At 40.5% G+C, this 288,358-nt stretch overlaps 1 protein-coding gene across 1 annotated transcript; it reads left to right on the top strand.

Annotated features, from left to right (window-relative positions):
* Positions 1-65,874: 65,874 nt before the first annotated feature.
* Positions 65,875-238,696, top strand: prr16 (proline rich 16). Its single transcript, XM_052019891.1, has 6 exons — positions 65,875-65,896; positions 67,415-67,513; positions 67,604-67,745; positions 70,186-70,486; positions 158,966-159,805; positions 236,871-238,696. The coding sequence occupies exons 4-5, from the start codon at positions 70,355-70,357 to the stop codon at positions 159,683-159,685; spliced, it is 852 nt and encodes a 283-aa protein (XP_051875851.1). The 5' UTR covers positions 65,875-65,896; positions 67,415-67,513; positions 67,604-67,745; positions 70,186-70,354; the 3' UTR covers positions 159,686-159,805; positions 236,871-238,696.
* The last annotated feature ends 49,662 nt before the right edge of the window (positions 238,697-288,358 follow it).

The raw sequence follows: 288,358 nt of genomic DNA, 5'->3' as shown, positions 1-288,358 counted from the left end.
ACTGTACCTTGGTACAAGTGACAATAATAAACCAATACCAATACCAATACCAATATCTGGAAAGATCAGAATTTATTGCTGACCCTTGATTGTCCTTGAGAAGGTAATGGTTATCAACCTTCTTGGACCACCTTTCATTAAGGATCTCCAACAGTGTTGTTGGGGAGGGAGTTTAGGCCCAACAATAATGAAGGACAGGTGATATATTTCTAAGTCAGAATGGCATGTGACTTGGAGGGGAACCTGCAGATGGTCATGTTCCTATGAATCTGTGCCCTTTTTGCTCTTTGGTGGTGTAGGTCATGAGTTTGAGAGGTGCTGTTAGAATCGATTAGGCAAAGACTTGCAATGCATTTTGTAGATGGTACGTGTTCCAGCAATGATAGTAATGGGAATGAATATTTAGGATTGTGGATAAGGTACCTGTCAAGCAAATTGCTTGGTCCTGGATAGTGTCTGAAGTTTCGTGGGAAGTGTCTGAAGTTTCGTGGGAATTGTAGCTGCATTCATCCAGGAAAATGGGGTATATTCCACCACACTCCCAACATTTACCTTGTAGATAGTAGAAAGTCTTTGTGATGACATTCACTCACCACAGAATACCCCAAATTCTAGCCTGCTCTTGTTTTTCCCACAGATGTGTGGGATCCCAGCATTTCCATTCTCTTTTTCTGTTGATTAATACTTTATCTCATCCTGTGGTTATGGTTATAGGAATTATTTACAAGTGTTTTCCTGTGTAAGATTAGATTTAAAAAAATAATTAGGAATGGAGAAGTTTAATGGAGGATTATAATCACTTAGTTTACAGAATGCTTATTGATAACATTCTTCAGGCCAATAAGTCAGAGGCAGGATGGAGCATATGCTTGTGTGTAGAGCAAACTATTGTTTTTTACCGCAATCAATTTACTCAGGAAAAAGAGTTTATTTAAGGATCAGAAGAAACGTAACTTACAACTGAAATTGCAGTACCATCAATAAAAACAGGTAAATTTGCCAGAAAATTGAAGCAAGTGGAGGATAGTTACATATAAATTGTGTGCATATAATCAATTTCTGGAACAAACAATATGGTTAGATTCAAAATGAGTTACCCAAATATCTCCACTCTGTCCTTATCTAAAAGAATTTTATGTGAGAACTACATTCTTTGAAGAGTCTGCAGACAACATGGTCTATGTCATCCATCTAATTCACCTGGAAATATATTTGCATATATGACAATATTTTTAAGGTTAATCATAGACTGTATTATCTCATGCTTAAAACATACTTATGTGATGACTTACCTTTGATGGTCTGGTGAGCCTAATTAACTATGAACCTTCCATTGACATGGCTTGCTGCAATACTTTGATATCTCTTTTCACTCATATTTACAATTATAATGTGGCTTATTTCAGATAATTAAATTGCAGAAAGGCTTAGGTGGGAAGTTTGGAGATTTTTTTCAGTTCTTATTAGAATAAGATTTGTTCACTATCTGTGCGACCAGTCAATAAACAAAAGAGCAAGAACATAGCAAAAGCAGGAGCAGGAAGCAATTTTATTGCTAAACTGAGATTTTTGTCCTGTGACAAAGCGATCTAATTTTTGGCCAATAATATTCTGACTTCAGTCTGAAGCCCTCAGTTATTATGCTTTTAGTTATTAACATCGATTACCATTATTATGCACTAACATTTCCACTGACTTCTGTTACTTTAAATTATAGTCGTTTTATTTCTGGGACAGGTAAGCTTGACTCCCAGATAATGCAAGGAGATTATCATTGGCAAGTACTGCCTCCTGACTGGCAAGTTTGAGAGACTTTTCTGAGTCAGGAATGTCCTTTATTCATCTGTCAGTTTAATGAAGGCACTAAGCTTTTAATACCACTAGGGACATACTAGATCAAATTCAGCTGCATAATATTGCAACAGGAAAAAAAAGTAACCCACTGCACTGATGACCAGAAGGTACCACAAAAAGACAATGTAAAATATCCTTAAATTCACAATATGTTGTAAGAAGTGCTTTTATCAAGTGATTAAGACCTGTGCTCTGTCCGTAACCGCAATCTGCATCTCCCCGTTGCCAGTCACTTCAACTCCCCCTCCCACACTATCACTGATATGTCAGTCCTCGGCCTCCTCCACTGCCAGTAGAATTCTGAGTGCAAACTGGAGGAACAGAACCTCATATTCCATTGTGGAACCTTGCAGCCTAATGGCATGAACATTGAATTTTCCCACTTTAAGTAACCCCCACACCTGCCCCCTCCACCCAACCATGTTTCTTCTTTTCTTCCCTTTCCTAGCCTATCTCTTACTTCTAGCTCCCTTTTTGTTCCCTTTCTCTCCTTGCCTTTGATCCACCCTCCAGTGGATCTGCTCTCCCCACCTCCCCTGCACCTGCCTGTCACAATCTCTTACCTGCATCTACCCATCATCACCTTGTGCCCACCCCGCCTCCTCTCTTTTGTCCACCTATCACTGCTCTGCTTTTCTCTCCTATATTTTGGGCTTCCCCTTTTCCTATCTTCAGTCCTGAAGAAGGGTCCTGACCCGAAATGTTGACCACCTGCTTTTCTCCATGGATGCTGCCTGGCCTGCTGAGTTCCTCCAGCATCATAGTGTTTTTCTTCTTCAAGTGACTAAGTTGTATTACTTGATGAAGAAGAAAAATCAGTGTCAAATACAGTGAATTCATACGTTTCCCAAAAAAAATTTGTTGTAGTTTTAGAATATTGTTTTCTGATCAGATACAACATAATTCAAGATAATTTGTTCAGTGGATGAATAGAATACATTTATTTTTGTGGGTGGTGCAACAGAATAAACTCACCAAATAAGCTGAACAAATCACCAAAACATTGGATTAGTTGTTTAAGTGGCTCATAATGGGAAACCCCTTTCACATTGGAAACCGATCCACCCATTATAAAGCAGAAATCTGAATTTACAGTTAAATTGCATTTCATCCTTCATCACACTGTGATGCATACATAAAAATTCAGTGTCATTTTTATCACTATTCATACTAAAATTATGTAGTGCATAAGTCATTAGGATTCCCTGAATACAAATAAACAGTGCAAGTAAATTACTTATTCTGGTCAACCCAACTAGAGTTGCCAAAGGTCCCATATTATCTGGGACTTCCTTCACCTGAACTGATAGATTTCTGTCCCATATGGTATTCATGCATAACACCAATTTTCCTGCAAAACCACAAAAGGGTTGGGAATCTCCAGGACAGTTACAAATCCTTAAAGGAAGAGCCAGTGAAACTTGTACTGCATGGTGACCAGGAGGAGAGCTGTAGTGGCCAGTCAAGGTAGGAACCTGATTACCCTGTGTCTGCCTAGTCTTCAGTGCCCATCAGGCATCAGGGTCAGGCATGCAAGACCCAGCTAACGTTGGGCAGGGCATTTTATCCTCACGGTGCGAGGCCAATTTTCTTAAGGCCGCCCATCTTTGGGACATGGCCCACCTGACACCCAGTTTAGTATCAGGGACCAACATAGGCTTTGGCATGTCTTTAGCTGGCAATAACTGAAATTATCATAGAAATCTGTTAAAGAGGTGTTACAGGCACAATGCGCTGTAACTTTCTTTGAATTATCATCTCAGCAACCCTCTCAGATTTTATTCTTGTTAGAGATTAGCGTGCGTATGTGAAATTGAAGGATTTCCGGAAAAGCTGTTGCTGTAAAGAACAGTCGTTCTTGAGAATGCAGAGAAAAAAATATACTCCTCTTCATTACGTAGAAGTGTGGGACATGTTTGCCTTGGAGGTTAAAGTGTAAAAGCTAGCACTTTGAATGAAACACTTCAATGCTGTCATTCTGAATGGCCTGGGGTTTTACCTTTCAAGTTTCATGGTCAGATTTTAGGGAAGGGTAGCTGATGGACCCCGCATTATATTTTCTTATTTAATACCATTTCCTGGTTGCAGGATACTGCGCTGTTCCCATGGTTTTCTCGATATCATAGGATTTCTTGTGGCTTCAATAAGCCTCAGCCACAACAAACACCACCCAAAACTCCCACCAGAACAAGTCCCACCCACAACAACCCCAAACCACAACATGTTATAAACATAGAGTCATACAGCAAAGAAACAGGCCCTTTGGCCCACCACATCCATGTCAACCATCCAACTCTCGTCCTTTATTAATAGAATACAGTGTTGACAACCCTGCACTTCATATACTTCTCTCTCCTTTGAAACATTTGTATGGCAGAAGGCTACAGTTTAAACCTCCCTTTTTTAACATAGGTGAAAAATTTGAGCAGAAAATCATGTGCAACACTCAAACAAAGATAAAATAGTTTGTGCAGCACTCAAACAAAAATTAAAAAAAGCCTGCATTGAAAAATATCTTGATATTTTTCGATCTTGAGGAAAACTTTAAGCATTTCTGGGCTTTTGGATTCTGAAAGCTCTTGTTCTCTGTACCCTCTGAAGTGAATGTCTACAACATAGAACAATACACCACAGGAAAAGGTACTTCCACCCACCAAGTCTATGTCATCCATGATTCCAAATTAAAGTGCACATCTACCTACACATGGTCTATATCCTTTTATCCTTGCCTGTTCATGCGCCTACCTTAATGTCTCTTAAATGTTGCTATTATAACTGCTTCCACCACTTCCCCCTAACAGGGCATTCCAGGCATCTACCAGTCTCGGTGTAAAGAAAAACGTGCCTCCTGAATCTCTTTAAACTTTCCCCCTCCACATTAAAGCAATGCCCTCCAGTATTTGAGATTTCTACCCTAGGGAAAAGATTTTGACTCTCTACCCTATCCATGATTCTCATAACTCTATTTAATTCTATCAGGATGCCCCCCAGCCTCTGACACTCCAGAGAAAACAATCCAATTTTGTTCAACCTTTCCTTATAGCTAATACTCTCTAATCCAAGCAACGTCCTGGTGAACCTCTTTTGCATCCTCTCCAAAGCCTCCATATCCTTCTTATAACGTGGCGACCAGAACTGCACCCAATACTCCAAATGTGGCCTAACCAAAGTTTTATACAGCTGCAACATGACTTCTCGACTTTTATACTCAATGCCCTGACTGATGAAAGAGATTCAGGAGGCACGTTTTTCTTTGCACAGAGACTGGTAGATGCCTGGAATGCCCTGCTAGGGGGAAGTGATGGAAGCAGTTACAATAGCAACATTTAGGAGGCATTAAGATAGGTGCATGAACTGATGAAAGCAAGCATGACATGCGCCTTCCTTACCACCCAATCTACTTGTGTTGCCACTTTCAGGGAGCTATGGACTTGCACTCAAAGATCCTGCTGCATACCAATGCTCCTAAGGGTTCTGCCATTTATTGCATGCTTTCCTCTTACATTTGACCTCCCAAATTATAATACCTCACACTTAAACTCTATCTGTCATTTCTCCCCCCATTAATAGAAGATAATGCTTGACCATTGTTTGTTGTAATTGGTTCTGGCACGATACCTGACGAAGATTGGAAATGGCTTTGATTACTCTAAAGTGGAAGTGTGAAGAGCATGAGGCTGACCTTGCTGTGTACTGAACCATTTATAGATGGTGCTAAAGCCGTCTGATCTTCAAAACAGTCAGAGAATGTCAGTAACCTGAATGTTAACCAAAATAATACATCAATGTTCATGCTGAGTCTGAACCATCATTAGCACATAGCAGTTATTTCAGTTTTTTTAACAACACAGAGAAGTGTATACTGTAAATTTATATAATTTAACATCAAAGGATTCTTTTTAGAAGACAGTTAATAAGACATAGCACATCCTGACCTCCACACAGACCTGCTAAAAATACAAATGGTTCTGTCATAATACAAAATTCAATTAAGGTCAGTGGAATATCATTTATTTTGTGATCTCATAAGTGATGGAGTCACATTTAAGATTCAATCAAAACTTGGAACAAAAAGTCACACTGGTCTCAATTAATTTTTTGATTTATATCATGAAAATTTTGGAAAATGTCTGTCCTAATGATTAAAACTTATTTTCTGGATGGCAGCTTGATGCAGTGAGCAAGCTTAACTGCCTTGTAATACTTGGGACCTGATATGGAATTCAGTGACTTCCATGTTTTTAAAACTATGAGCAGAGGTAGGGAGTCACCCAGCAAGGTAGATTTCTAATCTAACTACTTATTACCAAGAAAAAATATTTTTGAAGTTGTGGGACCATTGAAGTTTCTTCTAATGTTTGTCGTTTGTTAAAAAAAGATGTTTAATTTGCTGCCTCCATCTCCATCATTTTAGGTTTGACTCTGCATTGGCAGGGGGATTGGGGGATTGAGAATAGGGGGGTAGGGGTTTGCTTTAGGAGCTGCCTGGATGGATGACTAACCTAATAGAGACTGAATGGCTTTCCATTTCAGTATGTGATCTTGTCATCAACCTTGCTGCCTTTAACTTGAGACTATATCCATGGATACATATTCCAAGTACAATCTTTGAATCTGAGTTGCATTTCCTCTCTCACATTTATTTTGTTATTAAGATCACATTCTTCCAACTTAGCAATTGGGTTACCTAATGTCACTATCTTTCATTCTGGCACTAATATTTAAAAGAACTTAAAGACCTTTATCAGCAAAACTTTCATCATCCACAAACTCTGCAACAATTTCTCATGTCTCAGGAAATTATCATCAAGATCCTTGTATGATCATAAAAGATAGTAGACTGCCAGGCAAAGAACAGAAGGAAAAGACCCAGGAAGTGTCCCAGGCATAGCCATCTCCAGCTGCTTCGCCAATAACCTTCTTTCTATCACAGGTATAGAAATGGAAGGGTTCAATTCCATTCACAAGTCCGCAGTAAATAAAGCAGTCCATGCAGCAAGACGAAAACAACATCTTGGCATGCACTGAAGTGGCAAGTAACATCCGTGTCACAGAGGAGCCAAGCAGTGACCATTTCAAAGAAAAGACTAACCACCTACACTTAGTATTCAATAATATTTACCATTGCCATTTCCACTGCCATCAACATTGTAGGGGTCACTATTGACCAGAAACTTAACTACTGCAGCCACAAATACAGTGACCACAGAAGATCAGAGGCTGGGTCACTCACAAAGGCTTTGGTCATTTCCCAAAGCCTTTCTACCATCTACAAAGAACAAGCCAGGAATATGATGGCATACTCTCTGTTGCTCCAGCAACAAGAAGCTCAGTATCATTCAGGACAAAATAAATCCACCTCCTAAAATATTCATTCACTTCATCAATGATCCACCTTGTCTACAATGAGTACCATTAACAAAATGCACTGTAGTGACTCACCTATGCAATTCTCACAGCATTTCCTAATCCAGCAACCTCTACCCCCAAGAAGGACAATGGCAGAAGGTGAGTGAGAATATTACCACTTGCAGGTTTCCCCCCAAGTCACACACCACCCTGACATGGAAATATATTCAATGAAACTGGGTTTAAAGCTCTGAACTCTCTACACATCTACAAAAGTAGGAATACTTTCACCAGAAGGCTGCAGCAGTTCAAACAATTGACACATGTCCACCTACACAAGGGCAATTAGGGATGGGCAAGAAATGGTGGCTACGCCAACAATATCCACACCCCATAATTTGAGTAAATAAAAAATACATGAACAGCCCCGTTCTCGATCGAGGTGCAACCAGCAATTATGAAAGAAACAGGACTGAAGGCTTTGCTCAATTTTGAGAACAAGTCCTGCTTTCCTTGTGGTTAAAGTAGATATTTAATTTCAGTTGATACAGTTCATTGTATGGCAGTAGAACTTCATGACATAGGCATTGTGAAGACTCTTTATGCGGGCTAAAGTTTATTCTCTAACTAACAGATAAGCATTTTTTCTGACAAATAGATTCTTGTTGGTTGTTTTCCCTTTGCATTTGGACATTGATTACTGATCACCAATTATTTTTTTCATTTGATAATTGATGGATTGCTGACATGCAAAATATGAAGTGCACTGCATTTGTGAATGCTTTACTGAATTTGAGCTCTATTAGCCACAAATACTATATTTTCACCAGAAATACAGAGCGGATTGTACTTTATTCAGCCTATGTTTTGTTAACATGTCTGTCTAACGTTGATGTTGAATGTTCAGGATATCACAGCCTATTTGATTCAAAGGTCTAAAGGGGTAACTTTAACTAACCCTATTTATGTGCCATGAAAATGCAGGCATTTGGTGTAATTATTAGTTTTGCACTCAGTTTGATTTTAGTCTGGTGTCATTAATATGACTGGAAGTCTGTGCTCTAAGGTTGTAAGTTCTCACTCCTAATTCAACTGAGATCCAAACTGAAGAATCAAGCATGGACATCAGAGCAGCCAAGTCAGTGCCTACAATTCAGTGGTATGAAAGTCACAGAGTTGGACCATCAAGCGCATGAGCCTGGTCTAGTTGCCATGCAATGTTCCATTCTGTTGGACGTTGCCAGACCACCTGTCCTTCATGGAAAAGGTCTTTCAGAAAAACACAGTTGACCACAAGTTCATCAGGTAGTGGTCAGCACAGAATGTCTTGCGGGAGAAGGACATGATGAATCCTACGAGATGGTTCTCTGAGCAGTCTGTCAAAACCATTTGGCAGAATGCCTCATTGCCGAAACACACCAACAAACATCAAGACCTCATTTGGCTGGCAGTGAGAGGGACCCTCCCAGTCAAATCTTTCCTACCCAGTCAGAGCCTCACTCTCAATGCACGCTGCACTCAGGATAGCTGATGAGGACAAGGCGATCACCCACTTCTTTACAGACCCTGCATTTGTGAAGGTCCGGAAGAGGATGCAAGGGTTCTTGTTGAGGTTCATCCCAAGCAGCTGCATAACAGAGGACTCTCTGATCTATGGGCTGTGTTCAGGGACATATACTGAGACAAATATCAAGTGCTGGTGGAAGGTCATCAACTCAGTGCAAGATGCACTTTGGTCAGCCTTGGTCTTCCAGTACAATGAGATGTTCTTAAGGGAGTGCTCCCACCTGGCATATTTCACACTGTAGTTGTACATGCTGAGGGATGCACAGAAGCTTGGTGCAGCCAATACAACGGCTTTGTGGGGAAGGACTGCAGTCTTATGTCCTTCTGCCAATAAACAGTGAAGGGCTAAGCCCTGTGTAGAAGCCTCTCTAACACTAGAATCCCAGGAGGCCACATGAATGGCAATAGTGCTCTGTACACAGAATATCCCAACACTGCAAATGTATAGAACCAGTAACACTGTGAACGTATAGAACCGGTAACACTATGAGTGTATAGAACTGGTAATACTGTGAATGTATAGAACTGGTAACACAGTGAATGTACAGAACCGGTAACACTGTGAATGTATAGAATGAAAAACATTTCAAATGTAAACAAAACCATGCACTGCTTTTTTGTAATTCTTGTATATATTTTTGTGAATAAAGTTTATTTTTGAAATTAAAAAAAGGTGTACTGAGCTCTCCACCCATAACTTTCATCCAGTACCTTTGCTGAGTGAAACTCTGTGGTCAGAATTGAGCTCAATAATTTTAAGCTTGCATATAACTTCACCAGATTTGACTGAATTCAAAGCTTACATTTAATGAAGTTGTATTCCCTATGCAAATTTTTATCATCAGTGCATCAATTCCTATTTCAGTATAAAGGACATAAGTTTATATTCTGATTATATGAGTGGCTTGGCTGTGAGTTACTAAATTCATATTCCTGTTCTTAACCCATTTAATTCATTGCCAATATAAAGGAGAGCTGGTGACTGGTTACAATTACATACTGAAATTAAAAAAAACAAGCAAACCCACAAATTCACAAAGATAAAAGGATTTGAAAATTTGCGTTTGCCATTTATTCAGCAGCAAGTGTTGCAAGTCTCCCAAACACTGCTTTTAAAAGCTGTAGAGGTTGTGATATTGCACAGAACCATTTATAGAACAGCTAGGCTCCTTCGAGCAACTAGATGCTGTTTCAGAAACATTAGGTTTAACTGATAAACTCTGGTTGAATTTCTTGCAGCTGCTGGCACATAGATACACAACTGAGACCTCATCAACCAGCTCTTAAAGGCACACCTCCAGCACTTTTAGAGCTACTGGAGAGTTCTGTTTATTTCTATATGGCTGTAATTGTGATTCCTGAGGGCATGGGGCATGTTCATAGGTTTAGTGAATGGGACCTGAGATGCAGGACTTGTGGATCATATCAGAAGTGGGAAGTTCACTGTTCAGCGGAAATTCTTCAAGAGTGGAGTGGGCATTGGTTTCACAACACTTAACTGGAGAGGAGGGTATCTGAAAGATCAGAACTGGGCCCAATTAGGTCAGGTTGTGAAGGGCTTGGAAGCTAGTGTGATTCTCAGAACAACCAAGCGCAACCATCAGGAATTAAGATGATGCAGAGCTCTTCAACTTTGCAATCTTTCATTGTCAAACTTTCTTTCTATCCACTTGCTCTCTGCATCGTCTCTCTCTCTCTCTCTCTTTCTTCCACCCCCCCACTGTCAAACTACTTCTCTCCCACCCCTTTCCTTTTACTCCCTGCCTCAAACCTACACATTGACCACATATCCAACACTGCTGCCTGGATTGGAGAGCATGTCTTATGAGGATAGATTGAGTGAGCTAGGGCTTCTCTCTTTGGAGAGAAGGAGGATGAGAGGTGACCTGTTAGAGGTGTACAAGATGATAAGAGGCATAGATTGAGTGGACAGTCAGAGAATTTTTCCCAGGGTGAAAATGGTTAACACGAGGGGACATAATTTTAAGGTGATTAGAGGAAGGTATAAGGGGGATGTCAGAGGTGAGTTTTTTACATAGAGAGTGGTGAGTGTGTGGAACGCACTGCCGGCAGAGGTTGTGGGGGCAGATAAATTAGGGACATTTAAGAGACTCTTAGATAGCCACATGAATGATACAGAAATGGAGGGCTCTGTGGGAGGGAAGGGTTAGATAGATATTAGAGCAGGAATAAGTGTCAGCACAACATCGTGGGCCGAAGGGCCTGTACTGTGTTGTAACGTTCTATGTTCTATGTTCTATGTACTGCACCAGCTCACTGACTCACTCACACACTGACTTTGTTTTTCACTCCATTAATCCCACTATATTCACTCTCTCCCACCCCCCCCTGCAGCTGTTCCACACAACCATCCATGTTAGGTCTCCTCAACCACCTCTCACAATTGTTGTCTATTGCAGGTGAAAAACGCCAGGAACAGGGAGGTGCCATTCCAGACCAGGTCAGGGTCACATGGAAGAGAGAGTACTGGATCTGATGAATGGTGAGATTGGTGACTTGCAAACACCAGAAAAAATGGAGCTTGTCTGAGATCTGCTGGGTATGATTTCATTTCAGCCTTGTACAACCTCACAACCTGCAGGGACAGTTGAGGCAGGTACAATAAAGGTTTAGAGGGAGACAGGCCAATTGCAGACAAGTGAGGCTAGCTTAGGTGGGCACCTTGGTTAGCATGGACAAGATGGGCTGAAGGGCCTGTTTCTGTGCTATATTACTCTATGACTGCACCTATAATCAAGATGCATATTTCCAACAATGTTCAATTATTAGATCCCCACAACAAATGATACCTTCAAATGCATCCAGAATTCGACGCTTATAAAAAAGTTACATGCTGTAGAACACTGCATTGCAGTTATGAATGCAGAGCATCAGTTCAGACACTGGCAGTGCGCGGGAGTAGAGAAATACATTTCATAAGGGGATGCACCTGACACTGATGATCTGCAGTCAGGCAGGAAGAAGACGAAGAGGTATTTTCTCAGCTCTATGGAGGCTGAGCCAAGACCAAGGAAGGATGTGCCGTCATGATAAGTTGTGAAGGAGAAGGCTCTTGTGCAGGCATTCTAAAATGTCAGACCAGCTCCACGAGATGTGTAGTGGCAAGGAGGACTCCAAGTCCACATTCCCTTGGGAGCTGATATCTTGCCTCCACTGGAAGAGATTCACTCCTCAGTGCCATTGAATGATAATGAGGAAACATGTCAGCACAGGGAGAAGCCTTCTGCTTCTATTGTAACCGAGTATCAAACCTCCTGAGCTCTACTGAACATGTACCAGCAGCAGCAGCAGACTGATTCTCATGGACAGCAGTGTGATGGCCTGCAGGATATTAATGCTGCTATCAGGAAACAGACAGCCATGTTTCAAACTCTATTTGTTCTGCTTGTCAGGGTTCAACTGGCTAAGATGACACCAGGGGCAATTTACAGTGGCCAATTAACCTACCAACCCAGATGCTTTTGCCATGTGGAAGGAAACCAGAGCACTTGGAGGAAACCCACACGGACACAGAGAGAAAGTACAAACTCCATACAGACATCACTGGCGGTCATGATTGAAACAAGGTTGCTGGAGTTGTGAGGCAATAGCGCTGCTAGCTGCCCCACTATGTCACTCTAATTCCTCCTTGAAGAACCATGGATAAGAACATGGCTCCCAGTGGACACTTGTGTGTTTTAAGAGGCATCCTTTGCATTGCTCATGTCACCCATGAAGAGGAGTGTTAGGTCAAAGCAGATGAACATTGGAAGGCGGTGCTGATGTTGCAAAGTCTATGAAGATGCAAGGAAGGGTCAGCCTTCAGCGTAAGCAATGAATGGAGTAACCTCTGAATGTGCTGACTGTGCGCAGGTCTTGCTCTGAATGTAGATTAGTGAGATTGACCCTTTAAAGGGCTTTCTTTCATACTCTCAAGTTTAGTAAAAGTTCATTCTCATGTGAATGACCACAATTGTTTTTCACACCAATATAGTGAAAAATCTTGTTGCTGATGAACTTTGGATGTTCCACTGCTTTTGATGTCATTTGAGAAAGTTCAACAATGGAAAAGCCATGTTACTGAACATAAAAATCTCACCCAAGAATGAGCAGACTATGTTAGAAAAAGGTGTTAAGACAAAGAAATGTGCAAAATTTCTCCACCGTGTTAATGCATTTTTCAGTCTCTCAACGCCTTTAATTGGCATGTGCAAGAAATTTTCTGTGCCAGAGGATTCCACAGATACACACAAGACCGTGAGCAATCCACAGGCACAAAGAAAGAGAGAGATACACAGAACCACAAACTTGCATGGCCAGAGAATCACACATATGTTAAGTAAGAAAGGAAGAAAGAACCATAAATTCATGTAGTACGGATTTGTAAAGGGAAGATCATGTTTTACTAACTTGATTGAATTTTATGAGGTGTAAAGGAAGTTTGATAAGATCAGTACATTTGATGTAGACCACATGGATTTTTAACAAGATTTAACAAGAGTTTAACATAGTCAGTCACATTGATCAAGAAAGTAAGCACTCATGGGACCAATGGAAAGTGACATGTTGGATTCAAAATTGATTCAGTGAGAGAAAGCAAATAACGAAGGTCAGTGAGAGTTTTGTTGACTGGAGCCTGTAAACAGTAAGGGTTCCAATGGGGTTCCACAGAGCCTGGTTTTAAATGCTGGATGGAAATGAAAGCAACATCTGTAGCCCAGACTAAAGAAGAAAGCTGCAACTGGAGGAACCAATCAACAGGCTGTTCAGGTGGACAGAAAAGAGGCAAATGGAACTGAAATCAAAGTACAAGGAAATGGATTTGGCAAGGTCAAACAAGGGAAGGGGATACATGATATATGGCAACAAGAATAGAGGGATCTTAAGGTGAAAGTCTAAACATCTGCAACCGTAACAGGATTGGTGGATAAGGCATTTAACAAGGTGACAGGATGGTTGCTTTTAGTGGTCTAAGGCATAGATTATTGGAGAAAGGATGTCATGTTGCATCTGTAGAAAGTACTCATTAAGTTATAGTTAGAGTACCGTATATAGTTCTGGTTACCACGCTGCAAGCCTAAGTATAAATTTTAAATGGACAGTGCAGAAAGGTACCTCAGGTACAGCATCAGGCATAACTTTCAAGGAGAACACAACTGACTGAAGATATTGTGTGGGTTACCTGCATGTTAAACAGCAAGGCAAAACTGAGAATCTGAGAAAGCTCAGAACCAACAGATCAGAGGATAGGCCACCACATTCTCAAAGCCCCAATTATGATGGATTCCAGCATGAAAATGCTTCTAAGTATCTTTTGCCAAATGTATTAGGTGTTTGCCTTGATGCCACTTTGACTCAGTCAATTTAGTTCTCTCACATAGCACAAAGAAACATTGGTCTAGACTGGAGTCCGTACTGTTTTGTCCATGCAGTACAATATGGATTCTGCCAACAAATGCACCGAATCTAATGGCTGTTATTGAAGTAGGCACTTGATGTCTCTTTTCATGTCTGTGCTAATATGATGGATGATTCATTTTCAGTATGGAAAATATGGATGGATGTATTCCCACCATTATGAAAAGTTTAGCACTATTTTAATACCTATAAAATGATCAGAGTTTTATTGGACTGCTCAGCAAAGAGGCTTGCAGTTTGCTGATTATAAATTCCACTTTCTGATTATGTATAATTCTGAGTTGAACTGAACTGAAGCCAAACGTTTGCACATCTACAGATACCTTGTTTGTGCAAGGTCTAATCTTTCAATCTTTTATCAAACAATGTAACCAAAGAATCTAACTCAATGTTCCTTTTCAGGTTGTTATGAACTTAACATAATATAATGCAACTGTTATTCAGAATATGGTATTTATGTTTCAGCTTCCTTTGGTGAGTACTGTGTTTGTTTATATCTTGAAGAGCAAGATTTATAGGTCAGAGGCAGAGGCAGACAAGTTGTTAAATTAATCTCTAACAGTGTAGGCGGTTTTCCAGAAATGCTGTCCACACCTCTGCTTTCTCCCAAAACAAACTCTTTTACTTGTCATTTTTATAATCTTAAACACTGAGACACAAAGCTTTGATGGGATAACAGATGAGTGTAAGTTCTACATTAATATTTCACCTTGACAAATATTAGAAATTCTGATCTTCTGTTTGGAATCATGAGGGGGGAGACGTATGACCTATGCTTTCATGCCTTGCGCTAGAAATCTAGATTTACAACCATAATATCCTGACTACTTAAATCCTTAGCAGAAAGGCTGCTTGCACGGCCTGGAGGCTATTCACACATAAGTGACACACAATGTGTAACATCATAAATACTATGGTAACCTTCAACTTCTTGTCATTCGGAGAAAGGGTTTACTATCGTAGGAAAATAGCTGTTAGTGATGGCATTAAACAGTTTGGCTAAAAATGTGAATGTGTCCTGAGATTGGGAGAGGGGACAGTGGTGTTAATTCTAACTGAGCAATTCTAGACAAAGCTCAAACTAATTGGTTATTAAAATCTAATAATTACTGCTAATGAATTGGATATTGACACTTCCCCAAGGTGCAAAAATTAGTCCTGTGAAGAAAGATATGTTACTAATTTAATGCACAGACCAGTTATTGATATTTTCATGTTAAGTACTAATTAATAGGAAAGGTATAAATTAACACAGTCTTTACTTGATTTTTAAATCTCATTAATCTCCAGTAATTTAAATTGACATTGAAGGAGCAGAGATTCATGAATTCAATTCCCAATGCAGGATCTAAGTACAAAATCTATTGGACAGTACTAAGAAAATGTTCGTTTTTTTTTGCTTGGTATCTACTTTGAGAAGAAGGATTAACCTGAGGCCTAGTCTACCTGTTCTGGGACAAATAAAAGATCTCATGTCAATGATTGACAAAAAAGTTCAACATGTTTTCATGCTGTGTCTTCAACAAATTGAAAGTAATCTCAAACATGTTGCTTACATCCTCTCCCATGTTAATTCATGCACCTCAGCGTCCCAACACTTAACAAGAAGTTTCACAATTCTCCAGTGCAATAACTTCAGAATCTTTGTTCTCATCTTCCAAAATCTCCGTTGCCTCATACCATTCAACTTAATTTTGTACCATATTCTACATTCTGGCCTCCTTTGCAAACACACTCCCCAAGCTTCCATCAATTTTTTGGCCTCCATTTAGTCAGTGATTTTAGCCCCAGCCTTGGAATTATCTAAGCTTTCTCCACCTTTTTATTGCACTGCCTCTCCTTAAGAAAAAAAATTATGCAGTCTTATCACTCATCCCTAATCCTTCCCACGTCACTTTGTCTGTTAATTATCTTTGCAAGTTGTTGATTGTTCTAATGTTCTTCCAGTTGGCCTTCTACCTGTACCCATTCTAAACATGAGTAATCTAAAACTCTGCTGCTCATTAACTGATTTACACCAAGTCATATTTATCCATCTCCCTAACATGCTTTGGCACCAAATTGGAAACATCTCAATTTTAAAAATTCTTAATGCTCTTCCACTAAGATGAAGACATATTGGAGCATTTTACTACATTAAAGACCCCATCTAAATCAAAGTTGTCACTGCTGTTGTTTCCCTTGCCTTATTTGTCAAAAGTAGGATCTGAGGGCACAGCCTCAGAATAAAGGGATGTCCCTTTAAGACTGAGATGAGGAGTAACTTCTTCAGCCAGAGGGTGGTGAATCTGTGGAGTTTGTTCATTGAGTGTATTTAAGGTAGAGATAGATAGGTTCTTGATTGGTAAGGAGGTTAAGGGTCATGGGAAGAAGGTGGGGGAATGGGGTTGGAAAGAAACTCTGTCATGATGGAATGGCAGAGCAGACTCAATGGGCCGAATGGCCTAATTCTGCTCCTATATCTCCAAGTATTATCTTATATTTCTCCAATTAATTTCCATTTGTCATGTCTTTACATATCTGACCAATCCAATGATATTTTCCTTCATACGTACATGTGACTCACCTTTTCCTGAACTGACCCAGCCTACGTTGGTTCCATTCTAGCTTTGCAATTGGAGCATTAATCTGGACTGAGCCCCTAATTTGCACATATCTCAGGTGTTGACACTGATCACCTCTTTTTCTATTACAGCACTTACAAAGGATTAAGTTATATTTATGCACTTTACCTTATTTTGAAGAAGTATCCTAAAACACTTGTGTAATTAATTGTTTAAGTGTATACGTAGTCACTAGACAAGTAAATTTAGTACTTAATGAACACAGGAGTATCCCATATGTAGAAAAAGATGTTACTTTATTGCTAGGGATTGGTGATGCTATTGGCCAAGGCACTGGCAAAACTCTCGGATTCTGTTGTTGATTGAATAGTTCCATCGAATCTGTATGCCTTGCTGAACTGGCAGATTTTGCTTTAAATTAGCATCAGTTTTACACTGATTTTACGATGCGCTGGAGACTACAGTATAGAATTATAAATCTGAAGGCTGGAAATCCCGGGAACAATATCAGGAATTTTAAGCGTGCAAATCAGCAAATCTTGCAGAAACATGGAAACTCAGGTCCAACCATGGAGATGCCATGGCCAAGATAGCTCACCAGCACCTCTACTTCCTCCGGAGGATAAAGAAATTTGGCATGTCCCCTATGACACTCACGAATTTTTATCAATGCACCATAGAAAGCATCGTGTCTGGATGCATCACAGCTTGGTATGGTAACTGTTCTGCCTGAGACTGCAAGAAACTGCAGAGAGTTGTGGCAACTCAACACACCACGGAAACAAGCCTTCATAGACTCAGTCTACACTCCTCACTGCCTTGGTAAAGCAGCCAACATAATCAAAGACCCCACACACCCCGGACATTCTCTCTTCTGCCCCCTCCCATCGAACAGAAGATACAAAAGCCTGAAAGCACATACCACCAGGCTCAAGGACAGCTTCTATCCTGCTGTTGTAAGCCTATTGAATGGTCCCCTAGTACAATAAAATGGACTCCTGACCTCACAATCTACCTCGTTATGGCTTTGCACCTTACTGTTCACCTGCACTGTTCTTTCTCTGTAACTGTAACACATTATTCTGCATTCTGTTATTATTTGTCCTTGTACTAGCTCAATGCACTGATGTGATGAAATGATCCATATGGTTGGAATGCCAAACAAAGTTTTTCACTGTACCTCAGTACATGTGACAATAATAAACCATTTTACTAGCTTGTGTGGTGGATGTAGGATAAGACTGCTGAGGAGATATGGCTAAGGACCTTCTCAAGACAATGTCATTGGAGGTGACATTATGTTTCATAAATACTCTTCCCAATAAATAAACCACAACCAACAGCACAACCTAAACACAGTTCATCACCATCTGATTTTATTCTGTTATTCACAACCCACACTGCTGCACTCTTTGTAGCCACTACCCATACCTCTCAGATCTCTTCAGTCATTTGAGGGATTACACATACTCAGATACTGCCAAATGAGACATTCATAGTTGTCACTCTTTCTCTTCCAGGAAAAGTTATCATATTACCAGTACAACAGGTCATGGCCAGAAAGAGGAAACACATCATTAGTCACATCCTTAAAGAGGTAATGCTGCTGGTAATATAGGGAAGGGTTAGAATGAGCATATGGTCTAAAGATGTACTGTATGTGGTCCTTCCAACATCCTTACACAACCACCACTTTTCTTGATCCGAAGTACCCCAAGCCTATTCTGATCCAGAAGTTTCAAACAGCCTCATCATACATACAATGTAATGTCATGGCAATATATGATTGTCATTGGAGGACCCCAGGTTACTGAAAAATTACTTTTTTTTGTCATTTTTTATCTACCAGGTAAAGTATAACAATATGTGAGACTAGGGGCTTCTGATTCAAGTATGTCACACTTGAACTCAGTGTAAAATGTTATCATTTTATGGTTACAGTTTCATAGAATCATAGAGTAATACAGCGCAGGAATAGGCCCTTCAGCCCATCATGTTCATGCCAACCACAACTGGTCTATACCAGTTCCATTCACCCACATTTTGTCCATAGCCTATAGATTACTAACCAAACCCATCTCAATAAACGAGGCTGCTCCCTAGTTGGTTCCAAGGACTTTTTTCCTTGGAATCTAAATCAGCCTCTTAATTGCTGAGGGTGCTGATGTCTGAGTTGATGTCTGCACAAGGGTGGCAACTGATGTCATGCATTCTTCATTCTCCTCTTATTACTCTTTGTCCAGGTGGGTGTTCCTCCTTTATTGGTTGTTCTGGGGGAAATGGGGTAGTGGAGGATAAGAGGAACAGCCATAATGACAATGCACATGATTCATTTCTCAGCTCAAGGATTTATAAACACAGCAGGCAATTGATTTAATGCACAATGGCATTGCCTGCGTTGTGAAAGAGGAGAGGGAAATGGAGAGCATAACTATTTAGGCTACTTCCAGATTTACTGATGTGTTGCTGTTGGTTACAAGGGCACCCTCGAATATCATTTTTCATGCTGACAGAGGAAGAAGTATGCAGCTGAAACTAATGAATATGTAGCCAGGGGTAGCTATAGCAGCTTTAAGCAGGATTATGTTCCCCTATTCCTGGATTCAGTGCTGCATCTGGTTTAATGACCTCTTTATATTAGGTGAGGTGATCAGAATGACACATTCGCCTACATCCTGATGTGTATATTTCTACAACTCATCACTGTCCTTCTAAGTCTACTCCAGCACATTACTCATCACTTCTCCTCATCTTGCAGGTGGCAGCATCCCTCTTGATCTGTGCACATCCTCACATCCCCATCTATTCAATCACTATAGCCATTAAACCTCATCTTTATTCAATGTCAGACCTTTCCCTCAAAGTCACAAATAACAAGTGTTTTCCAACATCTCATTCATTCGTTCATTCATTCAATTAATTGTTTTTCATATTTCTAGGACCAGAGTGGTGCGAATATCTCCCAATACTGTTCCTCTGAAGCCAGGAGGACAGTTTTATTCTATGGCTGTATTAAATAATGTGGCATTACAATAAGTTTTCCCAACCTTGATCACGCTATAAACACTATAGATAATTACTAACAGCAAATGCATGGAATTCTAATGTTAAATAACATTTTGTTTTTTTTAATCAAATGAATAACAGATTGAGTGCCGTACAAAATTCACATTCAGGCACAGAGCAACAGCTGATGTTCATGACAACATCTTCCTCTGGTTGTCTGGTTCTAGATTCCTGAAGAGAAGAACGTTTAGTAATATTTCCAGTGCAACAATTCCTATGTTCCTCGATTCCAGTATGAAACACACTGACAGATATGATTTATTTGCAGATGTATATTTCTGAGATGATACTTTGTCAGTCAATCAGTTTCAAGGGAATTTATCTTCTAGCTGAAGGGTCCACAGATTGTCTTTTTGATTTATAGGAATTTCTAGGGTGAAAGTGCAAAGACCAATGTTTCATTTAGAAACTACAATTAAATTTTATTGCCCTTTTGGAGAATATTTCATGAATAAAAGGTATAACCAGAAGTGTTGGTTATCAAACTATTAAAATCTACCTTCATGTCAGTGACTTACAATTGGAACTGCTACTTTCATTGTTTTTTTTAAGATTCCAATTTTCTTCTGTTTCACAATCTTAACATCGTGTCCAAAGTATGAACATTTAGATTAGTTCAGTTCACAATAATGAGAACTATAACTGTCTCTGAGTAGATTTTTCACCTGTTAAAATTAATTAGCATGGAACATTGCAAGATCAGGCCAAAGGAACCATGACCACAAAGTCAAACCAGTGCTCCTCACATCTGCACTGATGTATTAAGCTAAACAGAATTCCAATTATGCGTTCACATGAGATATTCAGAAAGAATAGCAGTAACAATTTTACATTATAAATGGTGGAAAACAGGAAGTGCAGAGGAATAGAGGGATCATGGAATAATCGTCCATAGAACCATGAAGATAGCTGGTAGAGAGATAAGATGGCTTAGAAGGCATTTGATTGAGGTTGCTTTCTCCAGAACAGAGGAGTGTAAGGAGAGGTTTAATTAAACTGAATCCAATCATAAGAACTACTTCCCTTAACAGGAAAATCAACACTTAGTGGGGATAGATTTAAGGGAGCAGAGAAGGATTAGAGGGGAAATGAGGATTTTTTCACATGAAAGTCTGGAATCCGCTACCTGAAAGGATAATGGAGGCAGAAACTCTCATCAGTCTTAAAAGTTAGCTGGATGTGCATTTGATTATGCCGTAACCTACAAAAGATCTCTGAACAGAACTGAGGTAGAAATTGCCAACACCTTCCCCCATAGTCTCATTGAAACACTGATATTAAGCCTGAAATTAAAACAGAGGATGTTGGAAAAACTCATTAGGTCACCTATTTTTTTTAAATTTTCTGATACTAAGGTCTGTTGATAATAAGTTGCAAGGCTGCAATGTTGGTCTCTTCTCCAAACCCCTTCAGCTGCATATTTATTTGAGGTTATTCTAATTTCCATAATTTCTCACTGTTATTGTCTTTCTTATTCACAATTAATACATTTAAAAATAGACCATAATTGGAAAATTAAGTGGCAAATGGGGTTATTGAGTAAAGGTTTTAAGCAACAGCCTAAACTTCTGTCACAGGAATTTAACCTGGAGAAACACTCAATGGAAAATGGAACAGATGTTCTTGATTTATGTCATTGAGGAAAAACAATGAACAAGAAAGCCTAGAAACCAGACACATTAATGTCCATTCTTCATTGGCAAAACTGTGCATAAAAGCAATGTTACCTGGGTTTAATCACGCTAGCAATCGTTACTGGGTGAAATTATGCCCATTGGGAAACTGCCCTAAACACTCCCAAATGGAATTCACCTTCAGGGTGCTGAAATTTTCTAGACATCAGTTTCACAACCAATGATGTCACAAATCATGCACCAGAAATCCTCTTTATAAATTGGAACCCTTGGGTGCAACCTGGGACTTTCATTGAACACACAGAAAAAAACCTTAGGATTGGACATGAGATATTAATACGAGGGTCTTCAGAGTGACATCAATATCTTGCACACAGCCTCTTCCAGCTTTAGTTTTCAATGATCAGGATATCCTATCACTTGCTCCATCACCGATTGTAGGGAATGGCCAGAAGATCACTGAATCACCCATCCTCCACATTTTCCCTCACCTCCATGGTAACCTTTTATGTAGCTATTTTCTGACTGTCGTAGGCTGAGTTCCTTTGAACAAAAATATGCAGCATCTGCAGAAACAGAAACAGGAATAACATTTTAGATCTAAGACCTTTCATCAGAGATGTGATGGTAAGTGTTGAGTGTTTCCAGCATTTTCTGTTTTGCTTTACATTTCCAGTGCCTGCAGTGTTTTTTTTTTGATTTTCAGAATTCCTTTAAAGTCTGATGCCCTTCCCAGTGATCAGTATCAATGCTGCTGATGACAAGTTGTGACTTTCTGGTGCAGCTTCAAACAGGAATTGCACAGGGCTCATCCTAGCCAGTGATTGCAGCCGCTGCAGCACTCCTTATTATGGTTTTTTTGCTGACTTCATATTTTTTGTGGGAGGTCTGATCAGGCATTCACAATATACACAGCATATGCTTATTGCACCAGAAAAGGATGGAATCCAATTTCAAGGTAGTAGCATCTCCCTACGTAAAGAGCTTTAGTTATAAACTTCTTCAAAGTGGTGTGATGGCAGTAAAATAATGACTAATTATAATGTAAATGAATTCCGTATAATCATTAATCATTTTTGCTGTAGATTGATTGAGTGAGTCAAATAGGTTTAACAGGTGAAGTACTTGATATCTTACTAATAAGATAAGATAAGCTATCTTTATTAGTCCATGTACATCGAGACACACAGTGAAATCCATTTTTGCGTAGTGTTCTGGGGGCAGCCCGCAAGTGTCGCCACGCTTCCGGCACCAATATAGCATGTCCACAACTTCCTAACCCGTACATCTTTGGAATGTGGGAGGAAACTGGAGCATACGGAGGAAACTCCGTACAGATAGTGGCCGGAACTGAACCCGGGTTGCTGGTGTTGTAATAGCGTTACGTTAACCACTACACTACCGTGCCTGCCCTATGGGAGAATATGGGAGATTATGCAGCTCTTACAACAGGACTATTACATTCTGAGGTGAGAAAGAAAGATACACAGAAGAGAATCTGCTTTAAGCACAAATACACATAACCCATGTGCTTAAATTAAGAATCTGTCCATAGCTGTTTTGATATTAATGCAAGTCAGGAACACCTGCTCTTTTTGTAAGTTAAATTATCAATAGTGGTTGGGATAAATGTGGAAGATTTAAATGAAAGCCTTGACTGGCAGGACATGTATCCAGCAGTTTTCCAGTCAAGTGAATGGCAATACAGAACAAAGTTCTCAAAGTGGACATGAGATATGTTCTGCAGTAAGTTTTAGTTATTGCAGCAACAATATTGCAGTGTTATGACTGATCCAGTTTAAAAAAAACTGATTTATGTTCTTTTTAAAATCAATATTCTGCTCTTGTTGTTAGTCAATTGGACTAATAATGACAATGAAAAAGTCTGTTGTTCTCAAATATGATATCATAATGATGAACTGGCGATTACTTGTGATAATAGAGAAGTTTAAATTCAAAATATAACCCTGTGCACAAGGGTAGGCAGTTTACAGCCTGCCAGTTAGTCAGTCACAAGTGTAGGACAAAGTACTCAATTCTGGCACAGAATAAACACCTGCCAAGCCATTGGATGTACATTTATACACAGGACAAATGTGTCAATAAAAGGTAACAGAAATTGTGCATTACAGTGCCTGAATGTAAACGTGAATGAATAACTCTTAAAAGTAAGCACACTAAACCATTGTAGATTATCATTGGAGTTCAAAAGAAGTATTCCCCCGGGTTTGGAACATTCATTCTTTTTCCCTTCATTCAATCTTTCTGTCTCCAACTCTGCAAACTGTTCAGATTATTGCTTAGTAATTCAGAATCCAGACTGCTCAAAACCCTCAGCAAATATTCATGTTTTCCTTCTTCAGTCCAGCAGAGACAGTAGGTTTGCTGTTTGATCCCTATCCTCTCTCCCTGGAGCTTTACCTTGAAGGAGATGGCTGATAACAACCTGTTCAGCAGGCCACATTGTTTGGTAGATTCTCCAAGCTGACGACTGTAGAGAGTTGGTTAGCTTCTATTCAGTGGGACAGCTGAACAATTGTGTGATGCAGCACTGCACTACCTGGCAAAACTCATGTGAAAATTCCAAGAATACAATTCTGCAGCAAATTTTATCTCTCAAAACTGCAAATAAATTTGAAGAGCTCATGGTAAAGTGCTGACTGAAATAAATCAAACAGCAATAATTCAATAATTTACTTAATTGTACATCGGAACACTTGGGTGTTTAATAATAATTTTATTTTTTATAAACGTTGCTTAAAATTTATTGCTGTATAATCCTGGATATTGATGCATGGTGGAAATCAACAAGCAACAGAGCCCATTCCTGTGACACATGATTGCTCTGGTCAATGAAAGGTAATTACATACAGCTTCTAAGTAATGCCTGAAGCAGTTTCTACTGAATCTCTGGAAACCTTCAGCTGGGAGACAATAAATTTTAATCTATGTAAGTAATAAAACAAAATTAATGTACATGCTTCATCTTATCCTTTTGTGACCTTATTTAATCTCCAAAATATAACAGAGAATCCCTTCAGTAGCTCACTAATAGATAAGTAGGAGTTTTTGAGTCTATTAATAAAAGATATCAACCACTGTAATACATTTGTATCCAACCTTCATAAGTGATATATATTAAAGAGAGTTTGTCTCTAACATCCTTTGCTTCAGTACTACAATACCTTCATGTGGTTCTAATACAAATATATAAGCTGTTGAATACTGATAGCTTTCTTTAATTTCACAAGTGATATTAAAACATTATGTAACACAACATTCAGTTATATTGAGCTAGATGTTGCTCTCAAAATTACAATGAAGTGACTCATACTCACTATTAATTAAGTACAATTGATTAAGCAGCTTCAGGCTTGTTTTAGATATGCAGTTGAATGGGACTAGTGAAAAGTTGCTGTCCGAGTCAGAGTTGTCTATCTTTAACTTACTGTAACTGCTGCATCCTGATTGCCTCACCATTGAAAGATAATGAATAGCAGAACATGCTGTATTTTTCTGCAGAACAATCATGGAAGAAAGTTGTTGTGATTTCAAGTCAAAATACATTCCCACTGATGTGATTATTGTTAATTATTAATAAAATTAACCATTGCATATTTGGCATCTCATTCTTTCAGGTTTTAAATATTGTTGGAGATTTTTAAATAATATAAAGCTTAGTACATCCTTTTCCCCCTTTTCGCATTCCTGTCTTCAAATTTAATAATTTGTTTCTGTCTATATTTTTCTTTCTGTACCTAATTTGATATTATAGTCATTCACACAAATTCACACCAGTCCTTGCATTGTTTATCTCTTGAGCCATTTCTTGCACAAGCTATGATGAATGAAATGTAGCATCCTCTGTAGGCTGAATTTTCACTGCTTTACACAATCATGTCAGATGAAAGAACATTGACCTGAAATGTTAACGCAGTATCTAAGGTGATTTGTTTTCAGCATTGTATTTTCTGATATAAAAAGTTGATGTGATATCCTCACAGCAACAAGTCTGCTACAAATTTATATAAATTAGTACATTTATACAGGTTTGGGTGGCAGCATTCTAACTTCTTTAAATTTACTTGCTATGTATGGAGTGGGTCAGTAGATTAATGAGTGTAGTTAGAGAGAGACATGTTAAAGCAAGTCAGAGGTGTTGATGAAACTAGAAACTAAATGGAGAATGCTGGCAATGTCCAACAGATTGAGCAAAGTCTGAGGGGAGAGAAAGACTGAGTTACTATCATTGATGGATAACCTTCCAGCAGAACTGGCCAGTTTTGACACAGAAAGGAAAAGCAAAGTTTCTGAACTTGTTGAGTTTGATATTCAGTCCCAAAGATGCAACATGTCTGGATAAAAGATGGGATGTTAACAGTAGCTCAGTCACCAGCACCCTCAGCAATTAAGAGGCTGATCTATATTACCAGAAAAAAAACTTTGGAACCAACTAGAGAACAGTCTTGTTTATTAGGTTTGGTTAGAAATCTATAGGTTGTGGACAAAATGTGGGTGAATGGATCTGGTATAGATAAATACAATGGTGGTCATGGACATGGCAAGCCAAAGGGCCTATTTCTGTGCTGTATAACTCTATGACTCAATGAAAGACTAACCAAGCTTACGTTGGTCCATATTGCAGAAGTGTAGAAGGCCACAGATAGGTAAATCAGAGTGGGAGTGGATTAAAGTGACTAGCAACTGGAAGATCTTGGTTGCCATTCTACTTTGAATGGAAGTGTTCCTCAAAGTGGTCACCCAATATGCTTTTGGTTTCTCCACATTGTGGATACCAAATGCAATTCACTAGATAGGAATTGCCGGTGAATTTCTGCTCACTTCATAGATGTTATAGTTATTGTATGGAAATTTTAAAGGAAGTTAAAACATTTTTGAAAGCTGACAGTGGAAGTATTTGCATTAAACATTATTGTGACTAAAATTACATACAACCATCAACAAGTTTACAATCAAGTATTTCTGCATTGTTTGGAATGAAGGTAGATCTTGCGTGTTCGCTGGTAAGTAGTTTTGAAACTATGAAGAGTATATTGAATGCATTCTGATTATTTTGCATGATGAGGGCATGATTTAATTGTTCAGTCCAGCCAGTTATTCCAAGTCAAGTGGGTGCAATTTGAGAGTGGCTGACATGAATATCGCTGAATGTTGCTGTAATGCCTCGTTCAACGAATTGGCATAAGGTGAATAACTGTCAGGCATGATTCATGCCTTCTGTTCAGCACTTGTTCCTTAAAGGTGTAATTTTATCTGCTGCTTCAAGTCTCTGACACCTTTAGCATTGTATAAAAGAAGAGTGACTACTTAAAAGGGCAATATGATTTTTTTATCTGTTACTGATATAGTTGGAATAAATTGCTGAGCAACTGGTGACACCATTGTTCAAGGAATATGTATAGAAATATTGTTGCAGTAAATGCAAAAGAATGTTGTCACCACCACCCCAATCTCTTAACCCTTTCATATCCCAAGCAGTACTGGGTCAGCTAATGGATGGGTCAGGGAACTTGGTATGAAGTTACAGATCACATCAATGGCAGTGGCACTGTGCAGAACACCAAGAATCACTGCTGAGCATATTTATAATTTTTCCTGGGCAGCAAAGTAAGACAGTATACTGTAATCATTGCAATGCCAGGCATAGTTTATAGCATTCCCTCCCAATAAGACACTAGAACAGTATTTGGCTTCCTCTGCGTGGTTAGCCAATAAACAATGTTGTTTAGTTATGTCCTTTATTCAACCTTCCAGGCTTTGTTGGAACAGGAGGAACAAGAGACATCCTGGCTGCACATGCATTAGATCTCCCATTCCTCAGCACCTACTCTGCCGTGATAATGTGAACAATTCCAACAGGAAGATCGGACTCATGACTTGGAATGTTTTGATTAAGAAGACTAACAACAGCAGATTTCAAGAAATGCCCAGAGCTTCAGAATCAAGTTTTTAGAAATGCTCAGAGCATGAGCTTATAAAATTACCCCCCAAGCTCCAGTGTAACAACGTGCCTTATTATCTGAAAATAAATATATTAGTTTCAGTCCATAATCTCAGTGAAATTGCTTATCGTATTTTTCGACTGACACTGTAATGCAGCAGCTAAGCTCGTAACTAATGCATTTTATAAAAATAGCGTTAAATTTTGTGTGCTGAATTTTTAATGCCATTGATTATTTTCTGATACAAGATCCTAGCTTATTAATAAATGTTTCCCAACAGAAATCTGTATAAGTTTAACTACCCCTTCTGGAGGCCTGGAAAGGAATATGATGAAACAAGTAGATTTGCTTTCCGATTATTCTTTTGTAAATTAATTGGTAAATGGATCTAAATGAATTTCTTCAAGGTAGTTAAAACTTAATTAAAGTGAAAGGTAATTTCCGTACACTGGCATTTTTACGATGTGGCAAGCCTACACAGACAAGTATGTTTAATTTGGTATACATTCTCTGAGCATATGCTGACAGCAGGGAACCTTGCTAACCCCCAGCATACATTGGAAACTCACAGGTGGAACATCACAAGATTTGCTGATGTATGTTGCCTACAAATTACTTTGAAAACTACTTTGCATTGTCAAAATTATAACATAATGTACATTTATGCGGCTCCTTTATTATCCCAAGCTGCTTCACAGAAGCATAGTTAAAAGAATTCAGGTTATAAATGAAGATGAAACAACAAAAAGTGCAAATTACATGTGGAGAATACTGTTTTACATTAACGCAAATTTTATAAAACTGGGTTGCAAAACTAAATTCTGTGACATAGTTTGGCCGCTGATATGGTATGAATATCTTAGGCAAATTATCTGCACACATCTTTATCAAAACTTGTTGCATCTCTCAAATTGGTGAAGGTAACAACAGAGTAAATAGATAATCATGCAATGCTGATTATGACATCAACATTCCAAACTAAAATCCAAGTACCATTAAATGTCACTCATTCAGCATGCACAGGCAAACCAAGGTATAGCAGCAAGGAAAGTCTTCACTTACTTGCATTATTTCAAGGGAATTTCAATTACATGCTGACCAATTGGTAGCCAATTGGATGAAGGTGTATCATTCTGATTTGTTGAAGTTCAATTGTGGTTACTTCTGAAGGTTGAAATGTAGTGAGAGGGAAGTGCTATGGCTGAAGGAACAGGTTAATTTGAGTCCAGAACAGTTTCACTAGGACATTGGAGTTTGTGTGCTAATGCCACAGTCAATACAGTTACCAGTGGCTGGCTGCTGAACATGCAATTGAGGTTGAAGTTCAAAGGTTTTCTATGCTCTGTAGTGGAAAACAGGTTCTGATTAATCTGATACTAGAATGTCAGCACTTGTTTTCAGCACTATCCCTTAAAGTATTTAGCTTCCCTCAATGTTATTTTCTTCGCTGAGTGAACATTTCAGATTTCAAGTGAGGAATTCAACAGGCCCTGCAGGGTTTTCCTCTGTATCAGGAATAAAGATGAAGCATGTCCTCCCTGATTGTGCTCTTTTGGTGTGCTATAGAAGTACAACTTTTCTTGGAAACATGGTCTCCGGGGTATATTCTGTTGGGACAAACTTTCTCCAGGATTGCTTAACCATCATTGGCCTGTCTTTTATCTTCAGCCACCAAGGACATAAGTGTATTGGAGAAGATATTAAAGAGGTTTACTCAAATGGTTCTTAGGATAAAGGATTGCAGTTATGTGGATTACCTGGAAACTCCATGGTTGCTGTCAATAAAGCAAAGAAACCTTTGGAGATTTAATAAAGAAGTTTACAATTATTAAGTGTTTGGATACAATGGAACTGTTTTGATTGCTTGGAGCAGGCAACATGGAGCACAGTTTGCAGATGACACAAAACTCAGAAGTACAGAAATGTAAAGGAAGAATCAGGAAAGGTCATAGATTTGGAGGACATCTTCAAGAGGTGGTGCCTCAAGAAGGTGGCATCCATCACTAAGGATCCTTGCCACCCAGGACACTCCCTCTTCACGTTACTACCATCGGGGAGGAGGTACAGGAGCCTGAAGACCCACACTCAACAATTTAAGAACAACTTCTTCTACTTCGTCATCAGATTTCTGAATGGTCCACGAATCCATGAACTCTACTTCATTATTCTTTTTTTATTGCATTATTTATTTATTTTTGTGATTTGTAGTCATTTTATTTCTTTGCCCTGTACTGCTGCCGCAAAACAACGAATTTCACGTCATATCAGTCAGTGATAATAAATCTGATTCTGATTTGGATGATTGGCAAAAAAAGACCAAAGGTGAAATGAGGAAACTGAGTTTAAGCAAAGTGTGTTCAGAATTTGATATTGGTATTGGTTTATTATTGTCACTTGAACCAAGGTACAGTTAAAAACTTGTCTTGCATACGGTTCATACAGATCAATTCATTCTTTATTCTTCATTCATTATGCATTCTTTAATAGATTGATAGAAACTCTAGCTGCCCTCAAAAGAGAATTGGATATGTAGTCAAGATAAAATTACAGGGTTAGATAGAAAGAACGGGGAAGAGGGATTAACTGGATTGACCTTCAGATAAACCAACATGGGCTTGAGAGGGTCAAAGGTTTTTCTGCGCTGTAATATCCTTCGATTCCTTGGCTTTGTGTAAGATATTGTATTAAAACTCTGGTTTCTAATGAGGCACAACTTTGTCAAGGCAAAGCCTTCATTCTCCAAGAAGATACTTTTCTGAAACTGGTTTACTTTCTGGCCCCATTGAGCACACTAGACAAAGGCAGAGACTTCAGTTGAATTCTGATTTACAGTATCACACTGAGGAGAAAACAGAAGCTTCTGAGATGACCGAAAAATTGTAAACAGAACAAAAATCCTGTTTACTGGCTCTGTGCCCAGCATATGCAGAGAGTAATCTTGCAGGACACTTGGCAGGGTAGATTCCCTCTAACTGATATTTAAAACCTGAATGGCAGGAACTACTACATTGACCCTTGCAATCAGCAATGAGTCAGAATTATTGACAGGAAGAATGACAAAAGCTTTGGGCCCATTTTGATTTGGCGCACTGTCAGTAATTGACAATCAGGTGAGACTCTGGTTTTTCACCCAAAAGAATACATTGAAGTTAATGATGAATAATATTGGTGGGTGGGGTGTAGAATTGTAATCTACCCTTTCCCTCTCTCCCAGAGAGATAGGTTAATATCTCATTTATGTTAATAAATATGGCAGTAGACCTGCCAGTCGGAAGGTTGAAGAGCATATCTATGCAGAAAACACATTTTAAGCCTGACATTACACTTTCCATTTCAAATTTGGCAAAAGAAAGTCAATGAGAGACAGCTGTAAACTGCACAAAAAATTGCAGGAATGACCGTTGGGGAGTTTGCTCTTCCTCCCTGTGGTCTAGGTAGTAAAATTATTGTCAGCTCTGGGATCAATTTAACGATTATCAATATCCAATTTGCTGGCATCTCCCATCAGAAAGGATTTCTACATCTGCTCCTTGCAAACAATATTGGCCACTTTTTTCCCAACTAAGGACACTGCATAGCATTTTCCTTTGAAAAGAAATGGTCCTGTTATTTGCTGAAAGTGTGAGCTGGCAACAGCATAGTGAGTGTGGTGGAGCTTCGAGGATCTTCATGAGCAATGGGACTAAAGGGGTGCTTCTTTATTACAAGATTCACAGACCGTAAAAGAAACAAGGGAACAACTGACAAAATATAGGATATGTTAGAATATTACAAAAGTTCAGAAACAGAAACAGAGGGATGGAAAGTAAACTTGGATTAAGACTGAGAAAAGAGGTGGAAAGGAAAATCAAGATGTTTCTCGAAGGATAAAATTTAGATTAAAAAAAACCTCGAACAGCATAACTATCTTTGATAGGTCATTATGCAATTGCAGAACTGAGCCTGCACAGTTGTTTTCAGGGAGTATGAGTGATACTGCTAGTGTAGAAATCTCTAAATAAGTATAAAACTTAAGAATTTAGGGCATAAATGTTGGCATCATATGGATTGTTGGCTGTTCCACCATTCAGTAAGATCATGGTCAATCCAATTCTTTACATTCACTTATCTACATTTCCCTTGAACCCCTTAGTTTCCGAAAATCCACCTATCACAGTTTTAAACAGACTCAATAACTGAGGATCCACACTCCCCGAGGTAGAATATATCGAAGATTTCCACCTACCTCCTCATGCTGGTCCTAATTGGCCGACCTCTGACCTTGAGAAAATGCCCAGCTGGAAAGGACAGCCTCTCAGCATCTACCACATCAATCCTCACAGAATCTTGCATGTCGGAATGAGATCATCACATGTCCTTCTGAAGTCCTGTTCATGTAGACCAGTTTTCCTCAATGACTTTTCACAGGCTAACTTCTCATCCAAGCAATTATGCTGACCTGTCTCTAAGGCATGTATAGCCTAATGGAGTTAGAGGAAACAAAACTGCACCTCCAAATGAGGTCTCAAAGACTTGTGTAACCTCAGTAAGACTATTATTTTTGTGATTCAACACCTTTACAGTAAGTGGCACCACACTATTCTCCTTCCTAATTGTCTTGTTGTATCTGTCTGTTTACATCCTGAATTACATGAGCCAGTGCAGCAGGATCTCTCCTTACACTGACATTTACCTGCTTCCATGTCAATTCTCTTTTTCCATTCTTCCTACCAAAGTGCAAAAGCTGATATTACTTTTTTCATGCCCACTCATTTAAACTGTCTATATCCTTTTGCAGAATATTAGCGTAACGCTTTACAGTACCAGCAACCTGGGTTCAATTCCAGCCACTGTCCGTAAGGAGTTTGTACATTCTCCCCATGTCTGCGTGGGTTTCCTCTCGGTGCTCCGGTTTCCTCCTACATTCCAAAAACGTAGTGATGAGGAAGTTTTGGGCATGCTACATTGATGCCAGAAGCATGGCGACACTTGCGTACTGCCCAAAACACTACACAGAAAGATGAATTTCACAGTGCGTTTCGATGTACAGGTGACTAATAAAGAAACCTTACCTTATCTTATCCTCCTCATAGCTCATTTGCCCAGCTAGTCTTGCATCATCAGCAAATTTGAATAACTTACATCCTGCCTTTTCATCCAAGTCATTAGTATTAATTGTGAATAGCTGGGGGCTAAGTAATAATCCTTATGGTAACCCACTGGTAACATCCTACCTATCCTTCAAACCCATTTACCCATCTTATCTACATTTCTTGGCTTCCCTTAGTCTCCAAAAATCTGTTACTACACTAGAAACAGTCAGCTTTCTAACCTCGAGTCAATCCTCTGTTCATCCAATATATTTCGCCCTGTGCAAAGCTCTTATTTTATGGAGCAAATAGTGGTGAAATAGCTTATCAAAGGCAATTATGCCCTGAAGTAGTAGCTGTAAGTTTCTACAGCAAATTTAAATTGCAATTGATGTATAAGTGCAACAATTCCTTAAATCTCAAGGTGAATTTAGATGTTAGGTACAATTTTTGTGAGACTTCTAGTGGATCAGTGGAGGTTGTCCAACTGCTGTGGCAATCTGCAATTTTTAGTTCATTTCTTTCTCAAAACATTCTGCTGGAGAATTTATAAATTATTAACAGTGAGCTTCAATCTCACTGCTATTTGGAGCCTAAGTCTGGGCCAAAGTTTTCAGCCACAGTGCAAAATCAGTGGCTTACAATAAGATTCATACACTTTATCTATCTATGGCGGCAAGGTAAGAAATCTTTTACATCTTCTGTTTCACATACAAACATTGGTGTTTTGGCCATCTGTCACTTGCATTTTGTTAAACTCGGAGAGCTCAGAACGAAAGAATAGCCAAGCCATTAATTTCTTACAACCCTTTATTCTTAAAGACTCACATTCCATCATGTGCATCTCCAAGAAAACCTCTCAATCCACTTTCTGAGACTGCATCCATGCAACGCACAAGAATCTTCCTATTTAATATAGACTGCCTGATTTCAGTTACCACTAATTAAAATAAATCAGATGGTTATAATTAGCACTTCATACTGAGAAAGAGTTGCATCAATGCAGTGTTCTGTATGCTGACAATGGAAGCACTGGTGCCTCCAAGATGCCAAAAACTGGATAATAGTCAAACCATAGTGTATACGTGTTTGCATCTCCATTTTGTTTTCAGCTAGAAGAAATGTACATCAAAGTCAAGAATTATTCTCTGGAATTTGTTCAACTGGGACACTTAAACCACTTAAATATGTTGATTTTCTCCACCTTACCAGCTCAAAATATATTCAACATTCAGATTTTGGCACAACTAGAGTTATTCATTCCACTGTTTCGTCTATTTCTAAACATACCACAATACTGTTTTGCTTCCAACATTTAGAACAGAATTGGAGGTCATGCTTTGTCTTCCTATCTGTGGAATTCACCTTGGCTCACTGGCATGAACATGAGAGCATATTTTTCATTTGGTGGGCTTGGTCCCCTAGCATGCAAGTATAATACAAAGGTGAGCAAGATAGAACATAACCTGCAAAATCAATCTTCCAAGGAAATGCTTTCTGCTCAATTATATTCAAACCTATTCAATAACAGGACACTGGACCATTTAATCCTTAGTAAAAATCTGCTTCAGCACAAATTCAGTGTTTGTTTATGTGTAATTAAGACTATAATTCTGCAGAGTGTTGTATTGTTACAATGTAGAAAGAAGCTTAACTAGTCTGAAATTGGAATGATATGGTTATAGTGACCAGTATTAATGGCCAGATCTCTGGTTATCTTTTTACCACACATGAGGCAGGAATGGAGATCCAGAAAGTAATGTAAGAGGAGTCTCAGTCCTTGCGCTTGCCCAATACGGACAAGGTTCTTACACCTATGTAAACAAGAGCAGTGGGAAAGAGGATGAGCAAACTGACCTTGACACAGTGGTACAGAAGGCCATTCAAACAGGGGGAGAAAAAGGATGGGGGTAGTGATAGGGGACAGTATAATTATGAGAATAAGCCCATAACATTGGCTATGATCTGACCTTTCAGAAATCCCGATGGATCACCATGTAATCTACCGCATGCTGATTCCTATGCTCTCTTCAATACATCAGGTTCCCGCACTTTCTTATGCACATCAGGGCCCCGGTTCTCTTGCTGCCTTTCACACACCGATGCGCTGGTTCCCATCTTCCCATTCAAACATCAGGGCCCCAATTCCTGTCCTCTCTCGAAACTCATCTGATTTTGTTTCCCCACATTCCCTTGAAGTTCATCTTGTTCTGTTTCCCTGCACTCCCCTGAAACTCAGCTGGTTTTGTTTCTCACCCTCTCTGGAAACAGACTGGGGTCGTGTTTCCTACAATCCCTTTAAGCTTACCAAGTTCATTGGAAGATTTATATTGAATCAAGTGTGTTAGTATACAAATAGGAATAACATCTGGTGGTGTGGGAAATCAGCTTGTGTGGTGCCACCAAAGTCCAGAGTGAATCAGAATCAGGTTTATTATCACCGTCTTATATGACATGAAATTTGTTGTTTTGCGGCAGCAGTACAGTGCAAAGACTTAAGATTACTATAAATTACTAAATAAATAAACAGTGCAAAAAAAGGATGAAAGAGATAGTATTCATGGATTTGTGGAGTGCTCAGAAATCTGATGGCGGAGAGGAAGGAGCTGTTCCTAAATTGTTGAGTGTGGGTCTTCAGGCTCCTGCACCCCCTCCCTGATGGTAGTAACGAGAAGAGGTCATGTCCCGGATGGTGAGGGTCCTTAGTGATGGATGAAGCCTTCTTGAGGCACTGCCTCTTGAAGATGTCCTCGATGGTGGGGAGGGTTGTGCCCGTGATGGAGCTGGCTGATTCTACAACCCCCTGCAGCCTCTTGCGATCCTGTGCATTGGAGCCTCCGTACTAAGCTGTGATGCAACCAGTCAGGATGACCTCCACTGTATATCCATAGAAATTTGCAAGAGTCTTTGGTGACATACCAAATCTCCTCAGACTCCTGACGAAGTAGAGCTGCTGGTGTGCCTTCTTCGTGGTTGCATCTATGTGTTGGGCCCAGGATAGATTGTTGTAAGATGAAACACGATTAATAATTTCCCTGTTGCAACAGCTAAGTGTAACAGCTGGGTGTAACTAAAGAGTCAGAAGAAACATCCTTCTTTGTTAGGAGTATTTGTTTTTTCCAGGAGTTACTGGAACCATGTAAAACAGCAGACCTTAATGTAGGATGCGGCTCCCAAGCATTAATCAGGAGCAGTTAAACGGACAGTTTAGCAAAGCAATCATGGTATACTTCAGCCAAGCGAGACAATGGGGAAGATTAATTTGCCCCATTGGACAAGATCCTGGGCCTTGCTTGAGTTTGTCAGGAAACTGTCTCCATTGTTCATCCATAGAGCCATTCGCTCTCTAAAAGATTGGAATTTTAATCTGTTTCAATATGCATTAACAATCAATTTTTCTACACCAATGACTGATGAGACTCCAAAAACAACGGGAAGGTTCAGCAAATGGTGTGAAATCCTTTGTTATGCCAGGACCAAGTGAGGTGAAAAACCCTCTCCACTGGTTGGTTCGCGGCCAACGCCTGGTGACTTTCAAGCCCCTTCACATCTTGCTGAAGTATCCCGGGGTTTCCCTTCGGCGATAGACTGAGTGGCGGACAATGCAACATTGCTAAGTATTACCGTGAATTGTATGTAATTTGAGCTCGATTTTATCAGGGAAGTGTCAAGTGAAAGAGTTTGGATTTTTATTCTTGTTCTTTTTGTTTAGATTAGATTAGATTTGTAGCTGTGTTTTAGACATCGAATTAGAGCTGCAGTTTCCTTTGTTCTTCAATGTTTTTAGTTGTGTTAAATAAAGTTACGAACTTCCTGTGAAATTGTATTGTCTTTCATTACCAACTCTGTTGTTCAAAAGGAACCCAAAAGAACCTGAGTTCTGTTTTAATATGTAAATCCTCCGAGATGTCGACGCTTAGGATCTTGAAGCTGCTCACCCTTTCCACTGCTGACCCCTCAGTGAGGACTAGTGTGTGTTCTCCTGACTTCCCCTTCCTAATGACCAATGGGGTTTTAATAGACCTGCAGTAGAGACAGTTTAAAAGAGTTTCATTAGGTTGATGTCCAGGATGCAAGGTTTACCTTACATGGAAAGATTGAGCAGATTGGGCCTAATTGAGGTTTAGAGAAATGAGAACATAGAACATAGAATAGTACAGAACAAGCCCTTCAGCCCATGATGTTGTGCTGAACTAATTAAGTTAATGACACCTAAACCCTTCTGTCTGCACATGGTCCATATCCCTCCAATCTCTGCATATTCATATGCCTAGCTAAGAGCCACTAAAATGCCTCTATTGTACCTGGCTCCACCACCACCCTTGGCAGCGCATTCCAGGCGCCCACCACTCTCTGTGTAACAATCCTACCCTGCACATCTGCATTGAACTTTCCCCCTCTTATCTTAAATGCGCCCTCTAGTATTAGACATTTCGACCCCGGCTGAAAGCTACTGGCTGTCTATCTGTGCCTCTCATAATTTTATAAACTTCTATCAGGTCTCCCTTCAGCCTCTGCTGCTCCAGAGAAAACAACCCTAATTTGTAACCTCTCATTATAGCACATGCTCTCTAATCCAGGCAGCATCCTGGTAAACCTCTTCTGCACCCTCTTTACAGCCTCCACATCCCTCCTGTTATGGGGGGTGACCAGAATTAAATGCAATACTCTGGATGCAGCCTAACCAGAGTTTATAAAACTGCATCTTAACTTTTTGACTCAATTCAATGCCTTGATTAATAAAGGCAAGCATGCTGTATGCCTTCTTTATCACCCTATCAACTTGTGCGGCCACCTTCAGAGAGATATGGACTTGGACCCCAAGATCTCTCTGTACATCAGTGCTGATAAGGGTCCTGTGTACTTTCCCTTTACATGTGATGATCCAAAATGCATCATCTCTCATTTGCCTAGATTATGCTCCATCTGCCATTTCTCTGCCCATATTTGCAACTGATCTATATCTCACTGTATCCTTAGGCAACCTTTTACACTCTACACAATGCCACCAATCTTTGTGTCGTCATCAAGCTTACTAACCCATCCATCCATGTTTTCATCCAAGTCATTTGTGTATACCACAAATAGAAGAGGTCCCAGAACAGATCCCTGCAGAACACTACTAGTCACAGATCTCCAACCAGAATAAGACCCATCGACTATTATCCTCTGTCTTCCATAGGCAAGCCAATTCTGAATCCTAACAGCCAAGTCACTGTGGATCCCATGCATCATGATCTTCTGGATGAGCATACCATGAGGGACTTTGTTGAATGCCTTACTTAAAACCCATGTAGACAACTCCCACTGTTCTACCCTCATCAATCACATTGGTCATCTCTCCAAAAAACTTAATCAAGTAGCTAAGACATGACCTGCCTCAAACAAAGCTATGCTGACTGTCCTTAATTAGGCCATGTTTTTCCAAATGCTGATACATCCTATCCCTCAGAATCCTTTCCAAAAGCTTCCCTACTGCTGATGTGAGACTCACCAGTCTATAATTTCCAGAATTATCACTATTTCCCTTCTTGAATAAAGGAACAACATTAGTTAATCGCCAATCCTCCGGGATCTTGCCTGTGGTTAGAGAGGACACAAAGATCTTGGTCAATGCCCCAGCTGTCTCATCTCTTGCCTCTTTCAATAACCTGAGGTATATTGTATCAGGCCCTGGGGATTTATCCACCTTAATGAACTTCAAGAGACCCAACATCACCTCTTTCTTGATTTCATGCTCCACACTGATCTCACTATCCTCCATGTCCTTCTCCTTAGTAAATACCAATGCAAAGTATTCATTTAGGACCTCACCCACATCCTCTGCTTCCAAGCATATTTTCTCGCCTTTATCCTTTTGTGGTCCTACCCTCTCCCTAATTATCTTCTTGCTCTTGATGTATGTATAGAATGCCTTGGGATTCTCTTTAATTGTACTTACCAAGGACTTTTCATGGCCCTTCTTGTCTCTCCTAATTCCCTTCTTGAGTTCTTTTCTAGGTTCTTTATATTCCTCAAGGGCCCTGTTCGATTTCAGCTTCCTAATCCTTACATAGGTTTCCTTTTTCTTCTTGACTAAATTCACAACCTCTCTCATTATCCAAGGTTCCCTTACATTACCATCTTTGTCCTTCCTTCTCACTGGAACATAACAGTCCTGTACTCTGTGCAGTTGATCTTAAATAATCTCCACATGTCAGAAGTGAACTTGCACAAAATCAAATGTTCCCAATTAACTTTTCCTCGCTCCTGCCTAACACTCCTGTAATTTGCTCTCCCCTAAATTAGTACTTTCACACAAGGTCCACTCTTATCCTTATTTATATCTTCACTTAAAGAGTTGTGATTACTGTTTCCTAAATGTTTCCCCACAGAAAGGTCAGTCACCTGACCAGGCTCATTTCCCAACATCAGATCCAGTATGGCCCCTCCTCTAGTTAGACTATCCACATATTGTTTTAAGAATCTTTCCTGGATGCACTTAACAAATTCTACCCTGTCTAAACTTCTTGCTCTAAGGAGGTCCCTGTTTATATTGGGGAAGTAACCCACTACGACAACCTTGTTGTGTTTGTACCTTCCCCTAATCTTCCTACATTCTGTATGATCTTATTCTGAAGGGATTTGATGGGATAAATTCAGAGAATGTTTCCCTTTATTGGGAAATCTAGAACTAGGAGAACATAGTTTTGTGATACAAGGACACACCTTTAAGATGATGAGGAGCAATTTCTTATCTCAGATGATTACAAATCTTTGGAATTTGCTACCACAGGCTAAGTCATTGAATATATTCAAGGCTAAGGCAGAATTTTGGTCAATTACAGTTATGGTGAACATGCAGGAAAATTATGCTGAGGCCAAGATCAGGTCAGCCATATTCTGATTGAATGGCAGAGCAGTCTTGAACACCATGTGACTTTCTCCTGCTCCTATTTCTAATGTTTTAAGATGATAGATTTAATAAACACCCACCCCACTTCTGTGACAATAATGTAACCAACACCTTTGTTCAAAGAGCAGGAATCCAGCAGTGACAAAACTTTTCATCCTTGCCAGTTCCTTTCCTGTGTGAAAGAAGCCAAATTAAGAATGTACTCCAAACTGATTTTTTTAATCTACCATAGATGTAACAGAATTATAACATAAGTCAGAGAGAAGGTTTTGAATGAACATCTAGCAAAGTTGCCTGCTGGAAGGAATGCAAGTTATTCCACTGGATCTTCTAACATGGACACCATATATAACCAAGTTGCGCTGAGTAGTTTATATCTATTTTCATGCCTCAGGGTTCAGGATGTCACGAAAAGCACTCTGTAAGTTGTTGCTTGTACTTTTAAAATCAAACATTATTGGAACTCAGTGCTAAGTCAGTAATATTAAGTTGTTTGCTATTTGGGGAGAATATTTTCCAATATGCTTGAGTACACCTTGCAGCTGATGGACTCTCTTCAGTCATGTAACAGCGATAATCTGCAGTTGCAGGATAGTTAAGAATATTGGAATGCACATTAATTGAAAGAGTAGCCTCAAAAGCAGAAAGCTTTAATTTTATTTACTTCAATTACAATGATCAATACTTCAAAATGGCACAACCTTAAAAATTATAAATAGTTAAATATGAATTATCATTTTGAAACCAGAGCATGGCTAGACTGTGTGCCATTGCAGTTAATGATTTTTTTTGAAATACAAGTGTTTTTAACATTAAATACTACACTTTCTGAATGAAGAGATGATCAAACTGTTGAGAAAAATAATTAAGAACCAGACATCTACCAGCCTTCCATTTTTATCCCAGACAGAATTTTGCCCCTAATGCTGGAATGTTTTTAAAGATATTCCCTCCGAAAATAGCCTTGCTAAGGATTTGTTAAGCGATGTTCTGCTTTAGATCTTTCAGAATTACACAGCTCACTTTAATAAAGGAGACTAAGCAATAAACTCATACTGAAAGGTGAATAATGCAGCAGAATTTCCTCATGATGAACAGCTGTTACCAGCATACGGCATATAGTCATTGCGAAAGATGTGCAAAACTGTCACCTTGTAGAGAATTCCTGCATTTTATAAATGGCTACCATAAACTTCTGCAGCAGTGAAGTACAAACATATGTGGTTGCGGACCTACAACCTGGGTCAAACTGGACAACGTCTAAACAATAACATAAGCCATTAAACAAAAAAATGCAAATCCCATCCCTATAAATGGAAGAATCCACACTGTCTGAAGACAATCCAGCAAGATGGCAATATACAAACTGAGATCCCGTCATCTTCTTCTTAAGCAGTTCTTTAGGGTTGAGGGTGCTTACTTCCACTATTTCTGCTTGAAGCCAATGTGTGATCAATGGGCTCTGCTGCAGGAAGGAGTTGCTGAGGCAGGCAGATATGCAAGTTTATGTGTTCCTTCTGCCATTTTTGTTTTCTTATGTTCTTGAGGTTCTAAAGTCAAAATCAAAGTCGAGTTTATTGCCATATGCACAAGTACATGTACGCACAGGTGCAATGAAAAACTTACTTGCAGCAGCATCACACACATACAGCACATTATAAGCAGCATTCACAAGGAAAACGTAAATTAAACATAAATTATGCACAATTTTTACAAGAAAGAGCACAATTAAAACAAAAAAAACAAAGTGATCAATGTGATCATAATGTTGCTAATCTGTAGAGTTTCGGGTTTTCACAGTTGGCTCAAGAACCAAATGGTTGAAGGGAAGTAGCTGTTCTTGAACCTCGTGGTTCTCAGTACCATCCCAGATATTCTCTGAGCATTCTGAGGGGTCATAGGCCTGGAGTCATTGAGGATGTTGTATTTCTTTCATGAAGGCTTTGAGAATGTCCTTGAAGCAATTCCACTGCTATTTTTGAATGACATTTGCTTTTTTTTGCCAAAGGATTTGTAAGAGCATGTGGTCAGATTGTTGGTGGTACATTTCCAGTGCTTTGAGACAACTGCAGACAGTCTATATCTCAGAGGCATCCAAGAAGGCAGGGATCATTGTTGCCTGTAGACCTTGAGCTTTGTACTGAGTTTGAGACCTTGATCTTTGAATATTATTTTCTTCATACAGCCAAAGGCTGCACTGGCACATTTGAGGTAATCTGAATTTCATCATCAATGTCTGCCTTTGTTGACAGGTAGCTCCTGAGATATGAAAATTGGTACACAATTCCAGGTCATGATCATGGAGTTCTATTGTAGGAGGGCAGTTTCTAAGGACATTTGTAGTGGGGCAGTTTCTAAGGGCATTTGTTTTGCAGTTGTTTATTGTAAAATCCATCCTCTCACATGCTTAGAGCTTGCTCTCTGAACACACACATTTGCAAATGCCATCCACATAGTGGAGCTCAGTGTCTGAGGTTGGGGTGAACTTGGTTCTAGAGAGGAGATGATGTAGGTAGAGAAACAAAAGAAAAACAACCTTTCATCCAAAAGATTAGCTCCATTCCAGCAGAAAGAATGGGTGCCGGAATGGGTTGCGTGGAATGGGCTGCCGGAAACGGTGGTGGAGGCGGATACGATAGGGTCTTTCAAGAGACTGTTAGATAGGTAGATGGAGCTGAATAAAATAGAGGGCTATGGGTAAGCCTAGTAATTTCTAGGGTTGGTACATGTTCAGCACAGCTTTGTGGGCCGAAGGTCCTGAATTGTGCTGTAGTTTTTCTATGTTCTAAAGCTTGTTGGAGATCAGGTATAATAAATTTGCAGGAAAGAAAGAAAAGGATTATAGTAATGATACAGCATTTCTTGACTATAGCCTGTAACGGGATTGGATCTGAGGCAGTTCAAACCACAGCTTGTAAGCCATCATGCAACAGTCGGGAAGTTATGTTGCAGTTTTATAAAACTCTGGTTAGGCCGCATCTAGAGTATTACATTCAGTTCTGGTTGCCCCATTGTAGGAAGGATGTGGAGGCTTTGGAGAGGCTGCAGAAGAGGTTTACCAGGATGCTGCCTGGATTAGAGGGCATATGCTATGAGGAGAGGTTGGATAAACTTGGGTTGTTTTTTCTGGAGCAGCAGAAGCTGAGGGGAGATCTGATAGAGGTTTATAAAATTCTGAAAGGCACAGATAGGGTAGATAGTCAGATTCTTTTTCCCAGGATGGAAATATCAAATATTAGAGGGCATGCATTTAAGGTAAGAGAGCACAAGTTCAAAGGAGATGTACGGGGCAAGTTTTTTACATAGAGAATGGTAGGTGCCTGGAAAGCACTGCCAGGGGTGCTAGAGGAGGCAAATATATGTTTAAGAGGCTCTTGGATAGGCACATGAATGTGCAGTGAATGGAGTGATATGGACATTGTATAGGCAGAAGAGATTAGTTTAGTTAGGCATTTAATTCCTCATTTAGTTAGTTCAGCACAACATTGTGGGCCAAAGGGCCTGTTCCTATGCTGTACTGTTCCATGTTCTATGCACTAGATGAGGGTAACTGGATTTGCGAAGGATCTACCACAGTCCCTCTTGCTTGGTGCAATGAAAGGCTTTTCCAAAGTCAAAACGGCCATGTATTGAGACTGATGCTGCTCCCTGTATTTTTCTTGGAGTTGGGTCATAGATCAGAACTGGCCAATTCTGATATCAACTGGAACATTAGAACATATGAACATAAGAACTAGGAGCTATCGCGTCTACTAATTATGCTCTGTCATCCATCAAGGTCATGACTGATCCTCTACCACAGTTCCATTTTCCACATTATCCTCCTATCCCCAGTTGCCCTTAATATACCAAAATCTATAAAGTTTTATTTTGAATGAGCTCAAAAACTGATCCAATCCCCACACACCCTGCCGTCACTCTCCTGTGGCCATCCCGAAGATCACCACTGAGGAAAGAAATTTCTCCTTATTTAAATCCTAAATAGCCTAACCCCAATTCTGTAACTCTGGTTCTAGTTTCCTCAGCCAGGGAAAACATTCTTTTTGTATCCACCATGACCTCTACGGATTTTGTACATTTCAATGAGATCTCTCAATCTTCTAAACCCTAGAGAATACAACTCAATCTCTCCTCTTACAGCCAACCTGTCATCTTGGAACCAGTCTCGTGAATCTTTCTTGCACTCCCTTCATGGCAAGTATATCTTTTCTTAAGTAAGAAGACAAAAATGGCAGACTCAATAATGATTATATAATATGCTGAGTCATCTTTAATCCTTTACTCATACTCTTTCATAGTAAAGGCCAATTTACGTTTCCAGTTATGTACCACAGCTGCATGCTAATTTTCAGTGATTTGTGTACAAGGACACCTAGATCCCTTTGAACATAAACATTTGCCAATCTTTCACAATTTAAAAAATTATTCTGCTTTTCTTGTGTGTGCTTGTGATTTCACCTTGCAGAGTCGGGAGTTGGAGCGAGATTTGGAGTGGGACCTTTGAAAAGAGGTGAGTCTCTGTGTGTGTGCTTGTGAGTTTCACCTTGCAAGAGTCTAATGAGGCACATTTGCAAATTGTTACCAGTTAATTGGCTGTAGCAACAGCAAATAAAAGGAAGGTAGGCATAAGCAGAACAGCCATTTTAGGAGCAGTCATTGTGTGAGTGGGCTAGTGTTAGAGTGGTATACTGGGGTTTTGGCAAGAAGAGGTGAAGGTAAGTTTCATTCTTTGGTGCTTCCTTTACTGCCAGGCCAGAGTAGTGAGAATGGCTCCAGGGTCAGTGGTGTGTTCAGTTTGTGTGATGTGGGAATTCTGGGAGAACCCCTGTCTCTGTGATAACTACATCTGCTTGAGGTATGTACATGCAGCAGCTTGTTAAAGGCTGTTAGGAACTGGAGCTGCAGCTGGATGACCTCTGGCTCCTATGGGAGAATGAGTTCATAGATAAGAGCTACAGGGAGGCAGTCACTCCTAAGTTGCAGGAAGTAGGTAGCTGGGTGACTGTCAGGAGAAGGAAGGAGAATAGACAGGTAGTGTAGAGTATCCCTATGGCTGTTCCCCTCAATAATAGATATAGTTTTGGATACTGTTGGGGGATGATGACCTACCAGGGGAAAGCTGCAGTGACCAGGTCTCTTGCACTGAGCTTGGTTGTGTTATGCAGATGGGAAGGGGAGAGAAGAGGAGAGCAGTAGTGATAGGGGATTCCATAGTAAAGGGGGTGGTCAGGAGATTCTGTGGATGTGAAAGACTCCCAGATGGTATGTTGACTCCTGAGTGTCAGGGATATCTTGGATTGGGCCCACAGCATTCTGAAGGGGAAAGGTGAACAGCCAGAGATTGTGGTACATATTGGTACCAATGACATAAGTAGGAAAAGAAATGAGGCCTTGAAGAGGGAATATAGGTAGGTAGGAAGCTGAAAAGCAGGACCTCAAGGGTAGTAATCTCTGGATTGCTGCCTGTGCCACATGCCAGTGAGGGTAAGAATAGGATGATTTGGCAGATGAATTCATGGCTGAGGAGTTGGTGCAGGGAGCAGAGTTTCAGATTTGTTGATCATTGGGATCTCTTCTGGGGAAGGTATGACCTGTACAGAAGGGATGGGTTACACCTGAACTGGAGGGAGACCAATATTCTTGTGGGCAGGTTTGTTAGAACTGTTGGGGAGGGTTTAAACTAGTTTCCCAAGGGGATGAAAACCAGAGTGATAGGTCAGAGGTTGGTGCATTTAGGGTACAAGTAGATGCAGAGTGTAGAAAGACTGAGGAAGGATAGGTATTTGAAAGGGCAAGATTTCAGTCAGTTGGATGGGCTGAATTGTGTCTCCTTTAATGCAAAAAGTATCAAGAACAATGGTTATGAACTTAGAGCCTGGGTAAGTACTTGGACCTATGACGTGGAGGCCATTACAGAGACTTGACTGTATCAAGGGCTGGAACAGCTGCTGGATATTCTGGGGTTTAGATGTTTCAAAAGGGACAGGGATGGAGGTAAGAAGTGGGGGAGCGGCTTTGCCGATCAGGGACAGTGTCACAGCTGTAGAAAGGAAGAATGTCCTGGAGGGATTGTCCATTGAGTCAGTGGGTGGAAGTCAGAAACAGGATGGGAGTGATCACTCTATTGGGAGTATTCGACAGATTCCCCCCAATAGCTGCAGAGACACTGTGGAGCAGATCAGGAGGCAGATCTTTGAAGTGCAAAAATAACAGAGCTGTTGTCATGGGTGATTTCAGCTTCCCTAATGTTGACTGGCAACTCCTTAGTGTAAAGGGGATAGATGGAGCGGAGAGTGTTAGATATGTACTGGAAGGATTCCTGACACAGGATGTGGACAAGCTGACTAGAGGAGAGGCCATACTGGACCTGCTACTAGGCAATGAGCCTGATCCAGTTTCACATCTGTGGGAGAACATTTTGGAGATAGACCATAACCCCTTGACCGTTACCATAGCCTTGGAGAGGGATAGGAGCAAATGCTATGGGAAAGCATTTAATTGAGGGGGGAATTATGATGCTATTAGGCAGGAACTTGGTGTGTAAATTGGGAACAGATGTTCTTGGAAGTGCAGAGCAGAAATGTGGAGGTTGTTCAGGGAGTACTTGCATGGGGTTCTGTGTAGGCTTGTCCCATTGAGGCAGGGTAAGGATGGTAGAGTGAAGGAACTGTGGTTGACGAGATGTAGAATATCTTGTCAAGAGGAAGAAAGAAGCTTACCTGAGGTTTAGAAAGCATGGATCAGACAGGGCTCAGGAGATTTACAAGGTAGCCAGGAGGGAGCTTAAGAATGGACTTAGGAGAACTAGAAGGGGGGCATGAGAAGGCCTTGGCAAGTAAGATTAAGGAAAACCCCAAGGCGTTCTACACGTTTGTGAAGAATAGGGGGATGACTAGAGTGAGGGTAAGACTGATCAAGGTTAAAAGAGGAAACGTGCCTGGAGTTGGAAGGGGTAGGGGAGGTCCTTAATGAATACTTTGCTTCAGTATTCACCAGTGAGAGAGACCTTGGTGTTTTTGAGGATGACCTACAATAGGCTGATATGCTAGGGCATCTTGACATGAGGAAATAGGATGTGCTCAAACTTTTGAAAAACATTGGGATGGATAAGTCACCAGGGCTGGACACGATATATCCAAGGTTATTATGGGATATGAGGGAAGAGATTGCTGCACCTTTGGTGATGATCTTTGCATCCTCACTGTCCACAGGAGTAGTGCCAGATGATTGGAGGGTGGCAAATGTTGCTCCTTTCAAGAAAGGGATTAGGGACAACCCTGGGAATTACAGACCAGTGAGTCTTTCTTCAGTGGTAGGCAAATTACTGGAGAAGATTCTCAAAGACAGAATTTATGGGCATTTGGAGAAGCATAGGCTAATTAGGGACAGTCAGCATAGCTTTGTGAGGGGCAGGTTGTGCCTGACAAGACTGAATTCTTTGAGGCTGTGACAAAGTACATTGATGAAGGTAGAGCAGTGGATGTGGTGTACATGGATTTTAGTAAGGCACTTGATAAGGTTCCTCATGGAAGGCTCATTCAGAAGGTCAGGAGGCATGGATCCAGGGAAACTTGGCTGTGTGGATTCAGAATTGGCTTGCCCATAGAAGACAAGGTGGTCATAGATGGAGCATATTCTGCTTGGATGTCAGTGACCAGTGGTGTTCCACAGGGATCTGTTCTGGGACACCTCTTTGACTTTTATAAATGACTTGGATGAGGATGTGGAAGGGTGGGTTAGTAAGTTTGCTGATACAAAAGTTGGTGGTGGAGTGGATAGTGTAGAAGGTTGCTGTAGATTACAACAGGATATTGATAGAACGCAGACATGGGCTGAGAAGTGGCAGATGGGGTTCAACCCAGAAAAGTGAAGTGATACACTTTGGGAGATTGAATTTGAAGGCAGAATACAAGGTTAATGGCAGTACTCTTAGCAGTGTGGAGGAACAGAGGGATATTGGGGTCGATGTCCATTTATTAGTCAGGGTTGAGTTCAAGAGCCACGAGGTAATGTTGCAGCTCTATAGAACTGTGCTTATACCACGCTTGGAGGATTGTGTTCAGTTCTGGTTGCCTCATAGGAAGTATGTGAAAGCTTCAGAGGGTGCAGAGGAGATTTATCAGGATGCTGCCTTGATGGGAGAACATGTCTTATGAGGATAGGTTGAGTGAGTTAGGACTTTCCTCTTTGGAGAGGAGGATGAGAGGTGACTTGATAGAGGTGTACAAGATCAGAGGCATAGATTGAGTGGACAGTTGAAGACTTTTTCCCAGGGTGGAAATGGCTAACATGAGGGGACATAATTTTAAGGTGACTGGAGGAAAGTGTAATGGGGATGTCAGAGGTGAGTTTTTTTTAGTGGTGGATTCATGGAATGCACTGCCGACAGAGGTTGTGGGGGCAGATACATTAGGGATATTTAAGAGACTCTTAGATAGCCACATGAATGATAGAGAAATGGAGGGCTGTGTGGGAGGGAAGGGCTAGATCGATCTTAGAACAGGATAAAATGTCAGCACAACATTGTGGGCTGAAGGGCTTCTACTGTGCTGTAATGTCTTATGTTCTATTTGGTGCACTAAAGTGAATTACCTTTCTTCACATATTCCATCTGCCATGGTCTTGACCTCTTCACCCAGCTTGTCTATTTCCTCTTGTAGTCCCTCTACATTGTCCTCACTATTCACAATCACACCTAGTTTTGTATCATCAGCAAACTTAGAAATATGACGTTTGGTATTGATATAGACTGAATAATTGAAGCCCAAGCAATGATCCCTGTGGTACCACAATAGTCAGTCTGCAAGTTTAGAATGACCCACTTATTCCACTGAAATTTTTGTCTGTTAACCAATTCTCAATCCATGTAAGTATGTTACTTCCAATTCCATGTGCTCTCTCCTTGTTGATCAAGCTCCTTTGTGGAATCTTTTTGAACGCCTTCTGAAAATCTAAATGCACCAGGTCCACTGTTTCCTCTTCATATTTTCTGCTAGTCACATCCTCAAGGAACTCTAGTAGATCAGTCATGCATGATTTCTCTCTCCATCAATGCTGAATTTGCTCAGTTCTATTATTCTTATCTAAGTGCTTTGTTTTTGCTTCCTTCAATGTAGATTCCAGCATTTTCCAAAGTGTTGTCAGACTAACAGATCAGTCACTGTTTTCTTTCTTTCTGCTTAAGTAGTGAGCTCAGATTTGCCACCTTCCAATATGTAGGGACAACTCCCGAATTTGTAGAAATTTGGAAGAATGATAATTAGAGCATTCACTAACCAAATGCAGATTGATCTCTTTGCAGAGCACCTGTGTTCAGTCCACAGGAGTGATCAAGGTTCCAGTTGCTTGCCACTTTAATTCTTTGTCATACCCCCACTCAATCCAACCTGTCTGTGGCCTCTCACACTATTACAGGATGGCCCAATGCAAGCTTGAGAAACAACACCTCAGCTTCACTCTGGGCATGTTCATGTCTTTCAGACTCCATTTAATTTTTGAAATTTGTGTAACTTTCTTCGTCTCTATCAGAACTGATGAGACAAAGGTTGGTTGTGTTGTGGATAGTGGAGGACTGTCAAAAATTGCAGAGGGACATTGATAGGATGCAGAGCTGGGCTGACAAGTGGCAGATGGAGTTCAATCCAGAGAAGTGAGGTGGTGCACTTTGGAAAGACAAACTCCAAGGCAGAGTACAAAGTTAATGGCAAGATTCTGGGTAGTGTGGAGGAGCAGAGGGATCTGGGGGTTCATATGCACAGATCACTGAAAGTTGCCACACAGGTGGATAGAGTAGTTAAGAAAGCTTATGGGATATTAGTATTCATAAGTTGTGGGATTGAGTTTAAGAGCCTTGAGGTAATGATGCAGCTCTATCTAACTCTGGTTAGACCACACTTAGAGTACTGTCCAGTTCTGGTTGCCTCATTATAGGAAGGATGTGGAAGTGTTGGAAAGGGTGCAGAGGAGATTTACCAGGAGGCTGCCTGGTTTAGAGAGTATGGATTATAAGGGAGCTAGGGCTTCTCATTGGAGAGGAGGATGAGAGGAGACATGATAGAGGTATACAAAATATTAAGAGGAATAGATGGACAGTCAGTGCTTCTTTCCCAGGGCACCAATGATCAATACAAAAGGGCATAGCTTTAAAGTAATGGGTGGGAAGTTCAAGGGAGATATCAGAGGTTTTTTTACCCAGAGTGTGGTTGGGGCATAGAATATGCTGCCTGGGGTGGTGGTGGAGGCAGGTATATTGGTCAAATTCAAGAGATTGCTAAATAAGCATATGGAGGAATTTAAAATAGAGGGATATGTGGGGGGAAGGGATTAGATAGTCTTAGGTGAGGTTTAAAGGTTGGCACAACATCATGGGCCAAAGGGCCTGTATTGTGCTGTACTGTTCTGATTCTGACCATTTCTACCTGTCATCATTTTGATTCAGTTTTTTTCTACTAGCATAGTCTGACTTGCTGGACAGGTCCCACAGCCTTTCTATTAAGAAAAGCACAATGTGATTCTAGTTCCTACTCTAGCTGCTACATTTACTCATTTGGTGTCAGCTTTTGTTGTCACCTTCTCTGCCACTAAAAGCTAATTAGTTTTCTTTTCCAGTTCAGATAAAGGGTTCCAGTTTCTGTCCACATTTAGGACTAGTTGTACCATAAAGGCAGATATTTTATCTGATCTTTTGGTCATGAGATCACTTAGCTCTGTTATGACATGTTAGTTTACTATTTAGCAAGCATGTAGTCCCTTGTTGCAACTTTGCTGGGTTGGCACCTTATACCTGTTCTTGGTAGGCCTTTCTGTACTCATTGGTATCTTGGCTTGATAGTAATGGTGATGTTGTGCCTGTATCTAAATCACTGGAGAAGCTGTAGATATGAAGATCTTTATTCATCATGACAAGCAGACATTCTCTTGGAATCAATAAAATCTCCCCAAACTCAAAATACATCAAGTTTTTATACTCTTAAAAACAATGATAACAAGCAGGTGATTCAATACAATTTCAATAACTACAATGACATTGTTTACTTCAATATCTTGTCTGACAAATGGTTCCATTGAAGTACATTTACAGTGGGAGCACACTGTTACTGATGAGACACCTCTGAAGGTTCAAGTGCCTTTGCTGGGTCAAAGTAATTCACATGGATGGTCTAAAAGGTTCTGAGGACAGAACACAGACTCCCAAAATTAGTGTTGAGGGCAGACTCTCTGAGTACACAAACATCCCAATTATTGATAGCAATGATCATGTTTAACAGAATAACTTAGCTGGTGTCTGGTTTGATGTAGGTCAATTAGCATAGCCCCATTGTCTTATGTTTGGCTGAGGCAAATGAGAATGTCTCATGGTCATGTCACAAGGGACTGCAGGTGCTGGAATCTGGAACAACACACAAAAAGCTGGAGGAACTCAGCAGGTCAGGAAGGACTTCATCAGTCCAGATGAAGGGTCTTGATCTGAAATGTCAACTGTCCATTTCCCTCCATAGATGCTGCCTGACCTGCTGGGTTCCTCTAGCGTCTTGAGTGTTGCTCATGGTCATGTCAGTTTACCAACCATATCTCCTGAGCAGCCAGCCTCCTGCTGTGAGCCAGTTGTTTGTGCTCTGTAGCCACCTTTTAATTTCAATACTGATTACTGTTTGTACTTTGTTTCAATAGGCTTTTTGAAGACTGGTTTTCAATTGTATTAATGCCTACTATCACTAGTCCATAACCCATAAAAGATGTCCCATGTCTGACAATTCCCTTGCAGTGGTGGAGTAAGGGATATGATGGGCCATGAGTTTACAGATTGTATCAGTGTACATTTGTCACTTTATAATCCACAATGCTTCATGAATACCCAGTTTTCAGCTGCCAGGGCTGTTCTGAGTCTTTCCCATTTAGCACACTTAGTAGTGCTACACAACACAGTGAAGGTGTCCTTGGTGTGAAGGGAGGACTTTTACATCATAAGGATTGTGCAGTAGTTACCTCTACCATAGGTTGCACCTGTCATAGGGAGACTGAGGGTACAATCAGCTAGGTTTATTCTTCATGTTGCTTTGTTCACTACTGCCACAGACCTATTGGTTTGTGGCAGTATGGGAGCTATTTATATACCACACTACTTTCCCTCTTTGGAAAAAGTGTGTGAAATGCTTTTCACATAGCCATTAAAGTTTCAGTCAGTTTTTGTCAGACTGGTTTTCTCAGGCACTTGGACCCTCTTAACAGTACATTGTAGTTATTTCCTGATTGAAGAAGGTGTAACATGATCACTGAATTCACTGAACTGCATCTCCTCTTCAGCAGTTAATTCAATATCTACTTCTAGAATAAATTCATCACACAGTTCTTCAGTACTTGGTACATGTCTTGCTGAACTTATTTGGTTAAAATTAACACTTCTGACCTGCCTTCTGGCTATACTAAATTATTTTGGAGCACAAACTTGCAGTATCTCGCTAATATCTCTCATGTGTCATGCTTGTTCATCTGTCTTAATGCTCTCACTTCCTCATTTGGTCTGAATTGCTTTTCTTTGCTTCTTCCCAACACATTGTTCTATTATTGCTTTTGTTGGAACTGATACCTTTCCATTCTCTCCTCCAAGCAAGGCTGTACAAAATTCAAAAGTTTAAAATACAACACATTTACAGCAACACTAGGGTGAATCTAACAGCAGAATGTGGTTTTATATGACATCTAAGCAAGAAGTTTGTACTGTGCTGCTGCTAAAAGCTATCTTTAATGGCATTTATACCCTGTGTACCTATGACAATAAACTTGAACTTGAAGTTGGCTAAACACATCCCTTCAAGTTTCCTTCCAAATATGTAGAGATGTGTTGTCTATCCCACTAGAAGCTAGAGAGTATGGGAGAATTGACAAAAGCTCAATATTGCATTTCATGAAGTTTCCAAATATGATATGAGTTGCTGTTCATTGTCTGACGTTAACTCTAAGATATCCCATGTAGACATGAGACTGCAGATGCTGAAATCTGCAGCAACAAACAATCTGCTGGAGGAACTTTGTGGGCTGAGCAGCATCTGTGGGAGGAAGGGGATACTGCAGTCCTGATGCAGGGTTTTGACTTGAAATGTCGACAATGCCTTTCCTCCCACAGATGCTGCTCAATCCATTGAGTTCCTCCAACAGATTGTTTGTTGCTCAGGATATTCTGTGTTGTAAGAACCCATCTCTGCTCTTCATTTGTACATGGTAGTAGAATACACAATCTCCCATACCTGACTGGAATCCATTTGAATGTGTATCAGTGAGGACCAGAAAGCCATGATTATTTTTCTGACCAAGATGGATTTAGGCTTTGAGTGGAGACAATTCTAACAGCTGGCCATTATATCCATCATACATTGTATTTGTCCCACTTCCGTCAGTTCTTCACCAGGGTAGGTTTTAAAATTACTGAACTTTCTAATATGGGCAAATAGGTGTGTTTCTTGCTCTATTCTGTCCCCATGATGAAACAATCTGTTGTGTTGATCTGCATTTCTGCCATCTAACCTTTAAGATAAGATTTCTTTATTAGTTACATGAACATTGAAACACACAGTGAAAATGCATTACTTTTGCATAATGTTCTGGGGGCAGCCCACACATGTCACCATGCTTCTGGTGCCAACATAGCATGCCCATGACTTCCTAACCCATATGTCTTTGTAATGTGGGAGGAAACCAGAGCACCTGGAGGAAACCACAGGGAGAATGTACAAACTCCTCCGAAGTGGCCAGAATTGAATCCAGGTTGCTGGTGTTCTAATAGTGTTATGCTAACTGCTACACTACCATGACTTTAAAATCTCATTGTTTCTTGCCTTTGTCTCATGGTGTAAATCTGTGCAAATTAAATTCTGCATTGGTGTCAATATTGCAAATGGCCCTCTTTGATAAGATGTTTCAATGTACATGTGACTAAAGATACATACAATAAAATGATCATTTTGTGTAGTGTTCTGGGGCAGTCTGCAAGTGTCGCCACACTTCCAGTGCTAATGTAGCATGCCCACAACTTCCTAACCTGTCCATGTTTGGAATGAGGGGAAACTGGAGCACCCAGAGGAAAACCATGCAGACACAGGGAGAACATACAAATCCTTACAGACAGTGGCAGGAATTGTACCTGGGTCACTGGCATTATAATAGCATCTTTGTTAGAAAATTTCTTTACAAGTGATGCTTTGGTAACACCTAGTTGAATACATCCACATATGAAGCAGGGATGGGAATAGGCCAGTAAACCCTTCAAGTCTTCACCATTTAATAATCTGCTTGTAGCCTCAATTTTGCCTTCCAGTTTAACCACAGTAACCTTTCACCCACTTATTCATCAAGAATCCATCTCCCCCTGCCTTAAGATATTCACTGCTCTAGTTTGTTGCTCTGTTTGGATTTGCATGCTTTTGCTACCTGCTGTTTCTTCTGGCACATATAGCACTTTGTCTTCTTAAAGGAACAGGTGCATGAGGAATGGCAAGAATATGTTCTGTTTACACCCATGTGGCACTGACTATTTCTGGAGTGGAGTTTTCTGTTGCCTTCTGACTTTGACCATATATTTGTATATGGCTAGAATTTTCTAGTATTTTTGCTGCCATATCCATTGAAAGCTCATTCATATGTGAAGTTCCACATGCTTAACAGCTTCAACTGAATCCATTCTTTATTTAAGCCACACACTAATCTATCCCATAATGCATGCATCTAACATATCAAACTTTCAGAGTCTGGAGAGCTCCTTCAAGGCCATAGTGTCATAGAGTTGTAGAGTACTACAAGACAAACAGGCCCTTTGGCCCACTTAGTCCATGCTGACCTGTTCTACCTAGTCCCATCTACCTGCACCCAGACCATATCCCTCTGAACCCCTTCCATCCATGTACCTATCCAAACCTCTTAAATGTTGCAGTTGAACCTGCCTCTACCACTTCTGCTGGCAGCTCGTTCCACACTCCCACCACCCTCTGAGTAAAGAAGTTCCCCTCAGATTCCCCTTAAATATTTCACCTTTCACCCTAAACCTATGACCTCTAGTTCTAGTCTCACCCAAACTTAGGGGAAAAACCCTACATGCATTCACCCTATCTATACCCCTCATGATTTTGTATACCTCTAAGATCTCCACTCATTCTCCTGCACTCCAGGGAATAAAGTCCTAACCTATTCAACCTTAGGACCTCTTCAGTCTCAAAAGCTGTCAACCACCTGAGAGAAAAGAAATGCCACATCTTTGTCTTAGATGGGTGAGCCCATTATTTTTTAAATCGTGACCCTTAGTTTTAAGCTCTGGACTCTCCAACTCAGACATCCTCTCCACGTGCATTCTGTCAAGATCCCTCAGAATCTAATTTCATTCAAGCCACTTCTCACCCTTCTAACCTCTAATGCGTACAAGCCTGGTCTATTCAATTTAGCCTCATTAGATGACACATGCATTCCAGATATGAATATAGTCATTTGGTTTCTCCAGTGTTTTGAGTGTTGCTCCAGATTTCCAGCATCTGTAGTCTCTTGTGTCTGTGATAACATTCTGTCTGCTTTCCTAATTACTTGTACTTGCATATTGGTCTTTTGTGAATTGTGCTCAGGAGTATCCAGGTCCTTGAGTATCTCAAGGCTTTGCAATCTCTTACCATTTCAATAATATGTACTTTTTTCCTGCTAACGTGGACAATTTCACATTTTCCAACAACATGTTCCTGTTCCCTGATTCCTTGTTCTGAATTGATAGCTCTGTCTCAAGTGGCAGTGGGCTGAAATAATCCTCCAGTTTTATCTACCTGTGTGAGAGAACATTTTTATAATCATGTGATATAACTCAGAACTATTGAGTCTCAGTGAATATCCTTCTTACAGACTCTTATAGTAGCATTCACTACCTCCATGTTCTCAACGTTATCTTTTACCCATAGAATATTGTTAGCAGGGAAAAACATTGGCTGTAAATGATGCAACATTTGTTCCACCCTTGGTGGTTGAGGTAGCCCATTGGCCCTGGAGCTGCCACCTTCTAATTGCTGCCTAAAATGCTGCAGCATTCAAATACCCTGTGTATTTAATTCTGCAATAATCAACAATGTCCCTTCATGATGCAGATTAAAACTAACAATTTATTTTATATTTCAATTGCCACTGCCACCTGTGCAGATTTTATCAACTCAGGGTGAATCTAGGATAAAGAACTTTGACCACTATGCTGTTTTCTGTCCTTGACTTGGGAATCTTGTGGTCCTAGTGGTTAGATCCAATAACTCTTTACATTCTTTGCTCTGCTCTTGCATTTCATTCAGCCCTTTACCCTCACTTTCTCTCTGGCCTTTGTGTTTACAAGTGCTACTTTATTCCACTCCTATCTCTTAGCAGTTATTGCAATATCAAGGTTAGCACTGTCTAATAAGCCATTCTTGAAAGTCTTGTTTTCCTCCATTTTTTTATTGGAATATATATCCCCATAAGCATGGCAGAAAATCGGCAGCGTCCCTTGTCAAGGGATATTGAGACACTGGTGAGGAGAAAGGAGACATATGTCAGGTATGGGCAGTTGGGATTGTCTTGAGTATAAGGGATGTAGGAGTACACTTAAGAAGGAAATTGGAAGGGAAAAAGGGACCATGAGATATCACTGGCAGATAAAGATAAAGGATAATCCAAAAAGATTCTGCGTACATTGAGCAAAAAGGTATCTAGGAAGAGAGTAGGTTCTCTTCGGGAGCAGAGTGGTGATCTGTGCAGAGTCACAGGAGAAGGGCAAGGTCTTAAATGAATATTTCTCACATGCATTTACCATGAAGACGGAAGTAGAAGCTAATGAGTTCAGAGAAGAGAATAGTGATATCCTGAAACATACTGACAATACAAAAGAGGAGGTGTTGGCAACCTTGAAATGCATATAGGTGGATGAATACCCAGGCCTGACCTAGTGTGTGTCTTGGGAAGTGGGAAGCAAGGGAAGAAATTGCTGGAGTCCTGGCAGAGATTTTTGTACCTTCATTAGCTGTAGATGAGGTACTGGAAGACTGGTGAATGTTTTCTCTTTATTTAAGAAGGGATGCAAGGACAACTACAGGCCAGTCAGCCTACATCAGTGGTGGGAACATTACTGGAAGGGATTCAAAGAGGCAGGATTTAGTGACATTTGGGAAAGGAAAGGACAATTAGAGATAGCCGGCATGGCGCTTTGAATGTCTCATGAATTTGATTGAGCCATAGAACAATACAGCACGATACAGGCCCTTTGGCCCACCATGTTGTGCTAATCTTCAAACCACTCCTAAGACTATCTAACCCCTTTCTCCCACATATCCTTCTATCTTGAATTCCTCCATATGCTTATCTAACAATCTCTTGAACTTGACCAACGTATCAGCCTCCACCACCACCCCAGGCAGCACATTCCATGCACCAACGACTCTGGGTGAAAAATCTCCCTCTGATATCTCCCTTGAACTCTACCCCCCACCCCGCCCCCATTACCTTAAAGCCATGCCCTCTTGTATTGAGCATTGGTGCCCTGGGAAAGGGATGCTGGCTGTCCACTATCTATTCCTCAATATTTTGTATACCTGTCTCTCCTCATCCTCCTCCTCTCCAATAAGTAAAGCCCTAGCTCCTTTAGTCTCTCCTCATAATCCATACTCCCTAATCCAGGCAGCATCTTGGTAAATCTCCTCTGCACCCTCTCCAACACCTCCACATTCCTTCCTATAATGAGGTGACCAGAACTGGACGCAGTACTCTAAGTGTGGTCTAACCAGAGTTTTGTAAAGCTGCATCATTACTTCAGTTCTTAAACTTGATCCCATGACTTATGAAAGCTAACATCCCATAAGCTTTCTGAACTGCCCTATCCACCTGTGTGGCAACTTTGATCTGTGGATATGAACCCCCAGATCCCTCTGCTCCTCCACACTGCCCAGAATCCTGCCATTTACCTTGTATTCCACCTTGGAGTTTGTCCTTCCAAAGTGTACCACTTCATACCGCTCCAGATTGAACTCCATCTGCCACTTGTCAGCCCAGCTCTGCATCCTATCAATATCCCTCTACAAGCTTCGACAGCCCTCCACACTATCCACAACACCACTGATCTTTGTGTCATGTGCAAACTTGCTAACCCACCCTTCCACCCCCTCATCCAAGTCATTAATAAATATCACAAAGTAGAGGTCCCAGAACTGATCCCTGTGGGAAACCACTAGTCACAGCCCTCCAATCCAAATGCAGTCCCTCCACCACAACCCTCTGCTTTCTACAGGCAAGCCAATTCTGAATCCACATGGCCAAGCCTCCCTGGATCCCTTGGCCTCTGACCTTCTGAAGAAGCCTACTATGCAGAACCTTGTCAAACACCTTAACAAAATCTATGTAGACCACACCTACTACACTACCCTCATCAATCTTCCTGGTCACCTCAAAGAACCGTATCAGACTTGAGGCAAGATCTTACCTTCACAAATCCATGCTGGCTGTCCCTAATCAGTCCATGATTCTCTAAATGCTCATAGATCCTATCTCTAAGAACCCTTTCCAGCAGCTTACCCACCACAGATGTAAGGCTCACTGGTCTGTCATTCCCTGGACTATCCCTACTACCTTTTGAATAAGGGGACAACATATGCCATCCTCCAAGCCTCTGGTACCATCCCTGTGGACAACGAGGACTCAAAGATCCTAGCCAACAGTTCAGCAATCTCCTCCCTTGCCTCACAAAACAGCCTGGGGAATATTGTCAAGCCCTGGGAACTTATCTGTCCTAATATTTTCTAACAGCTCCAACACATCCTCTTGATATCTACATACTCTAGAACATTACCCTTACCAACACTGTCCTCAGAATCATCAAGACCCCTTTCCTTGGTGAATACTGAAGAGAAGTGTTCAGTGAGAACCTCACCCACTTCCACAGCTTCTGGGCACAGCTTCCCACCTTTGTCTTTAATCAGACCTACCTTTACTCACCATCCTTCTGCTCTTCACATATGAGTGAAAAGCCTTGGGATTCTCCTTAACCCTACTTGCCAAAGCCTTTCCATGTCCCTTTCTGGCTCTCCTCAGCCCCTTCTTGTTCCCTCCTTGCTACTCTATATTCCTCAAGCCCTGTCTGATCCTTGCTGCTTACACCTTATGTATGCTGCTGCCTTCTTCCTAACTAGTTTTTCCACGTCTTGTCACCCATGGTTCCTTCACCCTGCCATTCTTTCTCTGCCTCACTCGGACAAATTTATCCCTAACAATCTTGCAGGATGTTTAGAATAAGTGACCAAGAGGATGGATAAGGCTAGGGCATTGCCTACATGAACTGTTGCAAAGCCTTTGACAAGGTTCTGCATAGTAGGCTGGTCTGGAAGGTTAAAACACATGGGATCCAGGGTGAGCTAACCAATTGGATAAGAATTGTCATGGTGGTAGTGGAGGATTGCATTCAGATTGGAGGCCTTTGATCAGTGGAGTGTGGCAGGGATTGGTGCTGGGACCCCTGTTTGTCACACATGATTTGGATAAGAATGTAGGTGGCATGATTAGTAAATTTGCAGATGACGCCAAAATTGGTGCCATAGTGGACAGTGAAGAATTTAGTCTAAGGTTACAAGTTGATATACATCAACTGGGAGAGTAGGCAAAGGAATGGTGGATGGAAATTAAACCAGGCCAGGAAATATGCAGTGAATGCAGGACCCTGGAAAGTTCTGTTGAACAGAGACCTAGGAGTGACAACCAGAACTGGCGACCAGTGTGTGTGTGCATATATATATATACATATGCACAGGTGCAATGAAAAACTTACTTGCTATGTGCCTGTGATGCTGCTGCAAGTAAGTTTTTCATTGTACCTGTGCATACATGTACTTGTGTATATGGCAATAAACCTGACTTTGAGTACAAATACATAGATCCCTGAAAATGGCAACACCGGCAGACAGGATGATGAAGGCATATGGTGTGCTTGCCTTTGTTGTCCTTGGCATTGAGTACAAGAGTTGAGATGTCATGTTACAGTTGTACAAGATGTTGGTCAGGCTGCACTTGGAGCATTGTGTGCAGTTCTGGTTGCCACACTATAGGAAGGACGTGATTAAGCTCAAGAGGGTGCAGTAAGGATTCACAAGAATGTTAGCTGGGAAGGAGCACTTGAGAAGGAGAGATTGGAGAGACTGGGACAGTTTATCCTGGAGCAGAGGGGTGACCTTATAGAGGTGTCTAAAATTGAGGGGCATAGTTATGGTAGACTGTCACAGTTTTATTCCCAGGGTAGGGGAGTCTAAAACTAGGGACATAAGTTTAAGGTGTGTTACATACCAGCAACAATAGAAACAATGAGACCTACAAGTGTTTAAAAAACCATTTTATTAATAACTACTTGTAGTAATAATAAGAAAAAATCCCCAAAACTAAACTCAATGTGTGTGACAAATTCCTAAACCCCATGTCTAGGAATAGTTCTCAGTTCAGTTCAGCAAGTCATCAGGTGAAACGTGAGCAGAGGCTTTTGCAAAACCACCCTTGACTGAAGAGAAAATGTAGAGAGAATATAGAGAAATTACAAAATCCACATGTTCCACAGTGGAACCCATACGACACCTCAATCTCTAATGATCTCCTTTGCTTTGTTCCAAATCATCTGCCACCAAAGGCATTTGATACGTGGCTGCCCACACAAATACCTGTTTCCCTCTACAGGTTAATGACAGAGTGGACTTCACTTGTTTGCTCCAAAAATCCATACGTGGATGTGACAGACACAGCTATTGTTCTTCATCCATTGTTAATGGAGACCAGCAGTCTCTCGCTCTCTCCTCACTGAGCAAAACAGCCAGCATGTTGTTATCTTGCTGTCTTGATGACACCACACACACCACTACTGTACTGTCCAGGTGCCTTAAAGGGACATTCACTAAATAGCAACCCGGCTTATAACAGGTGAGATGGGGAAGGTTTAAAGGGAATCGGAAGGTTAAGCTTGCCACACAGATGGCAGTGGGTATATGGAATGGGCTGCCAGAGGAGGTGATAGAGGTAAGTACAATTACAAGGTCCTGGATAGATACATGGATAGGATTAGAGATAAAGCTCAAATGCAAGCAAATGAGGCTAGCTTCAATGGGCATCTTGATCAGCATGGACAAGCTGGGCTGAAAGACCTGTTTCTGTGCTGTATAATTCTATGAATCTCAGCATATCCTGTAGCTAAAAAATTCCCAATTGCCAAAGGTGCAGTTCTTCTGTAAAGTTGCAGGTGGTGGGGGTGAGGGTTATCCTACAGATTTTAGGAAACAAAATCAAAATTTCCCAGATCTTTTCAAAGTTTCTATTTTTCTGTGTATATAAAAAAAAATAGATTTCCTGAAAGGGACCAAACTTATTTTTCATGCATTGCTGATAAGTATCAATTAATTTATAATGCATTGATAATTACTTCTATGGATTTTACTTCATCTATTAAAATGTAGTTATTTACTGATTAATCAACAATTTAAGATATTCCACATAACTAAGCATAATTACCAATGTTAGTGAAGTAAACTCTTCAGACACAGCTGATCCCCATTATCTTATTAAGGAGGCATGCACAAGGTATTTGGAAGCCTATTGATGTACGTGCACTCTCTGCATGTTATGGATTAGCTAATCTGTTAGAAATCAATTGAATGCAAAATCTGTTTGCTTAGAAATGCTGGGGCAAGATTGTGCTGCTGATGGTAATTGTTGCAGCTGTAGGTCCTCCGATGGTCTTGGACGTGAGTCTTCATTCGGATCAATTCGATTCTGGTTCTGCATTTTCCATACAGATCATGGAGAAATAAATCACTCTTTGAACAGGCTACTTAGGCCAAGGGACAGCTGCAGGAAATTTAAGTTCAGGAAAATTGCACCATTCAAATATTTTAAGAATGCAGAGTGACAATGAGTACCTTTTGAACTATTTCTGGTAGGGGTAAGGTGGAGCAGCAAAAATCAGTCCCAGGAAAATAATGATACAACTCCACACTTGTTCCAGTTTCCTCTTTATTTTGTGACTGTTATTTATCCCTATGCCTTAACAGTCAAATAAATGCCTTAAATAAAGGTCAGTGGCCTGCATATATGTGAAATGTCAGAAGGTGGATTTATAATCTTCTGATTCCACATTTTGGGAAGCAGCTGAAACTTATGTTGTAAACAAATGTAAGCATCCATGTTAGAAACGGGCACTAAAGCCTTATCTCACACCACTGTCACAGCTGCTTAAAAAATAGCTTTCAGCAAGAGTGGTGGCAGGATGCCAATGCAGATTAGGCACAGGTCTCTGCCTTGTTAGAGTGGTTATCACTGCACCTGTTTCATACTCCAAACAATGCTGAGTTGAGTGTCCTGTCTAATTGCAGGAAATGTGCACACTGGTTACAGATGTGCTTATTGACACCAAACCCATGGACCACGTCCAGAAGCAAAACACATGGGACCCAGGAATAAAAGAACAGCTGAAAGATATTTAGCCCCAGAGCCAGTTTCACTGTTTCATGTGATAATCACTGACCCATGATTAACTCCATATACTTGCCTGTGATCAATATTCTTAAAAACTTATGGAGTCATACAGCATGGACATAGGCCCTTTAGCCTAACTCATCCATGCTGACCAAGTTGCCTGTCTGAGCTGGTCCCATTTGGCTGTGGTTGGCCCATACCCCTCTAAACCTTTTCTATTCATGTACCTGTCCAAATGTCTTTTTAAACACTGTAATTGTTCCTACCTTCACCATTTCCTCTGGCAGATTGTTCCACATATCCACCACTGTGTGTGAAAAGGCTGCCCCTCAGTTCCCCTTTAAATTTTTCCCCTCTTACCTTAAATCTCTACCTTCTAGTTTTAGACTCCCCTACCCTTGGAAAAAGACTGACCATCCATCTTATTATGCCCCTCATGATTTTATATACCTCTAAGGTCATCCCTCAGCCTCCTACACTTCAGGGGGAAAAAGTCCCAACCTATCCAGTTTCTCCTTATAAGTCAAGCCTTCTAGTCCCAGTAACATCCTTGTGAATCTTTTCCAGCTTAATGACATCCTATAGCTTGGAAAATCAGAACGGCACACAATACTCCAAGTGTGGTTTCACCAACATCTTGTCCAGTTGTAACGTGACATCCCAACTCTTGTGGTCAGGGCACTGAGCACATGAAGGCAAGTAAGCCAAATGCTTTTTTCACCACCTTGTCCACCTGTATTATCACTTTTCAGGGAACTATGTATTTATATACCCTTGGGTCTCTGTTCTACAATACTCACAGGAACCTGCCATTAATGTTCAACAATCTAAAATTATGAATTCACTGAGCATCTTCAGTCATTTGTTGAAGAGAATTATAAACCAATGTAACCTCAATGTACTATGTGTATACAAGGAGTTTTCTAATTTTACTTCTGAAAGGGCTCTCTCCAATTGCAATCTGGAGGTCAGGGAGAGTGACTGACTTTGACATAAAGGCAGCACTTGACAAGAGTGTGGCATTAAGGCACACAAGTAAATCTGAAATCAGTGGGAAAACATGCCAGTGGAGTCAGACCTTACACAAGGAAGATGACTGTCATTGTTGAAGGTCAATCACCTCAGCCCCAGGATAGCACTGCTGGAGTTTCCATGGTGGTGCCCTAGGTCCAATTATCTGTAGCTGCTTTAATGACCTTCCCAAGGTTAGAAAAGAAAATGTTTGCTAATGATTGCACAACATTCAATTTCATAATCAGCTCCTCGGCAAATGAAGCAGCCTCATGTTGATGCAGCAAAATGAGATCACGTGGTCATGGGCTGGTAAGTAACATTCATCCCATCGAAATGCTAAATAGTGACTATCTCCCGGAAGTGAGTCTAACCACCTATCCTTGACATTCAATAGTATTAACGTTGCTGAGTCTCCCATCAACATCCTGAGGTTCACCATTAATCAGAAACTCAACTGGATCAGCCACATAAATATCGTGGTTACAAAGGTAGGTCAGAGGCTAGCTACTGTGCAGTGAATGGCTCACCCCCTGCACTACAAAGACTTCCAACCATCTATAAGGCATGAGTCAGTCGTGTGCTGGAATGCTCTCCACTTGCCTGTCTTGAGTGCAGCTCTAACAACTCCCAAAATGCAGCCTGCATGTTTGGCATCTCTTCCTCCATCTGAGGGAAGGAAGATAATTGATGAAACAGTTGGGCCTAGGACACTGTTTTGAGGTACTCTGGCTATGATGTCCTGAGGCTAGAATGATTGACAACCAGGACCATTTTCCTTCATCCAAGCCAATGATACCAGCCACTGGAACTGCCATCGCCACACAACCACAACCATTCCAACTTCTGGCAGTTTGTACAAGAAAGCTACCTTCCACATGTAATGTTCTTCAGAGTCTTATGCAGATTTCTCTGGTCCCCTGGGAAGACTACCAGCTACCTTCCCATCTCTTTCCAGGAACTGAAAGATGACTGGTTGTATTGTGCTGTGACCCTTTAAGGACAACTTCCTGAGGTTAAGTGCTCAAGTGGGGTGCTAAATTTGACAGCCAAAGTACAGTGTTCCTGAAACAGTGGTGTTAAATGAAGGAACCCATTGGTGCTGCTTTGGAATTGGTGGTAATACATTTTATGCTTATTAAAGAGTTTGTGGTGCTGTTTAAATATGAGAAATGTGACAAACCAATTTCTAAATGTTAGCAGTTCTAATTGTAAAGTGTGCAGTTAATAGCATATCCTTTGACATAGTTTCCAAATATACTCAGTATCTTTTTCTTATTACAAGTATATATTTCACGAGTCAATGTACCACACTGAATCTCTTGGACTGGTTGATGTCTTGAATTGCAATCTGTTTTCAATCAGAATTATTGTGAATCACCTCCAACTACTTTTGTTTTTATGTAATGCATAGTTTTAGTTGTTTACTTATATAATTGTTTGTTTATAGTTTGTTCACTTTGATACTGTTAGTTCTATTGACTCTTCATTGGTGACCAAAAGGATGACCCTTAGCCTAAACATCTGAAAAACAAAGATCCTCGACCAAACTGCACGATGTTGCCTCTCAGCAATGAGAACCTGGAAAACACAGATCACATTCCATATCTTGGGAGCCACCTCTCAATGGCAGCAGGTATCTGTGATGAAAGTCATCACTTCCTCGTGTGTCAGTACAGCCTTCAGCTGATTGATTAAAAAGAATAGTGGAAGACCAAGACCCCAAACCCAGCACCAAGCTTGTTGTCAACTGAGCAGCAGTGACCCCTGTCATCCTGCAAACTTTGGAGACATGAATGACCTAAAATAGGCATCTTAAAACACTGCAGAAGCACCACCAACCTTTCTTCATTGGCAGAATAAGCAAAGCAATGTCAGCATCCACTCAACAGCCCCAGCAATGAGGCTCTGATTGTACTCAAGTTGCAGTGAGCAGAGAACATTCCCTGCATGCCTGACAGTACACTCCTGAGATTTCAAGATGAACAAAGAAAACTCTTAAAGGGTGTTCTCAAAGTCGTCTTGAGAACATGAAACATCTTCCAGACTCATGAGAAAGTTGGACCTGTGACTGCTCACAATGAAGGAACATTTGGAAATGTATTAGGTGCCTTGAGTTTCTATAATGGAAGCATGTGAAGGCTATGCAGAATTAGCAGAAAAAACCCTAGTGACAGCCCAAACAACACATGCACCCCCATCATCAAGTATCACCTGCCCCATCTGTCAGTCTTCAGATCCTGCATTGGACATAACCACCTCAGAACCCAGAGAACTAGAAACTTAAAATACTTCAAAAGAGGGACTTGCATTTTGAAATTAATCAGAAATTTGCTTTCGCTGAGATTGCATGACCTTGCATTCGGCTTTGCTCATTGCAGCCCTCTGGTGGTTTATTAGAGCAAAGCCAGTTATTTCAGGAACTTTCCTTTTCTGGCACCTTGCCTGAAATAGTGTGATCGCTTGATTTCAATTCTTAATCAACAGAATCCTTGACACTAAAAATTATAAACTGTAGTGGTGCATAGTGAATTTACAGTTAATCAAGGAATACTTTAAGGAAATGGTAATAATTGACATAAATCCTGTTTGTTTAGATGTTGGGTATCAAAGAAGCCCATCATAAGGAAAGCATATACTTGTCGATATGAACTAAAGATATGAACTGAAAGTATCTGATTAAAGACTGTTATTTAAAAGGTTTTACGTGGATCAGATACTTCGATCTCACAAGGGATTCATTTCTGGAAGGACACGTGTTTGACAAAACTCTTCTTTGCTAACAGTGACCTGTCAGTTACTGCCAAGGTGACAGTGTGGCCAATGTCACAGTAACTTCAGGTGAAGAAAGATGTGAGATAATACACAGAGAACCAAGTGTTATTCCCCTCCACTGGCTTGTGGAAAACACCACCCGACTGCCTCCTTGACCTTTAAAGTACAACAAGTGGAATAAAGTTGCTATATTTGCATACTTGATGTGAACTAAACTCTCTCAAGAATATTGTTGCCTCCGTTTAACAATATGGTGAGTGCTCGGCACCATAAGTGACTATAAAAATTAATTGTTAAAAGTGAAGATTCTCATTTCTTTAAGGTTTATTATTGTTGGACATTTCAACAAAGTTGGAATTTAAAATGCTGACATCTAATTTTCTTTGTAGCCCCCCCCCCATCTACTTTTTTTATTTACCTGTTTATTTTACTGTGCCTCAGTTTCCCTCACTGCTATGTTATTGGTCCACCTTTTAAAATATGACCAGCTTTTTGCGAGATAGTTGCTGGGAGTAAGTCTGACTAAAGATGCCGAACTGCTTTAATTAATGGATCGAATTCATTTTGAACCCTTTTTAAAAATATTCCTCATATTACCATTTCCAATGAATATTATTACAGGATTCCAAGAGTACAGTGAGAAGTACATTAAGTACATTTACAAGAGAACAGTATCCTGTTCATTTTGAAGCTGATTATTTTTGCTGCAGCACCTTTTTAGGGTTATAGATTTGTTTATCATATCGGATTAAACAGCGTACTTCAAGAATCCAACTCAGTGCTGAGGTGCCTTTCAGACATCGAAAACGGGTTACTGCCCATAGCTGCGACATTCTGCGAGGATCAAGCCCGGATTGTTCCCCGACCCCGCAGTGTTGCTCTCCGCTCGGTAGACTGGTCCGTGCATGACCATCCGAGCAACGTTTCTCTTCAACCACACTCACCCCACCCCGTGCCAATGGCATCAGATGGTTAAACGTAAAATGTCTGAAGTAATATTTACATGTAACATTGAGATGCACTGACAGCATACGGCTGTTCGACTGTCCTTTCCAATGACGACGTGCTTGGAGGGATACAAGCAAACAATTCATGTCTATTGTTGTAATGTGGGATCTGACGGAATCAGCAGAGAGACCTTAAAAATATCCACGTAAATCATTTTACCATCTGTTGGTGATTATCACGTGTAGCCTCTGTTGGAGAACAGTATGGTTCACTGAAATTCGAGTCAGACGTCCTTTCCTACGAATTGAACCACTTGTAAAACGATCTCCAGGTTTAACTTTTATAACGGACAAAATGATGGAAGTAAACGTCCCGGAATCTCCCTCTGCTTTCTTCACTCACTTAAGTACCCACAGCGTCTGTTTGTTTTCAGCTAATAGCCATTCTTCCAGACACTTACAAAAATAACCTCTCTCGGGTGACACTGCCTTTTTGCAGTTTCCAATACTGATTGTTTTATTGTGACATTTTCTGGTCCGCCCATTAAAAGTCCTATATAAGCATTTCAAAAGCTGGTCGGAAAGGCAGATTGGTGATGTAATAGTCTGAAGTGTTTCACGTAGTTTGAACAACCTGATCAGAAGCCTGACATGAAAACCACAGGGTGATATTGTCCCAGAAGAGCGACACCTAGCTATATATTTAATATGTACCTAGTATATATTGTCGTTTAAATGTGTCCGTTACACAACCTGTTTCAGAATAAATATTCTTCATAAATGATAAATGAATTTTTCAGGATTGCGTTGTCTGTCCTGTACAGAACCATCTTTCTCCACAATACAACTTGAGCTCAAAGGCATGGTGCGCAAGGGCTGCACTCACACTGGAATCAGGTCGCGGCTGAACTGGAACTGGCAAAGTGGGTGTGCCCTCTGTAATGTAACTCCTGCCCGATCAAACCACAGGAGGTTTAACTTCTCAATTTATGCATTTATTTTCCCCTCACCAGATTAGGAAGCTGCTTGCCCACGTTCACGGTTTAAAAAACAGTTGCTCAAAGAGCCTGCAGTCACGGGACTTGCCTCTGGCAGGAATAGTGAGGTGCTGCCAGAAAAATAATTCGCTTCTACTGATTGAGCATCGCTACACAGGTAGGCATCTGAAGTACCGGGGTAGCCTTGGTAAAAAAAAATCAGGAGATATAGGCACTGTGTATGAACCTTTGTTTCATAGTTCGGTTATTCACTTGACGCCACCTTTGGCATCTTTCTATCAGGCAGCAACCCCCGGCAAATGAAAACCCGTTGACATTCAGTAGCAAAAGTCTTGCTCCGAACAGATGTTTATATAATCCCCGCACTGGCTGCACGATTCACGGGATGGAGCGAGCTGATTCTCGCATTCAATTACTACGTGTGAACAAGAATGTGTTCTCCAGCTCATGTTCTGCTGAAGCGCAGAAACACGTCCTCTTAGACCTGGTTCCGTGGAGCCGCGGGTTGGGAAACGTGGGACGAGTTAACTATTTCTCCTGGAGAGTGATCACAACAGAGCAAAGGAGGGTAGAATGACCACGGTACAATCACAAGTCTCGCACTCTAACTGGGGAAATAGGTGGACTAAGGCAACGTGTCCTTAAAAATATATATTGTATGGATTTCTTTGATATCGGTGCTGAGACTTCGGTTGGAAATTCTGTGCGGTTAGCAATGGCCAGAGTTTGCCTTCCTCGGGCTCCGAGTACTTCTCCAGCACCCCACGTCTTGCTCACTTTGACGCGCGATCTCTCACACCGCAGCGCTCCCACTTCCATGTCCATGTGAGATTTTATTCCATCCCACAGATGCCGTTGGAAGCCGTTTCCACCAGGCAGTTGATGGGGTGTGAGGGTCCCGGGAAACGAAGGTGGGGGGGGGGGGCTCTTCTTCTCGTGTCCAGACCCCGCCAGAGCTGATGGGGGAGAGGGCAGACAGGGAGAGGGAGGGTGATAGTGTGTGGGGAATGGGAAGGGGCAGATGTGGGGCGTTGAGGAGGGAGGGGGGAATCGCTGAGGGCGATGGTGTTTGGGGGAAAGGAGGGGGGAGGTGTGTGATTTGATGATGTTTGTGGGGGAGGTGTGTTTGGGTAATACGTATTTGGGTGGGGTGTGGGGTGCTGGGGAGTACGTCGGTGCTGGGCGGGGATATGTGTATGGGAGAGGTGATGTATGTGTAGCGGTGATGTGTGGAAGGGGGCATGTGTATGGGAATGTTGGTCATGTGGGGTGATGTGTATGTAGGGATGGTGTTTGAGTGTGGATATGTATGTGGGGGGCATATATGTTAGGGGTGGTCTCCGTGGGGGCTGTCATGTGTGTGGGTGGGTTGTGTGTGAGGGGGGATACGTTAGGGTGTGGTCTCCGTGGGGGATGTGATGTCTGTGGGTGGGTTGTGTGTGTGTGTGGGGGGATACATGTTAGGGTGAGGTCTCCATGGGGGATGCGATGTGTGCCGGTGGGTTGTGTGTGGGGGTGTTAAATGTTAGGGTGAGGTCTCCATGCGGGATGGGGTGGGTGTGATGTGTGTGTGTGTGTGTGTGTTAGGGTGTGGTCTCCGTGGGGTCTGGGATATGTGTGGGTGTTTCGTGTGTATGGGGGGATGTATCCCAGGGCTGGTCTCTGCAGGGTGCCTGACGTGTGTGAGAAAGTGGCATTGCTGGTAAGCCTGTATATGGGGCGGAAGGGTGTTGGGAGAGTAATGAAAGGACCACTCTGCAGCACGGCGTGGCCTCAAGAGCCATTGAATCGGAAGGTTGAGACTTTCACACTGTTAGAAACCCGCAGAAATTCACCACCACTTCCCGTTTATTGCTTTGCAAAGTTCAACTCGACCAACTGCGACGCCAAGTCGGCGTGTGGTCTGTTCGCATTCGACATCCGAAAAGCTAAATTCTCCATAAGCCTGGAGAAGTTAGACATTGTCTTCTTGCCTTATCCCGTTGGCGGATCTTTGCCATTTGCATCCAACTCCTGGTGGCCGTGCGTGCATTATTTGACAGGTTATTCCCTGATCTAACCCACGGCAGCCGAGCTGAGCCGCCACCTTCCCGATAAATACGACTCCAGTCACTTTCTTTGCCACCTGAACCTCAGAGCGCGTTGAAATTAGACACGAGCACGGATTCCCAGACGGTTCTCCCCACCAGCCCCCCTTCCCTTTCCCAACACCCAGACCCCCTGATGGACCTGACTGAGACGTTGCCAGGTTCCTCCGTCCACCTCCGTTTCTCCGCTGCCTAGGAACTGAATCGCCTTTGCGCTTTTGCACAACGTGCAAAGAGCAGGAAACAAGCGTGGAACGGGTCGCGGCGGCTCTGTCCTCCACACTACAGGAAGGAGAGGAGAGACTATGGATGTACAAACGATTGGATCGACCCGTCTCATTTCAAACCAGGGAGAGTTTGCAGGGGAGAAACACTGGCGCCGTTTAATTCCGAGGAAGCAAGGGTGGTATTAGTCAGCAAGTGCGGGATGGTTTTAATCAAAACCAGGTTGGAATAATATTTACTTACACATTTTTTGGTGTTTCTAATTTGCCATGCACACTGACGCAGGCGTACTGGCGAGATTTCCGCAGTCCTTGGGAGCCCGCAGTTACACTGGGTTGATGGCAAGAGGCGCGGAGACTGAGTCAGAAGCGGCAAGAAGGCAGGAAGATCATGGGGCAGGGCGCGCCCGGTACGAGATCCTGATCCTCGGTGCCGTTTTGACCGCGCTCGAATAATGTCAGGGAACTCAAAGCAACCGGAGGGCGCAGCCTGTAAGGCAAAGGTAAAAGAACAGATCAAGACTATTGTAGACGATTTGGAGTTAGTCCTGGGCGATTTAAAGGACGTGGCGAAAGAACTGAAAGAGGTAAGCAATGTTTAGGAGAGAGTAAAATGTGGACACATCAAATATATTGGGAATGTGCATAGGGGGTGTACGATTCCTTTGGGGCAAATCCATTTGTTGAGTGCGCTGCATTGGAGTAGAGAAGACCAAATGTAAGAGTATCTGCCACTTCTGTGAATATTGCCCAACTGCTGCAGATTATAGGCTTGTCTGCATTTTGCAACTTGTAATTTCCCCGACCACCCCCACTCTCTCCCCCCCCCCCCAACCACCCCCACTCCTCCGGATAAAAAAAACTGGCGTGGCCCAAAGGATAACACGATGTAATTCTCTGCTAATCCTCCACCACCGGCTGAGATTTGCGCGCAATCATTCCCTGTTGAGCTGTGAGTAACAGACAGGAGTCTGTTTTAATGTCAGCTCCTCCTGCCATTCCATTCACACGTCCGGCAGTTAAAAAAAACACTATAATAATTGGTCGCTAGTACTTCTGATCCTGTCCTGTTAGTACTCAAAAGAAGTGGAAAATTCTATTTTAGAATCAGATACGTACCCAGTAATTCTAGGATCCCTCTCATTGATCCAGTAATTAATTTATACAATTCAACGATTTATTGCACAGTCGAATGGTACCGCAGGGGATTCACTGAAGCAGGATAACGGTGGCTTGTCAAAAATGTTCTTGAATGAAGTATGTGTAATCCTATCTATAACAGTTAAACCATGTGAATTTAGTTCACGTAAATGCACACACAGTATGATTTACAATACTTTCCTTTAGAAGGCAGTATTCCTGCAGAAATTAATTTCTCTCTCAAACCTAAAACTCAATCTTCAAAGCAAGATTAATTTACCTACAAAGTAATCTGTTAAAGCCCATGATTAGTTATGTAACCAATTTTAAATTGTCAAAACAATGTCAACCTTCTCTTGCGGTAATGGTTGGTGGCGATTTATATTAGGAGGAGAAATTTCATTTCATCTGGTAATGACAGAGTTAAACGTGATATTCCTTAATTCATACGCAGTGTTGCTGCTAATTCATCAAGGAGCTTCATTGCTACTTGTGTTCATAACACAACGGGAAAATTCTGAAGATAAAGTCACCAAGCAGGAACTGATCAGAATCTCTTGTGCCATTGATCAGTGAGCGCCTTGTGGTTTTTTTTTACTTGCTGTAAGCACACTGGCTTTGAGCGGTTTCCGAGTGGATACAATGGATAGTTAAGTGCATTTGCTTGGCCTTCGGAGGCAACTCATGGCCGAAATGTTAGATCAAGGAGGAGTTAGCAATGAATTAATGAACATGCAGCCCAGCGTTGGTTTGGGACCCAAGTGTGATAAAAACCTCGAAATGACGGAGGACCCAGGTACATATGGAGTTCATGCCAGCCGGCTGTCTTCTGACATGCTGCGCTCTATACTTTAACGCAGCCACTTTGCCCAGTTTTCTTTTTTAAAACAAATGGGTCTGAAACACGTCAGAGGACGTTTACTGAACACTTTGGAGATGAATAGATCTCAAATCCGACATAGAATGACAATTGCAACAGAGGTGTTTCAAGGGCCAAGAATGCTTTTAGACAATACGGACAAAAGAACACTAAAATTGTGGTGATAAAAACGCCATTTAAGGAACTATAGGATGAGTAACATCCTTGAGTGTTTGTGCAGGTAAAACAATTGACACCAGATACTTCAAGGGGCTGTTGAGGTAATAAGTCTTGGAGTGGAATTATATACACCGAGTTAATGAAACTCCATAAAGCGAATTCAGTGGCTTGATAATTGTAGTTTATGAATAAATATTTCATTTTGTCACTAAAAATAAATCGGTGAAACTTTTTTGGGGGTATCTCTGTTCTGTTTTTATTGACTGTCTAGTGCATGTAAGCTACGATACGACGTTCTCTTTTATCGTTCAGTAAATTAATTCCAGATATTACACTCAGGAAATCATTTGATTATCACGGTTTATGGCTTGTTATGGTACACTGTGACATTTGTTCACTTTTTTTTACTGAGTATGAATGATTAGTACTGTGCTAAACTTGTACATCAACTGTTTTACTCCGTTAAAATCGCTACATAAATGCAATTTTATGTTGTATTTAGATAACTGACTGTTTTTAATTGTTCAGACCGGCTTAGATTTATTTGACGATGTAGCCAGGAATGCAAACACGTTGTGAGTCTACTTTCAGAGACAGCGCCATGTAGTTTTTAAGGCTAAAATTGTAAAGGTGCACAATTTCATCACGTAGTATGAAATGATCCTTTGGTGCACACGGTTTTTACTGACTTAAAAAAATACCTTTAGCATCTGCAGTTTCCCTGAATAGGTGTACTATTATTTTCAAGGTCGGAAGTTCAATAAAGGAGAGGAACAGGAAGTATAATACAGACCTTACACAGTATATTGAGAGCATTCTGCCAACCCTGTTACTTTTCTATTGCCTTTGACAAAACTGGTCATGTTTATTTCCAATACTAAAGTTAGATATCTGAAGTTATCTTTAATTAAATGCTTGAAGTGTCTCAACTGCAAATATATTATTCTTCGTCCTGTTTGAGTTAACTAATTTTAATGGATAATAGAACTTTTCCTCCAAAATTAAATTTGTGCTCTTTACTTTAAACTGAAATCAGTCTTCTATTTTATGAGGAATAAGCAACCTTTCTATAGCTATGATTGTTTTATCCCAGGTTCAGAGCTTCCATAATCTGTAGCGGTTAGCGTAATGCTATTACAGTGCCAGCGACCTGGGTTCAAATCTGGCCACTGTCTGTAAGGAGTTTGTACGTTCTCCCCATGTCTGCATGGGTTTCCTCGGGGTGCTCCGGTTTTGGGCATGCTATGTTGGCGCCGGAAGTGTGGCGACACTTGTGGGCTGCCCCCAGAACACTCTACGCAAAAGATGCATTTCACTGTGTGTTTCAATGTACATGTGACTAATAAAGATATCTTATCTTATCATTATGTATCAGGACATGATCCGGTGCATCCGATGACCAAGATGGTTTTTTTGCATAAAACTTACCTTCCATTATTTTTCATTAACAGATGGAGTTAATTGAAGTTTTAACATGTTAATTAAGGAGGCTGAGTCATTAATTCGCTTACATTCCTGCCATCAAGAATTTTTTGTAATGAAAACAAGGAGAAATGTGAACTGTCACCAATTTCAGTTTACACACTTTAGTTACATTCATATTAAAATTCTTTCACCAAGGAAGCAGGTTCCATATATTTTCAATGTGGTTCTCCAGAACTGGGCTACATTATCCTATTTACTTATTGGAAATTAAGATTTTAACTTGAGGAATCCAACAGATTTTCAAATAACTATAGAGTTGAAGGTTATCAGCCCATGATTAGACCATCATAACTCATTATGGAATTGACTGAAGTTTTGTAATAGACAAATGGCATTTTTTGACTCTTTAATTTTTGGGATTTATTATTGCAATCTTGATACAACCCCATTCCAGACCCTTTCAAATACATGTCCTGATATTCATTGCTTTATGTCACATATTATAAAGATCAATACCAAAATCCCATTTGTGTGATTTGGAAACACAGTCACAATTTTAATTAAAGGTTTATCTTGCCACACTAGCAGCTGAATGATTAAAAACAAGCTGCTGCTTAGGATAAACCTTGAAAGGATGCATCTTGCAGTTCTTTTTGTTTAAATAGTCCTCTTAAATATATAATCAGGGTCATAATGTCTAGAAAATTATATAAGGGTAGTTCATGAGATACTCAGCAGCATTATTACCTACTTTTGAGTTATCATTAGAGTCGAGTTCAATTTTGTTCTAGTGGGTGAGCATTGTGACAAAATTTTGGGCTGTTTACTGCCTATCTAAAAGCCTCTTGAATGCCACTATTGTATCTTCTTCCACTACCATCCCTGGCACTGTGTTCCAGGCAGCTACCGCTCTTTGTTTAAAAAAAATTCCCTCTCTCACCTTAAAGTTATACTCTCTTGTACTCAACATTTCTATCCTGGGAAAAAGATTTTGGCTGTCTACCCTATCTATGCCTCTCATTATTTTATAAACTTCTATCAGGTCTCTCCTCAATCTCCAATGCTCCAGAGAAAACAATCCAAGTTTGTCCAACCTCTTTTTATAGCTAATACCATCTAATCCAGGCAGCATCCTGGTAATCCTCATCTAAACCTTCTCCAAAGCCTCCACATCCTTTCTGTAATGGGGGCGACCAGAACTCCACAATATACTCCGTGTGGCCTAACCAAGGTTTTATACAACTGCAGCATGACTTCCTGACTCCTAGACACAATGCCCTGGCATGAAGGCAAGCATGCCATACACGTACTTTACCACTCTATCTACTTGCGTTGCCACTTTCAGGGAGATGTGGACTTGGACCCAAAATCCCTCTGTACATCAATGCTGCTAAGGGGCCTGACCTTAACTGTATACTTTCCCCCTACATTTAACCTCCCAGAGTGCAACACCTCACACTTGCGTGGATTAATCTCCATCTGCCATTTTTCCACCCATAATTATAACTGATTTATATCCGGCTGTATCCCTTGATGACCTTCTTCAGTGTCCGCAGCCCCACCAATTTTTGTCTCTTCAGCAAACTCACTAACCGACCCATCTACATTTTCATCCAAGTCATTTTTATAATATCACAAACAACAGAGATCCCAGCACTGATCCCTGTGGAACACCACTGGTCACATAATCTACCTAAAACTCATCAGTTCCACCAGAACACTGTTGCTTGACTGAAGTGTCTGCACACAACATTGGGCTGCTCACAGTCTGAAAGTATTGAAGGACTGCCTTATGCTATTAACTTGCTTTCAATCTTGTCACCCATGGCTTGAATAGCATGTGTGTCACGTTTTTGACATATCTTGTCCAGTAACGAGACGGCATTGATGCTACTGATGTAGAGGATGTTCAAAAAGCTTTAAGATGAAGAATTATCCATACTAATAATATCACCAATGCTACATGTATAAAAAAGAGGAATCTGAAAGAAAGGTTCTTGTGGAAAACAATATAAAAAAAGATTCTCGATTATTGAGGCTGTAAGACATTTAAGAACAGAAAAAAATAAAAATAATGAGGATCCTAAATACTGATTTTAGTATCGATTTAGAATTATATCAAAAGAAACACATTTAGAAAGAAGTGTAACAGCAAGTTGTTTGCAAAAGTTGGATAATGTTTTGGACTCCAGAGGGCTGATGAGCTAATGTTACCCATGGGGATGATAACATGGAAGAAAATACTTTTATTCTTTTTACAGTCAATGTGGCCTTAAATTTTATTGTGCTCACCAAATGTGTGAATTTGAAATGGAGTAAGCCAACCTTGACAGATCCAAGGAAGCCAATGATCAGTGCCATCAGCAACATAAAAATACCTGAGTTGGTTTGCATTCTTGTTAAATGAAGTAAAAACTCAAATGTGCTGGTGGTTCTAAACCAGCAGGAAGCTTGCAAAGAGAAGTAAAATGAAGAAAGTTGATGGTTTGCATAATGCAGCTGACTACCTAATAAAGCTAGGTGAAGTAAAATGGAATGGTTCTCAATTGTTGATTATTTATTCAGCATAAAGAAGTGAAGTGGAGTAAATAGCACATCCAGAGAGGTCAAACATTTCAGGAACATTATTTTTTAATTGGTTCGTCCTGTAGAATAAACTGCTCATTGTCATGGACTGAGCAAACACTGAGATATTTCAGTATATATTAAAAATCACGCATCCAAATTATACATTTTATATTCTTTAATTTTATAATGACAATATTTTATGGCTTAAACTTTTTGCATAATTATTAAATTGAGTTTTGATTTAACACTGATCTATTTGATTTTATTAATTATCCCACAATGATTATTGTTCTTATCAGTCACACTACACCAATTAAAGATGATTTTATCCATCATTTTATAATTATATGATGATGTAAAAACAATCATATGGTTCTGACCTAATAATTTATTGACCCACAGGTCTTTTCTACTTTAAGCGATGCAAGAATATATATAATGGTCCATTGTAAAAGCCATGTACCATTCCAACCTAGACTTTCAAATTATGATTACTGAATACAGTGAATCATCAGCCATTGCTAAGCCTACCTTCATTTAATTGTCAGAGTTGGAATGAGAATGGTCCCATTAACAAAACACTATAAAATGCAGGCAACTGAAGGACTTTCGTTCTTTAAAAAAAATGATTAAATGTTTTGTTGTCTACATGCGTGGAATAGAGGTGTTTCATGTTCTGGCTCACCAAATTCATTTGAAGAGTAAAAGGTCTATAAAAATAAATGTAAGTCTCCTTCAGTCAAACTGAGGCAAATTATAATTGGGATCATAGATTAATAGACCAATAAACTGAACATCAGTCGTGTGGAAGATGCGAGAATCTATTATAAACAATGCAATAATAGGACACTTAGATAGTGTAGTAAGATGTGGAAGACAGTAAGAACTTTGTAATCAGATAAGAATAGTGATATTATACATTCTATTTAGCAATATTTTGTGATATGTCCAACTAACATTGTTTTTTAACTGCTGGCATGGTAATGGTTAACATGTTAAACAGCTTAATTAAAGCTTGTTTGCTGTAGTGATTTGTCATGTGACAGGAAGGTCTTGCCAATTGACAGGAAGTTGTTTCATTATGTGTATAAAAGTACATTTTGCCATTGATACAAAGAATTCCTTTGGACTGAAGTTGGAGTCTAGGATCTGAGGGCACAGCCTCAGAATAAAGGGGTGTCCCTTTAAAACTAAGATAAGTAGGAATTTCTTCAGCCAGAGGGTGGTGAATCTGTGGAAGTTGTTACCACAGAGGATGGTGAAGGCCAAGTCATTGGGTGTGTTTAAGGCAGAGATTGCTTGGTTCTTGATTGGTCAGAGGTTACAGAGAGAAGGTGGAAGAATGGGTTGAAGAAAAATCAGCCATGATTGAATGGTGGACCAGACTTGATAGGCCAAATGGCCCAATTCTGCTCCTATATCTTGTGGTCTCAAGGACTAAACAGGAGAAAATATACTTGTATTGACAGGGAAGAGTAACAGGTGTTTTCTGAGTGGCAAATTATGTTTGGACCCCAGCTATTCACTGTATATGCATGATTTGGCTGAGGGAACTAAATGTTAAGTGTAAGCTTGCAGATGAGACAACGTAGGGGTGGAGGAAGGAGGGCATTTATCTGGGTGGAAAGAAAGGGAGAAGGGCATCTATGTCCTTTTTTCAAAATATTAATTTGCATATGTATTTTCTAATTTTGAATATTTGGAATGTTTATGTACATCAGATGTTCACAAACATGCTGTCTTTGGCAACTGGTAAGCTTGGGTGTGCGGCTTAACTAGTTGTCAAAGCCATTGTGAGCAAAGCTTGTTCAGACCCATCAGATAAGAATAACCTTATAGTACACTAGGACTTGCACTGGAAGATCCTGCCTGGGGCACTGCTCCCATTAGTAGTAGGTTTTGTATGCAGGTGACTGGTGAGCACTGGGCAAGTGAACGGGCCAAATATTAATGACGCAAATATGTTGAAATGCGCAATAAAACCTCACACACCAGGAGTACATTTGTTTCTCCTCCCATTCCTCTTACCAATGAATTTCCATCTAATATTAAAAAAAACTAGAGAATCATGGGAACTGAGTGAGCAGTTCCCAGTGTGCACCGCAGTGGTCAGAATCTTAGTCTCGGAGAACAATTCCACAAAAAATGCCTACGTAATTTAACCATAACAAAACAAAAAGCAATGCGCACCAATTCTGACCCTACTCCATCTCTAGATAAATAACATGATTTGGCCAACTAGTGTATTGTTAATAGTCATTAACTTTAAGATGTGTCATGTGTAATCATTTCTGCCATGTTCTCTGTATAAGCTGTGGGAAATGGCTGTAAACTGCTGACCTAATTCTGGTGCCTTTCATGAGAACCATTGAGTCATATCAAATGAGGCATATTTATCATTCATGCTAGTGTAGAGATGATTTGCACCGATTTAAAGATTATCCTTTAGAAAATGCATATGTAAATTTTAAATCAATTGATTTGGTTATTTGTGAATGGAAAGCAAAGCCTCTGGATGATGGAAATTTAAAATAATATCAAACATTGCCTGAAATACTCAACAGGTTAGGCAGCACCAATGGAGAGATAAACAACTTGTTTCAGGTTGTTGTTGGCCTAAAAAATAATTCTTTCTTCCTCCACACATACTGCTTGACCTACTGAGTATTTCCAGCATTCTGTTTTTATTTTTGGTTCATTTGTGAATCCTGGTCATCTAGCCTTCATTGTAGAGAATATAGAAAATTTGCAAGATAGGAGGAAGCTATTCATTCCTGTGCTGGCCAAGAAAGAGCTACCCAACCTAATCTCATCTTCCAGCACTAGGTCTGCAGTCCTGAAGATCATGGCTCTTCAAGTGCACATCCAAGTACTTAAGTGTCTTGAGGGTTCCTATCTCTATCAGGCAGTGAGTTCAAGATGCCTTCAAAATCTAATGAAAACTGAGATGTCACCTCTAGATGACATTTGTCTTCGTCTTGCCCACAACCCTCCTACCAATTATTTTAAATGCACTAACCCAAAATGACTGACATGACTGCAGGTTCTGTGGATAAAAATAAGATCTCTGATTGTTTGAGTTGCTAATTTATTTAATGGAAAATCCATTGAGATGATCTGATAGCTATATTTCTGTTTATTTCATTTTTGGTGCTTATTTATTATGTTTTCTCTCTGGGATTAATTTGCAGTATTTGGCTGGTTCATCAAAGAGAATGGTGCCTAAGAGGTTTCTGTCTTAATCATAGTGCTAAGTGTTTTCTTTCAATAAATATGCCAAACAATCAGTAATGTGTCCAAGAAAACTTTCATATCGCAGAAATATTAAGTGGAGGGAATTGGATTATTTGAGTATAGAACACAGAAAGAATGTGAGAAAAATGTGTGGGGGGGTGGGGGAGAGGTCAATTTTTATAAAGCAGTGTGGTGCATTGACAAAAATGACTGTGTTGATTGTCGGGTCCAAGACCGTCTAACATGTGGTGAAACAAAGTCCACATAAGTCCTCCTGCTGAAGCAGCAATGCAAAATACACTTTTCCTTTTACTTTTTGCTAATCAGTTATATAATATACAGCTTCAAAGATCAAGGAAAGCTATGTTGTAATGAGTTATGTTATGAAGTCATTTAATTTTTGTTGAACATTGAATTAGGGAATTATGGTTCCCTTTATTTGAAAGTATCAAGTTCAGACACTTAATGAAAAATATGAAGGCTCTTTGAAATGTAGAAAATTGATAGGAGGATATTTTCAAATTGCATTTCCACTTTTTGGTGTATTTTGATATTGCTGTAAATATCAGAACACCTTGGAGTTCTGCAGTAGTTTTGAGTGGCACATTATCACCGAGCAGAGTCTGAAGAGTTGTAAAATTCTGTAGGCAGGAGATTTGCAATTTTCTAAAGTGCATTTGGCAGAACCTCTCCAAGTAGCCACAGAATTAGCACAGTTCTAGGTTTCTTGACAAAATAAGCTACGCTGTTATGATGACGATGACAACTCAACCTCAACTCCACTTCTTAAAGACAAATTACAGGCATGAAATTTGATGGATTTTGAAGCTGGCTACATAACAAAGAATATGGTCTGCTGTTTCCTTTGCTTCAGTGACCCAGTGATGATGTTATGCTAGGAGTTGAATGGTCCTATATTCTAATTCTAACTCCTGTCTTCATTGCCAAAGATCTTCACCCATGAATCCCAGGACACGAACTTGAGAATGGCAGTGACCTCTCAGAGTAGGAAGTCCCTCATACTGAGAGTAAACTGACATGTAAATCATTGAGCCAGATACTCACACCTCAGTGGGTCCCATAAGGGAGGCAATTAGATTGGCATCTGATAAACCATACTTCACATGTGAGCAGGAAGACGTGGTGGAACTGGGGACAGCATTGTTCCTATTCAAGAGACATGGACACTAAAGCTCTTTTCAGCTAATCACAGATGAGATATCTTGACACTGTCACAAAAGAGGATACTTAGTCACAGAGCTTGGAAACAGGCCCTTCAGCCCAACTCAGCCATGCTGACCAAGATTCCCATCTAAGCTAGTCCCATTCCCCGTGTCTGGCCCATATCCCTCTAAACCTTTCTTATCCATGTACCTGTCTCGGTACCTTTTAAATGTTGTTAATGTAGCCACCTCAACCACTTCCTCTGACAGTTCATTCCATACACTAGGAGAAAAAGTTGCCCCTCAGATTCCTAGTAAATCTCTCTCTTCTCACCTTAAACCTATGCCCTATAGTTCTTGATTCCCCAACCCTCAGAAACAACTGTATGCATTCAGCCTATCTATGCCCTTCATAATTTTATACACCTCTACAAGATCACCCCTCATTCTTCTACACTCTAATGAAAAATGTCCCAACCTGCTCAACCTCCCTCCATAACTCAGTCCCTCGAGTCCCAGCAACATCCTCGTAAATCTCCTCTACACTCTTTCCAGCTTAACGGCATCTTTCCTATTGCAGGATGACCAAAACTGAACACAATATTCCAAATGCGGCCTTACCTACGTCTTGTACAACTACAACATAACATTCAGTGCCCTGACTGATGAAGGCCGGCATGCCAAAAGTCTTCTTCACTACTCTGACTACGTGCAATGCCATTCTCAGGGAACCATGTACTAGTACCCCAAGGTCCCTCTGTTCTACAACATTGCCCAAAGTCCTACCGGATGATGGAATAAATGGTTTCGTGGCTCAGTTTGCGGATGACACCAAGATAGGTGGAGGAGTAGGGAGTATTGAGGAGATAGGAAGGTTGCAGAGAGACCTAGACAGTTTAGGATAATGCGCAAGGAAATGGCAGATGAGATTCAATGTTGAGAAATATGCAATTGTACACTTTGGAAGCAGAAATAAGTGGGCAGATTATTATCTAGAAGGAGAGAAAATTCAAAGAACGGAAGTACAAAGGGGCTTGGGGGTACTTGTGCAGGATACCTTAAAGGTTAACCACCAGGTCGGATCGGTGGTAAAGAAAGCAAATGCTATGTTGGCATTCATTTTGAGAGGTATAGTGTATAAAAGTAAGGAAGTGTTGATGAGGCTCTATGGGACACTAGTGAGGCCTCATTTGGAATACTGTGCGCAGTTTTGAGCCCCACATCTTAGGAAGGCTGTGCTGATGTTGGAGAGGGTTCAGAGGAGATTTATGAGGATGATTCCAGGAATGAAAGGGCTTGCATATGATGAGCGTTTGTCGGCTCTTGGACTGTACTCACTGGAGTACAGAAGAATGAGAGGGGACCTCATAGCGACATTTAAAATGTTGATAGGAAAGGACAGAGTAGATGTGGCTAGGCTGTTTCCCTTGGTGGGTGAGTCCAGGACCAGAGGGCACAATCTTAGAATTAGAGGGTACAGTTTCAAAACACAGGTGAGGAGAAATTTCTTTAGCCAGAGGGTGGTGAATTTGTGGAACTCCTTGCCACGTACTGCAGTGGAGGCCAGATCAGTGGGGGCGTTCAAGGAAGAGATAAATGGATATCTAAGTAGTAGGGGTATCAAGGGATATGGGGATAAGGCCGGAAATTGGGCTTAGAATAGGGTTTTTTTTTCTCTTCCCCCCCCCCCCCCATTCCCCATTTCTCATTTCTTTTTTTCCCTTTTCCTTGGAGCAGACTTGATGGGCCGAATGGCCTGCTTCTGCTCCCTTGTCTTGTGATCTTGTGTTCATTGTGAAAGTCCTACCCTCATTTGTCTTCCCAACATGCAACACCTCTCACTTATCCGAATTAAACTGCGTTTGTCATTCCTTGGCCCACTTACCCACCTGATCAAGATCCCTCTGTAAATCCCGATAACCATCTTCACTGACTCCACCTTTTTTAATGTCATCTGCAAACTTGCTAACCATGCCTTGTACATTCTCATCCAAATCATTGATATAAATGACAAATAGCAATGGGCCCTGCACCGAGCCCTGGGGAACACCACTAGTTATGGGCTCCAGGTCTGAGAAACAACCTTCCACCGTCAACCTCTGCTTCCTACCATAAAGCCAATTCTGTTTCCTTCCGGAGGATTTGCAAAGAAATTTGCGGTGTACCAATTAATATTCCAGATGCACCATCCACACTTTTCAGAAATTGCTGACTGCAGTCAGGAGCATACATAGCATGAGTGATAGGTTGTTATAACAATGTCTTCATCTAATACAAGAGTGGCCACTTACCCTGAGTACTTGCAGGCCTTTGCTGGGGAATTGCACACCATGAATGCTGTCCTGAACAGGATGCACAACTGTTTGTTTCCTGACCTATCGATCTGTAACAAGGTGCTCTGCAGCTTATCGCTTGGAGGGAAATAAGAGAAGACTATGGAAGGGATGTTGGTGATGGGGATCAAGGATATGGGCAATCAAATCATAGTGCCTTCACTCCTCACTCGTTGTCCCTATTCAGTCATTACTCCACTTACTGTCTCTTGTCTGGGAGATCCTGCCCCTACACAGATACGGATTGAGCAATCTGTGGACTTCAACATGGAGGAAACTGTCTAAAAACATCTCAGTAGCCAGAGCTGGGATTTGAATGCCCCAAGGACTTCTGTATGTAGGCTTCCAGTAAGAGGAATTGAATGGATTAGAAGTCGCAAAATGATACACATGGGTTTATAATGCCAGATTAATGTGTAATATTCTGCTCTGGAACATTTTTTGATAGCTTAAAAAGTCACTTGGCAAAAATTAAGTGGAATTGTGAGAAATGGAAAAGCAGCAAACAATGGGGGTTGCGCTACGCTTGCAGTGCTGTTGTATCATTGGTTGTGCATTGGGGGAAAGGGATGTATTTGGAAGTCGCCTTTCATGGGAAGATTCATGGAGTTGGTAACTTCTTGGACTCCCTTGCCAGCAATGCACTGTTGCACTGCTTGCATTAACTCCTGCTTTCCCTCTCTGATGTGCTTCCCCGCCACCTCATTGTTTGGAAAGGCTGTTCTGTGACCTGTGACTTTTGTTCAGTCCTTATTGCTGTGTAATATGCAATACACAACAAATCTGAAGACTCTTACACATGAATATTGAAGCTATTAAGCAGCAAAAAAAACTTTATTTACCAAATGTTCAGCTTCCATTTACCTATCACTTGCATTCTCTGTCCTACTTGCACTCTGGCTGCTCTGTCTTTGGCCTCTTACACCTTTCCACTGAAGCTCAATGTAATCTTGAGGAATATCTCCTGTTCTATTTAGGCATGTTACAGTCCCCAGGGCTCAAATTGGACTACTTCAGATAATTAACCTTTCCAGTTTGTGTCAGAATTGGCCAGTTCTGATGTAAGGTGATCAAACAATCTTCGCTCAGTTTTTCTGTCCACAGATGCTGCTGACCGAAGGGTTTTTTCCAGTATTCTCTTTTATTTCATATTTCCAGCAACTGCATTTCGCATCTCACAGTTCTAGCTTTTCCTGTCCTTCTGTTTATGCTTCCTCCTTACAGATCAGCTGCAATTATATAAGCCTTCAGCACTCTCAGCTGGTGCCAACACCATCTGTGTCACTCAATTCCTCTTGGTTATCATCTCATCATAGACATTCCATTCATTCTCTCCACCCCTCCCCTTAAGGTAAAACATAGTTTCTAGCTTTTCCTTGTTCTGATAAAAGGTTATCGGCCAGGAACATTCACCTCTTCTTTCTTCACAGATGCTGCCTCACCTGTTGAGTATTCACAGCATTTTCTATTTTCGTTACATTTTGGAATGTGCCCAGATTTGTCCATCCACCTGGAGCACATGTTCATCTTTTTGAGAGCTTGCCCAATGACTCATCTGGTGCTCTGATACTTTGGGCTGTACTACTCATTGGTGCTATTGCTTATTCTCATCACGGACGTCACCATGCTGCTCCTTGTTCCCAAGCAGTCTGCTGATATTCATATCTTAATTGTAAATAGATCAGGAAGCATGAACTGTTACAGCATGAAGTCGTCATGGCAGTTGCCAGGAACTGTCCAGATACCTGCATGAACATCTCTCTGTGGTTGCACAACAGCTGCACATTTATGGAGTACAAGCTTTTGCAATTTGTGATAGCCTCGTTTGCCATAAGGCATTTTGAATAAATACTTGAACGTCACCCTCCAGTGAATACAGAAATTATTTATTAGAGAGAAAGCTGATTGTTATGTTTAATCATGCTTCTGTATGACCCAGAAGTAGTTTAATCAAGCAACACATACTCCCTGGTTGTTACACAGGAATGCAGCACCACCCTGACCAGCCCTCCCAACCCCTGCCAGCACTACTCTGGAACGGTTGAATTCACTGACAACTGATACAGAATTAATGTTTAAGTCATTCTTCCAATACAAGTGTTCTCATCAAATTTCCAAACTGTACGGTTTCAGAAGCAAAGCAGAAGATTCTGGAAATCTGAAAATAGCAGAAAATGCTGGTAATACTCAGCAGGTCAGGCAGCATGTGAAAATATAGAAGGCAATTCCCATGAAAGACTTGGATTCTCTGTCCACGTGTTATCCAAACTGAGTATTACCAGCGTTTTCTGTTTTAATTTTTTGTATCATTTGAACATTCTAGGAACAAGTATAAAGGAATAACTTTAACCACAACACGTACAAGAAACAAGATTTTCCCATGTTTGTCACCCTATGGTATTATTTGGAGCAAAATTATATTTTTGTTTTTTTTTGTTAGAAGAGTAATTGAATAAGGTTCACTTCTCAGCTGAAGGGCTGTAATTTATAGCAGGAGAATGGATCCTAGAGTTTACCACAGAAAACATAATAATGATGCAAGTCATGTGTATTTATGATATAAAATAGAATAACAATTTTGTGGCTTATATCCCAATGGTAAACATAATAATTTGAAGCTAAAGTATGAAAGCTGCCAAATACAACATTCTGCTGAATGTGTTAAAGGCCTTACACTGGCAAAAAAAATTTGCTTTTTTAAAAAAATCGTTTACTATGAACACAAGTTGAAAACTATTGCAATTACTTATTAAGGATGTAAAATAGATTAGTACTAGGAACACAACTAAAACAATTAAGTGGACTTGCAATTATTGGAGTACTTTGCAAATAGTCTGAAGTTGGAATTATTTGTTTTTAATAGGGAATTTTTATCAATGGGATCTGAAATAAACAATTTTGATTTGGTAACACTCAATCTATAGTTACTGATGTCAGATTTAGTAAGAGCTTATAGTCAATATGAACTTAGTTCTACTTAGTCATGAAGCTCTGTATGGTCTCAGACAGGGATGATAATAGGTCCATCTCTAGGTAACAAAAAATACAAGTATGACCTCAACAATTAATAACTATTCCATAATCTTCTGATGGAAAGCACATCAAAATAAATGGAATAAGTTCTGTCCTTGCCAGCGTACCATAAATAAAAGAACATCTGACAAAAATAGACGCTGAGTCATAGAAGGGGATATTAAAAGACTAACACCTTGGTCACTTTGATTTAAGGGGATCAAGGGATAAGGATGCAAGACAAAAAATCAGTCATGATCTTATTGAATGGCAGAGCAGGAGCAAGGCTCTAAGTGGCTGACACCTGCTTCTATTTTGTATGCTTTATGCTCTTGTGTCAAAGAAATATGCTTTCACAAGGAAACAGGTGAAGTGGCAGAGAGATTTGTAGAGAACATTTAAGAGCTTGGGGCTTTCCAACAGAAATCATATCTACCAATCACTAGACAAAGGGAGTGGGGATGACTGAATGCCTTAGAAGGACGGAAAAATCTGAATAAACTCACTGTCTGCCATGTTACTGTAGAAATATATTTGAATTGATGTGAGTGTCAAATACGAGCCCAGAAATTGGCTGGTCTGGTTTCTGATTTTTGGATGCAAGGATTGCCAGTTTCAACTTTACCCAGAGTAAACTGCACTGGAGAACATTTCTGGGTGAAATTACACCAGGTACAAAATTTTATCCGGTAGTATTGTGTACTATTTATGTGTGCGTAGCACATTGTGGAACAGTCTCAATTGAACTTGAAGCTTTTTGGTAGTTTCTTGGTTTTCACAATATTTTAAGTGAGACATAGGCAGCTTCAGAAGAGATTGAAGGCTGCTTAAACACCTTCCAAAGCCACATAGTGTTATAACTGATGGGAAATGATTTTACTAGCATTAGCTTCTGAGATGCTCATCCACATGTTGCTTCAGTGGTTACAGCTCTGGCAGCATTCTATTGCTGAAGGTGTCATTATGGCTGTGGCTGTGGGATAGGAGGCAAAGATATGCCCATCAGTGAAAGGCCTATCTCCCTCAGTGTTCTGTGACTCCATGTCTTACCTGGCTCTCTCTGATCAATAATTTCTCAGGGTCAAGCTTTTGAAGGCTGTCATTCCTGCGATATGTGACGTGCTGCAGGGAGAACTTTGACCAAGCTCTCATGCGTGGACTGCTCTCTGTGGATGTCAAGGTTGCATTGACTCTGCTTTCTCAGCAAAGGATCTTTCCAAATGGCTGCCGCAGATGTCTGGCATATTACCCGATTTGCTGCTCTCTGCTGCATCAGAGAAGCCACCCAGGCACTCATTTCACATAGAAATATCTTCATCTAATTTTGCTTCAGTGAGGAATGAGTGATTTCTTGAGCATTGGGGTTTGCTAGCATTACTGGCTTTCCAGAAGTGCAGCAAGGAATTAGATGGACATACTCATCAGGGCTCCGTTTTATAACCTTGGTCATAAGGACAGGAAGGTTTTCCACTCCTTCAATGTGCAAGGAGGTTGTGGAACATAAGAAGTATTTCCTGATTACAAGTGTCATTTTTCTGGGAAGCACGCAATTCCTCCATCCTGAGTGAGTCAGCAATTCTGAAGGGATTGCCGCTGTCTGGGGGGATGGATTCTGCACATCAAGGGCTACCCTCTACTTTCTTGGCTCTCACTCCTGTGTGCTTTCCAACCAAGCAGATACAGTGAGAGCCATATGAGTACTGAGGTGGTAATGGAAAATGCTATTGGTCTCTTCAAGCAGAGTTTTTGTTACTTGTATCAATCTGGGGACCCCATGCGGCACATGCCAAACAGGTGTGAAAACCTTATTGTCATGTACTGTATGTTGAACAATCTAGCAAACTGTAGCTGATACCAGAGAGTAACCAGGAGACCCAGATCCTGAGGATCATATACTAGATTTCGCCAAGCAGGAGAAAGAACAGGACTACCAGAGGGATGTTTGTGTTCAGCATCCATAGTCTCATCTTCTAGCTACAGGCTTTGGCATCTCGGGATGCAAAGGGCTCACTGCTACAAAGATATTTTATAAGGAGCCTGCAAACTAAAATTCCTCAGTACAAAACTGGTGACTCTCTCCACAGCAACAATCAGCGGAGAGCCCAGATGACACATTAATTCTCCTTCTTGTAATGCTGTGCAGGTCCATCTGCACAAAATCCAACACATGAATGAATAACTGAATGAATGACTGAAAGAATCCCTGCTCCAATTACTTTAATGGCTTGCTAAGATCTCTATATTTCCTTCTGAGTGACTTCTCATGTAAACAACTCAGACCTCTGCATAATCAATTTTTTCTGTGAGGTTCTCCACTATGCAGGTTTAAGCAGCTCATCTTGGCGTACTTTGTGAGATCAGCAATGTGCCATTTGAGACATACAGCATGGAAGCAGGCCCTTCAGCCCAGCGATTCTGCTCTGCCCATCAAGCGCCCAATTTTTACGCTAACCCTACATTAGTTCCATTTTATTCTCCCACATTCCTATCAACACACCAAATTCTACCAGTATAGGGGCACGTTGTTAACCTACCGACCAGCATGATTTTAGAAACTAGCATGATTTTAAAAATGTAAAATGTTGGTATTATTCTGCAGGTCAGGTAGCATCTGTGGAAAAAGAATTATACTGACTTGTTTTCTCTCCATTCCAGTTCTGGTGAAAGATCTTTGACCTGATATGTTCATTGTGTTTCTCCTTCCACAGATGCTGCCTGACTTGTTTCCAGCAATTTCTAGTTTTGTATCAGAATTTCCAGCATCTTCTATTGCTTGATTTTCATTTTGTTTGTTACAGTTGAATCCTTTTCCCCTGTAATTGCCATATCCAATGCGGCAGCCAAAGTGTGTTGCTGCTATGGGGAGTGTGCCTTAAATGGCTGATGCATTTCTCTGCATGCTTTGCAGCACAGTGTTTTGCAAGATGTATGCTTTTGAGGTGGAAGCCCCATTTTAGTGCTTGTTTCTTGGTATAAACCCTTTTCAAACTGGATTTTGGGCAATACCTTTTTTTGTGTAGGATCCAATTGGACATTCATGCTAAACTCACCATGTTTTAACACACAATAAATTGGTGCAATCCAATTTCTCACCTACAGTGTCTAAGGTACACATAATGAAGCAGTTTCCAAAGGTCCATTCCTGCTATGCAGGACAGGAGGATGCATGCATCGTTGGCCTTATGACATTCATGGCCTAATTGTAATTCAATCTCCTATCTGCAAGGAATGAAGTCCACAAAATTGGTCTGTATATGTACATTTGCATACACTTTCTTAATATAAGTTAACTCAACTAGATATCTTGAGAATTCCACAGGATCCACATTCTATTTTGAATGTGGATTTATGTCAGCCATTGTATTTGTTATTCATCAACACGTACTTCTGTTGAGTCAATTTATTCCCTAACTCAATAGTCATAAAGATTTTCTACACCTTTTGAACTTGCTAACTAGAAAGCCACAGACAGAATTTGCATTCTTCATATTGAGCTATATTTTACATAATATTGACGATTGAGATCTAACTCTAGCTTGATAACCTGTTGCCTTTTTAAAAACAAAAATCAATGATTGTATAATTCAATGGGTTAAAAATGTTTCCTTTTGTTGTTAAATCCAATTCAAATGGGTACAATGAAAATGTTCCATTCTTGACGGTTATTAAAGAGCTTAAGTGAAATTGGTTTAGGCCATTTCAACCCAGTTCCCAATGGACAAGGATTTATAGGCCAAAGCTTATAAACCCTAAACTGATGGTACTAATTGGAGATTATCACTAAGAAACTATGAGATTCCTTTTGTTGGAAATAGAAATGTTAGGTTGGTATGGTGACTCAACTGAGAAGGTTAAGTCACATGAGATTCATCCATTTGCTTTATATTTGGATCAAAATACAGCATTTAGTCACTTTTTCCATTGCATTGTCACCATTGTGTTTTCTCAGTTGGAGGGAAAGTATTGAGGCTGACCTTTTTAATGCATGTTTGGATATTGTTTTGAACTTTTCCTTCAGGAATGTGTTCACTTTTGGTGATCTAAACATCTGTGACTTGTGGCAGTCTCTGGGGTGTAGTTCAAATGGTCACTCCTTATAACTGAAAATAGAAGGTATTGAACTTTGAAAAGCATTGCAATTTACCCTAAACATACTCTCCCTGGCTATCAACAAGCTTGCATTTCTTGCATGGGCTGAATGGCCTTGTTCTGTGCTGTAAAGCTTTACAATTGCACTGTTTTATTTGGCAACAAAGATTGCTGGAAAACAGTCAAGGAATAGAAGGCTGGCATGTCACATTCTTTTCCATTTCTCCCTGGTTCAGCTGGTGCAGCAAATTTTAATTTTAACTCGTGACACAGTTGAGATTGGTTAACTCTTCAGCAGATTGGAAATTAACTGGACGGTGCATTAAGTCACTAAACAATCATGAAAGCTACAAGCTGACTTGGTGCATTTTGCTGACACTGAAATAGCTTTTTAATATTTATTAATGTGGCACCATTGCTGTAGCCACTTTATTACAGTGTAGACCATTCTGTGTGGAGGTGTGATGCTCATCCATTAAATCAATGAGAAAAGTAGATTCACATGATATAGGTTCTTCTGACAGATCGTTAGCAATAAAGTCACCGTGTTAGCTATTCCAACAGCACAATTTCCCCGAGACACATTGCTCCTTTAATTACAATGATTCAGAATAATGATGGTACATACTCTATAACTGCATACTCTCTTCTGTTTCCAACAAGATATCTTTATCTGAAGGTATAATAGCACAGCCTGACAAGTCAATAATAACGGGCATCTACCCTCGTATACAATTAGATTTCATTACCAGTCATACTTGCAACCCTAACTAATATTTTATCTTATTTATTTTCAAGATAATTCCACCGTGTGTGTTATGTGAAACTGCACAAAAACTGGCTTGCAGACTTTGAAATTTGTCGCAGTACAAACAAGATGTTGGAAATGGGTCAGGCAACATCTGTGGAGAAAGAAATAGAGCTAAGGTTTCGGGTGGATGGCTTTCCATCAGACCCAGGAAAAAGTTAGAAAGCAAGCATGTTTTAAGTTGCAGAGAAGGGGAAGGGGTGCAAATAATAAAGGCAATCTCTGTGATAGGGTGGTGACCAAGAGAGATTGAATAATGAAAAGAATTGTGGTGCTGGCTGAGGGTAAGTGCTGAAGGCTTGTTAATTGTGGCTGATCTGTCAGGAGGAGATGTAAACAAAGGGAGATGAATGCAGACAGAGGAGGGAGAAGTATGAGATACAGAACACTGCAGATGCTGGAAGTGTGAAGTAAAAGAGAAAGCTGGAAATATCCAATGGGTCAACATCACCTGTGGAGACAGAAAACGAAGTTAACATTACTGGATAATGACCTTTTATCAGAACTGGCCAATGTGTTCACAAACTGAAAACTGGTTATCTGAAATAGTTGAATTCAATATTGAGTCCTGTGGGCTGTTACAGGCCTAGACAGAAGATTCATTGAGCTTACATTAGGCTTCATTGGATTGGAGGAAGAAGGCAAACACAGAGGCCAAAGTGGGCGTGGGATGCAGAATTAAAATGACAGGCAACTGGAAGCTCACAAGCACTCTTGTTGATGGAGATGTTGTCCAAACCTGTCACCCGATCTGCATTTTGTTTCTCCTGGGGAGATCACATTATAAGTATCAATTGCATTGTTAAATTAGAAGTGCAAGTGAATTGCTGCCTCATTCAGAAGGTTCTCTTGTATCCTTTGATGGTGGAAAGGGATGTTGTAAAAGGACAGGTGTTGCATCTCCTGCAGGTCCATGGGAAGGTGTCCTGAGAAGGCAGCGGGTGTTGGTAAAGATGGAAGAGATCCAGGGTGTCCTGGTGGGAAAGATCCCTTCAGAATGCTGAATGGACCGGTGGCAGAGATGTGGTGGCATCTCATTACAGTATTTATGAAAAGTGATCCATTGAATGTGGAAGCCAGTGAAGATCACCTTTTCCTTGATCTGTGTGGGAGAAAGGGGTTGAGATCCAAAGTGTAGAAGATGAACAAATCTGAATGAGAACCCTGTCAATTAAGGGAAATCATAGTTGAGGAGAAAGGAAATTGCTGGTGCGGTAAGGATTGTAGTGAGAAAGATACGGTGGAGCTGGAGACACTGAGAGAATTGAATGGTGTCCTTGTGGGAAACAGGATGGGAGATAGATGTGGGAATTTACAATGGATATTAGTTCCTAACTTATCCCTTGAGGTGAAGTAGGGTTGAATGCAGGAAGGGAAGAGTAGTGATATGAAAATGAGAGCAGGTGGAAATTGACAGCAAAGATAAAACATTTGAATCCTGTACGAGAGCAAAATCTAGCATCAATATGGTCATCAATGCACCTTAAAAAAAAAGTGATGGTGGGGACCTGAGAAGCACTGAAACAAGACTGTAAGCACACAGAGGCAAGTGTATTGAAGATTCCCACAACTACATCTCTGATTTGGAGAGAGTGAGTAGAGATAAAAAAAATATTACCAACTTTCCAGGACGTTGGTGAATTTTTTTTTTATCTTAAAAGATACCTTAAAAAATCTGTGGACATGCACTCTCTCCATTCTTCCATGTGAATCATTATCCTGCCATTTATTGCATACTTCCTTGTTGCCTCTCTCTATATGTATAACCTCTCACTTTTCTGGATGAAGTTCCATTCATCATTTTCCTGCTCCTCTATCAGACCATCTCCCCTCTCCTGCAGAATAAAGTTTTCCACTTCAGTCAGTCATAAGGCCAAGATTTGTGCCATATGAAAACTTCCTTATTGTGGTCCCTACAATTAATAAACATTTCAAAAAGCAAGGAAATGATTACTGGGCCCTGTGCTAACATCCTCCCCTCCTCCCCCACCAGCCCAGTAACAACCATTCTGCCACAAAAAGGTCATCAACAATTGATTTCTTTATATGTTTTTGATGCTAGTGATTCTCACTTTGAGTTTCTCCACCACAGAGCCAACAACGCTGAAGCATTTTTTTCCCAAGCCTTCAAATCCAAAAAATAATAAAAAAGGAATAAGTAGCAAATTGCAATATGAGCAAAATATTGGACTTGAGCCTTGAGGGCTGAAAGTTGGGCACAAACGATCCAGGATTCCAGTGTAATGCTTTTTTTTGCAACAAATGTGAAAAAATATCATTGTATTATACCTGTTGCAAGTTGAATAAGTAAGTTAATACTGCAAGATTTATGCAGTATTTTCTTTAAGCTAAATCAGAGTTGTATCTGTTAACAGTAACCAGCTTCATACAATATTTAATATTTTCTTTTGGTTTGGGTAAATGGATGCAGTGGACATTCAGTTCAGAGTAGATGGGTAGAGGGCATTACAACAGGGCAAATAGATAGAAATGGCAGAGTGCTGGCATTCACTGTGGCTGAATAGAAAAAGAAGAGCATAAGAATTCATTGTAGATACTGTAGATAGAGGAGGCAAAATGAGATTCACTGTGGGTGGCTAGTCTTAGCAGAGCAGTGGGAGGCATCAGTGGATGGACCGAGATGGCAGAAGATTGGATGCAAGATGGGCACGGAGTCACTACAGGCGCAAAAGGGGATGGAAAATATGTGGACTGTGCCTTCAAAAATTGTTGTTCCTACGTTCATTGCAATAATCACACTCCAACGAAAGTCTTTCTGCATAATCCTAAGCATCACAGGGAATTAATGGACTCCCACTGAATGTGAGAATTGCTACAGTATATCTAGGAATGAAACATCTTCATGCAGAGGGACCTGTGATTAATTTTTGACAGATGTATGATTTAATTTCTAATTTGTGAGCTGTTTTGAGTGAGGAATTTATATTGATCCAATTAAAAAGTGAATGATTGGTTCATTTGTGTGATGTTTCAGCTCCTATGTGTTAACTGTTTAACAGCCATTGCTCAAGTAGTGGACTAATAGAACATAGAACAGTACAGCACAATACAGGCCCTTTGGCCCACAATGTTGTGCTGACCTTTAAACCTCACCTAATACTATCTAATCCCTTCCTCCCACATATCCCTCTATTTTAAATTCCTCCATATGCTTATCTAGTAATCTCTTGAATTTGACCAATGTACCTGCCTCCATCATTGCCCCAGGCAGCGCATTCCACGCCACAACCACTCTCTGGGTAAAAAACCTTCCTCTGATATCTCCCTTGAACTTCCCACCCATTACTTTAAAGCCATGCTCTCTTGTAGTGAGCATTGGTGCCCTGGGAAAGAGGCACTGGCTGTCCACTCCATCTATTCCTCTTCATATTTTGCACACCTTTATCGTGTTTCCTCTCGTCCTCCTCCACTCCAAAGAGTAAAGCCCTAGCTCCCTTAGTCTCTCCTCATAATGTATACTCTCTAAACCAGGCAGCATCCTGGTGAATCTCCTCTGCACCCTTTCCAACGCTTCCACATCCTTGCTATAATGAGGTGACCAGAACTGGACACAGTACTCTAAGTGTGGTCTAACCAGAGTTTTGTAGAGTTGCATCATTACCTCGCGGCTCTTAAACACAATCCCTCGACTTATGAATGCTAACATCCCATAAGCTTTCTTAGCTACCCTATCCAGAGAGAGAGGATGTGTTGGAGTTGTTAGAAAATATTAAGACAGTTAAGTCCCCGGGGCCTGATGGAATATTCCCCAGGCTGCTTCGTGAGGTGAGGGAGGAGATTGCTGAACCGTTGGCTAGGATCTTTGAGTCCTCGTTGTCCACGGGGATGGTACCGGAGGATTGGAGGGTGGCGAATGTTGTCCCCTTATTCAAGAAAGGTAGTAGGGATAGTCCAGGGAATTACAGGCCAGTGAGCCTTACATCTGCGGTGGGCAAGCTGTTAGAAAGGATTCGAAGAGATAGGATGTATGATCATTTAGAGAATCATGGACTGATTAGGGACAGCCATCATGGCTTTGTGAAGGGAAGATCTTGCCTCACAAGCCTGATAGGGTTCTTTGAGGAGGTGACCAGGAATATTGATGAGGGTAGTGCAGTGGATGTGGTCTACATGGATTTTAGTAAGGCATTTGACAAGGTTCCACATGGTAGGCTTCTTCAGAAGGTCAGAGGCCAAGGGATCCAGGGAGGCTTGACTATGTGGATTCAGAATTGGCTTGCCTGTAGAAAGCAGAGGGTTGTGGTGGAGGGAGTGCATTCGGATTGGAGGGCTGTGACTAGTGGTGTCCCACAAGGATTGGTTCTGGGACCTCTACTTTTTGTGATATTTATTAATGACTTAGATGAAGGGGTGGAAGGCTGGGTTAGCAAGTTTGCAGATGACACAAAGATCAGTGGTGTTGTGGATAGTGTGGAGGGCTGTCGAAGCTTGTAGAGGGATATTGATAGGATGCAGAGCTGGGCTGACAAGTGGCAGATGGAGTTCAATCTGGAGAGGTATGAAGTGGTACACTTTGGAAGGACAAACTCCAAGGTGGAATACAAGGTAAATGGCAGGATTCTGGGCAGTGTGGAGGAGCAGAGGGATCTGGGGGTTCATATCCACAGATCAAAGTTGCCACACAGGTGGATAGGGCAGTTCAGAAAGCTTATGGGATGTTAGCTTTCATAAGTCGGGGGATCAAGTTTAAGAACTGAAGTAATGATGCAGCTTTACAAAACTGGTTAGGCCACACTTAGAGTACTGCGTCCAGTTCTGGTCACCTCATTATAGGACGGAATGTGGAGGCATTGGAAAGGGTGCAGAGGAGATTTACCAGGATGCTGCCTGGATTAGAGAGTATGGATTATGAGGAGAGACTAAAGAAGCTAGGGCTTTACTCATTGGAGAGAAGGAGGATGAGGGGAGACATGATAGAAATATACAAGATATTGAGAGGAATAGATAGAGTGGACAGCCAGCGCCTCTTTTCCAGGGCACAAATGCTCAAAACTAGAGGGATTGGCTTTAAGGTAATGGGTGGGAAGTTCAAGGGAGATGTCAGAGGGAGGTTTTTCACCCAGAAAGCGTTTAGTGCATGGAATGCGCTGCCTGGGGTAGTGGTGGAGGCTGATACATTGGACAAGTTCAAGAGATTGTTAGATAAGCATATGGAGGAATTTAAGATAGAGGGATATGTGGGAAGAAGGGGTTAGATAGTCTTAGGTGTGGTTTAAAGGATGGCACAACATGGTGGGCTTAAGGGCCTGTATTGTGCTGTATTGTTCTATGGTTCACCTGTGAGGCAACTTTCAGGGATCTGTGGATATGAACCCCCAGGTCCCTCTGCTCCTCCACGCTACCTAGAATCCTGCTATTAACTTTGTACTCTGCCTTGGAGTTTGTCCTTCCAAAGTTTACCACCTCATACTTCTCTGGATTGAACTCCATCTGCCACTTGTCAGCCCAGCTCTGCATCCTATCAATGTCCCTCTGCAATCTTCAACAATCTTCTACACTGTCCACAACACCACCAACCTTTGTGTCATCTGCAAACTTGCCCACCCACCCTTCTACCCCCTCATCTAAGTCATTAATAAAAATCACGAAAAGCAGAGGTCCCAGAACCGATCCTTGTGGGACACCACTAGTCACAACCCTCCAATATGAATGCACTCCCTCCACCACAACCCTCTGCTTTCTACAGGCAAGCCAATTCTGAATACACACAGTCAAGCTACCCTGGATCCCATGCCCTCTGACCTTCTGAAGAAGCCTACCATGTGGAACCTTGTCAAATGCCTTACTAAAATCCATGTAGACCACATCAACTACACTACCCTCATCAATCTGCCTGATCACCTCCTCAAAGAACACTATCAGGCTTGTGAGACGTGATCTGCCCTTCACAAAGCCATGCTGGCTGTCCCGGATCAGACCATGATTCTCTAAATGCCCATAGATCCTATCTCTAAGAATCCTTTCCAACAGCTTGCCCACCACAGACGTAAGGTTCACTGGTCTATAATTCCCTTGTCTATCCCTACTACCTTTTTTGAATAAGGGGACAACATTTGCTACCCTCCAATCCTCCAGTACCATTCCCGTGGACAACGATGACTCAAAGATCCTAGCTAAAGGCTCCGCTATCTCCTCCCTTGCCTTGCAGAGCAGCCTGGGGAATATTCTGTCAGGCCCCGGGAACTTATCTGTCCTAATATTTTCTAACAGCTCCAACACGTGCTCTCTCTTGATATCAACATGCCCTAGAACATTAACCTTACTAACACTGCTCAGTGTCATCAAAGCCCCTCTCCTTGGTGAATACTGAAGAGAAGTATTCACTGAGGACCTCACGACTTCCACAGCTTCCAGGCACATCTCCCACCATTATCCCTAATCGGTCCTACCTTTACTCCCTTCATCCTTCTGCTCTTCACATAAGTGAAAAATGCCTTGGGATTCTCCTTAACCTTACTCGCCAAGGCCTTTTCATGTCCCCTTCTTGCCCTCCTTGGCCCCTTCTTACGTTCCTTCCTTGCTAACCTATATTCCTCAAGAGACCTATCTGATCCTTGCTGCCTACACCTTATGTATGCTGCCTTCTTCCTCCTAACTAGTTGTTCCACCTCTCTTGTCACCCATGGTTCCTTCACCCTGCCATTCTTTCTCTGCCTCACCGGGACAAATTTATCCCTAACATCCTGCAAGAGATCCCTGAACAATGACCACATCCCCATAGTACATTTCCCTTCAAAAATCTCATCCCAATTCACACTCACAAGTTCTAACCGTATAGCCTCATAATTTGCCCTTCCCCAATTAAATATTTTCTTGTCCTCTTTGCTCCTATCCTTGTCCATGAGAATGCTAGCTAAGGTAATACAGTAAAGTTCTGAGCATTCATCCAGTAATTATCCCTTGCATTTTTTTTTACACACATGAAGCATTCCTTGTCAAATGGGAAGAGTAAAGCCAGAGGTACACCACTTTAATTGCGACATTGCTTTGCAGTGTGATTTATTTATTCCACTTATTTTTGCCAGCAGATAGCCACAGTTCGGTAAGCATATTTGGTGTATTAACATTTATGCTTTGACCATTATTACCACTGATTAAAATGAATATGAGCAAAAGGAGCACAAGGGAGCAAGAAGGACTTAGCACTATGGCAGAAGCTTAATGTCCAAAAGCATGTTCAATGGGGGATGACTGAGCTTCTAACACAAACCTGACCTCGATGTGCTTCATCTACTTACATTTAATGAAGGTAAGATAATGGGTTGCAGTTGACTTGGACCCAGGTGGTGGGTTTATTGAAACTAGAAGCCTCTTATTTAGCCACTTTTGTAGGTTTAATCTAGACATTGGGTAACCTGGCACTTCAAAGGACATAATGTTTTATGGAGAAGGGTAAATGTATTCCCCACAAGCACATGCACCCCACTGCTTTGTGGCAAAATAGATTAAATAAACATCATCAGTTGCTTCCCCCGTACAACTGTGGATAGGAATCTGCAAGATGTTGCAAATCTCTCCAGATGCAACCAGAAGGGAATATGTGAACAGAGGCCTGTGACCATTGTGACCTTTAGTCACAGGTGATTTGCTTCTCACCCAGCTGACTGGAGCAGATTTAACATTTAAGGGAGTTTCCTTTTCAAAGCACTGACACTATACACATTTACTTGCTAATGATGAAGTTGGAGAATTGGTCCTTAAACAAAATGACATTCGTGGCCTTCCCTTGAGTGCCCTTCATCCTCTTCCCTTTCTTCCTCTTCTAGCTACCTGTCCTCTTTTGAAGGTGTTCTGCTCAGATTTTTAGTCATGCTGTATTCCAAAGAGAATATTTATTGCTGCACCTATATCTACAACCATCTATTTATGATGAAGCTTTAAACAAAGAAAAGTATCTCTCACACAACTTCTGCATAAATCCCTGCAGAAGCCTAGCACCAATTATTAGAAGTCAATCAGAAGACAACTTAAAATCACTTTTTGATACTTATAAAAAGTGCTGCTTGAGGGTCTGCCTGCTGTACAGTTCTACCAGCAAAGGCTGGAGAACTTAACCCTTTCTCAGCCAAGTTTTTTTAAATTAAGAAATTGGAATAAAGCCAAACAGTGTCCGCATTGTGTTGGTAAAGCTACAAGGAGTAAAAAGCTAAAAGAAGGGAGGAGTCAAAGATGCACCATGAAGGTGAGAGCAGGGTTGAAATTGGCAGCATAAGTAATGACATTTTCATGTTCTGTTTGAGTGCAGGAAAAAACACTAATGCAGTTGTTGATGTATCAGAAAAAGTTGAAGGAAGTGGCCTGAGTAGGTCTGAAAGAGATTGCTCCACAAAAACACAGATGTAGTAAGTGTCCATAACTAGACCTTTGATCCAGAGTAAGTGACTGGAATTGAAAGAGGTTCACTGTGAGAACAAGATCAGCCAGGTGAATGAGAGTGGTGGTGAAGGACAAGGAAGGCCCTCAGACAATCCTGGTGTGGGAGGGAGATGTTGAGGGATTGTATATCCATGGTAGAGATGAGTCATTTGGGACCAGGGAATTGGAAACTGGAAAGTGCAGAAGCCATTGGGTTTATAAGCTTTCCTGTTGGGCCCCAGTGAGTTAGCCATGGTGATTATAATGCCAGTTATATATGATGGCTAGAATCATTCAATATATTCAAATTATGACAGTGCGTTTTGCTGTTTCATCAAAGTCATGTAAAACTTTGTCGCTGCTAAATAATAGGACATCTTCAAAAGATGAATTAGAGAACATTCTGTTCTTTTGAATTAGACCAAGAATTCCATCTACATAGTTGTAACCTAGGAAATTACTCCTTTTTAAAAAAAAATTGACAAGACCATGCATCGATTAGTAGGAGAACTCTTGCAAGAGACGCCATCCAATTTATTGGTCCTTTCACATGCTGCTGATAAAAGAAATTGCACAGGATTTTGCACATATATTGACCCATGTTTGAAAACTTTTAAAGTATGATTGCTATTACTTCAGACAAGCAATATGAAGCTGGAGTTAGCAAATGTGTAATTATTTATTGCAATGAATACAAAGAATCATGACCACAGAGTAACTTTTCAAAACAACTACTTGCTGCGTCTTTTTGGAATTTGTCTAACTCCTGAGGAAATACACAGCAGACATGAAACTCCAGGGTCAGTCGCAGTTGGGCCATATAATGTCTTAATTTATGGTGCAATGTGCTGGATAGAAAATGGAGGCCGTTTGATAGTGCTATCAATGAAAAAGTGTCACATTTTTCAAGAAATAAGTGAAATATATTTGAAATTCATTCTAAACATCAATTTGTTTTGAAGTTGAAACACATACTTCAGATACTTTGTTCGAATTATAAAGATCTGGAGCAGGGCTGCTCAGAATTCTGTACCTGGAAATCTTTTTTCAGGTTGGGATGGAACAAGACTATTATTGCAACTCTGCCATGTGTACTGTGCATTTGCACAGAGATAGCTGGTCATGGGCAAAAACATTTAAACAGCATATTAACCATATTTGATACCAAATGCAAAATTCTGCCATTCACAGGAGATGTGACGATGTTGAAATGGTTCTTAACTGAAGGTTTAAGCATGCTTTAGTATTAGAATGAGGGCTCACAAGAAAGAATGTAGATGTTGGAAATCTGGAGCAACACAAAAAATGCTTGGAGGAACTCAGCAGATCAGGCAGCATTTATGAAGGGAAATGGACAGTCGATATTTTGGGTTGAGACCCTTCATCAGGACTGGAAAGAAAGAGGGGAGATAGCCAGTATAAAAAGGTGGAGGGAAGGGGTGGAGCAAGAGCTGGCAGGTGATAGGTGGATTTGGGTGAGGGGAGTGATAGGCAAGCGAGGAAAGGGGAGAGTGGGAGTGATGTATAGAGCTGGGAGGTGATAGATGGAAGTGAAGAATTGAAGAAGATGGAATCTGATAGGACAGGACAGTGGACCATGGAATAAAGAGAAGGAGGTGGGGAGGGGAATCAGAGGGAGGAATGTGTGGGTGATGGGCAGATGGCGAGGGTGGGGGAGGGGAAAGAGATGGGGCGATGGGGCCGGTGGGATCAGGGAAAAAGAAGGGGGACAGAGGGGAGTGGTTAACTGGAAGCTGGAGAAATCAATGTTCATACCTTCAGGTTGGAGACTACCAAGGTGGAATATGAGGCGTTGTTCCTCTAATCTGCGTCCAGCTTCAACTTGGCAGTAGAGGAAGCTGTGGACAGACGTGTCAGTGTGGGAATGGGAAATGGAATTAAAATGGCTGGCCACCAGGTGATCCTGGCAGTTATGGCGGATGGAGCCAAGTTGTTTGATGAAGCAGTTCCCCAATCTGCATCTGTCTCACTGATGTAGAGGAGGCTGCACTGGGAGCGCCAGATGCAATAAATGACATTGATGGATTCACATGTAAAGGATTGCCTCACCTGGAAGGACTAGTTAGAGCCCTGAATGGTGGTGAGGGAGGAGGTGTAGGGGCAGGTGTAAAACTTAATGTTATTGTAGGGATAAATACCTGGAGGGATCGGTAGGGAGGGACGAGTGGACAAGGAAATCACGGAGAGAGTGATTCCCCGCAGAAAGCGGAGAGTGGAGGGGGAGATGTGCCTGGTGGTGGGATCCCGTTGAAGATGGCGGAAGTTGCAGAGAATGATACCTTGAATGCGTAGGCTCATGAGGTGGTAGGTGAGGACAAAGGGCATTCTATCCCTGTTATGTCTTGGGGGGGGGGGGTGGTGGGATGGGGTGAGGGAAGACGTGCAGGAAATAGAAGAGATGTGGGTGAGTGCTCTATTGATAGCAGTGGGGGAACCCCACTTTCTGAAAAAAGAGGACATCTCTGATGTTCTGGAGTGGAAAGCCTCATCATGAGAACAGATGTCGCAAAAAAAGAGGAACTGAGCAAAGGGAATTGCATCCTTGCAAGTGACAGAGTGGGAAGAGGTGTAGTCAAGGTAACTGTGAGAGTCAGTGGTTTTGCAGAAGGCATGAGCCCAGCATGTCCATGGATAGTCTGTCTCCCTAGATGGAGACAGAGAGATCAAGAAAGTGAAGAGAGGTGTCGGAGATGGACCAAGTGAATTTGAGGACAGGGTGGAAGTTGAAAGCGAAGTTGATGAACCTCATGGGTGCAGGAAGCGGCACCAATGAGGTCATCAATTTAACGGAGAGAGAGTTGGGGAGCATTGCCGGTGTAGGTTTGGAACATGGATTGCTCCACTTAGCCAACGAAAAGGCAGGCATAACTGGGGCCCATGCGAGTGAATGACGGCTGCACACTCTTTGCCATTGTTGATGCGTTTGAGGCATCTATCTTCTTCTATATAGGTGCCACCTTTAATTCCCCATCATTACTGATCATTTTCCACCCCCACCTCCTGTTTGTTGCTGATGTTCTCAGCAACCTCCTCTGACTGGAATGTCGGGGACATTTAGAAATATTAAAAACTTGACAGTTTTGACAGATAACAAAGCTGGGGTCATGCCTTTGTCAATAGCTAATGGGTTTTCTTGGGAGGAGATTCATATCTCAGTTACATTGCTCAGGACCCAGTGCTGTGTAGAACTTCATTGCTTGGGTCCAGAATGATCTCAGCCATCTGGACATAGCAAGTGAAGGAAACAATATCTATGCAGTTCAACATGGGTCCAGGCATCAGCCCCCATATGATAAAATCTGGGATGAGTGAGTATGAATGAGGATTGGTTGAAGGTTGGTAGGCTGTTACTACTGGAATGCTGGAGAGATAAGTAGTTGATTCTCGGTTATTACAGTGACCTAGAGAAAATATGTACAATTGGACTGAAGAAATGACTCATTGGCATTTCAGCCCATTGTTCCTGTTTTCTTTAAATGTTGTAGCTGCTTTAGTCAGTCAGAATGTTGTTTTTCTCATGCCTGCGCCCAGGAAGATTTCCTTCGGGAAAATGCTTCTATAACAATAAATAGTATTATTGTATTAAGGATACTTCAATTGGTGGTGTAAAGTAAAATCAGTCCTCTCATTAACATTGCACCTTAATTGGTCTTACTGTTGTGAACATTGGATATAATGTGTGATAATTGAGCATCACATGTTTACAAATTGATATGTTGCCCTGAATGTCTTGTGAACCATGTAAGCTGTGATTTAATTGGTTTGTTTATGAACTACACCAGACTATTTTAACAGGCAGGAAAAAATAGAGCATAAATTACTCCAATATGCCGTTGCCAGTGAAAGCACATAGAGATTAGTGAATATGGAATTCAGACAAAATGTTTGTATTTCATTAAGAGTTTCAGCTTGAGATGTCATTTTTATCACAACTTCATGAGCAAATGATGTGTATAATTTTGACAAAATTTGAAAAATTGTATCATATACTAATCAAATGGAAGCTAAAAACAGACTATTTAAAGGGAGGACATGCTTTAAAATAGACTCTAAGTTCTTATGATATATCCCTGTGAATGACCCTCATCACCAGTAATATCATATCATGCAACAATTGTTTTCAACGACCTTTTTTTTTACATACAGGCAATTCTGTCTTTCACCAAATCGAATGCTGATTATTTCTGAATCAAACTTACTTGAAGAATAGCATTATAAATAAAAGCCAATGTTGGGTAAGGAAGCACTATATTGCCTTGGGGTAGTGCAATAAATATTTTCTTCACGTTGTTTTGGCAATTGTGGGAAACCTCATCAGTCTACATCAAGGTACTTCTGCCAGTTTTATCATTTAAATTTCAAAGGAGAAAAAGGACACCTACATCTTAAGAACTTAAGGACAAATATGAAAATATGTGTCCAGTTTTAGGACAAACAAAAATAAATCAAAATCAATTCCTCCATGAGTTGCAGTTGTCATACAACCCTGAATGTTACTGTTTTGTAGAACTACGAAGTATAATGGAAGCATTCCTCATTCGTAGTGATCTTCAGGTATTCCAGGCTTTTTGTTTTCTTAATATTAGTTCATTTTAACTGGGGGGGGGATGGTGGGGGGAACTCAAATGTAAATATATCAAACTCCATATCAATCCCAATATCACAAATGAACAACTTCTGTGTATCATGTGAGGTTGCTATGTAGCTGTGTTTTTCCTTGATTCATTCGATAGGAAGTCACTTGATAAACTATGAAATAACTTCACTGTTCTTTCAAGATCTATTTGCATAATATTTAAGTAAATATAACTATTTTAAAACTTATTTTATATAACTACTTGTATTGAGGTGTATAATTTATATTAGTTAATTAGACTGAATTCTCTGGATGTTGCAGCAAAACCTTTGACATCTCTGCCAAATCAGAATAAATAAAGTTGTAAATTGGCTTCATTTGGAAGTAGGAGCATGACAGAAACAATGCCAGCATGGGGATAATTTTAACTGTGAATTTAAATTTTGCAAAAAAAGTAAAGTCGTAAAATTAACTGATAATATAAAATAAATATTTTGATAAAATCAACTTCCATGGCCACCAAGGCATCCTTTATATTCTCCAAAATATTAATGGTTTCTAGAAATTTGTTCCTGGACAGAAATGGTTCATGTTGTACTCCACTCCTGAAATGTAGCTCCAATGTGTTCAATAGAACCAGTATCCAGAGGAGCACAATGTCATATACCTGTATACATGCAATCAAGCACAAATATCCAACCGTACATCTATACTATATTCTAAATCATTTACTATTAACTGTTTAGTTGTTTCATCAAAATTTCATTATTTATAAAAAAACAAAGCTAAATGGCAATTGGAACATTTTTAAAATTAAGATCTTTATTAGTCACATGTACATCAAAACACTGAAATGTATCTTTGTGTAGAGTGTTCTGGGGGCAGCCCGCAAGTTTTGCCATGCTTCTGGCGCCAACGTAGCATGCCCTCAACTTCCTAACCTGTACGTCTTTAGAGTGTGCGAGAGAACCGGAGCACCCAGAGGAGACACGCAGACATGGGGAGAACGTACCAACTTCTTACAGACAGTAGTCGGAATTAAACCAGGGTCACTGGCGCTGTAATAGCATTATGCTAACCGCTACACTACCGTGCCTGCCCCTACACTACTGCATTTATAACCAAGTTCAATACCATGAATTTTATTCCATATTACGGCTTCCCAGTAGTAACATAGCATCAAAAGCAGCAGGATTTTACTTAATCGCAATCAGTCACCTCATGGTTTGGCATTTCCCCAGTGGACCACTACCCTCTATTACACCAGGAGCAGCACTACGTACATCTAAAAATAAGATGCCAAACTGGAGAAGCTGCAACATAGGGTTAAATCTGTGATAGACAGCAAAAGCAACATGCAAAACCTCAGGGATTTGTAATCTCTTTTCGTTGGACTCAACTCAGGTTTTTTTCTGCCTGTTCCCATTATATTTTTTTTGAACTTGTGAGCAGACTCACAGTGAGCAGAATCCCAGTCTGTTTAACTTTTCCTTGAAGGACAATCTCTCATATCCACGACCAGCCACTGAACCTTTCTGAATTGCCTCCATTGAAATATCCTTCATTAAGTAGGGGGACCAAAATTGTTCACAGTGCTCTGGATGTTGTCCTACAGGTGCAGTACGACTTGCCTACTTTTATATTTAAACCTCCTTGGGACAATATTCCATTAGCCTTCACTATTACCTACTGTACCTGTACACGAGCTTTCTGTTTCCTGAAAAATGATCCCCAAATTCCTTTGTGCTGCAGTTTTCTGCAGTTTTTCTATATTTAAATAATATTATGGTCTTTTGTTCTTCCTTCCAAAATGAACAACTTCATATTTCCCACACCATATTCTGTTTGCCAACTTTTTATCCACTCATTGATTTCTCAATGCCTCACTGAACTGTTTGTATTTGTCTTGCAACTTGCATTCCCATCTATTTTTATGCTGTCTGTAAACTTGGTTACCATGTACTTGCTTCCTTCCACCATGTCACTTGTTTGAAAACCTAGGTAATAAGAGAGCTTAGCAATCTTGCAACCAGTGGATCAAATGAAAGTTTTGTCACATCCAATCACAAATGGTGGTAAAACAACTAATGAGAGGGGAAGCTTCAAGAATATCCCATCTTTAATGATGGCCATGCCTAGTATATGAGTATCAAGGGAAGATTGCAAGTGTTGTCATCCCAAAGTACAAATGGGTGATCCATCTCAGCCTCTTTTCTGATGTCTTCAGTAGCACACACGTCAACTCTCAGCCAGCTTTATTTGCTCCTTGTGATATCAAGAAATGGCTGACAGCAATGGATACAGCTATAGCGATGGGTCCAGACAATATCCAATGTATGGTGCAGGAAATCTGAGTCCCAAATTAAACTGTGCCTGTAGTTGTTCCAGTATAGCTACAGCACTGGCATATATCCAATAAAATAGAAACTCTGTCTGGCTGAGTCGAGTCTACAAAAATGTGATGAATCAAATCCAGATAATTCCTGCCCATCTATCTGCTCTCTGTCACCAGCAAAGTGATTAAGGTGGTCAGGAAAATGATCTCGAAAACACCAGAGTTCACATTAAAAATCCAACTGGTTTATTAATATTATTCAGTGTAACTGTTACTATTAACTTGTGTGGTCTAATTATGATTCTAGTGTACACAAGGGGTAGATATTCTGATGACTGACGAGCTGCCCAAGTTCCAGTGCTACACACTATTGAGAGCACACTGTTTCTGTTAGTGTGCTTCTGGGTGCAACCACTCAAGGGGTCACCACACCTGACAAATGAGGCATTGCAGGGCAGAGGGTCTGCCCAAAATTAAATGGCTGGCTCTACTCCAAACGGCCTTGACAGCTGCTCTCATGTTCACAGATTATCAATGCTGTCCTGACTTTTCAATAATAGCAGTAAGGTGGTTTCAGGGAGTGATTGTCTGAAAGCTATCACTTTGCCCAGTTCTAATATTCATGAAGGTGGAGATTTTTCATTAAAGATTAAATGTATTCCTGGGGAAACTGAGCCTGTGGTATCTTGCTCATCCCCAAATGTACTTCTCTTACTCTACCTTTGTGATCAAGCCAGGGGACAAGCCTTTGACCAATGAGAAATATCAGAGGAATACTGGGTGCAACACCAGATATGCCTAAAAATTAAGTGCATTTAGTGAAATTACAACAGAGGGCTACATACAGTATATACATGCAGAGCTATCCCACAACCAGATCATCTCAAAGCTTTACAGTTCTTCCACATCTTCATCTCTGGAATTCAACCCCTTTTATCCATACTTGGCTCAGGCCATAATGTTATTGGTGAGCAAGTACAACTTAATACCACTCAACAACACATTTCATTCATCAGTGATTGACTGCAGAGTAATGGCAGTACGTGGTGAACAATTAAACAACTAACAAAAGAATGAAGTGCTGCAAATTTCACATCCTCAGCTACAGTGGAGCCCAGTATGTTGTTCTGCCAAGAACGCCCCTAACATAGAAGCAAGTTTTCAGACAATTTGATTTGTTTAATGTGAATATTAAGAAATAGCTGAGTGCATTGACTATGGGCCCAGAAGCAAATCCTGGCTGCATTGCTGAACATTAGTGATCCAATCCTAGGTATTTTAAACATGAAGACCTCAGACCTGACACACAACCTGTGCGCTACTGGATAGCTGTGATCACTGCCCTTCTATGTGATTCTAAGACCTGGCATCCCAAGGTATTGTAAGATTACTACCAATGTAGTCTCTGCAAAATCCTCCAAGTTCACTGGAATGTTAAGCAAAGCAAATATCAATGTGCCGTCCCAGGCCAATATCCCCAGTGTTGAGACCCCAATTATGCTCGTTTGGTTATGTTGAGCTGGCCACTTCATTTGCATGCCTGACACGTGATTCCCAAAACACCCTATTCCGGGCTCGGTCATGGGAAAAGATTAGCAGGCATAAAGAGGAAAACATTTAAGGATATGCTCAAAGCCTTGGTGAAGAAATGCAACATCCCCACTGAATTCTGGGGATCTTTGGCCCTTGACCACTCAAGGTGGAGAAGGAGCATCGGGGATATTATCTGACAATTTTGAGGCCATGTATTACAGAAACCCTCTGTAAGCAGCAGAAGGAGTGAGCCACCTCACAAACTACTCACCCACTTGCCCTGAGGGCCATCTCACTCCCCATCTGTTGAAGAGTCCGCTGGTCCCACATTAACTTCATTAGCCAGTTTGGAATGAGTAAAACTAGAGTGGAATCAAGTCATCCTTGATCCCAGGGTATTACCAAAGAAGATTAATTCACCTACATGGAAGAGAGTTCACTGAACAGGATATTAGGATGATAAAAATCAAAGGTTATATTTGGTACAAATTTCTAAAGGACTGGTCGAAATATCTGGAGCAGGTAGAAAAAAATAAGAGTCTCATTGGAGAAACAAAGGACTGCAGACGCTGGGATCTAGATGAAAAAAAACAACAAGATGCTGGAGGAACTCAGCAGGCCAGGAAGAATCCGCAGAGATAACCAGACAGTCAACGTTTCAGGTCAGGACCCTTCTTCAGGACTGAAGATAGGAAAAGGGGAAGGCCAACATATTGGTGGGGGGGGGGGGGAACAGAGCAGTAATAGGTTGACAAAAGAGGGGAGGCGGGGTGAGCACGAGGTGGTGATAGGTAGATGCAGATAAGAGATAGTGACAGGCAGGTGTGGAGGAGGAGGGGAGAGCAGATCAGCCGGGGGATGGGTCAAAGGTATGGAGGCAGGCGTCCCATGGGGGAAGGGAGGAGAAGGAAAAATGATAGAAATAGGCAAGAAGAAGAAAGATAGGTTAGGAAAGGGAAGAAAAGAAGAGGCATGGTGGGGTTTGGTTTACTTGAAGTGGGAGAATTCTATGTTCTCCTTCGATAGTCTCATTAGAGATGGTTATGTTCAAAAGGAAGAGGAAAACTTTGGCTTTCGGAAAGGGAATTGTCAAATGAAAGTGAAATATAAGCAAGTCAATTCAGAGCAGAAGCAAAATGTTGGAAGGACTCAGCAGCTCAGTCAGCGACTGTGGAGGGAGCAGACAAAGTAATATTTCAGGCTTAGACTTCATCAGAACTTTGTACAACACAGCACAGGTGGAAATTCCTTTTCTTAAGCAGACAATTAACTGGTTCATTATTGACGTGGCTTTAACTCCTTTGAATTTGTTCCAGATATCGGATGTCTGAAGGGAGATAAAAACTTTTAATCTCTAGTTTTATTAATTCTGTTGTAGCGGTTGCTACTGCGAAATAAAACAAGACGCTAGTCGGAGGATTGTCGAACAAGAACTGGTTTCTTTTCCCGCCTTGCGCGGGCCCTTTAAGGGAGACTGTTCCTGCCCAATGCAACCGGCAATGATGTAAGTCCTACGTCATCAAGACTTTCCCGCGCGCGGGTTCTCCCCGTCGCTCGGGAAAGACGAGGCCCACCGCCATCTTGGGCCTCGTCGCTCCGACGCCGCTTGACCCGACTGCCGAGCCGGTTCGACCGACTAAACGGCGAGTCGCCACACAACCCCCCCCCCAGAACCAGCGATACAGTCCCCAAGGTCCGCAGGCTGTGCCAGCTGCCGCTTAGGGGGCCGGCCTCTGCGTCGCGGCGTTGCAACCTCGACAGGTTGCTGCAGATCCAAATGGGCCGGTTTGAGGCGGTCCGCCGTGAAAACCTGTTCCCTGCCTCCAATGTCCAAAATAAAGGTGGATCCATTATTCCTTATGACTCGGAACGGTCCCTCATATGGTCGTTGCAACGGCGCCCGAGGTGTGCCCTGCGAACAAAAACAAACTTACAGTCCCGTAGATCCTTGGGCTGGCAGGATGGGGCTTGACCGTGCCGTGAGGTGGGAATCGGGGCCAAGTTGCCAAGCTTCTCACGCAGTCTTTGTAGGACTGCTGGGGGTTGTTCCCCTTGGTCCCGAAGGGCAGGTATGAAATCCTCGGGGACAACTAGGGGCGCCCCGTACACAAGCTCAGCTGACGAAGTGCGGAGGCCTTCTTTGGGGGCAGTGCTTATGCCGAGCAGGACCCAAGGCAGCTTGTCAACCCAGTTAGGACCCTTCAGGCGGGCCATCAAGGCTGATTTCAGATGGCAGTGAAAACGTTCCACCAACCCGTTTGATTGAGGATGGTAGGCCGTGGTGGTGTGCAGCTGCATCCCTAGCAGGTTTGCTAATGCAGCCCAGAGACTGGAAGTGAATTGGGTGCCTCTGTCTGAAGTGATGTGGGCCGGAACACCAAAACGTGAGACCCAAGTTGTGAGCAGCGCCCGGGCGCAGGAATCAGTTGTGATGTCAGTCAGGGGGGTTGCCTCAGGCCACCTCGTGAACCGGTCCACGATGGTAAGGAGGTACCGGGCTCCTCTTGAAACCGGCAGAGGGCCCACGAGGTCGACGTGTATGTGGTCAAACCTCCTACGGGTAGGCTCGAACTGCTGCGGCGGGACCTTGGTGTGTCGCTGGATTTTTGACGTCTGGCAGTGCAGACAAGTCCGGGCCCACTCACTGACCTGTTTGCACAGGCCATGCCAGACAAACTTGCTGGCGACCAGTCGGACAGTTGATCTGATGGACGGGTGCGCCAACCCACGTACCGAGTCAAAAATGTGTCTCCGTCGGGCTGCAGGGACTATAGGGCGGGGCTGACCAGTCGCAACGTCGCAAAGTAGGGTCCACTGACCTGGACCAACCAAGAAATCTCGGAGCTGCAGGCCCGAGACTGCGGTTCTGTAGCTGGGCAGTTCGTTGTCAGCCTGCTGTGCGTCAGCTAGGGCTGTGTAGTCGACACCCAAGGATAGGTTGTGGATGGTCGGTCTGGAAAGTGCATCAACAACGACATTATCCTTTCCGGGGACATGTTGGATGTCAGTTGTGAATTCGGAAATGTAGGATAAATGTCTCTGCTGACGAGCTGACCAGGGATCGGAGACTTTGGAGAAGGCAAAGGACAAAGGCTTATGATCGGTGAAAGCGGTGAAAGGCCTGCCTTCTAGAAAGTATCAGAAATGCCGGACCGCCAGATACAGCGCTAGAAGTTCCCGATCAAAAGCGCTGTACTTCAGTTCGGGCAGTCTAAGGTGCTTGCTGAAAAATGCCAAGGGTTGCCAGCGGCCTTCGAGTAGCTGTTCCGGTACCCCACCCACCACGGTGTTGGACGCGTCTACCGTGAGGGCGGTTGGGACGTCAGTCCTAGGGTGTTCAAGCATCGTGGCGTCTGCCAGGGCGTCTTTGGCCTTAACGAAAGCAGCCGCAGCCTCGTCAGTCCAGGTGATGTCCTTGCCCTTACCAGCCAGCAGCGAGAACAGAGGGCGCATGATACGGGCTGCTGCAGGGATGAAACGATGGTAAAAGTTGACCATCCCAAGGAATTCCTGTAGGCCTTTGACTGTGTCGGGGCGGGCAAAATGGCGGATAGCGTCCACCTTAGCGGGTAGGGGTGTTGCCCCGTCGCTGGTGATTTTGTGGCCGAGGAAATCGATAGAGTCAAGTCCGAATTGGCACTTGGACGGGTTGATCGTGAGGCCGAAATCGCGGAGGCGGGAATACAGCTGGCGGAGGTGGGAAAGGTGTTCCTGGCGGTTACGGCTGGCGATCAGTATGTCGTCTAAGTAAATGAACACGAAGTCCAGGTCTCGGCCTACTGCGTCCATCAGCCGCTGGAAGGTCTGCGCGGCGTTCTTAAGGCCGAACGGCATCCGAAGGAATTCGATCAGGCCGAATGGGGTGATAATCGCAGTCTTGGGGACGTCATCTGGATGGACCCGGATTTGGTGGTATCCCCGAGCGAGGTCCACTTTGGAAAAGATGCGGGCCCCGTGTAAGTTCGCTGTGAAGTCCTGGATGTGAGGGATGGGATAGCGGTCCGGGGTGGTGGCGTCATTCAGCCTGTGGTAATCGCCGCAGGGCCTCCACCCTCCAGTGGCTTTGGGGACCATGTGCAGGGGGAAGGCCCAGGGGCTGTCTGACCTGCAAACAATCCCCAGCTCCTCCATGTGACGTAAACGAAGGTGCCAAAATTGATGGGAATTCAGCTAGGAGCTTGGCGAAATCGTCGCCAGAAAGGGAAATGGAGTCCAGGCGTGGGGCTGGTGTGCTGATTTCTCCCAGGGGATAGGTCTGGAAGGTGCTAGAGTGGACTAACCACTTCCCTCGCAGGTCGACTAACAGGTTGTGAGCCCGAAGGAAATCGGCTCCTAGGAGTGGTCGGGCGACGGTGGCAAGAGTAAAGGTCCAGGTAAAATGGCTGCCGCCGAATTGTAATTGAAGTGTATGGGTGCCGAAAGACCGTATCATTGTACCGTTGGCGGCATTGAGTAGAGGACCGGGTGGCCTGTTACGAGTGTCGCGGCTGGTCGGGGACAAAATACTGACCTCTGCTCCAGTATCAACGAGGAAATGCCGTCCAGATTTCTCGTCCTGAACGAATAGGAGGCTCTGTCGGCGGCCAGCCGCCGTAGCCATCAGCGGCGGCTGGCCCTAGCGTTTCCCTGAAACTTGCAGGGTGGGCGGCATCGACGGGTCTCCGCACCCCACCTCTGATGGTAGAAGCACAGCTGGTCACCCGTGTCGTCGTCTGCGTTCCTGGGGTGTGGTTGCTCGGTTGCTGGGGCTGGGCGAGGCGGGCGTTGGGCTCACGGCCTGGTGATTTGACTGACGGACGAACCGCTCTCGCGCTTGGCCCTCCACAGGACATCTGCCCGGGCGGCCACCTCACAGGGGTTGCTGAAGTCGGCGTCAGCTAACAACAGGTGGATGTCATCAGGGAGCTGTTCGAGGAAGGCCTGTTCGAACATCAGGCATGGCTTGTGTCCCTCGGCCAATGCCAGCATCTCATTCATTAGGGCGGATGGGGATCTGTCCCCCAGGCCGTCCAGATGAAGCAGGCGGGCGGTGCGCTCACGACGGGAGAGGCCGAAGGTCCGAATCAAAAGGTCTTTGAAAGCCGGGTACTTATCTTCCTCCGGAGATGACTGGATGAAGTCTCCAACCTGGGCAGCTGTCTCTTGGTCCAGAGAGCTAACCACATGGTAGTACTTCGTGGAGTTGGAGGTGATCTGCCGAAGGTGGAATTGTGCTTTGGCCTGGTCAAACCAGACGCTGGGCCGAAGTGTCCAAAAGGTGGGCAGCTTGAGGGCCACTGCACTGGCTGCTGCGCTATTGGCCATTGCGCGGGTCCAAAATCCGTTTGGACCGACGGGGTCACCAATGTAGCGGTTGCTACTGCGAAATAAAACAAGACGCTAGTCGGAGGATTGTCGAACAAGAACTGGTTTCTTTTCCCGCCTTGCGCGGGCCCTTTAAGGGAGACTGTTCCCGCCCAATGCAACCGGCAATGACGTAAGTCCTACGTCATCAAGACTTTCCCGCGCGCGGGTTCTCCCCGTCGCTCAGGAAAGACAAGGCCCGCCGCCATCTTGGGCCTCGTCACTCCGACGCCGCTCGACCCGACTGCCGAGCCGGTTTGACCGACTAAACGGTGAGTCGCCACACTGTGAATATACCCTCTGGATAATAAACCAAGTTATACTCTTCTGTATTATTAATGTTAAAGTATTGCACCAAATCGTTAATTGTTGTTCCCCTCACAAATCATTGTCAATTTCTGACAGTCTTCACAATTGAATGTCCTGGATAATTTCCGGTTACTTTCCCCTGACTTCTGTCAAATGGGCCTAACGATATATGATCTCATAGTAGACAGTGTATATAAGCTTGTAGGAAATCTGTGATGATTCTGGGACAATTTAGTAGTAAAGTTTCAAACACCTGAACAATTCAGTGCACTGATCAATAGCTCAATTCTTAGCTCAGTTCAAATAACTTTATAATGACTTTGAATGCATTTTTGTTTATAGAACATAGAAGAGTACAGCACAGGAACAGGTCTTTCAGACCACGATGTTGTGCTGAATGAATTAAGTTAATGACACCTAACCCCTTCTGCCTGCACATGGTCCATATCCCTCCATCCTCTGCATATTCATCTGCCTATCTAACAGCCTCAAATGCCTCTATCCTATCTGCCTCCACCACCACCCCTGGCAGCGCATTCCGGGCACCCACTGATCTCTCTGTAAAAATAAAACCTGCTTTGCACATCTCCTCCGAACCTACCCCCCTCACCATTAATGCATGCCCTCTAGTATTAGACATTTCGATCCTGGGAAAAATATACTGGCTGTCTACTCTATCTGTGCCTCTACTAATTATATACACTTCTATGAGGTCTCCCCTCAGTCTCTGCTGCTCCAGAGAAAACAACCATAGTTTGTCCAACCTCTCCCTTTAGCACATGCCCTCTAATCCAGGCAACATCCTGGTAAACCTTTTCTGCACCGTCTCCTTAGCCTCCACATCTTTCTTATAATAGGATGACCAGAATTGAATGCAGTACTCCAGATGTGGCCTAACCACAGTTTTATAAAGCTGCAACATAACTTCCTGACTCTTGAATTCAATGCCTCAACTGATAAAAGAAAACATACCATATGCCTTCTTTACCACTCTATTGATTTGTGCAGCCACTTCCAGGAAGCTATTTTCTGGTATTGGTATTGATTTATTATTGTCACTTGTACCGAGTTATGGTGAAAAGCCTGTCTTACAAATGGATCATACAGGTCAATTCATTACCCAGTGCAGTTACATTGAGTTAGTACAGAGTGCATTGATGTAGTACAGGTAAAAACAGTAACAGTACAGAGTAAAGTGACACAGCTACGGAGAAAGTGCAGTGCAATAAGGTGAAAGGTCACAACAAGGTAGATCGTGAGGTCATAGTCCATCTCATTGTATAAAGGAACTGTTCAATTGTCTTATCACAGTGGGGTTTTCCGCAGGGGTCGGTGTTGTGTCCGCTACTTTTTGTGATACTGTATATGTTAATCATCTGGATGACGGAATTGACAGCTTTGTGGCCAAGTTTGCTGATGATATAAAGATAGGTGGAGGGACAGGTGGTGTTAAGGAAGCAGGGAGTCTGCAGAAGGACTTGGACAGTTTGGGACAATGAGCAAAGAAGTGGCAGATGGAATACAGCGTAGGGAAGTGTACAGTCATGCACTTTGGTAGAAGGAATAAAGGCATTGGCTATTTTATAAATAGGGAGAGAATTCAGAAATTGGAAGTGCAAAGGGACTTGGGAGTCCTAGTGCAGGATTCCCTAAAGGTTAACTTGCAGGCTGAGTCAGTAGTAAGGAAGGCAAATGCAATGTTAGCGTTCATTTCAAAGGATTAGAATATAAAAGCAAGGATGTAATGCTGAGGCTTTATAAGGTGTTGGTCAGACCACATTTAGAGTATTGTGAGCAGTTTTGGGCTCCATATCTAAGGAAGGATGTGCTGGTGTTGGAGAGAGTCCAGAGGAGGTTTACGAGAATGATCCCAAGGATGAAAGGGTTAACGCGTGAGGAGGGTTTGATGGCTCTGGGCCTGTACTCGCTGGAGTTTAGAAGGATGAGGGGGAATCTCAATTGAAACCTACCAAATATTGAAAGGCCTAGATAGAGTGGACGTGGAGAGGATGTTTCCAGTAGTGGGAGAGTCTAGGACTGGAGGGCAGAGTCTCAGAATAGAGGGATATCCCTTTAGAACAGAGATGAGGAGGATTTTCTTGAGCCAGAAGATACTGAATCTGTGGAATTCATTGCCACAGACGGCTGTGGAGGCCAAGTCATTGGATATATTTAAAGCGGAGGTTGATAGGTTCATGATTAGTAAGGGTGTCAAAAGTTATGGGGAGAAGGCAGGAGAATGATCAAATGGCTGAGCAGACTGGGTAGGCCGAATGGCTTAATTTTGCTCCTATGTCTTATGGTCTTTTGGCTATGGACTTGGACCCCAAGATCCCTCTGTACATCAATGCTGTTAAGGGTCCTGCCATTAACAGTGTACTTTCCCTTTACATTTGATCTCCCAAAATGCAACACCTTGCACTTGCCTGGATTAAACTCCATCTGCCATTTCTCTGCTCACATCTACAGCTGACCTATATCCTGCTGTATCCTTTGGCAATCTCTTACACTATTCACAATGCCACCAATCTTTGTGCAATCTGCAAACTTACTAACCCACCCATTCACATTTTCATCTAGGTCATATATATATCACAAACAGCAGAGGTCCCAGTACGGATCCCTACAGAACATGGCTAGTCATGAACCTCCAACCTGAATAAGACCCATTGGCCACTACCCTGAGTCTCCTATGGGCAAGCCAATTCTGAATCCAAACAGTAAAGTCACTATGGATCACATGCATCTTAATCTTCTGGAAGAGACTACCGTAAGGGAACTTGTGAAAGGCCTTGCTAAAATCCATGTAGACAACATCCACTGCTCTACATTCATCAATCAATTATGGAAGGAAGTGTGAGAAATATCTATTTTTAAATTGTGTTGCAGTTTTATTTCGAAGCTATTTTTCTTTCCAGATAATGGGATTTCAAATCAGTATATGACACTTGGGTTGGCCTTAATTTGTGAGAACACTATCAACTGCAAGTTTCTTTCTAAATTACTCATCACCATGACTTGGAGATGTACTCCTGTTCAATGATTGTTGCTAAGTCAAAATCCTGGAATTCTCTGCTTAACCCCACTCTGAGTGTTTCTTCAGTATAAAGAATGAAATAATTTAAGAAGATCCATCACCATTACTTTGACCAGTTTCAGCTTAACGTAACTAAGGTAACCTTGTCTGTGTCATGTGTACTCTGAGAGAATAAGCAGAAAATCCCTCCTGAATTTGCTTTAATCTATAAATGCCTACTTATCCCAATACTTTAAAAATAATTAGTGACTAAATCTCCAACTGTGCTGCCAAGAAAAAGGTTCAATAAAAAATACACATTAGATTCATTGAATTTAAAATGAATCAAATTTAAGATACTGATTTGCAGGGCTCAGTAAACACAACAGCACATTTATTGGCCATGTAAATTGAGCAGTGCTATATGTATTTGGATTTCTGTTGGAGGATTACTAAATATTAATATTGCTATGTTAAATTGACCCATTAACCCTGACTTTAATACAATGTTGTAATATTATATTCCATTCATGCTGTGTAAGAATGAAGCTCCACAGAACAGCATTTGGACTGTTCTCACTTTCTCATTTTAATGTAGATGTGAACTGAGCAGTTGAACTAAATTTATTTGAAGACATCAGCTGTACTATAAAAAATCAGTTTCTGGTTTCTGTAAGTATGCAACATTTCAGTTATAAGGGAATTGCATCTACAACCCTTTGTCCTTGTATGTGAGCCTCTGGTTACAGCAGCTAGAATGGCCCAGAATCTTTATGAGTGGGCCATTTTGCATTAAGTCCCCGAAGATATGTTTTTCTTCTTGCTCTCCAAAACAAACTGTGCTGCTGGATGTTCCAATTTATAGCAATGGTGATCAGAGACCTTGGTAAAGAATCTGTCCCTATAAACAATAAAAATGAAGAATAGAGAAAGAAATCGATGAATGACAGAAATACAATTTAAGGCGAATTAAAATTAAATGTAATGCAGAACGAGAAACAAAAAGGGAAAATTTTTTGATTGACTGAGAAAAATAGTAGCTAGGAAAGAAAATTCAGGAAATATTTTTTTAAATTGACTACTTTCTACATCCAAGGATGAGAAACAAAGTGGTGGCCTTCAGCAAACCTAGCCGGCAAGTGATGTGTGTATGTAGACACAAGAGACAGCAGATGTTGGAATCTGGAGCAAAAAACAAATTGCTGGAGATACTCAGCTGGTCAGGCAGCATCTGTTGAGGGAAAATGGACCGTCAATGTCTGGTCAAGATCCTTCATCTGGACTGACTGGGAATGTAACTATTTTGTGAAATTCACAGGGAGGTTAGTAGCTTGTTCTTTATTTTAAAAGGGTAATGGCAGAGTGACACAAAATGTCTTGTAATTTGTGGTGACTTATAACACACCTGCAATTCCTGCAAATTGTTATTTACACATGAACATTAAACTCATGAGCTTTAAAAACGTTATTTTCCAAAACCCTCTGGGATAATATTTCACAATGCGTGCCCAAGTGACTTCCACGAATGTAAGTTATATTTTATGTTGGATAAGAAGTACGAAGCACTTGCATATCGTGTCACTGAAGAACATTATATATCATTCTCAAAATGGTTGTCTATGGTCAATATGTGGGTAGAATGCTTGATCATCTTGTAATCCCATTGAAGAATACAGCAACATTAATCCATCATATTCCATCCTAAATTCTCGCACAGAATATTAGCAAATGACCAGGATCATTTGGACAAAGCTGGCAATCCCTAACTGTTATTCACAAATGAGCAGAACCTTTCTGTTAGCTTGGGACTGGGAATTGTATATGCATCAGAAATCCTTGATACAGTTAATTGAAATGAAAAGAATATATATAATTGCCGCATCACAGTGTTTTTGTCCTGTGTTTGATCTTTCTCATGTCATTTCTCTCACTTAAATGTTAAAAGCCGTAGAACTTTTTCATACTTAAATGCTACTATGGTTTCCTTTTATGCAATTTTCTGATGAAAAGAAAATCCAAAGGTCTCTTAATTGCAGTTCAAAGAGTGAAAGGAAAAGCTTGAATAGAAATGTCAGCATAAGGTTAAAGCAGCCTTAATGATTTATAGCAACTGATAAACATTCTTAGTGTATTATTTTGAAATTTCTGGAGCTTCAGCAAAAAACTTTTTGGTTAATGTAATTTTTTGAAATATCATTAAATATGCAGTATGGAAAGTAATAAATGTTTAGAGATGCAAATGAGCTGCTTCATTTTTAGCCAAATTTGCCATTCAAAAATGTGCAAATGGCATCAAAATTATGATCCATCTAGTTAGAAGTCACCAGGATTGAGACTGCACAGAGGTAATGTATAAAACTGTGCTTCTGGAATTGAGCTTTGTCCAACAGGGATGCACAACTCCAATGACTTTCTTTGTTGTTGGAAGTTTTGCTCTGTAAACTGAAACATGGAAATTGAAAGTAAAAAAGAACTATAATGTAATGAGGAACTTCTTCATTAGAAGCCTGGAAAAATAAATGTGCTGAGAGATTTGATTATTTTGTTGCAATAATTTGTGCCCTCTCTGATTTAATTTCAAAGAAAAACAAAACATAATTGAAAACTGGGGACTTACCTCATGGGTTGCTTGATTTTCTGCTCTGTCTTCTGTGCATAGAGGAGCCTGGACAAGTACAGTGGTATCCAACAATGTGTAACACCTGCCTGGACCGAATTACCTTGCATTTATGGATTTATACTCCCGATGCAGGGTGTTGACCTGAAACATTGACTTATACTTTTTGCCTCCACAGATGCTGCTCGACCCATTAAACTCTTCCAGCATTCTGTTTTTGTGTTCCATATATGAATGTACGGTCCACAGTGTTTGTGGATCACTTGTGCTGAAACAGCCGTCTCATTGCCTGTGAGGGTTGCCTCATCATTTCCAAAGGGAGGTTGGGGTGCTGGTGGAAGTCTGCCTGAGCAGGTCCCCATCTAGTGATGGGAAGCCGCCTCAGTTTGGTCTCCTTTAATTTACTTACTGATTTGAGGCTTGGACACAATACACCCCTCCCACAGGCTCTACGTTAATAGCAGCTCCCAATAATCTGTACAACATGAATGAAGTCCTTGGTTTACGATATCCTTTCACCTTTCATTTTTATTGGATTGTGTTGTGCACAATCCCTTAGCCCGCCAATTTTATATTTTAACCCCTTGTGATAAAGGCCAACATATGATTTACCTTCCTAATTGTTTGCATCTGAATCTTTACTTTTTATGTCTTGTAAATCAGCTCCCTCTATGTAGCATTTACTTGTTTCTCATTGTTTAAAGAAATATTCTGTTTTTTATTCTTTCTACAAAAGTACATGATATCACATTTACACTTATTATGACTTGCTATGACTGCCATCTTCTTTCTCAGTGACCTAAGCAGACATCTGTGTCCTCCTCAGAGATAATTTTCAACCTGATTTTGTCAATCCTTTTATTTAAAATAATGCTTTTTTTCCATGACAGAGTCAACCATCCTGTGTGGACAACCTCTGTGGGCTTTAAATTTCTCTGCCTTTTATTTGCAATGCAAAATTGTCCCATTCCTCACATCTTCCACTTGATCCTGTTCTTACAACTGAGGACACCATGCTACCAGCCTTCACTATTCTGCAAGAAAGTGACTGTTAAGTTGTTTGGAGTATGAATGAAATGTCTGAGGTGTTTTTGAAGGAAATGCCTATCTAATATTTCAAAATTTGTTGGCACACAGTCCAGAAACTTGATCTTTGTCTGTCTGGAGGGATCAATTAGTTGCCTTTTGTCACTTCCCAGGGTGACTATTGTAAGCTGTATCATTCCAGTTTTATAGATATCTTAAAGACATCTAGTATTTAGTAATTGTATCCTTAAGATAGTAAAATATGCGACAATGCTTCACAATTATGAATTAATTCCGATTGCAGAAGAAGTGGCCAGAAGAATTGTCTCTGCAGTAGGTTTTAAAGTGAGGAGAAATGCCCAAAGACAGAGGAGTTCAGGGGGAAGGATTCAGTCAATGCTCAAAGTGGAGTGGAGAGCAAGATGTGCTTGGTGGTGTAATTGTGTTGCAGGTAGCGGAAATTACAGAGGATGCCCCTTTGAAAGTGGAAGGTGAACTGAGGAGAGCCTTATGCTTGCTCTGATAGGTGGAAGGGGCGAGGGCAAAAGTGCAGAAATGCAACCGACACTGTTCTAAGTCCAGTCAACTATACTGGAGGGGAAGCCGTGGTTAAGGAAAGAGGAATATATCCCAAGGAACTGGTGGGGAAGGTACTGGAAGGTATAACGGAGTAACTGGGATAGGGGTGAATATGGAAGTTTGCCTATTTTGCAGTTTTTAGGGTTAAGCCTAAAAGCCTGATGATAAAACTGGAAGTGATTAAGTTCAGGATGGGAAATTTAGCATGTTGGGAATGGAGAGCTAAGGCCAAATATGAAACGTGTTGGTGCAATTAATATTCAAATGAACAGCTGAGTTTCATTTCAGTGTGCTCTCTAAATGGTGTGAGGGAGCTTAACATCATCATTTATTGACTCTGTACCAACCACACATATAATGGATGTAATAGACACAATTATAGTTAAGGGTTTTATATTATGTCTACACCCAGACTATTGGTCAAAAGCAGACTTTAGCTAATTTTTCAGGATTAATATGTAAATAAGCCATCAAGCTGCTAATGCTGCAAATTCTTAACTGAGCTGGGAGTAGGTTAAGCCTTTTGAATAGTAAATTAGTTTAAATTATCTAAGTACACTGCTGCAACAAGTGAAATGAGCCATTAGACCTATGCAAATAAATGTGACCTGCAGCATTTTGTATTGAAGGCGAAAAATAGCAGCAAATGTGTGAGGGGGAAAGATCACAGGTCTGAGGAAGTCCTGGCAGATTGCAGAAGAGGCGACACAGGATTATGAGTTGGGCTGGAGTATCAGAAGATCATAGGGTGGAAGGCTTTTGCAAGTTTGGTGTCAGCAATGAAAGTCAATTTGAGGGATTAGGGAGAGCAGTTTTCTCCTGGCTCACAAGTAGCGCTGTAGCATTTAATCTCTGCAGCAGCCTGCTCTATTTCCATTTAGCTGCTGTGTTTCATGGGCCCTGGAAATCCTGACTATCAGCTATTAAATTTATATCAAGTTCTCAGCAGCAGTGTAGCAACCTGGCATAAATATTACATTGAAGTGTTCCATCTCTTCAAGAGAAGTTGCAGACATGTCAGGCAGTCTATCACCAGAGGTAGGGAGACAGGCATTTACACAGCTGGATGGGATGTGTGTGTCTAATTTTACATTTTTCCCCTGAACCAATCTTTTTCTGTCATGGTAGGGTTTGAAAGTGGGCGCAGGTGTTTGAAGGGTTAATGTTAACTCCTATATGTCACTGGGAATTGATTGCTTGTTCTCATGAATTATTGTATACCTTAATGTGAAAGACGCACTTCTTGTAAGTACAACACTGCCTATTCCAGACAACCTTCAGTAGATTGGAAAGTAATGAAGCAACAATCAGAATGTCCATTCTTTTGAATGCAGAAAAGACAACTCCACAAAATACATCAATGATTTGAAATACGTGATGAGAGAGATCACTCAGAATATGCATCATTATTGACGAAGCACTACCCCCACTAAAGAAGGACTTGTTTGTATAGCTAGAAATATAAACACAAAGCTTTTGAATCTTTTGATGAAGGCTGTAATAATTCTGCTGAGTTGTTATTCACATATTGATTACAACTCAATAGTCAAAAAGTTAACAAAATAGTTAATAGTTTATTGTCATAGGCATACATACCCAGGGTATAATGCCATGAAATTTAGCTTTCTGTAGCAGCAGCACCGTACATTACAAACACAACAAACATGACTTAAATTAACATAAATTTTACATATCTTACACAACAAAATAAGCTAAAATATTTATAACATCATTAGTGCAAGTTAAGAATAAAAAGAAATGAAGTCTGGGGTAATATTAGGGTTTTTCAAGAACCAATGACAGTGGGGAAGAAGGTGTTGTTGAACCTTGAGGTGTGGGTCTTCAGGGTCCTGTACCTCCTGCCTGGTGGGAGCATCAAGAAGAGAGCACAGCCCGGATGATGGGGGTCCTTAATGATGGATGTTGCTTTCCTGAGACATTGCCTCTGTACATGTCCTCGATGGGGTGGGGGGAGAGCTGTATCCGTGATAGAACTGGCTGAGTCCACCACTCTCTGTAGCCTCTTGTGTTCCTGTGCATTGGAGTTTCCATACCAGGCTGTGATACAAACAATCAGAATGCTTTTTTCTGGTCCACTGCAATTAAATTGGAAGTAAGCCCTTATTAAGTTCATTTAAATCTTCCAGGTAGTGTTTATGTTCATAATTACAAAGCAATTGGTATGTAGTCTTGCCCCAACTTTTTTAAAATTAATTTTCTGCATCCAGGTGTTGCTGACAAGGCCATCATTTGTTGACCATCCTTACTTGTTCCTGAGAAAGTGGTGATGAGCCATTTCTTGAACCAGTACAGTTCTTCCAGTGAAAATACTGGGGAAAATAACATGACCAGGGGTAGGATCAGTGAGAAGGGAATGGTTGAAACCTTAGGCAATTGTAGGATCAGGGCTAGGGCAGATCTGGGTATTCATGTCTAGTGGTGGCAAAATTAAGAGATAAAGGGTTAGTACCATGGTGTGGTTACGTGAATCTGAAGGATAAAAGATGAGTATGGACAACTTAATTCCTTACTGCAGAATTGCAATTTCCAAATGGCCGTGCTGCAGACTTGATTTGCAACATTCACATTTGAATACTACCATCACTATATTTCCAGGGTATTTTTCTCCACATCAGGAGGAACAGCATTAAATTTGGTGAAACAAGAACTATTCCAGGCACAGCACTTCATTATTACTCAGAATTACACAGAAATCAAGGACAGAGACTGGATAAACAATCCCTGATGCATCATAGCCCACTCCAACATCCTCCCATCCTTTCCTGCCTCTCTCCAGCAGCACCACTCACTATTTCCTTCTATGCACACCCAGCATCTTCTAAAGTACCTTTCACCACAACTTCGCCCTGTGGGAGTCAGTTGAACATTCTCACCAATCTCTGTTTAAAGAAATTTCCTTTAATTTGCCTGAGCTTTTGTGCAGTTCCCTGGTGATGTTCTCCTGATACAGGATATGCTTGTCACTGGTAAGGTCCTTTGATTGATTGCCTACCTGCATTGCCTTTAAGAAGATGGTGAACTTCTGCAGTCCTTCCAGTGAAGGTAGAAGCAGTGAAAGTGTTATTGTGCGGCAAGTTCCAATATTTAGGCCCAGTTATTATAAAAGACCAAGTTAGGATGGTGCATGATTTGGAGTGAACCTGCAGGTAGTGGTGTTCCTATGTGTCTGCTGCCCCAGTCCTTCTTGGTCATAGAGGTTGCAGCTTTGTGAGGTACTGTCAGAGGAGCCTGGACAAGTAACTGCAAAACACAGATAGTACACACCACAGCTACTATGCACAGTGGTGAAATGAACAATTGTTTAGGGGTGTTGATGGGGTGCCAATCAAGCGGGCTGCTTTGTCCTGGATGGGGTCAAGCACCTTGATAGCTATTGGAGCTGACTTATCCAGGCAAGTGGTGTGTGATCCACCACTCTCCAGACTTTTTCCTTGTAGATCGTGTAAAGGCCTTGGCACATCAGGAGGTGAATCACTTGCTACAAGATACCTATTCTTGTAGCAATATATTTATGGTTGGTTGAGTTGAGTATTTTGTCCATGTTGACCTCCAGAATATTGATTATCAGGGATTTAGAAGAGTAAAGTACAGTACAGTGCAGCACAGGAACAGGCCCTTCGACCAACCATGTGTGCGCCAACCACGAGGCTAATCTAAACTAATCCCGTCTGCCTGCACATGGTCTGTATCCCTTTTATTCTCTGCTTGTTCATGTGCCTGTCTATGTATTTCTTAAGTATTGCTAGAGCATCTGTTTTTACCACCTCCCCAGACAGTGTGTGACAGCCGCCTACCACTCTCGCAAATCTCCTTCAAACTTTCCCCCTCTCACCTTCAACCTATGCCATCTTGTATTTGACATTTCTACCCTAAGATTAAGACTCTGTATACTCCATCTATGCCTCTGATTATTTTATATACTTCTAACAGTTTGCCCCTTAACATCTGACACTCCAGAGAAAACAATCCAAGTTTGTTCATGTTTATAGCTAATGCGCTCCAACCTAGACTTGATGGCAATGAATTGAATACCAAGAGTAGGTGGTTAGACTTTCTCTTGTTGGAAATGGATATTGCCCAGAAGTCCATGACCAAATGATATCTCATTCTTGCTGCATGCAGATATGGGCTGCTTCATTTGCTGAGGAGTTAAGAATGGAATTGTGATGAGGTCTGGAACTGAGTGAAATAGAATGTAAAAAACTGCAGATGCTGGAAATCTGAAACAAAAACAGAAAATGATGGAGACACTCAGTGGGTCAGGTAGCATCTGTAGAAGGAGAAACAGTTAATGTATCAGGAGCAGATACGTTAACTCTCTCCTTCCACAGATACTGCCTGATCAGCTGAGTGTTTCCAGCATTTTCAATTTGAATCAGGAACTGAGTAGTCCTAGCAAAAATCTAACTGCATAGTGATGAGTAGATTATTAGTTAATAAGTGTCACTTGATTGTACCATCGACAACAGTTTCCATCACTTTGTTAATGATTGAGATTAGAATGAATGGTAATTAGCTGGATTGGATTTGTCTTGCATTCCATACCTAGGCAATTTTCCAAGTTATCAGGCAGATGCCAGTGTTGTAACTGAACAAAATACTGAGTAATGACATGCCAGATGATAGAAAAACAAAAAATCTTGAACGTATACTGCAATGTCTGCAGATTAGCAGTCCAGTAATTTATCACAAATCCACCATATCCTTTGTGTCCCAGGCAGAGCTTGGATGCAAATAAAATTTTACAGATATCTCAGTATTTTGTTTTAGTTAATTGTAAACTTGATTAAAGATTTTCCCAGGTTTCAGATGTCCACCTGACTGAAAATAAATATTGAAACTGGATAAAATCAATTTCCATGGCCACCAAGGCATCCTTTATATTCTCCAAAATATTAATGGTTTCTAGAAATTTGTTCCTGGACAGAAATGGTTCATGTTGTACTCCACTCCTGAAACGTAGCTCCATTGTGTTCAATAGAACCAGTATCCAGAGGAGCACAATGTCATATACATGTTGAAACTGGAGGCTTATCTTACCCAGTAATAAATACATTAGAATCTAATTTAATTGGATGATGTTACTGGTGCAGTAAATTTGTTTACTATAGGAGACACATAGATAAAAGAAACAGACAAATGAATAAAAGAAGCTGACATCTTTCTGCTCAGAGCTCCAGGAATTTGCTATTAAGGTTCTATTAAGTCCTTTGAATGGCAGTTTGCGTGGATTGCAGGATCATCATTCATTTCCACAGTTACTATTACTCCATGTTGAGGATTCTTTGAGCAAATGTTGCTTCATAGTCACCCTCATGTTAATCCTATAAATTCACATATTGGACAATATTCTAGAAAAAATTGTATTAACTATATGCTCCAAAATCAGACATTTTCACAATTTTCTGTATGTTCAGATTATTAATAGGGCAGGAACTTGCTGGAAGGTGACAATCCTTTTAGACAGTCCGTTGAGCTCATGAATGATTTGCTTCCACTTTGGTTTTGGAAATTCTGAGGTGGCTAGCGAGGACAATGTGGAAAATCTTCCACAGACAAGGCAGGTGGATGGGTAGTTTGTGTGTTGATGTGTTCTTTCCATTATTTACACAGGGCTTCTGTGTACTCCCAAGGCAGGGAAACAAGGTTCTCAATACCATCAGATTGCTCCTCCTTCATTTTGAGTGGTCATAGCCAAGCCCAGGAATCCGTGGGAATGTTGCACTTGTTCTGGAAGCTTTGAGCACCTCCTTGAATCTTGTTCTTTGTCCACTTGGTAATCCCTTCCCACAACAGAACTCAGAATACAGTGTACATTTTGGAAGTCTAGTTTTGAGCTTGCCCAACATACTCAACAGAGAGTGACTAGGGCCTCAGTGCGGGGGGATGTTAGCCTGGGAGAGGCGCTGACATCGATTTGCTTGTCATTCTGGTGAATTCGGAGAGTTTTGTGGAGACAGTGTTCATGTTTTTTTTTTCAGTGACTTGTACTGCCTACTGTAGGAAGTTCAGGTCTCAGGAGCACACAGGAGGGAAATGATCACATTTGCCTGGTAGCCCATAAGTTTTGGCTGAGGTCTTAATCTTCAAATAACATTTTTCTCAACCAATTAAAGACTGCTGCTGTACTGAATGCCATGGCGAATTTTGCTGTGAAGGTGCTCCTGAAATATGGGAAGTGGTCCATGCTTTCCATGGTCTTGCTCTAATCCTTTATTGTCAGAGGGCAAGGTGGTGCAGCAAGTGTAGGTCGCTAGACAACCTTGGCCTTAGAGGTGCTGAGTGCAAGGCCCATCTTCTTGTCTGCTTCGATAAATAAGTCAATGATATCTTGGAGCTCAACCTCCAAGTGTGTGTAAACACACACCAAGTGCAGCTCAACTACAAGAGTTCAGGTGACCTTGGCTTTGGAGTGTAGACCCATGGATTAAACAGTTTCCTATTAATTCTGAAGGTTAGTTCTACTCCCATGGAAAGTTTGTTGGAGGTGAGGTAGCATATTGCAGTGAGAAAAATTGGGAAAAGTGTTGGGACAACACGATCCTTTTTAACACCAGTTTTCACTGAGATTAGTTCAATTGTAGACCTGTTTATTGGTATGAGGGCTTGCATCTGATCATGGTGCAAATGTAAGCTGGAAACAAATTTCAATGGGCAGCTCAGTTTGAGGAGAGTGTTCTACAGTCCCTCTCAATTAATCAAGTCAAAGGCTACAGTAGGTCAAAGAAGGCTATGTACTATGCTACTGCTCCCAAAATAACTAATTCCACAATGATCTCCCAGTATTTCTCCATGTAAATTCCACTGTTTGGGATTCCATGTTAACACAGGAGTCTTGGCAGATCTTTGGGATTTGCTGAATATGCTCTGGTGCGTGTTTAAATCATGCTGGCATATGGACTTACCTCAGTCCCCGAGCACTTACATTGGACCTGTGCTAGTTTGGACCCACACAGGAACAGGATTCCATGCATTTCAACTGCTGCAGGGGGAAATAGAACTAGAAAATTCAATGAAAAAGTAAGATGCTGGAGGAACTCAGCAGGACAGGCAGCATCCGTGGAGAAAAAACAGATGGTCAATGTTTTGGGTCAGGACCCTTCTTCAGGACTGAAGATAGGAAAAGGGGAAGCCCAATATATAGGGAGAAACAAAGCAGTGATAGGTAGACAAATGAGGGGAGGCGGGGTGGGCACAAGGTGGTGATTAGGTAGATGCAGGTAAGGGATAGTGACTGCTCTGTTTTTCTGCTTTTATATTGGGCTTCCCTTTTCCTATCTTCATTCCTGAAGAAGGGTCCTGACCCGAAACATTGACCATCTGTTTTTCTCCTGGCCTGCTGAGTTCCTCCAGCATCTTGTTGTTTTTTTCATCTAGATTCCAGCATCTGCAGTCCTTTATTTCTCTGGAAAATTCAATTTTTGTTTTGTATTTTCAGTTAAATGTTTTCAATTGTTTGGAAGTATTTTAAGGATTTTAATGATTTTTCATAATTTTAATAGTTTTTATTATATTAATTCATTGGTGTTTAGTGATCCTTGAATGCTTTTGAATGATTCTGGTTGTCAGGGGTAGTCAAAAGCATTTGAAGTACTTCATGAATTTGACACTAGTAACAAAGGGGTAGTGGGGGGGAATGAGAAAAGGGGAAGGTTAAGATGGGGAGGTGTTGACTTGACCGACTAACCATTTTTACCAGCTGTTTTGTATGCAGGGATCATTCTAGCCCAGCCATTTGACAGCGTTACATCACGTGAGACCCTGCCAGCACACAGCGTTTGCCATTTAAGATCAGGATGGTGGATCAACAAATGATGTACTTGCTATATATAGCCAGAGAAAATTCTGCCCTATTGTGGAGGTTATTAAGGCACATTTGCCCCACAGACACCATAGTCTCAAAATATTGTTACTGGCGGTAATTGGTGCAATGGAACCTCAAGTTAACCATGGGAACAAAGGCTGTAAGAATGGTGTGTTGGCCTTTTGCAAGACTTGCCTGTTTATGAAATTGAAGCTGTAGCCTGCCACATGTCAAATGTCTGTTACTCGGTGTGATACTGTGTAAAGCGTAATTTGAGCAACATCTTGCACCATACGAGAAGGTGGTACCTGCTGAGTGCCATGTGCTTCAGTGATAACTAAATTAACACCAACCACTGTGCCCTGCACTCCATCCAATCCTGGAACAGGGTTATATTTAACATATAAATGATAAGTATTAACATAAACCAGATATAAGAACTGGTTAGATGTGAATATAATTTGATTCCAGTGCTTGGGAAGCCTTTTTGGTGCAGTTCAGCATGATCACAGCACAGATTGATAAAATGTTCATTAACACCAGCTGAAAATATTCTCTATAATGACATAATAGAACAATTGTCATGTACTGTGAAAAATATTTTTCGCAATTAAATGAACAATCTTTTTTTTTAATGAGTTTAGTGTGCTTTAGATTTACAGAACAGCCTGACAAGTTGACGTATTCACAGAGAGAAGTTCATCCCATTACTGCAAGACATGAGCAAGGAATATACATTGGAATGTTGAGAAAGAAAAGCATGCCTTTTAAGTACGGTATCTAGCTTCATGGTAACCAAGAAATCAGAGAGAATTAGTCCAGGCAGAAGTGAGAATATGCCACTGCAGAGAGTGGTTGGAGCATATCGTACTACAGATTAACATTTGACAGAGAAGGAATAGAGCAAAATACTGAGAAATAGATGAGGAAAGCTGGAAAAAGGCTCAAGTAAGGCACAAGCACCACAGAATTGTGGGGCTGAATGACCAGATTATTTTTGTAAATACGATTCAAATTATATGTAAAGTTAATGGCTTGAAAATTGGACAGTCTATGTCAGAGACGGGCAGCTCCCATTGATTTTGAGTTATCAACATATTAGGGAAAGTGTCATAGAAGTTTACAGCACTGACGGATGCCTTTCAGCCCATTATTTTCCTCATAGTAAACAAATTAATCAACTTAATGCCACTTTAAAACTCTTGATCCAGAGCCTTCCCTGTTAAGGCACTTTAAACATATATCCATACACATTTAAATCTGAAAAGGCTTTTAGCCTCTGCCACCTTTACAGCTGATGAGTTCTAAATCACCATCACCCCTTGGGTATCAAAAAAAAAATCAATTCTCCTTTCAATATTTCTACCAATTAATTTCATATCAACATTCCTGAGCTCTCTGCGAAGACAAATTGGTCATCCTTGCCGGTCTTCCACTAGGACCTCAAAATTTCATATATGTCACTTAAATCTCCGCTCAGGCTCCAAATAAAGCAACTCTAGACTGTCTATTCTTTTCACATAGTTAAATGTGCCAAGCCATGGCATCCTCGTGGATCTTCTCTTTACTCTTTTTAGTCCAATCATATCTTTACTGTGACATTTTTATGTTGACAGCAAGTGGAAACTATTTACCTTGCCATACAGTTCATAATCTTGAATGTTTCATAACAGATTACTTCATCATCTTCACAGCAGTAACCTCTTGTCTCTGGTAACATCATAGTAAATCTATTTGCATTGCTCCCATTTGTTTTTAGATTCTTATCATAATACACAGCCCAGAACACACACAACATTTCATTTGAGGCTTATATGGGCTAATAAATGTTTAACACTTTCTCCAATAAACTTTATTATCTATGTCTAAACAGAAAGTGACTTTTAATTTCCCTTTTCTTGGGCTTATACCTAAACACTCATATTCAATGATCAGGGTACATGTGCAGCAAGGTCACTCTTACCTTAATTCCGTTAAAATGTTACCAGTTAAAGTGTATTTTCCATCCCTGTCTTTTGTCGCAAAATATATCACTTTATATTTAATCACATTCAACTGCATTCGCCTTTCTTTTTTATATTTAAATAGCCTACAATGTTCACATCACAATTTAGCAGGCAACAACTTCAGAAATTGCTCTCTTGGTTTCTAATTTCAGATCACCCAGTGGTGAATAAAGGCAACCCACAGCATTTTCTATGGATCACTAATTTTCTTGAGCAATTTCACTTTATATTTACAAAACATCATCCATCTTTGCAAACTATTCCATCTTATTAAATGCAAATATCCTTTCTCTTTTCTGTTATTTCTCCACACAAGAAGCTGTATTGGTTCTTCTTAAGGATATAGACAATAATTACAAAGAAATTGTGTCCTTTTTTAAAAAATAAGATAATTACTGAGGAGAAAATGGAAGAAAAAACCTTCAGAGAAACTGAAAGGCCATTTTTGTCTTGCACATCGGTAGACTCGGGTTCACTTGACATGGTGCCTAACATGTTGCTGCCAATTTTGGTTTGGATTCCAGGTGACCAGCACCAAAATTGTGGGAGTCAGATTTAACATTGTGGTTCCTGGGAGCTGATTTGTGGATGAAAGACTCATGGAATTCAAACTAAAATATTATTCCTATAAAAAAAGAAATCTTGCATGCACGTAATGTTTCATCGGTGGATCCAGAGTGAATAAATGTTTTATAGAAGTCATTGAGTACAATGTCTTGAATATGGCAAAGAAATGTTGCAGTAGCTGTTTTAACTGCTCAAAGCTGTTTAATATCTTGAAGATTATGTCAACAGAATAGGTCTGACTTACCTGCCTTTGCACCCAAGAACATCTGCAACATAAACACAGTGAACAGGAATTGTGAGCAGAGACTCTTAGTGTTGTATCTCCACTCACGGTGCAGCTTGTGAATGTTTTGATACATGGTGGCCCTCCACAATACGCCACCTCAGGAAAGCATTGCAGTACACTGTTAGTTTCAATACACTTGTGATGATGTTGAAGAGTTGTGCTCCAATTTCTGTGACTAGTGCTGTCAGAATATGTGGGCAAGCTACTCCTGTTAAAATGATGCACGTATAACATTTTAAAGAGAGAGCAGATGCTGGGATCTGGAACAACAAACAAGCAGCTGGAGGAACTTAGCGGGTCAGGCAGCATCTGTGAAGGCAAAGGGGTGCTCAATGTCTTGAGTTTGAGACTGATGTAGGGTCTCAACCTGAAACATCAACCATCCCTTTGCCTCCACAGATGCTGCCTCACCTGCTGAGTTCCTCCAGCAGTTTGTTTATTTGTTTGTAACATTTTTAAGAGCTGCTACAGTACAATAGTTTCTGAAATTGTAGACTGTGAAGGATAAAACTATTCTCAATGTTTATGGTTTCGTGAAAAGAGGCAATGCATTTTGACTTCAGTCTCTCTATCTGGGACTGCTGGGAGGGAATACATGTGAGAAAGTGGAAGTGTCCTTTGGGAACTGCACTTTCACTAAAGCTGAAAAAGAGACCTAATAGACAGTCAAAGAGAAGAGACTTTGTTTTTAAATGTCCATACATGATTGTGTGAAGTATTTTGCAATCAGCCACAGGCATATGCAACAAGAGGAAACAATGATAAGAAACAAGAGCAGGAGTAGACCATCCAGCCCTTCGAGGCTGCTCCACAATTCATCAAGATCATGGCTGATCCTCTGCCTCAAATTCACCTTCCTGCACTGTCCCTGTATCACATGATTCCCTTAATGTCTAGAAATCTGTCAATCCAATGAGCCTCTACAGACAGCAAGAGCAGAGAATTCCAAAGATTCGCCACCATTTGCCTGAAGAAAGTTCTCCTCATCTTAGTGCAAAATGACCTATCCCATGGCCCCTGGTTCTAAACTCCTTAGACGGGGAAACATCTTTCCTGCATACAACCTGTAAATCTGTGTGAGTATTATAAGCTTCAATGAGACTCCCTCTCATTCTTCCAAACTCTGGAGAGCATATGCCTTGTTAATGCAATTTCTCCTCATATGGTAAACCTGCCATCCCTTGAACCAGTTTAATGAAGTTCAGTGGCACTCCCTCCATGGCAAGTATACCTTTTTTAGGAATGGAGAACAAAACTGTACACAATTTTCCAGGTGCTATCTCACTGAGGCCCTACATAATTGCAATAAGATATATTTTCTCTTGCTGTAAGACATCTTTACAATTCCCTTATATTAAAGGCCAATATAACATTTGCCTTCCTAATCACTTGCTACACCTATATGTTGGCTGTCCTATTAAACATCAATATTACCCAATCTCTTTCTTTTACAAAGAAATCTGCTTTTCTGTTTTCTGGACTGAAGTAGATAAGTTCACTTTATATCCCAATATTACACAATATCAGTGCAGTATGACTCACAGGAGGAATGGTAATGAATTGAAAATACAAGCAAGGACACCAGATATTTGGAAGGAAAGACAATCTTAAAAAAATGGGGAGGATGGATTTGTATGTTCATGATAATTTAGAAATGAAAGAGGATGAATAGATATCTCAAGGGAGGACATCAAAGGATATAGTCTGGTTCAATTTAACAAGGAGATAGAAGACTGAATTAACAATTCGCTATGGGTTTCTTGGGGAGGTTAAGAATTATGACTTAATTATATGATGAGATAAGAGTTTGTAACGACAATAATACTATAACAATGCACGACTTTAAGTGTGGAGTCAGCAGTGTGAATGCACTATAGGATTTCTTTTGAACCAACTTGTCAAAAGCTCCACCAAGAGATACTTGCATTTAAATCTGGTTCTTGCAGGCAGTCAGGCTAGTGTTTGGAAAATGAAAATAGTGAAGAACCCAGTGATCGGTCCCTTCACCAAGGCTAGACTTAGAATTATTTAGCATTCAGTGTCAGAAGGGTATTGGGCAAACATTTATAAACATTTTAACATTTGAAAAAGGTAAGTTTCAGAAGGAATGAGGGGTGAACTAAAAAGAATTAACTTAGAAATACTATTGATAAGTAACTTCGAGAAAAGATGCTGAGGGAGATCAATATACAAGTAAGAAATGCAAATGCAAGATGTAAATTGGATGAAAGATTATTTTAAAAGAGGGGGAAAAAAGCCATCTATAGACTCCAAGGAAATAGAATCACCAAATGGATATGAATGAGGAAGAAATATTCTTCCTAACCTAGCTGATCAGACAAAAATATTTTGTTTTCCTCATCTGAATCCCATCCCAATCATCCAACTGTTCCTCAAGTGGTTCTGGGGAATACAACAAACATGTTCCATTTACATTGTATTTTTAACACAGCAAAAATGTCCCAAGCCACTTCACAGCATTGTCAAATAAAAAGGTATTGACACCATCCCATACAAAATTGATGCACTGGGACAGATGACCAAAAGAGGAGATCAAGGGGGTAGGTTTAAAGGGATATCTTAAAGGTGAAAGGAGAGGTGGAGCGTTGCAAGGAAGGAGTTTCAGACATTAGGACCATGACAGCAGAAGGCATGGCTGCTAGCGGTGGATTAATTAAATTCTGAGATGATCAAGAGGCCAGAATTGGCATTGTGCAGATATAGAGTCATAAAGAGAAAAAACATTGAAACAGGCCCTTCAGCCCATCAAGTCCCAGCCACCCTATGTTAATCCCACATCTTGGTGCTTTTGGAGCTGAAGGAGATTGCAAAGGTAAGAAGGGATGACACCACGGAAGGATCTGAAAACTCGAATGAAAGGATTAAAATCCAAGCAGGGCCTAGCCAGGAGTCAGCGTATGCCAGTATGTAAACAGATTGATGGTGAAAGGGACGCGGGCAGCAGAAACATGTTCATGCCTGTTTTCCACACTCTCAAACATTAATTCCAGAAGAAATCCTAAAACATTTTTTTTCTTCTTCAACAGCTGTGAGAAATCTGCCTAACTGGACAGAGGGATGAAGGGATGAGATTTTGTGAGAGGGAGTGGTGGCCATGGGGGCTACTTAAATGTGGAGATTGGGCAGCAGAAACCTAAACTCAAATGAGGCCCCATATTGGGAAAAAGTAATGATTATCCTGCCAGCCAAATCTACTGACAAAATAACCCACCAAGAATTCTTTCACTCATTATGATATGGCATCATTATGAAGGCCAGCATTTATCATCCATCTCTAATTGCTCTTGAGAAGCTGTTGATAAGCTGCTTTCTTGACATTCTCTGATCAGTGTTGTGATGGTAACCCCACAGTGCTGTTGAGTGGTAGCTCCAGGCTTACTACTAGATTTGCTGCATTTCTTCTTAGAGATTAAATCAAGCCCTGCATTTTATTGAAATACTAGTTTTCAAGCTTATTCTGATCTTCAATTGACTTGCATTAGAATTAATTTTTAATGCATTGCTTGGCTGTAATATCTTTCCACATGTCTCAAAACTGGAAATTTTCTTATTCCGGGAATCAACAATCCTTTTATGAATTTTGTTTTATTTTCTGTTCTTTCCAGCCTTGTTAAGATTTATAATAACTTTGTTACTTTAATATTTTTATTTAGTTATATCCAGTTTCCCATAGACTTGACCAAGGAACTCCCTTTTCTGGTTATCACCACAAATATATTGATGACTCTGATCTACTGGTCACAGATGCTACTGAGCTGAAATTAGTAGACCAGACTATAACTGCTAGAGTTTAGAAGAATGAAATCTCACTGAAACATTATCTTAAAGGGCTTGACACAATAAACATTGAGAGTACCAGAACGAACCAGAGGTCTAATGAAGTATCAACCACTTAGGACAGAGGTGAGAAGAATTTCTTCTCCCAAACTGTTGTGAATCTATGGAATTCTCTACCTCAAAGGGATGTGAGTGATCAGTTGAAAATATTTAAGGCAGTAACTGAAACTTTTGAATTTTAAGCAAATCAAGATGTATGGAAATCGCATGTAGAAGATCAGATATTGAGGTACAGGATCAGCCATGGTTTTATTGAGTTGTGAAACTGCATCAAATTGTCCAAAGTCTACTCGTACATATTTTTTATATTTTTATATTCTTATGAAAGCAGTTGAAATCCAAAGTCTCAGAACAGAAGAGGAATTGGCTCAAGGAAAGGACGTAGTGGGTAACCCTCATAGATGAGCAATTGATGTATTGGAATAATGTACTTGTTATGATGCCTAAATCTCTGTACTAGACTCTCTTAAGGATCCAGTTACTAACAGTTAGTACAAATCAGTCAAATTGTAGATGAGATGATACTCACTAAAGGCACAAGAGTAAGAAAGTAAACACCCAATAGTAAGGGCTGGAACTAGTTTGCAGATGAAAAAATTGTGCCATCTGAAGTCAAATTCATAAGATGTAAAACATTACAAAATGGAGGAAAGAGTGGATACCGCAAGTGCACTAAAGGGAATTGACTAACAGTTTCCTCAAACCTATGCTATTGTAACTTCATTGGAAATACAGCAAGAGATTTTATATCCAGGTTTTTTGGTAAAATTGTGGCAGTGGAATAAGGGAATTTTTGTGGAGGTTCACAGCTAGTACAGAAATTGTTAAGTCTGCAGCAGAAATGAACCTGCAATGATCTTCTATTCAACACAACAAACAAGGATATGCGATTATAAAGTGAAATCAGCAAAGACTACAAGACTTAGGGTAATTAGGGATGGACAATAAAAATATTGTCACTATCCACATCCCAAAATCATGTCAGCAGAAGTATAAGTCATGTAAAACTGTTTAGTCCAGTGGTCCAACTGCACCTTGAATACAGTAGTCACTTCTGAGGTATAATGATACATGGGAATATACATGTTAAGAAGACTACAGTGTTGAGTTATGGTTTCAAAAGATTGAGCAGTGTAGAGAGACTGGAGAAACTGGAGATTCCAGAGAGGATTTTTATACTCAAGGTATTAAATGATACAGATAAGGTCAGTCTAAATCACGGGAGAGCAAATGTCTGTACACATCAGTTAATGAGAACCACAGGTAAAAGTGCATGCACAGAACCAAAAACTTTAAATATTTATCATGGAATGCAGATTTGGTGACATGTAGTTATTTCATACTCAGCATCATGCTAAGGTTAGTGGACTAGCAGCCACAGTTCTGGAACATTGATCTAGGTACGAGAATTTAAATCCCAGCATAGCATCTGGGGAATTTAAATTCAAATGATTAAATAAATCTGGAATTAAAGTTAGTCTCAGTAGTGATAACCATGAAACTCTCAGATTTACAGATGTCCTTCAAGGAAGAAAAGGAAATCTGTCATTCTTACCTGCTCTGATATTGATGTGCTGCTAGACCAACAATGTTGCTGACTTTTCATTGCCTTTTCAATTCAGGGCCAATAAACTGTGTGACATCCATATTCCCTGAATGACTGAATTAAAAACAAGACAAGCAGCTATTAGATGTTTTGCTTGATGCTGAATAAGCACAACAATAGAAACCGTTAATTGTTGGTGCATATTAAGTTCAGAATCCTTTCTTAATTCCAATCTTAGAGGATGAGACTGGAGAGTTAATGGTGGAAAATAAATGGCAGAGGTTTAAACCATAATTTTAGATCAATCTTTATGGTATTAAAAAACTCCCAATAGTAATAGATAATCAAAGGCAGAAGGAATTTAAAACAATATTTATCACTGGAAAAAAGGTACTAGGCAAACTAATGGGACTAAACTCTGACATCCCCTGGACCTGATGGTCTGAATGAAATACTTGGATTGGAGACAGTGCAAGGAAGTTCAGTAGGTTCATTCCTCAGAGGAAGGGATTGATGTATGAAGAAATTTTGAACAGCTGAGCATATACTCATTGAAGTTTATAAGAATGAGAGGTGATCTTACTGAAATAACTAAGATTCTGAGCAGGATTGACTGGGTGATGCTGTGAGGATGTTTCCATTAATGAGGTATCTTTGGAGTACTACTTCAGAATAAGGGATTGCCCACTTAAAATGGAAATATGGAGGAATTTCTTTTCTCAGAGAGTTGCAAAACTATGGAATTTGGTAAAGTCATTGAATATTTTCAAGGTGGAGACTGACAGACATTAGAACAATAAGGGAGCCATGGGTTATGAGGAGAGAGTGGGAAAGTTGTGTTGAGGTCAAGATAGGATTAGCCATGATCCTATTGAATGGTGGGTCCTGCTTGTGAGGCCTAATGACCTATTGCTGCCCTTCTTTATTGTGTTCTTATGTTCAATTTATGGCCTGCTGTGAGTGCACAGATGTAAATGGGTGTTGATCTAGTTAAGTTGCAAACGGAAAGGAGTCTTCAAGGCTGCAAACTTCATGATTTTCATTTCTGAACACTTAGCATCACAGAAGCAACCAGTCAATGGCAGTTGCTTTGCAATATTAAGAGGGGGCAAGTATAATTTTTTTCTCAGCAAATTAAAATGCAATAAATGAAAATCAAAAGAAATTGAAAGTATTTTCAATGTTTTCATTTGCTCAACTGAATGTTTTTCCCATTTTCTTATTGTGGGATTATAGAATAAATGTGGATTCAGAACTTTCAAAATGCCAATAAAAACAATGTCATTTTAGATCCAATGAGATTTACCTGACATAAGTTTCATACATACATATTCAGTTATCTGGATTCTCCATTCACTCCAATTATTTATGGCCTTGTCACTAATGTTATAGCTTCCCCTTTGTCAGTTTCAAAAAGAATATACTTTATTTTCTAATACAGTAATGTTCCATTCCAGTGATGTTCATCTGCAATTCCAGAATACCATTGAGAAATGAGTTTTAGCTACTTGCCTATGTACACATAAAAAGACATTACAGCAGGCAGAAGGTTGCAAACTAAGTCTGCTTTCTTGATGGACTTGAAATGTACCATAAGTGTATTTGAGGCAAATCTAGGCAGCTTTTTGTAAGGTCTTTGTCAGTCTGTAGTCCTCAGGATCATTACTATGTGCCATTTGTGGAACCATGTGTGCAAAAGAGGTTGGTATATTTTTCCCCATTATAATTTTAACTATGCTTCAAAACATGGACTACTTTGGCTTTGAGCAACACACACAAAATGCTGGAGGAACTCAGCAGGTCAGGCAGCATCTACGGAGGGAAATAAACAGTCGATGTTTTGGGTTGAGACCCTTCATCAGGACTGGAAAGGAAGAGGGCAGAAGCCGGAATAAGAAGGTCGGGTGGAGGGGGAGGACCACAGACTGGCAGGTGATAGGTGAGTCCAGGTGAGAGGGGGAAGGTCAGTGAGTGGAGGAGGGGGGATGAAAGGGAATGATGTAAGAAGCTGAGAGGTGATAGGTAGAATAGGCAAAGGGCTGAAGAAGAAGGAATCTGGTAGGAGAGGGGAGTAGACCATGAAAAAAAAGGGAAGGAGGTGGGGAATAGATGGGCAGATTTGGCTAGGAAGTGCTTTGAGATACCCTTAAGAGCAATGTTATTGCAAGCTTTTTCCTTGTTTCTTCATGAAGATTTAGGTGTTGATTATACAGGTTTTTAGATATAGCATCACATCAACAGGTATTCTACAATGGTTCTGATGGAGTTACAGTGGGAAAGAAAGGGTGGCTCTCTGGACTTCAGAGCCAACATTTTGGCAAATAAACTAGGTTGATTCTTTAATGCAGTATATGGGATGTGTAGCATTGTTGTAGATGCCATTCAATACTGAAAGTGTCCAACTGTGATCTAGATTTGCAAAAAGAAATTACACCCGTGTATGAGTTAACGCAAAGAATAGCTCTATAAGATTTGCAACAAGATAGATGAATAAATGGTACAAAGAAGTAAATGAAGATGATCTAATTACCATCACAGAAATGTGGCTGCAGGATGACCAAAGCTGGGAGCAGAATGTTCAGGGATATTTGACATTTAGGAAGGACATGCAAATAAACAGGAGGTATCTCACTCTCAATAAGGGAGGAGATCAGTGCCATGGTAAGAAATGATCTTGGTTTGGCAGATTATGATGTAGTATTTGAATCAATTGGGGTTCGATCTAAGAAGCTACAAAGGGTGAAAAGCCTTGGTCGGAGTTATTTATAGATCACCAAATAGTAGCTGTCACATTTTTTATAATTCAGAAAGTTACTGATGTCTGCACAGTAATACAAGTAACCATGAGGGAATTGAATCTACATTTAGGCTGGGAAAGTCAAATTAGCAGTAATAAGGAGAACAAATTAATGGAATATAGTTTTCAAGATCAATATGTTGAAGAACCAGCTAGAGAAAAGGGAAATTTTAGATCTCATTTTGTACAATGAGAGAGGGATTGTGTAGCATTCTTTAAGGCAGAATGACCATAATATGATAGATTTTTTCTTTAAGCTGAAAGTGAAGTAGTTCAATCAGAAACCAGGGTCCCACATCTAAGCAAAGGAAGTTATGAAGGTATGGGGAATGAGTTGGTTAGGATAGACTGGGGAGCTTCATTGATTGTGAATAGGCAATGGCTAACATTTATGGAACAACTGCAAAAACTACAATAGTTATATTATAGAAACACAAAGGAAATAGTGATCCAAGTAGGGCTAACAAAAAAAGTTAAGGATTGTATTAGATGTAAAGAGGAGTCAAGTAAAGTTGCCAGAAAAGTAGAAAGACTAAAAATAGGAGCAGTTTAGAATTCAGTAAAAAAAAGTGGAGATTGATTAAGAGAGAGAGAAGATTACAAGAATAAACTTGAAAGGAACATAAAAACAGACTTTTTATGTTCCTTGCACGTAAAAAGAAAAAGATTATTGAAGACAGATGTATGTCCCTCAAAGTCAGAAACAAGCAAAAATTATATTAGGGAAGAAAGAAATAGCAGAGCAATTAAACAATTGGTTCTAGAGGACACAAATAACTTCCCAGAATTGGTAAGAAACCAAGTGTCTAATGAAAAGGAGGAAATTAGTAATAGTGAAACAAAGTGGATAAATCTCCAATGTTTGATAATCTAATTTCAGAATATCAAAAGAGGTAGCCATAGAAATAGTCGATGCATTGATTTTGTAAAGGTCCCTGCAGGTTGGAGGGTGGCAAATGTATCCTCTCTATTCCAAAAATTAGAAAGAGAAAGAAACCAGAGAATATAGACAAGTTGGAGAAGTAGTAGTAGAGTCTATTATAAAGAATGTGATAAAAATCAACATGGTTTTACGGAAGTTGTGTTTGACAAATCTATTGGAAATTTTTGAGGAAGCCACTGGTAGGATAAGTTAGAAAGACCCAGTAGATGCGATGTATTTAAATTTTCAGGTAGCCTTTGATAAAGTTCTCCATAAGAGGTTAGTGTTCAAAACTAAAGCACATGGGAATGCATTGAAAATTGGTTGACAGACCAACACAGAAAGTGAGACTGAATGGTTCTCATTTGTGTAGTAGGCAGTACAGGGATCATTCCTTGGGAACTAAATATTCACAATATATATCAATGACTTCAATGAGGGAACTTGATATAACATTTCTAAGTTTGCCAAAGACAGAAAAGTGGGTGGGACAGTAAGTTGTAAAGCAGATACAAAGGGACTTTAAGGTGATTTAATATGGAGTGAGCTGGCCTCAATCAATATTGCAAAATGGTGAAAATTGTAAATGTGGCATTGTTCTAGCTAATGTAGTTTTATCACCTATGATTTATTACACGTTGTTCTTGACAACTCTCAGTTGGTGTCTGGTTGTCAACTAAATTCCAGTTGATTTCATTAGGTAAATATTGTTCATTTGAGCTATTGTAATTTCTTTTACTGTTTATTGCCATTTGTTCCACAGTCTTTTAAGAACATGATTTTTGCATCAGTTTACTCCTGATAAATTTAGGTGGTCTTGATCTATACATATTTTATGACTAAAAAATCCCCTGAGATGGAGAGCTTTCATTTTACAACTGAAGGAATTGGATGGATATCCATGTGAAGATGAAAGGATTGTTCTTGCTGACCTTTTTTTTGGCACCAGTCTCTACAGCACTTTAAATCAAAAATATATCAAGGCTCATGTTCATCTACATTGTGGTAAAACATACCATGTGGATGTGGAAGTATTATTCCTCTTGTCTGGACAGATTAGATAAAGTTTGCTCATGGCCCCAAGACAAGATCAAAGATAACCCATGTCTGCTGCATTCTGCACAGTTTTGTCATTTCAAGATGGAAATCATGCAGCCAGAAGGGCTGGAAGCTGAACCTGCACATTTGCTTGCTGAGGAGGAATTGGCAGTTTACTTTGTTGATCCACAGCCAGGGAGACTGGCAAAGCAAGGAATGCAGAGTAGATATTTAGTTATAAACAGTTTTGCTCACTCTATGAATAGCCCTACATCCTTCCCTGCAGTACATTCATCCCATAGTATCATGTTTCACCTGATCCTCATGGTTTTAATAACATCCCTACATGTTTATCCTCAATAGTAGTAGTCATGGGATGGTAGAATTATTGAATCTTATAACATAACTCATTTTGCCTGTATAAACTGAAGGACAATGCAATCCTAATTTCCTGCCCCTTTCCCATGTTCATTAAAATGTTACTTTTCAGATAATCTTATATTATTTCTCAATCTTCTTTTTCCCAGGCAGTCCCTCAGAATTATATCCTAGTAAATGTATGCATAAAATGAGATCTCAAACTCTCCTAACAACTGTTTTATGATTCATGTTCTCTAGTTACTGATAGAATAACCAGTAGAAATAGATAATAGCAATGCTATTTTAGCACAAACTCACTGCACTATCAACATCTCCATTATTCCTCTTTATCTGCTTTGTTTGAATGTAAAAAAATGACAGTTTCCCTGGGTTTTGCTTACAACTAGACTCTGATCACTGTGATTGTCTTCTGTTGGTAGTCTATTATAAAGATTCTGTTCTGATGGATGAAAAGGAGAGGTGCCATGTTACAGTTGTGTTAGTGTGATGAATATTTAGTTAATCTAGAAGAATTAACTGCTTGCTTTGATTGACCACCAAATTGCAGTCCTTGATTCTTTTCCTTGGTTTAGAATGTATTTTCTTTATTTGTTATCACAATAACTCGGTGGGAGAAAGCCTTTTCTCCTGCCATGCTGCTTTTGCACTGGTTCTATTTGAAGAAGTCCTATCTATATAGGCAAAGAATGGTCACTTTCCACAGGGACACCATTTCGAATAAAAACTTGTTGAGAGGAACAGTTCTGGTTTCCTTCTTTAACCCAAGGCCCAACAGAAATTTATGTTGTCCTTTAACAGAGCAACAGATTTTTAAAAGCCTCTATATTTAGTATTTCATGTCATGTGCTCCCTGCAATAAAGTATGTCCTGCAGATGGGTAAACAGCTTATGGAGATTTACTTCACCCATTGGAATCTGATGGACTCAGACTGGCATTCAGCTAACAAGGGTGTGCCTGCCCTCAAATTCAGTTTCAGATGAAATTTTGTTTAAAATTTATATCATCCAAATGATTATTCTGGCTTTTTCAAACTGCTGAAGCCTTTCATAAAAACAGAATGTTGGAAAAACTCAGCAGATCAGGTGGTATTTGTGGAATGAACAAACAGAGTTAATATTTAAGGCCAAAGACCTGAAGTCTTTGAATTACTATTTTCTATCTGAGAACAAATAAGGAATACCAAGCTTTTTATTTATCTGGCTGAAATTATGGGTTTTGGAGATTGCCAGTGTTAAAGATGATTCACTGTTTCACACATTTCATGTATATGTTATGGTTTGCATAATGATTCAAGTCTGCATAATGAAAAATGTACTGAGATAAACTGGGATGTTAAATAATGGTGTAAAATCCCAATAGGTGGATGATGAATAGTTACACATTTAGAATGCATTCATGTTTCTCGTGGAAATGGCTCAGAAAGCCCAGGAGTGTAACTCATTCCAGAGTCTTCAAATTAATCTTATAGAGTTTTAAAATGAATAGGGTTAAGATGCAAAGAGACAGATGTCAGGATCAAACATGTGGTATATTTTGTTCAACAATAGTTACATGCAAGAGGCACAATAAGTTCAAACTTGCCCTACATTAATTAGCAACAAAATAATTATCAACAACATTCTGGATTTCAAATTTCTATTGGTAGTACAAATACACTGGCACCCAATTTCCGATTTTCACTCTGTGTATGGTTATATCTAAGGACGTTTGTTATTAAGTTCACCATGATCAGTTCTATTCACAACTCCTCAGAAGCTTGAGTTGATAAGTTGCATGTAACATTTGCATCATATAACCATTCCCAAAGAGAGTATAACCTTCTACCCCTTCTACCCCTGATATTTAATAGCATTACCATAACTGAATCCCCCATCATCAATATCCTTAGAGTCATCATTAACCAGAAGCTCATCCCAGTCACATAAGTAACGTGGCAACAAGAGCAGAGTCGGAGGTTTGGTATCCTGCAGCAAATGACTCACCTCTTGACACCCCAAAGTTTTTTTTCATCATCTGCAAGGCACAACTCATGTGTGTGATAAAATGCTCTCCACTTGCCTGGGTAAGTTTAGCAGTGACACCCAAGAATTCACCACCATCCAGAACAAAACAGCCTGCTTGGTTGGCATTGCATCCACCACATTGTATGTTCACTTCTTCTACCACAGGAGATCACAACTGCCATGTGAACCATTTCCAAAATGCACAGGATACTCACAAAACTGCCAACAATACCTTTGGGCACACAAGAACATAGCCATCTACAGTTTCTCCTCCAGTCACACACCATCCTGACTTGCAATTGTATTTCTATTGCTAGTAAAATACTGGATCCCCATCTCCCCACCACCACCACCCAAAAAAACAGTATGAAAAGACCTTCACCAGAAAAACTGCAGTGATGGTTCACCATATTTTTAATGGCATTACATGTGGAAAATCAGTGTTGGCTTATTGATGGTACCTATATCCTGTCATATGATTTTATAAAAAATGCAGTATCACCTGGGAACTGTACAAAAGCTGGGGGTAAATTGAAAGAAGCTTCTTTAAGCAGAGAGTGATAAGAATATGCAATTGACTCCCACATGGAGAGGTTCAAGTGAAGGATACTGCAGGAAATGGGGAATGTGAGTGGAAGGAAATAGTGAGTGATGCTGCTGCAGTGATATGGGAAATGCATCATGGACTGTCTGGCCAATCTCTGTCCTTGTATTCTGCGTAATTACAAAATGCTATGCCTAGAATATGTTTTGAATTTTCCAGGTTAAAGGTTAGTTGTGCTCTTTTCCAGCGTATAGAGAATGCAATTCCCAGACAAGAGGTCTCAATCGTTTTGACTCATGTTACACCTCTCAAGGCAGTTGGCCGACTTTGTTCACGGGTCCTCCTGACTCCACAGAAACAACTAAAAATAAGCAAATGTATATTTTTGCTGGCTACTCATCCAAAAACTGAGAGGATCCTCTTCTGTTAATCACCAAACAGCTTGATGTGAGGGTCTTGATGGTCACATGCATAAAGAACCCAATTTCTCTTTCAGGGGAATGCTACAAGATACTTGGCAGATGGATGTATTACTGGTGGCATCCATTGTATGTATGCTGGAGAAGAACAAAATTTTATAGCCAAAAATGAATCTACATGAAGTTTGTTTTAAAGCCATAAAACAGACACAATGAGGTCTGGCTAGTCCCCTTCTAACTATTTTCAGACCTACGCTATTTGATATGTAAGCCAGATGCCAAAATATAGGCAACTGCCAGAATAGGTCATATGTATTCTGTTCACACTGGGTCCACCTGGCTGATGAATAATGAATCATAACACAATTGTCCATGGCAGGAAAGGGGCACATTTATTAAAGGGTCTTGTTCAACAAAGAAACACCATCAGTAAATCTGAAAAGCCAACTTGTGAATAAAGTGTGAAGAACATAAGGTTATATTCAGATACCATCACAAAGGAAGATTCTACTTATATGTGTATTATGCTGTTGTTTTTAATTCATTCAATTATTGGCATCTGGATGTCGCAGACTGGGCCAATGTTTATTGCCCATCTCTAAATGCCCTTGAGAAGGTGGCAGTTAGCCATCTCTTTGAAGTGCAGCAGCCTTTTTGGTAAAGGCACTCTGGCAACAATCCTGAGGGAGGGACTGGAAAGCAGTTGCAGTGGCTGAGGCATGGAACTACAGTGTGCTGGTGTTCATGGGAATAAATCTTTAGAGTGGTGGATGGGGTCGCAGTAATGCGGGCTGCTTTGTCCCAGATGGTGTCAAGCTTCTTAAGAGTTGCTGGAGCTGCACATTCTGGCGAACGGAAGTATTCTAAGCTAAGAGGTTTTGAAAACTAAGCAAAATGTTTAAATGTTATGTTCTCTGTTGATTTTTTTTATTGTAGATTATTTGGTATTTGTGAAATAATGAAAATTATATGTACAGGCTTACCACGCATTAGGGAAGAGTTGCTTTCCTAGAAAACTGTATGTATCATGATTTTCCATAACACGAAGATAAGATATCTTTATTAATCACATGTACATCGAAACACACAGTGAAATGCATCTTTTGCATAGAGTGTTCTGGGGGCAGCCCGCAAGTGTCGCCACGCTTCCGGCGCCAACATAGCATGCCCACAGCTTCTTAACCTGTATGTCTTTGGAATGTGGGAGGAAACCAGAGCACCCGGAGGAAACCCACGCAGACACGGGGAGAATGTACAAATTCCTTACAGACACTGGCGGGAATTGAACCCGAGTCGTTGGCGCTGTAAAGCGTTACACTAACAGCTACACTACCGTGCCTGCCCAAACCCTATTTTCCATTGAATCCCATGTCATAAGGGGAGATAAGTTTCTATGGGATGTTTTTCTCTCTACAGTAACGATGAGTGCTGCAGTTGCTGCTTCACTGTGGGGGGCCATTTAAGAAATTTGCCTTGGAAACTCACAAGGCAATTTCTTAAGTAGCCAGCAGCTGCATTTGGAGACACAAGTGACTGCAGATGTTTATCATCTTCCAGTCTTCAGTGTGAAGGGAGACATACACTTTTAAATGCATATCAAATATAGTTGATAGTAAGGTAGTTTAATGATATAACTCACAACAAATAACAGTGATCGTTTTGGTTTATAACTTACAATTAATTTTGCTGGCCCTGTTTCAGACATTTTGTGGGTAAATAATATGGAAAACTCCTTGGGGGGAAAAGCCTGCCAGACAGTAAAATGAACCCACCGTGCTGCAAAAAAATGGCACATTATCTGCAAATGTTTCAAAAAATGAAAGTTGAAAACAATGAAATTGGACAGAATTTGTTGTTTCGTTCACATTTTGTGTTTATTTATTCAATTTCCACCACCCCCACATGTAAATATCATAAGAGTGAATTTTATTCCATATCTCAGTTTTTGGATAACGATTTGTGAAGTCCATAAGGGACAATTTTTGTAACCTGAACAGGGTTAACGCAGGGCTTGCCTCCATATTTTAACCACTTGTTTATCCTGATTAACATTGTCTGGTGATTTACCTGTTTCCATAATAAATAGTCTGATAGATTAAATCATAAATAGGACAATCTAAATGAAGGTGAAAAATCCCTCAACTCCTAAGAATGACATAAGAAATTTATTATGTACGTGTTGTAATTCTGGATCCACTGTTTTTATCTCTTGGGCTTTAATACTTTTAAACAACAGAGGATTTCCTGGCTGTTGAAGTACCACAATATTGTTTTTAAATATGACTGTGACATCGATAACCACCAAATTGTAACATGAAAAGTAGTACTGGCTTTCCCCAGTGAATCATTATACTGATAAAGTGTAGTTTAATACTTGCACTCATTTTTTTTCTTTAATGGATCAACAGTTGTGGTTTTTGATCTGCAGAATACATTAGAGGCTCAATTCTCCTTGTATCTTCTGGTACTATTATTTATTATGTCCTGTTTGCTTTTAGCATCAGCATGTCAATGATTTCATTCAAACATTTGTAATTTCAGCTGTTCTTGAGGAACCTGTTTACTTTGAAGCAGAAACACCTAATTTATTTGTACAAATCCAATTTATTAGGGTTCTTTGAAACAGTAAAATGTGCTGTAGATAAAGGGTAACTGATGGATGTCCTAAGCTGAGTTTTCCAGAAGGTCTCGCATCAAAGGTTACTGTGGTTAAAACAAAAGCTCAGTTGAATTAGATAGCGTATTGGCAAGGTTAGAAGATCGGCTGGCGAACAGGAAATAGTATGTCAGCAAAATTGGGTTTTTTACTGATTGGTAAGATGTACTGAATGGCATGGTTCAGGGATTGGTGCTGGTCCCTCAAATTTTTACAGTGACTTGGTTGAAGATATCAAAGGTACAGTTGCTAAATTTGTTGCTGACACAAATATAAGTAGGAAAGTAAGTTGTGGAGATGATGTAAGGATGCTACAAAGGGAGATAGGTTAAATGATTAGGCAAAATCTACAGATAGAGTGTAGTTTGTGAAAATATTGGCAGGAAAAGAATAAGAAGCGCATTATTTAAATGGTAAGAAATCACAGAGCTCTAAGACGCAGAGGAATCTGAATGTCCTAGTGCAAGATTCACAAAAGGTCCATTTGCAGGTCTAGCAAGTAATTAGAAAAGGTAAGAGAAAGTTAATACATAGTAGGGAGCTTATGCTTCAGTTATGTTGTTGGCTTCTTAGCAGTCCCTCAGGATCAAGGGTGACTTGCTTTCACTGCAATTTTGTGAGTTCTGAGGTGATTGATGAGGTGAGTGTGAGAATCACAGACTCATTCACAGGTGGGGCAGAAGACACCTTACAGGGTGGGTGGGTAGTTTGTGAGGTGGCGTGCTCCTTCCACCATTTACGCTGGGTTTCTAAGTGCATGGTCTTGAGGATCTCAATAAAAATCCAAGTGCTCTTTCTTCACTTTATGTGGGTGTGGCCAGGCATTCCAGAAGTCAGTGGGGATGTTGCATTGTTTTCATGGAGGGTTTAATCACACCGTTGAACCTTTTCCTCTGCCTACCTGATATATCGGGCACCAGGGAGATCACAACGGGATGACTGTGTACAGAACTGGTCTAGTTGTTTAAGGAAGGATTATAATGCATTGGAAGCAGTTCTGAGAAGGTTTTCTAGGCTAACATGTGGAATGGGCGGGTTATCTTATAAGGAAATATTGGAAGGATTAGGCATGTTTTTGCTGGGATAAAAACATAAAATGCTGGAAAAAAACTTAGCAGGTCAAGCAGCGTCTGTGGAAAGGGAAACAGTTAATATTTCAGGTCCGAGACCCTTTATCAGAACTTGGAAAGAGAGGAAAACAAATTAATTTTCAGTAGTAAAGAAGGTGGGTGAGAGATGAGTAATACAAAGGGAATATCACTGATAGAGGAGACCAAGTAACAAAGTAGAACTTAATTGTGTTTTGTCTGTATATTGTTGTGAATAGCAAGGCTGTGAGACATACCTAGCAGGCCAGACTATACTAGTAGAGAAAGAAAAACTAAGTCAAAATGATGACAGGCAGAAATGGCTGGTTCTGATTCAGACAGAATGAAAGAGTGAGTTACCCAAAGCTGAAGAATTCAATATTGAGCCTAGAAGGCTGCAGCATGCAAGATGAGGTGTTCCTCACACTTGTGCTTGGCCTCCTGGTAATACTGCAGGAGATCACAGACAGATAGGACAAAATGGGAGTGGGACGAAGAGTTAAAGCACAGTTTCTGCAGAGTTTTTTATTTTCGTGTATCTGCAGTACAAGCCTCCAAGGTTTTGAGAAACAGACTTCGATTGACTATCGTCTTCGTGATGTATTGTATCTTTGTACTGGATGCAACTTGACTGAAATGTGACTTGATTGAAACATGTAAGATCCTGAGATATCTAGACAGGGTAGATGGAGAGAGTATTGATGGTAACTTGGTGGTATAGTGGACAGTGAAGAAGGTTAGCTAAGATTACAGCAGGATCCAGATAAACTGGGAAAGTTGGACAAAGAATGGCAGAAGGAATTAAACTTGGACAAGTGTTGCGTTTTGGTAAATTAAACCAGGGCAGGACTTACACAGTAAATAGCAGGGCTCTGGGGAATGTTGTTGAACAAAGAGACCTAGGGGTGGGGGTACATAGTTCCCTGAAGGTGGCAATACAGGTAGACAGAGTGGTGGTGAAGATGCTTGGCATGCTTGCCTCCATATGTCAGGCATTGAGTACAAGAGTTGGGACATCACATTACAACTGTACAATACATTGGTGAGACCACATTTGAAATATGGTATGCATTTCTGGTCATCTCGCTGTAGGAAGGATGTCACTTAGCTGGAAAGAGTGCAGGAAAGATTCACAAGGATGTTACAAGGACTGGCGGGTTTGAGTTATAGGGAGAAACTGGATAGATGGGGCTTTATTCCCTGAAGTGTATGAAGCCGAGGGGTGACCTTAGAGGTTTATAAAGTTGTGAAGCGCATAGATAGGGTAGGTAATCACAGTCTTTTTCCCAGGATAGGGTAGTCTAAAACCAGAGGGCATAGGTTTAATGCGAGAGGGGAGAGATTTAAAGTGGATCTGGGGGCAACATTTTCACCAAGAGGATGGTGGGTATGTGGAAGAAGCTGCCAGAGGAAGTGGTAGTTATGGGTACAATTTCAATGTTTAAAAGACATTTGGACAAGTACATGGCTAGGAAAAGTTTAGAGAGATATGAACCAAACACAGGCAAATGGGACTAGCTTAGATAGGCAACTTTGTCAGCATGGATGAGTTGGGCTGAAGGGCCAGTTTCCATGCTGTATAACTCTGACTTTTTGACTCAATGTTTCCTCATTGAAAGAGATTTATTAAGTAAGTCGCATCCAGTACCAAGAAGCAATGCTTCACAAAGACAACAGTTGAAGTCCATTCCTCAAACATTGGGAGTTAACCCACTGAGTGACTGAGTCAGAGGTCTCCTTTCCATCAATTGTGTCCAGTTGATGACATATTCTCTTCTTGTTGTGCTTTTCTCTCCCTCTCTAGCCTTTTGGATGTTTCAATCCTTCCTTTGTACTCTCTATCTATTAATTATTGTTTTGGGAACACTTTATTTGTTTCATCCATTAAGTTTTTGGTACATCTAATGAATTTGTTTTGTCCCAGGCTAAATACCTGCTTCCAAAATAACATTATAGTTTCACAGTCTAAGTTAGTGCCCTAATTTACACATTCTGTAAGTTTTAAATATAATTGTGTGTCAGCACATTCTTTGCAGTTAGCATTATTTTTGACTTAGTTTACCATCATGCTTTGATTTTCATCTTTACCCCATTTTAATACAGAATTAATACATGCTGCATTTATTTTAACTATCCTTACAACATTTCCAATGCAGCTATAATACTAAAACACTAAGGCACATCAGGAATACTTTAAAATAGGCTCATACGTTTAACATATTTTACTCTTTGCTTAAGCTACCTCTTACACTTGGGGATTACCCATTAATGGGGATTAGGCAATTTTATTCTACTCGGAGAGCAGTGGGTCTTTAGAATTCTCTTCCTCAAAGGAAGGTGAATGCAGTGTCTTTGAATATTTTTAAGGCAAAGGTAGATCGAGACCTGATAAATATGTGGATACCAGGTTATTGTGGATGGACGGGAATTGGTGGTCAGATCCTACCAGAGTTCAAGCTGTCAGTGCTGTTCTCACCTCAACTGAACAAAGCAATCAGTATTGAGCCATTTTGCCTTTGCCAGTAATAGACGTCATGCAAGTCTGAGAAAGGGTATGGAGTGGGGATAAGGGTTACTCCTGTGGAAATGGCAAACTCCACTCTTTGTTGGTCCACAGAGTGGATTTTAATTTAATCATATGCTGAAAAATGAACTTAAACAGTTGATGGTGGTGAGGGCAGTGGAAAAAGTCAGAACGGTGTGGTCCATAAGGGTTTAACACATACTAATTTCTACCCTGAAATATTTAATTTCCTTGAATCAGATGGTTCCTGATTTAAATTAAATACACCAGTCTTTCAGAAGAATTGCATAATACTGGAGTTTTATGATCTCTGAATGATAAATAGTATGAGAGTACTATTCATGAGAGAGAAAGAATTATGCCAAGGATTAACAAATTGGGATGAGGCTAAATTTCTTCTGTTAGTACTTCTAATGAACATTTTGTCTAAGTATAAAAATATATTTTGTATTCCAAATAGTTTTCTGAGAAAGGTATGATCATTTAAAGAGATTTTAGCTCCATACCACACATGGGGCCATATTACTGTCGACCAGTTACTGTCACTACTTTTTGAAAAGATGCTATGCAAAAGAAAGCAAAAAGTTGGGATACAAAAAGAAGTCAAGAATGAACTAGAAAAGAGACCTGGAGGATGCCTGGATATATTTTTTCATTATTTTATCTTAGACTGTTTCAGTAGCAGAATTTTCATTTGGCAATAGTCCAAAATTTGCAGCCTGTTATCCCAAAGCTTTGAACTGAGGTCAGGTCATGTTTACAAAAATTATAATGCAAAAGGACAAAATAAATTATTCAGATTGGCTGTATTCTCTTCCTGCTCTTCTAATTGCTGCCTACAGGTAAAAAGACATTGATAAAAAGCTTCCAAATGATGAGATGAGACACAATGCCCTTAACCTATTGAGAATTGACATTTAAGTGGGCTATTGAAACTAAAAGCAAAATAATTTTGAAACATTAAGTTATTCAAAGTAATTGACGCATGACAATGTTGAGCTGAAACTTGATGGGGTAGGCAAGTTTTTGCTTAGTAATTTACCGGTAGTGCCGTCCATTAACTGCATGATAAGGATAGCAGGATATTTCCTAAAACCAATAAATTAAAGAATTAACTAATAAATAAGGAAAGCACTGAGTGTGAAGATGAAATTGAAATGGCAAAGTCAATGAACCAGATTTCCCTGAGAAATGACTGCATTTCTGAGAAATGACTGCAGTAGACCACACTTAGAGTACTATGTTCAACTCTGGTCACCTCATTTTATAAGAAGGATGTAGAAGCTTCAGAAAGGGTGCAGAGGAGATTTACCAGGATGCTGCCTGAATTAGAGAACATGTATTATGAGGAAAGGTTGAGTGAGTTAGGAGTGAAGCAGGATGAGAGGCGACTTGATAGAGGTGTATAAGATTATGAGAGGCAAGGATAGAGTGGACAGCCAGCACCTATTCCCCAGGGCAGCAATGATCAATACCAGAGGACATCGATTTAAGGTCAGAGGAGCAAAGTTTAAAGGAGATGTCAGTGGTAGTTTTTTTTAACGCATAGAGTGGTGGGTGCCTGGAACACACTGGTGGTAGATTCTGGTACAATAGGGACATTTAAAAGACTCTTAGATAGGCACATGGATGTAAGTAAAATGGAGGGTTATGGGCTGCATAGGAGGGAAGGGTTAGATTGATCATGGAGTAGGTGTTTATTTGGGTAGGCACAACATCGTGGGCTGAAGGGCCCGTACTGTGCTGTACTGTTCTATGTTCTATGTTCTATGTTCTGTATGGAACTGGTAACATTCCCCTGTGTAGGTGTCGGGAAGCTCACAGTTTCTACGTAAGCATATTCACATGCAGAAGTCCCAAACTTCCTGGGGTTTTATGGGGTTTTACTGACTGTACTCTGCCATTGGATTCCTCATGGCTTGGTGGCTGACTGCCAACTTCCTGTAATTCCCCAGCACCTACACTTGAGAATCTGCCTCCTGAGTCAATGCCAGGATAGACTTAGCATAGGTTCAGTAACTCCATTCATTTAAATGGAGAAGAGAAACTGAGATGGAGGAAAGAAGATTTCAGGAAATATAGATTCTTTTTGAATTGAGCTACCCTAAATATTTTAATTATTTTTAAAATGTTTCTTTTATATTAAACATTTTAATTCTTTAACTTAATTTTTAATATTTTATTACTTTGATTAATTTTTATTAGCTTATAAAATGTGTACAGAGCTCAGCAGCAATCCAAACATTCAGAATTTTGATAGTTTTGACAGCTGGCCAAGCCTAGGTGTGTGTCTAAGCCATTATAATGACAACAAACACTAACAGTTTCCCATGTTTTCAATGCATCTGAGACACCAAAACACAGCCATATGCCGCAGCCTTCAATAGCACTCAGCGCACATTAGGACATTGCTCACTTAAGATTCTTTTGTGATCGTTGGTCTTCCTTCAGCATATGGAATTCACACAGAAGCAGACCTTTGCAGCACCAGCAAAGCTTAAAGGTACCTGGAGGAAAAAAATAAACTGCCAGAGGAACTCAGCAGTTTGAGCAACATTGCAGAGGAATTGTCATCAATCAGGATTGATGCAGGGTCTTGACCCAAAACATTAACAGTTCAATTCCCTCCCACAGATGCTATTTGACCTGTTGAGTTCCTCTAGCATTTTGTTTTTTGCTCCATATTCCAGCATCTGCAGTCTCTTGTCTCCTTAAAGGTCACTACCTGATCAGGTCTGAGGCCTTGGAGGTCTGTGATTCAAGATCCTATTACAGGTAGCTTGCCTTTAACTTAATGTGCTACTCCTTGCTTCCACCCCTCCACCCTTCCCTTCTCCCTACCACAACTGTTGAAGCAGCCAATCACTACTTTGTCTGCCTCACCAGATTGTGACCCTTCCACACACAATGGCATGGCTTGACCCTCAAGGTCATGATCCCATCTTATCCCATTGCTGACATTTCCTCCCTCAAGTCTCTCTCTACTACACGCTACCCCACTATGACCCACAGCCAGTGACCTAAGACTAGTACGCTTAGTTACAAACTCTGATCCACTGTGTAAAACACTTGAGTCCTGTACACAATCGAATATTGCAAGGTGGCAGGGACCCAAAGGCAACATCCCCCATGCATCATTGGTTGAAAACATTATTCTTGGCATGGAACAATATCTAAGCCATTGTATAACAGAAATGTGACAGTTATTGCTACATTATCATCATCAGTTTTAGGTCTTTGTTTTCTTGATGTGGAAATAATTCACTTGAAAGATATTATGAGCCTCAGTGGATCAGATGGCAGAGGTGCTGCCTCGTATAGATTTGATCTTTTAATTATGAAGGTTTGAGAGTCATGGCTGTGGCGGTGCTACAAATGGCTCAGTTTCCCTGGAGTAAAGAAAATAAACCAAACTGTGGCTCCTGATTGCCATCCTGCACCTCTTGTGAAGCTTTGCTGAGAGCAAGACATTGGGTCATTTGGGATGATGAGAAGGGCCACTTATTTCAAACACTGGAGAGTGGATGTGTGATGTTATATCCTACCATGATCCATCGTTCTCAGGATGGGAGGACAGAATATCAGAAGGAAAAATATTTTGTAGATTCCGTATGTATTGATCTGGATTTTGATGGATATTGCCACACTGCTAGCATTTATCCACAAATATGTCATTGAATTTTGACCATGCATACTTCACAAGAGAATCCCAAACTTGCTGATAGATTCCTGCTGATAAATCTGTCACTATACTCTGCCACTGAAGTTCCTAAGTACTTAAGCTAGGAAAGTAGCTTGTGGATGCTGTGTCAGGTGATGAAGGCAAGCTGGTCCATTCAATTGAATGGATTTTACGACTGTGTGAGAGAAAGGTAAGTTATTTTAATTCCTGGTCTTTGTTGTAATATTTTTTATTGTTTTATTTTTTGAAATTGTTTTATTTTTTGAATGCTTAAGTAGCAGACGCATTTAAATGCTCAGAGGCACTGGAAAGACTTGATATCTTTGAAAGGTAGCATAACATCATAAAGCTATTTGCCAAAAAGGTGCAAAAGTGGGAACATACCTCATTCTACTTCTTATATCCCACATTTTTTTTCTGAGTCATAAGCTTCAGATAAACATACACTTCTAAATCACCTGTTGACTCGCTATTAATGCTACACGCATGTCTTTGTTCTTTCAAATAGACAGGGACTCCAATGTCGGCATATGGTGACAGCTAAGAGTGTGACTGTGATGAAGAAGGAACCTTGTGATTTGAACTGACACTCACAGCCACCAGCTGACATTTAGCAAATTGCAGAGGTTGGCTTGGAGGCTGTATCTCCTCATGTTGAGTCAGCAGGAGTGAGTGGACTGTAGCCAGCCCATGAGGAGAATGTGACTCTGTGCCTGCAACGTGTAGAGCAAAGCTTCTGGGGTTCTGCTGCAGGACATTTGGATGTAAACAGTAATGTGGGAACCTGGACAAAAAGGCTGATTGATATAAACAATGAAATGCATGGTGCATTGGCAGGTCTGCTGGAAACCATAAGCAAGATGTCAAGGAGCACAGGGGAGTCAAACTTCAACGTCAAGGAAAGGAAGTCCTCCTTTCAGATCTTGCACAGGCATTTTGACAGAACCAGGAGCTCATTCCTACTAGCATAAAAGTGGTGGTCAATTCCATTTCAACACTTTCAGACTCAGCCAATGTGTCGGGTACTGTAGGCCAATGCATCAGCTTCCAGCATGTACAAGCAGGAGCAATTGTGTATCTAAGTGCTGCTGAAGAAGCTCAGATTTCCAATGTGTTGGCTTTGGATACGAGAGTTTGAAATGGTTTGAAATGGTGTCATGACCGTATCATAATCAGATTTTTAATAGTTCATTAGGATTTCTGATTCACAGAGTTGTGAATGAACCAAAAAACACCACTTATTGCAATTGGTTTATGGGATCATTTGAGATAAATTGCAATGAACAGAAGTTAAATGCACCAAATTAATTAGCTGCACTGTCAGGAGCTGGTTAGCACTGACCTTCAAATATAGAAATGTAATTTTGACAGGTTATCCGGTCATCAAAGGAAAGATTTACTCCAATTTCTTCTTTTTTTATAGGAAGCTATGATCTCATGACAGAATAAGCTAAAGGGCTGAATGGCCCTCCTCATGTTCCTACCTTTGCAATTTCTATGATAACCATTCTTTTTTAAAAATCAAAAAAATGCAGAATCTAAAAATCTGAAATAAAAGTACAAAATGCTAGGTTAAGCAGCACCTGCAGAGAGAGAAAAACAATGTTTCTGGTTGATGATGTTTTATCAGAAGGGATCTAATCAAAGATGCTCTGTTTTTCCCTCTTCACAACTGATATCAGAGTGCTAGGCATCTATAGCATTTTTTTTGTTTTTATTAGGTATTTGGTTTGAGGTTTTGAAAAGTGATTATTTTATTATTTGAACTTTTCGCATACATTGACTAATGATGCAATCATCTTTATACTGTGGTTCAAAGCTACATTCAATTGTGTGTTCAACTACATTATTAGAAAGCATGTTCAAAGACGTCATCAATTCAAAAAGCTGCATTTTCTTAACTTTACAGAAATTGTCCTTCAAAATGTACCAGTTCTTTCTCCAATGAAACAATATGTTTTTGTGTTGTCACAGTTTGAGTCAGATGAGTGGGATTTAAAGTAAATACAGAGTACAAATAATTTTTAGAGTTCAAAATTTCCAGATGAAATGCATTTGTACACATTTTTATGAAAATAGTTTCAATATATTACAAGAAAAGTAGCCAATGACAACATTTATGAGTTTCATCAAATAGTCACTTAGTAGTGAGAAATGGGAATACTGGCTAAAATGGCAGTGCATCAGTTACTTGGTAATCCATTTCTGTACTCTGAACTAAATCTGGCTTGCCACAGGATAACCATATGTGCTGAACTCTAGCTTCTCATCTGAAGAAAATTGTCTAGCTGTGATGAACAATCCAGCAGGTTGAACCCAGAATCAGGTTATTCTGGAGAGATGCAGAAGGAGCTTACCTGCTGTTCCTTGACCCACATTGCTAATATTTGGAAATTCCTTCAGCATTATTTTGAATGTCCTCAGCAGGTCCTTATATGGATTTATGGTTAATTTGCTCAGTGCCTGGTATGTTTGATACAATGCAAATTTTGTCCATTTGTAAATTAATTTCACATTCAGGACCCTCAACTGGCATTGGGTTCTGATTTGCATATTTATAGAGCAGGGATGATGAAAAGCCACAAGCCAATCTGGTATCTGGTGGAATAGCTTGGGTATAGAAGATAACAATGCAAAATTCAGTGCATGGTGATGTTTATAGCAGAAATTGAGTGGTAACAGTTTCAGGCAGGAGATGACCCTCTCTCCATCTGGCCCCATTTATCTACAGCTTCACCTCTGCATATCTAATCCCATTGTACAAAGGAACTAGTTCTTCCTTGGAATCAAACTAGGCTTTCTGTTCCATCATCAACGAAGTTTAAAGGGGTGGTCATCTATTTAGCACAACTACATTACCTTCCTTTAAAATAAATCATCCTGCCTTTTCTAAGTTCTTCAGTTGTCTTTAGTTTGTCAAGTTTAAATGTTTTATATGCCAGAAGATTTGTTCAAATGCTTCATAATTTTAAACACACTTTTGTAAACAGAAACACCTGATGCTGACTGCCATTTTTCTATTAAGTTACAGGATACCTCTTCCAATAATATTTTGAAAGAGTAGTCAGAAACTGCATGCAAACTTAATGTGGTCTCCAGAGCCAACAAAGTTTTAAAATGATCTTTCTGTGGTACTCATCTCTACACATTTAGTTTCATTCATTTCAATAAAGGAACTGAATGTGTGGAGGTGCATGAAACACTGTTTTGTACTAGATATCAAAGACCAATCTCCCAATGAAAACCCTGTGACGCATTTACCGATCTGATGCCTCAAGAACATTCCCATTTAGTACATAGAGTCATAAAGCACGGAAACAGGCCCTTTGGCTCAACTTGTCCATGCCGACCAAGATGCCCATCTGTTAGTCCCATTTGCCTGCATTTGGCCCATACCCCTCTAAACCTTTCCTTTCCATAATCCACATTAACTGCTGGAAAATTTCATAACTTTCATTTTTCCTCATTAAATTTTACATTCCACTGGTTGAAATTGTTAAGATCCTTTTAAATTTGTATTTATTGATATTCCTCAATTGGCTCTGTCTTTGCTTTTGAAAAACTGGAGATGAAAAAGTCTCCCCTCTAAATCATTTATGAACAGCAGCAGAGCAGACCCAAGACTGAAGATTGTGGTATACCAATGGCTATCAGCCAGATGTTTGTCCATGGTCTAGTATCAGTGCTCCTTGTGCAAGTTAACCTCTCCTCATCCCCCCCTTAAGGTATTTACAACTGTCCCACATTAAAATGAACATAGCAATGGAACTTCTCAAGTTTAGCTGATGTCAACGTTGCTTTTGATACTTATATTTTGCATTTGGATGCATGAAGAAATGTTTGCTTGTCTGGTTGCAATTCAAGCGTAAATAATTTGCATGTAAAATAGCACCAACCTCCTTATGGGAATCTAAATTGGAAGTGTGCACTTGATGTGTTTTTGTACTTTTTGTTTGATCAGGGTTCTTTGATCAGAATTTTTTTGCAGTACAGAAATACTTAAAGAATTCAAAAGTTAAAGTACATAACTTCTGTTTTGCCTTGGCTTTGGAAAAGAATGCATTTTGCATTCCAGCTGAATGGTTCCGAATAAGTCCATTTAAATTGTAGTACTGACTGCAAAAAAATGTGTCATGCAGTATAAGCAGTTGTAGGACTTAAGAACAGAACGTAAGACAACTTTAAAGGTCACAGCGATACTTTGTTTTTAAAAATAGATGGATATAATTGTTTATGTACTGGGCAGACTTGAAGAAAAGTATGCAGGATTGTGCTTATGTACTGCATAAAACATGATGAATGATGGTGCATTTCCTTTGTCTTTGGGTTTCCAAGCTTTCATGTTTATGAGGTTCTCACTGTTGTTTCCCATTGTGTGCAGGTAGTTGACCAAATAGACCATCTTACCTGTGACCTCCAGCTGGAGGAGGAAATGACTGACAGCTCCAAGACTGACACTATAAATAGCACCTCAAGTAGTACAACTGCCTCAAGCCTGGATAAGATCAAAGTGCACTCAGTTAGATCAATTTGTAAGACAACAGTGACTTCATCAGCTATCTTAACGGTGCTAAAGAAGGCCAATCCCCCACCTCCGCCTCCACGATTAACACCCATCCGATGTGAGGACCCTTGCAGACCCCCTTACTGCGTTAACCCTCTGAGGACCAATGGGGCCTTGCTTCGCAATGGAGCAATACTGTGTAAGACAGATAAAATGCCAAATGGAGATGTATGTTGTCTCCCTGGTAGCAATCCAGAAAAGTTGCATAAACAGCCACCAGTGCCCAGAGTCGATAAAAACAAATATCAACAGGTCACACGGGAAAGAGTTCGATTTAATGAGGAAGTTCAGTACCACGGCTACTGTCCAGATTGTGATGTTCGATATGACATGAGAAACAGGGATGTGCACTTGCATGGTGAATTGAGCAATGCAAAAGGAAAACCACCTCACCAGTGCCCTCCCCTTGAAAATGGAGGATCATGCGGTAACTTTAGTACTAATTTCTCAAACATAAAAGCTAAAATCACACCTCCACAGACAGCTCCAAAGCCTCAAAAGACTATTCTGAGGAAGTCAACAACCACAACAGTTTGATGCAAGGATCTTGGAAACTTTTTTGTATCCTAATGAATTGAGCACTTTCTAACCAAGCAATAAAGAGCCAAAACACTTATACCCAGTGTTCTCCAGAGAAGTGTCAGAGAACAAATCATGGTAAGTGTATTTACTTCTTCTTTCAAACTTTTTTATTGTTTATGTCAATAATGTGGAAATTGAATAGTATATTCCACATAGCCCATTATATTAGCTGGGTTACAACTATGCAGATGATGTCTTGAAGCCACAGCATGGTTCATTGTTACGTCTTAAAATATTTATGTCATGGTATTCTAAATAAAATTGTCCCTTTTTTGATCCTTACATTTATTCTCATTGCAATTCTTGGTTGAGACTTATCAGTTTATACATATTAATTTTCTGACAAAATCAAATGTATTCACTGAGAATAATGTAAAAATTAGACATTATTACAATTTAGAGATGACATTAAGGTAACAATGCTCTTGCTATTTTATGTACTAAACATCTGCCCACTGGAATGTGCACATTGACCTCCACTCTTGAAATTTGGATCCACTGAAGTCGATAGAACCAAATTTGAAAAGAAGAATTCAATTCTGCTATTGCACTGTGTGTTTAGTCCATATAACAGAGGATGAATTTTTATCCTGCATCCGATGAGATTTAATTAATCCAAATTGTAAGATGTATTACATTATTACATTATAGCAGTTCCATCAAAATCAAATTTTCCGTTTGTGATTTCAGCAATCTTAGATTGTGTTAATAAAGGAAGAAAACTGGAACCAATTTCATCGAGAGAAATATTTCAGAAAAAGAAATAAATGAAGTTTGACAGTTATAATATTTGTTTAAGCACAATGTTCAGTATTCCACCTTTTACGATTTATACTGTGCTTGTTCTAGTTATGTTTTAGCTTTTCAGGGGAAGCACAACCACTGTCTGTTGGATAAATGCACATAAATATGTTTTGTGTTTGTTTTATCATAATTGGTATACAGATGAAAAGTACAAACAAAAGGATAAACTCATCCTTTACAATTTAGGAGACAGTTACCGTGGAGACGTCATGATAAAACTATACACAGACTCTCAATTCAGTGCAATATTTTTTGTAGAAATCTTATGTCAAACAGATGGAATCTGCATAAATCTTTAACCAATATGGGTCTAGATTAAGTCTTGGACAAGCTGTCCTACAGATGGTATTAACTTCTATTTAGTTTGCACTTCTGTTTTTTTTTCCTTATGTAATATTTTACAAATAAATCCGACTGAAACAGTGGGAATTCTAGGAAAGTGAAAATAAAAGCCAATTGATAGAAACGGACAGTATTCTATGATAAATACACACCAACCTGAAGCTGATGGATGATTGAGATCAGGATTGCAGACCACAACGTCTTAATTATTGTGATATAGGTAATCTTTCATTTTATCACAATGTCAAATAAGCATAGAAAAAGAAATGAGCTTGCGTTTATTCAATACATAAGAACATAAGAAATAGTAGCAGGGGTTGCCCATTTAATCTCTCAAACCTACTCAAATTCAACAAGATTATCTCTTGATTCATCTAATATCCAGGAATCTATCGATCTATCGATCTCTGTTTTGAATGCAATCAGTGGCAGACCTTTCACAACCAATCCTGGATAAGGATTTTCAAAAAATTCATTCCCCTCTGAGTGAAGAAATTTCTTCTCAACTTGGTTCCACATTGCCACCCACTTAGTTTGGGACTGTGATCCCTATTTTAAAGACACCTCAGCCACAGAAAAACCAACTACTCTGTCAAGCCCGATAAGTATTTGTACTTCAATGAGATCATCTCTCATAACTTCTAAACTCTCGAGAATAGAGGTGCAGACTGCTCATTCTCTCCTCATAAGACAGACAACCTTCTATCCCTGAAACAAGTCTGGTGAAACTTCCTTGTACTCCTTCCATAACAACTACATCCTTCTTTAGTTACGGAGACCAAAATTGTACACAATACTCCAGGTGTCGTTTCACTAAAACCTTATATAATTGCATTAAAATATCCCTACTTTCTGTGCTCAAATCCTCTTGCAATAAAGGCCAATATACAATTTGCCTTCTTAATTGTCTGCTATACCTGCAAGTTAGCTTTCAGTGATTTATGCACAAGGACCCCTTTTGAACATTACATTTCTCTTCCACTGAACTGATTAACCTCATATTTTCCACTTAGTACTCCATTTGTCACGTTGTTACTCACAGACATAGCTTGTTGTCTATATCACCTTGCGGCTTCTTTACATCCTCATCACTAGCACATTTCCATCTCTTTTTGTGTCATCAATAAACTTGGAAATGTTACATTTTGACCCTTTCTTCATCATTGATATAAATTGTAAATAAATTACTGGTCAGAGCCTGCCAATGAAGAAGGCCCCATTTATTCCTACTCTTTGTTTTCTATCTATTAACCAACTCTCAATCCCCAGTTCCATGTGTTCTTACCTTGTTCATCAACCTCCTACGTGGAACCTTAATAAATGCCTTCTGAAAATCCAAAAAACACTAAACTCATTGGTTCACCCACTTCCACTAGATAGATCCTTAAAGAACTCCAGTAGATAAGTCAAACATGAATTCCCTTTCATACTTACTCTGCTCAATTATTATTTTCTAAGTGTCTTCATATTACTTTTATAGATTCCGATATCAGGCTAATAGCTCGGCAGTTCATTGTTTTTTCTCCTGCTCCTTTCTCAAATAGCGGGCCTACCCTCCTATCTACAGGAAACATTTCAGAATCTATAGAAGTTTGGAAGATAATAACCAGAGGATCCACTGCGTCCATAGCCAGCTGTTTTAGAACTCTGAAATGAAGATCATCAGGTCCTTAGAAGTCATTAGTTTTCAGGCTCATTAACTTCCTTAACAGTATTTCTTTGCTAATCTTAATTTCTTTTACCTCCTCAGTGGCACTGGAACTTCTTGGAGTTTTTTTGTTTGTGTCTTCCTCCATGAAGATGAACATATCGTATTTGTTTAATTCCTCTGCAATTTCCTTAAACCCCATTATAACTTCCAGTCTGAAGAAGGGTCTGGGATAAAACTGTAACTGTTTCTTTTTCCACAAATGCTGTCTGACTTGCTTTTGTTTTAAATTTCTTTTCTCTGCCTCGTTGACCCCAGCTAATCTTTTCCTTTTGATACATGTATAGAAACTCTTGTAGTCTGCTTTTATGTTCCTTGCTGGTTGACACTCAAATTCTATTTTCACTTTGACTGTTTCTTGCAGAAGACATTTAAAGAGCCAGAAACTTCACAAGAGATAAAGGTTTTAAATGAGTAACTTCAGGATAAATCTTGGAATCATGTGCGCAGAGTAAAACTGATGATCCAGCATGCTCGAGACTTGCAAGTGTTAGACTGGCAGATTTACCAAATTATTGGATGTTATTCCTATTAATACCTCAACATACTTTCAATTCATTTTTATTTTAGATGCTACATGGTATTATATATTTTCCAGTGAGTCTGGTAAGATTAAAGGTAACAGAGGAAATGGGGTCCAGTAAGTTCCAAGGGAGTTCAGGAATCATGGCCCAAGTGAGTTTCAGTGGAGTGTAGAAACCAGAGGCTCTGTGAATTTAAAAGGAACATGGCAACTGGGCTCCTGTGATTTATGGGGAGTGCAGGAACCAGAGCCCTGCTGAGTTTCAGTCAGAAAGTGGATTATCAGAGTTTTACTGTAGTGAGATTTTCAGTAATGGGGATAGAAGAAAGGTAAATGAAAATTATTTCATCAAATGATAAAAATAGGTACTGCTTGGCTCAATCACACTTGATCCAGTACCACCATGATATCAAGTTCAGTTACTCTCACCTCACATTGTGTTAAGCTCTTTTGCCAGTGTCCATACAGAGTCAGAAACGAGTGTGAAGTGAATAGTCCCGGCAGAGCTCAGACATCAGTGAGTAGATTATAAAGAAGTGCTGTTTGATAGCATTGTTAAGATACCTTCTATCTTTTTGCTGATGACTGAGAGTCAGCTGATGGGCAGTTTTGTCCAGATTGGATTTATCTTGCATTTTGTGGACAGGACATAGCTGGGAAATTTGAATGCCAGCTTTATAGCTGCATCGAATATATTGTCAAGATACATGACAAATTCTGGAGTGCAGGGATTTAGCAATGGAAATAGAATATTGTCAGCCCCCTTGGTTATATGCTGTGTCCAGTGCTCTTAGCTATTACTTACAGTTACTTGTTCTCTGACACCACATGCCCTCTCCTTTATCATGAGCCTACCATGGGGTGCCTTCCAACATGTCTTTTATAAGTCTAAATATATATCTACTGTATTACCTTTGTCTTCTTTTGTGTAATTTCTTCAAAGAACTCAAACAGATTGGTTAAGCTTGACTTGGCCATTCAGAATTCTTTCCATTTATTCGTATGTTTTCTATCTCCAGTTGTTTTGGTATCATTTTTTGTTAAATTAATCTGTCTAAAGTTCTCATGCTTTATTCCAACTTCCTATTTGTTTATGAGAATAATTGCTGACTGTTAGTTCCTAAGTACTCTACCCTCTTGTCATTAAAGTAAAATCATCTTTACTTGGAAATGGCCTTCTGTGAATGATCCTGTAGATCTTAAACCTTATGTTTAAAGAAAATCTATATTCCAGTATCTGTTCAATTCAGTCCATTTCCAATCCTGAGAAATCAGCAAAATAATCAGTTGCAACAAGAAAAAGTCAGTCTGCAGTATAATAACATCCTGTCAGTTGTAACATTTTGAACATTATTTGCACATAATGGTCTCTATAAAGTTGCTTTTCAGATGAAGAGAAATTTGAGGAGGAAGAAGTTACTTAGCACTTTGATTGTGCATCCAGATGACAGGGTGACTAAAATGCTGTTAATTCCTCAAATACTTCATTGTGATAAAATTCTTTAAATCAAGCGATAATGTCAATTCTTTATAAAGAGGCAAAGTGGAAGGGAGATTGTTTTTCTCTCAATTTTTTACACAAATATTTTAATAATTATGAGTTATTAATTCAGAATTCTTTCCATTTATTCTTTTGTTTTCTATCTCCAGTTGTTTTGTTTTTTTTGGTTAAATTAATTTGTTTAAAGTTCTCATGATATTAATTAAAAATTCCAACAGCTTTAAGAGATTTCAAATTTCTCTGAATATCAGGAGCATTTTTAAATAAGCTTACAGCATTTACTGTTGACAAAGTCCTGCTCTCAGCTTTGTCTGTTATCAAAGGCAGTCAAAACATTTTGTGGCCAACATGTCTGGCTCCAGTGAAGGCCTTGTTATGGCTGAAACTTTGCCTATGCATTCTGGGATGCAATGGCTCTGCAAGATGGACCTTTCACATCTGAACAAGATATGTATGAGTGTTGGAAGACCACAGTCAGTGATTCTAGATGGTGGTAGTGATGGGTGGCAGAGGTGCAGGCCTGGAAGATCTGATTCACAATTCCTCTAGCTACAGAAATAGTGCTGAAGGACAGATAATACCACTGCTAAAGAGTGTGAAAGGGTTAGACCAAATAATTTCAGACCAGTCAGCCTAGCCTCTGTGGGAAGTTATTAGAATCAAGTCTGAGGAATTGTATACTTGTCACATAGAAAGTCATGGTTTAATCAAAGATGATCAGCATGGATTTGTAAGATTATATCTGACTAATCTGGCTGAATGTTTTTAGGAGGTAATGAGGAAAATCAATGGGGGTAGTTTGTTTGATATAACCTACTTTTTATAGCGTCATAGAGTAGTACAGTATAGGAACAAGCCCGTCAGCCAACCCTGTCCATGCCAGCCATCATGCCCGTCTATACTAATCCCACATGACTGCATTAATTCCATATCCCTCCATGCCCTGCTCATTCAAGTACCTGTCCAGATGTCTCTTAAATGTTGTTACTGTTACTGCCTCCACCACCTCCTCTGGCAGCTTATTCCAGATACCAGCTACTCTTTGTGTGAAAAATTTACCCCTCATATCCCCTTAAACCTCCTCCCTCTTAAACCTTTGCCTTCTAGTTTTACACACCCCTACCATGGGAAACAGACTCTGGCTATCTACCCTGTCTATGCCTCTCATAATTTTATATACCTCTATCATGTCACCTCTCAGCCTCCTTCATTCCAGGTAAAACAGTCCCAGCCTGTCCAATCTCTCCTTATAACTCAAGCCCTCCAATCCAGGCAACATCCCTGTGGGTCTTTTCTACACCCTCTCTGGTTTAATCACACCTTTCCTCTAATGTGGTGACCAGAACTTCACACAATACTCCAGGTGCGGCCTAACCAACATTTTGCACAAATGTAATATGACGTCCCAACTCTCATACTCATTGCTATTGCCGATGAAGGCAAGCAAGCCATATGCCTTCCTTACCACCCTTCCTTACCATGTTGTCACTTTCAGGGAACTATTTACTTGTACCCTAGGTCTCTCTGTTCATCAACACTCCCCAGGGCTCTGCTAGTCACTGTGTATGCTCTGCTGGGTTTATCTTCCCAAAATGCATCATTTGGTACTTGCCTGAGTTAAATTCCATCTGCCATTATCTTGCCCACTTTCCCAGTTGATCTATAGTCTGTTGTAACCCTGAACAACCTTCTTCATTGTCCACTATACCACCGATTTTGGTGTCATCTATAAACTTACTAATCATAGCACCTACATTCTTATCCAAATCATTAACATATATTACAAACAACAAAGGACCCAGCACTGATCCCTATGGTACACCACTAGTCAAAGGCCTCCAATCTCAAAAAAGCAACCTTCCACTGCCATCCTCAGCCTTCTACCATGAAGCCAATTTGGTATCCGATTGACAAGCTCACTCTGGATTCCATGTGTTCTAACCTACCGGACCAGCCTACCATGCAGAACCCTGTTAAAGGCCTCACTAAAGTCCATGTTGACGATGTCTACCAACTCTCCCTCATCTAGCCTCTTGGTTACCTCTTCAAAAAACTCATTCAAACTCAGTAGACATGATTTCCCATGCACAAAGCCATGCTCATTCTCTCTAATCAGTCCTTGCCTTTCCAAATGCAAATAAATCCTGTGTTTGAGAATCCCTTCCAATAACTTTCCCACCTCTGACGTATGGCTCACTGGCCTGTAATTCCCTGGCTTCTCCCTGCTGCCCTTCTTAAATAAAGGCACAACATCAGCCATCCTCCAGTCTTCTAGTACCTCACCTGTGGCTAATAAAGGTACAAAATTCTCTACGAGGGCCTCAGCAATTTCTTCCCTTGCTTCCCACGATACACCTGATCAGGCCGCAGGGATTTACCCACCTTTTATGCATTTCAAGACCTCAAGCACCACCTCCTTTTTAAACGTTGATATGCTCCAGGAGATCACTATTCCTGCCCGTGAAACCACAAGCTTCTATGTCCTTCTCCACAATAAATTCAGGTGAGAAGTATTTATTGAAGAACCTCGCCCACTTCATGTGTCTCCACACATAGACTACTATACTGTCCTTAATGGGTCCTACTCTCTCTGTCTCTCTAGCTACCTTTTTACTCTTAGTATGCTTATAGAACCTTTTAGGATTCTCCTATCTCTTATTTGCCAGGGACAACCAATGGCTCTTTTTTGCCCTTCAAATTTCCTTAAGTATACTTTCCTTCATCTGTCACGAACCAGCAACAAAAGAAACACACTGAGCGTGATTCAGTGTTAAAAACTATTTTATTAATCCCTACTTATGATAATACGTAAAATAAAAGTAAAAATGTTAGTATGTTAGAATTCAAAAATGTTAAACCTTGAACATTAACCCCAAAAACTAAACTCTTTGTGTGTGTGTGTGGCAAAGTCCCAAACTCCAAGTTCAGGAATGGTTCTTAAAGTTCAGTTCCGCAAGCCATAAGGTGAAACATGAGCAAGGGCTTCTTCAACAACCACCGTTGTCTGAAGATAAGATGTAGACGTAGAGAAATATAGAGAGAGTAAATACAAAATCCAAATATTCCACAATGGAACCCAAACGACACTTCAGTGTTTACTCGGTAGTGACTTCCTCACCCCGAAAAGCATCCGAATCGTGGTCGTCCACACAAATACCTGTTTCCTTCTACAGGTCAGCAATAAAGTGAACTCCACTGGATTACTTCCAACTTCCATACATGGATTTCAGTGGCAGACACAGTTATTGTTTCTCATCCATCGATAGAGAAACTAGCAGGTTGGTGTCTCTCTCCCTTCTCTCTCTCTTCTCTCTTCTTCTTCTGCTTCTTCAACAACGTCATTATGTCCTTTATCTTCTATTGACGTAAGCATGCCACACACACACGCACGCACGCACGCACGCACGCACACACACACACACACACACACTCTATCTAAAAGGGACATTCACTGAGTCCGTAACACATCCCTCATACTCATGAGACTCACTTGATTCCAGCTGCCTCTATCTGACATATACTGCCTTTTCCTTGATCAGATCCTCAATATATCTTGTCAACCAAGTTTCCCTATTCTTGCCAGCCTTGCTTTTCACTCTAACAGGAACGTGCTGGCTATGCATGTTTCCTATCTCAATTTTAAAAGCCTGCCACTTGCCAGATTGTCCTTCATCTGCAAACAACCTCTCCCAATCAAGCGTTGCCAGTTCCTGTCTGATGCCATCGAAATTAGCCTTCCCCTATTTAGGACTTTAACTTGAGGACCAGTCCTACCTTTTTCCATGATTATCTTGAAACTAATAGATTTATGGTCACTGGTCCCAAAGTGCTTCCCCACTGACACATCAACCACTTATCAGCCTCATTTCCTAAGAGGAAGATTTTCCACTTGACTGATCAGAAAGAGCCCATGGGATCCAAGGGAAAGGGAAAAATTGCATCTCGTTTTCAGGAAGGAAACATTAAGTAGTCAATAGATGTTTTTATGACAGGAAGGTTGTTTGTGGTGAAGTTTCACAGGGCTCAGCATTTAGTCACCGTTTTTTGTGATTAATGTCAATGATTCAGATGAATGAGCACGATTAAGAAGTTTGCAGGCAATACAGTAATTTTTCATGTGGTTAATGGTGGGGAAGAAGGGTATAGACAAATTGATGATATCAATTGTTTGGTCAAGAGACTGAAGAGAGGCAAATGGGACACCATCTGTAGAAATATGAGAGAATGCTTTTGGGGAGGACAAACAAAGAAGGGGAATACACAAAGAAGAGCTGGATATTCAGAAGTGCAGGTGAATAGTGTGATGTGGGGGACCTTGAAATGAATGGCTATAGATCCTTGAATGTAGCAGAACTGGTAGATGAGATGGTTAAGAAGCAGAAAATCTACATTATATAGTATGTAAGGTCAGCCACAGCAAGTGTAGTGCAGTTAGTTGTGATTATCATTTTATCAATTTCCTGACAAGATCTCTGTAACTGATGAAGACAATTTTAGGGGTCGGGAAGCGTACCACTCATTGCAGGTTACCTGGGCTCTGTTTTGTTGTTATAGTTACAGCATTAATATGTTAGACCAATTTAAGCTTCTGCTCTGTTGTAACCCTCAATGGAAATTTAGTAACAGGGGAGCAATTGAAAATCAGGATAGATGGTCTGGATTTATCTTGTTTGAGATATTCATCACTTAGGAATTATGGCATATGCATATTCTAAGCCTGTATTTTGCCCCCAGCTTAATGTAGGCATTCTTATTAAAAAATTGATGATGTTAGCAATGAATAGCTATCATTTAATGAGATAATTCTTGACTCCCTCCATCATTTTCCTGATGATTTTGAAGAGATTAATGGACATATTTGCCATGTGTTTGCTCCACCATAATCAGATGTGGAATTGTCGGATACGGGCAGCTCCAGACCAAGTGACTATTCTCAGCAGGTTTAATTGCTTGCCCAATCAGCAAAACTAGGTTAAAATCATCCATGTGGTAAGGGCATTTTTTTGCACATAATTTTCCCACCTTCTTCAGTAGCTGGGTAATAGTTAGATGTGTGTAAGAAATCAACCCTGCCATTTATCCACACCATGATCCTTTAGAATACAGTTCAATTTGATTTTTAAAAAATGTATGCAGAGTTCTGGCTGATTCACTTGGGCTGCCACTCTTCCATCTTATTATTGCTAGCCTTCCATCTAAAAGTTTTCTCCTTTGCATCTATGTTTTTTATTTTTTTTTGTGCCATGTTTGTTTTGCTCCAAAGAAGTGATCCCACCAGTAATTTAGTGGTTCAAAGTACTGGGAGTACAAGTCATGAGCATTACACCTGATGAGTTGAAGTGAGAGAGGAGGCCAAAATGCCACATCTTTTCAGGCTTGCGTTTAAACGCACTTCTGGTTTACCAACCAAATTACCGAATTGCTGCAGTCTGTCTGTCACTGGGTGGGGAATTCTAGGATTTAGACCCCGAAAGGATGAAGGAATGAAGATACATTTTTAAGTTGGGATGCTGTATGAGTTGGAGGGAAACCTGCAGGAGATGTGTGCAAATTCCCTTCAAATGTTGCTGTGGAAGCTTGGGTTGCCAACAGTCCTGTCTTCAGTGGGATACCTTGCATTTAAAATAGAAACAGACTGTTCCACACAAAATCAACAGGGAAGCCCAATCTGCCCTATGGTTTTTCCAACCTAGGCAATTCACCTGCACAGTTTGAGTCCAGTAAAGATCAGTGGTACAGCCATCATCAAAGTAGTAACAACCCACCAATCTTCAGGTAGCATCTTCCTTACCAGCTAATAGATGTACAGCACTTCCTAGAATCACCCAACAGCTTAGGGTTTTGTGGTCACTGGTGAGCACTCTCTGTTGTGCTCATTACTGACTCCAAGTTCATTGAAACATATCTCAGAGCGATCCTCTCAGTGGGAACTGACAGAATCCCTCCAGGCAAAGCACAAAGAGCTCTGGCTGCAGTCAGCATTCCACAACTCTCACTTTTTTTTTAAAGTACAGTATTGCCACCCTAGTGGAGGCTGATAGCATAAATCATACCCAAGGGCTTGGAAGCAATCCACTGGAATTTCAATGTCTTTGAGTGAGTTGTTAAGGTCATTAAATGATCTCTAAATGCTACAGGCCACCAACTGCACTACTAGATTCAGTACTTAAAACACCACAGCACCATCACTCACCAACCCTGTTATAGACTACATGCTTGTCACTTTATATGTGGTAATGCAATATGCAAGTGAGACATACATAAGCTCAATTGTGGGTTACATTTTCTAATAATCCAAAACACAATATGTTGGTAGTTCAATTTAAAAATCCTACAAAGGATATAAGAAATGGAAGAGGTATAAATCAGGCTCTTGGTTTTTTGTCAGTAGTTTTACACCATTGCACAGATCCATCCACATGGATTTATTGCTTTATGAATCTTGTTGTCTTTCTTTTTGTTTCTTTATCTTATTCTCTATTGCGCAAATGTCCAATACTTTTGCCTCATTGGCCCACTCAAGTTGTAATGTAATGGTAAGATGAGAAGCTTAAATTGGTGGTTCCATATATTTACAAAAATATCCTGTCATGAAAATGAATCAGTTGTGATAAGGTAAAAACACAGGAAATGGCTCTCTCCAATTATCCAGACCCAAATGCCAAGCCAGGAATAAAATGAAATGGCAAATAGTGATCTGCTGATTGTGGGTTTTATTACTTCAGCATTTGTTGCCCATTCAGTGAAAATATGGAGAAACAGGAATACTTTATTCAGCCCCTTTGAACTTGTTCAATCAACCGATTAGATTAATGTTTGGGAGGGACTGATTTCCTGCTTTCTCTGATGTTATTATGTGAAACTCTTTAAAGCTATGAGTTTGGTATGATTTGTACACTAAGAAAAGATGAAAGAAAGCGCCAAGATAATTGACAACTTGCCATCAGTCTGCAGATAGACCATTGATTCAACAAATTCATTGCTATCAGTGCTGTGAAATACATTTAACTCCAAGGGAATTCTCTTGTCTTATGTCACTCTTGCTCCACTGAACTGTTCAGCACCCCTGAAGCTCCATGAATAATAATTTTAAAATCTTTCATGGAGAGAAAAACACAATCATTAATGATATATTTATATCAGGGAATATCAGCATGTTTCAACAATTTTTTCATTGCTAAGTGCTTTATTTATAAAGGTCAAAATATGATTCTATTTTTATGTTAAATTTGATTTGTCGCCTAGGGATAGCTTGAGAAGTCACTGAAGAGGCTCAGTCATCTGATGGTTGATGGTTAAATTAACCTTTGACGAATAATGGATTGGCTTGATTTCCACCTGTGCAATATAACATTTTAGTGTTCACCCAATAGAGAACTAAATGTAGGAGACAAAATACTTCCTTGTGAATGTAAGCTGATCAAACAATATAGTATACCTACCCAATAACACTGTAGGCACAATAGTTGTGCCTGGGAAATCACCCATGTTGTGAATGCAACTAACCTTATTAAGTTTAATTTGATGTTATTAGTGGAGACACTAATCTTCACATCTACATTTATTATTTTCATTTTTTGGGCTTCTAAACATTTCAGCTTTTCCATCCAGTCAAAGTTATAATTAGTTGTTTGCATATCCGCCATAAGCTCCAGTAACAGGAACTTGCTTCAGTCTACAAAGGGAAGCAGGATGAGAAAACTCCAATAAGTAAAAATTTTAAAAAAACTGCAGATGCTGGGAATATAAAATAAAAATAGAACATGCTGGGAACATTCAGCTGGTCCAGTAGCATCTGTGGAGAGAGAAACAGACTTGGCATTTCAGGTCAATGACTCTTCATCAGAACTGTTCCTCTCCCCATAAATGTTGCCTGACCTGTTGAGTATCCACATCTTTTTCTGCATTTATTATTGTAAGAATATTTTTTTACAGCTGCTCTGTATGTATGGTCAGCCGTAGTTTTTTAACAACTACAACAAGACTCTGTTGTCATGCCCCTGATTTTCAAGAATAGAAACATGTGCATTTTATCGTAAAAATATTGCCAGGATGTTGATTCATCAAAACAAAGAATAGAGAGTCTAAATTGTTGCTTGTAAATGCTGAGTCTGAAATGTGTCGATTATAAGAAGAGAGAACTTGAATTACCAGAAACAGAAACAGTTATTAGAAGTACACTGGACTCGGTATTGGATTGCATGTAGCCACATTCCTTGTGTGCCACATGATTCAATTTCAATGTAAATACAGAGAAATCAGAGACTTTGTGCAAGTTGCATGAAGTCACTGTTATTCCTTTCCATTTCCATGCATAATGCTTGGAGGACGCTATGTGTCCAATGCTGTGCTTGAGCATATTGCAGCCTTGGAGTCTGATGTTTGGAACCTTCCTCAGTTGGGTTCCACTTCAGTCAACTTCTTCAACAACTTCAATTTGTGACCATCTCATGACAATGCCCTTCTGACTGCTGATTTCCTAACCAGTCAGCCCCGCAGCCACCTTTCATATCTATTGGATTCTGAACAAACCCTGCTTCCTATCCCACTCCTTTCTCTAATATTGCAATCTTTGACCCTTCCCCAACTCTGGACCTCTCGCATCCAGCCGACTAACCATCACTGCCCCATGTTTCCTTGCATTACCCAGCTGATTCCAGCCATCCAATTTCCTTTGTGTGCTCTGCCATTGGCTTTCATAGTGCAAAAGTTGTTCAATAGTGTACATCAACTGGACCTTGGCATTAATGAATTTCCCAGTGGCAGGTCTGTGAACAAACTGCACATTGGCCCAGTGCACACTAATTGTTTCTAGGGCCTAAACCTATTCAGTCTCTGAGTATTTTTTTCTTTTTGAATGATATATTGTCAGGGAGCAAACTAGAAAACAAAACATTTGAAGCGGATGTTTCAACAAGGACAAGTATATTTATGTAGCTGAGAAGAAGAGGAATGGCCAAGTATATTACAAAAGAAATTAGGAAAGGAAAATACACAGTGACAAGAAAGCCATATCAGCTATGAAAAGCATAAAAAATGTATGAAATATGTACTCTTAATAGGAGGTAAAGCTGTGGTCCGGGAGACGTGTTTTGACAAGGAAAGTGAAAAAGTAACAAAGGCAATTACTTGAAGAGAATATTATCGAGAAATAGATATTTTCACGGGAGCTGAATGCCAACTAAAGTTATTGAAAGAAACAGAGACAGGGAAAGAAAAACAAGTTTTCAAAGAAGGAATACTGCTACATAAAATTTATAAAGCAGAAAATAAAAGTATTAATCATAAAATTGTAGAGTGAAGGAATAAATGATAAAAAGAGCTTTTCTCGCTATATACAAAGTGCAATTTTTTTGGAGGTAAAGGAAAAATTACTGCAGATACTCTGATCCAAAGAAATCAACATTTAAGAGAAATTACTGAAAGTATCAAAGCTTTTTACTGAGTAATGAAAAATATACAGACTAAGATTATTTATCATGTCATCTTCTGGCTGAATTCTGTAAAATGCATTTGAATCTTAGTTCTATGTCATTAAATCTATATTGAAATATCACTGCGTATAAATTGCTTCAATCATTTAGACCACTACCTTATTTCATCTGCTCAAATATCTCTCCCATGCAAAAGACAATACAATGTGAGTTTCCTTTAATACTGTAAAAGTTACACCATAGACGCTAGGTGCAGCAGTATCATATGTTACTGTTTCTGTGCTTTATAGCAGCTATTTGGAAAAAAAGTTCCTTCATTGCTTCAAGTTCAAGGCTTTAAATTCTAGATAAAGAGATAAAAAGAAGAAAGTTTCCATGCTTTGAGCTTTCCTTTGGCACTTTTTTTCTGCTTTGTTTAACATGTTGTTATTTTCTGATATATGGGGCCATGGTTTACTTTTCCATACTAAAGCTGGCTCTGTCAATGTAGTGGTCCTGAGTACTGCAGTGGCAAGGTTGTCTAGCTCAATTCTTGTGTTCAAAACTCTGGAAAGGGACTAAAACCACAGTCCTCTGACTAAAGGTGGTGAAATGGAAGGGAAATTTATCCAAAAGAAGTAAAAAAAGAATCTGATCCACTGGCTGAAGAAGGTGCAGAAATTTTCCTTAGGGTCTGTTGGATAAGTTGGAACTTAGGATGTGTGTGATATCACCAGTGCCATCTTGCACAGATCTGGAGCCATTGATATTAAGGGCAGATTTAATGTCGACAGTTATCAGTATCCTGAAATGATATCAGGAAGTGTTTGTATTATGTGTCCATATTATGAATTGTGTCATTGTGTCAACTGAAGCTTTTTGGGTATATAAAAAGCTCAATGCACACCAATTTACATGGGGTAAATGGCATTAAATCTGTGATAAAGATCTGACATTGGTATCAGGGCTTTTCTTAAAGTCAGACATCACTGGAAACATTTTTTCCATCAAAACTCTTCACCTTTTTTAACAATATTACTCAACCTCCTCATGGTCTTCCTTGCACGAAGGAAATCATTCTCAGTTTCTCCGGTCTCTCCACTCACTGAAAACACCACAGCAATATCATTATTACAGGATTTTCTGTGCAACCTTGTCCAAATCTTTGACATATCCAAATACAGTGCCCAGAATTAGGCTGAGGCCTAACCGATGATTTGTAAAGTCATAACATAATCTCCTTGCTTTTGTATTTTATGCATTTATGTAAAACCAAATTTCTTTTATTTTTTCCCCCAACAGTTTTATCAAGTTCTTCCAAATTCAAAGGTATGCTTGTGTAGAGCAGCGAGGGCTCTCTCTCTCTCTCTCTCTCTCTATACCCCAGTAAAGTTTTACTATTTCATTTTTGTTGCTGTTCATCCAAAATACGTCACTTCAAACTTCTTGACGTTGAATTTAATATGCATATGTCTGACTATTTTGCCAGGCTATTTATGTCCTTCTGAATTCAACTACTGTCCTCCTCACTACAATATTCCCAAGTTTTAAGTCATCTATGAGCTTGTCTTTGAGTCTTATATCATTAATAAATATCAATACGATCAGTGATCTTTAAATTAACTCCATTCTGAACAATCATTGGGTAGCACCATTCATTTTCAGTGTTACAAGATTGAACATGTACTTACCAGGGAGTGAAATGCAGCAATAATTGTTTCCAGTCATTTTATGTCACTCCAAAATTTCAAACACCTGATTACCACCCCACTCCCTGTCCTTGACTACCCACCAGGTCACAAGTGTAACTATTTACACCCTCCTGACCTCTAATCAATGTGGTGCATTTTGAACCATCAACATGCTCACTGCCCCTTCAGTAGAGACACTGTTCTACCGTGGAATGGCCACGGTCGGGCCACGTTTCTGTCCATCCAGAACTAGAATCTCTAAGGCCAACTGCTTACAGTAAAACTCCAATAATCTGTTGTCCAGCTATTCAGAAGACCTGATTGTTCAAGATCTGATTCACTAGGTGATGTTTCCAGCACTTCCTTTAAATTCTTTAAACTCAGTGGGGCCCCGTTTCCCTGCTCCCTCTAAACTCACCTGGGCTCTGGTTTCCACACCCCCTTCGTACACACCAAGGCCCTTTTCCCTCACTCCCCTTAAACTTGGTTCACTAGAAAATTTATTACATTACCATGTAACATCTGAAAAACTAAATAAGATTGGTGGTGTTGAAACAGAAGATCTTCCAGTGCAACACCACCAAAACCTTAAGTGTGGCGGATTACTGGAGCTTTACTGTAGCACTATCTTCTATTTTCTGGTCCCCAGCATATTTATATCCAGGCAGCTATTGCTTCTTAAATCAATTTTGGAAACAAATCTATTTTGCTGGTACTTTACTATATGCCTTTTGAAAGCCCATCCGCATCATCAAACATTAGCAATCTCAATCAATTTATCGAAACACATTTGTCTTCAACAAATCCACACTGGATGTCATTTGTATTTTTCCAAGTGATAATTAATTTTCTCTGATGTCATTGCCTTTAGAATTTTCTTCACCCTGTCATTGGCTGATTGGCTGTCATTGTCTGACATGTCCCTCTATGTTCCATTGTGCAAGGATTTAACACTTTCAAGCCATCACTCCTAGAATTAAGGAGGATAAATGATGGTATTTTGTACAATCAGGAAAGCTTTTTGTTCCTGTGACACATTTCAATATTTTTTTTTAAATTAGCAGGTGCTTTATTTTTATGTAGTTCTTTTGATTAACTTTTTTAACTGAGGTAATTTGAGCTTTAGAAACTAATCCGAACAATGTTAAATGAATCAACCTGATATCTGTTGTTAGCAACACAATTATGAGCTTGTTTTTATTCTCTAAAGGAATTTAGATATGCCGGCAAGAACATTCTTCATTGCCCAAATCTAATTGCCCATAAGGAGATGGTGAAATATATTACTGCAGCTTTTGTGATGAAGATCCCCCTGTGGTACTGTTGGATAAGAAGTTTCAGTCTCTTGTCCTGGTGATGAGGAAGGAGCAGTGATATATTTCTAAATCAGGATGGAATGTGAGTTGGAGGGGAACTTGATGGTGGTGGTATTCCTATGCCTTTATTGACATGAACTTTTACGTGCCATTTCCATGGGTTTGAGAGGTTTTATCGAAGAAAATTTCACAAGTTGTGACAATGTATTTTGTAGATAGGGTGCAGTTAAGTCAGGACCCACCAGTGGTGGAGTGAATGGTATGTCAATGAAACAGACAGCTTTGCTCTGGGTAACATTGAGCTTCTTGGAGCTGCAGTCATATGGGCAAGTGGAGTGTCTTCTATCATATTCCTGACCTTGTTGATTGTGGAATAGTTCAGAGGAATAAGGAGGCAATCATCCTGTTGACAGCACTTACTGTTGTGTTTTTCTCAGAACTGTGTTTGTGATATACTATTTCTGGAATGCAGGTTTTCACTGAAGCAGATACAATTATGATAATTATAATGTGAATAATTGCAGGTTATTTTGTTCGTGTACAGAGTTAACTCTTTGAAGGGACTACTCAATACAACTGGGTTATCTCAGTAATGACTGGAGAATGAACTGAAAATGCAAACCCAACAAAATAAACCACCTTCAGTAGCATTTTTTTTAAGATGACATCTGTGCAATGATCATTCTTACAAGGTGCTCAGTGAGCTTTGAAATTGTCATTCGTCCTGTTTTCTAGCATAGGCTCAGCGGTTTTTGCTTAAGTATTTTTGTCAATCCCAAAAATGATCTACCATTTCTAATTTAACTGCAGTACATTCAGCTCGAAAACCATTGCTCTGCTGTCAAAAATTGGACCTTTAGAGAAGCAGAATTTAGCTGACATATTGTTTCTGTTCCACTACATAACTTTCCGACTTTGAAGCTCTTATTACAGCTCATCTTACTGAAAGAGACCTGCCTTCATTGCGGCTAGCTCTCTGTAACCTTTACGTGACCCTAGTTATATGGCACAGTACTGGAGCTGGTAGAGCTGCTGCCTCAGCACTCCAGTGACCTGGGTTCAACCCTTCCATCCAGTGCTGTCTCTGTGGAGTTTGCACTTTCTCCCTGTGACTCTGTAGACTTTCTCCAGATCCTCTGGTTTCTTCCCACATCCCAAAGACATGTGGTTTGGCAGGATAACTGGCCACTGTAAATTTTCGCTGGAGCCCAGGTGAATGGTATAAACTGGGAGGAGCTGATGGCAATGTGGGGAGAGAATAGGTGACAAAGAACAATTAGAGGAGGGATGGGACTGCTCTGTGAACCAGCATAGACTTGATGGGCTGAATGGCCCCTTTATATGTTGTGAGGAAATATGAAAAGATCACTCATTCGTGTGGATCATAAACTTTCTGACTTTGTGAGCTCAAATGTTCCCGATCAAATTCCAAACAATAAGACTTTTCAGCGTGATTTCCAATGGTCCCTCAAAGAACTATTAGCTTAACAAGGATTGTAGTGGTGGGAGGAATAGGGAGGGGGTGGGGGGTGGTTGGAGTGTGGAATCATGCATGGTACAGAATTTTGGTTATCAAACTTAAGTAACTTCCCTTTGGTAACAAGTGGGTACTTCGTTTGCCTATTCATTGCTGTGTCCAAAAATTGCATTAGGTAGTCTTAGACATTAATGGGGTGGCAAAGCCATCTTTAATCCACCCCAATGAATGCAATTCAAGGCTACTGTGCAATTTTTACATTGCTAATAATCGGAATGAAATTTGATTCTGACCTTACTCTGAAAACGACGACTTTATTTTTGAGGATAAATACTCCATCTTTAAAATCAAACAAATCTTTGGCTAGCAGTGTGCTTGGAGAGTAGGAGAGGTTGTTTCATGATTTCATGCTCCCAGCATGGAGCTCCACCCACAAGGAACACTATCAGGAAATCAGGCTATTTCTAAACTCATTACCTGCACCTTGGGGAGCAATCAAGGCTTCATGCCAGAAATGTATGCATAAAATTATCCCAACAGACTAAGATGATCAAACATTCCAAACATTGTAATGATTACATTGGTCTGAACACTACCAAAACAGTGATGGGATTCTCTCTGCAGAGGACAGCATGCAACGGGAGGTAAAACGTGGGGGGGGAGCTGTATTAATATCTTTTTGAGAAACCTTTGGGGAATGGAATATTTATGTAGAAATTTTGCTTGTGAGAGTATTCTGATCTGGTGAAAGAGTAACTTTGATAAACCAAAAGGTGGTTACTTGCTGCATCATGTTTGTTGCTTTGTAATTGAAATTGAATGAAGCAAGTAATTTTCAGAAATTCCCAAAATAAGATAGCCATAAAGGGAAATTTCAGAATTAGTGACATCAGTGGAGTAAAATCTATTTACAAAATATTTCTACAATATCTTTCCAGAATCTCACTGCTTTAACTTCCAAAATGTTAACTTCAATCATTTGATTATTATCCAGCAAAACAAAACCTTTTTGTGTTCCCTCACAAGGAAAACTACTGCCAGCTGTTTCTGGTAAACTCTGGGTAGTCTGGAAAATTTCAGCTACATTCCAAAACAGTCTATAAAGCAACAATTAGGATTTATGAGGCTTGTTTGGAGACAAACCAATGGAAGTAAAAGTCACATTTAACATTGACAATGTGACATTGCCAAGCAGCAACCAAGTCTATTTGGATTCTAAATAGTACAAAAGTATACATCCAAATGTATAATCTTTAATTTGGAATATATGACACATTTTAAAATCTGTGTAGTAAAATATCTCAAGTGGAATAAACCATGGACCTCACTGCCTGGGCAGTGAGCTTAAAGAGTCGATTACCAAACTATTCCATTGATTCTTGTTGTTTTTGTATCTGCAGCTTCTGCTCGTGTTCTCTCAAGTTCATAATTTCACACTACACATGGCAGAATATATATAAAAAATTAAACTGTTGACCTTAATGATCTTAGGACCCTCTCTTACATTCATGTATGAAGGCACATCTTTGAAAGCACCAAATTCCCTTATTTTAGGAGCCATTTTACAATTAATTTTCTCCCTACTGGACGTCTGGCTGCTGGCTGGGACTCGGGCAGAACAATCTTTCCTATTTGGAGGGTTATGGCTCAATAACATTGGAACAGTGGACCAGAAATTGATGGCATTACATTAGGGCTGATGATTGTGAGTGCCACAATATAAGCTCTGAAATCACCCTTCAGACCAAAGGAAGGTAGATCCAATAGTGAGAGGTCTGGGGGCAGTCAGATGGGCAGTGCCAATGGACTAGTTTAGCTTTGAAGAATATGCGAGTACATTCCTGCTCTTCCCAGCCATGCATATATAAAGTCTCAAATGTATGTGATGGATCCTTTTCAATTTGACTAATAGCCAATTTCATTCAGAGTGTGCAGAGAGTGCTCCACCGAGTTTAGTGCAAAAATTGTAGCCTGGGTCCCATGTACAACATACTAATTTGCATTGTCTACTGCCAGATTAAGGGAATTGCTGCAGCCAATTTTAGTCCCAAAGTAACATTGTTATGTCCACAGCAACAAGGAGTATTACCATTCCACTTTCCACTGGGTAGAAAGCCTGAACATTCACCTTTTAGTTCATCAGTTTTCCATGCAGGTTTGCTGTGGTTGTTATGGTTGTATATTCAGGTAAGAAATATTGTCAGATAAGAAAACTGAATCTGTTTTATTTCACTATAATTATAATCAATAGAGATTTATTTAAGGTAAAATCTATGGATAATCCATGGGCTTCATTGACAATTCAAACATGAGGCAACACAGTTGTTTGTTGTTAGTTTCCAAAACTAAGTTAACACTCCATTCCATTCTGTATTGTTTTAAATTAGGTTTGTAGTCCTTGTTAACCTTTGTGCGTCTGTTAATTATGTGCAAACTTTAGTCTGAGCATCTAGCTGAATTGGATGCAAAGTTATGCATTCAATTACAAACAAATTTAGGACATTTGTCAATGGATTCTGAGGTGTAGAAAGTGCAAATATAATACTTTTCACTATCGAGCCATTACTAGTCAACAAGTCTGACACAATTTAGGGTTTTCCTGCAAAATATTAGGATCAACGTTACTAGCCAGTTCCATACTCAGACCACATTTGCAGTGACCCTGAATGTATGCACAACCCAAACATTATAGGTCCCAGAAGACTGTTTAGTCCTCCCAAAGATGCCATAAAGAATCTAAATCACTTTTGGTTTGGGATCATTTTGATCAATGAGTTGTGGCCAAATGATTGTTTGTCAATAGTGGCTCACCAGCACCAATATAGGTTAAAAAGATAAAAATTCTGGATGTTGGAAATCTGAAATAAAATCTGAAAATGCTGTGAGGGGGGAGAAAAACTCAGCACATATCGATGCACCATAGAAAGCATCCCATCTGGATGCATCATGGCTTGGTATAGCAACTGCTCTGCCCAGGACCGCAAGACACAGCACAGCACATCACAGAAACCAGCCTCTCCTCCATGCACTCTGTCTATACCTCTCACTGCCTTGGTGAAGCAGCCAGCATGATCAAAGACCCCCACCCAACTGGGTCATCCTCTCTTCCCTTCTCTCCCATCAGGCAGAAGATATAGGAGCCTGAGGGCACATACCACCAGGCTCAAGGACAGCTTCTGTCCTACAATGATAAGACTATTGAATGGTTCCCTTGTACAATGAGACGGACTCTTGACCTCACAATCTACCTTGTTTGACCTTGCACCTTATTGTCTATCTGCAATGCACTTCCCTGTAGCTGTGACAATTTACTCTGTATTCTGTTATTGTTTTTACCCTGTACTACCTCAACACACTGTGTAATGAATTGATCTGTCCGAACGGTACGCAAGGCAAGTTTTTCACTGTACCTCGGTACAAGTGACAATAATAAACCAATACCAATACCAACCTGTGGAGAGAGAAACAGAGTTAATGTTTCAGGTCAATGATCATTCATCAGAAAAAAAAAGCTAATTTTAAGAGGCAAGGCAAAGAGGGAGAAGAAATGGGAGAACATATAGGATGGTCTGTAATAAGGTAAAAGGTAAGAGCAATTACCTTTAATGGAAGGTGTAGTAGTGAAAGCTGAAAGAGAATGATGATAGAGAGTAGAAAGCCAGTCTGGAGTAGACATCAATGCAGAATAATCATCTCAAATTACCAGGAAGATAGAGTGAATGCCGTAAATCTGAAATAAAATTGCTGGAAATGCTGATTATTTAAAAATTTTGAACTCTTTCTTGAGTCTGGATTGCTATAATGTGGCTAGTTGGGAAATATGGTGATCTCAACCTTACATTGAGCTTTATCGGATTAAGTGAGGAAGCTGAATAGGAATGAGACAAAGAATTAAAGTGCAGTTGACTGAAAACCTGACCCTATTGATCAAATGGATGTGTTCCATAAAGCAGCCAATCTAATTTTTGTATTTGGTCTCCTGTGTAGTGGAAAGCACAGCATGAACAGTGAATACAGTAAATTAAATTGAACAATGTACGAGCAAATCACTGCTACACATGAAAAGAATAACTGGATGTTGTGGGGGGAGGAGGTAAAAAGACAACCATCCTGTGATTGCATAGGAAGGTGCCATGGGAGTGTGACATAGCAGTGAAAGGTTATGGGAGGGTAGGGAATCTTTCCATCCAACACAAAGTTGGCTAACAGCTCTTGCCCAGGGGAAGAAGGAAAAATAATTTATTTGAAACCTACACTGGGTTACAGTGGGACAGAGTTTTTAATGGCCCTAGGAATAAAACCTCCAGCTTTGCAACATAGTTTACAAACCTAAGCAACTTCTTTGGGAAATTATTCTTTTTTAAACTGGAGATGCTAGAAATCTGAAACAAAAATAGGAAAAGCTGCAAACACTCAGCAAATCAAACAACAACTGTGGAAAGATAAATAGAGTGAATGTTTCAGGTTCAAAGACCATTTGTCAGAACTGGGAGAGAAAGGAAGTTAGTTTTAAGTTGCTGAAAAAGTGGGGAGGGATTAATAGGGCAAAAGGAACATCTGTGCTGGGGATGCCAAGTCACACAGGTTACTGGGGTCAATTAAGAATAGTTACACTTCTTTGTCTGTGCTATATGTTGCTAACAGCAAGGCAATCAGACACTTTCTAGAAAGAAAGATAAAGCACTGAATCAACAACACAGATAAAATTGGAGAATTCCGAATTGAGTCTAGAAAGCTGTGGTGTGGCCAAATGGAAGGTGAGATACTGTTTTTCAAGCTTATTGTGATAGTGCAGGAGCCCATAGGCAGATATGGGAAATGGACAAAGCAATTTCCTTTTCCATTTTACAATCCTAGAGAAGATTGCAATAGATGAACCCAGAACAGGTGTGGCTGATGGGATTTTCGATTGCCTGCAGCCCAATTTTTAGAAAGATAGATGGGCAGGAGTGGGGGAGATATTGAGACTTACCAGGTTTCAAATGATTGAGAGTTTACCTTCTTCCAACAGCATCTAGAACCATAGAACCATACAGCACAAAACAGGCCCTTCGGCCCACCATGTTGTGCCGTCCATCAAACAACCCTCACACTACCTAACCCCTTCCTCCCGCATATCCCCCCATCCCACACTCCTCCATATGCCTATCCAACAAGCTCTTGAACCTGTTCAATGTATCTGCCTCCACCACCAGCCCAGGCAGTGCATTCCATGCACCAACCACTCTCTGGGTGAAAAACCTCCCCCTGACATCTCCCCTGAACCTCCCACCCATAACCTTAAAGCCATGCCCTCTCGTCTTGAGCATTGGTGCCCTGGGAAGGAGGCACTGACTGTCTACTCTATCTATTCCTCTCAGTATTTTATATACCTCTATCATGTCTCCTCTCATCCTCCTCCTTTCCAGTGAATAAAGCCCTAGCACCTTAAGCCTCTCCTCATATTCAATACTCTCTAATCCAGGCAGCATCCTGGTAAATCTCCTCTGCACCCTCTCCAACGCCTCCACATCCTTCCTATAATGAGGCGACCAGAACTGAACACAGTACTCTAAGTGTGGCCTAACTAGAGTTTTGTAAAGCTGCATCATCACCTCGCGGCTCTTAAACTCAATCCCGCGATTTATGAAAGCCAACATCCCATTGGCCTTCTTAACTGCTCTTTCCACCTGTGAGGCAACTTTCAATGAACTGTGAATATGAACCCCCAGATCCCTCTGCTCCTCCACACTGCCAAGTACCTTGCCATTCACCCAGTACTCTGCCCTGGAGTTTGTCCTTCCAAAGCGTACCACCTCACACTTCTCCGGATTGAACTCCATCTGCCACTTGTCAGCCCAGCTCTGCATCCTATCAATATCCCTCTGTAAGCTCCCACAGCCCTCCACACTATCCACAACACCGCCTATCTTAGTGTCGTCTGCAAACTTACTAACCCAGCCCTCCACCCCCTCATCTAAGTCATCTATAAATATCACAAAAAGTAGAGGTCCCAGAACCGATCCCTGTGGGACACCACTAGTCACTGCCTTCCAATCCGAGGGCACTCCTTCCACCACAACCCTCTGCTTTCTACAGGCAAGCCAATTCCTAATCCACACAGCCAAGCTTCCTTGGATCCCTTGGCCTCTGACCTTCTGAAGAAGCCTACCATGAGGAACCTTATCAAACGCCTTACTAAAATCCATATAAACCACGTCCACCGCACTGCCCTCATCAATCTTTCTGGTCACCTCCTCAAAGAACTCTATCAGGCTTGTGAGCCAAGATCTTCCCTTCACAAAGCCATGCTGGCTGTCCCTAATCAGTCCATGATTCTCTAGGTGTTCATAAATCCTATCCCTTAGAATCCTTTCTAACAGCTTACCCACCACAGATGTGAGACTCACCAGTCTATAATTCCCTGGCCTATCCCTATTACCTTTTTTGAACAAGGGGACAACATTTACAACCCTCCAATCCTCTGGCACCATCCCCGTGGACAACAAGGACTCAAAGATCCTTACCAGCGGTTCAACAATCTCCTCCCTAGCCTCTCGAAGCAGCCTGGGGAAAATCCCGTCAGGCCCCGGAGATTTATCTGTCTTAATATTATTTAACAACTTCAACACATCCTCTCTCTTGATATCTACAACCTCGAGAACATTACCCCTACCAGCACTCCCTTCCGCATCATCAAGACCCCTCTCCCTGGTGAATACTGAAGAGAAGTACTCATTGAGAACTTCTCCCACTTCCGCCGCCTCCAGGAAAATTCTCCCACCTTTGTCCTTAATCAGACCTACCTTTACCCTAGCCATCCTTCTACCCTTCACGTACTTGAAAAAGGCCTTGGGATTTTCCTTAACCCTACTAGCCAAAGCCTTTTCATGTCCCCTTCTAGCTCTCCTCAGCCCTTTCTTAAGTTCCTTCCTCGCTACCCTATATTCCTCACGGGCCCTGTCTGAACCTTGCTGCTTATACCTCACGTATGCTACCTTCTTCTCCCTAACAAGTCGTTCCACCTCTCTCGTCACCCACGGTTCCTTCACCCTGCCATTCCTTCTCTGCCTCACCAGGACATATTTATCCCTAACATCCTGCATAAGATCCCTGAACATCGACCACATCTCCATGGTACATTTTCCTTCAAAAAGGACATCCCAATTTACACTCCCAAGTTCTCTCCTTATAGCCTCATAGTTCACCCTTCCCCAATTGAAAAACCTCTTGTCCTCTCTGCACCTGTCCCTGTCCATGACAATTTTAAAGGTTATGGAGCAATGGTCACTGTCCCCCAAATGCTCACCCACCAAAAGATCCTTCACCTGTCCCGGTTCATTTCCTAAAACTAGATCTAACATGGTGAACCATAGTGAGATCTAGCTAATTTTTAACCTTTAACACAAACATTGGATTGTATCTTGAGCTGGCATGGGATTCTCATCTTCAAAAGGCAGACAGTATGTTCAATGTTTTCTTCTGAGTATCAGAATCTGAGTAAATAGATGGTTCCACTTAAGTAAAACTGATAAATGAACGGCTTTCTGGAAGGAACAGTGAATCATGTACTCTACATTCATCATTATTCTCTTTAATGGGTAAATAATAAAGATCTACTCTCATCATTTTGCTTTGAAAGATAAGGTCCTACTTAATATAACATGCTACCATTTCAAATTGGCATGTTTTCCTGATGGGCAACACAATTTTTTTTTCAGCTAACTGGAAAGTTAAAATTGACGTTCTGGGTAAAACATTCTTTCAATAGAAATTGAATCCAAACTCATTTTAGTCATATTGAAATAAAAGGCTGTCTTTCCTTTAATATCACATATATGGTATAAGGAGCCTTGAGCAGAAGTGTATCTATTCAACATTATTTACCTTTGAAATCTCATTGCCCTTCCATTAGAATTTTGTTTCATGTAAGGCATACACTAGCAGCCTGTGTTGACCCTGTGCTCGTGAAAATTTACCTCTGAAGTACCACACAAGATTTTAAACTCAGATGCACTTTTATCAATAAAATATCCAATCAAAAACTCATTATAGATAAAATGCAACATAAAATAACTAATTATGTTATGGAAACAGGTCATTTAGTTCAACTGGTTGTAATGGTGTCTATCCTTCACAAAGCTGTAGTTCTAATCCCAAGTAAAGTATCACTGAGGTTGGAAATATACAATAAAATAGAAAATACTGGAAACACTCAGTGGATTAGGCAGCATCTGTGGAGAGCAAAACAGAACTAGCCTTTCAAATTAATTGTAGTTCTTTGGGTAAATGCTTAAATTGTCTGGAGATCATTTCTGGGTCAATTTGCCCAGGCACTTCCAGGCATGGTTAACCTTAGAGCAGCTAACATTTGCCTGGCTTTGTTTATACAGTGAACATGTTCATTGCTAGCCAGGTACTGGATTTAGTAATAGAGCATTCAGAAATTAATAACAGGATTGAGCAGAGACAGCATGAATTTATGAAAGATAAGTCATCTTTGTCTATTGAAGTTTTGCGAGTATGTCTCTAGTTGCTTAGGTATTGGTATTGATATGGGTTTATTATTGTCACTTGTACCGAGGTACAGTGAAAAACTTTTCTTGCATACTGATCGTACAGATCAATTCATTACACGGTGCAGTTACATTGAGTTAATACAGAGTGCATTGAGGTAGTACAGGTAAAAACAATAACAGTACAGAGTAAAGTGTCACAGCTACAGAGAAAGTGCAGTGCAGGTAGACAATAAGGTGCAAGGTCACAAGGTAGATCGTGAGGTCAGAGTCCATCTCATTGTATAAGGGAACTGTTCAATAGTCTTATCACAGTGGGATAGAAGCTGTCCTTAAGCCAGGTGGTATGTGCCCTCAGGCTCCTGTATCTTCTACCTGATGGAAGAGGAGAGAAGAGAGAATGACCCATGTGGGTGGGGTCTTTAATTATGCTGGCTGCTACACCAAGACAACGAGAGGTAAAGAGCCCAAGGAGGGGAAGCTGTTTTCCGTGACGCGCTGGGCTGTGTCCACAACTCTCTGCAGTTTCTTGCGGTCCTGAGCAGAGCAGTTGCTGTACCAAGCCGTGATGCATCCAGATAGGATGTTTTCTGTGGTGCATCAATAAAAATTGCTGGGTGTCAAAGGGGACATACCGAATTTCTTTAGCCTCCTGAGGAAGTAGAGGCACTGGTGAGCTTTCTTGGCTGCGGCATCTACTTGATTTGACCAGGACAGGCTATTGGTGATGTTCACTCCCAGGAACTTGAAACCTTTCAACCCTCTCGACCTCAGCACAGTAGGGAACCAATGGGTGTGGTACATTTAGATTTTCAGAAGGCTTTCATTGAGGTGCCACAAATAAGGTCACTCAACAAGATTAGAACATATGGAATTGGTGGATTAATTGAGAAATGGTTGATGCCAGAAAACAATAATGGGAATAAACAGGTCTTTCTGAGGTTAGCAGCCTGCCACCAGTGGAGTCGCACAGCTACCTTACTTTACCCTACCCTACAGCTTTAAACACTGACTCACTTTTCAGCAGTCAGCAAGGCAATGACATGCCAGTTATTAGCTCTATGTAGAGGTCCTGAGAGAAACCTCTGACATCCATTTAGCTGCATGGATTCATGTGCCAACTCTCATTGCATTACTTTTCATGTATTTTTGGAAATTTTTTTTGGGCAGTCTGAGTGGGCATTGGTGCTACAAGCATTACATTCTGGGTGCCCAAGCAGAGATTAACACAAATGGGCTCTGCCTGTGACACATCATGAATTATTACATATAATAACAAAATCCTATTTGAAGAAATAATGCTTTTCCTACATAACAATCAGTACTGTTCATGTTAGTTCATCTTATTTCCAATACTTTGAGATATTTTGACAAAAGGTGTTATATGAATAGAAATCTTGCTTTTCTACTAAATGCCCTGCCTTTATATTTAAGAAATAACATCAAAGTAAACCACCCTAGTCCTTGCAACAGCAATTTGGGCCCCGATATTTATAATCTTCCTAATTTAAGGGCAACACTTCATTTTCATTGTTTAAGTCAGTAACCCCCACCCTCAACTTCTCAGTCAGATTATCAGGGTGACCAGTAGCCAGATAGGAAGGTAAACAGTCCTCAGCTGGGATGGTGTGGGTAGTCCTTGGCAATCAGGTAAAAATGATCTATAATTGAAGGATTGAGTGGGGTAAACTGTGGATTTCATTGGTGGGAAGAACATCAGTATCTACTTGTACTGGTATGAGATATGTGGGTACAAAATAAATTAGGAAAAAGAAACATATATTTCCCCACAGAGTTAAATGACAATCACCTTAGCCAAGAGAACTTAAGTACAATAGATCCAAGGACCTAAGCATCAAATAATGGAAACCAACCATTAAGTGTCCTCACATCGGGTTATCACTAGAATTTAAACATGGAGCTCAAAAATGGAACACCCATTGTTCAAGATTGTTACTGGAGTACATTTGATCACTAGACAAATTCAACAGCTATGTATCATGTCAGAAAATTATGACAATTCAAAGGCACATTGTGGCAGAAGTTGTAGGACAAAATATTGGGAATGTTATTATAAGTTTTGTAATCCATTCATATTCTTATTTTTAATTAGAAGCAGAAATTTCAGTTGGAATCATTGTAAGAAACCTACAAAATCAAAGAAACAAGAACATTGTATCTGACACTAGATTCAGCTCCATCCTCCATTGCAATGATATATCTCAGTATTGACATTGATATTCTTTGAATGTTTACTATTTTAAATATGTGTCCCCAATGTCATGAACATGACCTTAACAATGACTAGCTGACTGTGTGCTAATATGTAGATTCATAGAATTATACAACATGGAAACAGGCCCTTCATCCCAATGCATCCATGGCAACCAAGATGTCTATCTGAGCTAGTCCTATTTGCCTGCATTTCGCCCATATTCCTCTAGATCATTTGTATCCATGTACCTGTCTAAGTGTCTTTTAAACATTGCAATTGTACCTGCCTCTGCAGCTTCCCCTGGCAGCTTGTTCCATATGCCCACCACCACCTGTGTGAAAAAAGGTCCCTTTTAAATCTCCCCCCCCCCCCCCAACCTTAAATCTATATCCTCTAGTTTTAGACTCCCCTGCCCTGTGGCCATCTACCTTATCTACAGCCCTCATGATTTTATAGAGCTCTATAAGGACACCTCTCAGCCTCCAACACCAGGAAAAAAAATGTCCTAGCCTATCTAGCCTCTCCTTCCGGTCCCAGTAACATCCTTGTGAATCTTTCATGCACTCTTTCCAGCTTAATGACATCCTGCCTATAGTTGGATGTACAGAACTGCACACAATACTCCAAGTATGGTCTCACCAATGAGGTATACTGAGGAAGTAAATTACTGAGTTTGAATGTAATTACAGACTTTGAATGTAAACAGAGTTTGGTGCTGTTTCATTAGGAGCCTTTCTATAAGGTTAGTTAATTGTCTTTAGGAGAGTTAAATGATGAATATAATTGAAAATCTGTTGCAAGGTGAAACTTCTTGAATGTCTAAGTTGAGTCCTAGATTCAGAAGTGCCTAACGCTTCAGAATTTGATTAGTCGAAATGTGCAAATATTTAGTTGTTCTTTCAGTTCATCTGTTTCAATTATGTCCTTCAGAGAAGGAAATCTGGCCTGTATGTGATTCTAGACTACCAATGCGATTGACTCTTAAATCCATTCTGAAAGGCCTAGCAATCCCTTCAGTTCTGGGGCTGTTAGGAATGAAAAATAAATGCTAAATCTCTGGCACAAAAGAAATTTTATTTATGTATGTGTGAATCCCCTCATAAAAACATTTCAAAATATCATGACTTAAAAAAATATTTTAAAACAATTTATTAATGATATTTCAACCTACCTTAATGAAATGGCTATCTTCCCATTTGCTTTGCTATCTATAAAGAATTCTTTTTTTGCTATAAATTGCTCAGCTAGATCGATGATATCACAACAGCTGGGTATCAGGGATCCTTTTGACCTGCTGCATGACAGCAACATCTTTTGGAAAGGTTAGGATCTCACACATGGATTGCTAAATCTTTGTGGGGAGCTTCCTTCCAGATCAGTGGCAAGCACTGTTGTTTTGTTGTTTTGTTGTTGACCACATTCTTGGCCAGAAGAAAAGCAGGTCATGCTTATAATGTGTGGTTTAGATGCATTCAGAAGTCTTTACTTCATTTTATTTTTATTTTGCTTCCCCCACCTTAGTCCAATGTCTAACATGGTGATACTTAGAAATTGTCACCTTCATTGACCCATCTAATGTCAACTCTAACTGGTAATTCAAAATTGATTGATGCAATAAATAGAATTAAGACATGCAAATACCAAGACAAAGTAGCATATTTACACCAGGATATGCAGATTATTCAAAGATATAAATTACATTAAGATTGTGATCTCATGTTGTAGCTACAGAAAGCAGCATAGGTTCATCGTTAACAATCTCTGCAAAATTTTTAAAAATAATTTTGTTTTCTTATTAAGCTTAACATTTTGCTATTATTTTTTCATGGCGTAGCATTTGTCAGAGCTAACTAAATAGGAAAGAGTCTGTTAGTACTTTTTAACAAAGTAACGTTTCCAGTATACTCATAGTTACCTTTCATTAATGAACAAGGACATGTCTGACTGGTAAAAGAAAAAAAATATGTTCTATAACAATGCAAGAATTAATTGCAAACAGAGAAAGTTCAAAACAGATGCAGAATATAATTAAATAGATACATTTATTATAATGGAATTTGTCTGGTAAACTAGAAATAATACATTAAGTATGTACCAAATGGAATAGGTGGACATACTTTCAAAACATACAAATAAGGGAAATTGGTTAAATCAAGGTAAGTTTAAATTTTATTTATAACCTACTTTAAGTGGCATTGTCATTACTTTTTTGTCTGCTGGTTTGCTCATTCCTTTTACTGTGGTTATAGAGTGTTTTATAATTTTCATGACAGAATGCAGGTTTTATTTCTGAACCTTCTAGGTTTCTCATGGGGATATTATGGATGTTCATTTCTGCACAACTTTGTAATTTTCTGTCTGGAAGGCAATGTCAGACATGGCATTAAAACAATCTGGTTCCAATTACCGATAGTCAAAGTCCAAATTATCTTTTGCTCTGTTGATTAATATTGACATCTTGGTTCTGTTGAAGTACAAGACTACTGCACATTTATGTTTGCAATACTACATTTAGCAAGCTACAGAGTTTTAATATTCAAAAAGCAAATATTTTCATTATATTAACAAACAATTATATTAACAAACTACTTTTTAAAGTGAATGCATTCCATTTTCTGAAAATATGTGTTTCTAAAGTAGCATGGGATTCTACATAAGACCTTGCCATAGTTGGATGATTTATTATTTTAAGCACATCTATTAATTTGAAATAAAATACTGGAGATCTAAATTGAAAACAGAAAATCCTCTAAAAATTCCAACTCATTCAGTACTGGAAAACCTGCAAGAATTAAGTAATATCTTGGGTTTTCAGACGAAATTAGTAAGCACTTTAATTATCAGGCTACTTTTGATGCAATTTTACAATGAGAAATTGCAGAGGGAAAATGGAGAAGTACTGTTCAATGCAAAAGGATATCAAGTCCTGATGTGCCAATTTGCTTCCCTTTTTTAATACATTACATTTTGCTCTGCAGGTGTTTTTGTTTTCACTTTTATTTTGTTGGACTTTTTGAGATGTTTCAGGTCTTTTGGACCTTGGTCTGTTGTCTGTTAATTAGTTCTTTGTTTGGTGATCAAAATCTATCTTAAAATAGGTTCCAGAGGACACTGTAATAAAACTGAATGAATTATAGCTGGAAGGAAATGGAATTCAGCATTCAATGTTCATATTCATGAAAACTAAACATATGGGTTAACTCACTGGCATACCTACCTCCAGCCTGCTTTCCGTGTCATTTATATTGTTTGACCAAGAGTGAAAAAATGAAGACTAATAAATAATGCAAAGTAATACTTAGTTGCAGAAAAATCCATTCAAAATTAGTTCTGAATCTTTAGTAGGAAAATATAGTCTCGGTCAATGAAACAAAAAATAAAGTGGATTATTGAGTGATTTGGGAAGTAAGCAATAATTTTCCACTAATGATCTCATGCAGATATCATGAGTGAATTATCCAATCAATAGACTTGACAGTTATTTAGCTAGTATTTCAAAAATTGATCTAAAATGCTATTTTAAATGCTTAGATAAGTTTTCAATCTTCTGATCTGTTACCTTATTTTAGGTAACTCTATTGACATTGCAGAATTGATTGACACCTGGCACACTGATGAATGCATGTGTCATCCACAAGATTGAGTTTGCATATTCCATAACATTCCCTCTCAAGCTGTCAAATACCACCAGCTGGGGTCTTACCCCCAGCTTCTTTCTGGGGGATTGAGAGGTGCACTGAGTTAAGCTTGGGTTTGAAATATTCCTTTGTGAAAATTCAATGTGAAATAAGCTTGGCATCAATTAGCACAAAGTTCCTCTCATTTTAACATGGACTGTCACTTTATTTGCAAGATAACTTAAGCAGATGTGACTGTAATCAGATTTGTTATTGTGTGGTTAGGGCTGAGGAAGTATGTCCAGACAAAATAAGAGAACCAAGGAATGGAAGTAGGTCCTTCAGTCGCTTAAATGTCCATTCGGTTGAACTGGCTATATTGTACCTAAATAAGTTTGCCTTTGATATCCTTACTAACAAAGAAACTTCTGATTTTAATCATGGTAATTTCAATTGACATAGCTTCCTTTTGGAGGCGGATAATGCCAGATTTCCACTATTATTTGTCTGCATGAAGAGCTTGTTGATTTTACTCTTGAATTTTACTCACATTTTAAGATTATTTCTGAATTCCCCTAGCAGAGGAAATAGCTTCTCACAATCTATTCAATGGAATCCTTGTAACATTTCAAATATATCAGTTCACAACCTTCTAAACTTTAGGGAATATAAGCCAAGTTTATGCAAACTAGATTCATGATTTAATCCTCTAAGCCCTTCAGTGAATCTGCAAACTTGAATATATAACATCCTGTTCATCCACCCAGGGCACTATATATTGTGATAAGCTGACACCTCAGAACAAATTCTTAGGGAACTTCACATTCTGCCAATGAGTTCACTCCCTGTCTTCTTACTCTCTAGTTCCCACCTCCAAGCAAAATGAACTGACATTACAAATGGCTAATGGCTGCTTGTCTGGAGGCTTATCAGGTGTTTTTGTACATCCATAGCCACATCTAAAGGTAATCCTTTACTTGGTTACTTATCCTGGTAGTGAGCTGTTTCAACAGTTTTTTCCAACTTCACTTTAAATGTCAACATGAGGGAAACAAAATTCATTAATTTTACTTATTCAAACTTTTCTAACATTTTGTTAATAGTTTTCTGATAATTATTCTTGCAATTCACTGATATTAATTATGAAAATCATTTTTCAGATCTTACTATTACAGATTAGCATCTTAAAGTGTAATAATATGTAAGAGCACCTGCAGAGAGTGGTAAATGCTATCCAGTCCATCACAGGCTCATCACTTCGTTTCATCCAGTCCATCTTCACGGTGCGTTGCTTCAGGAAGCTAATAGTATCGTCAAGGATGCCATCTACCCTAGCCATTCCCTTTTCTCTCTTCTACCTTCTGGGAGAAGATACAAGAACTTGAAAGCCCAGACAACCAGACTCAAGATCAGCTTCTTCTCCACTGCTTTCAGACTTCTAAACCACTCACCTCTTTCATTTCCCTTTCCTGGTGGTGCTGCCATGTTCTCAGTTTCTTAACCCTACCCTTCTTGGTTATTCCATTATTGACATATAAGCATTTCTTCTTGCTCTACTTCAGATTGCACTAAAATCTTAGCAAAATTCTGTTGTTCTTTGCACCATTCTGTTTGGTACTCGTCGCTGTATTTATTGATGTATTTGTTACTACCATGTATACTGTTTACCCTGTGAACTTCACGCAAGCGAGGAATTTCCCTGGTTTATATCTAATCTGAATTCGATAGTTATAAGCTTATTTTTAGAATGCCAGGCAGCCAGATGAAGTAGTTGTATTCTACCTATTTTGTATATTATATACCTACAGCAATGCTCAGACAACCGTTATTGCACTAGCATTACCTAGCAGGAATTCATTGGTAATGTTGCACAATGCCAATAAACTACCACATCTGTTCAATTTCTAAAAAAAAAATGTGAAATTACAAAATCAATAGAGCTGAAACAGAGGCAAACCAAACATGTTTTTGAAACAAGAAGATACTGATATATTAATGATAATAAATGATACAAAACAATTGGTTGAAATGCACTTTTCTGCTTCATCACTATTCAAAGTTCCACTCTTCCAGACCTGTCATAAGGAGGAGGAATAACAGTAATTTCTGCTAATCAGAAGCCTGTGGAAATGTACTTTCATATTCCTTGCTTCAGCTTTGACCACTCTGACTTATTTGAAAGCATGATACCCTGCAGCTTCTGGGGAAGCAGGCAATCACTGCAATTGTAATTAAGGAGAAATGAATCACAGATTCCTTGCATGCAGCTTGACACAGACGTTTCATTAAGTTAGAAAAATAAAACTCAGCATTCCAAATTATACGTTAGTACAACTTTTATGAATTATTTTACTCACATCTAAATATAGATTTGCAGCTAGAATGGCATAAAATAAGATATCTTTATTAGTCACATGTGCATTGAAACGCACAGTGAAATGCATCTTTTGCGCAGAGTGTTCTGGAGCAAGAATACATATTCAACGAAAGCGTCTTTCTTCAAAAAAATAAAAAGGGATTTTTCTGACTGTAATAGGTCATCATGAGAAGTTGATTGCAAATATTAGGATAGGTTTTTCTTTTCTCAGCCTCAGGTGTAAAGAGTTTGATTAAGCACAGAAATTCAGACAAAGCCCTCTTAATTTTTCCATCCAGTCAAATTTGTGGATGGAAAGTGAAGTGGCTGCCTTGTAGTACACTCTCCTATGTGTTCAGTTTTCTCCTACAGGATAAAGTTTATTGACAGCAAGGTGAACCAGATGGAAAGCAATGTTATTTCAAATATAATTTATCCAAGAGTTACATAATTATTGACTTCTATGCTGACATGGCCTTGTTTTACACAATTATTGACTCAGTACCTTAAAGCCATACTATATAAATAAACATCTGGAAGAATATATTTACTTGTTTCTGATACTGGAACAAATGACAAATACTTCCTTTTCTTATTACTTATAGCACAATTATTGAAGCAAATCAGCCTAAATTATTCTCTGGCGTTTAAAGGCTGCTGCATGTTGTGATAACATGACTATGCATGAATCAAAACAAAGTAACGAATTGACTTAAATGTTCAAGTTTATTGGTTTCAATTTCCTGTTGACTATAAAGTGACAAATCACAATTGTAACTGACACAGACTGTAGACACTTACTAACATATTCCAGATTACTGGCTATGATCCACTTGGATCTGTAATGCTGCCATTCTGATGATACATCCACTTCGTGTATGACTCAGATAAAGACAGGAAATGCTGGAAATACTCAGCAGACCAATTAGCACTTGTGGAGGGTAAATCAGGGTTAAAATTTTAGGTTGACGCCCCTTGATCTGAACTGGTTAAAATTAGAGGTAATGCAGGTTTAAAGAAAGTACAGACAGTGAAATGGGGAAACACGAAAGTAGAACATAGAAAATCTGTGATAGGGTGGAAGTCAGGAAAAATTAAATAGCAAAATGAAAGATACAAGTAAAGAAAGAAATGGGTCTTGAGGAAGTGTAAATATAGATTTGAAATTGTGAAACTCAGTTTTGAGTCCGGGAAGCAGTAAGGTGCTTGATCTAAGTACTGTCTGTTGTTCCTTGCACTTTAACAGAGTTGTACTGAACAACACAGGAGTTAGAACCAGATTTTCCAGTGGTCTATTACCCACTACAGAACATAAAGCCATTTTCCTAAGACTATGATTGGTCTCATCATCCACTTCACACTTGTCTTTACCTTTAACATTATCCATCTCTGGATAGTGGAGGCATGAAACTCAGCAGTTTGACTCTTCAGCTGGTACTTCCTTCTCTCTACAGGGGTACTTCCTTCTCTCATTGTTTCTCATCTGCTAAAACCCATCCCAGTCTGTGAATGTAGTTTGCACTGTATATAAAATGCTAGCTTTTGAGAAAAAGAAGTTTCCAAAGTGCTCTGCAAACAATTAATAACTTGAATTGACTATTAATTTCCAGGTCAGTGTGACAGTTACAAATTGAATGACTGGTTAATCTGAAAAACTAAAGCACAGCTAGAAATATTTACCAAATCAGGCAGTATTGATGGAGAAACACCAATGGGTCAGCATTTTATTTCTAAGAATCATTCTCCACACATCTGACTTAGTGATATTAGTTGAAAGAGGAGTGTTGATAAATTCACTGGAAGGACTCTTCCTCAAAGAATAACATTGGACTGTTAATATCCATTTAACTATAGAAAAAGGATAATATTTCATCTACCTACAACGTGGGTCTCTTGGAGATGTATGAGTTCTTAAACGTTGCAAAAATTTGATTACATAATCTCTTGAATCAGAGATCTAAGTGCTACTATTAGAGCAAAATGACGCTTAAGAGCAATATCAATCTCAAAAATAAATAGGTTTGGGTGGTATGGAATGCTAACATGAAGTAATTGTTAAAACCAAATCCAACCAGTCTTAGACGACTTCTCAGTTTTAATGGAGATTGGACTGTGAGCAGATGACAAGCCCCTGCTATGTTTCAGATTTAATGCTGGCCAATCAGATTCCTGACTGCTGAAAAGAGTTGTTGAAGTCTACTGTAAGGAATTATTGGTTTTATTCGTTGCTTCTAGCCAGTAGGAGCATGAGCACCTTTACTCTGGCTGACAACCCAATGTTTCCCACTCCGCACCACCACCATTTCTGACCCTGATCTCACTCAACCATCCCACAGACAACCCCAAATCCTCCAAATTATGCTCTACCTCTCTTCCCCCTCACAATTGACAACAAATCTCCCTGTGCCAGGACAGAAGCCTCTTCTGGACTGTTGTTTGTTTGGCAGAGTGGACTATTTCCCTCAGTCTGGCTTCTAGTGGAGGTGGGTTGGAGGGGTTTCTGTTACAAAAAAAAGCACATGGTGGAGTTACAACTCCGCAATTTTAGACCCTGAAAGAACTTTACACTTCTGCTTGGAAATCCCATCACAGTAAATCAAGGGCCTTTGAGTAACTTCTTTATAGAAGCATAGAAATATTGATAAGTAGGAGCAGAAATAGGCTACTGAGCCCTTCCCCCACCATTATTCAAAATGATCATGGCTTTTGCTCAATTTCAATGTCACATTCCTGCTCGCTCCCCATACCCCTTAACATCTTTTGTATCTAGAAAGATACAGTATCTATCTCCTTTTTAAATATAGCCTTTAAATATATTCAGTAACTTGGATTTCACAGCCTTATATGCTAGAGAATTCCACCCACTGTATGAAGAAATTCCTCTTCATCTCATTCCTAACTGTCTTATCCTATATCCTGAAACCATGACCCCCTGATTTTGGGAAATCCAGCCAGGTGGCACATCCTTGCTGCACCCAGCTGTCAAGCCCTTCAGAATTATGAATATTTCAAAGATATCCCCTCTTGTTCCTCTCAACTGAAATGAATACAGGTCTATGAGACCCAATTTCCTCATATAACAGTTCTGCCATCCCAGGAATCAATCTGGTAAATCTTCTATGGTCTTCACCATCATTCAGGAAGCAATGTTTAATATGAGTGACATAAAGTCATAAGTTGAACAACTAGATCCAAAGAGCAACATCTTCATGCTGCGATGTTAATGTTTTACTTTTTAAGTGATGCCTCTTCTACTGATACTATTTAAATTAGTTAACCAACTGGGTGAATTGACCCGATCAGCAGTCAACCTCAAACTTGTTTCTACAGCAGTACAGTATTTCAATGTCTAGTGAAATGAACAGTAAGTGAGCAGACCATCATGTACAAAATTTTTGGACATTATCTCATACTTTCTGCTGTGGTATGCTTAAATGCTGACACAATTTCAAAGTGCTGTATTTTACCAGCGTAATTAAGAATACTGTTTCAGACTGAAGCTGCTTATACTTTTCAATAATGGTAGCATTCATAACATTTCAATCATACGATGCAGCTTCAGCAATAGGAACATTAAGGAACAGTAGTAGCCTTCAAGTTGACTTCACTATTCATAACTGTGTTGCAACTGAACTCTATTTTCCCATGTTTATCCCATGATACTCTAACCTAACAAAAATCTATTGATATCAGTTTTAAAAGTTCCATTAAGACCAACATTCATACTCTTGATGGTAGTGGTCTCAAGGTGAGTAAGTGTAGTGTATTTTGGAAATGGTTTATACTGCAGTCATAGTGTGCTTTAGTGGAGGGAATGAATGTTTAGGGTGAAGGATGGAACGCTAATCAATGAAGTTACTTTGTCCCACATGGATTCACAATCCTCTAGTGTTGTTGGAACTTCACTCATTCAACAAATGGAGAATATTCCATCACACTCCTGCTTATTTCTTGTTTATGACAAAAAGGCTGGCAAAATGTGAATTAGTTTTTGCAGTATACCCAAACTTTGACCTGCTCTTGTAGCCAAAGTATTTTCTATGGTTAGCCCAGTTAACTCTCTGATCAATGGTAGCCCCCAGAATGTTGATGAAGAAGGAATTCAATGATGATAATCTTGTTGAAGGTTGAGGGGAGATGGATAGACTCCCATAAATAGTTTGTTTACATTTAGCGTAAGGCCGTAATGAGGGCTGAGGCTAAGTGGACCTGGTAAAGCCCAAACTGAACACTGATGAGCCGATTGTTAGTCTATAAGTGCCGTTTGATAGGACCCTTGGCAACACATTCCATCACTTTGCTGATGGTTGAGTGTAGACTGATTTATCAGTAATTAGCTGGATTAGATTTGTCCTTGCTTTTTGAGGACAAGATATTGCAGGCAATTTTCCACATTGTCAGAAAGATGCAAGTATTGTAAATGTACTGGAAGAGCTTGGCCACAGGTGTGGCTAGTTCCAGAGGGCAAATCTTCGTTATTAAACCTGGGATGTCGTCTGGTCCCATAGCCTTTGCTGTAGCCAGTACTCTCAGCTATTTCTTAAAGTCACGTGGAGTGAATTAACTGAAGACCAGCTTTTGTGATGATGAAGGCCTCAAAATGAAGCCAAGATGGATTACTCACTCAGCCCTTGTGACTGACAATAATGGCAAATGCTTCCATCTTGTATTTGAAAATGAAGGTGATATTTTTAATGTTGAGAAGTTTCATTCCCAGGAACTGGAATAGATCAGCAATCACAAAAAAAAGGAAATAGTGAATATTAGGACAAGGGCAGCACAGTTTTTCATAACCTCAAATGTGGAATGAGAGTGGCAAGGTAGGAATAAATGTATAATAGTCAATTCTGGAAGAACTCTGGGGAACTTAGTCTGGCATTAAGTGATGATTCCCTGATCATGCCTTCCCGTTGAGCAGACTGTGCTTGAAGGAAGATAGGTTGGAAATGAGGCTGGCTATAACATTGTCATCCAGATTGCTCAGCTTGTAGAGCATCACATGGTTTTAATGCAGTGCAGCATCGCTTGCATTTTTCTGCTCATGACAGACAGACATAAATGGGAATTGGTATCAGTGGGAAAAGAGAAGAGCAAGAGAGAAGTAGAAAATATATGTCAGTAAAAAATATGGAAATATGGATTTGCACTAGCACAATCGATGACAGTTTTATATGGAAAGGAGCTCAACGACACAAATCTTCCAATCTGTTACACCAATTCTCTAGTTGGTGATTCGATGAACAGGATTAGAGAACTGGACAAGTGGCCTGTGGGGTCATTTTCCTTGAGTCATTAAAATACATGGCCCTAGAATGCTTTTCCTCATAGTGTCAATGCAAATTGATATAATTAGCTGTCAGTAGCATTTTGCTAAGCTTGAAATGCATTGACTGCCTTGAATGTTCAGATGAAATGTGGCACTAGAGGGAAGGCATATTGTGACTTTTCAAGGTATCCTGCTTTGTTTTCCAGCACTTTGGAATTCCCACTGCTGATTATTTTACTATTTCCGCCGATTACAATTTTATTGTTTTCATTCTCCCCCAGCTGGATACTCTGCTGCAGATATTTTCAGCTGTAGTTTCAGTTCAGGCAACGTCCTCGGGCAAATTCCTCTCAATATTCCTCCAACAACAAGGAGATCTGAAGATGAGATGGGGATTGTTGTTTAGGAGGCAGGTGCAATTGCACTTGTGATGTCTTGCCCCTCTTCCACTTTTCTGAGAGTATAGATATCCCGGAGGACCATGGAGGCAGGTAATGAAGACGTACCTTCACCTTAGCAGTAAGGTAGTAACTTAAGTCAGACAACATGGACAACCAGGTTCTTTCTGCTAGATTCTCTTGAAGTTGAGCACATTCTGGATTTCCATGCTAATGGATCATTTCAAGTCATCACTGGTGAAAGCTGCCAGTTAGCCCACTATGCACCAAGACATCAAGCTGGCTATAAAAGGTTTGCTTGTGGGGATTTTTTCTTCTTATCCATTGAAAATATTATTAAAACATGGAACATTGAATAATGAAGCACAGGAACAGGCCCTTTGGCCCATGATATCTGTGCCAACCATAATGCCAATTTAAACTAATCCCATTTGCCTACACGTGGCCTATATCACTCCATTCCCCATCTGTTCATGTGCCTGCCTAATGCTTCTTAAATGTTGCTATTGTATCTGCTTCCACCAGCTCCCCTGGCAGTATGTTCTAGGTACCTACCACTTCCTGTGTAAAAAAATTGCCTTGAAAACCTCCTTTAAATTTTCCCCCTCTTACCTTAAATCTATGCCCTCTAGTATTTGATATTTCCACCTTGAGAAAAAGACTCTGATTATCTACCCTATTTATGCATCTCATAATTTTTTATACTCCTTTCAGGTTGCCCTCAGCTTCTGACACTCCAGACAAAGCATTCCAATTTCATCCAACCTCTCATTAATGCAATTACTCTCTACTCACAGTGGTTAGCATAACGCTATTACAGTGCCAGTGACCCGGGTTCAATTCCGGACACTGTAAGGAATTTGTACGTTCTCCCCGTGTCTGCGTGGGTTTCCTCTGGGTGCTCCGGTTTCCTCCCATATTCCAAAGGTGTATGGGTTAGGAAGTTGTGGGCATGCTACGTTGGTGCCGGAAGCATGGCAACACTTGCAGGCTGCCCCCAGAACCCTCTACACAGAGATGCATTTCACTGTGTGTTTCGATGTACATGTGACTAATAAAGAAACCTTATTTTATCTTATCCAGGCAGCACCCTTTTGTACTCACTCCAAAGCCTCCACTGTAATGCAGTGACCAGAACTGCATCTAATACTAAAATGTGGCCTAACCAAAGTTTTATACAGATGCAATATATCTTCCCAACTTTTATACTCAGAGCTCTGTCCAATCAAGGCAAGTACACCATATGCCTTCTTTACCACTTTCAGGGAGCTAAGGTCATGCACCCCAAGATCTCTCTGTACATCAATGCTCCTAAGAGTCCTGCTATTTACTGTATCCTTGTACATTTGACCTCCTAAAGTGAAAAATTTCACACTTGTCTGGATTAAATTCCATCTGCCATTTCTCAACCCATATTTCCAACTGATCTATATCCTGCTGTATCTTTTGACAACTTTCCTCACTATCCTCAACTCTGTCAATTGTTTTGAGAGCAGCTTCAGAAGCTGCAGAATGTTTACCATTTTTTTTCTAAAGTGAACCTCCTCCCAACCCCAATAAATCCAAATTAGATTGAAATTTAGTTATAATGGATTAATAACACGTGACCACGGACAGCAAATAATCTGTCAATGCAAACCACTGCTTCAACAGTCATAACCTTGGAAATTCCTCAGGCTCTGTGCTTCTGTGATGGGTACTGGCCTGCTTTCTCTTTCATAATTCATCATGTTTTACAGGTGTCTAAATCTGATATTGTAATGGCTGCTTTGTCCTACTACTTAGTTTGCCCTTCTGTCATTTGAGGTTGGATGAATAGAATCCCCTAGGAGGCAGGATACTTCAGCTACATGTTCTGTCAAGAAGTCTGTGAATTTCAACTTTTCCGAGGACAGAATCTTCAAATATTTTTCCCCCTGCGTTTGATAATGGTGCAAGTAGACTAGAAAATGGAGGGCAACTGGTCTCTATTATTATCAGAAAATGGACGTGTTTGGAAGTTTTATAAAGGTAGGATTAGGCTTCACTGTGGTGGTCAGCTTGGACAAATAGCCTCCTAAAGTAGTGTTATGAGGCTCAGTGGGAAAGATTAACCCCTTGGGCTATGTCCTAACCCAAGTCTGGGTAATGGGTGTTAAATAGCTCCGCAGCAAGTGGTTTGTACCTTCTGAAATTTATTAACAAATTAAGTTAGCAGGTCATCAAGTAAAGTTGAGAGTAAATTCTTGATTAAGACTTAGGAAAATTGTACTGCAAAACTATGGACAAAGAAATAAGAGAAGTGAGTCAAGGTCAATAAGTGTTATATTTATCACTAAAACAAATCTCCAAATCACGTCATTGATAAGATAACTAGATACTGATCAGTGATGGAGAAAATGTTAAGGTCAGATATTTAGGAACTGAGGATTATTTTTGCAGTAGGAGAGTGAAAAGTAAAGGGTGTTAGAAAGACTTTGCAGAGTGTAGATTTGAGACCGAACAAGAGAAGAGGATTTCAACCAAAGCAGGAGTCACTTCACAGTGCATGTATTGACCTTCATGTTGAAAGAAATCACACAGGGTTGGATATTAGCTTTGGCTCAACAATTGTGCACTTGCTTCAGGGTCAGAATATTGCAGCTTCGTGCTCTAAAGACTTTAAAACATATCTGGCATGACATCTAAGTGCGGTACTGATGACTACTGATTAAACAAAGCTGTGATGATTTAGGTTATGTCCTGGGATTGGATCAGAAACTGGTGGAATGGTAGAAAATAAATAGTATTTCTTAGACGAGGTCTTGCTTGAGTGGAGAGAGATACTGAGCAACATAGTTTTGGGATTCGCATTGTCTCTAATGCACATGAATGATCTGTATTCAGAACGGTAATTCAGATTGCTCAAATTTACACATTATAGCTAATCATCAGGGACAGTGGAATAAGAAAAAAAGAAACTCAATACAGAACATATTGAGCAAAATAGGAATACAGGAAGAATGATGGCAGTTGAAATTTAAAGCAGACTTGTGTAACATGCTACATATCGAAAGGAAAATGAGTAGCAAGTGATGAAAATATATAATGTTGAAACAGAAAGATGAAGGTGAAAAAATTATAGCACAATCTAAAGTTATACAACCACTACATAACAGTAATTCGCATGACCAAGTATTATGTTGTAAGTCTCAGGACATTACACTGAGATTGGGTGGTGTAATTTTGAATGCAGTATCCATTTCCTGCCTATCAGAAGCATAAGAGAGAAAGAAAATGTAATGCTCAGGAGTGTTCAAGTGTGCTAGGCAGTGATGTGAGAGTTGTCATATACAGCATGGAATACAGTGCAAAAAAAACTGCCCAAGCTAGAAATCTAAAATAAAAACAAAGTATGCTGAAAATATTCAGCAGGTCAGGCTGCGTCTGTGTAGGGAAACAGAGTTAATGTCTTAGGTTGAAGACCCTTTGTCTGAAGTGACCTGACCTGCTGAGTATTTCCAGATTTTCTGTTCTCATATTATATATGGTCCATCGAGTCCATGGCAGCCACCATTTACACTAATCCGACTTTTATTCTCCATGCACTCCCACCAACTCCTCCCTCCCCACCTCCCATATTCTATCACTCACCTACACATGAGAGCAACTTACAGTGACCACTTAACCTGCTAACATGTATGTCTTTCGGATGTGTGAGGAAACCAGGATGCCAAGGCTAAACCCACATGGTCACAGGGAGAAAATATAGATTCCACACAGGCAAAACCTGAGATCAGAATTGAATCTTGGTTGCTGGAGCTATGGGGAAGCATTCTACTAACTACACTACAGTGGCACATGATTTTGTACGATACATCCCAACAGTAATATTCTATCATACATGATGTCCAAGTTGTCGCACATCAAATTTCACACAAAAGCTTTCCATTACCATAGAAAATGAAGCTTGTAGAACAAGCCAGCCTAGTAGTGCAGGTCAAGAAGAATGTTACGAGAAGATAACTGTATGGCTGGGGTGTATTGTCAGACTGTTTGGTTACAGGATTGTTCAAAGAGTTGATAGAATCGAAAGAGGATTGGGAAATTGGTTAGAAAGACTTCAATGTAACTGACATCACATATCTGCATACTTAAAATAGGATCTTTCCATATGTTGTCTTGCTTAAAAGAGTAGATTCACATCAAAACGTAGGTGAGTGGGAGCAGTGGTGGATGGGCAAGGAGAGGATAAGTTGCTGTTCTCATTTTAACTGCCCCATTACCTAGTTCCTACCAGTCAAAGTATGACAGACTCAGGGTCAAAATGTCTGAAGCAGTTCAAAATCATCAGGCTCATGAAGGAAGTAATAAGGGTTCATTAACAGGTCCATCTAACCCAGTGGAGGTACTGTGGCCAGATACCTCAGCAGACATGCCTTGGCATTACCACAACTCTGTGCTCCACTGAAGAATCCTGCATCAGAGTGCAGTCAGAAAGAGGTTGGCAAAGAGTGGTCAACAAATTTGGGGATTGTGTGTTTACATACACACACAGAGAAATCCCAAACTTTGCTGCACTTACAGAGAGAAATGCCAACAGTTCAGCATAGCTGCCAGCATTTCCTCTCAAAATGTTGTATCATTTTTAGTCATTTCAGTGATATCTTTAGACCTGCAACATAGAACAGGGCAAAGATTCATTGTGCAGTGTAATATTATTACCACAGCTACTGGGACAACTGGGGAGGTCTGATGTCACAGCAGTGGTCGTGATTGAATTAAAACATGCTCAGATGGCTGATTTGGTGTATGGCTTATTTCAAAAATATTTGGGAAAGTAGCAAGAATGCATCACTTTTTTACAAAAGTAAGAAAATGGAAGTAAAACCACACAGAATTACAGGGATTGCCAAAGAATGATGTTCATAAACATCTGGTAGATGACACCTCATTGTACACAGGGGGTAGAACAAGTATTAATTTCTCCTCCCTTTCTTTTTTTCATTGGTTAACCATCACTTGTCATGAATCCCCCAGTGAAAATCACTGGATCTCTCTTTTATTCAGCATTGACATTACCATTGTAAAGTCCTGGCATTGAGTATTGTGTATTTACTGTCATATGACATTAGTCATATGATGAATATCATTTTTAAGAGGCTATAATTAGTGACTTTGAAATGTAACCCCTATCTGCTAGCTTTCATTCCCTTGCTTGTTGCCTATGTATATCAGCCCACACACTGTTACATATTTGTTGAACCATCCACTGTGACCTCCTCCAAAGAGCTGTAATGTCTCTTTTTGCTGTAAGAATTTGCTTTCTCTTGCTACCCTATCTGCTTTGACACATGTAATTTCAATCACAAAAATGGTTGTGCTTTAATTCTGAAGTCATTTCCTGGTGTCAGCCGTACTCAGTTCAGCCTGAACCTTCCGAAAATAACACATTTCATTCATACCTGTATTCAGTGCGAGTGCCTCATATTACATCTGGATTGCACACAAGTATAAAATTGCTTCCAAGTGGAGAGATGCAAACATCATTTCTTCCTGCATTGTCAGCCCCCACATCCATGCACATGAATTTAGCTTTCCTGAGGCCCCTAAGTAGTTTGAAAGCCTATTGCATCACACTAATTACACTTAATAACCACTCAGATTTTAACATATTAGTAATCAAAACCATGTTTACTTTCAGTGAGTCCTGAAAAAGATTCAGTTCTCAGCCTGTTTATTAAGTGGGATGTTTGCATGTTGTTTTATCTGTTATAATGTCAGATCCTTGCTATATTAAGTAAACTTAATCTAGGCAAACAATAAATTAAATGTCAACACCATTGTTTTGAAAAACCCTTACTCGGCCTAAAGTCAAGTAAAGAACTATTTTGGGAACAGAGGATGCAACATTGCAATTTCAGTATTAGAAACGGTGCAGCAATATATGTTTGTGATGGTGAATTGATATAAGCCCTACAGCACACGTAATTAAAGCCAGGACAAAGAATAGAAATGGATTGTAGAAGTACACCAACATCTCAGTTCCTTCTGGGTCCACTGAATTGTATCTTTAAAACAAACTGTGGGCAATTTTTCAAGGGCCCCCGGTTATGTCGCACAAGATGAATTACACAGGATGGAACAGACATAAAGAATTTGCACCTGATATTTGCATAAGATCCCATAACCAACTTTAAGACCCTGACTTGGAAGCAATAGCTGTCTAATATCTCCTTCAAGTAGTGCCCTGAGCAACAACATAAAGTAACAACCATCACACTTGCTGGAGATGACGAGCTGAAATTCATTCTTTTATTTATTTTATGCCCAAATCCAAATGAAAGTTGGATTTCTCCTCAGTTGGCATTTTGTATAATATTGTATTTATTAGTTTTTATGTCTCCAACTACAATCTGAGGTTGGAGAAAAGGAGATTTTTTTATCAGTAACTGCAATATATTATAGTCAGATAAAAATATGAATTTGTAAGCCAGAAATGGAAACTTGACCCATTTTATTGGCCGTGCTGTCTGAGGCCTGTGGTCTAGAAGGGCACTTCTTGAGGCTTCTCTGAAAGCTTTGAGAAGGCTACCCTGACACCAGCATCGTGCAGCCCCCAACATGTTGGAGACGGGACTTTGGGTCCAGTTGCACTTTTTTACTGATAGATGTCGACAGATTTGTCTTCATGCCAGGGGAATGAACTCGCAGCTCTGCAAAGACTGGTGAAGTTTGAGAGGAAGGTACAACTACAGATCTGTCAGAGGGTGAGTGATGGAAAGGGTCCAGGAGGAGGCAGATGGCAAAGATATGTGCGTCTGTGCCCATAGTGTGCCTGTGCATTTGCCATCTTCATGTGTCTGCCAACGTCCTTCCAGCAGAGTCTCTGTTTATCACGGATCTCATTGCCATTGGAACCACACCTCACTCTGTGAGGACAATGTCGTAACCTGGTGTGCAATGGCCACCTCATGGTAAAAGACGTCACACATAAGCATCTTTGACTCCTCTGTATGAGACCAGGTTGCAGCAGGTAGAGATGGATAAACTGACTTGTCTTTATTCTCACCAATCTATCTGTGGTAACTCCATCTATCTATGACATGGGGTATTTGCAGACATTTTTAACCTTTCCCTACTTCAATCTGAGGTTCCCACCTGCTTTGAGAAAACCACTATCATCCCAGTACCTAAGAAAAACAAGGTAACATGTTTTAATGACTACCACCCAGTGGCTCTGACGTCCGTTCCAACCTCCCAGATGACCTCGACCGACTACAGTTTGCCTACCAGCAAAACAGGTTCACAGTAGACTCCATTTCCATGCCCCCAAACTTATCTCTGGAGCATCTGGACAGTAACAACACCTACGTTAGACCATTGTTTATTGACTACAGCTCCACCTTCAATATGATAATTCCAAGTAAACTCATCTGCAAACTCCTAGACCTGGGACTCAACACCTCCCTTTGCAACTGGATCCTTGACTTCCTGACCAACAGACTGCAATCAGTAAGGATAGGCAGCAAAACATCCGGCATGGTTATCCTCAACACTGGTGCCCCACAAGGCTGCATCCTCAGCCCCCTACTCTATTCCCTATACACTCATAACTGCACGGCCAGATTCTGCTCTAGCTCCATCTACAAGTTTTCAGATGACACGACTGTAGTGGGCCGAATCTCAAAATAACAATGAGTCACAGTCAAGTTTGTTGTCCATGCACAAGTACATGTATGCACAGATGCAAGGAAAATCTTAATTGCAGCAGCAACGCAGGCAAATAGCATCATATAAGCAGCATTCACAAGAAAAACATAAATTAAACGTAAATTATACACAATTTTTACAAGAAAACAACACAAATAGAACAAAAAAACAAGGTCCATTTTAGTACAAAGTGATCAGAATGGTCATAGTGTTGCTAAACTGGAGTGGTTATTAGGGTTTTGCCAGTTGATTCAAGAACCGAATGGTTGAAGGGAAGTAGCTGTTCTTGAACCTGGTGGTGTGGGACTTCAGGCTTCTGTACCTCCTGACCAATGGTAGCTGTGAAAACATGGCATGGCCCGGATGGTGAGGATCTTTGATGATAGATGTTGCCTTCTTGAGGCAGCGCCTCCTGTAGATACTACCGATAGTGGGGAGGGATGTGCCCATGATGTACTGGGCTGAGTGCACTACTCTCTACAGCTTCTTATATTCCTGCACATTCGAATTGTAGTCCCAGACCATGATGCAACCAGTCAGGATACTTCCAACAGTATATCTGTGGAAGTTTGTTAGAGTGTTCACTGACAAACAGAACCTCCTTAACCTCCTAAGAGAATAAAGATGCTGGCTGCTTTCCTTGTGATTGCATCTATGTGTTGGGTCCAGGACAGGTCGTCCAGTATGTTAATACCCAGGAATTTAAAGCTGATGACCCTCTCTACCGCCAATCCCCCAATGTAGGCTGGTGCATGTTTGCCCTCCTTCCCCTTCCTGAAGTCAACAATCAGCTCTTTAGTTTTACTGACATTGAAGAAGAGGTTGTTGTTGTGGCACCGCTCAACCACGTGTCCTATTAAATAAACTCCAGTAAACTGACTCATTGCCAGCTGTGATTCGTCCAACAACAGTGGTGTCGTCGGTGAATTTGAAGATGGCATTGGAACTGTGCTTAGCCACACAGTCATGAGTGTATAGAGAGCAGAGTAAGGGGCTAAGCATGTAGCCTTGAGGTGTATCTGTGTTGATGATCAGCGAGGAGGAGATGTTGTTACCAATCATCACTGATTGAGCTCTGCTGATGAGGAAGTTGAGTATCCAGTTGCAGAGGCAGGTACAGAGGCCTAGGTCTTGAAGCTTGATGATGAGTTTGGATGGGATGATTGTGTTGAACGCCGAGCTGTAGTCGATGAACAATAGCCTGACTTACGAGTTCTGTGGTCCAGATGGTCCAGAGCAGAGTGAAGAGCTAGAGAAATTGCATCTGCTGTTGACATGTTGTGGCGGTAGACAAACTGGAGTGGATCCAGGTCATCTCTGAGGCAGGAGTTGATTTGCACCATAACTAACCTTCTGTTGGAGTACAGGAAGGAGATAGAGAGCCTCGTAACATAGTGTCATGACAACCTTTCCCTCAGTGTCAGCAAAACAAAAGAGCTGGTCATTGACTACAGCAAGGGGGGGCGGTGCATCTGTTCCTGTTTACATCAACAATACTGAGGTCGAGAGGGTTGAGAATTTTAAGTTCCTAAGTGTAAACATCACCAATAGCCTGTCATGGTCCAACCACGTAGATGGCATGGCCAAGAAAATGCACCAGCGCCTCTACTTCCTCAGGAAGCTAAAGAAATTTGGCATGTCCACTTTGACGCTCATCAATTTTTATCGATGCACCATGGAAAGCATCCTATCTGGATGAATCATGGCTTGGTATAGCAACTGCTCTGCCTGAGACCACAAGAAACTGCAGAGAGTTGTGGACACAGCTCAGCACATCACAGAAAACAGCCTCCCCTCCATGGACTCTGTTTACACTTCTTGCTGCCTCAGTAAAGCAGCCAGCATAATCAAAGACTCCACTCAGCCCAGACATCCTCTCTTCTCCCCTCTCCCATCAGGCAGAAGATACAAAAACCTGAAAGCACGTATCACCAGGCTTAAGGACAGCATAAATCCCACTGTTATAAGACTATTGAACAGTTCCCTAGTACGATGATGGACTCTTGACCTCACAATCCACTTCGTTTGACCTTGCACCTTATTGTCAGCCTGCACTGCACTTTCTCTATAATTGTAACACTTTATTCTGCATTCTGTTATTGTTTTCCCTTGTACTACTTCAATGCATTGTTGTAATGAAATGATCTATATGGATGGCATGTAAAGCAAAGTTTTTCACTGCACCTCAGTACATGTGACAATAATAAACCCATACCAATACCAATCTATGGAGAGAGAAGCAGACTTAATGTTTCAGGTCAATGATCGTTCATCAGAAAAAAATACTAATTTTAAGAGGCAAGGGAAAGGAGACGAAAGGGGAGAACATATAGGAAGGTCTGTGATAAGGTAAAAGGTAAGAGCAATTACCTTTAATGGAAGGTGTATCAGTGAAAGCTGAAAGAGAATGATGATAGGGAGTAGAAGTGATAACCACACAGTCCTTGTGGAGACAAAGTAATGTCTTCACAGTGAGGACAACTTTTATCTTGCAGTGTTGCACTACAGTCATGCTTAAATGGGATAGACGGTGGACAGATCTGGCAGTCAAAACTGATCATCTATAGGTCAACATACACCACCACAATCTAATCCCCTCACCCCACATACCCCTCTCTCTAGAATTGCAGTCAAGTAATATGGAAGACACATTGCCCAGAACTAGACATACCTCTGGTCAAACTGCTCCCATACAAAGGGATCAGGGAGGGGGCGGTGCTGTTCTGGCTAATGAAACACAAAGGATGGCATCCAAGTAAGGCAAGTAATTAAGATAGCTAATGACTGCTGCCTTCATTGCAAGGAAGATAAAATTCAGGAGCTTGATGTAACTTTGCAGGGCACTGGTGAGACTGCACCTGGAGAGAGGTTGAAATAAGTGGGGTATACACTTATTGGAGAATAACATAATATGTGGTAATACATCGAAATGTAACAGATGCTCAGCTAAAATGATAGGTGGTTAGGTTGATGTTTCATTGTGTGGGGGTACCTAGAACTAACAGGAACCTTTGCCTGCATGCAGCAAGAACCAGTTGACAATATGGGTTGATACGTGGCATTAGCCCATAAGATAAAAAAGATAGAAGCAGGAGTAGGCTAGTCAGCTCTTTGTACCTGTTCCATCATTCAACATTGTGGCTGATCTACCAGAGCAGCACCTTCCAGCACTATCTTCATATCCCTGGATTCCATTGATATCTAAAAATCTAATGATCATTTTCTTGAAAACAAAAAATCTAATGATCATTTTCTTGAAAACAATCAATGATTGAGCCTCCACAGCCATGTTGGATGGAGAATTTTTAAGATTTGCTATCCTCCAGGTGAAGAAATTTCTCCTTCCCTCTGTCCTGTATCACCAACCCCTTATTTTGAGATTGTGATCTGACCTTCTGAACATATCTGCCTAGAGAAATATCACCCTCACATCTCCACTGTCAAACCCTGTAAGAATATTGTATGTTTCAATGAGATCCACTGATGAAAGATCATCAACCTTAAACATTAACTCTGTGCCTCTCTCCATGAATGCTGCCTGACCTACTGTGTTTCCAGTATTTTCTATTTTTATTTCAGATTTCCAAAATCTTCAGTTTTTTTTAAATTTTCATTTTCTAGGGAAACTACCTGAGTAAATGTATTGAGTGGTAATTGTACTCTTCTGTGAATGATGGTGCTGCTTCAGCTCATTTTGCGTGACCCTCTACCTCAGGCTATATTTCTGTTCTCCAATTATCTTAACCTGGCTGCTTCACAAATTGCTGCAAGATTTTCTATTTAACCAATTCTTCAAAGAAAGTGTATTACATAAAATATAAAGATTGAGGGATGATCTTAAAAAGGGGACTGAATTATAATTACCAAACTCTTCTATCTCTTCAAATGAAGAATATAGTAAAGGATAAATTTTTTCTCAACCCTTTGGAGCTGGTAAGGTGGATTGGTCACCTATTATAGGATCTGTTTGATTTCCAATCATTGATAACTGTGTACAAAAAATGTTTCTCATTTCGCATTCTTCTTTTTCTGCCAACTATCTTAAATCCTACTCTTGATCCTTCTGCCATGGGAGTTTTCTTGAATCCCTTTATGATTTTAAAAAGAAAAAAAATCCTGTTTCTTGTCTTTCCAGGAGACTTGACATTCATCCCCGTTAGGTGGCACAGTAATACAGCTGGTAGACTTACTGCCTCACAGCTCCAGTAACTTTGCAAGTTCAGTCCTGACCTCCTGTGCTGTCTGTGCATGTGCTCCTTGTGACTGCATGGGTTTCCTCACCTCCCCTGGGTGTTCCAGTTTCCCCCAAATGCCGCACAGATTGGTAGGTTAATTGGCCACCGTAAGTTGCCCTTACTTTAAGTGGAAGCGATGGGAATGCCATGAGAATAGGTTACAGGGATAGTTAGTGGGGAATGGATTACTCTCGTGAGCCAGTCTGGACTTGAGGGGCTGAGTGGCCTCTTCGTTTTCATAAGGAAACGCAGAAATATGGAAAGGATATTAATCTGAAATGTTAACTCTGTTTCCTTCTCAACAGATGTTGGATTTCCTGATCCGTTGAGTATCTCCAACTTTCTCTGTTTTTGTGTCATGCTAATAGATCTGTCCTGCATAGTCTAAAGCCTTGATAGAATCTTGATGCAGGGTCTCGAGCCATGGCTTCCACTTTCTCTTTGCCTCCATTGACGCTGCTTGGCCCACTGAGTCCCCACAGCAGTTTGATTTTGGCTCCAGATTTCCAGCATCTGCAGCCTCTCCTGTGACCCGAGAATGAGTCATAGAGTAATGCAGCATGGAAACAGGCCCTGTGACCCAACTCACTCATGCTGACCCAGATGCCCATCTAAGCTAGTCCTATTTGCTCCCATTTGGGCCATATCCCTCTGAAACTCTCCTCTCTATGTACCTGTCCAAGTACCTTATAAATGTTGTTATTTTACCTGCATCAGCCACCTCCTCTGGCAGCTCGTTCCATAGTTCTCTGTTTCTGTACCATCTTTAAATGCTCAATAAAAAAAAGCAGTGGTCCTACCTCTGACAACAGGGAAGCTAGGACCTCCATTAGAAAAACAACTTCCACAATTGCTCTTCCTTACTGTTACTGCACCAGCTTTCAGGCTCTGCTGCTACAGCCCCTTTTGTTCCATGGCCTTCAATTCTGAGCCTATTGTGAGCCAATTTCAAGCCTATTATGTGGCACTTTAACAAACTTCATTTAGAAGTCCACAAATACTACATCAACCACATTTTAGTCATTGGCCCTCTGCTACTTTGTCAAAAAAACTATTAAGACAGTTAAACACCACCTGCCTTTAAACAAATCCTTGCTGTCTTTCTCTAATCAATGCATATTTTTCCAAGCGACTGTTAATTCTATCCTCATTATTGTTTCTACCACCAGGTTATATTGACAGGTCTGCAATAACTGGGTTTATCCCTGCATCCTTTTTTTGAACAAGGGCATAACATTGGAAATTTTTAAATTCTCAATTTATCAATATTATCATGTTTCAATCTGTCCAAAGTACATTTTCAATTGAAGTAACCAAATCTATTTCTATGTTCTTATACCTCTAATCTTAGTGATGTATACTGATCGATCTGTCAGTGTTGCTTTCAATGAAGGCCGTTAATCATTTCAAGGTAAATGAACGGGGATAGGTTTAGTACCTTTTCTTACTTATTTGTACCCACAATACTGAATAGGCCTCAGTTTAACAAAAACTGTAAACCTTCACAAGTCTGTTGCAAAATGAAGAAAAATATCATAATCAAATCACAAGGTGAAGAGGCCAATAATTATCCAAATTCAGAAATTCAGTATTTAAATGTTTTGTGAATGGCTCTCCATCTCTGTTGTATTCACTGCGCAAATATTTGCATTATTCATTATGAGATTATCACAAAAATCATTTTGTACTGTTATATAATGATTACATCAAGATGTTCAGAAATTATGAGCACATAACAGAGACAGAGAAAGAAAGCTGAATTCTACACAATTGGATTACTTCTAACTGCAATTTTGGAAGCAGAATATAGCTTTCAGAAATGTTGGCACATACAATCAAGCTGAAATTATGTTTTTACAGTTTATGGAGAGAAGAACTTTGGCCAAGCTTGATATGAGGGATGTGTGACAAACAGGAAATAAGTGCTGTAATGGGGATTAAACCATATTTTGCTGAAGTACCCTTGACGCCAGACAGTGAGCAAAGATCAAAAGATAAATAATCTGCTTCCAGCAATGGTCAGAAAGTTGGATTGCCACTAATTGAAATACTGGCCCCAATTGCATCAACTAAAATTCAGCCTGTTATTTCTGAAAGGCACAATTGAAAGAGAGAGCCTTATAATTTGATGCAGATGCAAGCTTAACTGAAGTTACATTTGCTATTCTACCAGAAGTTTCTTCACAAACCTGTAACTACAGGGTCATACAAATTATATTTGAATAGCTGCAGCTCAGTTGGTAGCACTTGCTTTTCTGACTCAGATGGTTGTGCTTTCAAGCCCCACTTCAAACACTTGAGAACTAAATCTAACTTGACATTAGAGTTTGTACAGTACAGTACCAAGGGAATACTATATTGCTGATGGTGGCATCTGCAGATGAGACATTAAATTGGCCCTCCCAGATGAACATGATAGATCCTGTGGTATATTTTGAAATATAATAGGGAAGTTTTCCCTTCTGTCCTGATCTATATTCAATCTCAAATAGCAACACCAAAAGTTGGTATCAGATCATTATTATTTTATTGCTGATGGGACCTGACTATGCCAATTCTGCCAATTTTACAATAGACACTACACTTCAGAAGCACGTCTTAGTTTGGAAAGTGCATTCAGATGTGCTGACATAGTGAAAGACACTATACAAATGAAAGATTGGGATAAATAATTGATCATCCACTCTCATGCTGCAGCAATGGAAACAGGAATGGGAATAGCTGTGCCAGGCTGTAGGGATTTCTTTGGAGCTAGCTCATATAGCATTGGCAGCTTCTTGGAAGGTCACCCAACTGTACAGTTCTGGAAAGTAAGGGAAGAAGGAAAACTGAAAAGTGCATTGTTTATCTCACAATGTCAGCTGAAACAGTAGAGTCCTCTCAACACTGGACTAAATAATCAGCTGACACTGTGTGCTCAGGGTTTGGAATAATTTACACTAAACCAATGCTGATATTGAAATACCACTCTCTTTGTGACTCCGTAGTTCACTCATCCCTCCCCGTCCCCTGGAACTTTCCCCTGCAACCGTAGGAAGTTCAATGCCTGTCCCTGTGCCTCCTCCCTCACCACCATCCAGGGACCTAAACAGCCCTTCCAGGTGAGGCAAAAATTCGCACGCACTTCCTTCAACCTCATCTACTGCGCTTGTGCTTGCGATATGGCCAAGTGTAGACGAGGCATCTGTTTTGTGGAGCACCTGCGTTCTCTCTGCAACGGCCTTTTCGAGCTCTCAGTTGCATGCCATTTCAACTCTCCTTCCTGTTCCCACACCAACTTATCTGTCCTGAGCCTTCTCCACTGCCAGAGTGAGGCCAAACACGAACTAGAAGCACAACACCTCATATTCCACCTGGGTAGTCTACAACGCAACTGAATTTGCCAATTTCAGGTAACCTGTGCTCCTTTCTTTTTCTGATCCACCCAAGTTCTCCCAACACTCCCCCAGCCCCTTGTCACCTAATTTTGTTCACCTCCCCTACCTGGCTCCATCTGTCTATCACCCACACACTTAACCTACTGGGTCTCCTATCTCCTCCCCCAACTGGTTCCATCTGCCTATCATCCCTCCCTTATCTGGTTCCCTATATCACCCTCCTTATTTATCAGATTCCAGCCCCTGCATCCTCTTGTGTCTCCAGTTATCACCTTCCAGCCTTTGTTTCAACCTCCCCCCACGTGACGCCACCTGCCCACTTTACTTCTCTCTCCATCTATCACCCAGCAACTGCTGTGTCCCCACTCCAAACCCCTCCCCTCCCCTGATTCCGTCTGCCCATCATCTCTCTCTTCACCTGGTTCCAGCTATTACCTGCCAGCTCCTGCCTCACCCCTCCCTCTCACCTCTTTATACTGGCTATCTCCCCTCTACACTCTCAGTCCCAATGCGGGGTCTTAACCCAAAATATCGATTATCCCTCTGCATCCACCTTTGCTGCTTGACCTGCTGAGTGCTTCCAGCAGTTTGGTTTTTGCTCCAGATTACAGCATCTGCATTCTCTTGTGTCTCCCTGCTACTTTACCTTTGATGTTGAAGGCAAAGAGCTGCAGAATACTATCTTTCCTTTTCTGGACTGTCAGCTCCAGAGTTCCTTGAAGATCCATTGTCAGCTCTTCTTTTTCCTGATCTACAAAATGTCTTTTGATCCCATCATACAAAGCTGAAGGATTTACATTCACCAGTTCTACCTCTCCACTGCCACTCTCCACCATTCCACTATCTCCAAGGTACCCAGATTGCTAATTTGATATCCAATCTTAGATAACAACCTTTCCCTCAATGTTAACTAAATAAAGGAGCCAATCATTGACTACAGGAAGTGGGATGGAGTACATGCTCCTGTCTGTATCAATGATGCTGAGGTGGAGATGGTTGAGAGCTTCAAGTTCCTAGGTGTAAATATCACCAACAATTTGTCCTGGTCCTGTCACATGGACACGACAGTCAAAAAAGCACACCAATGCCCCTACTTCCTCAGAAACCTAAGGGAATTCAGCATGTCCCCAATGACCTTTACCAACTTTTATAGATTCCCCATAGAAAGCATCCTTTCTGGATGCATCACAGCTTAGTATAGCAGCTGCTCTGTGCAAGACTGCAAGAAATTGCAGAGAGTTGTGAATGCAGCCCAGTCCATCACACAAACCAACTCCCTTCCATTCACTTTGTCAACACTTCCTACTGCCTCGGGAAAGCAACTAATATAATAAAGCCCTCTCCCACCCTGGTCATTCTCTCTTCCCCCCACTCCCTTCAGGCAGAAGATACAAAAGCCTGAAAGCACGAACCACCAGACTCAAGGACAGCTTCTATCTCAGTTATCAGATGCTTGAACAGACCTCTCATACAGTAAAGGATGAACTCCTGAACTTTTGATCTCCCAATATACCTCATCATGGCCCTTTCACTTTATTTGTCAACCAGCAATGCATTTTCACTATAACTGCAAGACTATATTTTGCGTTCTGTTTTCTTTTTACCACCTCATTGTAATTATGTATGGCATGATCTGTCTGGATGGCACGCAAAACAAAAGCTTTTCACTGTATCCTGGTATGTGTGACAATAATAAACCAGTACCAATAAATAAGCTGGAAATTCTTCTTGTAATCAATGGCTTGGCCCCCAGTATAAACTCCAGAGCCTCATCACTGGCACATTCCTTTCCTTTGTTACTGATTCAGCCTTTATGAGCCAGCTCACAACATTAGAGTCCACCTTGATGTAAACTAAACTTCTAATCTCATCAGCTCCATCACAAAGACTGTTCACCTCTACTTTTGTAACATTATCTGTGTCCATTTCTACCTCAGCCTAACGGCAACTAAAACCTTTACTCATGACTGATTACTGCAATGGTTTCCGGCCCATCTCCTATACTTCATAAACTATAGATCCCCAAACATTTGCTGCCTGAATTGTCTTCCAGATTAAATCCTGCTTTTCCATTGTTCCTTGCCTTGCTGACCTACAAAACTCTTTGGGTTTAAAACCCTTAAATTTAAAATTTTCATCCTTCTCTGTAAATCTATTCATAGCCTATTTTGTGTTTGTGCTTGGCAGCAATTGTACATTGGCACTTCCTTATACTGAACAGTAATGAGTCGACCAAGGTTACGCTGCTGCACATTATTCTCTGGTTAGAGAAAACAGAAATTTGAATATAATTACATATTTGTGTTGACCGTAAACTGATGAAAGCAGTAATGCAATCAGTTGAATCTTCAGGGACATTCTTTTTGATTTCGTATTGCACTGGTCTTGCAGGAGTTGTAGGACTAATTGTCCTCGTGGTGTACCGGTTAATCCATTCTCTTAATGAGGTTGTTAACCTTCTTGATAAAATAGTATTAATGATCGTTCAGGAATGATACACATAGGGATTATACACAAATGAGTAACCCAGTGCATTTCCAGAGAGCACCACACAGTTTTATATCAGTATAATGTCCATTAGTAATTAAAAATCTAGTTGTGCCTCCATCTCTTATAAACATCCCTCTCTCTCTCTCTCTCTCTTGCTCTCTCTGACAAAAACAAAACAAGTGAGTTTCTCTTCATAACTTGGAGGCCAAATCCTCTATTTTCTTTCCCACTCTGCCTTCAACCGTCATCAACCTTATTTCTTCTCCCATATGCTGTAGTCCTTCTGACACTCTTCTCTAATGTTTTCTGATACCCTCCACTCCACTTTAAGAAGCACAGCCTTCAGCTTCCTCTGCTCTGTCATTAAGAGAGGAAAGAATGATTTGCATCTAGATTGCAGGTTTTGTGATTTCATGACACTCTTTACTGAAAGGCCTGGATAGAGTGGGCATGGAGAGGATGTGTCCATTAGTAAGAGAGTCTAGGATCCGAGGGCACAGCCTCAGAATAAAGGGACATACCTTTAAAACTGAGATGAGGAGGAATTTCTTCAGCCAGAGGCTGGTGAATCTCTGGAATTCGTTGCCACAGAGGGCTGTGGAGGCCAAGTCATTGAGTGTATTTAAGGCTGTAATTGATTGGTTCTTGAATGGTAAGGGGGTTAAGGGTTATGGGGAGAAGGTAGGAGAATGGTGTTGAAAAAAACATTCACGATTGAATGGTGGAACAGACTCGATGGGCCGAATGGCCTAATTTGGCTCCTTTTTCTTATGGTCTTCACAACAAATTAATCACTTTTGAAGTGTAGTGACTGTTGTGATGCAGGAAACATGGAAGTGAATTAGTGCATTGCAATATTCCACAAACAAGTGTGATTGTGACCAAATACGGTAAAACTCCGTTAATTCAGGACTTAAGGACTTTGGCTTCTCGCAGATTTTCTGGACTGTTGGATGTTATCACAATTAATACTCCAGCCTTGCAGCCTTCTGGACTCAGTACTGAATTCTCCAACTTTAGGTAGTTCACTTTTTATTCCTCTCTGTGAGAGATTTCTCTTTCTTTGTTCTGATGAAATGCCCAGACCTGAAACATAAATTGTTTTTCTTTCCACAGATGCTGCTTGACCCACTGAGTGTTTCCATTTTCAGTTTTTATTTTAGTGCTCCCTTGGTGATGCACAGATGTGTCAGTGTAGAACTCCCTCTCTGAACTTCTCCAGCTCTCTACCTGCTCTATCACTTTAAGAATACTTCAAATAAAATATTACTTAACATAATTTTTCACTGGTGTCTCCTTGTCTTCCTTCAAAGGCACAATGCCCACTCATTTTCTGTACCAGTCATTTTGAATCATTTTTTTATCAGCAAAGTTGCTGATAACTGCAAGTTGTTGAACTTGCTTCAATTGATTATTTTCTTTCAGAAGATTTGGTGTCCAAATCTACATATTTAAGCACGTTTTCTTAAGCTAAATATTACAATGAAAGCATATCTCTGTTTAAAAAGGACAGGTGTATGATTTTATTACACATTGTTGATGGAGGAAATCTTCTACCAATACTTCACAAGTCCTGCTGGTGAGCCCAGCATTTATTCATTGTTCTCGAGAACGTCGTGAAGGGACACCACATTGAATCACTGCAGTCCGCAAGGTGAAGCTACTCCCTTGGTGCATGGTGATTTGGGTACTACTGAGTGCCTCACTTGGCCATTTAAAGGACAGTTGAGAATAAACTACAATATGGGTCAGACTGGCAAAGAAAGACATTTTTTTCTCAAAGAATATCTTGGACATTATACCTCTAGAAAGACATTGCTTGTCAACTGATGCAGGTTCAATGACTTGGATATATTAACAACTTTGCTTTAAAAGAAGACCAAAACTACTTTCCAAAAATGAGTTGGATAGATTTTTTACAATAATCTGTTAATTTAGTCGCCACCGTGAATTACACCAGCTTCATGTGCCGTGTTTATTTAGTTACTTAGCTTGATTTAAAATCTGCAGCTGCTGTGCAAGGATTTGAATGTCTATCTCCACATCATTAGATCAGGCCACTGAGTTAGAAGTAACATGACTCCCATGCTAGCATTACCCAAAAGAAATTCACAAAGGTATGATTCCCTTTTTTGGCAAAATCTTCATGGTCACTTGATAATTTTCATAGATGTTCAATAGCGAAAGTGATATTTTTTTCTTTTTTGTTCTTGAAGAGAGGTAGTTGATTCTATCTTTGTTTGGCTATAATGCCACTGCTTACAATACTAGACCCCTTCATCTATTCTGTCTGTCATTCTAAAAACTGGTCCAAAAAAGATGATATGCCCTTCACTTGCATATCTAAGGAGCCTAACCCCTGGAAGAAGATATCAGAGACCTTTGAAGAATTAGACATCAAAAAACTGCAGATGCTGAAAATCTGAAATAAAAAAAAAACAGAGAATGCTGGAAACTCTCAGCATCATCAGGCCACATCTGTGGAAAGAGTAATAAAATTAAGGTTTCAAGTCTTCAAAATTGTCTGCCCAATATAAGGTTAGCCATCTTTTAGACTGCATGAGGTTTGGGGCAGTGTTCCCAGAAACTGCAGTTTCTGCAAAATTATGAGTAAAGTATGGGTCAATTTCAGACCTCTGCTGCATATTTGTTTAGTGGATGTACTCTGCTGAATTCTTGGATTGAATTCAGTTGATTTCAAGTGATTGGGTGACCACCAGGAGAAGGAAGAGGAGTAGGCATGCAGTGCAGGGTTCCTCTGTGGCCATTCCCCTCAGTAACAGGTCTGCACCTTTGGATACTGTTGGGGGGATGACTTTTCAGAGGCCAGCAGCAGCTGGGTCAGTGGCACCATGCCCGGCTCTTAGGCAAAGAAGGGAAGGGTGAAGTCAGGCAGAGAGATAGTGATAGGGGACTTGATAGTAAAGGGCACAGATAGGCGTTTCTGTGGCCGCAATCGAGACTCCAGGATGGTGTGTTGTGTCCCTGGTGCCAGGGTCAAGGATGTCTCGCATCAGGTATAGGACATTCTGAGAGGGGAAGGTGAGCAGCCAGAGGTCCACATTGGTACCAATGACATAGGCAGGAGCAGGGATGAGGTCCTGCAAAGTGATTTTAGGGAGCAAGGTAGAAAGTTAAAAAGCAGGACTTCCAGGGTTATAACTTTAGGATAACTATCCATGCTACATGCCAATGAGGTGAGAAATAGATCCATAGTGCAGTTCAATATGTGGCTAAGGAGCTGGTGCAGGAGGGAGGGCTTCAGATTTATGGATCATTGGGCTCTCTTCCAGGGCAGGTGGGACCTGTACAAACAAGATGGTTTGCACCTGAACTGGAGGGGGAACCAATAACCTCTCCGGGAGGTTTGTGAGTGCTACTCAAGAGGGTTTAAGCTAGAGTGGCAGGGGGATGTCAACTACAGCAGCAGGGCAACAGGTGGCTGAGTTGCGGGCAAGAAGGATGGTTTGACAAGTAAGGCTGAAAGGAAGAACAGCGAGGGACTGGCCAATAAACACGGTGGGATTGATGGGCTAAAATGTGTTTATTTCAGCGCCAAGAGTATAATGGACAAGGAGGATGAATTTAGAGCCTGGATCAGTACATGGAATTACAATGTTGTTGCCATTACAGAGACTTGGTTGTGTGAGGGACAGGAACTGACAGCTCTGTGTTCCTGGGTTTCGTTGTTTTGTAGAGAGGTGGGGGTGTTGCACTATTGATAAGGGAGAAACACACACAAAATGCTGGAGGAACTCAGCAGGTCAGGCAGCATCTATGGAGGGAAATAAACAGTCGACATTTCGGGTGGAGACCTGTCATCAGGACTGCAAAGGAAGAGGGCAGAAGCCAGAATAAAAAGGTAGGGGGAGGGAGAGGAGCACAAGCTGGCAGGTGATAGGTGAGTCCAGGTGAGAGGGGGAAGGTAGGTGGGTGGGGGAAGGGTATTGAAAGGGAATAATGTGAAAAGCTGGGAGGTGATAGGTAGAAGAGGCAAATGACTGAAGAAGAAGGAATCCGATAGGAAAAGACAGTAGACCATGGAAGAAAAGGGAAGGAGGTGGGGAACGAGAGGGAGGGTGATGGGCAGGTCATGAGGGTGGGCAGGAGAAAGAAAAGGGGTGAGGGGCCACAGGAATGAGGGAAAGCAAAGGGGGGAAGGGGAGAGGGGTGGAGAAGGGACAACAGAGGGGAGGGGTTACCGGAAGTTAGAGAAATCGATGTTGATGCCATCAGGCTGGAGAATACCAAGACGAAGTATCGTTGTTCCTCCAGCCTGTGTCTGACCTCAACGTGGCAGTAGAGGAGGCCGTGGATAGACATGTCAGTATGGGAATGGGAAGTGGAATTGAAGTGGCCGGCCACTGGGAGATCTTGGCTGTTGTGGCAGATGGAGTGAAGGTGCTCGATGATAAGGGAGAATGTCACAGCAGTACTCAGAGCCAACACACTGGAGGGCTCATCCACAGAGGCAATTTGGGTGGAGCTCAAAAATAAAAAAGGTGCAGTTACACTGATGCGATTATACTTTAGGCCCCCCAATAGCCACCGAGAGGTGGGGAACAGAAATGTAGACTGATTATGGAAAGGTGCATAAATAACAGGGTTGTCATAATGGGGGACTTTAACTTTCCCATTATTGATTGGAATTTCCTTAATACAAGAAGCTTAGATGGGATTGGATTTCTTCAGTGCATCCAAGAGGGGTTCTTGAAACAGTATGTGGAGAGTCCAACTAGAGGAGAGAACGTACTGGAAGAGGCTATTAGATAGGCACATAAATATGAAGGGAATGGAAGGATATGGATGATATACAGGAAGAAGACATTTGGTATAAATTAGCATTAAATCGGCACAACATCATGGGCCGAATGGCCTGTCCAGTGCTGTATTGTTCTATGATTTGTTTTAATGTTAAATCACATGTTTTTGAACTAGTAGCATGAGCATCCAGTGGGGTTAACAACCAACATGCAGCATTTCAGTCTTTGGCTGACAAGGCCCTAAACTCTGGTATTCCCGTCCTAAACCTAAGATTTAATGCTTTGTTTTAAAACGTGTAAATGTTTAATATTTATTTTGTTAAATGATCATTTTCAGGGTGTGGAGTGGTGGAAACTCCTCTCTGAATTTCAAATGGGGTCACACCTTTAAGGGAGCTACTTGAAGAAGCCCAGCTTGGTTACACGTATCTCAATCTTAGCACCCTGCAATATTGCATTGATGCTGATGCTGTCATGCAGCCTGGACCTGGCAATTGCTGGCCAACCACAGCTCTGACTGTACTATCTGTCTGTCTTACAGTTAGCATCTAAGTCCGAGGTCCTCAAATAAGAGTTGAGAATGCATGGTGAAGTTAGAAGTGGAAAGGGTGATGCAAATTATAAAAGTAAATATTTCTTTCAATTTAATGTTTTGGAGCGATTGAAGTCAGGATGCTTTGGAAAGGTAAATTTCTTTGAGCTGGAGCACAGAGAAAATCTTTTGAGAAGCTCTAGGATACTGAGTAAGGATTTATAAGTAATTGAAGAAAAATAATTGGAACTTCTGATTTAGATGATTCTTAAACACCAAGGTTGTAACTGGATAACTTCTGAAGTCAGTGGGAGAATATGGAGTTTGCTTTTCTTTGATTTATCATATTAATTTTAACTTTAATAATTTAATTAATTTTGTGAGCTTGTTCTACTTGAAATTCATTATGGGTTTTCCATCTTTTCCTGAGCTCTTAGTATCATCTCCCCAAAGAACAGTGAAATAAAACCCCATGGGAATGAACCATTTGAAAAAGAATCTTTTCATCTTCTATGCATTGCACTTTGCAGGGTATCTAGCCTTACATATGTACATATTTAAATCTTTAACCTGTTTACTAATAGAAGGCTAAATGGATTTTATTGACTCAAAACAGAACTCCGAGCTGTTGTACTCTCAAGTTTCTCTTCCATCCAATTTTGCAGGAGTGCATTTCAGAGAATTGGGAAAGAAATAATTTTGCTGTGACTATATTTTTTTTGCCAAGTTTCAGGTCAAAATAAGTCTGGGGTATATCTCTCCATTTTGCTTATCCATTTCATTCAAAATCAGTCAAAAGTCAAAGTTGAGTTTATTGTCATATTCACAAGTACATGTAGGCACAGGTGCAATGAAAAACTGACTTGCAGCAGCAGCACAGGCACATAGCATCAGATACACAACATTCACAAGGAAAACATAAATTAATTGTAAATTATACACAATTTTTACAAGAAAGAACACAATTAGAACAAAAATTCAAAGTCCATTGGACTGCAAAGTGGTCGAAGTGTTGCTGTACTGAGGTGGTGATTAGGGTTGTGCAGGTTGGTTCAAGAATGGAATGTTTGAAGGGAAGTAGCTGTTCTTGAACCTGGAGGTGTGGGAATTCAGGCTTCTGTACCTCCTGCCCGATGGTAGCTGCGAGAAGATGGTATGGCCCGGATGGTGAAGATCTTTGATGATAAATATTGCCTTCTTGAGGCAGTGCCTCATGTAGATACTACTGATGGTGGGGAGGGATGTGCCCATGATGTATTGGGCAAAGTCCACTACTCTCTGCAGCTTCTTACATTCCTGTGCATTCAAATTGCCATTCCAGACCATGATGCAACCAGTCAATGCAAATTTTAAGAATATGAGGGGCTGACTATAAGATTTGGTTATAAGTGGAAGTGTGTGTACAGTTTATGTAATGTAGAACATCCTTGCCATTATTTTGCATGAAGTAGAAATACTTATTTGATTTGGACTTGTGTCTCACATTGTATACAGAGTGAAACTTGTAACAAGTCTAATTATGGATGTTAATCAGAATGACATGTGGAGCAAAGAGTAATTGAAAATATGCTTTTACGTAAGACACAATTTTTCATCAATATTCATCTGCATTCCATTTGAACAGGTTTAAAAATGAAAGCAGGGAGTGTCTGTCCTGCATTCACAGATCTCCCATTAATACAGCAAACCTTTATTCTGCATTCTGTTACTGTTTTACCTTGTACTACCTCAGTGCACTGTGTAGTGAATTGATTTGTATGAACAGCATGCAAGACAAGTTTTTCACTGTACTTCAGTACATGTGACAATAATAAACCAATTCTAATTGCAAAGCCCACGTGCATGGAAGTGTAGATGAGCTTTCTTTTAATACATGAGAATATCTGTGTGTGAAGCTACAGCTAATGAAACAAAACAGGTACACTGATATTAACAAAAGGCCATGCTGATGCTAGATGCAGATTACAGCTCTGCATCGCAACATAAATAAGGCAAGGAGAGAAGTCCAATTATAAATGCCAGTTACAGATTGGAACTTGGAAACAGATTTGATCGTTGATTATAGTGAAATCTGGAATCAGGATAATCAGATGAACCAGGCGCTACTTAACTCTGGAATCAGCCCAACATCACTCTCAGCATGCACCAGTATCAACAAGATAAATGTCAGCCACAACTCTTAGACTGGTGACTGTTGCAAAGGAACACACAGATTGCGCCATCTGGCCACTTGTAAAGTCTGCAGTATACCATGTTGAGATTTCTTGGCCAGTATTTTTATGTGCAACATGATTAAATTGAACTGTAAAATCCACTGCTAAATACAATTGGAATTTCCTAAAGCGTATGATGGGAATTTTAATCACATGCATCCATGCATGCGATATACCTATTCATAGAGGCTACTGGGCAAACAGCAGTTGATGTGGGGATAATTATGTAACATGCTTGATATCACTGCTAAAAGATCGGAGCATGAGAACAATACCATGAAGTGATATGTGTTGTAACCAGGAAAATCAGACACTAAAGGAGAGAAAGTCTATTTGAATGTGCCTTAAAGGAACAGACCCAAACAGTTGTTCAAGAGGCAGCCATGGAAGTGAATAATAGGTTCTTCATCAACACACAAAAAGACCAGATCTCTTGGCATTTTCCAGTTAGGATTTTATTTGGAGTTACTTTAGGCAAGAAAGGATAGGATGCCTGACTGTTCCAATACTCACCTCATGGTTTGATTACGCATGGAGAAACAGTGTCCAATCCATTTCCTGTCCACCACTTTTACCATCAGATGATCCAAACCTACCCCAGTACTACCAGCAGTGGATTGTGTTGAGACCTGCCACTATAAGATATCCAGCCATAATGGGAATTGCTCAACTAATTTTGGCATAGTTTCAGTAGAATTAGGTGCACATCACTTTATTTCGTTGTTTTTCCTGGTTATTTAAAGTGAGACTCTGCTGACGTTGGGAGAAATGACTGGGCAGCTTTAGAATTGACCGCGGGCTGCTCATACGCCTTCCGAAGTCCACAATGTGCTACACTGACAGGAAGTGCTCTTTGCAGCATTTATCTGCTGAGATACTTTTTCCATGGATTCTTCTGAGGTGTCATAGCTGGCGGAATTTCTTTACTGGAGGTGTTGATATTGTACTATTGACCATTGAGCGGTTCCCTTATACAATGAGATGGACTATGACCTCATGATCTACCTTGTTGTGACCTTGCACCTTATTGCACTGCACCTTCTCTGTGACTGTGACACTTTACTCTGTGCTGTTATTGTTTTTACCTGTACTACAGCAATGCACTCTGTACTAACTCAATGTAACTGCACAGTGTAATGAATTGACCTGTACGATTGGTTTGTAAGACAAGCTTTTCACTGTACCTCGGTACAAGTGACAATAATAAACCAATACCAATACCAATTGTCTTGGCTGTCACTCAAGTAGGTTGGGGACCTTAGGGCAGAAGGCAGAGACACACCCATTACCGACCAGCCAATTCTCACAGATGCTCTAGAGACACCATCTCCTACCTGGAGCTCTCTAATGAGCAACATTTTCACAGGCTCTGGTTTTTAAAGGCTGTCATCACTGAGACAGATACACAAAATGCTATGAGAAGACCTTTGGTTGCACTGTTATGTCTTGTCTGCTCTCTCCATGGAAGTCAAGGACACATTGACTCTGATCTTCTTTATCAGAGGATCTTCCCAAGCTGTTGAGCAATTTGCTGCTCACCACAGCACAAGAGAGGTTGCCCAGGCACTGCACTAATGAAGGAATAATTTTGTAAAACTTGACTTCTGTGAGGAGAATGGGTCTTCTTGGACACTGGGATTTTACTGCATTGCAGTATACCCACGAATGCAGACAACCATTGACTGCACACATGTGCCCATAAGGACCCCATGAAGAATCCGGATCTTCAATTTCCATTTCTTCAATGTGCAGGTTGTCTTTAGTCACAGTAAAAATTTAATGGCATGCTTCTGAGAAGCATGCATGACTCCTTTGTTGTGAGGAATTCCACACTGCCAGACACTTTCAGCAGCTGGCACTGCCCTGACGTTGGATCCTGGGGATAAGGATACCCATTTTTGTGACTGCTTACATCAGTGAAAGCTGAGCACAGATATGCAAAGGCCATCAAAGTACCTGGACAACAGTGGAAAATGTCATAAGTCTCCACAGGATGAGACTCGGTTGTCTGTTTCAGTCCAAGGATGCTTTGCAGTTCAGGCCAGGTAAACGATCTTGCAAACAGAAGAGAGCAGCCAGCACTGGAGGAAGACCAGTAGGGGACCTAGAGTCTGAGGGCCATGAAGAAGGTCATGAAATGCAGTAAATGAAAGAGAAGCAGGTGGAAGGTGGCTACCAGGTTTTGACTTAAACTTCCTTTGCATTAGCTGTCATTTTAATTCTCCATCTCGCTCCCAGTCTAATCTTTTACACTGTTCCAGTGAAGTCCAGTGTAAGTTTGACAAAGAGTACCTCAGTGTTCATCTGTGCACACTACTGGTCTTGGGACTTGACAATGACTTCAACGATTTCAGATAAGCAGACTTTCCTGTTAGTGTCAGAGCTGTCCAATTCTAATGTAAGATCATCGAGCTGTAATAGTAACACATTTTTTGCTCTCCACAGTGCTGTCCGACCTGATGAGTATTTCCAGCCAAGTGAAGTTCCCTGCTTAGCATCCATAACTTCTTTTTCCAGGATGGGAAAAAGCAGGCATTGTCTACAGAAGTTATACAGGATTTCCTGATGGAGAGATGTTCTCTTAAGGACCCTGTAAAACCATCGTCTCCATTGCAAGCTACGTGACCCCTCCATATTCTGATGATTATCAACAACATTGCTAACAACAATATTCAGGTTCCTTAGACTTAAAAATGTGTAATAATCCTTCATGTGCTGTTTTGCATACATAACAGTACCTGCACTAACAATGGCACATAATAAAAGTGTTGCAGTCATGACCACTGCATTTTTTTGTTCAGTAGTCTGTGGTTCATTATAACATTCCTTCTGTGGACATGAAAACAATTTTTATGTTTGTCCATCGAATGGGCATGCTCAGACCTAAGGAGACATTGGAGGTACTCCTGCCAAGCTCTTTTCCTGCAGGCCTTGGCAGATCTCAGATATACATGCCCTCCTGGCATGTCTTGTTTTGACAAGGAATTCCATGTCAATCTGGGAGCTCTCTTTCTCCTTTCTATCGCCTCTCTCTCCCACAGCTGTTGTATGTGTTGCTACAGTCGGGTTGCCATGGGGATTGTGCCTTTAAGGGCTCACTCCTTTCATAGGTTGGTGCATAGCAAGTTGTTGGAAGCTGTTTTCAGTTGAGCCTGTTCTCATTGAGAATTGCACAGATTTTGTTTCAGTGGAGCTTTCTGGGTTTTGTGAGGTACTTGAATTAGCAATAGCAGCAAATGAAATGATGGTTTAGAGTAACAGTAAATGTGCATCAGTGTCAATCGAATCAAGTGAATCAAATTTTGGAGTGGAGTAGAATGTTCTGCATTGACTATACAACATGTTTAGCATTACCAGCTGGGGATAATTAAGTTTCCACTTGAATTTGCCAACAATTTCCCTACCGGCAACACCATACCCCCCTCATCTACCACCCCTGCTCCTCCTGCAAGCTGTCTCACTGTGTGCATCACTCTCAGGGATATTTCCAACTTTCAACCATAATATACAGTTGGTAGAATCAGATCAGACATCTGTTATATTTCTTCCCCTCATTTTTATTTTAATTGAAGTCAGTGTTACCCATTTTACATTATTACCCAAAACAAAGATGAGTACAATTGCCACAGACTGGCTTTAGCTCAAGCATGATACTCTTTGAAAATACATTTCTTAAACATTAAGAATTTGACATTTCCAGTTTTGTTCATAGCTGTATTTGCAATGATGATACAGTGAATGTGAATTATATTAATAACATAACCACTCATGATTAGAATTTAGCATAATGGATAATGATATCAGTAAAAATTAAAATTAGAAGTAAAAATAGAGTAAGCTCTGGACTTGGTCTCCTTCATTTCTCACCATCACATATGATGTATTTTGATCACCAATTGTATTTAAGTTGTTTAGTGGCTTTCAGCAACATGTCAGTAGTGGTACAATAATTAAAATGCTCCTGACCCCCTGGGTCGCTCACAAACCAGGCAATTATCTTCATTGCTAAAATGTTTTGAGCATCACTTCCAAATGTCCCTACTCCATTCCAAAATTATGATACTGGGGGAACACTGGGGCTCAGCTGCTGAAATAATTTATTTTGTACTGTAACAGCATAATATAAATAATGTATTTTGCGGTGGCACAACAGATATCTAAACATCAAAAGGTTTCCACTTTTCACTATTTGAAACAAAATTGTAGCAGTGCTACTTTTGCATTTGTGATTTTCCAACTTTGTTGTGCAGACCAGGATCATCGGCTGATATTTTTTGAACTGCTTTGAAAATATTTTTCAATGAGGAAGGCTTTATATTCATTTTATTAATAAGAGCTGGTGACCTAAATATTCACTCTGACAGTCTCTGTGGATTGTCGGTGAGTTGGGGGCACACCCTGCGTCTTGACTGAAATTGAGCCAAGGGTTTCCTTGCATTGTTCGATGAGGAGGCGACCAAAGGCTATCGGGCTGCCTGCAGTAGGCACAAGTGTAAAACTGTTTGAAATGAAGGAGAGCTTCTCTCAGTGTCCCTGCCAGTTGTGGGCCAAAGGGCCTGAATTGTGCTGTAGGTTTTCTATGTTTTCTAACTACCTGTCAAGCAGCTTTATAGGGACCCATTATCTGCTCAAAGTCACCCTGTTCCATATAGGATCTTGCTGTGCATAAATCAGCATCATTGCCTCCTGCATATAGATAACATATACCCCCTTAAAAATTGGTGATGACACCACTAGAACCGCTTGGTGTTCTTTTTCAGGTTGACAACATGCCTGATTCCCCAGCCACTGCTCAACTAACACTTACCCTTTGAGAACGTCAGCTTATAGGAGAGGTTGGCCTTCGATGCATTACCATCACTGAGTTGCCTGGGGTTCACCACTAACCAGAAACTCAACTAGTCCAGCCACATAAATAGCGAGGCTACATGAGGTTAGAGGCTGGCAATCCTGCGGCAAGTGACTCGCCTTCTGACACCTCGAGGCCCTTCCGCCCCCTACAAGGTAAATGTTTGGGATGTAATAGAATACCGTCAACTTGCCTGGATGAGTTCAGCACCAACAACTCTCAAAAAGCTCAACACTATCCTGGACAAAGCAGCCCACTTGATTGGCACCCTATCAACTACTCTAAACTTTCAATCCCTTCACCGCTGGTGCACAGTAGCTGCGGTGTGCACCATCTACAAACTCATCCGGGCTTCTCTGATAGCACCTCCCAATCCTGTGATCTCTAGCACCAAGAAAGAGGATCACCACCACCTACAGGTTCCCAACAAGACCAAAGTCATCCTAACTTGGCCAGTCCTTCACCATCACTGGGTCTTAATTCTGGAACCAAACAACTGCCCCCTGACCCAGCCCCCCCTCTTCCCACCCCCAACACACAGCACTAAGGGAGTACCTTCACCAGGATTTCTGCAGTAGTTCAAGAAGGGCTCTCACCTCCACCATCCCAAGAGTAATTAGGGATAGACAATAGGTGCTCCAGTACTACCAGGGTTCAAAATGAATTAAGTAAAATGTCGAAAAAGGAGTAGACCATTCAACCCCTTAACCCTGTTCTGCCTGTCAGTGAGATCATGGTCAATTTCTATCCTTATTTGCGCTGTCTCTTGGTTAGCACAATCCCAGATTTTTAAAAAAACTGTGCTGATTAAAGTCTCCTTTTTTTTACAGGAGAGATTTACACGAGTTTTCCTCCCTGTTCCATGTAGAAGAGAGCCCCAAATGTTGACTTCTTCTCCTAAATTTGTGTCTTGTTCTCTTAGGTTCTTAGACCTGCAGTAAAAAAAATTCCTCCATCAACCCTGTTAATTCCTTACAAAATCCTTGGAAAAAAAACCTGCCCTTTTTAAACTTATTCACAAGATGTATGAATCATAGGCAAGCACAGATTTACTTCACATGCCTAATTGTCCACTTCATAGCCTGAACCTTGGAGCACTGATAACATTCTGGTGAATGTGTCATTTCAAGGCCAATATATCCTATTGATAGTACGGCCTTTGTACAGCCACTGCAAAACTCAGTTCTCTTTTATATTCTAGCCTTGTAGCAAGAAAGAGTAAAATTCCACTGTATTACGTTTGTAGGTTCCTCTGTGTTATTACTTGCACAAACAGAGGCAGAACTATTTTAAGGCAGTAACTCTCAACTAATGTCTATGCTGCAGTGTTCTTTCAGTTCTTACATTTACTCTTGCACTTATATATGCTATATATTGGTCATGTTGATTGCATCTGTAACTGTTTATTTCATTTAGTGATCTGTGTATATGGACCCCTGAATCTTTGGAATTCTACAGTTCCTAGATTTCCATTTTTTTTTAAATGCTTAGAGGACACCTTTTTTTGTCCAAAATGGATGACCTTACACTTGTCTGCAATGAAATCCAGTACTCACTAACCTAATTTATCAATGTCGTTTTGTAATTTTATGCTCTTGCCCTTAGTACTTACAATACCACCAATCTTTATGTCTTCAGCAAACTTAGATAAATGGCCCTTTATTGATTTATTTAAGTCATTAATAAATCTAGTGAATAGTTGAGGCTCCAACAAAGATCTTTGTCAGACAATACTAGTCACTTCATCTGTTTCGAATACATACACATTATCCCTACACTCTGCCTTCTACTGCTTAATCAATCTCCTAACTAGCTCAATAATTTGCTTTCAATTCTATTGACCTTAATTTTAACTAATGGTTGTTTATATGGACCCTTAGAAGGCAACCTATAAGATGACTTCTTACAAGTTGCCTTCTCAGGGTCTATGTAAATAATGTCCATGGATGTTAACCTTTCACCATTATATTTTCAATCAAAAATTAAAGATGCGAAAACCTTTACAGATCCTTGTGACTTTCTCCCTCTCATCAGCTCATATTTTCCAGGCCAACAGATGTGAAATAATTTCCTGCTTTTTATCTCTCTCTCCTTTTGTAAGTAATGGAATTAACGCTCCAATTTTCCAATTTAATATGACTACTCCTGAATTAAGGAAATTTTGAAAGGTTATGGCAAAATCCATAACTTATTCACTGATTTCCTTTCACAGGGTTTGGGGAGGTGCAAAACTGAAGACTGTAACATCAGTTGTGCAAGTATCAGAACATTGTGGATTGCATCGGAGCATTGAGGATACTTGGGGATATGACCAAGTGGAAGTGGTGGGTTGTGACTTGGTGGTGTGAGGGAGGGATCAAGGTTATTATTGAGCTGGGTAGTGGTAGATTTGCGACAAACCTACAACGAGAGGGAAGATTTCAATTTAAAGGGCACCTATCTTCAGGTGATTCTGTACATCAGTCTCAATGCACTATGGCCTGGTCCTGTTTAAATAAGATAAGACAAGATATCTTTATTAGTCACATGTACATCAAAACATACAGTGAAGTGCATCTTTTTGCGTAGAGTGTTCTGAGGGTAGCCCGCAAGTGTCGCCACGCTTCCGGCGCCAACATATCATTGGATATCATCACTCCATATTCACAGTGAAATCCTACTTCTACCCACGTGACCTACTTGACTGCATGTAATACAAGTGTAAATTAATTTTTTGGAATTGCCATTCTGGCATGCATTGTAGGAAGAACGTGTTAAGTGATATGGTTACAATTATTGCACTCTGCAATAGATCAATACTATTCATCACAAGCCAGTTAAAAGTCTCTGATTCAAGCAACTTTGTTTTGAATGATTTTTTTTAATCTCTGAATTAATGTGTTCTGCCACTTCATTGCTTCTGTCAAAAGATCCTTTGACACCTGCACTCATAGTTTGAAGCCAAAAGCCAAACACAATGGATTAGGAAGCCAGTAATAAAAGTAGAAAGTGCATGCTCAACATTTCAGGCTTTATTTGTGGAGATAAAGAGAGTTAATGCTTCAAGTCAATGAAGTTAGTAATGTAATCATTTTTAACCAGGTACAAAAGGCATCAACTGGCAGGTACAAGTCTGAAAAATTTGGAACAGAGGCTATGATCTTAAATCATTGAACTTGTGCCAAGTCAGAGAGGTTTTAAAGCACCTAATCAAAAGATAATTAGTTAGAAATTCATCTCTGCTTAGTAACACTAAATGTAGTATACTGAAGCATCATTAAATTCCATTGCAGGGAATAATGTACTGGCCTATTGTGTTTCGTGCTTCCATCAAAGGAAGAATTTCCAACAGAGGTTAATCATCATCATCTGACAAGTTTTGGTTCCCCTCTTCTTTGTCAAGTCTACCCATTGAATCTCTTTTGATTGCTTTCCTGAGACCAATTCACAGTTATGTTTCAGTAGTGGTCACCGCGTCATGCTTTCCAAGATATATTCGAGGATCAGATTCACTTAATTTATTTCTCGTAATTAATACATAAAAATTTATTATTAGACAAGATACTCTGCTGTAACTAGTTTAAAAATCTTAGTATTTCCTTTAATTGGACTGAATCTTGAGAATAGAACTCAAGCCCGAATAGTCTGGATTCTGGACCCCACCTCCTGGTAGGCCTGAGAGTCCAGTCCTCAATGGTTTTTCCTTTGAGATCCCAGCGCCAGAGCCACTTACCTCTTGAACCTTTTCCCCTTGAGATGACAGCCTCAGTCTCTAGTCCCCATGACAGCAGCAACCTGACACTCCCCTGCAACTGCAACTGACTTAAGACCCCAGTTCCATGAGATTCCAGATCTTTAACTACCTTTAAGATTCCAACTATCACCTGAATCACCTGCCCTTGATACCCTGAGAGTGGCCTCTGAGAGTCTGGCACCGAGTATTCCAGATCCCAAGCCTTTACTCTTAAGACTCCATTTTCTGACATTCTGGCATCTAGGACATCTTTGTGCTTCAGAGAATCTGGATCTTGATACAGTTCAAATCAAAAACCAGATCACAGTGACTCCTGGCATCAAAAAAATTACATCTAATGACAGTTCGGGGGTTTGTTGAAAAGATAGTTGAATCCAATCACAATTGATTGTCTTTATTTTCGAGCCCACTGGGAATTTCTGCAAAGTGCCAACCTTTCTGCAATGCCAAAAAGCTATCAGTAATTGCCTTCTGTGGGTGTTCATTGGCTTCTGTAGCATAACATTCATGCCTTTAATGTTGTTCCAATGACTTATCATAAAGAGAGCAATACATTTTTAGAAATATTCCAGTTTATAAGATATTGCTGACGGGAGCTAAAAGTTCATAGATAGGGCTTGTTCGACAAATTGAATAATTACAGAAATGGATAGCCTTTACTTAAAACAGTCTGTTCAAACATGGTGCTAAAAGGAAAAGTTAGGTTTAGTAATAATTACTAGTGAATTGAAAAATCAGTTAGTCATCCTGGAAGATAAAACTGGCCAAAACTCTTAACTAGAAAATAATTTCATGAAAAGTTGAGTTAGAAAGTGAAATGTAGAATACACAGAATGTAAACTAATTTATTGAGTTTATCCTGCTAATAGCTGCCATTTATTTTGGAAAACCACAGAATTATTACAGCACAGAAGGGACCATGCAGCCCATCATGTTAATGTACAGAGGGATCTTGGGGTCCAAGTTCATAGCTCCCTGCAAGTGGCTGCACATGTTCATAGGGTAGTAAAGAAGGCATATGGCATGCTTGTCTTTATTAGTTGGGGCATTGAGTTCAAGAGTCAGGAAGTTACAGAGTAGATTTATAAAACTCTGGTTAGGCCGCATCTGGAGTATTGCATTCAGTTCTGGTCACCCCATTATAGGAAGGATATGGAGACTTTGGAGAGGGTGCAGAAGAGGTTTACCAGAAGGCTGTCTGGATTAAAGGGCATGTGCTATGAGGAGAGGTTGGATAAACTTGGGTTGTTCTCTCTGAAGTGGCAGAGGCCGAGGAGAGACCTGATGATAGTTTACAAGATTATAAAAGAGACACAGATAGACAGCTGGTATCTTTCTCCCCCAAGGTCAAAATGCCTAATACTAGAGAGCATGTAGTTAAGGTGAGAGGGGGTAAGTTCAAAGGGGATGTGTGTGGCAAGTTTTTTTTTTACATAGAGAGTGGCGGTGCTTGGAATGCACTACCAGGGGTGGTAGTGGAGGTAAATATGATAGAGCTGTTTAAGAGGCTCTTAGATAGGCACATGAATGTGCAGAGAATGGAGGGATATGGACTTGTGTAGGCAAAAGGGGCTAGTTCAGTAGGCTTTTAATTACTAGTTTAATTAGTTTGATTATGTTGTGGGCCAAAGGGCCTGTTTCTGTGCTGTATTATGTTCTATGTTCTATGTTGTAAGAAAATTACAGCTAGTCCCACACCCACACCTTGTCTCCATAGCTTTGCAAGTTCTTTCCTTTCAGATACTTACAGAGATTCCTTTTGAATGCTTCAGTTGAATCTGCCTTCACTATTGCCTCAGGCAGTGGATACCAGACTAAAATCCTTCACTCTGTTGCTCGCTTTCTCCTTTGTTTGAGCTAAAGTCTTGAAAGAAGTTTTCAGGATACTTAGTCTCAGTGCAGAAAACATACATTGCATGGTTGTTTGATTCTAACCTCAGGTTCAATGAATGGAAAGAGATGACACACCTCCTCTTGATGAATTATTAAGATTATGGCCCTTTAAAATTGTTCCAAACTGTTAAACATAAGGAAATCCATAAATATGTTTTTTCCAATTGTATTAAATCTTCTTCCTGTTTTTATTGTGATAAGTAATTAACTGCTGAAAGTTTGGATTGAATACAATTTCAATTTATTTCTTTTCTTCCTTTAGCTCCTTAGGACTGGAAGGAAATATAAACATTTTGAAGATACGTCAGCTATTTCTAGCTTGGTCAACGCTGCACTGTGACTTCAGCAAATGAAAATCCTGACCTACAACAAGCAGAGTACAGCAGCTGACCCTGTGGAATCACAGCATCATTAATGCCAGTGTGATCCGGATCAAATCATCTCTAGCCACTCTCTGTACAGCCAGAAGCTTACCCTGAGCAACTGCCTCAATCCACTGTTCAATTTGCTTCAAATCATAACAGAAGCCTGAAGTAAAGCTCTCTGATTGTTTTTCTACCCCTTTTTCTTCACTTCGGTATTTATATGAAGCTAATATCTTGAGAAGATCATTGTTAATATAATCAGTTGCAGAAACACTAATCTCACAGATTCTCATAAAAATAATCCAGTCTTCTCATTCCCTACTTAAATTAAATGAAATAAAATTGCTAGTGCTATTGACAAGTTAAATAAAATCCTACGAAGGCCAGTTGATATATTTTTTTATCCTACATGGAACAGAGGATATGTTTACATGAGAGTGACACATTCTATGTGTTGTAAATTGGAGAAGTGACAGATGCAGTTCACTGTTCACACTAAAGGAGAATATCCCCCGTCTTCTCCATGCGTTTTGAAGCCAAGGCGAGCAGAAGAATAATTACTGATGGCGATTGCAACATAACTCCGCCTCATCACCATATTTCACCCTCTGCCTCGAACATACCAGGTGAACATTCCAAGACACAAAGCTATTGCCATCACTCAGATACTGCATCTCAATGCTCTTCTAGTATTTGCACTGTCACTTTCATTCCAGGCAATGATGTGTGTGGTTACTTGCACAGATGGCCTCTTGAGATCTGCAGTCAGACATGCAGAATCTTGCAGGGGTTTACCGACTTAAAGAATATGATTTGCACTTGATTTCAATCCCAGTGGTGACATACACATATATAAAAATTGTCCGTCATTCCTTCTCCTCCCTTATGAAATGAAAAGAAACCTCAAAGCTGCACAATGGACATCGGAACAGATTGTATCATCTACCCTTGTATCCCAAAACGGATCTTATGTGGTACATGAAACAGTTGATGATATGGGAGAAAAATCCATTGAAGTTTTTAAAAAAATTGTTTAAGGTTTTCACAGTAATATGGAATGCATTTGTTATTTTAAGTGGAATCTCGTGGCTTTATGAAACCAGTGGAACCAGGAATCAGAAAGGATGCACAGCTATCAATGAGCAAAGCACTTTAGTTACATTTTTAAGTTTTCTATTTTTATAGCCAACATTATCTACCCTTATTTGGCAATCATATGAAGACTTCATTGTTATTCATCATGCTAATCTTTGTGTGTTATTATTTGCAAGCAGACAATTGTTTTACTTTTAAACAAATAAAACCTAAGAAAGTAATGTATAGATTTTAAATAGATGGCTGCAAGATATATTTCTTCTATTCATAAAACTTGCAAACAATGTATTTTGTAATTATTAGAGTTTTGAAATTTAAAAATGTTATTTTGTTATTAAAGGCCTGCTTTATGATATTAGTTAAATGCCAAGTAACAGAAATAACAATTTTCATACACTTTCTTAAACCAGGACTGCTTGTCATAAAAAAGAATAAGAAAAAAACCTTAAAAATATAATATATATGTACACTTAAAATGAGTAATCAGAATTACAGTTACCAGATATTATTCATCTTTTGGTTGCTGCATATACATTTCTCCATGTTAATCAAGCCGGTAACCCAAAATTACTTGGTTTACAATAAACTAGTTCTAAGGGAATGTTTGTGAGTTTAATCCTTTCAGACATTTAATCTTAGTGAGGTTTATCTACAATCCAATTCTGGACATGGAAAAGGTCCACGTGTGTAGTCTTGTTATCAACAAAATATCTGTGGGCAGGCAAGTTAGTCTAGCGGTTAGCGTAATGCTATTACAGCGCCAGCGACCCAGATTCAATTCTGGCCGCTGTCTGTAAGGAGTTTGTACGTTCTCCCAGTGTCTGCGTGAGTTTCCTCCAGGTGCTTCGCTTTCCTCCCACATTCTAAGGATGTACGGGTTAGGAAGTTGTGGCCATGCTATGTTGGCACTGGATGCGTGGCGACACTTGTGGGCTGCCCCCAGAACACTCTACCCAAAAGATGCATTTCACTGTGTGTTTCGATGTACATGTGACTAATAAAGATATCTTCTCTTATCTGATCACATGATAGATTCAGAAAATTAAGAATTTAAACTTTATTATGTTTGTTTTATGCACGTAAGATGGAGTGAATGAAGTCCAACTTATTCCCTAAATTAATTTCTCACTTGAAAATGAGAAGGTATTTTTCAGGATCTCCTACATATTGAGAGCAGGGCCAAATATCTAGCTTAGACCTTGGAGCCAGGACCACCGATCGTTATAGCCTAAAGAGTAACCGTCACCAAAAAAACTCGACAAGTCCACAGCCCTTACCCGCAACCCCATCTGACCCTAATTCATGCCCATTCACCACAATTACTTCAATCTCATTGGAGTTTACCTCAAAGGTAAGTGGCTCAGTATACGACTGTATTAAATGGGAGAATTGCCTGAAAGGAATAACAAATATCAGCAACTCAGAGGTAATGCATACGAGTCCAACACCCATCTTCAGGCTGTCCATTTGGGCATGGTCTATCTCCACACAATTGGTTAAGTGCCCAAATGTGGATTATCATCAATTTTGTAGGCCAATTGTAGATGCAAGGGAAATACATCTACAATACATGAATTGAGTAACAAAATCATAAATATTTTTATGAAAAATACATTCAAAATCTTGTTATATGAAGTCCACAGAAGAAAGAACTCCCAAAATCTTATCTTAAATAAGCAGCTTCCTTTTTTCCACAAATATTTCATTTAACTTAATAACTCAGAAATTAATGTGCCTATTATTTTAACAGAATTACACTCCACATGAACAAAGCAACTTAAATGCATATTTCATAGCATATAAATTTCAGTTCAATTAACATTGTGACAAAATTGGAATCCATTGATGGCATCACAGTCACAAACTACAACTTTATTACTAATATGAAGAATCAGGCTCCATCAGCATGGTGGCCCTGACTGTATGTTGACTCAGCATAGAACACCATAAAGAAAGCACCTGTAAATTAAATGTAAGTATTCATATTTCTGCCCTGTTGGAACCTGCAATAGATCTGTAAGTGCAGTTTTAGTTTGCCAAATTTGACACTGTGAGAACTAGATATTCAATCCCAACAAGTAAAAAGGGGCAAGAAAACTTCTGATGCATGCCCAAAGACAGATGGATACAACTTCCATGTTCACTGCCAACATTAGTTAAGTTCCTTAAAAATGAATGATGGGATGGGATACAGTTCTTGTTATTGCAATCAGTCCAAACATTGATTAACTGTGACTGCAACACCCAACCCAGTTAAATTACATGCTGGTTAAGTAAGAATGTTATGCTATGATTTACACTAAGATTACTGTGCTCAAATTTTTCAGATGTTTATAGATTTGTTTTAAAACAACATTTATTTCTCTGAAGATGTTACACAATACAGCTCAATAATATATCAAATGATATCAGTGGTACATCATTCACAAAGTAAAATATAATTTAATATCTTTTTGTACCTTACTATATGAATTATTAATTTTAATGTTTAACATTCTATAAGGTGAATAATGTTTAGCAAACATTTAATAATGAACACAGATTATTTAATTATTTTCAGTATTTTATTAGAACAATAGTGAGCAAAAAAAACTTTGAAAGGGTGAAATACTGTTTAGTAAATTAAAATAAAATAATTGAACTTTTCTTTTCTAAATAAAATAAAAACAATCCCCAAAGGGTAATTTTGGAAATTTCCATTCTGGACCTGGCCCACCAAATATTCTAGTTTTCCAGTTAATAGACATGGAATCAGGGTCAGCTTGTCCAGCACTCCAATCACCATCTTCCACCTCCTCCCCATCCCCAAACCCCTATCAGCACCAGTCCCAGCCTACTTCAGATCCTTCCACTTCCTTTGGTGATAAGGTTGGAAAATGCAGCTATCAGGATTATGCCTTTCTTTCCAATAGTAGTTCAAAACTAATCACACTTCTCAACACACTACCAACAACCCTATATGTTCCTCTGCTTCAGTTTTTCTTCCTAAATTTCTGAAATTTTCTGAAATTGATCTCCAATTCAAAAGGTAGATTACATTCAAAGTTACAAAAATTCATATTGTCCTTTATGTAAGTGGCTGGAAAATCAATCTAAGATGCCGCTGATAACATATGCTGCATCATGTGAGATTATTGATTGCAATCCGAACTCTGCACCGGAATTTTGTGGGTTTGGATCCTGTCAAAGAGACTTGAGCCCAACAATCTAGGTGCAACTGAGGGAGAACTATTCTGTTGATAGAGCCAGATTTCACATATTAAACTGCAGCATTGTCTGCTTTGCTGGACCTTAAAGATTTCACCTGACTATTTCAAAGAAGAATAGGGAGTTCAACCCGGTTTCTTGCCTAAAATGTAACCTTCATTCAACATCATTAAATATTGACAGACTTTCTTCAAATTATCATATTGTTGCTTTTGAGAGCTTTTGCTACCATACTTCATACATTACAATGGTGACTATAATAATACATTTTAAACCTGAAATAATAATTGTTTCCTTCTTTGCAGATGTTGTCTGATGGCTGAGTATTTCCAGCATTTTCTGGTTTTTATCATTTCCGATTTTCAGCATCTGCAATAATTTGTTGTGCAAAATTACCTCATTGGATATAGGCACTGTGGGACAGAGTAAGTGCAAGATTTTCTACATTTCTTTCAGCAACTGCAATCACAATAATGTCCAATTATTCGGCACCCTTAACATAATAAAATGTCCCGAAGTGCCTTGAGGAAGCACTTCAAGCAAAAAAAAATATGCTGAGTCATATTCATAGGGCAGAAGAGTAAACTTTGGTCAAAGATACAAATTTTAAGAGACATCTCACCAGTGTAGAGGAGGCCACATCATGAGCACCAAATGCAATCAAATGAGCACCAAATGCAATAGACCAGGTTAGATGAGGTGCATGTGAATCTCTGTCTCACCTGGAAGGCCTGTTCAGATGCTGGTGAGGGATGAGGTGAAGGAACAAGTCTAGCACCTCCTACGCTGCAGGGTAAAGTGCCTGGGGATGTGGAGGGGTGATTAGGAAGAGATGAGCGGACCAGGGTGTCATAAAGAGAGTGGTCTCTGCAGAAAGCAGAAGGGGGTGGGAAGGGGAATATGTGGTTGGTGGTGGGATACTGTTGGAGCTGGAATAAACAATCTAGAAGAACAGCACCTCATATTTCACTTGGATAGCCTACACACAACACAGTTCCGTCTGTAGGTTCCATCTCCTGGTTCCATAACTATCTACCCAAGTTTCTTCTTGCTTGGCTCACCTTTCCTATTCATTCCCTCAGCTGGTTCCGTCTGTCCATTATCTGGTTCCATCTATCACCCATCATCTATCTCTACCTTTCCCCTCCCCCATCCCCACCTGGCTCTATCTGCCTATTTTTTCCACTTTTCTTCTGTTTCCATATATCACCTACCAGCCTCTGCCTCAACACTTTCCCCTCCCCCACCTTTCCCCATCTACCTATCAGCCCATCACCCTCTCCCCTTCATCTGCTTCCACCTGTCACCTTCCAGGCTCTATCTCGCCCCTCTCTCCTACTTCTATTTACTGGCTATCTTCCCTCCACACTCTAAATTCTGTTGCAAGGCTTCAGTCTGAAACATTGACCATCCCTTTGCCTGCACCAATGCTGTTTGACCCGTGAGCTCTTCCAGCAGTTTATCTTTTGCTAGGGAACTGGTTGGTTGAAAAGAGTAGGAACAATTGGGTCTTCTGCTGAGTGACAGCAGACAGTGACTACTGGGGAACCACAGGGATCAATGCTGGCATCCCAGCTGGTTTATTTATTAATGATTTTGATGATGGAATTAAATGTAATATTTCCCAGTTTGTGGATGACACAAAATTGGATGGGAAAGTGAACTTTGAGGAGGAAGCAGAGAAGCACCACTTTGATTTGGACAGGCTGAAGGAGTGGGTAGATACACAGCAGATGCGGCATTAAGAGGTTATCCAATTCAGTGGCAATCAGAGGAAGGCAGATAATTATCTAAATGGCAATAGACTGGGAGGTACAAGGAGACCCGAGTGTTCTTGTTGAAGGGTCTTGACCTGAAACGTTGACTGTCCATTTCCCTCCATAGATGCTGCCTGACCCGCTGAGTTCCTCCAGTGTTTTTTGTGTGGTTCCAGATTCTAGCATCTGCAGCCTCTTGTGTCTCCTGAGTGTTTGTGTGCATAGGCTGCTGAAGGTAAGCATGCAGGTGTGCTATGCAATTAAGACAGATGGTATGCTGGCCTTCATAGCAAGAGGATTCAAATATAGGAGCAAAGATGTTTTGCTGCAATTGCACAGATCTTGGTGAGACTACACTTTCGGTCACACTAACATCTCCTTTTGGTCTCCTTATCTGAAGGATGGTTTTGCTACACAGCATATGTTCACTAGTAGAGCCTAGAAGAATGAGAGGAAACTCATAAACCTATAAAATTCTAAAAGGACTGGACAAAGTAGATGCAGGAAAGATGTTCCCAGTGCCAGGAGAGTCCAGGATTACTCCAAGGAATACTTTAGAATGGGAGAAGAAATTTCTCCTCATCTCAAAGAGCCTGTGGAAACCTCTACCACAGGAGGAGTTAGATAATGTTCTTATGTCTAGAGGGATAAGAGAAGAGAGCTGGAACATGGTTTTGAATTTGAATGATCAGCCACGATCACTTTGAATGGCAGAGCAGGCTTGAAAGGCCTGGTTTCATTCTCTACTTTCAAAAGCTATACAAGGAGGCCTTTTCTGTCCATCAATTCTATGATGGCTCACAGATCAAGTCAAATCAAGTCGAGTTCATTGTCATATGCACAAGTACAGTGAGGTACAGATGCAATGAAGAACTTGTTTGCAGCAGCATCACAGCAATGTAGGTTCAGACAACACACAGAACATAATTTATACAAGATTGTAAGGAAAAAGACTGTGCAAAACAAGGCAAAAAAAACACAGTCAGAGACAAGTTCATGGTAGTGCAAGAGGTGGTCCATAGTGTTCCGTTGCTGAGGTATGGTTACAGTTAGGGTTGTGCAGATCAGTACAAGAACCTGATGGTTGTAGGAAAGTAGCTGTTCCTGAACCTGGTGGTGTGGGGCTTCAGGCTTCTGTACCTCCTGCCTGATGGTAACAGCGAGAAGAGGGCATGACCTAGATGGTGGGGGTCCTTGATGATTGATGCTGCCTTCTATAGATGAGGCAGCACCTCATGTAGATGCTTTCAGTGGTGGTGAGGGCTGTGCCCATGATGGACTAGCCTGTGTCTATTATCCTTTGCAGCCTTTTGCGTTCCTGTGCATTGGAAATGCCGTACCAGGCCATGATGCAACCAGTCAGGATACATTGACCCACTAATTTTTCCCCATAACCTATTCTCTCCACATTCTCATCAGAACCCCCCAGATCCTCGCACATATCACCTACATGGATATGGAAGAAAAGTGGAACTCTGAGGGAAAACACACGGAGTCCCGGGGAGAAGGTGAAAACTCTGCACAGACAGCATTGGAGATTAGGACTGAAAAAACGACTAGATGCTGGAGGAACTCAGCAGGCCAGGCAGCATCCAAGGAGAAAAGCAGGCGGTCAACTGTCAGGACTGAAGATAGGAAAAAGGGAAAGCCTAATATATAGGGGGAAAACAGAGCAGTGATAGGTGGATAAAAGAGGGGAGGTGGGGTGGGCACAAGGCGGTGATAGGGAGATGCAGGTAAGAGATAGTGACAGGCAGGTGTGGGGGAGGAGGGAGAGCAGATCCATTCACCGGAGGATGGGTCAAAGGTAAGGAGGCAGGTGGCATGGGGGGGGGGGGGGGGGGGGGGGGGGTGAAGGGGGAAGGAGAGGAAAAAAAATTGGTGTGGAGAAAAAGAGAGCCTCGCAAAGGTTAGAAAAGGCTAGGAAAGGGAAGAAAAGAAGAGGCATGGTGGTGGTTGGGGCAGGGGGTGGAGTTGGTTAACTTAAAGTGGGAGAATTAGATGTTCATCCCAAGACAGAAAATGAGGTCCAGTTTGCATCTGGATTTCTTCTGGCAGTGGAGGAGGCCGAGGACTGACATATCAGTGGTGGAGTGGGAGGGGGAATTGAAATGAATGGCAACGGGGAGATGCAGATCACGGTTACGGATGGAGCACAGGTGTTCTGCAAGGCGGTCACCTACTCTGTGTTTGGTCTCACCAATGTAGAGGACGCCACACTTGGAGCACCGAATGCAGTAGATGATATTAGGGCAGGTGCAGGTAAATCTGTCTCACCTGAAAGGACTGTTTGGGTCCCTGGATATCTGGACATAGGTGATGGAGGTGGTGTAGGGGCAGGTGTTACACAGGTGGTGGGGCAGTGGAAAGTCCTTGGGGTGGGAGCAGGATGAGTGGGGAGGGAGGAATGAACTTGGGAGTTGCAGAGAGAGCAGCCCCTGCAAAATGCAGAAAGGGGGGGGAGGGGAGGGGAAGATATGCTTGGTGGTGGGGTCCCATTGGAGATGGTGGAAATGGCAGAGAATGATGTTGGATATGTGGGATGAAATACAAGGACAAGGGGGACACTGTCCCTGTTGGATCTGGGAGGGGTGGGGATGAGAGCAGAGGTGTGGGAAATGGTAGAGATGTGGGTGTGAGCTCTGTCAACCACAGTCGGGGTGGGGGGGGGGGTGGTTGGGGGGAAGCCACGGTCAGTAATAAACTTGTACATCTCAGGTGTCCTGGAGTGGAAAGCCTCATCATGGGAGCAGATGCAGCAGAGGTGGAGAATTGAGTGAAAGGATAGCGTCCTTGCAGAGACAGGGAGAGAGCAGCTATAATCGAGGAAGCTGTGGGTGTCAGTGGGTTTGTAGAAGATGTTGATGGATAAAGAATCTCCTGAGATGGAGGTGGAGAGATTGCCAAAGGAGAGAGGTGTCAGAGATAGTCCAAGTGAATTGGAGAGCCAGGTGAAAATTAGTGGCGAAATTTATGAAACCTGTTGAGTTCCACACAGGTACAAGAGGTGGCACCAATGCAGTCATTGATATAGTGAAGAAAGTTGGGGAATGGGGCCAGAGTAGGCTTGGAACGGAGACCATTCAACGTAGCCAATGAAAAGGCAGGCATAGCTGGGGCCTGTGCGAGTGCCCATGGCTACACCCTTCATCTGTAGAAAGTGAGAGGAATTGAAAGAGAAGTTATTTAGAGTGAGGATAAGTTCAGCCAGGCAGAGGAGAGTGTTAGTGGAAGGGGACTGGTTCTGTCAGTGGTCAAGAAAGAAGTGGAGGGCTGGAGGCCGTCATGATGTGGAATGGAGGTATATAGGGACTGGACGTCCATAGTGAAGATGAGGTTGTGCGTGAGGAAGATGTCCCGAAGCGGTGAGGTCTTTGATGGTACAGGAGATAATCTTCTGGGGTCCTCGGTGGGGTCATGGTTCAGTGGTGGGTAGGAAGAGGTGTCTGAGAGTTGACGTCTGGCCTTTGCAAGGCAGACTACCATGGCACCATCTTTGTCAGCTGGTTTGATGACCACGTCAGGGTTGGAGCGGAGGGAGGGAATTTATTCTTCAGGACTGAAGATAGGAAAAGGGGAAGCCCAATATATAGGGGGGAGAAACAGAGCAGTGATAGGTGGATAAAAGAGGGGAGGCAGGGTGGGCACAAGGTGGTGTCAGGCAGATGCGGGGGAGGAGGGGAGAACAGATCCACCAGGGGATGGGTCAAAGATAAGGAGGCAGGCATCCCATGGGGGAGGAGAGAAGAGGAAACAAAAATATTGGCAAGGAGAAAAAAATATAAACTAGGAAAGGGAAGAAAAGAAGAGGCATGGTGGGCATTTGGTTCACGTAAAGTGGGCGAATTCGATGTTCATCCCATTAGGCTACAAGGTCCCAAGAAGGAAGATGAGGTGTTGTTCCTCCAGTTTTCATTTGGGCCTCCCAAATTGTTGACAGTCTGTTTTCCTCCACGGATACTGCCTGGCCTGCTGAGTTCCTCCAACATCTTGTTGTTTTTTTCTCATCTAGATTCCAGCATCTGCAGTCCTTTGCTTCTCTGAGATTAAGGTTGAATGCAAGTCACTGGAGCTGTGAAACAATGGCTTTACTAGCTAAGCTCTGTTTTTCACCCAGTGTGTCACAACACGAATTCCCATTTTATATACCTAAATTGGAGCTTATGAAGGATGTTGTGAACAATGCTATGGACCAGGCTTTATTAAGCCTGGTGTCACTGGTGTTTAATGAGGCTTCCCATATAATAACTAAAGAGAACAGAAAGCAATCAGATTGGTATCAGATTGGTACCAGACTTCTGAACCAATCACCTCTTCCACATCCCCTGCGCAATGGTGCTGCCACATTCTCAAACCCTTAATTCAACCTCTTCTGTTATTGTCACTTTAACATTTCTTTTTGCACTACTTTGCACCATTTTGTTGTTTTTGCACTCATTGGTGTACTTGACAATAAACTAATCTGAATCTGATCTGAAGGAATCCTAATTTGAACCCTTCATATCTAGCCCCCAAATGATGGAATGACGTAAAGTGTTTCGATACAGGTTGAAACTCTCTGGTCAAGCCTTCTGTGTGGCGGCAACTCCTGTGGTCCAGCATGTTTTGAATCTGTGGTACAGATCTGTACTAATTAGCTAATTCTAACTAAGATATAAAATTAACTAAGATCTCTAGCTGATTAATCTACCAGTAAAACTTTTTCAATCTTAGCCCACAGCGATCTCAGCCAACACTATTTTCGACTTACAGAAACTTTGAATTATGGACAGTTCTCAGAACCCTTGTGTAACCCAGGGAGTGTCTAAAAGAATGGTTCTCCTGCTCAGATGAAGATGCTCAGGGCAACTTCTGTCACCTGGCACCAGTTAGATCCCAAGGGTGCTGGACTATTGAGTTCCAATCTGTATGTGGTTTGTCATTAGTGATTGAAAATGAGAGTTGGTTGAGAAGAAAAGGGTTGGTCCTTCTATTTTCCCATCTCTGTCACCTTGTATAGCTTCTACCTTGGATCTTCAGTACTTCCTCCTCATGCAACATTAACATTACAAATATATGATTTGCTTCTTGTGCTCTTCTGTTATAGACACCCATGTAAATAAAGTAGAAGGGAGAGATTCAAAATTGTCTTGATGATGTACGGTGACAATGACGGCTCAGTATGTGGTGACAGGTACATGCAGAGACATTCCTTGGGATGATTATTTCAGTGTGACCATATACAAGATTATGAGTGAAGGACAAGGATAGCAGTGCTTAGTGAATCCTGTACTTATTAAAGATTCATGACAAGATCTGAAAGTAATTTAATAAAATGTAATGGAGACTACAACTGTTATAGGTGCTTTCTGCTTTGTGCAGTGAACTAATGGAATGTGGCAGTGTGTTCTCTTCCTTTGGCTTACTTTGCAAGGTCATGAAGCTTCTTAATCCAATGCCTCTGGGTACATAATGTATTGTACTGTACATGGCATTCATGCTAGTTTTAAAGACCCATATAAAGAAGCACACTTCCAGATTTAAATGTGCACTTCTATTAAGCAGTCTGATGGGTTGTTTATGCCTCAGTGTTACAAACACTATCCTGTTACCATCAGAATACTCTCAGAGAACCTTGATGCAAATAATTGGCTGTTGCATTTCTTATTTTACAATGACAACTATTCAAAAGCACCTCATTGGCTGTAATATGCTTTGGGATGTCTGGAGGTCACAAAAGGTTTTTATGTGAATGAAAATCTTTGTTTTTTAAATATATGGGAGGAATTCCCAAGACATCCTCACTTGCTTTATTAAATTTCAAAATACTGTTGGAGAAACAGCACTCTAATGAACCACTTCCATAAAGAAAAGAGCAAACTTGTATATGGTGCTGACTTGAAAATTGAATTGCCTAAATCATTTGGTTAAACATGAGCTGTGTGGTTATCCTGTGCTTATTAATGCCAATGCCAACACTGCTGGGATTCAGTTTATCCTTGCACATTCTCAGCATGCAAAGTTTTGTTTCTCTGATAACTGTGGGGGGTGGGGGGGAGCTGTTTGTAATCATTAAATGTGTAGTTCCATGCACCCCCTGATCTCCATGGGAAGTCCAGACCTTAAATGGCATCTCCATTAAACTAGCACACTGCTGGAAATGACTGAGGGATCGTAGGAGCCCACAGAGGCAAAGCAGACCTTCAGAAGCCTTATGGATGAAGTTGAGAGGAGGAGCCCCACAGCAGGGGAGCCAGGAAGGCACAGTGCTGAGATGGATCATCACTGACAGGGATTACCTCAGGAGTGAGCCTCCCCCCATTAAAGAGCAGTACCGGAAGAAATCCTTTGACTCCATTTGATCGGTCAAGGTGGGTGCTCTGATCTTTCCAAGTGCTGCTCACAAATGCAGCCTTGCGACAACACTCACACATTTGACAGATCACCAACCCTCTTGTTGTCTCCATCCCACAAACAGAGACGCACACAGCTCACGATTGCAGGCATTTTTGACAGCTGCCTCATACATTAATCACCGTATCATTGCTTCTTAGAAACTCAGTACAGAAAGTACTTACCACCCAGTTGGTCACAAAAATGGAACAATGGTAATTGCATAATTAATGTAATTTGAAATGAACTTTCCCCCTTTTACCCTAAAATTGATGGCAATAGACAACTCTCCCAGAAGATAGAAGGGTCCCCCTCCATTCAAAGGTTGACCAGGCTAGAGTCCTCTTTATGAAAATTGGAGTTACCCAGGCTGCCACCCCTGCTGGAGCCAAGGAGGTCATGTGTGAGGGGAGATGAAAGTTTCTAATTGCTCCCTTACATGCCTGCTTTCCTCGTATTCTGTCTATATTAGCAAAATCAGAAACTGCCAAAAACACTCAGCAGAGCAGACATTTGTGGAGAAAGAACAGTCAATGTAGCAAGTCAGTGACCCTTCAGAATTGGAAAAGTGAGAAAGCAAGTGTGGTTTTAGGTGCAAAGATCTGTCTCTTGCCTCCCACCCTGTTCCTATAACATGCAATGCAAGCTCAAGGAACAGTACCACATCTTCTGTCCAGGGACATTAGAGCCTTCAGGACTCAATGTTGAATTCAATATTTTTAGTTAACCAGCCTTTTCAGTTTGAGACAGAATTGGCCAGCTCTGTGTAACAACATCCATCTATCACATTAACTTTCTCTTTTGTTTCAAATTTACACCAACTGTGTTCAGCCTCTTTCAATTCCAAGATGTTTTTTTTTCCAGACTGCTGGCACCAAATGGAAAGTTACATGGAAAACTTTCATCTCCAGTAATCATAGACATTCTATCCACCCATCTCCCTTCTTACAACTTAAAACATGCTTTATTCCATTTTTACAAATCTCAATAGTCATGAATCTGACCTAAAAGGTTGATTCTATTCCTCCCTCTATAGATGCTGCCTGAACTGTGGAGTCTTTGACATTTTCTGTTTTTGTTAGACTTCCAGCATCTGCATGTTTTTAAGATTCAAATATATCTGCTTGTTTGCAGAACACTTTCCTAATGACACCAAGTATTCTCCATTCCCATGTCCTCCTTTTTGATTTGATCATCTTATCACTTCAGAGTTAGAAGAGATACTATCTGTTCACTCACTCAACTTCCTGCAGCCCACATGAATTCCCCATTGTCCAAAAATGTTACTCCAGAAAAGGAAGAAGAGTGGAGGACAAGGAGAAGAACACTGCACCATTGCACAACACTGTATTAAGCACCAGCTTAGATATTGGCTTTGAATGATCTATTAGTAATATTGGAGAGCCCATCCTTAACTACTCAGAAGACTTTTTTTGCAGAGCCAGGAGCACATTCCTTTTGGTCAGGCAATAGTGAAACATCAGTACAAGAGTACATTGACCTTCCCATGGTGCAGTGACAAATAGAATGAGTTTCTGTCCCTGTTGAGGCTTAATGTCTTTTTGTTCCAATGGACACACAGTTCTCTAATAGTTACTTAGGAACAGACCTTTTCAGAAGCCTACTGGGAATACACAGTTGCCATCACAAAGCAGATTGCTGTCTCACAAGAGTTAATCATGTACTTGTTTGGGTCTGTTGCAGTGAACACCAGACACCAGAATTGTAGGATGTCCAGTCCCAGGAAAGATTTAGTGGCATTGTGGAGTTCAGAAGTCTTGTTCTATCTCAAGATGTCTCCATCTCTCCACCCATTTCAGGTTCTCTGGCAATGCCCTTGTTTCCTATAGTCAGCTACTTGAGTTTTCCTAGCCTCATGGTTCCCCAAACAGACTTCAAACTTCACTGCAGCAGGCTGCTGAATTAAGTATAACATGGCTGAATCTCTTTAAATGGTGGATCGGCAATGAGTGGCCTATGAAAACTTGATTCACTGTGAGTGTCCACAATGGGTCAAAAAAAAGGAAAAATGATTGATTTCAGCTGTGAATCCTGCAAACAAGTAATGTACAATGAATTATATCTTTACATGCATGTCCAATGCACCAAATGCTTTCCATAAAGTTATCCACACTGCACTTGGCAGTGCTACGTTGCATTTCATAATTGCGTTTATTTGTACAGACTGAATGCTTTTCCACAATATATGCCTGAAAATTCAATCGAATAGCACTCAAAAAAGTGTCACATGAATGAATTTCTAAACCATCAATATCTTTTATATGCCTACAAATAAAGAATGAGCCAAATTTGGAGTGCTGGTTGATTCATGAGCTACTGGAGGAAGTTAAGTGCCACTACCTATCACCCAGCAAGTGACAGAAGTGCAGTGTGATTTAATTAGAAGCTTTTTGATGGCTTGATCAAAGCATTGCCTCCTCTTTGCCAAGGTAAGTAGGCTCATGTTAAGTACACTTGCCTTTGCTTATAATTGTACTGTACGTGAATTAATTGGATTTTTTGACATTTGGGGAGTTTCTTGCAGCTAAAGGGAAACAACATATGCAAGTTAATCCTCATTTCTTGTAGGGTGCACAGAACACAGACTGTTTGTTGCCTACCTGTTTGAAGATACAAATGGAATGGAAAATTGACATCTAAGAGAAATAGGGTTGTCTAGGGAAAATACTGTGCTCTTTCTCATGCAGTTCACAGAACCTGCAGGTTTCATTGAAGTGGACTTTTTGTAGTGGCCTCCTTTGCTGATCAACATTTCAGCTTGATTGACCAACCAAGTGTTGCTTATGATGATGACCTGCCCGTTCATATGTTTAATGTGTTAATTCAGCATAGCACTGCAGGTGGGCTTCACTTTGCTGCTTATTTTATAATATCCAAACTTGAAGAACGCAGCAGGGGGAATTCAACTGCATTAATATGTTGACTGTATTTCTACAAGAAAAAAACAAGGCTGTGGAAATTCCCTTGTCTATTATTTTAGAAGGCATGTTACCCACATCAAATAAACTTTATAAAATCAAAATGCTGAGGATTTTGGAAATCTGAAAGAGAAAACATTGGAAATATTTAGCATGGCAGGCAAAATCTCCAAAGAGAAAAGCAGACATGTTTCAGATCATTAAACTTTCATAAAATAAGTTTTAATTTTTCTTTGGTGATTTTGGCCATGATAAAGACTGCCTTTTCATAGGCGTTTGGTGTTTCCATATTCCTATCTCGTCTCATCCCTTATAATATCACTGGAATGATTGGACTTTTGGTCCCATCATGTCCTAGTTGCTGTTAACATTAATTACCCACCTTCCCACCTCCCCCACACAGCACAGCATTGACTACAAGTAATTGTCCCTGTAGGAAAGGTGAAACCAAGAATTATAGAACAATTTTTTAAAGTAGCTTTGCATTATAAAACCAAAGAAGAATTAATCAGGATAATAATATTCCTGTTCCACACATTAAACCAAGTTTATCTGCAAATTGTGACGTTCCAGAAAATCTAATTATAAGAATTTAAAGCCTCTATTATGGAGATACAAAGGCAACTATATTATCCGATTACATTCTTTATGACGTAAAAATCATTCCTTTCACAGATATTAAAAGGGAGATATTTGTGTGAATATCAGTTCCAGTGTGGAAACAGTTTAGCCAAATGCCAATTTCACTGGATTTCCTTTTGTCCTTGTATCTTATATACTCTAATATACTGTGTATGAAAACCCTGATGGAAACACAGCTAAGTGGAAGACATGACATTTTGAAGGAGATTAAGGCTTCCTGGAAGAAGGAAAGCAACGAAGGCTGCAAAATACTGGAGAATGTCATCCTGCTCCATTCCCACTGGCAGCATCTCAAATGCCCAACTTTGGTTGGCTAGAGGACTGTTCTCCCAAACAACTCACTTTCCACCAGCCTCACCCCTTTCCTTAATCCCCAAAATGACTCAGCCCTTTAATATGAAAACTGGAGACCACTCCAGTGGTGTTATGTTGGAACTGTGGGAAAGATGCACAATGCAGTTTCAGATGGCAAATCAACTAACCACAAGCTAGACTATAAACTTCAATTTATCATTTATCATTGTAGGCCCAGGATTAGCAGCAACCACTTTTGGTTCACCATTAAATGTGTCACCCAGTCGCTGTCATTTTCCACCAATGTTGCTCCAGCCTGGTTAACTCTTCTTGTCCTGATCATATGATTGCAGTCTAAGTTGCAGAAGATCAGTTTGAGCATTTGGTTTGATGTGCATGTGAGCTTAGTGCCCACACAAGAATCCATAATTGTATGTTTATACCGATCCAGAAGCTTTGAAACATGAGGTGATGCATTCACACTAAATGTGCTTTTCCCATTCATCCTCAAATCTAGTAGAATGGGGAATCGGTGGATGTGGTATATTTGAATATTCAGAAGGCTTCAGATAAAGTCCCACACAGGAGGCTGGTCAGCAAGAGGGCATGGCTTTAAAGTAATGGGTGGGAAGTTCAAGGGAGATAGAAGGTTTTTTACCCAGAGAGTGGTTGGGGCATGGAATACACTGCCTGGGGCGGTGGTTACCCAGAGAGTGGTTGGGGCATGGAATGTGCTGGCTGGGGCAGTGGTGGAGGCAGGTACATTGGTCAAATTTAAGAGATCACTAAATAAGCATATGGAGGAATTTAAAATAGAGGGATATGTGGGAGGAAGGGGTTAGATAGTCTTAGGCGAGGGTTAAAGGTCGGCACAACATTGTGGGCCAAAGGGCCTGTATTGTGCTGTACTGTTCTATGTTCTAAGATTAGAGCACATGGAATCAAAGATAACATACAAATATAGACAAAGTTGGTTTTTAAGATAGAAAACAAAGAGTGAAAATAAACAGGTCCGTCTTCAGATTGGCAGTATGTGATCAGTGGAATACAGCAGTGATTGGTACTTGGGCCCCATTGATTCACAATCTATTGCAAATGGTGCTGCTGCTTCACAGCTCCAGTGTCCCAGGTTCAATCCTGACCTCTGATGCTATCTGTGTGGATTTGCATGTTCTCCTTGTGACTGCATGAGGTTCCTCTGGGAGCACTGGTTTGCCTCCAAAAAAAATTGGCCACTGTAAATTACCACAAATGCAGGTGGATGGCAGGAGAACCAGGAGGATTTGATGGGCATGCAAGAATGAATAGGTTACGGTGATATATGTGAGGAATGAAATTGAGGAGATTGCTTTGGGAGCCAGCAATGACCAAATGGGCTGAATGACCTCACATCCTGAAAAATATGAAACAAGTGATAAATATGGGATCAATTTCATGTTTATAAATGTTCTAAGGATACTAAACTGGGCTGGATTGAGAGTACAAAGGAGATGCAAGGAGGCTGCAGGGGACAAGTTGCACGAGTTGGTGACGACATGACAGATAGGATGTAATGGTGAAAAATGGGATCATACACTTTGGTGAATGTTACAGAAAAGCAGAGTATTTGTTAAATGTTGAGAGACTAGGGAGTTTTGATGTTCATAGGAAACTGGTTGTGCTTGTAAACATCCCTGAAGGCCAACCTATAATTGCAACATATGACTGGGAGGGCAAGTGATATGTTAGCCCTTAGTACGTGAGGATTCAATTACAGGAGCAAAGAAGTCTTATTGCAGGTGTATAGGGACTTGGTGAGATCACAAGTGCAGTATTGTCTATAGCTGTTTGTTGTTCAAAATCATATCTAACTGGTCTGGGACTGGACCACTCTCTTGTACTGTTTTCCACTTCAATAAACTAGATTTGTCTTTTTATTCACAGTAATTTTTTGCAAGCAATCTTTTTCTTTCATACTCGAGTTTGCATCTGTGACTTGCTGTGATTAATCATGGGATTTTCAGACTCAACCTACCAACATTCCATCCTTGTTGCAAATGCAAGATGTGTACTCCATGGATTTTTAAACCTTTAGTAAACTATTGTACAGCATTGCGGCAAATACACTTGGAACATGAGGAGTTCGGATTAGTGTATCCACTTTCTTCCCCCTTCCCCCCCCCCCACCAAAAGGTTTTACTGATGATCCTGCACAAGCAACACAAATGTGACTCCATATGTCAGAAGTGCATCACACATATTTAAATATTACAAGGACTAATGTTCCCAAGGATGAATGTCCTTGTCCTGCTCCCAACAACCCAGTTTCCCTGAACCAAACCCCAATGTCCTGGGGATGGTTTGAACTCTTAACACAGGGCTCAGAAAAGACACTCATTATAAATGAACATTATTTCTGTTATGTTGAAATGGAGAAAAGATTGATTTGGCCATTATGTTCTAATATAGATAGGTTAAGTGGGCAGAGATCAGTAGAGTACGATATGGGAAAATGGAGTACAGGATGAAACCAATTTTTGTCTTCCCAGTTATGAGTCTTTGGAAGTTGTCCTTGAATGGTGGTGGAAACAGAGTCTTCAAATATTTTTAAAACAGCATTAAATAGACACTTGATAATCAAGGAGGTGGGGGTTTGGAAATGGTCATCCGTAGGTAGGTGAGGTTATGGAATTGAAGTTGCAGTCAGATCAGTAAGGTGGGGTAGGCTTGAGGGACTGAGTGATCTACTCCTGCTCCACATGTTTGCTTGTACATTGCATATTAGTCTTCTCTATTTTAATACTGACCCTTGAAATTAGTGTTTGAAGAGACTTCAGATAAAATATTTTTCTGGAAATACTTACTGCAAAGAGCACTAAAACATTGTTTAGCAGATAATCTGTCATAACAACCAGATCTGTAAAAGGCACTTAATGCCAGTAATTTTCAGACCAATAATTTTTCCAGATGTATGGAAGATGATTACATTTAGACTGGCATACAAGATATCCAAAAAATATATACTGCATGAATAACAGTTAAATAACATTTCAGGCTTTATCAAAATTTTGCAACAGAATTTCCCAACATTTAAGTACATAATTGAAAATGTAAAGCCTTTTTGAAATGGATTGATGTAGGTGGATTATGGATTAATACATTGTAGACCAAGCAGCTTTATTCCTTTTGGAAGGGCAGATGTCAACTTGGATCTACCTTATTATACTAAAAATTTATCAGTGCTGAACAACATGTTTAAATACCATAATAACCAGATTTTATAAACCAGTTTATTTACACCCTAAATTGAGTAATGCATTAGTTTGCAATACATTGTGTAAGGAGGGATGGTATACAGCTTTATCCTGGAAGACAAGAAGATTGTTTTGCGATCTCCTTCTTTTCCCCCTATATGGCTCTCCATTATAACTGTAAAGTAGTAGTGCAAAGTTTTCTCATAGGAAGAGCCAGACTTTTATTTCCAAACTATTTCCAAGGGCAACTCACAAAAAACAAGTCAACCTGGTTACTTATTTTAAACAATGAGTAATCAGTTTGAGATATTTTTAGTAATTCTTAAAAATACAGATCTTACACAAGAACAAGGACATTTTAGCTGTGGAATTTGGAGGGTGGGGGGGGGGGAAGGCAGTGAAATTCTGAAACATGTTAGCGTTGAAAAGGAGGTATTAGATGCCTGAAAAGTGGATAAATCCCCGGGGCTGCTATGGGAGGCAAGGGAGGAGAAAGCTGGGGCCATGACAGATTTTAAAAACTTCACTGGCCATAAGAGAGGCAACAGACGATTGGAGGATAGCAAATGTGGTACCTTCATTCGAGGGCAGCAGGGACAAGCCAGGTAGGTACAGGTCTGTGAGCCTAATGTCAGTGATAGAGAAGTTATTGGTAAAGATCCTACATATAGGATTAATCAGCACATGGAAAGGCAGGGATTATCAAAGATAATCTGCATGATCTTGTTTGCAAGACATCCTGTTTGACAAACTTGATTGAATTTTTTGAAGGGGTAACAAAATGTATTGATAAGGGCAGTGCAGTTGATGTAGCCTACATGGACTTCGGTAAGGCCTTTGACAAGGCCTCCCACATGGGAAGTTTGTCCAAAAGGTTAGAGCTCATTGGATCCAGGACGTTAGCAAATTGGATTCAAAATTGTCTAGTTAAGAAGCAGAGAGTGGTGGAAAGTAATTTTTTTGAGACTGGAAATGTGTGACCAGTGGTGTACCACAGGGATTAATGCAGGGACCCCCACTTTATTACATACGTTACCAATTTGGATACAATTTGATATGATTAGCTAGTTTGCAGATGACATGAACATTGATAGTGTTATTGATAGTTTGAAGGATAGAAGTAGAGTACAGGATGATATTGGTCATTTGATAAGATAGGCAGAGCAAATGACAAATGGGATTTAATTCTGATAAGTACATGACATTGCACTTTGAGGACAAAATAAGGGAAAGGCATCCACAATAAATGGTAGAGCCTTGAGGGGATTATGGAACAGAGAGGGGACTGCGATGTATATCCAAAGATCCCTGAAAGTAGATAAAGTGGTGGAGCAGGCATTTGGGATACCTGCCTTTATAAGCCAAGGCAAAGGATAAAAGAGCAAGAGTTTGTGGCACAACTTTATAAAATATTGGTTAGGTCACAGCAGCAGTACTGTGCAGAGTTCTGTTCACTACACTACAGGAAGAGCATGATTGCACTGGAGATAGTGCAGAGGAAATTCACCAGTTTTGCCTAGGATACAGCATTTCGGTTATGAGTAGAAACAGAATAGGTGAGATTTTCCTTGGAGCAGAGGAAGCTGAGAAGGCACCTAATGGAGGAATACAAAATAATTGATGCAAATACAAGGTAGATGGAAGGAAACTTTAACCCAAAGCAGAGACATCTAAAACTAGAGGGCATATCCCTTACCTTAAACACAAGAGCTTCAGAGGGGATCTTTTGACCGCAAGGGTGATTAGAATCTGGAATGCAATACCTGAGTGGATGGTAGAAGCAGATACTCAAGATTTAAGCAGTATCCAGATGAACACTTGAATCACCAAGGAATAGAAGGCAATGGACCAAATGCTAGTATGTGGGGTCAGTATAGATTGTACTTGGTCAGCATGGGCATCAAAGAGCCCATTTCTGTGCTGTACGATTATGACTCAATGACTATAACACAAGACATGTGGAAGCAGAAATAGGTGGTTCAGCCTCTTGCCGGTTCCACCATTCAGTAAGATCTCAGTTAATCTTTTATTTCAGCCCCAGCTTCTTGCACTAACCTCACACCTCTAGATGCCATTAATATCTAAAAATCGATCAAACTGTTTTGACTCTGTTCAGTGAATGAGCCTCCATGGTACTCTTGTATAGAGTTCCAAAAATTCTCTCCACTAAGTAAAAGAATTCTTCTCTTATCAGTCCTAAATGATCAACCCATTATTTTCAGACTGATCCCTGGTTCCAGAAATCTATACCAGGGGAAATATCTCTGCATTTAAACTGCCAGGTCCTGTAAGAATGTTATATGTTTGAAATAGATCATTTCCAATTCTTCTCAGTTCTGGAGAGACTCCCTAATTGTTCCTTTCACCAGTAACCTGTCATTGCTGATCAATCCAGTCCAAATCATTAACATACATTCAGGCAACCAGTGCTGACTCCACGGAAACTCCAATGTAAAGTTCCCCCTCGTCCAAAGGAAAAAAACAGCCTTTCCCTGCCAATTTTCCATCCACGCAGATTCACCACCCTCTGTAGAAAAATTCCTCCTCATCTCTGTTCTAAAGGAACATCCTTCTATTCTGGACCCGGACTCTCCCATTACTGAAACATCCTCTCCATCTCCAGTCTATCCAGGCTTTTCAATGTAGAGTAGATTTCAATGAGATCTCCCCTCATCCTTCTAAACTCCAGTGAGTACAGGCCCAGAGCTATTAAAGGTTCCTCGTACATTAACCCTTTCATCCCCAGGATCATTCTCATAAACCTCCTCTGGACTCTCTCCAATGCCAGCACATCCTTCCTGAGATATGGGGCCCAAAACTGTTCACAGTACTCCAAATTTTGTCACCAATGCCTTAAAGCCTCAGCATTACATCTTAGCTTTTATATTCTAGTCCTCTCAAAATGAATGCTACCATTGCATTTGCCTTCTTTACTACCGACTCAACTTGCTAGTTAGCCTTTAAGGAATCCTGCACTATGACTCCCAAGTCCCTTTGCACTTCCAATTTCTGAATTTTCTCCTATTTAGAAAGTAGTCTACGTTTCCCTATGTTGTATTCCATCTGCCACTTTGCCCATTCTCCCAACCTATTCAAGTCCTTCTGTAGATTCCCTGCTTCCTCAATACTACCTGCCCCTCCACCTATCTTTGTATCATCCACAAACTTGGCCACAAAGCCCTCAGTTCATTATCCAGATCATTAACATAGAACATGAAAAGTTGCAGGCAACACTGACCCCTGCAGAACACCACTAGTCACCGGCAGCCGACCAGAAAAGGCCCCTTTATTCCCACTCTTTGCCTTCTGCCAGTCAACCAATCTTCTATCCATGCTAGTACCTTTCCTGTAATACCATGGGCTCCTATCTTGTTTAGCAGCCTTATGTGCAGCACCTGGTTAAAAGCCTGAAAATCCAAGTGAGCAACATCCACTGACTGTCCTTTGTCTATCCTGCTTGTTACTTCCTCAAAGATTTGTCAGACAAAATCTTCCCTTAAGGAAACCATGCTGACTTTGGCCTACTTTATCATGAGCGTCCAAGTACCCTGAAACTTTATCCTTAATAATGGATTCCAACATCTTACCAACCACTGAAGTTAGGCTGACCAACTTTTGCCTCCCTCTCTTAAAGAGTGGAGTGATATTAGTGATTTTCCAGTCATCTTCCTTTGCTGGGACTCCAGCAGCATCTTTCTTGATGAATACTAATATGGTGTTCATTTAATATCTCAGTCTTGTCTTCTGTGCCCATGAGCAGATTTCATTTCTGATCTATCTTCTTATAATCTTTTTCTAGTCTACCTGCCTAAAGAATATTCTTCGATTCCCTTTCATGTTTGCTGCTTATCTTTTCACATGCTTTCTCGTTGCCTCTGTTATTACTTCCCCACTGAATTTTCTGTGATCAGCCAAATTCTCATTGTGTTAATGACCTGACGCCTTACCTTGGACATCCCTTGTGGTGTCCATTCACTTTCCCTGACAAAATTAAACAACACTCCTCTTAAGTAGTTGAGGCTCTCCTAGGGTGTCCTGGGAATGATAGGCTTACAATGAGGGTGTCTGTCATGGACAGTAGCCAGACAGGACAGAAATGTGTTCTCAAGGAAGATAAGCATATACTGATGAGACTTGAACACCAAGGCGAGAGATCATCAATTATTATTTTTCTCCTATGTGCTGAAACCAGACTATTGCATTTGGGATAACAGAGGGTGTCTCTTTCATGTTTATATTGGATTGTTCTGTGTTTCATAGTCTGTTCTTAATTGCCACAGTCATATATTGGAAAAGTTCTTCATTTGCATTTGTATGTCATTGCCTACATCTGCCACAGTTTGTGCAGAGGTGAATTAGAGATGACCATAAGCCACATGGGATATTAAATTCATGGACCCTCTGCACTGGGTCTTCAGCAAGGTGCTGACTTATGACATCAAGGAGTTCCATTTAGCTTCTAACCTTCATGAGGGCTGTAAGGACCTAACAGAAACAAACCTGCCCGATTTATCTAAGGTGAGCTTCTTCGCACCCAAACCATGATTTTCATTTGTATTCTGTAATAATTATCCGAAACCTGACAGCCAAATCATGCTGACTTTTGCTCCCTGTTAGGATTGGAACTTCAACAATAGAAACTGAAGGAGGTCCCTCCCTTGTGTGAACAAGCAGCCACTTCACATGGAGTCCAGACCTGCTAGGATTCCCCAGATTTGGATCTGGTACCCAGTCTGAAGGTAAATTAATTTTTTTTTAAGATTTTCTCTTTTAGTTGAATATTATTAATTATTTGTGAGTATTTTATATGTGTTAGGCAACACTTAAAATGTCAGAGACATTTTTAAAACTACTGAAATCAAAAACTTTTACAATAAGCAAAGCCCCAACTCTAACTTTGTTAGTTGTCAAAGGCTGTCCGAGGCTTTTAAAGGGTGGAGCCTCTGCACTGTGTCACAAAATGCACAGATGCCATCTGGACCACACAGTAGGACCCTGAGCAATGTGGAGGGCCAGTGAGATAGGTCCTCCACATCCAGGATAGTTACATACTGGTGTGGGAGAACCCAGGGAGTGATCCTGGGTGAGGGTGGGAACCAGACCTGCATCATTTGGTATTGGTATTGGTTTATTATTGTCACTTGTACCAAGGTACAGCGAAAAGCTTGTCTTACAAATCAATCGTACAGGTCAATTCATTACACAGTGCAGATACATTGAGTTAGTACAGAGTGCATTGATGTAGTACATGTAAAAACAATAACAGTAGAGTAAAGTTTTCACAGCTACATAGAAAGTGCAGTGCAATAAGGTGCAAGGTCACAACAAGGTAGATTGTGAGGTCATAGTCCATCTCATTGTATAAGGGAACCGTTCAATAGTCTTATCACAGTGGGGTAGAAGCTGTCCTTAAGTCTGGTGGTACGTGCCCTCGGGCTTCTGTATCTTCTACCCAATGGAAGAGGAGAGAAGAGAGAATGTCCCAGTTGGGTGGGGTCTTTGATTATGCTGGCTGCTTCATCAAGATAGCGAGAGGTAAAGACAGAGTCCAAGGAGGGGAAGCTGGTGTCCATGATGCACTGGGCTGTGTCCACAACTCTCTGCAGTGTCTTGCTGTCCTGGGCAGAGCAGTTGTCATACCAAGCCGTGATACGTCCAGGTAGGATGCTTTCTCTGGTGCATCGGTGAAAGTTGGTGAGAATCAAAGGGGACAAACCAAATTTCTTTATCCTCCTGAGCAAGTAGAGGCGCTGGTGAGCTTTCTTGGTCATGTCTTCCACGTGATTTGACCAGGACAGGCTGTTAGTGATGTCCACTCCCAGGAATTTGAAGCTCTCAACCCTCTCGACCTCAGCACCATTTATGTAGACAGGTGCATGTACACCGCCCCCTTTCCTGAAGTCAATGACCAGCTCTTTTGTTTTGTTGACATTGAGGGAAAGGTTGTTGTCATGACACCATTCCACTAATCTCTCTATCTCTTTCCTGTACTCTGACTCATCACTGTTTGAGATATGGCCTACAACGGTGGTATCATCTGCAAACTTGTAGATGGAGTTAGAGCAGAATCTGGCCACACAGTCATGAGTGTATAGGGAGTCGAGTAGAGGGCTAAGGATGCAGTCTTGTGGGGCACCAGTGTTGAGAATAATCGTGCTGGAGGTATTGCTGCCTATCCTCACTGATTGAGGTCTGTTTGTTAGAAAGTCAAGGATCCAGTTACAGAGGGAGGTGTTGAGTCCTAGGTCTCAGAGTTTGGTGACAAGCTTGCTTGGAATTATTGTATTGAAGGCAGAGCTGTAGTCAATAAACAATAGTCTAACGTATGTGTCTTTACTGTCCAGATGCTCCAGAGCTGAGTGTAGGGCCAGGGAGATGGCATCCACTGTAGACCTGTTTCGGCGATAGGCGAATTGCAGTGGGTCCAGGTTGTCTGGAAGGCCGGAGTTGATGTGTGCCACGACCAACCTCTCAAAGCACTTCATGATGGTGGATGTCAGAGCCACTGGTCGGTAGTCATTGAGGCATGTTACCTTGCTTTTCTTTGGTAGCGGAATGATTGTGGTCTTCTTAAAACAAGTGGGAACCTGAGATTGAAGCAGGGAGAGTTTGAATATGTCCGCAAATACTCCTGCCACCTGGTTAGCACAAGATCTGAGCACACGGCCTGGGACACCATCTGGGCCAGGTGCTTTCCTCATGTTCACTCTCCGGAAGATTGATCTTACATCCTCCACTGTGATCACAGGTTCAGCTGCATTGGTGGCTGTCAGGGTGGACAATTCCCTTCTGTTCTGTTCCACTTCCCTTCTGTTCAAAACGTGCATAGAATGCATTAAGTTCATCAGGAAGGGATGCACTGTTGTTAGCTATGCAGCCCGACTTCATCTTGTAGCCTGTTATGACACGTAAGCTTTGCCATAACTGGCGGCTGGTCGGGGACTCTATTTTGAGTCGGTATTTGGCCTGGTATTGACTATATTTCTATACTGTTGATGGAAGTAACTAAACCAATGAATGATCTAACACAAGCAAAATGATTTCATTTTTCTTGAAGAATCATCTCCCTAAATGACACTTTCCCCATGACTTTACCTTCACTTTAAACACCAAAACAGGAGTTTAAAGGTGAGAGTACTCATGCAGCTTTTCCTTCTGTCCCTCCTGTCCCCAACAGTGCAATGCCCCACCTCATCAGTTTTGTGAAACATTGGACTTCCTTTGAATTCTGTGGGCTCATAATTTAGCCTGCAGTGGCAATTCTGTCAGTGCTGCAGAAACTGGACTGTTTCAAAACACGCTATGTTGCACCAGGCACCTTCTTGGCATGAGTGTTGTTATGCAGGCAGCTGATGCTTGATTGAAGTAGGCAGAGTAAGCAGAATGTGACTTCAGTCAGATTATGACACAGATTTGAAGTTGGCACTGCCATTTTGGAACCCAATGCTTTAGCTAACACCTGTGTTGCACAAATTGACACATAGAACAAGAAGAATAAAACCCTATTAGTGCTTTCTAAAGGGATCTCCAACAACTTACAAATTGGTTGCTATGGTTGATTTTCACTGGGTGTTGCCAAAATCAAATAAATATTTAGTACTTTCTGAACAATTTAAAGTTTCAAAACTTACAGGGAATGGTACACCAGGTGCAGAATAAATTTATGCTGATTTTAACGATTCTGCTTAAACCAGTTTGCCCAGACATGGATGCACCAGCGGTTACTCCCTTTGAAATACAGCATGACTGAAAGGGCACTGATGAGACTGCACCTGGAATATTGTGTGAACAGGGTTTGGTCTCCCTATCTGAGGAAGGATATACTTGTGATAGAGAGAGTGCAATGAACGTTCATTGGAATGATTACTGGCTTGAGGTGCGTGTATAATGAGGAGGGATTAAGCTGACTGGGCCAATACTTTCCACAGTTTAGAAAGATGAGAGGTAACCTCATTGAAATGTACTAAGTTTCTGTAGGGCTAGACTGGGTAAATACAGGTTAAGGTAAGATATCTTTATTAGTCACATGTACAGTACATCGAAACACACAGTGAAATGCATCTTTTGCATGGAGTGTTCTGAGGCAGTCCCCAAGTGTCGCCACGATCCGGTGCCAACATAGCATGCCCACAACTTCCTATCCTAAAAGTTTTTGGAATGTGGGAGGAAACGAGCACCTGGAGGAAACACATGCAGACACACGGGGAGAACGTACTAACTCCTTACAGACAGCGGCTGGAATTGAACCCGAGCCGCTGGCGCGGTAATAGCATTACACTAACCGCTACACTACTGTGGTTTGATGGTCCTCTGGAATTAGGGCTCACAATCTCAAAATAGGAGGTCAGCCATTTAAGAGAGTGAATGAGGGGAAACATATTCAGCTCATCTTTATAATAGAGGGCATTGAATCTTTAGAACTCTCTGCCAAAGAAGCTGTAGACACTGAGTCAGGAGTTGATAGATTTTTGCATATTAAACAAATCAAGTGATATGGGGTCAGTGCACAAAAGTGGCAGGGGTAGATGAATAAGGGGCTGAATAGTATGCTCTTGCTTCTTTCTCTTAAGCTTTTATGAGACAATGAATAGAGAGCACACAGATCAGTTATTTATGGTCACTGACTTTTCGTAGCACTGCATTCAGATCCTTGGAACAGTATTCCTTGGACAGAACCATATGTCTATCCATGTATTTGGACAGGTTATCTGCTGGTTTTAATGGCCTAGGTGGATGGTGAATATTAGTCCTCAGTGTCTACAACAGTCAGTTATACTTAAAGCCAATTCCTTCCCTTTTGAAGCTGTCCTTTAACATTTTCTAGTCAAAATTAACTGGAAATGCTCCTTGTATCTGCTGGAACTGCAATTTATTGCCTTTTAACTGATGTAAGGGGAAAGTATACAGTTATTGGCAGGACCCTTAACAGCATTGATGTACAGAGAGATCTTGGGGTCCAAGTCTACAGCTCCCTGAGAGTAGCCGTACAAGTGGATAGGGTGGTAAAGAAGGCGTATGGGCATATGGCATGCTTGCCTTCATTGGTCGGGGCATTGTGTATATGAGTAATGAAGTCATGTTGCAGCTATATAAAACCTTGGGGTTAGGCTGTACTAGGAGTAGTCTGTTCAGTTCTGTTCACCCCATTACAGGAAGGATGTGGGGGCTTTAGAAAGAGTGCAGAAGAGGTGCTGCCTGGATTAGATGATATGAGCTATAAGGAGAGGTTCGACAAACTTGGGTTGTTTACTCTGGAGCATTGGAGGCTGAGGGGAGACCTGATAGAAGTTTACAAAATTATCAGAGGCATAGATAGGGTAGGCAGTCAGAATCTTTGTCCCAGGGTAGAAATGACAAATTCAAGAGGACACGAATTTATGATGACAGCGGGAACCTTTAAAGGAGATGTGTGGGGCAAGTGTTTTTCACACAGAGAGTGGCAGGTGCCCGTAATAGGCTGCCGGGGTAGTGGTGGAAGCAGATACCATAATGGCATTTAAGAGGCTTTACTTATTGCACTGCACTTTCTCTGTAGCTGTGACACTTTACTATGTACTGTTATTGTTCTTACCTGTACTACCTCAATGCCCTCTGTACTAACTCAATGTAACTGCACTGTGTAAGGAATTGACCTGTACGAGCGGTATGCAAGACAAGTTTTTCATTGTACCTCGGTACAAGTGACAATAATAAACCAATACCAATACCAATATGTACAGTATATGCAGGGAATGGAGGGATATGGATCATGTGCAAGCAGAAGAGATTTAGTTTAATTTGGCATCATGTTCAGCACACACATTGTGGGTTGAAGGGCCTGTTCCTGTGCTGTACTGTTCTATGTTCTATGATGTATTCTAACTTTAAGTGGTGTGGACTATCATTAATTGACACAAGCCACCAATGGACATCTACTAATGTGTCTGACCAATTAATAGCATGGTTAGTGCATGCTAAATGCTAAAATCATGCAAATAAGAATGCAGTGTGAACTTGTGTGTGGCCTGCATTCAGTTGAATGGGCACGGTTTGTCACATGTCACGATTCCTAGGCCTATTTTAGGAGGCCTTCCAAACTATACCCTTTGGCTCTCTTCTAATTCTCTTTCTGTTGATGTCTATCAGCTCTGTGTCAATCTTTCATGAAACTTATTCTTCAAACACCTTTCATCCTGTTTCCAATCTATTCTCAGCACAAAGAAAGCCCTAGACAAATCACAGACGTCTCTCTTATATCTGTGAAAATAATGCCTATCCCTCCTCATCTCATCTGACTTTTCTGTAGCACTGGGTAGGATTGACTATGTCTTCCTCCTTCTTTCACACTCTCTTTCACTTTCCAACCTTTTTGTGCTTCCCTCGTATGTTTCACAATACAGTTAATGCAGGCTCAGCTATAGTGAACATGCTCCCAAAATGCCACTGGGTCAGAAGCCCCAGAATTTAAATCAGCAACAACAAAGAAACAACAATATATTTCCAAGTCAAGATGGCTTAAAGCTTGCAAGTGTATCTGCAGATGTTGAGGTTACAATGTACCTGCTACCCTTGTCCTTCTTGATAGTAGAAGTCGTAGATCTGGAAGGTGCTGTTGGAAAAGCCAAAATCAGTAACCTTAGTGCACTTTGTGGATGCACAAACCACAGCCATGACACACCAGTGGTGAACACCGGGGGTGAATGAGGTGCCAATCCAATGAGATAATTTGTCCAGAGTGGTGGCAAACCAATGTGTTCGAGTATGGTCCTGACGCGCCTTGTAGTGAATGGAAAAGTTTTTGCATTAATCACCCCAAGAGATCCAGCTTCTGACCTGCTCATGTCTTCACATTACTTGCACAGCTGATCCAGTTTCTGGTTAATTGTGATCTCCAGGATGTTGACGGTAGTTTTGGTGCCAGTAATACCATTGAATGACAAGGTTAGCTGGTTAACTTCTCACTTATGGGGATTGGTTGTAGCTGGAACTTGTGTGGAGCAAATGTTACTTGCCATCTATCAGTCCATGGCTAACTATAGTCTTGTCTTACTGTATGCTGTACAGAATGCTTTATATGCTAAGCAGTTGCAATAGATTTGAATATTATGCAACCATAAAGTGAACATACCAACCTCTGTCTCTATAATGGAAGCCATGCAGTAGCTGAAGATGGTTGGGGCAAGGAAATTGTCCTTAGGAACTCCTGCAGTGATGCTCTGAGGCTGGGATAATTGACTGGCATAGAATCATAGAATTGTACAGCATGGAAACAAGCTGTTCAGTCCAACTCATCCATAGTGATAGCAGGCACCCTTCCATATTAACCCCATTGTCTAGCACTTGGTAAGTAGCCCTCTATGCTTAGGTAATGCAAGTGTTCATCTAGACACTTCTTAAATACTGTCAGCCACCCAGCTTCAACCATTCTTTCAGGCACTGCATTCCAGATGCTTCCCACCCTCTGGGTGAAGAAGGCTCCCCTCATATCCCATCTAAATCTCTTGCTCCTTACCCTAAGCTAATGTCCCCTAGTTTTGTCTACCTCTGATGTGGAGAAAGGTTTCTTGCAGTCCACCCTATCTTTATCCTTCATAATTTTATGCACCTCAACCATGACCGCCATAACCTCCTCCACTCCAGGGAGATTAGACTTGGCTTCTCCAACCTTTCCTCATAACTGAACTGCTCCATCTCAGGTAACATCCTGATGAATCTCCTCTGCACCCTCTCCAGCACCATTACATCCTTCCTCTACCATGGTGACCAGAACTACACGCAGTACAGCTGAACCTCCCTACTTCTGTATTCAATGCCCCAGCTAATGAAGGCCAGTATCCTGTATGGATTCTAACCATGTTGTCTACCTGTATTGTCACCTTCAAGGATCTATGGACATACTCCAAAATCCAAGACTCTTACCATTCATGGTGTATGTCCTAGCTCCATTAGAGCTCTCAAAATGCATCATCTGCCATTTGTCTGGATTAAACTCCATCTGCCATTTTTCAGCCCATTTCACCAAAATGGTTGACATCTCTCTGCAGTCTAAGACTACCTTCCACACTATCAACAACTCCACCAATCTTCATGTCTATGCAGTAACCACAACCATCCACTCTTGTACAAGGTTTGACATTGGAGTGTTTACCCTTTGATGCTGACTGACTTCAATTTTACTAAGGTGCCTTGATGCCACTCTCAGTCAAATACTGCCTTAATTTCAAATGGATTCATTCTCTCCTCACTGCAGTAATTCAGCTCTTCCTTCCAGGCTTGGACCAAGGCTGTGATGAGATCTGGAGCTGCATGGTCCCTGGCGAAACCCAAACTGGACATTGGTGACTAGGTCACCGGACTGATTGGGCAGTAAGTCAGGTAACTATGTCCTTCCGTTCTTGGCCAACTTGGTTGCTGGTGCTACCAAAAACACCTGATGATAGACATTGAAGTTCCCCAGCCAATCCACACCCGTTCTGCTTCTCCATCCTTCACCCAAGTGTTGTCCAGCATGTGGTAGCACTGAATCATCAGCTCTGGGAGAATAGTAAGGGTCAATCAGGAAGAAATTTCATGACCTGCTGTGATGACACTTCATGGGGACTGCAATCAGTGTTGAGGACTCCCACCTGTATTCCACTGTACTCCAGCCTCTGGTGGGTCTGTCCAGCTGGTGGGACAGGACATACGAAGAGATTGTGACGGAGGCATTCAGCACATTGACTGCTCGGAAATGATTCTGTGAGGTCAACTGCATTAGTCTGTGGGACAGCTTTCCTAATTTTGTTACCGGTCTCCAGACGGACTTTTCAAGGTTGACGGCGCTGGGACCGGTTCACCTCGGCCTGAGTTCAGTACCCGGTGGTCTGTCCCATTTAACAGAATGAAAATGCCTTTTTCTTTGTTATAACTGAATGGCTTGCTGGGCTATGTTGGGCAGCAGTTAAGAGACAACTATATTATTGCAAGTTGAGTCACATATTGGTCAGATTGAGTAAAGATGACAGATTTCCTCCCAGAAGGACATCAATAAACCATGTGGGTTTTTTCTACAAAAATTGAGTAGTATCATGGTAATAGTTACTGAATCTTTTCTTGTTGTTTTAAAATTACAGATTGTATAATTAATTACATTTAATTGAGATATCTCCCACAGTGAGATTTGAGCTCCTCTCACTAAATTGTTAATCCAGAGCCTGGATTCCAGACCTAGCAAATTTACCACTGCAATATTAAACGTGGACGGCACGGTAGTGTAGCGGTTAGCATGACACTATTCCAGCACCAGCGACTCGGGTTCAATTCCAGCCACTGTCTGTAAGGAGTTTGTACGTTCTCCCTGTGTCTGCATGAGTTTTCTCTGGGTGCTCCGGTTTCCTCCCACATTCCAAAGACGTACGGATTAGGAAGTTGTGGGCATGCTATGTTGGCGCCGGAAGAATGGCGACACTTGTGGGCTGCCCCCAGAACAGTCTACGCAAAAAGGATGCATTTCACTGTGTGTTTCGAAGTACATGTGACTAATAAAGATATCTTATAACCTGCCTTGCAGCTTTTCTGGCCAAGGTTGCTTGTGCTATCTTAAAAGATGCTTTATAAATGGACACCATCCTTGTTATTGTGTCCACTGGTTAAATTGGTGGGAAATTGTATGTGGCCATGTATTTACTGAACTTAACGATGCATGTGTGAGTGCTACATTCAGATCATCAGTGCTCGACTCCTCTATTCCCATAGCACTACATCTGAATACATTTTCAGGGGCTCTTGAAATTCATATCCTGTCACCCCCATTCCCCAAACTTTCTAAACAATGTCATCTTTAGCCTTTAACCCTTCACCATCATTGGACCCTAACTTGCCCAAAACTCTAGTGGATGTGTCCTGTGATGCTTATTGTCACTAACCTATCCTTCCTCTATGCAGTCTTTATTCCAAGAAAATATAATTAGATATTAGCTAAAAGTGGACAGCAAATTTATTGTCACCTGTCTTTTGCCCATAATAATAGTCATAGGATCATAAAGTAATACAGCGCGGAAACAGGCCCTTCAGCCCATCTAGTAATACAGCACGGAAACAGGGCCTTTGGCCCATCTGGTCCATTCCGAACACAACATCTTCCCTGCTAGTCCCAGTTGCCCGCATTAGGCCCATAAACCTCCAAGCCCCTCCCCTCCAGGTACCTATCCAAATGCCTCTTAAATGTTGCAGTTGTACCCGCCTTGACCACTTCCTCTGGCAGCTCATTCCAGATACTCACCACCCTCTGTGTAAAGACTTTACCTCTCAGCTCTATTTTTTAAAATTTTTCCCCTCTTATCTTGAATCTGTGCCCTCAAGTTTTGGACTCTGCAACCTTGGGGAGAAGGCTGTGACGGTCCACCCTGTCCATACCCCTCATGATTTTACAAACTTTTATGAAGTCACCCCTCATTCTCCTATGCTCCAAAGAATGAAGATCCAGCATGACCAACTTCTCCCTGTAACTCAGGCCCTCTAGTCCAGGCAGCATCCTCTTAAACTCCTCTGCACCCTCTCCAGCTTGACAATGTCTTTCCTATAACAGGATGACCAAAACTGTACACAATACTCCAAGTGCAGCCGCCAACGACTTATATACTGTAACTGCAACATAACGTCCCTACTCCTAAACTCGATGCCCTGACCAATCAAGGTCAGCATGCTAAATGCCTGTCTACTTGCACAGCCACTTTTAGCGAACTGTGTACTTGTACTCCCAGTTCCCTCTGTTCCACAACACTCATCAGTCCCCTGCCATTCACTGTATAGGTCCTACCCTGGATTGAATGTCCAAAAATGCATCACTTCACACTTATCTAAGTTGAAAACCATTTGCCATTCCTCAGTCCATCTCAACTGATCAAGATCTCTTTGTATTCATTGTAACCTGCTTCACTATCAACAAGACCCTCTAGTTTAGTATCATCAGCAAACTTACTAATCATGCGATGTACATTCACATCCAAATCATTTACATACATAGTGAATAGTTAAAATTGTCCACAGCAATTCACAATGAGCACTTTATTCTTCATAGCCATGCCTGGGTTCCACTAGAACACACATCTCAAAACATATTCTTGGCAAATCATAACCTTTTATCAGGTACCTCACAAAGGTCCAAAGAGAAGAAGAATGTGTACACTGCAGACTGCACACTCTGCCTGAATTATTACAAATGCAAACAAAGCATTTTCAATTATTCTTTACTTATCACTTACAAATGGGGCAAATATTATTGTACATAGTAAATTAAAACCAAAATGTGAAAATTTGACTTTGCTCAAAACTGCCATATGTGTACAAGAGTATCAATTGTCAGTTGTAATCACTTCCATTCTTTTGGTTCTTCTGACTTCAACAAAACCAAATGAACAGGAAGAATACATCAGGTGGCTAATACACTTACTTGCGTTTAATACTTACGGCCAAAGAACTTTTTTTGTCTCTCAGTGTTAGAGCATTCAGCATCTTCATCATTTTTAGCTGAACTTTTGCCTATCCTTCTTGTTTCCAAAGCATACTCTAAAAACTCTGCTGTTCAATCTTATAAAGATAGGGATGAAGACCATTCAATACATTAGGTTCATGCTTACTCCCAGAGGAGCAATCCCATTCCTCCTCTCCTTACTTTCTTGACTTTATCACACTCATGCCCATTTACAATCCCTTCAATCCCTTTTGCCAAAAAAATCTGTACTAAGGGGTAAACCATAGCAGCCAATTAACCAAAGCACCCAGTGAAAACCCTTGCAGTCATGGAGAAAATGTGTAATCTTTGCACAGATAGGATTGAAATCTGGAACTCTAGGGCAGCCACACAACCACCTTGACACATAGCAGTAGATATAGAACATAGAACAGTACAGCACCGAACAGGCCATACGGCCCACGATGTTGTGCCGATCTTGATGCCAATTTATACTAAATGTCCTCCTCCTGTGTATCATCTATATCCCTCCATTCCCTTCATATTCATGTGTCTAACAGCCTCTAAAATGCCAGCAAACTGCCTGCTTCCACTACTACCCATGGTAAACCATTCCAGGCACCCACCGCTCTCTGCATAAAAAACTTGCCTCTCACATCACCTTTAAACATCCCCCCTCTAACCTTAAAAGCACGTCCTCTGGTGTTTGACATTCCTACCCTGGGGAAAAGATTCTGACTGTCTATCCTATCTATGCCTCTCATAATTTTAAAAACCTCTATCAGGTCTCCCCTCAGCCTCTGACGTTCCGGGGAGAACAACCCAAGTTTGTCTAACCTTTCCTTATAGCTCATATGCTCTAATCCAGGCAGCATCCTGGTAAACCTCTTCTGCACCCTTACCACAGTCTCTACATCCTTCCTATAATATCAAATGTATAGGCAATTCATATTTTAATTTATTTTAATAACCTTTTTTTAATTTGTTTTTCATGTGATTTTCCTGTATACATATTTAATTTCTGTACTATTTTCTCTAATCCTTTCAAACTATTCCGATTTATTTTTGTCTTAATTCTTTGGAACAAATAAATCACTATTTCTTATCTCTTCCCTTCAAACTCATCCATAGCATATCTGATGTAAAATTTTATAGTCCATCTCTGGCAATGAGGCTAAAGTTTTATATTGCAAACAGTGCAACAGTATTCAATCAATACTGCATTAGATTACTGGACTAATTCTACAGGACTTAGCAAAATATTAAGACTCCAGTGGGTGATATTTTTAGTTGACCAACCATACTGTTCTAATTCAAGGTAGCCAGAAGTTAAAGGGAACAGTAGTAGGCCTTATATCTTTAAGGCAAACAGACATTCCCTCCTCTAAAATGTTGATCAATTGTTGCAGCTACTAACCTAAACTAAAATGCAGGTTAGCACCTCTCAACATGTAATACCTGCAGGTTAAAATTCAAGATGGATACAAACAATGATTATTTCAATTTGATTGGAATTTGATGAACTCCTCTGCAAGTTGGTTACATTCATCGGAAGTTCCAGCTGTCATTAAAGACTGTGGAACGGTATTAAGCCCCAGAGTTTTTCTGGCTGCAGATGCCCATCTAGTTCATCTAGTTTATTTCTTTGGCACGTGTCTCAAAAATGTATACCAAGGAGAGGAAAACATTGTCGGCATCTTGGTGACCACAGAATGAGGTTCTACACAATTGTTAATTTCATATACAAGCATATATATCCCAGTGAAACACATGGCATAATAGAAAGAGGCCATACAGGATGCTATCGATAACAAAATATTCCTCGTGGTACCACGTGAAATTCCCAGATGCACAAAAATCTTCTGGTACACTATCAGCTAATGCTCACCCCTTCCCTAAAATCCACCTCACACCCCACCACCTGTTTTCATCTGATTACCTCATGCAGAAGTTGACTGTATTTTCGCCATGAGCTACACTGCACCATCTAATTGGCGGTCATTGATCATGAGTACATTTCAAACTGAAATCTTAACATAGAGTGGAAGAGTAGCATAGAGACAGAGGCAATGTGCTTGTTCTACTGTTCTATAACTCATGCTGGCTGATATCTATTGCATTCATGTGTCCAGTTCTAAATTATGTTTTTAGAAATATTAGGAGTGCTTCTACTGAATAAGTAAACTGGGAGCAGATTTTTTCTAAGTTTTACTTTCAATTCCGAGACCTGATTTGGATTGATGTTACGCAACCCAAGTTAACTTCCTTTGTTTAAGTCATTTTGAAGCCTTATGTTACTTTCTTAAAATTGCATCACAATTCTTGAAATGAATGCATGAATCTATACAATTAATCTTTCTCATAAAAAAACTCACTTTTCATATGAGCCATCTGAACACAGTCCATGAAACTCTTCAAATGAAAATCACTGCATACATTTCACCTGAAACAAGAGAGATTTTAAGAAGTTTCCATAAACGTTGTAAACTTATTTGTCCTGCTGGGAAATTTTCAGGGCCACAGTTGCTGTATTGGGCATTTTGGAGAACAAATTGCAGGACAATGCAATAAAAATGTTATTGTGGGACACTACATTTATGCTTCTGCTTGGGTTTCATTCAATCAGCTGCGATGCAACCTACTCCAAGATGGTAGGTATCAATCATTGTTTTACTAACCACTTCAGTTTTGTAGTGCATTATAAATCAATGCCAAGATGTGTGTGTGTGTAAATCATTCCAGACACAAAAAAGGTTCAGATTACAGCTGCAGGAATTTCTTTTACAATATTAAAGAAAGGATCACAATTATGGAATTATAAACAATACACTGTATATCTTGTGCTCAGGTGGCTCATATGAAAAGTGAGATTTTTTATGAGAAAAATTGGTTGTATGGTGTGGGTGTGCACAGCAGTAATTGTGTATATCGTTTTAAAAATTAACAGAATGAAAACACATGCTGGTCAGACTGGCGTCAACCGACTTGCAGAGCCGTCTTTTGGATAATTGGTGTGGGAAGCATTGAATAACTGGATGAATGAAGCCCTGGTGGCTTTACACTTGGCAAAAAGACCTCGGTCTGACTTGGGAGTCTCCAATGATAGTTTAGTATGAATGCCCAATGAATAAGAGACTGTTCTTCAAAAGGTCAAGGAGAGTTCACAGTGAGACCAATTTCATTAATTAAAATTATTTCACAGCAGTAATAAGAACCATTCACAGTTACACTATGGCCTTGTCAAAACTTGTAAAACCTTCTTTGGAATTTGAAATGTACTGCTAGTCTGCTAGAACCTAGCTTCTCAAATGAATAACCATGATCTCCATGGAAACCCACCTCTACCCCTATTTTCAGTTCCAGGTGTGAAGTGCCTGTCTAAAGGTCCAGGGGTGCCACATGTGCTTCTTCATTAATGTGATGAGCAGGTTAGTGTTCAGCCTGTTCTAGTATTTAACTACTACTAACTGTTCTTTGTTCATAAAGTACAGAGGGAATCACTATGGACTTGGTGAGATTAAATGTGTAAAGAAATTTGAAAAATGTCACAAATGGTCGTTTGCACATTCCAAACATTTGCCATTCCACAGCCATTGCCAGTCTGGCAAAGCCTCACCCTATCTGAGTTGTTGTGCTTGACCAGCTGTGCTCCTCACTATCGATTTGAAAGTCACGAACCAGTGCTGTCGCATGTGGGATTCCTACCCTCAGCCAGCCCATGACTTCAGGCATGGGACATGTCCTTCCCACACTGCTGACTGACATCAGGAATCTGCCAGTGACTCCTGCTTCATGTTCCTTTGAGGCTTGTGGCAAATCTATAAACTGCCTTCAACATATCTACCCAAATACATATTCCTCCTCCAGATGATAATAGATCAGAAGACTGCTTTCACCATCAATAATACTAGCCTTCAGCAACCTTACAGTTGAGCACTAGGACCACTATTGCAACTATACAAAACTACAGGATTATTTCCCAGTGAAAACAATGTCACAGACCCTCTTACGTTATCAAGACCAGGACTCACAATGCTGTGACTACAGCAGTAGACTGCCTCTCATGTGCAGCTGCTGGATCTTCTCTATCCATGGAATTTCTGAGCTCCCAAAAGAGGCCACGTTCAAGGATTGCTACCAAAGGACAAAGAGGGAGGTAGAGAAGGTAATATGGAGGGGAGGGGAGGGGAGGGCAGGCTAGGCTGAACTGAGCTGGACAACTCTTCTCTTCCCTTTCCTTCTTCCTTACTCATTCCAACTCCATGAGATTGGACAGACAGTGTCTCCCATGCATACCCACATTTAATGCATCACAGTGGTGTGTAACATACATACTGGTGGTTTGATGCACATGCTCTCTTCTACAATGTAAGCAAGCTCCAGGTTAGATTATACATGCACTCTTTCTTGCACAGCAAGTTTCACTATACTCTGGTTAACCCAGAAGACCAAAATGCGTTTGCGAAAAATTGATCAAATGCTGTCCTGACAAAATCTTAACTGGAAGTCAGGACAAAATATTTAATATCTGGACAATCCTGGTATTTTTGAGTCATGTCTTCATCTTCACCATATGTTGCCTGTTTCCAACTATATGGAAATTTTTCATTTTCCAGCCTCTAGTGCTGCTATAAATTAGTTAATTGGATAGGAGATGTCAATGCTTATTTCTTTGCATACTTAGACCTCACAACATTGTGGTGCCTTGATTCAAGAAACATTCTAGTCTAATTTCTCTGGACCTCAGATAGACTCTATTACCACTCTTGAACTCATATCAAAGACTGTGAGAGTGTCTTGTCTGAAAATGAGGATTGATTAATCTGGCACACTTTTAAGTAGTTTTCATGAAATAATGTTCCATTAAGGGTTTGCAGTATAGTCTTCAATTTGCAAGGCAATCATTGCTAATTCCCGACAGTCCCTTTCCCTTTTGAGTTGCTCTAAGACTGGAGAGCAGCCAAATTATTATTTGAAGGTTGTTTACTTTTATGATCCCTTTTTATGAGGATTTGGGAGTATTATTACTGTAAGTCTAGTAAGTCCGAATTATATTTGTTTGGTGCTTGAGCAATCTTTATTCCAATTTGTACCTTTGGAATTTTTATTGGCTGGTTGTTTTGTTGGTTGAATATCTTAATCATGCTGGTATTTTACATGTACAATGAAGCAGATTCTTACCCCTGGAAGACCACTCTCAAATTCATTAACTGAAGTTGAAACAACAGCTGTTTTTCAGAGAGAAAAAAACTTTGTGTGCTGATTTTAAAAACATAGAATCTCTGGTGCAGAAGAATTTGGAATTTGAGTTGTTAGTTAGATTTTATAGTTTTTATTTTAGGAATTTGCTTATAATTACTGGTTTTAGTAATGCCAGACACCATCAATGTTGAAGCTACCCAAATAAAAATCAAAATATTGTTTTTGAAAATCCAAAATAAAAGCAGAAAATGCAACAAATACTCAGTGAATGGGACAGTATCTGTGGAGAGAGAAGTCATTAATGGGCTGGAATGTGCTGGACCCAGCTTGCTGCCTGGAATCGCTGCACTGGGTGTTTGTCACATGTATTTAACTTTTCTGTGCATAGAGGGCTGAACAAACTGATCTTCAGCACCCAAGATATATTCAATGGATGAGCAGGGTCTGAGGAATAAGAAGGCCTCATGCAATGTACTGCTGAGGCTCTGACTGCTTCCACCCCAACCAGACACTGTCAAAGCCTTTAGAACCAATAACAGTCAAAGGACTGTAAAAATATTCAAATAGATTTCAATACATTTAAAATACAGACATAACTTCAAATATTTTTTTAAATACAAAAAAAATCATGATACCCGCAAGAGGCTGCACAAAGTAGTAGACACAGCCCGGTCCATCAGGGGCACAGTCCTCCCCACCATTGACAGCATCTACAGGAGGTGCTCTCTCAAGAAGGTGACATCAATCATCAGGGATCTTCACCATCCAGGTCATGACTTCTTCTCAATGCTACTGTCAGGCAGGAGTTACAGAAGTCCCACACCACCAGGTTCAGGAACAGCTACATTCCTACAATGATCAGGTTCTTGAACCCACATGCACAACCTTAACCGTACCTTAAAAACAGAATACGACAGATCATCTCTTGCACCACCATGGACTTGCCTCTGACTGTGTTTTTTTTGTACTAATGTCTTGTTTAGCACAGTCTCCCTGTTTTCTTCACAGTCTAATTTATGTATAATTTCTGTTCCATGTGTTGTCTGAACCTACATGCCTGTGAAGCTGCTGCAAGCAAATGTTTCATTGTACATGTATCTCATCGTACTTGTGCATATAACAATTAACTGGACTGAAAAAATACCAGCAAATAACATAAAAACATAAAATAAAGTAAAATAATTCTTCTGCTTGCCGGCAACTTTTATTTTCTACAAAAAAAGTTAAACATCATCTATAAGACAGACCTTCTGTTGTAAAGCTGAGCAGCCCAATGTGAAGTGCATCCAGAGCTTCTCAGCAGGACACCAGTGACACAAGGGTGGGTGCAGCACCAGAGTGGGAGATCAGATATTCAGGCAAATGTAGAATTACCGCGTGTTAATGTTTATGTTGTTGATATTTTATAATATTTTTAATTACATTTCTTAGTTTTTAAAACTTGTTTAAATGATATTTTTTTCATTGCTTAATGCTATCTGAATAGATTTTCCATGTAGAATATGGAGCAAAATGTGGAAAAAATTGATGTTATCCACTTAAGTAAAAAGGACAGAAATGCTGAATACAATTTAATTGGTGAGAGATTGGGAGATTGGGAAATATTCATGCTCAAAGGGATCTGGGAGTCCTGGTAGACAAGTCACTGAGGGCTAGTATACAATGACTAGGAAGGCAAATGGTACATTGGCTCCATTGCCAGAGGATTACATTGTGCCTTGATGAGTTCACATCTGGAGTTCTCTGTACAAATTTGATTTCCTTACCTAAAAGCAGATTTATTTGCTATGAATGGAGTGCAGTAGAAATTCGACAGACTGGTTCCTGGGATGGTGGGGCTATCATACGAGGAGAGATTGCATAGGCTGGGCTTGTATTCTCTGGAGTTTAGAAGAATGGGAAATGACCTTATTAAAACAAACAACATTCTTAGAAGGTTCAGCAAGACTAATACAGGGATGATATTTCCCCTGGAGAAGGAGTTTAGAACAATGGGTTACAGTCTCACAATGAAGGATATGCCATTTAAGTTTGAAATGAGTGGAATATCTTTTTTCACAAATGGTGCTGGATCTTTGTAATTCTTTACCTCAGCTGGTATGGAAGCTCAGTGATTAAATGTATTCAAACCAGAAATCAATAGTTTTTTTTAATGTAGATCAGTTATGATTTTGTTGAATAGTGGAGCAGATTCAAGGGACAAAGTAGTTCAGTCCTGCTCTTACTTAGTATATTCTGATGCCTGTGTCAGATCAGATGCACTAACATCTGACCTTCAAGCCATTCTAGACTTCCATATTTGGCTAAGGGTGTATCTAAGTCTGAAATGAGATGAACTGTAAATAGCTGACAGATGGCACTCCAGTTGATTTGGGCCAGTGATTCAGAGCAATGGACTTTCATCAGAACGTTTCCATACTTTTGATGAAAGTTTATCAATGTAAAATGTTAAAAGTGTTTTTTTCTCAACATATGATGTCCAATGTGCAGAATGTATCCAGCATTTTCTGTTTTGTGAAACCATCCAAATATAATCAGAGGCCATTTAGCCCATTACCTTCATGTCAGTTAGTAAAGATCCAGCCAGCCTAATCCCATCTTCCAACACATGTTGTGTTGCCCAGCAGGTCACAGCTCTATAACTGCACATACAAGTGTTTTTAAATATTATGCAGCAGCAAAAGTTCTAAAATGAAAAGTTCTAAAAAGTAAAACCATGTTATTTTTCAAATCTCTGGTCTCTCCCTCGTTATCCTTTTGCTTTTTATGTACTCATAAAACATATTTGCATTTTTAATGTTAATTATCATTGTTTTTGGATACTCTCTTTTTTGCTTCCAAGTTTCTCTTTTAATTTCACTCCACACTCTTGGGTTTCTGAAGTGTTAGATCTCGGTGTCTGACATAAACCTCCTTTTCTGTGACTTAGCTCATCTTCTATGCACCTTGACATCCAGCTGGCAATACATTTATCAGTCCCTTCCATATTCATCATAGGAATATTTTCCCCAACCATCTTAATTCTCCTCCCTCAATGCTTCCCATTGCTCTGACATGGATCTATCTTCAAGATTCTACTAGCAGTCTACCTGTCAGCCTAGTAAAATAGGCCTTTCCCCAGATTCAAACTATTACCTTTAATCTACCCGTGTCCTTTCCCACAACTATGTTAAATCGGACTGAATTCTGATCTCACTGCAGAAGTGCTCTTTCACTCATATTCTTTACATCTGCCCGACTTCATATCTGAAAAATGAATGCAGAATTACTCCAATGTTGTTGGACTTGCTACATGCTGACTAAAAAAAAGTTCTCTTGAATTTTCTATTTCCCTTGGACTGTTTGATCTCTGAAAGACAGTGTGATTCTCTCGTTCTCATTCTTCAGTTTGATCCATAAGGCCTTATATGATGATTCTTCCAACATACCTGGCTATAAAGTCAATTGCATTCATTTCTGATGCACTAAAACATGACTGGCTTCAGTGCTAATGCCTAATGTTTGTCTAAGTGCTTCTTAAACACCATTATCATGCCTGCTTCCACCATTATCCCTGACGGTGCCTTCCAGGCACCTACCACTCTCTGTAAAAAAATGCCTTCCACATCTCCTTTGAGCCTTTCCCCCTCATCTTGAAGTTACGCCCTTCAGTATTTGACATTTCTACCCAGGGAAAGAGACTCTGACCATCTGTCCTGTCTATGCCTCTCATAATTTTATAAGTGTCTATCAGGTCTCTCCTCAGCCTTTGATACTCCAGAGAAAAGAATCCAGTCTGTCCAACTACTCCTAATAGCTAATACTCTCTAATCCAGGCAGCATTCTGGTGAACCTCCTCTGCATCCTTTTCAAAGCCAGAATTAGGGTGATTATAATTGCACATAATACTCCAAGTGTGGCCTAACCAAAGTGTTATAGAGCTGCAACATGACTTCTTTACTCTCGTACTCAATGCCCCGACCAATGAAGGCAAGCATACTATCTGCCTTCTTTATTTTTTTTTATTTACAGCGTGGTAACAGGCCCTTCCAGCCCAACAACTCCGCGCCACCCATTTTAAACCCATATTAACCTACTCATATGTCTTTTGGAATGTGGGAGGAAACCGGAGCACCCGGGGGAAACCCATGCAGACACGGGAGAACGTACAAGCACCTTACAGATAGTGACGGGAATCAAACCCTGATTGCTGGCGCTGTAATAGCGTCACGCTAACCGCTACGCTACTGTGCTGCCCCACCACCCTATCTACTTGTGTTGCCACTTTCAGTATATCTGAACTTACTGCTGTAGTTGGAGAGCATACAGATGTGGGGAGCCAGAGAATTGAAGAGTAGTTCTTGTCCCTCAAGATCCATCCCTCTGGACAGTGCCAGCCACAGAAAACATCGATTGGGGTAGACTTCCTCAGGACTAAGGTGGTATGTGTGAATTGGCTTCCTGTGATCACCAATTTTGCTGCAGTTATTCAGGTCAAAATCCTTGGACTGGGATTGTCAGTTAAGAGAATTATTTGTCTGAAAAGAGGACTTGAATTTGGAACAGAAAGAGTTTATGCCAGGAAATTATTCTAATCAAAGTTTTATATTGGACTTCGGTGGTTAGGAAGGAGTAAAAGCCTAGCAAGTGGACTACATAGCAATTCTGTTTTGCACAAACCACTTCAAAGGCAACTTACCCAGAACTGATTGCAAGATTAATCATTTTCTGGTGAAACTGTGGATACTGTTACATTAGGAAGGCCACCTTGTTCACATACCAGACACCAAATTCCTGAAGCAGACACTTTATCCAAGTTCCAACATGGGAGGGTATTACCAGGTAGACAAAGAAAAAGATTCGAGCATCTGCTCAAAGCCTTCTTGAAGTAGTGCAAATTCCCCTCTGACTTCTGGGTATCTCCAGCCCATGACCACCCAAAGTCAGGGACATTCAGGATGGCATTGAGAGCTTCAAGGCAATGCATTAGTAACACATAGCAGAAGGAGTACACCAAATCACAAACTTCACATCCTTCCACCCACCCAGCCACCTCTTCCCTATCTACGGAAGAGTTTAGCATTCCCACGTTCACTCCATTAGCCACCTAAACGAGAATGGAGTATGTCATCCTTAATCCTGAAGGACCCAACTAAGAAAATGCAGACCTGCTTCCACCTTCAATGGCATAAATTGGACCTTGAAGCTCCACGTGACTGGTAAAGAACAATATCACTGAAAACAGGAGCACATCATGCTAAGTTTTGCTATTTAAGAAAAGCACTCTGCTAACATCAGGAACCAGCATGTGCAGCTTCAGAGCTTGACTGCATTCTGCTCAGACTTGTTCCAATCTTCAAAGAGCGTGCTATATCTGAAAGGAAGTTTTTTCTTTCCGGCCTTTGGCTGTTGAGATACTCATCAAGGGTGGGTCTCAGTGGTGCCATCACTGACAGCAATGCTATATTGGAGGCAGCAGGATAAGCCACTCAGGTTGGGAAAATTAACTGGCAGTAGTGGAAGTTTGTACAGTTTGGAGGCCTTTGACCAGTGGTGTGCTGTGGGAATGGTGCTGGGTCCTCTGTAGTTTGTCAATTAACTATCTTTCCACACACAAATCAACACCAACATAATACACAAATAATTAGCTGGGGCAGACCTGAGGAGGTACAAGTCCTCATGCAGTGGTTGTAATATATCAATGAATGAATCCATGGGTCTTTTACTTAAATGACTTCCTACTTCATCTCTGAACTTCCTGACGTGTTACCTCATACTTACCCAGCAAAATTTACACGTTCTTTGGAGCAGCTCCACTCTTCTCAAGATATTGAACCTTTATGTTTGCTGTTCAACATCAGTAGCAGTTGGTCAGCATTTTAGACACAGCAGCAGAGAATAATGCTTAGATTAGATTGGCATGCAATAGGAAAGAGATGCATTGAGGTGCTAACATTCCAAACCAACAAAGTTCACTCCGTATCAGCAAAAAAAGAAATCCCAAATGAGATTCTATTTGAGGTTCACTTTAATTTCAAGGTACAGTATTGGGAGTAGAAGCACCACATTTCACTCAGCTTGCAACAATCGGATATAATCTCTGTAGTGTCACACCTGCCTGCAAACTTTTTCATTCATGCTTCCTCACCTATTTCCATTGCCTTCAATTCTTCATATAAAGTGGGGATCCAGGAGAATGAACAACGTAATGCATACATTTCATTTTGTGCTGCAACCTTGCTCCTATTTCTCATCCTCTTCTAGGCTTTCCTCCCTCAGAGGTTGCTATAATAAATATTGTAAGAGCAGACCAAGCAAGGAGAAGAATCAGGAGACTGTACTCAGCTTCGCATTGGAAGTCAAGGTGATCATTATCACAAAGATGAAATTTACAAACTACAGAATATCTCATCATCATTTCGAAGAAAGTAATAGAAGAACATGTAACTGGTTCATATAAAGATTCAGGTACTTAGAGGCATTAAGACTTTCAGTTTTAAGCAAATTCACAGTTCGCTTGAAGTAAGTAACATAAGTTGCCATGAAAACAGGATAAACAAGTGTCCTCTAACGTTAACTGCTGTAATTTCAAGAAATATACCAAAATTTACAACATCATAGTAATGGTGATTTTAATCTCCTAAACCTTTTCTACAAAAGCTAAGTTTTATCAGCAGCAGAATGAAACAAGATTCAAATGTCAAAGTAGATTAGGAAAGACTTGACATATACAAAGCATAGTTAGAGGACTTAAAATTGACATGACTTCCATAAATGGCTGCTAAATTATATAATTGATCATGTGCACAGTCTAGAAACCCCTTTAAGAGAGCAAGGATATCAGCAAAGAACAAAACATGCTAAAAGTATTATGTAGTAAATTAATATAGTACTAAAGTACTAAATTGCATAATTAACAAAAAAATGCTTCAAGGATTCTTATAATATTGTGCAAGCAGGCACATTTTGACTGATAGCAAACTCAGCAAACTACTGCATAAACTATTCAACATTTCTCAAGAAGATGATTCGTTCTAAGCAGAAAGAAAGACATTAAGAAAAAGAATACACTGAGGAAATTCAGATTGATTTACTACAGCATGTTGATGAAGGTAGATGGATCAATAAGTTAAAGGAGTAAATCAATTACTGATCTGTAATATGATGAGGCTTTCTTTCGCATAACTTTTTAACTCCAGTAAAATATTGGAATGTATTGCTATAAAATGCATTCATTTTTATTTAACAAACTTTAGATATTGATAGAATGAATTCAATCATATCCATTATTTGTAGGACACTATAATTGTGAATCAGCAGCACAACAAGATGGTATCAATGCTGGAAAAACATCCAATAGTGGAGAATCATTGTTTATTTTGTCTCTGTGGGAAGAGTTTTAGTTCCTTCATTTTTATCTAAAATCAGAGCTAAAGATGCCACAATTAATCAGAACCAGGAAGTGTTCTTTTCTTCTCCTGTAGTCTGTAGAAATGGTTGCAAAACGAGGGCAATGAAATAAAACAGTGACATAATGTGGCAATACATCTCTTGATTTCCTCACAGGGATAATTTGTTTGTTGTTTGAGCTCTTTTTTCCCCACGCAGCTATATATTTTCACCCCTATATATCTTCTTTCCCCTTTTCATGTATTTATCCAGTTTCCTTTTGAAAGATATTATTCATTCTGCATCCACCAATCTTTTTAGTTAGTTCGTTCCTGATCATAATACAACATGTAAAGCAACAATTTTATGTTACCTCTTGTTCACTTGCCAGTCACTTAAAATCTGCAGGCTCATCTGCCACTGGAAATAGTTTTTTTCTTATTTATTCTTTCAGAAACATTCAAGATCCTGAACATCTCAATCAGATCTTTCCGTAACAAGCACAGCCCCATCGCTTCAGTCTCCCACGTAACTCATGTCTTTAATTCTTGTTTGTGTTCTAATAAATTTCTTTGGCATACTCTCGAGGGACCTGACATTTGTTTCTAAAACATAGGCTAACCAGTGTTTTCCGAAGGATTAGTATTACTTCTTTGCTTTTGAACTATATGTCATTACTTCTGGGACCAAAGACCCAGGACCTGATGGAATCTTTCCCAGGTTATTGAAAGAGGTAAGAGAGAAGATTGCTGAGTGTCCTTTATAGCCACAGGCAAGGTCCCAGAGGACTGGAGAATAGCCAATGTTGTTCCTGTGTTTGAGAAGGGCAGAAGAGACAATTCAGGAAATTATAGGCCAGTGCGGTATACATCAGTGGTAGAGAAATTATTGAGAAGATTCTTAGGGAATAGGATCTACTCACAACTGGAAATGCATAGACTTATTAGGGATAATTACCAGACTTTGTGCAGAGGAGCTCATGTATTACAAACTTGATTTTTTTGAGGTAATGACAAAGACGATTGATGAGGGTGGGGCAGTGGATGTTGTATACATGGACTTCAGTAAAGCTTTCAACGAGGTCCCTCAGATCTGGACTATTAAGGCACATGGGATCCATGGAGACTTGGTAGATTGGATTCAAAATTGGCTTGGCCATAGAAGACAGAGCGTAGTGGTGGAGGGGTGTTATTCCGAATGGAAGTCTATGACCAGTGGTGTTCCGCAAGGATCAGTGCTGGACCTTTGGATGAAAATGTAGCTGATCAGTAAGTTTGCAGATGATGCAAAAATTGGCAGAGTTGTGGATAGTGAGGAAGGTTGTCAAAGGATCCAGCAGGATATGGAGCAGTTAGAAATGTGGGCAGAGAAATGGCAATGGAGTTTCATCTGGACAAGTGTTGCACTTTGGGAGGTCAAATGAAAGAGGGAAGTATACAGTAAATTGCAGGATCCTTAGAAGCATTAATGTACAGAGGGATCTTGAGGTGCAAGTCCATGGCTCCCTGAAAGTGGCAACACAAGAAGATAGGGTGATAAACAAAATGAATGGCATGCTTGCCTTCATTAGTCAGGGTGTTGGTATAAAAGTCAGGAGTCATGTTGCAGCTGTATAAAACTTCTGTTAGCCTATATTTGGAATATTGTGTGAGTCCTTATTGCTGCATTACAGGAAGGATGTGAAGGCTTTAACGAGGGTGCAGAAGTTCACCAGGATGTTGCTTGGATTAGAAAGTATTAGATATAAGGAGAGGTTGGACAAATTTGGATTTGGATCTGGTGTGTCAGAGCCTGAGGGGTGACCTGATAGAAGTTTATAAAATATATGAAGTAGTTAGTCAGAGTCTTTTCCCTAGATACTGGAGACCATATATTTAAGATGAGAAGGGGACAGTTTAAAGATTTACAAGGCAAGTATCTTTTTTACAGAGAATAATAGGTGCTCAGAATACGCTGAGTACAAGAGTAATGATGTCTTACTGCAATTATATAAGGACCTGGTGAGAATGCACCTGAAATATCTTGTATAGGTCTGGTCTCCCTGCATGAGGAAAGATGTACCTGCCATGAAGGGAGTGCAGTGAATGTTCATCAGATTGATATGTAGGATTGAGAGTTTGTCCAAAGAGACAAGATTAAGCATACTGGGCCTATATTGTCTTGAGTTTAGAAGAATGTGAAGTGATCTTATTGAAACACACCTGTATCTTTCAGGGGTTGGTAGGGTAGGTGCAGGGTTGATGTTTCCCTTGCCTACTGTGTCTAAAAGTCACAGTCTTAAAATGAGGTGTTGGCCATTCAGTCCTGAGATGAGGAGAAATTTCATTACTCAGAGGGCAAGGAATCTTTGAAAATCTCTAGCCAAGAGGGTCGTGGAAGCTCGGTTATTAAATTTATTCCAGGCAGAGATAGATAGAATTTTGAATATCAAGAGAATCACTAGATATGGAGTTAGAGCAGGAAAGTGGCTTCAAGGTACAAAATCAGCCACGATCTTATTGAATGATGGAAAAGGCATTCTACGTTTTGCATACTTATGTTCCCTATCGCTTACTCAAAGTACTCAATTCAGTTTTCATTCATTGACTCCTATCTTGTCCTAGATTATTTTGTCAAAAGTTTCCCCATCACTAATATTAGGCTGATTGGCATATATTTACATAAGGTCTCTTCATTTTCTGAAGAGTGAAGCTCTCTAGCACTGTTCTCATATCAGAGGACTGGAAGTTCAACCATTGCTTCCATCAGTAATCTAGAATGGGCTCCTCCAGAGTGGGTGATGTTTCTAGTTAAATGTTGCTTGGTGTTTAATAGTTTTATCTATCTGAAATGCTACATTATAACTGCTACCTTGGCAGCATCTTCTTCTTTTGTAAAGACAGATTTAAAGTATAGATTTAGCACCACAATCATGCCATCAGTTTCCATTAGCAGAATTCGTTATGACCTCTAATCAGATATACATTTGTTAAATGCCTTATTAGCAATTTTATGTTAATTTTCTGTTCACTTTTCTTATCTGGTACTCTCTAATCTCTTCTCATTTACTCCTTGAGGCCCTCCTCATTCCTTTATCAGTTCTCCCCCACACTTTCTTCACTTCTTTCATGCACTAGATTCATGAGTGTATTGTAGGTCCATTATTTATTAGAAGTTTTCTTTTGAGATTTCATTTTCATTTGTATTTTATCTCCAGGAAGCGGTAATTCCAAATTTCCCGATTTATGCAAATGTTTCTAGCCCACATCCAAGCTATCTCTCCTTTCAAGTCTGTTCATCTTTCATCTCCCAATTATTTCCTCCCACTTTGTGGATCTTAATGTCTTCTGCTTTGTAACCTGTCACGCTGTATTCCATGACAGGGCACTTTGGCAAAAGATCCAGAGAAATAATGTAAATATTATTGACAGTGTTTTACTAGGATTTCTGCAGGTCTACAGAAAAATGGGAGAAGCTCTCCACAGAAGTCCCATGGAAAATTACTGATAGTCTTTTCCTGTCTGCTCTCCCCTTCTCTTTGTAATTAAAAAAAAATCCATGCAATACCATCTGTCTGCTGCAATTCCTTTTCATTAACCATATCTCTATTGTATTTCAAAAAAAGTTATGCCCATGGTTACACTCGGAAGTTGACAAGTTAGCTAAAGTCTCCTCTGTGTATGAGTATGAGGGCCTGGGTTTCCTATCAAGTAATCTGTTGATGCACAAACATCCTTTAGTGTGCCAGTGCACGTAATTCAATTTGGGTGGTTTCTACATTTAAGCTACATCTCTGGGTATTTTTGCCAAAATTGTAACCATTAATGTGAATTATATCCAAAGCAGAGATTATTCCCAGCCATAAAA

The sequence above is a fragment of the Pristis pectinata genome, chromosome 7 (genome assembly GCF_009764475.1).
Source record: "Pristis pectinata isolate sPriPec2 chromosome 7, sPriPec2.1.pri, whole genome shotgun sequence".
Taxonomy (NCBI): domain Eukaryota; kingdom Metazoa; phylum Chordata; class Chondrichthyes; order Rhinopristiformes; family Pristidae; genus Pristis; species Pristis pectinata.
Note: the sequence above shows the minus strand (reverse complement) of the source record. Positions and strands in the feature narration are given on the sequence as shown.

Coding starts and splice junctions, on each gene's coding strand:
- prr16 (XM_052019891.1), top strand. CDS start 70,355: ATGTCAGGGAACTCAAAGCAACCGGAGGGCGCAGCCTGTAAGGCAAAG. Junction 70,487..158,965: donor TGGCGAAAGAACTGAAAGAG/GTAAGCAATGTT, acceptor CATTGTGTGCAG/GTAGTTGACCAAATAGACCA.